Source organism: Rhynchophorus ferrugineus, unplaced genomic scaffold (genome assembly GCF_030347505.1).
Source record: "Rhynchophorus ferrugineus isolate W39M unplaced genomic scaffold, kcgeb_rfMv2 rfM1, whole genome shotgun sequence".
Classification (NCBI taxonomy): Eukaryota; Metazoa; Arthropoda; class Insecta; order Coleoptera; family Curculionidae; genus Rhynchophorus; species Rhynchophorus ferrugineus.
The window spans coordinates 79,341,008-79,583,691 of NW_027472580.1; the positions used below are offsets into that span (position 1 = coordinate 79,341,008).

At 32.0% G+C, this 242,684-nt stretch overlaps 14 protein-coding genes, 14 long non-coding RNA genes and 1 other non-coding gene across 41 annotated transcripts; 7 read left to right on the forward strand and 22 right to left on the reverse strand.

The window, feature by feature from the left end:
* Positions 1–9,598: 9,598 nt before the first annotated feature.
* Positions 9,599–9,703, reverse strand: LOC143189393 (U6 spliceosomal RNA). Its single transcript, XR_013003850.1, has one exon. It is a non-coding gene; the product is annotated as a U6 spliceosomal RNA (small nuclear RNA).
* Positions 9,704–10,549: 846 nt separating this feature from the next.
* Positions 10,550–31,475, reverse strand: chp (leucine rich repeat containing G protein-coupled receptor chaoptin). Of its 2 annotated transcripts, none has more exons than XM_076394686.1 (19): positions 31,343–31,475; positions 28,630–28,921; positions 28,404–28,574; positions 28,170–28,345; positions 27,936–28,118; positions 26,466–26,588; positions 26,249–26,409; positions 26,045–26,194; positions 25,768–25,987; positions 25,298–25,706; positions 25,034–25,240; positions 20,013–20,260; positions 15,348–15,480; positions 15,140–15,291; positions 14,889–15,083; positions 12,698–13,108; positions 12,520–12,639; positions 11,021–11,259; positions 10,550–10,965 (listed from the first exon to the last, which is right to left on the reverse strand). In XM_076394686.1, exons 1-19 carry the CDS (start codon positions 31,343–31,345, stop codon positions 10,698–10,700), a joined length of 3,861 nt encoding a protein of 1,286 aa, XP_076250801.1. In that variant the 5' UTR covers positions 31,346–31,475; the 3' UTR covers positions 10,550–10,697. The 2 variants fall into 2 exon arrangements, with proteins under 2 accessions (XP_076250801.1, XP_076250793.1); XM_076394678.1 differs by having other exon boundaries at positions 20,013–20,278.
* Positions 31,476–38,468: 6,993 nt separating this feature from the next.
* Positions 38,469–63,706, reverse strand: SPARC (Secreted protein, acidic, cysteine-rich). Of its 3 annotated transcripts, none has more exons than XM_076394838.1 (8): positions 63,577–63,706; positions 42,908–43,007; positions 42,691–42,847; positions 42,517–42,632; positions 42,312–42,458; positions 42,043–42,245; positions 38,847–38,994; positions 38,469–38,793 (listed from the first exon to the last, which is right to left on the reverse strand). In XM_076394838.1, exons 2-8 carry the CDS (start codon positions 42,980–42,982, stop codon positions 38,731–38,733), a joined length of 909 nt encoding a protein of 302 aa, XP_076250953.1. In that variant the 5' UTR covers positions 42,983–43,007; positions 63,577–63,706; the 3' UTR covers positions 38,469–38,730. The 3 variants fall into 3 exon arrangements, with proteins under 3 accessions (XP_076250953.1, XP_076250971.1, XP_076250962.1); XM_076394856.1 differs by lacking the exon at positions 63,577–63,706 and adding an exon at positions 48,275–48,382; XM_076394847.1 differs by lacking the exon at positions 63,577–63,706 and adding an exon at positions 48,186–48,313.
* An 18,322-nt stretch (positions 63,707–82,028) lies between these two features.
* On the reverse strand, positions 82,029–87,263 carry rin (ras GTPase-activating protein-binding protein 2). Of its 2 annotated transcripts, none has more exons than XM_076394727.1 (8): positions 87,047–87,263; positions 86,259–86,404; positions 85,788–85,929; positions 85,469–85,627; positions 85,087–85,411; positions 84,577–85,020; positions 84,257–84,519; positions 82,029–84,157 (listed from the first exon to the last, which is right to left on the reverse strand). In XM_076394727.1, exons 2-8 carry the CDS (start codon positions 86,354–86,356, stop codon positions 83,852–83,854), a joined length of 1,737 nt encoding a protein of 578 aa, XP_076250842.1. In that variant the 5' UTR covers positions 86,357–86,404; positions 87,047–87,263; the 3' UTR covers positions 82,029–83,851. The 2 variants fall into 2 exon arrangements, with proteins under 2 accessions (XP_076250842.1, XP_076250833.1); XM_076394718.1 differs by having other exon boundaries at positions 86,259–86,358; positions 87,047–87,203.
* A 631-nt stretch (positions 87,264–87,894) lies between these two features.
* Zwilch (zwilch kinetochore protein) lies at positions 87,895–93,931 on the forward strand. 2 transcript variants are annotated; one of them, XM_076394705.1, is made up of 14 exons: positions 87,895–87,947; positions 88,011–88,158; positions 88,212–88,429; positions 88,485–88,722; positions 88,772–88,945; positions 89,002–89,099; positions 89,153–89,340; positions 89,412–89,494; positions 89,550–89,746; positions 89,799–89,958; positions 90,014–90,174; positions 90,228–90,343; positions 90,396–90,449; positions 93,491–93,931. In XM_076394705.1, the coding sequence occupies exons 2-14, from the start codon at positions 88,036–88,038 to the stop codon at positions 93,592–93,594; spliced, it is 1,914 nt and encodes a 637-aa protein (XP_076250820.1). In that variant the 5' UTR covers positions 87,895–87,947; positions 88,011–88,035; the 3' UTR covers positions 93,595–93,931. The 2 variants fall into 2 exon arrangements, with proteins under 2 accessions (XP_076250820.1, XP_076250811.1); XM_076394696.1 differs by having other exon boundaries at positions 87,916–88,158.
* His2Av (Histone H2A variant) lies at positions 92,250–93,605 on the reverse strand. The gene is made up of 4 exons (XM_076394904.1): positions 93,466–93,605; positions 93,254–93,331; positions 93,036–93,149; positions 92,250–92,819 (listed from the first exon to the last, which is right to left on the reverse strand). The coding sequence occupies exons 1-4, from the start codon at positions 93,466–93,468 to the stop codon at positions 92,622–92,624; spliced, it is 393 nt and encodes a 130-aa protein (XP_076251019.1). The 5' UTR covers positions 93,469–93,605; the 3' UTR covers positions 92,250–92,621.
* Positions 93,932–94,107: 176 nt separating the features above from the next.
* mora (cysteine and histidine rich domain containing protein) lies at positions 94,108–95,971 on the forward strand. 2 transcript variants are annotated; one of them, XM_076394816.1, is made up of 6 exons: positions 94,108–94,530; positions 94,619–94,869; positions 94,921–95,065; positions 95,161–95,324; positions 95,380–95,574; positions 95,629–95,971. In XM_076394816.1, the coding sequence occupies exons 1-6, from the start codon at positions 94,452–94,454 to the stop codon at positions 95,818–95,820; spliced, it is 1,026 nt and encodes a 341-aa protein (XP_076250931.1). In that variant the 5' UTR covers positions 94,108–94,451; the 3' UTR covers positions 95,821–95,971. The 2 variants fall into 2 exon arrangements, with proteins under 2 accessions (XP_076250931.1, XP_076250940.1); XM_076394825.1 differs by having other exon boundaries at positions 94,437–94,559.
* Positions 95,972–97,130: 1,159 nt separating this feature from the next.
* LOC143190492 (WD repeat domain phosphoinositide-interacting protein 4) lies at positions 97,131–98,803 on the forward strand. Its single transcript, XM_076394802.1, has 8 exons — positions 97,131–97,322; positions 97,382–97,456; positions 97,510–97,702; positions 97,759–97,939; positions 97,991–98,199; positions 98,251–98,355; positions 98,444–98,568; positions 98,620–98,803. Exons 1-8 carry the CDS (start codon positions 97,277–97,279, stop codon positions 98,727–98,729), a joined length of 1,044 nt encoding a protein of 347 aa, XP_076250917.1. The 5' UTR covers positions 97,131–97,276; the 3' UTR covers positions 98,730–98,803.
* LOC143190555 (small integral membrane protein 20) lies at positions 98,738–99,303 on the reverse strand. The gene is made up of 3 exons (XM_076394930.1): positions 99,046–99,303; positions 98,933–98,989; positions 98,738–98,873 (listed from the first exon to the last, which is right to left on the reverse strand). The coding sequence occupies exons 1-3, from the start codon at positions 99,158–99,160 to the stop codon at positions 98,833–98,835; spliced, it is 213 nt and encodes a 70-aa protein (XP_076251045.1). The 5' UTR covers positions 99,161–99,303; the 3' UTR covers positions 98,738–98,832.
* On the forward strand, positions 99,254–99,786 carry LOC143190549 (uncharacterized). Its single transcript, XM_076394916.1, has 2 exons — positions 99,254–99,544; positions 99,603–99,786. The coding sequence occupies exons 1-2, from the start codon at positions 99,395–99,397 to the stop codon at positions 99,702–99,704; spliced, it is 252 nt and encodes an 83-aa protein (XP_076251031.1). The 5' UTR covers positions 99,254–99,394; the 3' UTR covers positions 99,705–99,786.
* A 3,310-nt stretch (positions 99,787–103,096) lies between these two features.
* LOC143190541 (large ribosomal subunit protein eL19) lies at positions 103,097–104,191 on the forward strand. Its single transcript, XM_076394892.1, has 4 exons — positions 103,097–103,225; positions 103,435–103,541; positions 103,599–103,762; positions 103,824–104,191. Exons 1-4 carry the CDS (start codon positions 103,221–103,223, stop codon positions 104,145–104,147), a joined length of 600 nt encoding a protein of 199 aa, XP_076251007.1. The 5' UTR covers positions 103,097–103,220; the 3' UTR covers positions 104,148–104,191.
* A 4,351-nt stretch (positions 104,192–108,542) lies between these two features.
* Positions 108,543–109,021, reverse strand: LOC143200168 (uncharacterized). The gene is made up of 3 exons (XR_013006647.1): positions 108,881–109,021; positions 108,736–108,821; positions 108,543–108,680 (listed from the first exon to the last, which is right to left on the reverse strand). It is a non-coding gene; the product is annotated as an uncharacterized LOC143200168 (long non-coding RNA).
* Positions 109,022–109,287: 266 nt separating this feature from the next.
* On the reverse strand, positions 109,288–109,757 carry LOC143200172 (uncharacterized). The gene is made up of 3 exons (XR_013006651.1): positions 109,617–109,757; positions 109,477–109,560; positions 109,288–109,421 (listed from the first exon to the last, which is right to left on the reverse strand). It is a non-coding gene; the product is annotated as an uncharacterized LOC143200172 (long non-coding RNA).
* Positions 109,758–110,594: 837 nt separating this feature from the next.
* On the reverse strand, positions 110,595–111,367 carry LOC143200135 (uncharacterized). The gene is made up of 3 exons (XR_013006637.1): positions 111,230–111,367; positions 110,911–111,168; positions 110,595–110,715 (listed from the first exon to the last, which is right to left on the reverse strand). It is a non-coding gene; the product is annotated as an uncharacterized LOC143200135 (long non-coding RNA).
* Positions 111,368–121,180: 9,813 nt separating this feature from the next.
* LOC143200157 (uncharacterized) lies at positions 121,181–121,592 on the reverse strand. The gene is made up of 3 exons (XR_013006644.1): positions 121,517–121,592; positions 121,374–121,457; positions 121,181–121,318 (listed from the first exon to the last, which is right to left on the reverse strand). It is a non-coding gene; the product is annotated as an uncharacterized LOC143200157 (long non-coding RNA).
* Positions 121,593–122,759: 1,167 nt separating this feature from the next.
* LOC143200174 (uncharacterized) lies at positions 122,760–123,204 on the reverse strand. Its single transcript, XR_013006655.1, has 3 exons — positions 123,094–123,204; positions 122,952–123,034; positions 122,760–122,896 (listed from the first exon to the last, which is right to left on the reverse strand). It is a non-coding gene; the product is annotated as an uncharacterized LOC143200174 (long non-coding RNA).
* Positions 123,205–123,545: 341 nt separating this feature from the next.
* Positions 123,546–124,018, reverse strand: LOC143200162 (uncharacterized). Its single transcript, XR_013006646.1, has 3 exons — positions 123,878–124,018; positions 123,739–123,822; positions 123,546–123,683 (listed from the first exon to the last, which is right to left on the reverse strand). It is a non-coding gene; the product is annotated as an uncharacterized LOC143200162 (long non-coding RNA).
* A 946-nt stretch (positions 124,019–124,964) lies between these two features.
* On the reverse strand, positions 124,965–126,688 carry LOC143200145 (uncharacterized). Its single transcript, XR_013006640.1, has 5 exons — positions 126,550–126,688; positions 126,407–126,490; positions 125,756–126,351; positions 125,613–125,696; positions 124,965–125,557 (listed from the first exon to the last, which is right to left on the reverse strand). It is a non-coding gene; the product is annotated as an uncharacterized LOC143200145 (long non-coding RNA).
* Positions 126,689–127,443: 755 nt separating this feature from the next.
* LOC143200150 (uncharacterized) lies at positions 127,444–127,914 on the reverse strand. Its single transcript, XR_013006642.1, has 3 exons — positions 127,778–127,914; positions 127,635–127,718; positions 127,444–127,579 (listed from the first exon to the last, which is right to left on the reverse strand). It is a non-coding gene; the product is annotated as an uncharacterized LOC143200150 (long non-coding RNA).
* A 317-nt stretch (positions 127,915–128,231) lies between these two features.
* On the reverse strand, positions 128,232–129,853 carry LOC143200146 (uncharacterized). Its single transcript, XR_013006641.1, has 5 exons — positions 129,325–129,853; positions 129,182–129,265; positions 128,564–129,126; positions 128,425–128,508; positions 128,232–128,369 (listed from the first exon to the last, which is right to left on the reverse strand). It is a non-coding gene; the product is annotated as an uncharacterized LOC143200146 (long non-coding RNA).
* A 1,182-nt stretch (positions 129,854–131,035) lies between these two features.
* Positions 131,036–131,553, reverse strand: LOC143200140 (uncharacterized). The gene is made up of 2 exons (XR_013006639.1): positions 131,369–131,553; positions 131,036–131,173 (listed from the first exon to the last, which is right to left on the reverse strand). It is a non-coding gene; the product is annotated as an uncharacterized LOC143200140 (long non-coding RNA).
* A 4,717-nt stretch (positions 131,554–136,270) lies between these two features.
* LOC143200199 (uncharacterized) lies at positions 136,271–137,450 on the reverse strand. The gene is made up of 4 exons (XR_013006665.1): positions 137,318–137,450; positions 137,175–137,258; positions 136,464–136,546; positions 136,271–136,408 (listed from the first exon to the last, which is right to left on the reverse strand). It is a non-coding gene; the product is annotated as an uncharacterized LOC143200199 (long non-coding RNA).
* Positions 137,451–137,772: 322 nt separating this feature from the next.
* On the reverse strand, positions 137,773–138,245 carry LOC143200204 (uncharacterized). Its single transcript, XR_013006666.1, has 3 exons — positions 138,109–138,245; positions 137,966–138,049; positions 137,773–137,910 (listed from the first exon to the last, which is right to left on the reverse strand). It is a non-coding gene; the product is annotated as an uncharacterized LOC143200204 (long non-coding RNA).
* Positions 138,246–138,565: 320 nt separating this feature from the next.
* Positions 138,566–140,113, reverse strand: LOC143200192 (uncharacterized). The gene is made up of 5 exons (XR_013006663.1): positions 139,983–140,113; positions 139,840–139,923; positions 138,902–139,784; positions 138,759–138,842; positions 138,566–138,703 (listed from the first exon to the last, which is right to left on the reverse strand). It is a non-coding gene; the product is annotated as an uncharacterized LOC143200192 (long non-coding RNA).
* A 1,237-nt stretch (positions 140,114–141,350) lies between these two features.
* Positions 141,351–142,570, reverse strand: LOC143200181 (uncharacterized). Its single transcript, XR_013006657.1, has 4 exons — positions 142,431–142,570; positions 142,158–142,371; positions 141,839–142,096; positions 141,351–141,643 (listed from the first exon to the last, which is right to left on the reverse strand). It is a non-coding gene; the product is annotated as an uncharacterized LOC143200181 (long non-coding RNA).
* Positions 142,571–145,215: 2,645 nt separating this feature from the next.
* Positions 145,216–146,680, reverse strand: Rbm13 (RNA-binding motif protein 13). The gene is made up of 8 exons (XM_076394867.1): positions 146,559–146,680; positions 146,457–146,503; positions 146,257–146,400; positions 146,021–146,203; positions 145,836–145,965; positions 145,615–145,779; positions 145,486–145,560; positions 145,216–145,428 (listed from the first exon to the last, which is right to left on the reverse strand). The coding sequence occupies exons 1-8, from the start codon at positions 146,571–146,573 to the stop codon at positions 145,285–145,287; spliced, it is 903 nt and encodes a 300-aa protein (XP_076250982.1). The 5' UTR covers positions 146,574–146,680; the 3' UTR covers positions 145,216–145,284.
* Positions 146,681–146,687: 7 nt separating this feature from the next.
* On the forward strand, positions 146,688–147,848 carry EMC10 (ER membrane protein complex subunit 10). Its single transcript, XM_076394878.1, has 6 exons — positions 146,688–146,846; positions 146,901–147,071; positions 147,125–147,217; positions 147,267–147,451; positions 147,509–147,605; positions 147,657–147,848. The coding sequence occupies exons 1-6, from the start codon at positions 146,772–146,774 to the stop codon at positions 147,735–147,737; spliced, it is 702 nt and encodes a 233-aa protein (XP_076250993.1). The 5' UTR covers positions 146,688–146,771; the 3' UTR covers positions 147,738–147,848.
* A 1,013-nt stretch (positions 147,849–148,861) lies between these two features.
* LOC143190444 (moesin/ezrin/radixin homolog 1) lies at positions 148,862–174,145 on the reverse strand. Of its 3 annotated transcripts, none has more exons than XM_076394751.1 (8): positions 174,009–174,145; positions 158,495–158,682; positions 153,081–153,346; positions 152,794–153,024; positions 152,473–152,733; positions 152,281–152,418; positions 151,793–152,228; positions 148,862–149,237 (listed from the first exon to the last, which is right to left on the reverse strand). In XM_076394751.1, the coding sequence occupies exons 2-8, from the start codon at positions 158,672–158,674 to the stop codon at positions 149,073–149,075; spliced, it is 1,677 nt and encodes a 558-aa protein (XP_076250866.1). In that variant the 5' UTR covers positions 158,675–158,682; positions 174,009–174,145; the 3' UTR covers positions 148,862–149,072. The 3 variants fall into 3 exon arrangements, with proteins under 3 accessions (XP_076250866.1, XP_076250856.1, XP_076250874.1); XM_076394741.1 differs by lacking the exon at positions 174,009–174,145 and adding an exon at positions 169,534–169,679; XM_076394759.1 differs by lacking the exon at positions 174,009–174,145 and adding an exon at positions 158,732–158,857.
* LOC143190459 (moesin/ezrin/radixin homolog 1-like) lies at positions 169,628–241,161 on the forward strand. Of its 5 annotated transcripts, XM_076394773.1 has the most exons (7): positions 235,042–235,180; positions 238,404–238,594; positions 239,869–240,134; positions 240,191–240,421; positions 240,476–240,733; positions 240,781–240,986; positions 241,057–241,161. In XM_076394773.1, the coding sequence occupies exons 2-6, from the start codon at positions 238,415–238,417 to the stop codon at positions 240,980–240,982; spliced, it is 1,137 nt and encodes a 378-aa protein (XP_076250888.1). In that variant the 5' UTR covers positions 235,042–235,180; positions 238,404–238,414; the 3' UTR covers positions 240,983–240,986; positions 241,057–241,161. The 5 variants fall into 5 exon arrangements, with proteins under 5 accessions (XP_076250894.1, XP_076250888.1, XP_076250885.1 ...); XM_076394779.1 differs by lacking the exon at positions 235,042–235,180 and adding an exon at positions 169,628–169,747 and having other exon boundaries at positions 240,781–241,161; XM_076394770.1 differs by having other exon boundaries at positions 240,781–241,161.
* The last annotated feature ends 1,523 nt before the right edge of the window (positions 241,162–242,684 follow it).

Genomic DNA, 242,684 nt, shown 5'->3' on the forward strand with positions numbered 1-242,684 from the left:
TGATGCCGAGTTTTCGGACACTGTTCTAGGAAAATCAACCATGAAGGATTGGTATGCTGAGTTTAGACTTGGTGAAATGAACACCGAAGTCGGTGAACGTAGTAGAGGCCCAAAAGACGTTGTTACCGACCAAAACATTTCAAAAATCCACAAAATGATTCTGAATGACCGTAAATTGAAAATGAATGAAATAGCAGATACTCTAAGATATCAAATGAACGTATACATCATATAATTCATGAATATTTGAGTATGAGAAAGCTCTGTGCAAAGTGGGTGCCGTGCGAGCTCACTTTTAACCAAAAACAACGACGAGTTGATGATTCGGAGCAGTGTTTGAAGATGATCTCAAGTGTAATAAACCCGAGTTTTAGCGTCGATATGTGACAATGGATGAAACGTGGCTCCATCATTTCATTCCTGCAGTGGACTGCACACGATGAACCCGCTCCAAAGCGTGGGAAACAGTCAGCTGACAAAGTTATGGCGTCTGTATTTTGGGATTCGCATGAAATAATTTTCATTGACTACCTTGAAAAAGGAAGGACCATCAACAGCGACTACTACATAGCGTTATTGGACCGTTTGAAGGACGAGTTCGCTGAAAAACGGCCACATTTGAAGAAAAAGAATGTGCTGCTTCGGCAAGAGAATTCACCATGTCACAAGATAATGAAAACGATTCTGATTAACGTAACTTTCCGTCAGCCAGAACATCATCTGAAATTCAGACGTAGACGATTTGTGTATATATTTTGTAAATAGTATAATTATAGTCACTCAGGGATATAACGTGTATTAAATACAATTATTTAAAAAATATTTTTGTTTCTTTTATACCTCATATATGAAATGAATATCCTGAAATGAAATTTCCCCTATAACTAGAGATAGAGAACTCTAATACTAATAAGAGAGTCCCAGTAAACCAAAAGGTTGCTTACTTAAACTGATCATCGTTGTAAGATATTTGAGAGAATGGCGAGATTGAAACTAAATTGTTATCAACATTCAAACTCCCTTCTTTCCCTTTATTACTTCGGTTAAGTCTGAGGCCATTCTATTATTGACCCCCTTCTCAATCTAAAACAAAATAAAAAATAGCACACCATTGCAGTCTTCCAACACATAGAAAATATATTCAATCTTACCTGGAGATACTTAATTATTAAACAGCTACACACCCGGTACATTAACGGCAGTATCCATTATGCCGTAAATCAAAATATCAACGTTCATCATTTTTGCTGAAGGCATAACTCCTTTGTTTCCTTTTGTTGTTTGCCATGTTTGAACTCCGCTTCCAATACGATACATAGTATCCTTAATACTATCGCTTAATAGTATCTTCAGGTATCTACAACAAATATGGTCTAGTTACAAATTCAAGACACCAATCCCTTACCCTGAGTAATAACTTGATACCAGCAAAATCATCTGCTAAAAGATTGGGTCTCAGGAATTACTATCTTTCTTGGATAGAACAAACCTTAAATCAAAACAAACTAAGGATCTTAACATAATTAAGTTCATATCCTCCAGCAAGCTAGACATTGATCAATTCTTAATATTAAAGATATATAATTAATAATTAAATTATATTATTATGACTACTCTTTACATAATGCAGCATCTACCATTTCTTATGAAGAATCGAAGCAATACAAAACACTCTCTTGGTGCCTTTAAATGTAGTCATGTAACAAACATTGAACTATATAAATTTCGAAAAATGAGCTAGCTCCCAAAGAAAATAAAATATGTGCATTGCCCGGACTGGAAGAAGCTCTATAATTACAGATTCTTATATAGTCCTTGCCTAAAAATGTATATATCTCATATCATCCAGGCTACAATATATTTCACATTTTAATAACACCATTTCATGTTGATATAACATTTCAAAAATTATTCCTTAGGTATTTATACGGAAGTCCACTATCCCGTCCTCCTCACACCTGCTAGAGATGCAATTATTCAATTACAAAGTCAGGCAGCCACAGAGGCATACCTAGGAACAAAATAGCTGATAGCCTGGTAAGACATAGTCCTGCCAAAATAACAGTGATGTCAAGTCACCAAAATTTATAACATAACAAAATCTCAAAGTTGCCGCATCAACTTTGACTATTAATTTATTGGCTTGGGCACAAAATAAAATTATAATATAAATAAAAATGTATGTTATCGAATATAATTATAACATTTTTAACGAAGAACTTAAACTACAATTAATGATACAGCCACAATAGTTTGTAGCTTAAGGTTATATTATTATATTTACATTTAACTGTCACCTATGAAATAGAGTCATAAGGGCATTTTTTTATGTACCACCCCTGGAGGCCTAATCCACCTAAATAACAATTTTATATCCCAGTAATGTATTTTGCTTTGATTGGAAAGGATATTTATATTTTTACGTTAAATTGTTGTTTCCCTCATTGCTGTATTCCCATTTTATATCTTTATTTCCATATCTTCATCTGTTACTACCTGAGTATATTTCTCTTGCAAAATTCCACTGAAAGATATAGCGAAATCTTTCAATTTAGTCACTGCATTCCAGCATTCACTTGCCATATAATTTGTAAAAGAATTAGTATCAATTCTCCCTTCATACATTCCAGTCAAATGTATATTCTGAATAATTACATATACATAAATCTAATATAGAACATGATTAACATAACATCTTTCGTTGTTTCCGCTCGTATCACTGTTTTGGCAATTGTCAACATTCGGTCATAAACCCACATCAGTTTCCAGAAAGTTTCATTCAATCACTATCACTTTCACAATCAGAATCACTGTTCACTCAAGTGAATTACTAAATTTCTAATCTATCCAACATTTATTCACGATTTCTTCACGATTTGTCAATTTCTTCTTCGGTATTTCTAATGGAGTTAATCCAAATCATTGTATATCCGTATCCATCAGCATATCCATTATAATAATTGTTTGCCACTCCCCATATCGATTCGATATGATTAAATATGCAATGATAAGAAGGGCGTAATATTCTCTGACATCTTTTTTCAGTGTAACTTTTCTCAAGACTGTTTCTAACTGTTCTAAAAAGTAAATAACATAAAACCGAAACATTTAATTTATATTTACTGAACAAAACCCACCACAAAAAACTACTCAGTTTTTTCGTATATTTCATAAATGTGATTCCGAATAGAGCCAACGTCAAGGTGATCTTGATTCGTCACGTGCTTCGCATATAGACGGTTTCTCGTTGGTTAATCAAACATTATATTGTTCTTCACTCATATAAAGGCTTTTGAAAGTTCAGTCACATTGCCTATATTATAATTCAGTGTAACTGCAATACGCTAAAAATAATTCCAATAAAAACCCCAGCTGCTTAATGTTTAACATTATTAATACTTACCTTTCTGTCGTACTTTCCTACTAAGAAGGGGCCCCATTATCACATTCATGTTCAAGATAACTGGTTAGAGATGCAATCTGTTATTTATTGGCTTTGAAATTTTCAATCAAAGTAATCACAAATATTAAGCAGCGATTTGAAATGTACCGATAATCTCTATTATCCTTAATGTTTCGAAGAATCTTGCAGGCATTTGGCAAACAAGCAAATTTTATAAACTAATTTGGTTAGATGTTCGGGAGCATCAGACAGCAATGTCTCTAATTTTAAATGAGAACGAAAAACACGATCTGATTTTAAAACAAATTTACAAATTGCAATAAGCAATATATTCGACGTCGTGAATTCATTTATTTTGGATGAACTATAGATAGCCTTGCAGAAAAACGAAAAGAAGAACGAAAAACACGATCTGATTTTAAAACAAATTTACAAATTGCAATAAGCAATATATTCGACGTCGTGAATTCATTTATTTTGGATGAACTATAGATAGCGTTGCAGAATAGACTTTGGTAAGGGCAAGAGTGAGGCCCGCTAGAGGACCGAAACAAGATTTGATGCATTAAAAAAGACTTCTTTTCTCCTAATATCTCTTCAGAAAAGAGAGATGTTTTCATACCTTAAGATCTGCCCAGGAATATATACTGCCCCTGAGGAAATCGGACTTTAAAAGTCTAATTTTATCTTCATTCTATGATAACTTTTATACATCCAGAATTTGATATCTGTTTTGTTTCAATATTTATTATGTAAGTTTTGTAATAAAAGTGTTTTACTTTTGAAGTTAAGATATAGGTGTTAGTATGATATAGCTGTTTGAAGCTGTTTCTGATGTTATATGACAGTGCATGAAACAGGGTTATGTTTGAGTTCTGACTCGAATGAATGATAACTTGAAAAATTAAAAGAGAATGCGAATTAAATCACTACTCTTGAAACAGAGAATTTTGACCAATCTCTGTTTCAACAACTCAAAGTCTAATTCTAAAGAAAATTCAGGTTAAACCAAAGATTTAATGAATAGTTTGTTATATCGTCTAATAATTGTCTCAAATAGTTACACCAAATTAGTCAACTTTATGTTAACATAAATTGTTTTAATTTTTTTTTCGAAATATCAAACTTTTAATATATGTACACGATTTTCTTATGTATTGACATTAACAACAAAATACAAATCACGTTACTCAATCACGATATCTACTTCCTCGATCGTAATTGATTAACTTTCGCCATACATACATAAATGCCAACCAATTTCGACTACTAATTGATTTTCAGTACACGTTACCGTTACCAGCACATAAAGAACAAAAAAAATCCTCCTTAACATTATCAATCTTTGCTTCAATTTGTCTGTGGACTAATATTTGACTCACGTTCACGGGTAACGATCGTAACTATCAAACGTTGTTATTCATCATTTTAGACTGGCACATAGTCGAGGAAATCCTGCTGGCAAAATGTTATTGGCGATTTAAATTTAAAGAGATGAAAAACAATCGCAAACAATGCGATATTATGACACAAGCGGTAAATGGAATGCCGTTTCGGGGAATTAAAAATATGGGTTTGTTTATTTTCGGTTTTAGTTATTGTTACCTCATGTTAATTATATGCACTAAAGACTTTCAATTGTTTTTGTTACTGTATAATTTTCTAATTGTTTAATATAACAGTTCAATTGTCAAAATTGTTCAAAGTCCCCGGCCTGAACAAGAGAAGGCGCTACTAGAATTAAATCCATATGTTTTTTAGTTAGCCCTAACCCTCAAAAGATGCAGTTGAAGCAAAAAAGTGCAAGTTCCGGACATTGCCCCAGGAAAACCAACCATCAAAGATTGGTATGCTAAGGTTAGATGTTGTGAAATGAGCACCGAAGACGGTGAACGCAGTGGACGTCCAAAAGAGGTTGTTACTGACGAAAACATTTAAAAAATCCACAAAATGATTTTGAATGACCGTAAATTGAATTTGAATGAAATAGCAGACACTCTAAAATATTGAATGAACGCGTACATCATATCATTCACGAATATTTGGGTATGAGAAATCTCTGTGCAAACTAGCTGCCGTGCGGGCTCACTTTTAACCAAAAACAACGACGAGTTGATGATTCAGAGCAGTGTTTGAAGATGAACAAGCGTAATAAATCCGAGCTTTTGCATCGATATGTGAGAATGGATGAAACATGGGTCCATCATTACACTCCGAAGTCCAATCGACAGTCATCTGAGTAGACTGCATACGATGCAGCCCCTCCAAAGCGTGGAAAAACGCAACAGTCGGCTGGCAAGGTTATGACGTCTTTATTTTGGGATGCGCATGGAATAATTTTCATTGATTACCTTGAAAAATGAAGAACCATCAACAGCGACTATTACATAGCATTATTGGATTGTTTGAAGGACGAAATCGCCGAAAAATGGCCGCATTTGAAGAAAAAGAAAGTGCTGCTTCAGCGAGATAATGCACCGTGTCACAAGTCAGTGAAAACGATGGCGAAAATCCATGAATTGGGCTTCGAATTGCTTCCTCATCCACTGTATTCTCGACTATTTAGCGACTATTTCCTGTTCTCAGATCTATATATCAAAATATATCCATCATATTGTACGATTTTGTCCTACTACTCTGCCAACATAGGCGATACCACGTCAAAAAAACTTGGAATCTTAATGTATCAACAATATAATCATAATAATTCATTTTTCACTACTTTGCCATTTCGAAACCGTGTACTAGTCAAGCCATGCCGCATCGATCTGAAGAACGGACAATCAGAAAGCGTTTCGTCTGGTGAGTACGCTGGGTGTGGTAGAACTTCACATTCGAACGTTGTCATGCAACAATACGTCATAGAATTTATTCAATTAACGTCCCCACCATATGCACAACAAGACTTTAGAGCCATTAATACCACTACGGTGTCTATGGGGATAACTCTCTTGGACTAAACAGAGACGTTTTGCCCTTGGAATAGTCGCAGTAGATCCACTTTTCACTGCCAGATACAATAAGCAACAGAAAACTCTTCTCTTTTCATGTAGTAACCATTTTTCTTCCTATTAAATCTTTTTTACATCATATTTAAGGGTGTAGAATGAGCTGTTTCATTCCCTGCTACGCAGTCTGAAAGTTCTTTGGGGGCTCTTACTGAGTTTTCGTCCAATAAGTCTACAATTCATTATCTTCGTTTCGTTAAAAGTATCTTCCGACTAACCAGTATAGTTGCTTTATTTTGAGCCTGATCAGAATTTAACCTACCGTTGAAATGGATACTAAGGTAAAATATTTAGCTAATTTTGCTTGAAGAATTTGAGTATCCATCAAATGAAGGATAATTACATTTTTGTCATATTGCCGTGACGCAAAATTAACATGAACAGATTTGGAGTTATTAAGCTGTATTTTCCAGTCTCTTCCATTCCATTTAATAGAGCTTCTTGACTGCCATTGTAGTTTTTTTTAGGTAGACATGTATCTTTTTCCGTAATAACTGTGTTGTCGGCATATGTCCAAGTAATGTTTGTTTTGTTGTTGGAGATATCAGCACTGTAAAACAGATACAGAAATGGTTCAAGACACTACCCTGGGACACTTCAGTCAAAATATGTTTAAGTGATGAGAATTCCCTTTCGTACGAAACTGTTAAGGATTAAACATGTTTAATAAGCGGTACTGTAACAATTTGTCTAAAAATAATAAATGTAGAAAATTTAATTTTGAGTTTTCCATGATTCTCACGTCTGTATATACTCAATAACTCAGTACTACTACGTGGAAAACTATTATTTTATGCGGAAAAATGTTAAAATCGTGGAATTTAACAATTGTTTTATTTATTTTCATTATGACCAATATATATCGCTGATCAAAATGCATATAAACACTTTACACAGTTTAAAAAATGGTTTTTTACTATTTATTAGTTACTTTTATTTTATGGCCCTTCAGCCTCTTGGGCTATTTAGGGCCGAGTACAAATTTAATTAGAATTAATGAAAATTTTAATAAATGTCAGTATATACAAACGATCACAATTAATAACAGAACGCAAGATGTATAAACATAAAGAGTATAAATAAATATATATTAATAAACAAAGGCAAAATTAGGTAAGCTGACAATGCAATTAACTAGATTACATAGAATGACATATAAACAAACTTAACATATTTCGATAAGGCTAGATAAGCTGGCATATACCAGCGACTGCAGGTATACTGTGATTGATTCAGATTCAAAGTTGGACCAAATGTTCCATGGTGTTCGCTACTCCAAGTAGCTGTCTTAGGGGTCTGTACTTACGGCATTCACTTAGTAATTTTCTTACACTCAATAAAGTTGGACACTCGCTACACATAGGAGGTATTCCACCTTTTAGCAGATATTCATGGGTAAGTCTGCAATGCCCGATTCTTAGTCGAGAGAAGATGTCCAATTTATATCCTCCTACATCTCGAATATTGGGTATTTGATGAAAGTCTTTCATAATTTCCCATAATTTATTGTTAGTAATTAGTCCCAATAATATTGGTCGAGATTTGTAAAAAGGATTTTACAATGGCACTTTATATCACTCTTCCAAAGATGAGAACCCAATCGGGCTGAATCATCTTCCTTTCTCGCGAGGTAGTCGGCTCTCCCATTACCGCAATTCCCCTATGAGAGCGAACCCACAAATAAAAGATATTTGTACCGCTTCTTGTTGTGGTAGTATGGTGTTTCCTGATGTTCTCTACCAAATAGTGACCCATCCGCGTTGATCCGAGACTCTCCAGGGAGCTCTTGGAGTCCATGACAATTACTACAGGTCTACTATCTGGCTTGTTTTGAATGGACAATAAGACTTTGTATATTGCTAGTAGTTCAGCAGTGAAAATACTAGTCTGGGAGGGTAGTTGAAAATGTCCCTTCGTGAATTAGGATGTAAAGGCTGCTCCTACGTAATTTCCTCACTTAGATCCATCTGTGTAGACAGCCAAATGATTGGGAGAGCTTTCAGTATAGATTTGGCGGATAAGATGATGCGGTCAAGAAAATCCGCCCGCATCTTTATGTAGAGCTTGCATGGACATGTCAATAGGCATATGTGCGTAGCGCCTCGGTGGTATTTCTGTAGTCCTCTTATATATGGTGGGGATTTCAAATGACAGACGGTCACAGATTTTATGAAAAATTTGAGATGATCCCTTATGTAGTTTTCTACTGACGGCGTAGCAATCACCAACAGGAAAAATAGAGCTAAATTGATTCAGTTGCGGCTTAAACTTTAAAGAGCTCGCATAATTTAATAATAAAAGCTCTCGCCAGGAACTCAAAGGGAAAATCTCTGCTTCACAGTGTAAACGATATCGATAGGACTGGCACGGAAGGCGCCTAGTGCGACTCTTAAGGCAGCGTTCTGGATTGAATTTAACCTGTTTATACCATCTATTTCTTAAGTGATTAATATGACTTTCCCAAGTTGGAAGGGCATCAAAGCAACTCTGCAGGAGTTCCTGGCTGTGTTTGTGGTCGGGATGTGTGTGATAGATTATAGTATCACCCTCAAAAAAACGGGGATGATCTCCTTAATTGAGTCAAAAGCAATAAGAAACAAGATCGGGCTGATGCTGGAACCCTGGGGTACACCGTTCATCTGGGAGTGGAGCGAAGAGAGCTTACCGGCCTTTCAGGAAGATGAAATAAACCTATACATCCTCCCACCTATTTTCCAGTCCTGTAGTTGGGTCAAAATTCTCGCCGTTTTGACCGTGTCAAATGCCTTTTCCAAGCCCAGAAAGACAGCCGTAGTATGCTGTCTAGAATTGAAGCCCGATCAAGTGGTCTACTGCAGAGAAACCCCTGACAAAGCCCAACTGGCGCTCACTCAACAGACGATGTTTTTTTAGTATTTATGTTAGTCTGTTGCAGACCATGTGCTCTAGTATCTTGCACAGATGGCTGGTCAGCGCAATGGGCTGTGTCCAGCGACTGAGTATTTTGGCTTGTTGAGCATAGGATGAGAACCAAAATTGCCCGTTTCCATGAAGAGGGCAGATATTCCTTCTTCCAGATTTCATTATATATTTGGAGCAGGTATAGTAGATGGGATGGGTTGAGATTCTTGATGAGACAAAATCTAACGCCATCGGGGTCGCTGGATGTGTCCCTGCCTTTTCGCATAACCCAAATAAATTCCTCATAAAAAATGTGGAACCCTTCCCGATTTTGCGTACCATCCTTGTGCAACGACCGTGCTAATCTTCTCTGTATCGTTTCAATTTTAGTATATTTTCCGCCGTAGCGAGTACAATCTCTGCCTTATTGAAATGTTTATGCATTAGCTATTAATCCCCAACTTTTAAAACTTCTTTCTGCGTATCTTCGAGACTTGGATACCGTTGCATTCGACATTGAAAATGAAACTATATGATTTTGAGAACAATCAACACTTAATTGAGAAAAGGACGTTACATCCACAGAAGCAGATTATAGTGGTTTGGAAATATTTGTTGAACATAGGCTGAAAACTTATTTAGCAAAATCATAGATGAATCGATCATCCAAAAGAAAAGCGCATATAGAACCCGGAAAAAATTGCAACGATTTGTATAAAAGGACAATTAGTGCTGATCATCAGCAGAGAGCTTTAGTGAAAAATATTCGAAGGCCATTACATACCCAAACAGATATTAGTTGAGAAGTAAGCACTCTTCCGTCTATTGATTGATGATGATTATGACAAAATGACGAATCATCATAAGAAGAAAAAAACCATTCAATTATCTCATCTGCAATCTTCAGGATGATAGTGAACATCAGTACTGAAGATGGCAGATAAGATTCTGTCAAAAGGTCGTCAAGACATTAAAGGTTTTTTTTAAAACCAAACACAGATGAAAGTCCGAAATACGGTTACAACATATAGTATATATACATAAACCTAGTAAGTAAGTAAGTATAAGTCAAGTAATTAAATAACAAGAAAGTTTAAATATTTATTTGCCTTTACATTATTTTAACTACAATCCGCATCTTATACAATAAAACTGCATATACACTCAATCAAGCATTCAAACCTAAAAAGTTCTTATGTGTAATGATTGATAATAAACATCTAAAAAGAAAATGAATGCGAGTGTTTTAAGTATAGACAATTCCTGTACCACTACATCAATTTTCTCTAAGTATAATTAAAATCCTAAATCAAAATAATAAATAATCAAGTGATACAATCACTATATACAGTGTGGTACAAATAATGTTTCTAAGATGACACAACTATCTAATGTTCTATAATGTTCTATATGGAAAAATGTAATACGATTCCAACTATGAGTACCAGATACATTGAGGAGGCTCCTATTTTATCCGCCATACTCCACCCACACTCAATATCAGTCTTCAACACTTCAATCACCGACTTATTGTTCTTGTTCGAGCAATAAGACATCCTGAACTCATCCGGCACGTGATAACAATTCTCGTCAAAGCTGGATGCCGAATGAGGATCCATCAAGTCACGACCGCAAATGTATTGACGTTGTTTCCGAAGCCACACCTCAATCCATCTGAAAATGGTAACATTTATAAAATATTGATGCCGATTTTGTTTTTATACATTACCCTAAATCACAGTCACATTCCCATTTGTTACCAGTCATCTGTAAATCAACAAGGAACGTTTTCTTGTATAGTTCTGGTTTAGAACCAGTTATTGGATTCATGAAACTCTTCAGGGAAGGATTATTGCGTAAATCTATGGATAAATTGTGAGCCAGGCCAATATTTCTAAATATATCCTCGGGTATTTTGGGAACGCTGGTGTTCCTGATGCTGAGATGCAAATTAGGATGTCTAATGCCCTGAAAATATATAATCGATATAATATGTAGTATTTAAGATACTTTCAATACTAATAGAGCACTGTTCAGTATATTAATATTATTTCGTGATTTAATCACACAACTAGGATTCATGATAATGAGTTATTAAAGTATACCAGTGTATAGTTTTGATGAATTTAGTTCAAATCGCCTGTAGTGCAGAATCTCTTCATTCTTATCAATTCTTATCAATCTTATCATATCAATTCAAGATCAATTCTTAGCGATGCTAAACCCAATCTAATTTTATAAGAAATAAAATGAAATTCATGGCCATAAGCCTTGCTGTGCATATGATGGGATTAGCAATGTGTAGTGTACTACTAGGTGCTAAACCCTAATGAAATTATTTCATTGTGTGATTTGAAAAAATTGAATGATGTATTATTGCGAAAAAGACCAGCAATAGATATAAAGTTATGACAATGTTGACGTATGACAACGCTAGCCCACTGACTGAAAATGCTGAAGAAATATAATTATATAAAATATTTTGATTAATATATATATATATATATATATATATATATATATATATATATATATATATATATATATATATATATATATTGTGCCTAGATACTAATCTCCAGTTTATTATTATATCATTATTACTTTCATATATTATTTCCTACTTTCAAATTTAAAAAGCCGGCTTGGTTGAGGCAGTAGTAAAGGCGTCAGGCCGGACCACCTACTGTTGCGATAGTCGCGGGTTTAAATCCTGCAAAATCCGACAAGGAAAATGATCCCAGTCACGCCAGTAACCAGGCTAGGTAAGACCGGATGTCTTCTGGGATGATTTCTAAGTTGGTCACTCGCCATTCGGTAGGCTTAACGCCAAGGACCGTGGTTCGCAGCCCACGTAAAACAGTAGGTTCAATCCAAATAAACCATCGCTGGTAAAAAGGCGACTTTAAAATAAAAAAAATTAAGAAACACATTACCAGAAAATAGTATATCAATAAGGAAATTGTTTAACGAAAAACTGATTTTAAAAAGTTGGAGCAATCCTATTTTTTAGACAGGACACCACGATGAAAAAAACAGCTACATCAAACTAAAATTGGTAAGAAAAACTAATAAAAAGATAATCATATTGAAAAATAACATTTTTTTCATAATTAACAGCACTGTAACCTAGTTAAAGAAGAATTTTATATTTTCCATAAAAATATTAAAACACTACATAAATAATTAACAAAATATAATAACAATGGGAAAACATGAATTTCTTACCTGTAGAGCTTTCTGTCCAATTTTTTTCAATCCTAATCCAGAAAATGTTATATTTCTCAACTTAGTAGGAAATTGTCCTGCCATTTCTTTCTCTAAATTCGAATCGGTGGCTTTATTCACCTAAATTACATCAAAATTAACTTCTATCATAACTATAGACCATAAAGATATAACGCACGTGTATTTCCAATGTTCTCAATCCGGTATTCCACTGAATAATTTTCGGTATATTGAAACTCTTGAAACCACTGTATAGGTTCATCCTCAAGGTCCTCAACGAGTACATTTTGCAGAACGCTCCGGATTCTAAGACGGTCAAATCAAAGTCTCTAATGTCCAATTCCTCCAAATGATCAGCAACTCCCAGTAAGCTGGTATTGCTCAAATATGTGATTGGGTTTGATACCATGGAGAGATACCTCAGTTCGAAGAGCGAGTGCGTCAAGATGGGTATGTTGGTAAGATCGTTGTAATCCAAGTTCAGTTTTTGTAGGTTTGTCATATTAGTTGCCGTTTCTGGTGGTATATTTGGTAACGAGTTGTAAGCCAAAGATAAGGAAACCAAGTTGGGAGTTGGAAATATCGGTACCTAAATATTTTAAAATTATTTGCAAATTTTTAATGCAAATATGTTTTTAGATTACATAGCAATTATATAGGTTCTATATTTTAACTAGCAAACTCGACAGTCGTTTTCCTACCCGAACATCAGCGTAGGTATGTATGGAATAATTTATTTTAATAAATCGAATACTATAATATAGCCACAATAAAATCCAATTAGTATGTCAAGACAATAAGCATACATACTATATCTGAATAAGACACATACAATACATATTATATTTAACCCAATTAAGAAATTAGACAATGTAAAATGAAAGACAATTAATATAAAACAAATCATTGTTCATTCATTGTTAATATATAACATCCATTCTGATCTGGAGAAAGTGGATTAACTTATTGAGCTCAATGTTTGCGTTCTAAATCACATCTTGTCTATAATCTTCAAATTTCATACTAGTTCATATTAGATACTACAATAATTATTAAATCGCATTTCAATAAGTATGCTGCGATTATTAACATTAAGTGCAGAGTTACATGTTAAGATATCCGGTAATGTTTCCCAATTCAAGCTGTTTGTTTAGATTTACGATCATTTTAAAGGGTTACAATAGATACTGGAGACACTTATAGACATTATATTACTTCCCTTATTTAAAATAATAATTTATAGCATGATGGTTACAATTTTTGGCATTTAATGCAATCAGCAATTTTCGGTCGGCGAATCGCACTCTGTCATGTTGTTCTTCTGTCATTTAAATGATAACATTGTACTTCAAACTACAATATATATATATATATATATATATATATATATATATATATATATATATAGAACTTAATGCCTTCAGCATACCTTCATGTCCAGGGAAATATCATACCGTTTACGGGGATGGGATCCAATACCGTTTACGAATTCTAGATATTCTCTTGTTCAGTTTTCCTCAAATTATTAAGTTAGAACAATATTCAAAATGAATATGTTAAAATTATATTTGAAATGAATAAGCATAGGAAGAAACTAATAATCTACGACCAGACCAAACTATCTTGCTTAATAACGAACAAAACTAAAGACAAAATGTATAGCGACAGTGAAAATGCCCAAATAAGCAACATATAACTCAATAAGGTTTTTTTTAAAATTTAATTTGTATTGATCAAGATACCCTCCTTCAATATTAATACTATTCATTCTAACACCACTCTAGTGGAAACTGCTTTTCACAATTACTAACTACACCTTTTTATACAATATTTTTTCTTTCAAGATGTCAAAGCATATCTGTATCAGTTCTTTCATGCCAATATCTATCGAACGAATGTTGTGGGATATCAAAGTGGTAAGTGATATCAAAATCCTTTGAATATCTTTCTGAGAGTATTGAGTGGGAACACAATTCGTGAATTACAAAATACTTTTAAAAAAATGTATTTAAATATTTTCAATAGCTTTAGATAGTAGCTTTCACTGGCTGCTGTACATTTAGCTGATGATTTTTTTTATGAAGCGGTAGTATGAGTTCAGGTTTAATGCACTGTCCAGCATTTGCATCAAGTCTGAACCATCAAGTATCATTATTACTTAGATGTGAGAGTCTTTTAAATCTTATCAAACTACTATATGACTTCAACAGTATATATCCTCATCAACAAATAATGAATAAACAATCAAAACCCAATAAAAATAACATAGCAAAATTAAAACCTCTGTATTAAAAGTAGCAGAGAAATATCTTATTTAAATAATTTTTGATTTTATTCTAGGCTGCAAAATGTTCATTAGCTTTACTCACCATCGACAGAGACACGTTATTTAAATTAAGATGAAGCAAGGAATACTCGACCCCTTGAAAACTTCCGCCATTGCGCTCCAATGCTAGTTGTCCGTTATGACTGAGATCCAAACTGAGCAACATTGGTAGTCCTTTAAAAGTGCCGGCATCAATCTGCGCCAGGCGATTATAGGACAAATCCAAATAATTTAATCTCTGAAACAAAACTTTTTATTGTTCTAATACTGCATCAGCAATTTCTCGATATCTACCTTAAACCTCTCTAATAAACCACCGTGAGACAGAGATGATATAAAATTCCAAGACAAATCTAACTCGCATAACGTATGCGCTGGTGCTGCAGAAAAACTAGTCAGAGGCAACTTACTCAACAAGTTGTGAGATAAATCCAAACGCTCCAATCCTAAAATGAAAACTAAATCAATCAGAACCTGCAACTAGAATCGTATCGCGTCGTACCCTCTTCTCTAAATAAATTATCTGGTAATACTCGTAGTCGGTTGTTCGATAAATCAACCAGTCGTAAGTTATTCAGGAATCTGAATATGTCGTTTGGAATATCGGCTATTCGATTATGGGACACATCGAGAACCTGTGAAATATTTCAGTTTAGAGTATATTGAACACATTAGAAATCAGGAGATCAAATTTTTATAATATCAAATGTAGGTCCATTGGTGATTCCACATTGACATTCCGATAGTAGCATTCAAAAACTATTTCAATAGCTGAAAAACACAATGACATAAATGCATTATAATCCAAGAGGAATTACTTTGAAACAAGTTTCTAAAAATATCTTACTATTCTGCATAATACACATTTATCATACATATTGACGCAGTACCTATGGGTTTGTACTAAGAAATCAGCCTACCTAGTAATCCAACGCACCCAAACCAAAGTTCTGCGATTAATTACCAATGCTTATCACTACGTAATCAACAAAGAACTGCACGATGACCTCGAAATTAAATGGATACACGAAGTGATCCAAGATTTCGTCTTAAAACTTGAAATAAGTGTAAAAGCGCATTATTTTGTTATATAATTTTTTAAATTCATCTCTAAGAAAAACGAACAAATAAGAAACACTTGTGGTTCGAGGAATGTTTCTCTGTGGCAACATGTTTAGCAACCTCCTCGAACTGCATTTGCCAAATGTGATAACTTAACATGCCTAAGGGCTTTTCGAGCTCTATGAGAATTCATTTATGCAGCCGCGACCGTCAGAGTAACTATTCAGAGTCTATTTAGTTATCTATTCAGTTATCTATTATTTTATCTATTTATTTATCTATTCAGTTATCTATTAATTTATCTATTCATTTATCTATTCAGTTATCAATTTATTCTGAATATTTTCCGCTCCTTATTTATTTAATTATTATAACTCATAATCACTATAAATCACTGATAATAGTTTTATGGTTGCAATCTTTAAATATAATAAACCAGAGGCTAATGCCATAGTGGCCAAACTTTCTGATGTATAGTTATGATCTATGGATAAATTGAAGCATACAAAAACGCCACTGAAAGTGGTTTCTACTGGCTCTTGATGGCAGCGTATCTAGCGCGTGGTTTTTAGGTTTCGCCCTTGTACGCATTGCCCGTCCATCATAGCTGGAGCTGAAGAAGTGAGTGCACTAGTAACAATACCGTTCATTTATTAAATTGTTTATTTATTTTAAAAATACAGATTAGATCTCGCGCGTTATCCCTTGTTAGTATTGGGACATAAACAGGTACGTCGCGTACTATCCCTTCGTACCGTGTGCAGATATCTTACTTCATCCAAGCATAGTTTATCATTGATATCAAATATCGCTATTGTCTTTCATCATTATTCTCTAATGACACGTTTAGGCATTGTTATCACTATCGGTATTGAAAACTCAACAGACCCACGTAGAAATTCAATTACCAGTTAATTGACCTTAATTATCAGTATCATCACCGTTGTTTATCAATCTGGTCAATAATTTGTAATCTGGCCAATATACGGCTGATTTAAAGTTCTTTATATCTTACTGTTATTCTCGAAAATTGGTTGCTCAGGTACTTTTGTATCGATTTCAGAACTGCCTCAATACACGTTTACCACCTGTTTACTTTTAGTTTAATTGATTTATTATTGTTTGTAAATACTTTATATGATGTTTTTTTTAATTGTGTATATATTTTCTTGTAACTAAAATAAACAAATAATCTTTAAAAATAATATAGATTTTTTATTTACTCCCACTTAATATGAGCACCATCATCATCAACTGCTTGAGGCGCTTCGGCAATAGATTTCTTCAAATCAGCTCTATAATATCCAGCATCTGTATATACTGAATAGCACAATAATACAGCTTGGAAAACTATAATATCTCGCTCTACAAAAACATATAATTTCATAGACATCAATTTATTTGTACCACCATATGAATTCACAAATGTTAACACGAAAGAGTGAAAAAACAGAGCTGATTTTAATAAACTTTTTGCGAAAAACTTAAAGCCCAATGATGCCACCAATGTCGAATTCGGCTCTCGTCAAAAACCCGGAGATCTTATCGCGGCCACCAGTCAGGTATTTATTGACTTTTCGCAGACACTGATAGCTCGATATCGTCGAAATCGGTGAGCCGGCCGAAGTGGCAATTTAAAATCACTGAAGCGACAAACTCCCAAAAAGACTTATCTCCGATCTCTGTCAATCTCGTCTAAGTAGCGTCTTAAAAACTGATACGGACAAGTCATCCTCAGGGGAAATAAACTCTTAATATTTCAATGACTGCAACAGTTCGGATAGAAAGACTGGGAAACGGTCTAATAAGAGCCCATTACATTTACTGTTGTAGTTTCGTCTTTAATAAAATGTATCAGGAACTTATCATTTGAAGGACGCGTATAATAAGAATCGTCACGATTTTTTTCTGTAAGTTGGTAGTTCTGTACTAACAATAAGTTACCTTTCAAAATTTCAGCGCTTATATGATAAATAACAGTGTGTCTAATGTAATTTTACTTTAAATTGTAGTTTTGAACATTCTGAAGCTATTATAATGGTAAAATTATTTTCAAGAGTTTGCCTTATATATTGCATCTCAAACGAAAGTGTTCGCATCTGAATGCCTGAAAATATGGCAAAAAACCCAACAGAAAATAGGCTCGTGGCTGTGGATCTTAAACATTTTCGAACGCCGAATATATCGACAAAACAAGAGATGAATTTGATATTGCGCTAGCCGATATAACATTCGAAATCACTCTTTAAGTTATATAAGTTTAAAACAAGTCTGTTTTGCCTAAAAAAAAACCAAGAGCCAATATATGAAAAATATAAACAAAATTAAACAATTCTATAAGTGGCGTAGTCGGTAGAATTCCAGAGAGATCATGAGACTGTTGTCTTTTCAATTTATTCAATTAACCGAAATCAGATGAATTTATCAAGAAAAGAAGGCATTAAATTGGCAGTTATTCTGCAGTTACTCGAAATATTTCTTGGTATAATTAAATTATATCAATTAAGAAATATCCATTCTTTAAAAATCACCACTAGTCCATGTATTTCTGATACAAGCATCGCAGTTCAAGATATAAAGCTACTAATAATTGACGGATATTTTCTAACAGCAGTTGAGCAATAGTGGATTGCAATAGCTCAATTGCTCAAACGTAGACTGTTTCTCAAGTCACTAAGACTTAAGAAATAATTTTATAAACAGGTAAACATAGTGCTATACAGAAATTCATCAAAGACAAACTGGCGAACGAAAGTACAGATGGGACAACAACCACAGGCATGCCTTTGGTCATTAGTTCAGCAAAACAATGTCCTTTACATTAGGACAGGATTCATGGCTGATTCTAATCAGGCTGATGGGCCAATAATCAGATGGATTTGCCTTGGCCTTCTTTTTTGGAATAACAGTGGCAAGCTCATGTTTCCAGTTCTTTGGGAAACACTTTAACCTCAGGAGTTTCTGAAGCTCTCAAAGTCAAATTAATTTTTAATCAAAATAAAATACATAAGTAATAGATTTATTTTTAAACCCTACAGCTTTCATAACTTATATGTGAATTGGAAAATACAAAAAAGAATTTGAAATGTCATATATGTCCTATATTATTATTATTTTAAGCTAGATAGATTTGTAGACACATAGACTTGCAGGCTACCTATACATATACTACCTATATATATACAGATATATATATATATATATATATATATATATATATATATATATATATATATATATATATATATATATATATATATATATATATATATATGTATGTATATATATATATATATATATATATATATATATATATATATATATATATATATATCTAATTAATTATGTACATATAGAATCGAATTTTAAAATACATATTTATTTTTCTCAACAAGGAGTAGATGATTTGGATGACCATGACATATACATATAATGAAAACAAAGATAATTGAAAAAGGTAAATAACATTGTTAAATAGACTGCACTTAATTGTAGGGTCTAGAAACCCGTAAAATCTAGAAAATATATTTATGCACTGTTGATATTTAGATATCGTTCTCATTATTCCAATTCAATCTCGGACCATTATTTTAATTTAATCCCCAAAACAAAATATTCTAATAATTTAAAAGACATGTTAAAAGCAAAAGTCAAATATTAAAATTATGAAGGTCTTCGAGTAATTTATTGAATGAAACTGTGTTTCCCTTAACACTTTATTAATAACACTAACTATTATAAAACTAATTAACTAATAAAAATGTATGAATGTTTGATTATTGAAAGGATGATTGTTGATTGAATGTAAGATACTTTGACGTCGAACGATGCCTCTGCTGTCTATTTTTTGCGTGCCCTTGATCGTTTTTGGTCAATCTTATTCTGTGGCCAGTGCGCGACAAGAAGAAGAGGACTGACGTCACCACAAAATAATATTTGGGGTTAACGACCCCAGGTACCACTTCTTGTACTTGCGATACCGTTTCCATTTAGAGCCAATATCGATTACCACTAATGGAAATGTAATGGAAAAAATAATTTCGTGTCGTTTTATAGTATTAAGTAAATCATTTAAAACAAATTATAGAAAACAATCATTAGTTACCTGCAGTCTCTTACTAAACCGAAACATGTCAAAATCCATCTCATAGATGTAGTTCCAAGACAGATCCAGCCATTGGAGATGGGGCATATTACCAAACACGTCCTTGGTAGCGTTCAGTATCCGATTGTGAGCCAAGTACAGGTGAGTCAAGGATAGCTCGGCCGGTCTGAAGAACTGCTTGGCTATGTGAGTGATGTTGTTGTAAGACATGTCCAGTATTTTAACGTTGGCGTGAAATCCACCTATACCTACACAATAGGTACAGACTGCGAATCAGTGATGCATTAAATATGTCCTTAAAGTTACGTAGAATTCTAACATCGAATCATTGAAGGTGCGAGTGCTGCATTAAGTAATATTCGGTGATATTGTGTAGATTTAAGTTGAAACATAATTTCGTATAGTTATTCAATTTAAATAATTAAAGAATTGTTGAAAAATAATAATGCCGCCATTCCAAAGTCCAAAGTTATATGTGATTAATTGTTTTATAGTCTATTCAAATTTTTTTTGTATATGCGTCATCAAGATTATATGAAGTATTGTATGATTGTATCAAGAATGTATTGCCTGTCGCCATTTGTACATTCGTTTCAGAATCAGTCAATATTTTCTTTCTCATTTTATTCTAGTTAAAAAAACCCATAATGCTGTCTGATAAGGTACAATGCAAAAGCTTTGTTTTAATAAGTATCAGATCGCTACGGTTTTAAATGAAAATATTTTTAGCGTGTTGAATCTCAAAAATATCTCAAAAAATAAAAAACATTATAACCTTAAATTCACCAAAATGAACCCGTCTTTATGCGAAGCGGATGATGAATCAAGATCAGCTTGATGTTAACTGTATCAGAGTTCAAATATACGAAATGTATAAAAACAGTGAGTAGTGTTTTCAATCGAAACATAATTTAATACAATTACTTCAGACAAAATTGTTAGTCTCGAAAGTATCCATAAAAAGTTGAAAGATATACAGCTATTTGGAGGATGTTGAACATCCCTTCATACACTGTTAGATAATATAGGATTTAAATGGTGTAAAGATAACCCATAAATGGTATAAATGGAGTCTGCAATATTGCTTTTAAAAGAATACAATTTCTAAAAACATAACAAAATCAAGGAAGAATTATTATTTCAGAATTATATTGTATCACTTATGGCAAGATGATAATAAATATAGTGTTATAAGACGACAAAAGTTGATGAAAAAAGGTAAATGTTGGAATAACTATGGATTAGGTTTTGTTAATCATAATATTTATTAATAATTCATTGAAGACATAACTATATGTCATGAAGAACTACTTCATGCTGAAAACAGGAATATAAATGAAATATTTTTATTCCTGATACAGAATTAGTTTTCCTGTAGTGCTAGGTGAGTGGTGAAATGAAATAAGGTTTGAATAAACCATGTTAAAGAATCAACTATTTCAAATTGCTAGAAATAAGCCCGAAAAAAAATATACAGTAGATCAGATGGCTGAAAAATATGTTCACATAGTATTATGACTTCCTATCACTGTATATTCAATCCAATCGAGTTGATATGGGGGGTGACAAAGAATTATTATAATAGACATGCTGGTTAAGAACTGTTTCGATATGTGGAAGAAAGCGTTGTCGACCATAACACCTTCGATTTGGATGAACTCGATAAGACACACAGAGGAAGAAATTGATAAAGGGAGAAAACGTGAATGGGTAGTGTGGAAAAGAATTCATTGTAAATATAATGAAACAACTCTAACCTACAAATTAGTATACCTGTGTTCTTAATTGTAGTTTTAATTCCTTCGATAATATATGCAGCAGATGTACTATAATATTAAAATAAACTGTATATGTTTGATAACATTTTTGTTTCATTATTTTATCTAAACTAGAATTTAGTTGTATGTCAAAGCCAAACTGAACTAAAATTCAGAGTTGCTGAGATGAGGCAACATTGCGACGTTTTGACGTCACAAATTTAAATGACACATATACAAAATAACTCTTAATATACCATATATTGTATTTTATAGTATGTAGAGTATTTCCAACGTAAGTTCTGATTATATGCATAATCTCCTACATAAATATTTCATTCCAACATTTCCCCAAAGTTATTCTATATGATAACGCATTAGGCTCGTAATACTGTGTATAAAAGATGGTAATATCACCACGTAAACTGGGAAAGCTAATCAAGAATTCAGAATTCAAGAAAGTCAACAGGCTAAATGATGGCTAAGCGACCAATTAACAAGATTCAACAACAATTTGACAGTATTAACAATTAATCATTAAAAAATATCAAGAACTAAATTCATAACCCGTATGCTCTGACGACAGATCCTATATCAGAAAATATAAAAATCCAAGAAGAAGATTAGAATCCCCCACAACTTGTCCAATTCACTGAAATCTGCCTTCCTGCCATCTGCCATCTTTTCTGGTTCATTTGCACTAACCTAATAAATTAAAACTTAATTTGTTAAAAGCCAGTAGGTTATTTATTAACTTATGTCATTCCATTCATGCCTCACTGAACTTTCAATTAATACACTTTCAATTAATAAAATCCATCTAAGTGATAATTCGGAAGACCCTCGAAAAAATACACTTCCTTAACTACTAATACTTCTTCCTTCTCTCCACATCATTATGAACGCATAATTTTTTGGTATGTGAAGCAACACAAATGTCAATGAGGAGAAATCTGATGAACTGCTACTTAATATACTAATTTTCACGATGGTGTTTGAGTTGCATAATAATCTTCCTTCTGTAAACCACATCATTTCTCATGAATGTTTGTAGCACTTTCTGTTTAACACTGGTTCAGCATGCTTCACTGTACACGGTTTCGAAATGCTGAAGGAATGTGAAAATGGATCCTTGATTGAATCACCCCCAAACCTATATCGTTCTTTTGGTCAAGATATCGCCATGTATCCAAAAAGATGTGTAAAATTTTCAGACACAGATAGAAAATATATTGATCAACATAAACTGTACCGATTGTTAACAATAAATGCATTTTTAATGTGAAAAAATGATCAGAGTAAATGCAAGCACCTAGCAATATTAATTTATATTAGTTTATATATTTTTTAAATGCACGAACAATATAATTTTGGTACATTTTGGAACATCTAAAGATAATGGTAACACCACGTTATTCCAGATTTCGAGATTAAGTCGACCCATCATAATTGAGCCTCAATATGGCATATTTCTTTTTGATTTCTGAAAGTCAAATTCGAGCCAAAACTTAGCCCATACTGTCTAATAAGACATATTGGACTAGTAAAGTACAGCAAATACCCATACTCTACCTTTTATCGAAATCATAGCTTATTAAAGAACTCAGTATATTTTGTATCAATATAAAAGAAAAAGAAATTAGTCAATCCCAAGAAACTATTAAAAATTAACTCAATAAATCCAATATATACACACAAAAAAGGGCACGAAATATTGTCTCAACTTAACAAGTGTTGTATTTAGAAGTCTACGTACAATACTATCCTAATTTGTGCATGTGGACAGTACTATAAACACACAACATACAGTTAAAAATATAATATTCATGATATGAAATAAGTAATTCATAATTCATGAAAAGGAACGATTACAGAGTATAATATAACAGGTCAATTGAAAAGTCCCCGGCCTACCATAGTAAAACACATTTTTTGGCAAAATAATTTTTTTATTCAACATAATTCCCTTCAAGGGTGATACGCTGGTTATAGCGACCCTCTAGCTTTTCGATACCATTTTTGTAGTACGATTTATCCTTTGCTTCAAAATAGGCCTCAGTTTCGTCCAACACCTCTTCACTCGACGAGAATTTCTTCCCAGCAACCATTATTTTGAGTTCTGAGAACATGAAATAGTCGCTGGGGGCCAGATCTGAAGAATACGATGATTGAGAAAGCAATTCGAAGCCCAATTCATGGATTTTTAACACGGTGCATTGTCTTGGTGAAGCGGCACTTTCTTTTTCTTCAAATGCGGCCGCTTTTCGGCGATTTCGTTCTTCAAACAGTCCAATAACGCTAAGTAATAGTCGCTGTTGATGGTATTTCCTTTTTCACGGTAGTCAATGCATTTGCAATTGCATTTGCATCCCAAACTACGGACGCCATAACCTTGCCAGTCGACTGTTGCGTTTTCCAACGCTTTGGAGCGGGTTCATGGTGTGCAGTCCACTCGGATGACTGTCGATTGGACTTCGGAGTGAAATGTTTGATATTTCATCCATTGTCAAATGTTTCATGTTTCATCCATCATATCGTCGCAAAAACTCGGGTTTATTACGCGTGATCATCTTCAAGCGCTGCTCCGAATCATCAACTCGTCGTTGTTTTTGGTCAAAAGTGTGCTCGCGTGGCACCCACTTTGCACAGAGCTTTCTCATACCCAAATATTCGTGAATAATATAATGTACACGTTCAGTTGATATCTTTAGAGTGTCTGCTATTTCATTCAATTCACGGTTTCAATTTACGGTCATTCAAAATCATTTTGTGGATTTTTTAAAATATTTTCGTTGGTAACAACATGTTTTGAGCATCTACTGCGTTAACCGTCTTCGGTACTAATTTCACCACGTCTAAACTTAGCATACCAATCCTTGATGGTCAATTTTCCTAAAGCAGTGTCCGGAAACTCGGCATCAAGCTAAGTTCTTGCTTCAACTGTATTTTTCCCTTTATAAAGCAATATTTTATCAACACGCTATTTTAGCCTATTTATCCATTTTTTTCACAATAACAAAAGTTGCTTAAAAAGGGTTAAAGTTAGGACTAACTAAAAATATAAGGATTTAACTCTAGTATCTATGTGCCAGGCCGGGAACAAAATGGATACATTACTTACTTGATTGAATGAAATAATTTTAAAAAAATTAAAACAATTAAGGATTATTGTCGAAATATAATATGTTCCAGAAATATATTTATAGCAATGTTTGCTAAACATATATTTACAAGCAGCTCTGTATCAAATTCATCTATACTCACCCAGATCACTATCAAATGCTGATGGTATATTTACCAAAAGCTCCTTCAACCCATTATGACTCACATTGACGCAAAACAGACCCAAAGTTCCCACCTGATCAAACATGAGAAAATCGAAAGTTTTCAGGTTGTTATACGCCATATCTAAATCCTCTAGTTCCGGCAAATTCTGGAATGTTTCATACGATACGTTAGTGAGTTTATTACCTAAAACATTAACCAAATTATCACCTACACGGTAAAAGCATCAACATTCATCCATACCTTTTAAGTTTAGTATTTTTAGATGCTCTAGATTCATAAAAGCTCGACGGTCTAAATTCTCTAGCTTATTATCATCCAGATAGAGATGCTCCAGCTGGGGTAAATTAACAAACGTATGCTGAGAAATGGTTTTTAAATTATTAAACGAAAAATATATCTCTTCCAAGTTGGAATGTATGTCACCCTGGAAAGTACCCTTATGTATAGCCTCGATTTGATTATCCTGAAGCTCGACACGACGCAACTTCTTCAGGAAATGGAAACTGGTTTCGCCGAGAGTTCGAAATTTGTTATTACTCAGATCCAGCACCTCTAGGTTGACTAAAACTTTAAGAGCATCACTGGGCAATGACGTCACTGAACCAGAGAAGGCGTGTGCCAAAGACAGATACTCTAAGGAATGACCGATCTATAATTGGTATTATATTAAATCCAAACAGTGACATTACACATCAAGAAAACCAACTCACATCAATGAATGCATTATTTTCAATAGTTCCTATACTATTGTCTGATAAATCGATGTATTTCAAGGCATGAACATGACGAAAAGCATTATTTTTTACGGTCTGCAAACCAGCAAAGGTAACTGAGATCTCTTCCAGATCAATACCAAACTCCAAGAAATCTTCTGGTGATATATGTGGTTGTGACAACCGTGAGAGAGTCAGTGATCTCAAACTTCTTAACCTTCAAATGAAACAACATTAGCAGGACATCCATAAATGTATTTCTTTAATTCATTACCTACGTAACTCCTGTATATTTGTGGGCATGTTCTGAACACCACTAAGATCCAAATTGTACAAAGTGAAATGAAAGGCGTTAAAAGCCTCAACTGGGTTTAGTTTCGTAACGATATTATCACTCAGTGACAGAGACCGAATATACTGAAACCTATAAAACAAAAATAATCTGATTAAGACTTAAAAGAAAGAAACAAAAACTAACCGCTGGAAGATGTCGTCCGGAAGCAACGATATGTTGTTACCGGACAAATCCAGAACCTCAAGAAAGTTTTCCAGACCCGCAAATGACGCAGGTGATATGTTAGTTAGGCCGCAACTCCTGATGTACAATTCGCGTATCTTAGCTTGTCTAAAAGCATCATTCTGCAAAAATCGTTAATTGTTAACACGGGTATTACCTAGTTTTTTTCTATAATTACCTCTATGGCAGACAATGGATTTCCATCCAAATAAGTCTTGTTGAGAACGTTAAAATACTGAAAAGATGCTGGTTCTAGTACACGTAACTGGTTATAATCCAAATGGAAAGTATCTAAATTTAGCTGTAATAAAAAATAATCTATCAGACTATTATCATTTTCATATCCTAATTAATATGAACGAATAAAATTTGTCATTAATATTAGTAGGTAACCTAAGTGACTTCACTTGAATATAGAATATTAAGACATGTTTTTAAAAATACTCCATGGCTATGATTTGACAAAACTCTAACTAATCTTCGACAGGCATCAAAATGCTTAGATTGAGATTGAAAGAACGTATCATCAATCAGGAGACCAGATGGAGGCCAAACCAAGACAATTGTAATCGGAGAAGAACGAAAGTTTCAGAGTTGTAATTTGTAGAGTTTTTGGCAGTGGAAACAGTGGAAAACTAGAAAATCATAATAAGATGACTTTTTCAAAAGTTTTTATTTTTGTTAGTTGATTCTAACATTTCATAACAAACATTTTATTGTCAAACAGGGCGATGACTGACACTGACCTACACCCAATATATTTTGGTGGTTGTTACATCTATTGTATACAACACTAATGTTGCAACATATGCTGACGATACAGCGGTTTTATTATCACACGAGGCTCCAATATCAGTCACAGGAAACCTCCAACTTCATCTTAACAAAATCGAATTATGGTTGAAAACGTGGCGTATCAAAGCCAATGAGACAAAATCTACCCATGTGACATTCACCCTTTGTAGAAGAACTTGTCCCTCAGTAAAATTGAATAACCATGAACTTCCGCAAGCAGACAATGTTAAACATCTGGAAATGCATTTTGATCGACGTTTGACACGGAAAAAAACATATAGTGACTAAGCGCAAACAGCTTGAGCTTAAACTAAACCAAATGTATTGGCTGTAAAGCTAAATTATTATTAGATAACAAGGTTTTGCTACAAAAACTACAATTTTGCTGGTTAACAACAAATAAAAATGACAAAAAGATGGATGAATGAATAGTCAGGAATCAAAATAAACTAAATATACAAAACGAAGAAAGATACAAAAATAAAGAAATAGTTGGAAAATAGCAACAGAAAAAACGAAAAATTATATATTTCATCTTTGTATTCAAATTACCCAATTACCCCAGATTGGAAAAACAATTCTAAATTATTTAAAACATTAATGAGAATCTCCAACACACTCATGGTATACCATAAAACTAAAATAACAAAGAATATAATTGTATTTAATCGAAAAATTACTGCAAAATTTGTTGTAAACTGAACATCTGTAGTTAGCTTTTAATTTTAAATTTCCTTCGTTCTCACTGCACAGACAATTGAAGTGTTATTACCAATATCAACCATCATTATCAAATAAAATTTTTTTCATATACGAGTCTTAGAAATATTAAAGTGTTAATAATATTACAAACCTGGAAATTCAAATTAATATTAACTCCAGGTTCGGATGAGGGTGACATCTTGTTAATTCTGTTATAACTCAAGTCCAAAGTTTTCAGTGTCCTTAATGGCTGTAGTGCTTGATACGGTATTCCCGACAACTGGTTGTCACCAAGTAAAAGATGTGCTAAACGTCCCATTCCATCGCGGAATACCTGAATGGTGAAACATCAACAATCAATAATCTATCTGAAAGTCACCCTTACCGAAGGATCGATTTCCCTTAAATGGTTGCCTCTTAAATCGATGGTATCCAACATGGGTAAACCAGAGAATGCATCAATGGGTATTTGATTAATCGAGTTTTCAGCCAAAACCAAAACCTCCAACGAACTCTCCAACCCCCTCCAGTTTTCCGGAGTAATTTTTATAATATCATTGCCTTAAAATAATAAAATCGAAACAAAATCGAAAATAGAACTGATCAATACTATCAATACCAGTAAGATCGAGTAACCGTAACTTCTGTAAATATCTTAAAGCTCTGTTAGGAACCCTGGTCAGTTGACAGTGGCTAAGTTTCAACTCCCACAACGATCTCTCCAATCCGAGGAAAGCCTCATCCGGTACCATAACCAAAGGATTGTGACTGACCACAATTTTATATAATCCTGTAGTGTAAATATATACATTAAAAAAACCTGATTTGTTTGAAAGTTACTTTACCTGTGCTTTGAAGAAAATACGGTTCCAATATTCTTAGACCATTATTTTCCAAATGAAGCATAAAAGCTTTGGATACATTAACAGTTTCTGGTATCCTTGGTAAATGTACATCTCTACATTGAACAATTCCCAGGTCTGGAACAGCCTTTGAACAACTACACAAAGGATTAAAGTAGCACGGCGGGTACTTCACCATATCCTGTTCCTTCGATTCTATCATAGACACCCATATCATCAACAAAAACATTGCTATGACCAAGGCATAGCCAAACTGGATAAATTTAATTAAGTCCTATAATAAAAATAATAATACAAAATCGAATGTAGCTATGTTCTTAGATAAATCAAAATAATAAAAAAATAGAGATACAGAGTCACTAATTAAAGATAATTAGACCTTAATATGACTCTACGGCTCAGGTTTATAAACCTCCAACGCGGTTTACTTTTGAAAGAAAATAATATATAGTCTTTTAAAAGTTTTTTGTATATACATTATCAAAATACTTAATGTATTGCCTGCTGCAATTTGTAAATTCGGTTCCTTCTCATCTTATTCTAGTTAAAACGAGACATAATGCTATCTGATTAGTTCAAACACGTAAAAGAATGAGCCTGTCAAAGTCGTCCAGTTGTTAGACGTATGCAAAATTTTTGAAAGCTATAGTGACAAGAGATTATACCTCTAACTTATAAACTATTGTGACGGTATAATTCACTGTAGTTTTTAGATGTACTATAATGTTAAAATAAATTATATTTGATAACATTTTTGCTCAATTATTTGATTTAGATTAGAATTTTGTTGTATGTCAAAGCCAAACTAAACTAAAACTCAGAGTTGATGCGGAATCATTACGACGTTTTGATGTCACAAATTTAAATGACGTATGTACAAAATAAATTTGAACGGACTATATGCTGTTTGCATGTATCTTAATGAGTGATACCTATCGGTGAAAATGCGAAGTAATAGGAAGCGAACACAAAAACTGTCAAACAATTTAACCTAACTATTAAGTTCGATAGTTAATATTTCTCAACATAAAATAACAGTTTTCCATTCAGTTTTATAGAGTTATTCGGTATATAAACTGATCATACAACACTGAAAATTGCATTTTAGATGCTAATTGCATTTATTGTTTGATTTGTAAAAAATTTGACACCCCAGCGCTAAGATGGTTTTTGACGAAACACCTTTAGAAACTTATTAATTGTCGGTTTTTATTACAACAAGTTAAAAGTGACTATTTTGATGGTAGTGGCAAATAATAGTTTGGAGGGCCGAAAAAGTTCGAATACAGTGTAATTGTACGACTTATTCGGCGAAAAACTGGCCCAAAAACTCTAAGAACGATTTAGCATTTGATGAATCAACTATTTGCAGGCACAGATAGGAAAAAACCAAAAGCAGGGAAAATGGCTGCCATCCAAATTGTGTTGCAACATCTGGTATTGTTATTTTCCAGGCCGAAAAAGAATCCTTTTCTGTGAGTGTTGTGACAGGCGATGAAAAGTAGATCTGCTACAAGAATTTTAAACGCAAAAATTATGCTTTGGGAGAGCCATTTACATCGACAACGAAGCGGAATATTCATGGCTATAAGGTCTTGCTGTGCATATATAGGATTAACAAGGCATAGTATATTACGAGGTGGAGGAACCGAATGAAGAACATGCATAAGCATATGCAGAACAGGCATATCTACTGAAGTCAATTGAATAATTTTAAGGATGTATTAAAAAAGACCATCAATAGCGAATAACAAACGCAAATCCATCCTCTTGCATGACTACACTTAGTCACACATTGCAAGAGTCGTGAAGGATACACTGTTACAACTAGAAAGGGAAATTATCCTGCATCTTGCTGCATCTGTATATATCGATTCAGATTGGCTGGCGGTTTCGAAGTGCTGAAGAAGTGCAACCATCCAAGAAATTGCACACCAAATGCTAAATTTTATCAATATTTATTTATAATACATATTGTATTCAATTATTCTCAGTAAATGCCCTTTTAAAGTAAAAAAATCATTATAAAATAAATGCGAGTATCTACATTACAACAAAGTAAGATTTGCAGTAGGCATTTTATGCTTTAATTCCAATTAGAATGTTACAAAACGCTGGCAAATTAATCATATTTTTTTATTGTAATAAAACCTGAGTGTGATTTACAAAATGGGAATTGATTCATATTGATGGTCCAGGCATAAAAGACATAAAAAGTGATAAAAATTATTCTTATGAAATTATTGCTTTGCCAAATTTTTTAAATTGGTTAAATATACAATGCAGGGTTGGGATATCCTTATAACATTATTAGTTCTCACTCAGAAACCCACTTCAGTTTTACAAAATAGTTGAAAACGGACTGAAGTAGACATATTTAACAGAAGGGCTACTTTTTTTAATTTCTGTTAAAGGAATCTAATTATAAACAATTTCTTTCTGTTGATAAACAATAGTTATTTTGAATGAAAATCCTCTATTGTATATTAAAAAATCTAATCACAAGTATTGAAAATAAGCATTGGGTACAATAATAACGATGCAGTAAAATCTATACCAACACCTGTTAACCGCTGCATAAGAAAGTATTAGATTATTATTAGAAAGATTATATTCTAAAAGTTTTAATTCAATTAACGAATGATGGATGGAAAACAAAAAAAATCATATCAAATTAACAGTATATTCAACTTACCATCGTTTCAAACTCGCTCTTTCTTAGCTCACCAACCACTTAATATAAGAAAAATCAGCCACTGTTAGTCATAGGAATCGTTTCATGCAGGTCTACAACATAACACCGTCATCGTTAACGCCGACTGACCTAGTAGATTGGTCAAATGAAACCTCATTACAGAGACAGCAGATGCAAGGGCTTCCACTAATGAGATTAAAATTTAATAGCTCTATCAGTAACTTACTGGCTTGGCCTAAATCTGATATTTTTTCTACGTATAACAAATTACATTATCAAACCTGGTGTTGCTTGTTGACGGGGAATATTTTCCATAGACAACAAAGACAAAGAAAATTTTATTTTTGAATATACCTGGATTTAGTCCAAAAGATATAATCTCATAAGACCGTTTAAACTTACATTATGTGCAATATATTAATATTAAAAACTGAATTAAAACAATGAACAGTCATCCATTAGAATGGTGTAATTTACAATCCTTTATTTCGCCAACAGCTCTTCATCATAGCTGTAACTTCAATTATACCTAATTGAATGTCTAAGAAAAAAGAACCAAAGCTTTAGCAACAAATAGACCTGCATTTACAAATCTCAGTAACAACCAGATACATATGATCTGGAACTTAAAATATTTAATGCAGCAGGAGAAAATAACAGGTCAATTGAAAATTTCCCGGCCTGACACATAAATACGCTACTAGAGTTAAACCATATGTTTTTTAGTTAGCCCTAACCCTCAAAAGATGCGTGTATAAATTTGACAGCTGTCGGAAAATTAGTTCGTGAATTATAACATTTTGAGTGAAGCAACTTTGGTTATTGTGAAAAAATGGATAAAAAGGAATTTCGCGTATTGATAAAATATTGCTTTTTGAAGGGAAAAAATACAGTTGAAGCAAAAACTTGGCTTCACGCCAAGTTTCCGGACACTGCCCCAGGAAAATCAACTATCAAGGATTGGTATGCTGAGTTTAGATTTGGTGAAATGAGCAACGAAGGCGGTGAACGCAGTGGACGCCCAAAGAAGGTTGTTACCGACGAAAACATTAAAAATATCCACAAAATAATTTTGAATTACTGTAAATTGAAACTGAACAAAATAGCAGACACTCTAGAGATATCAACTGAACGTGTAACGAATATGATCAAGCGTAATAAACCCAAGTTTTTGCATCGATATGTGACAATTGATGAAACATGGCTCCATCATTTCACTCCGAAGTCCAATCGACAGTCATCCGGGTGAACTGCACAAGATGTACCCGCTACAAAGTGTGGAAAAATGCAACAGTCGGCTGGCAAGGTTATGGCGTCTGCATTTTGGGATGCGCATGGATTAATTTTGAAGGACGAAATCAGCGAAAAACGGCCGCATTTGAAGAACAAGAAAGTGCTGCTTCAGCGAGATAATGCACCGTGTAACAAGTCAGTAAAAACAATGGCAAAAATCCATGAATAGGGCTTCGAATTGTTTCCTCATCCACTATATTCTCCAGATTCAGCGACCCTCCAGCGACTATTTCCTGTTCTCAGATCTCAAAAGAATGCTCGCTGGGAAGAAATTTTCGTTGAATGAAAAGGTGATCGCCAAAACTAATGCCTATTTTGAAGCAAAGGACAAATAGTACTACAAAAATGGTATCGTACGGTATTAAAAAGTTGGAAGGTCGCTATAATCAGTATATCACCCTTGAAGGGAATTATGTCGAGGGTTCGAATACTGCCGAAGTAAAGTTGTAAAGTTGTATTTGCGATTGCTTATAATTGTATATTCAAGCAAATTATAGATTTAAACCGCACTATCGTTTAGTACTGCCGTTCAGCAAACCGTTACTTCTTTCAATAAAATAAAATAGTTTTTAATCCCATAACTTCCAATGCCTGGTGTCCTAAAGTCCAATTTAAACCTTTTTAAAAACTATAACTCACTCATCAGTCACTATATTTCTAACTTAATAAGAACTTCCTCATCATCCCCACTGTCTATATATTCCTTCTTATGGTCATTCGATAGCTAGATCTTCCTTCCATAAATCGATATCAGCAGGAGTACGAGCAATGTTGGGATTCGCCTTTTTCAAAAAATTATCCGCATTTGATCACAATTGTTCCCTAATTACAATTAAGGAAATACCAGAAATTGCTCCAACATTTTTGAATAGTTTCTGGAATAAGAACATTCTAGGCCATATAGATATTTAAAATAGCCTCTGTACGTATATGTTTTCTGGATTCTTTCATAGAACAGAGAAAAGTAGAAACTTTCAGTAGTATAGTTTGGCAAGTTTTATATATTCTGGTCTGGTATATATTGGTTGGATATATTGAGTTAAACATAACAAATTGGTAAATGCATAACAACGTGGACACATTCTCACCATTAGTTACTGTTCTAGATATCACTAGATGCATTATCTAACAGTAACAATGCTTTTATTGGAAGGTTCTGTTCTATTAGAAAATCTTTTACCTACAAATTAAATACATATGCATCTTTAAATTATGAATAAACATTTACGGTTACAAAATCATAACATGGCCCTTGTGAAATCACTTCAGGAATATACTGCTTGTCATCCAAGGTTTTTGAATCATAATGAACAGGGATATATTATTATCTTCTTATTACCACTGGTTGTATTTTGTGTGAACCATTAACATTAGTAGAAACTAGAAAGGTTATTCGTTGTTTTTCGGGTTTCTATCCACAGAAGTTTTTTTTTTAAATGATGCAGCATATGTTCTTTTCGTAAACATTGTACAATAAAGGTTAAAGTTCTGATTGTGCTGTTAATTTTTTGGCAAAATTAGTTTTTTGTATTCAACATAATTCCCTTCAAGAGTGATACACTGATTATAGCAGCCCTCCAACTTTTCGATACAATTTTTGTAGTACGATTTGTCCATTGCTTCAAAATAGGCCTCAGTTTCGGCGATCTCCTCTTCACTCGACAAAAATTTCTTCCCAGCGAGCATTTTTTTGAGATCTGAGTACAGAAAATACTCACTGGCGGCCAGATCTGAAGAATACGGTTGATGAGAAAGCAACACGAAGCCCAATTCATGGATTTTTGCCATCGTTTTCACTGACTTGTGACACGGTGCATTGTCTTGGTGAAGCAGCACTTTATTTTTCTTCAAATGCGGCTGTTTTTCGGCGATTTCGTCTTTCAAACGGCCCAATAACGCTTTGCAATAGTCCCCCGTTGATGGTCCTTCCTTTTTCAAGCGAGTCAATGAAAATTATTCCATGCGCATCCCAAAATACAGACGCCTGAGACCTTATCAGCCGACTGTTGCCTTTTCCCACTCGGATGGCTGTCGATTGGACTTCGGAATGAAATGATGGAGCCATGTTTCATCCATTGTCACATATGAACGCAAAAACTCGGGTTTATTAAGCTTGATCATCTTCTAACACTGCTCCGAATCATCAACTCGTCGTTGGTCTCGGCTTTAGTCAAAAGTCAACTCGCACGGCACTTTGCACAGAGTGCACCCACTTTACACAGAGCTTTCTCATTTTCCTCGGGCAGTGTCCGGAAACTCGGCATCAAGCCGAGCTTTTGCTTCAACTGTATTTTTCCCATCAAAAAGCAATATTTTATCAACACGTGAAATTCCTTTTTATCAATTTTTTCACAATAACAAAAGTTGGTTCACTCAAAATGCTATAATTCACAAACTAATGATCCGACAGCTCTCAAATTTATACACGCATCTCAAAAGATTAGGCTTAGGCTTAGGACTTAGGGCTAACTAAAAAACGGAATATGGATGTAACTCTAGTAGCGCCATCTATGTGTCAGGCCGGGGACATTTACAAGTAAAAAAAAATTCCAAAAAACAGCGCGAACTAATATGTTTTCCAACGAATGAATCTTAACTTAAGATATAACTAAATTATAAGCGCTCAATGCTTCAACTAAAAGTGATGAAAACTATTACTTATATATAAATATATATAAATATATTTACAATTTATACAGTATTTAAAAATAATGTTCAAAACTTATATCTGTCAAAAAATGCTAACTTCCTAAACCTATTTTCAGCACATCTTAGAGCGTTTCGGGGGGTAAAGTATAAATTAGATAAGTGTAAGTTGAAACAGAATTCGAACACTCCACCAATGACGTTTTGAGACGCCTGAAACAATTATAAACGCCAGCATCTTCAACTTTTACCACATCACAAATCTTCTTTTACAATTTGTGATAAACTGTATTGTTTAATTGCTAAAATAGTGTTGTTAACTTAACAAAACCAACGACAATGAGCCAACGACTCAGAATCACCCCCTCAGAGGATAATCGCTCTGAAATACATTAACAGAAATAAAGCTAAGCAGGAAAATGCGCACTTGGAAAAGCAACTAAATAGCGTAGAAATTGTAGAGAAAAGTTTAAAAAATGAAAAGTTAAAAAAATGGCAAGGATATTTTGATTTTTTTTTACAAAAAAAAACATATAACTTAAAAAAAATATTATTCCTGTGATATACAACTTTATATAACGTACAATATTTCTCAAAAAAATTTGTTTTTCGTAAAATCATTATTCTAATTAGTGTCATGATATTTTTGTGTTAAGTAACATTGGAGAAAAGAGATTGGAGTCAAGAAATCCTAAACTTAAATCTTAGACAACCAATATCATAGATCCTTCGCTACAGGGTACCATAACCCCTTAAAAACATAAATAAATACACCCTTCTTATTGATATAAAATAAAGATAAAATACATTACAAATATAATTCATGTGAAAATAATGTTAAAATTACCAACTATTCAAAACCAACCAACCTGTTCAAACAGCATTATCGTTTGATGTGGGTGTTAAATTAAAGCGAATAATTAACCTATTATTAAGCCATTCATTCATTCGAGCAAGAATGTTTCTCGGTAAACGAACAATCCGAATAATAAGAGAGCACGCGGCTAATTTGTGATGTAAAAGCGATAAGGAACATTTAATTGTCGGCTTATTATCTTCATTGTACTGGTCATTATTACTATTACTCCAGAAGAAAGAAGTAAAAGCATTTATTATGTTAGCCTTTATCAGCTTAGATTAAATAAAACAAAACTTCTGAAAGAGAACATGCAATAACATACAAGGTTCTTTAATAAAAGACCTACTTATGAATGCTACCAAACGAAACTAATATTGAACATAATTTGCCGGACATAGACGCTGAAAATTCGATGATTGAATTAGTTACGCCGAAAGAGTTAACCAAAGTTATTAAAACTGACATTAACCCTAGGAAATCACTAGGCTACGATTTAATAACAGGAGAATTACCGCAAAAACTACCGAGAAAGGGAATTATAAAACTCACCAACTTGATCATACACCATTTAGATTAAAACATGTCCCAGACATTTGGAAGATGGCGGAAATGATAATGATCCCAAAACCTGGAAAGTCACCAAAACGAAATAAGAACCTATAGACCTGCATCACTGCTGCCAGTAATATCTAAGGTTTTTGAAAAACTTCTGTTGAAAAGAATAAAACCGATCATAGAGAAAAAAAAACCTAATACCAACCCACTAGTTTGGGTTTATTAACAAGCACTCAACAATTGACCAGATCCACAGAATAACAGATGTTATTGAAAAACCCTACGAAAGTCAAAAAGTAAGCTCAGCTATATTCTTAGATGTAGCACAAGCCTTCGATAAGGTTTGGCATGAAGGCCTTGTTCATAAACTACAGAAAATGCTACCAAAACAACACACCGAACTATTAAAATCATACATTACAACCAGAATGTTTAGAGTCAAACAAGAAGAAGCTTACTCTACAATAAAAGAAGCTAAAGCAGGTGTACCACAAGGAAGTGTACTGGGACCAATGCTTTATCTAGTTCACACTTGTGATATACCACAAAAGGAAAATATTACGATGGCTACATTTGCTGATGATCCTGCGATTATAGCTGTCGGAGACAATAGTGAAAAAGCCTCAAGAAAATTACAACAGGCAAGTGACAATATAAATAATTGGATACAAGCTTGGAAAATAAGAATTAATGAAAGTAAATCTGTACATGTGCAGTTCACCTATAAACAGACTGTACAAGCACCAATAACATTAATAACACTATCATTCCATATAGCAACAACGCTAAATATCTCGGAATGAATCTCGATGCAAAACTTCGCTGGAAGGAACATATAAAAAAGAAAAGAAAAGAACTGGAATTGAAATATAGGAAAATGTACTGGCTAATTGGAAGAAAATCACAATTATCAGTACATAATAAATAGCTATTATATAAGCAAATATCTCTTCTCGGTAAACGAACAATCCGAATAATAAGAGAGCACGCGGCTAATTTCTGATGTAAAAGCTATAAGGAACATTTAATTGTCCGCTTATTATCTTCATTATTACTTTTACTCCAGAAGAAAGAAGTAAAAGCATTTATTATGTTAGCCTTTATCAACTTAGATTAAATAAAACAAAACTTCTGAAAGAGAACATGCAATGACATACAAGGTTCTTTAATAAAAGACCTACTTATGAATTAATATTAAATAAAAAATTTAATAAGATATAATAATCGAAAAATCACGTCTTAAACAAATAAATGATATTCGGATCTCCTCAAAGCATAACAGTTGATCAAGCTAAATTCTTCCTCATGAAAAAGGTGATCAAAGATCACTCTAGATAGCTTCTATTTTTAACAAAATTCTCTGTTAATACCTTCATCAAGCAGATCCCCTTTGGAAACCTTCCAAGCTGGGGTATTTAGTTCGCATTATATATATATATATATAATTTGCAATGGTTATTTAAGTTTCGATACTATCAAATCCCAAGGACAATAAAGGACGATGATGATAAAATGGTGAAGGAAATTGCATGCTACATTGCCTTTATAATACAATTGTAAATATAATTTTGAAAAAAAAATTATCTTCTTATCGATTTTTAAATAAAATATCATTTCCTTTATTACAAATAATGTCTATTTATTAGTATTTATTTAGTAACGTGAGGTAATTTTGTTAGGTTAGGGTAAATATACTAAATTTTTCTCTCACCACTTCTGCTGTAATACAAAAATTCTCAGTTAACGGAATAAAAGAACTGAAATAAAACTCTATTTTATTCCTAACACGTATCGTAAAATTTATTGGCAAATATTAACTAAGGCAGTGTTTTAAGTGTATGTACGTCAAACTCTTATATAAAAATATTAATTTTAAAGCTCTTAGTGACAATAACGTAAGCAATTGACTTGTAAGAACAATAACCATTCTGTTATGATATGGTAAATTATTCTATTAGAAATAATATTAGCACCTTTATATTCAGTAATATTATAGTATTAAAGTACTTTAAACAAACTAATTACACATCATTGGTTACTGGTTTTCTGGTTCTCCTGACTCGTTGGCCAAATCGTCACATTTGTCCCCAATTTCATTCTAAAAGTTAATAAATCATCAAAAATTCTTCATATAAACGAAGTATTTATTACCTCATCAACTTCCAGACAGTTGGCCCATTCTTTCGCTGTGATTCTGTGATCATTATCAGAATCGCAGGAGTTTAAGAATGGCGAGATGCAATGCTCCAATGCCATTAATGGGGCCCGTATTGGGAACAGTTCGTGACGAGAGATGTGTCTAAAAAGTAAACATAAAAAAATATATAAAAATGGTAGATGCGCTGGGTACACCTATTACTACAACGTCCCATCAACAAGTCATTGGAATCGGTAAAAGAAAAAATATATCACAGCAGCCAAAGGTAAAAGGGGGATAAATAACAATATTATAATTAAAACAAATGATTGATTTTAACAAACTAGTGCCAAGGTGTAACAAACCATTAATTAAATGACAAGCAAACCAAAAAAAAATCGATCGAAAAATCGGCTGTGAAATGCTGTTTCAAATTATGATCGATAGTCGTTTCTGCACTGAATAGTGACAGGTGATGAAAAGTGGATTTATTTTGAAAATCCTAAGCCTAAAAAACAAGGGTTATCACCTGGCGAGGCCGGCTAAACGCCGTTTTGGTCACAAGACAATGCTCTATATTTGGTGGGACTAGAATGGCGCGATATATTACAAACTGTTGAAATCTGGTGAAACAGTTAACAGTTAACGCTACCGAAAACAAATAATCAATTTAAACCTTGCATTGATCAAAAAACGTCCAGAATGGGCCCGAAGACTCGTGTCAAATGTGGGTAAAAGTGATTTTACAATATTATATACACCGTCTTATAACGCAAAACCGGTTAAAGAACCGTTGAAAGCAGTTGGATGGGACATAACAAATCAATTGAAAAGTCGCCGGCCTACCATAGTAAAACATTTTTTGCATTTTTTTTTATTCAACATAATTCCCTTTAAAGGTGATACACTGATTATAGTGACCATCCAACTTTTCGATACTATTTTTGTAGTACGATTTGTCCTTTTCTTCAAAATAAGCCTCAGTTTCGGCGATCATTTCCTCATTCGACAAAAATTTTCTTACCAGCGAGCAATCTTTTGAGATCTGAGAACAGGAAATAGTCACTGGAAGCCAGATCTGGAGAATACGGTGGATGAGAAAACAATTCCAAGCCCAATTCATGGATTTTTCCCATCGTTTTCACTGACTTGTGACACGGTGCATTATCTTGGTAAAGCAGCACTTTCTTTTTCTTCAAATGCGGCCGTTTTTCGGCGATTTCGTCCTTCAAACGGTTCAATAATGCTACGTAATAGTCGCTGTTGATAGTCCTGCCATTTCATGGTAGCCAATGAAAATTATTCCATGCGCATCCCAAAATACAGACGCCATAAACTTGCCAGCGGACTGTTGCGTTTTCCCACGCTTTGGAGCGGATTCATCATGTGCAGTCCACTCGGATGACTGTCGATTGGACTTCGGAGTGAAATGATGGAGCCATGTTTTATCCGTTGTCACATATCGACGCAAAAACTCGGATTTATTACGCTTGATCATCTTCAAACACCATCAACTCGTCGTTGTTTTTCGTCAAAAGTGAACTCGCGCGGCACCCACTTTGCACAGAGCTTTCTCATACTAAAATATTCGTGAATGATATGATGTACACATTCAGTTGATATCATTAGAGTGTCTGCTATTTCGTTCAGTTTCAATTTACGATCATTCAAAATTATTTTGTGAATTTTTTTAATGTTTTCGTCTGTAACAACCTTCTTTGGTCGTCCACTGCGTTCACCGTCTTAACTAATGATCCGACCGCTGTCACATTTATACACGCATCTTTTGAGGGTTAGGGCTAACGGAAAAACAGATGGATTTAATTCTAGTAGCGCCATCTATGCGTTAGGCCGGGGACTTTCCAAATGACCTGTTATTATCACACCTGCCGTAAATTAGTAAATGGCTCGATGAATGGTTTTGCAGAAGGTTTAATCAACTTAATTCTTAAATTGCAAATATTAGTCATAAATGACACCCTAAAAATAATAGCTAACATTCAATAAATTCCTGAGTCCTCCTTTTTAAGACAATTTATAGAAATAATTATAAAAATTTAGAAACATAAAAGGAAGGAAAGACACTCTAAAGACAGGAAAGAAAAACGTATGAAATGTACTATTGGATTAAACATCTTTTTAAGAATGTTTCAGAACAGTGCAACTATTTCAAATATAACGAGAGGCAAATAAAGTACGAAGAAAACGTATCCTGCATTGTAAAATGAGCAATGTTCGTTTTATATTTCCGCTTGTTTTAGAATAAGACTATTCAAAAATGAAAATGCTTTTGGTTCAAAAATAAATTATTCAAATTCATCCGTTTCATCATCCATAAAAAGTACCTCTAGCTATAGAAATCTAATAAAATTTAATATTTTCGATTTCATTTTATAATTTTTTCAGATCTGTTAAATGTAAAAATACAAACAATTTAGCTGTTTGTATATTGTAAATAGTGATAACATTGCTACAATTGTGATTTTCATGGTATTCTTGCTGAAATTGGTGCAAAATTTCTTATTTGCAACAATTTGAAAGTAAAACATAAGTTGCATTAACTTAGCATGAAGATAACGGACCCGAGCACCGCATCTATATTGCCACTCATATTCAGTTAAGTAGTGAGAATGGCATAATGATTATTAATAAATCAATGACTTTTGCTGTGCCTGGTTTGGCGGAAGCCCATAAAGCTTATAGACGACTGCTATTTTTGCTCGCCTTAGTCCATAAGAGCCAAATTAGCATAAAAAAGGAACAGTAAAAAGCACGAATCCTCCAACTGTTCAACATTCAGACAATTACCAGTACCTACTCTACCCATATTTACGAGTTGGAAGTAGAACATGACGAAAGTATGGAAGAACTCGGCTAGTCTTGAACATTTCTTGAACCTGATTTTGAAGACCCGTTTTTTTCTTTAAAACAAAAACTTTGCCCATCACAAAAACCAGAGTACATAAACATTTTTTCTTTGTCATAGGCGCTTTTCTTAACACAAAACTAGTAAGACATGATTCACAAAGTTAGTGAGACAACAGGAGACATTTAATTTTTTACTGAGTTCCATCAATTGTGCAACATAAAGAAAACGCCAACAAATACATGCGCACTAGCGTGGATCGAGGCATTCAACACTAGTAGAAATATATACAATGTACGATATCCATATATAATTTATTATAAAAAGGGGTAAATATTAAATACCTGTCTGGTGGATGTCCATCCAAATCGCAGAATTTCCACATGGCAGCGTTAGTCCATCTCCTGGTCATGTTAGATTCGGCTTCTCTTTCCAGTTCGAAATATTTCGGTGACAGTTCGTGACGATCAGCCAAATCGCGCATAACGTTGAATAGCCAGTCGCGCATACGTCTGGGGAAGTCGGCCATTTCATCTTCTTTGCATTTCTAAAATATTTACACCCATTAACACTCAATCATATAAGGACAGATATGTTGAAAATAATCACCGACCGGCATCTCTCTGCAGCTTCCATAGTATTCAATGTGAATATGGACGTTGCTTTCCTTAGCACACCTCGAGTCTTTGTTACGACACCAGCATCTTTGCTGATAGACTGAGCAATCGGATGGCCAGGTCTCATTGGCATTAGAACAAACCTGAAACAATTCATGTTAAAAACGGTATTCCTGAAAGATGGCGAGGTTAGCTAGTTACCTTGCGCCTGGATTCGGTTTCTTCTGGGCATGTCTCGATACAAACACACTGAGGATCTCCTTCTTTGTCCAGCTCGCAGACCATACCGGCGCCACATTGTACGTCAAGACATGGATCTAGAACATCATTAATATCAAATATAGAACGCTAATGGGTACGCATCATATCCAGTACCTATTACGGGAACTCTATTATCGATGAGGTCGTCTCCAGCAGCCATTGGTGGATGTCCACCGGCTTCCTCGGCCACTGAACCCTCGTTGCTTTCCACTGCTATAGGCTTGTCAGTGGTGACGACTGGTTTGGGTTTCCTGTACTTCTTATGTTTCTTCTGGAAAATAATAAAATATGACGAAATGAGAACAAGTCCGATACTTTTTCTCGCACTCACAATTTTTCCTTCGGCATATGTGTCTGTAACGAGAACCGTTAACAGCACAAGTGCGGTCACGTACAAGAACTTCATTTTGTCTGGAAAAACCCAGCCCAATCTGAAACAAAAAATAAATATTACATCAAATATAAGTCATCAATTCAGTGCATATTTTAGGTAATTGTACAATCGGTATGTGACTAAAAACCTTCGAGCTAATCCAGATTCCCGACTATCCAATTATCAGTGACGGACTTATTACGACAACAATCCATTGTATCAAAATATATGGTAAAACCTGGCAGTAAATAAACTGATAAAAGCTCTATTACATTTTTGATTGAGTATTTATAGAGATGTTTATAAAAATTGCTTAATTTAATATATATTCTGGTCATTTCGCACACTAAAAAAACATTTATTAACAAAATTGGTAGAACATATGTTAATCCAAATATTTTCCTTAATTTTCTATTTTTTTCCCATTTTTTTCTGGAAGCATGATGAAACCGTGTTCGTAAAACGATGTTGATTTAGCTTGGATCGATTATCAGGCTTCGAAACCGTACGAACCGATGCTCTATCGATCTAAACTAGTGATATTCAGAAAGCGTTAGTTATATTTTCCATTCGAGCTGCAACAGTATGTGTTTTACAACTTATGCAAAAGGATGACTTTGCATCTGTAATTCCCTATTGTGAACTTCTATTCGTCATTACGCCTTTTTGCAACAATCGGTAATACAATTTACTCAAGTGACATCGATGGACCTCTGCAGCAATAGTTTCAATCGATTTTACCAACTCATAAGACATTATACCTTGCAGATCCCACCATATGCACAGCAACTGTTCACAGACAGACATGCAAAGACTTTTTATGCTGGAGATTGTCGTGGTATTAGGCCTATAAATTAATTTTAAAGCATTTAAAACAGATGGTGTTACATGTATTAAATCGCATCGGGTACATTCGCGTCGATAACCTCACTAAAATTATTCACTTTCCAGTATGTATCATTTTGTCGAAGTGTGAACAAAAATGTTTTCAATGCGTTGAAAACGTCGGAATTTATACCGAGTAAGTATTTTACTCATCTTATCATCTTTAAGTTTTATTTAAAGTATCTTTTTTACTTCAATTTTAAGGACATCGAATGATGTGTGAAGCTTATGCTCCATTGATTTCAACAATACTGGTTTCGGAATTTAAAAAGTGGTGATTTTGACACCGAAGAGCGTTGTCGAGAAAAACGAGGATTTGAAGACATCAATAGATTATGATCCCTGTAAAATGCAAGAATAATATGGAGAATTGCTGGAAGTAACACGAGAAACCAAACGCTTGGGGAACGTGGGAATTATCCAAACGCTTCGATATTTTATACCGCATTTAGGACATTTAGGAAAACTCTTCTACATTGCTTGGCAAGCCATGATGTCACAGTGATTAAACATTTCATAATTATAGTCTATGTATTTATTAAAAACTAAATCACTCTATAATAAAAAAAGGAAAAAAAGGAAAAAAGAAAAAAAGGAGGAAATAATTTTTATTTGATATAGAGCAATATTAAAACCATCGGATTTAACAATTAGATTAGGTTATTTTACAGGCTTTTATATAGATATATGTTTAGTGTGACATATGAAATATTACAGGTAAACTATTTAATTAAGGGTTTTGTTTATAGTCTTCAATAGTGCGGAGTACCGGAGAAAGCAAAAATCGCTTGAAACTGTGAAAAGAATGATCCCAAACAGTAAACCTGTAGATAATCTTGAAAAAGAATCTGTTTGTTTTGTCCAAGGCTCACTAAAATACGAACGTAACAATCGAAAACAGAAAAAAACTATACAAAACGAATTGTTACTTATTATATATCGCAGTCTATATATCCGAAAACTCGAATGAATAATGCTTAGAAAATTTAAATATAAAATAATAATAATATAATACTCACTACATACGAAAAATATACGAATATAAACGAATATATACGAAAAATAAAATAATACTCACAGAAGAATTTAAATATGTGTTTTTATCATGGTACGGAATCGATAGACCAAATCACAAAAAAAACAATGTTATTTATACCAATAACCAAAGCAATTGCTAAATTTATCAACATAACTTTCAATCAAATGGTAATACATAAAAAAAGTTCAAAAAAAATTCATTTTTTCAAAATTCATGCTCCATACAGCAGAATGGATCGTTATTTGTAACGTCCCAATATTTGGCTGACAAGAAAATAAAAGTATTGTTATTTAATGAGCTCAAGTTCAGTCAGAAGAAAAAATTGATAAAAATAAGACTCGTAAGAAACATTACCAGCTAAAAAATTGAATATGAACCCAACAACTTTCTTATGGCCTCAGTGATGAGAAAACAATTGCATGTAGAAATTATCAGATGGTTAAAAAATAATAATTTTTGAAACCGAATCAATTATATAACGATTTTATTCCAATTTAAAATTTAACATCGCATTAGATCGCATGGGAAATGGAGTAAAATAATGTTTGTTTGGGTAGTAAAAAGCATTAGGAAAGAACAAACAAATCTTTATACAACATAAATGTTAATCATCAGGTAGGTTAATCGCATCGCGTATATTAGCTTTTTCTGTAAAATATGTGATATACACTACCGTTCAAAAGTTTCTTATTAATTATAAGTAATTGTCCCTTATTTTGATAAAAGAACAGCACACGTGTTTTATGGCCGAAAAGATTACTATACTACAGTGTCAATTAAGGCCACAAAACAGCTGAAAAAGCTAATAAATAAGAAACAAAATCAAGGAATTAACATAGTTGACTTAACACTTCGTTCCAAATAGATCTGCCACATGAAAAATTTACTGTCAAGGAAGTAATATAAACAATACTTAAAGAAATCAATGCTAAAAAAGCTCCTGGTTTTGACCTAATTATGCTATGCTAAGACTTAATTACTTTCCTAGCACTTGGAAACTGGCTCAAATCATTATGGTTCTTAAAACTCGGAAAAAATGAGAAGACGTCTCCTCTTATCGTTCTATAAGCCTGTCATTTTTAAAGTTTTTAAAAAACTATACATTAAGAGACTCAAAATAATCGCAGAAGAGAGAAATATTATTTCAGACCATCAATTTGGCTTCCGTAATAAAAACGGAACAAAAGAACAAATACATAGATTAGTCAACCAAATTAACAAAAAAATCGGGCCTTCGACAAGGTGTGGCACACTGGACTGCATGTTAAATTGAAAAAGCTTTTGCCGCATTCGCACTTTCAACTGCTGAAATCGTACCTCACACACAGACATTTTATTGTCAATCAGAATGACGAATACACTGACCTACACCCAATATATTCAGGTGTTCCGCAGGGCAGTCTTCTTGACCCTTTGTTATATCTATTGTATACAACTGACCTACCGACCTCAAGAAACACTACTGTTGCAACATATACTGATGATACAGCGGTTTTATCATCCCACGAGGATCCAATATGAGACACCAGAAACCTCCAACTTCATCTTAACAAAGTCGAATTGTGGTTGAAAACGTGGCGTATCAAACCAAATGAGACAAAATCTACCTATGTGACATTCACCCTTTGTAGAAGAACATGACCCTCAGTAAAACTGAATAATCATGAACTTTCCCAAGCAGACAACGTTAAATATCTGGGAATGCATTTTGATCGACGTTTGACATGGAAAAAAACATATAGCGACAAAATGCAAATAGCTTGTGCTTAAACTAAACTAAATGTATTGGGCGTAAATCTAAATTATCATTAGATAACAAGGTTTTGCTGTATAAGTCAATACTTGGCCCATTTGGGCCTATGGTATTGAACTATGGGGTATTACTAGCAAATCTAACATAGATATCCTCCAGAGGTTCCAGAATAAAGTGTTGCGAGTTATCGTCGATGCCCCATATTACGTGTCCAACAAACTGATTCAGCACGATATCCCCCGTTAGAACCCATAACGAGTGTGATTTGAAGTGTTAGTGCGAAGTACTCTGAAAGACTGTTAGTGCATCCCAATGCACTCGCCAAACAGTTAAATGTGCGCGATAACAGTGAAGTGCATAGGCTCAAACGCAAACTACCATACGAACTGATTATTAGACAAATAGAGTGCGATTTAATAATCTCTAGAATAAGTTAGAATAGTCCTTAGAATAAATTAAGATAGACTATATATAAGATAATTAGATAAGATAGATTATAAGTTGTACAGCAGATCACTTACTGAAGTGAACTCCTACATGTCAGGATGGTTATATTATATAACGGAAATCATATAATGATATTTATTGCCCACGGGCAGATTGTTGACGTTCTAAGAAATGAATTTAAAAAAAAACGGCGTCAATTGTTGATTTCTTAGAATTGGCGGTCTTTGCTTTTATACTTAATATCTTAAATATTACATTTTCAAAAACTAATGGTTTAGAGTTCATTGTACTTTGTGACGTTCGTAGAATAGTTACAACAGTTCATAAGAGCATAAAATGCAAAAAGGAAAACATTTATCTTGAACAGCGGACTACTAACTGTAGTTTAGAGTCAGGAAGGATGTGCCAAATTGTTGAGAAAAGGTCGGAATTTCATGTAAAAGTGCATATTATATTCTTACACGAAAACGAGCAACTGAAGGAAATCAAGACCGGAAGAGACCTGAAGATGTTTCTTGTAATGTTATCGAAACAATTCGAAATTCGATTATTTTAAATGAAACATGACAAAAGCCAGTTTCAGTTACAACTATAAAGAGACAGGTATTGTCTGCTGGTGTGGGATAATGCGTAGCAGCTAAAAAAACGGAAACTAATACTACTCATCGGAGAAATAGAAAATAATATAAGTCTAAATTTCAAATTTTTGTATCTAATATATTTGGATATATTTTGATCGTAACGTGAAGCGTGTTTAAAGTTGGCGGAAACTTAATGAAGAAATCTATCTGAAAATACCTTAGGAAACTGCGAATTCTTCTACAAAAAAAATGACAGGTGTTCCTAGACGAAAACATTTTTTAATTTATGAAATGCTTATCACAACAAGTGAAGAACCGATGCCCATCAAGCTCAGCACAGCTGTGGGAATACTTAGGAAGCGAATTGAAGATACTAAAATTTAACGAAAAATGTATTCAACATTTTTTATTTGTACTAAATATATTTAACTAACTTTAACTATATGTTACTCTAAGGTTTGATTGAAATCTAAGATGTGAGTGTAATAAATCATGGCTAATCAGTTTTATTGTTGTTCTTTTAAAGATTACCTTATTGTTTACAAACTTTCGCACGGTACTGTATACGACAGAACTCGATTCTGACTACTTTTATTCCAGTTTTTTCGCGGAAAACTTACCAACCGAAATATTAGACAGCGTCCATTTTTAACGCAAACTGTTCAAGAAAAATACCGCATCGAGGCAAAACTATTTCAGGCCGTTTTACGATCACGAATGTATAAACTTTACGTTTGCCGTCTGTTATTACAGTGCATGACATCATGATTGCTACACACACGTACATATGGAGCGCATTTTCAAAATTAACCACGGCTACTGTACACTCCGAAATTGAAAACTCCTATTAAAAGTGCGGCACGTTCGTTAACAGCTGACTTCTTGCGATGACAGTAACGCTTGCTTTTCGATGTAGAGTTCAACAGTTCATTAAATATAAAACGAAGCCATATATTAGGACCTAGAGGTCAGATAAGCGTGCCATTTATTCTCTATGGTCAGCAAATAGCATCGTGCAAATTTATTACACATATATTCTTTTAATTTTATCAATTTAAAGCTCATAAAATACTGAACGACTTTAGATTGATTTGATAATAGATTCAACAACATTTTATGATTGCTTCCATTTGACAATCATCAGTAAAGAAACTGATAATAAACTGTCACTGGAATGTTTACGATATCTGCAAACCATCCTAGTTTTGACCTAATTACTGGAAGAATCTTGGAAGAGCTCTCAGGAAAGTGTATCAAATTAATAACATTCATATTTAAAGCTATGCTAAGACTTAATTACTTTTCTAGCACTTGGAAAGTGGCTCAATCATTATGATTCTTAAACCTCGGAAAAAATCAGAAGACGTCTCCTCTTATCGCCCTATAAGCCTGTCATTTTTAAAGTTTTTAAAAAACTATACATTAAGAGACTCAAAATATCGCAGAGGAGAAAAATATTATTCCAGGCCTTCAATTTCGCTTCCGTAATAAACACGGAACAAAAGAACAAATACATAGATTAGTCAACCAAATTAACAAAAAATTAAATTTCTTACGATGACAGTAATGATTGCTTTTCGATGTAGAGTTCAACAGTTCATTAAATATAAAACGAAGCCATATATTGGATCTAGAGGTCAGATAAGCGTGCCATTTATTCTCTATGGTTAGCAAATAGCATCGTGCAAATTTATTACACATATATTGTTTTAATTGTATCAATTTAAAGCTCATAAAATACGGGACGACATTAGATTGATTTGATAATAGATTCAACAACAGTTTATGGTTGTTTCCATTTGACAATCATCAGTAGTTTTTAATTATATTTCTTATACTATCATTTTAACAAAACAATAATATAAAATTAAAAGAAACTGATAATAAACTGTCACTCGAATATTTACGATATCTGTAAACCATGTAAGACGATTTGTTTTTTTTTATTGATACTTTAGAGTCTCCAGTCTTTTTACCAACTAAGGTTTATCTGGACTGGACCTACTGTTTAACATGGGTTCCGAATCACCGCCTTCGTAGTTAATCCTACCACCTTGCGAGTAACCAACTTAGATATCATCCCAGAAGATATCCAGTCTTTCTAAGCCTGATAGCTAGCGTGATTGGAATAATACTCCTTGTCAGATTTTCTCCAGAAAGATTCGAACCTATGACTATTACAAGAGTAGAATGACCGTCCTGTCACCTTGACTACTGCGACAACCAAGCCGGCAACGATTTATTAATTTTCTTGAGATGCGGGAGAGAAAACAAGGTTGTAAATGAAATACAATTTATTTTCTCCCTTCCTTGAGTAAATTAATACCCAAAGACGAGTTATTTAATTGATAATAAAGAATACTTCAGTTTCGGCGATCACCTCTTCATTCGACGAAAATTTCGTCCGAGCGAGCATTCTCTTGATATCTGAGAACAGGAAATAGTCACTGTGGGCCAGATCTGGAGAATACGGTGGATGAGGAAGCATTTCGAAGTCCAATTCATGGATTTTTGCCATCCTTTCACTGAATTGTGACACGGTGCATTATCATGATGAAGCAGCACTTTCTTTTTCTTTAAATGCGACCATTTTTCGGCGATTTAGTCCTACAAACGGTCCAATAACGCTATGTAATAGTCGCTGTTGATGGTCCTTCCTTTTTCCAGGTAGTCAATGAAAATTATTCCAAGCGCATCCCAAAATACAGACGCTTTAACCTTTCCAGCTGACTGTTGCGTTTTCCCACGCTTTGGAGTGGGTTCATCGTGTGCAGTCCACTCGGATGACTGTCGATTGGACTTCGAAGTGAAATGATGGAGCCATGTTTCATCCACTGTCACAAATCGACGCAAAAACTCGGGTTTATTACGTTCGATCATTTTCAAACATTGCTCCGAACCATCAACTCGTCGTTGTTTTTGGTCAAAAGTGAGCTCGCGCGGCACCCACTTTGCACAGAGCTTTCTCATACCCAAATACTCGTGAATGATATGATGAGCACGTTCAGTTGATATCTTTAGAGTGTCTGTCATTTTGTGGATTTTTTTATTGTTTTCGTTGGTAACCTCTTTGGGTGTCCACTGTGTCCACCATCGTCGGTGCTCATTTCACCATGTCTAAACTTAACATACCAATCCTTGATGGTTGATTTTCCTTCTTTGCCAAGTTATTGCTTCAACTGTATTTTTTCCCTTCAAAAACCCAAATTTTACAACACGCGAAATTATTTTTTATCCATTTTTTTCACAATAACAAAAGTTGGTTACTCAAAATCCTATAATTCAAAAACTAATGATCCGGCAGCTGTCAAATTTATACAAGCATCTTTTGAGGGTTAGGGCTAACTAAAAAAATATATGGATTTAATTCTAGTAGCTATGTCACAGCCTGGGGACTTTTCAATTAACCTGTTATAAATATTTAACATTAATTAAACCATTAAAACAAATAAAACGATGGATGTAATGAACAGATAGCTAAATATTCGAGAGCGAAAAGGTCATATCCTAAAGTACCTTATCTACTTCAATTCTGATCTGAGCTGGAGACAGTATAGTTCACTGTTCTTCTGTAAAACATAGTGTCTATGTGATAAATGCTTTTAACAAATCCAAATTTATTTTTAACAAATTTTAAAAAAGTTCCTTCATAAATTATTATGAATGTATTTTAAAAAAACGACTAGAATAATATAACAAAATAATAACAGGTATTTCACAATTTATGGAAAATTATTTCAATTTAATTAGAAGTTTTTGTGACAAATTTACAAATCGTTTCAACTGGCACTTAATTCAAAATATATTTAATGTCTAAAGTAACTTCCTGTCGACCCAATAATTTTATGAATAATACTTTACGAACCGACATCCGTATAAAAAAACTTCAATTATTAATACAAAATGACACAACCAATAACAGATAACATATGTAACTTACATCACGTCTTAAAATAACTATAATAAAATATTATTTCGACAATGTCTAAGGATATTTAATCAAATAATAAAAAAAAATTAACGGAATATTTATTCACACATTTTAACCAATATAAACAGAAACCACACAATATGAGTAATAAAAAAAAATTTACAATGAAAATATTTAAGATTTTAAAATGGGTGATATTTGAACAATATGCAGCAATGCACGAGTTTTACACAGGACCTAGTTTTGGTGCGATAATAAATAATCAGAAAATGTGGGTAGAAAAAATCGCGTGTACCAGTTATAAACCAGGCGTCTAATCAAATCCCATTAATTCCCTAAAAATAGCAGGCCTTCGAAGTTACCCAGCATTCGACTATTTATTGGTCTGTACGAGAATGTACAGAAAAAAACCGTAAAACTGTTTTTGTTTTATTACAAGGATAGACTAAAAAGTATTAGTTGTTTACATTCTCTTTGATCAGCGATATCTATTGGCGAAAATGTGAAATATTAATGTAAACAATTGTTAAGCAACGTAACCGATCTGTTAAATTCGACTATTTTAATATTTCTCTATATAAAATAATTGTTTTCCATTTGGTTATTCATTGTCTAGTGTCTATTTTCAAGATTAATTACTTTTGTTATTTGATTTGGAGAAATATGCTGCCGATCAAATACTTTTAGAAACTTATGGTGATGCTGCTCCGTCATATCCCAACTGTCTGCTAGCACAGCCTGGATAACCCAAAAAAAATCGAGGACAATGAATTGCAAGACTTATCGAATGAAAACGCAGCTCAAAATCTGAAAAACTTTCAGGCTGCTTAGCAATTGATGAACCAACAGTTTCCAGACGTTTAGATACGATGAAAGATATATAAAAATATTTTTAACAGAAAAATTGAACCGACATCAAAAAATAAGTAATGAACACCCTAATAATAAAAAAATTATGAAACTTAGATTTTTAACACAAAAAATTTTTTAAAATAAAACATGTACATAATAATCGTAATAACTGAATAAAAATAAACAAAAACCTTATTTAACCTATCTTCTACTTGTATTTTCTATTCTACTATATAGACTACTATCAACTGACTACATCGAAGTCGGTGCCGAACCCAAAGTTATATTAATTTAAGATTTGTTTTGCTGGTAATTTAATTTTTTGTATATGTCTCAAAATTATAATATTATTTTTGTATTTTTTGGGCCGACTTCAAAGTAGTCACTTGGTAGTAGTTAAAATATTATTGTAAATAGATGAATAGGTTTAAGTAGGTATTAAGCTAAATTGTGTGTATATAGTAGAATATAAAATACGTGTAATAATAAATTAGGTTAAATAAGGTTTTTGTTTATTTTTATTTAGTTATTACAACGATTTTCATGTACATATTTTATTTTAATTTTTTTATATTAAAAATCTAAGTTTGATTAATTTTTAATTTTTATTGAGTTCCTTATTTATTTTTTGAAGTCGGTTCAATGTTTTTGTTAAAAATACTTTATTTTTCTCTTTTTAGATAATTGCTCAATACATTACGCAGCTATTTGATTTTATATCACTACATAGTATAAAACAAAGTCGCCTTTTCTGTCCCTATATCCCTATGTGCGCTTAAATCTTTAAAACTACGCAACGGATTTTGATGCGGTTTTTTTCAATAGATAGAGTGATTCAAGAGGAAGGTTTATGTGTATAAAACATGCATAATATACTAAGGCAACATTGCTAATTTTAGAGGTTTCTAACGTGATGTCGTAAATTAACCTATTTTTTTAGGCTTATTTAGCAATTAGCAAAAACGCTGCCTAACCCTACGAGTTAGATCAAATTAATGTACTACAGTATTGTACACCATAAAAAGGTCTACAAAAAAGTCCGTGATGGTATATGTTTATCTTTTAGGGATAACCCACATTAACCATTTTAATTGTTTACTTTTTACGTGAAATTACTTTAGAAAATGGCTTATTTACGAAGCTATTTTAAGCAATACGGCATTAATCCTTATCGAATTAAGTACCTTAAATACAGTGTGCAATTAATATAGATCAATATGGTTCCTTACAGCATGTAAATTAAACAAATATTTTCGGAGATATTACAAATTTAAAATTTGCGTTTAAAAATGTGTAATGTAATAAAAATTGTATGAATTTAGATATCAAAGATAGCAGGAAATCTTCATAGTAAGTATAGGGGAAGAGGAATTGTTTTACTCCAAATTTAATGCGTGCAGGCCAAGGGCAGTAATGAATGAACCAAAAATACTGGATCGATTTTAGTCATGTTTTCATTGAGTGACATAGGCATATATATTTTATGCCCGTGCAAAGTCGGAGCAGGCCGCTATGTTTTTATATACAACGTTCATATTTTTTCTGTAGTGTATTTAATTTAGTATCAGCATTGCACCCGTGCGAAGCCGAGGCGGGTCGCTAGTTAATTTAATATTACAATGAGTAGGCCAAGTAAAGGTGGAAAAATAGAAATAAAGAAAAAATAATTGAAAATAAGGAGCGCTTCAGGCCCCGGGGTCCGCTACCTGGCCTAGGTGATTTGACAAATGTTCTAACAACAACAAAAAGTTATTGTCCACGCCGGGAATCGAACCCACGACCTTCGTTTGGATGCTAAATGTTTTAACCAATACACCATAGAAGCAGTTTTCTACAATATTTCTGCGAGGTCTTATATGCTATAGTGAGTGCTTAAAAAGCAAACTGAATGGCTTTTGTACTGATTTTGACTTCCGATTTTCTGTCACATCAGCTCAACAATAATATTATACCAAAATATATGATTATTTTAGATAAAAAATATGTGAAAACTTGCTTCCAATGGGACCACCTCGACAATGGGACCACCTCGGAACATACATTAAAAAATATATATACAGCCGAACATAGAATCTCCTCATTTTTCGAAGTCGGTTAAAGAAGGAAAATAGCTACTACACGAATTGATGAAAATGTTATTTTGAACTGTTTCAACATCGCGGTTTCGTTACTTGGTGAGCAAAAAAGAAGACTTTCCGCTCAAGCTTTTACTACGTAAAAAGCTGGTGTAGGAGAAACATCCACATCGATACTATAATCAACAACATATAATCAGCGTATCACCCTTGAAGGAAATTATGTTGAATAAAGAAAACTAATTTTGCCAAAAAATATGTTTTACTATGGTAGGCTGGGGACATTTCAATTGATCTGTTAGCTAGACGCAGTGCATGCTTAAGTGACGTGTTTGTTAATAAAGACCTGTATTTTGATTTTATAAACTTCAATGTTGAATATGCACTTTGACAAAGATAGGTACTGCCCATCATTGAACCCTCATTGAACATTGAACGTTCAACAAAAAGCTTAAAAAATTAAATTCCTGATTCCGTTCTACCCTTATAAAAGGTGTCGGATTGCAGATGACACAGTTCTAGTTGATAATCAATCTTCACACTTTCAACTGCTATCGTTAATAGACGAGTGAAGAGTGCTATATCACCCTCATTTGAAATCTGCGTATCGCTCAAATTTCATAAATTATCCATTCTGGACAAATTCAGTTTGCTTCTAAATCCATTCGCATGACCGTACTTGTTGACTATATTATGTTTTTGTAACTTTAATTTCAATTTGTTCAAGTATTGCGTCATATCAGTTGAATCAGAGATTAGAGAATGCCATAGCAACCAGGAACTGAGGATCTTGCATTTTATTTCTTCTTTATCATTTAATTCCTGAATGTAATAATAAATCTCCATAGGTTGAATCAATTTCATTCAAAAAGTCTTTAAATTTTCTATTCATCTACAACTTTCATAGTATTCATTTGATGCAAAAATTTTGTACATAAAGCTTCTTGATGAATATTGCGGTGGAAGTCACTGAGAAATCAATGTCTATTTTGTTTTAAAAGTCCAGCCAATCCTGTCACTGTCTCTTCCATATCATTTGCCCATCAGTCACAATACAAGAACATTTACTAAATCCTCCGTACTCCATAACAGTTTCGATAACCGCTTCAAATATATAATTGCCTTTAGTTTTTCCAAGTAATGGCACTAAATCTAGTATTTCCTCCGTGATTGTAAAATTTTTCGAAAATCAATGTATAAAAATTAATGGTCGGTACTTTCATAAAAACATATTGAATAGTATTCGCAATCTACAAAACGATCACATATACTTTTCGAAATATAATCACCTATGTCATCTATTCGTCGCGCCACTGTTTGATGAAATAATGCTAAGGATTCAAGCTTTTTCGCCAAATTCGACTGCATGAAGAGTATAGTCATTGCAACTGCGCATTTTTTATTAAAATTACATCACTAAACGGTTTCTTAGTTATGGCTAATTGTAATGAGACTCCCTATGAGGCAGCCAAACTTTGTTCGTTCGCTGTACTTACTTTAGAAAACATACTTGTTTGCTGTATTAGTTTTGTATTTTGTTTTTGTACTCAGCTACCATAGGTATTCTTGCTTCACTTGCTTCAATGTTTTTATACATTTTCTTCATGTAAAGAAGTATAGTGTCGCTTAAGATCATATTCTTTACTTGCAGAAAATATTTGTATACAAATCAAACACTGAATTATATTGTTATTGTTAGAAATAAAATAGTCCAATTCCCATTTCTCATTGTGAATTCTCAACCGTGAATTCGGTTTTCTTCACTTAATCTCCGCTTTTCAATAGAGATAAAAAAAAACTTGTTGCGGGATATGGTTTGGACAGATCTGCTTTAGACGAAAATATAATAAGAGTCACACAATAGAAATTCAAAGTACACTGAATGTCATTTGTCACATTTCTGAATATCAAATCTTTCGTGTTCTACAAGCATACGTACGTCTTCTTTAAACTGACATTATATTTTTAAAATCCGCAAATACGGCCATAAAATGAACAAAATGAAAGATATTTAATTACAAACTGCAAAATTAGTATCGGTTTACAGTACGAAATATAAAAACGTTAAAAATATATGGTTTACGGTTTGAACAAATAATCTGATTAAATCTTTAATATCTACTAATATTTCTATATTTCTAAAACGGCAAACTAATGCGTGGAGCTAGCGTGTTAAGCGTGCTTATACGAAAAAGTCTAAACCGCCTACAAATATGTAAGAATTCTTCATAAAGAAAGAAATGAATATCTGTGAGCATGGGCAATAAGGTCAATATCAAAGCATCGATTTTGAACGAATAATCTTAAAATAACCTTCTCAGCAATTATTATATTCTTATATCCCGAAATATAAATAAAAAGGCGGATAATCATTGTGTTCAATAGTAACAATAAATAAATTATTATAAAGAGAACAGATTTTTTTAATTTAATGGTGTGTCTTCATCGCATTTTAGTTTATTGCAAATAAAAATAACACATTTTTTCTGAAAAAAATACGCGATACTGATATATGTAACCCAATATATCGACTCAAGATTATATTGTAAATTAAATCCTTAACATTTCACAGAAATACGTTGAGGGGTTGATTGATTTGATTTGATTTGATTTTTGATTTGATTGTTGATTTTTAAAAGCATCCAATCGGTCAATCTGAATCGGTGAAGTACCATCTGGGTGTAAAGTTAAATTAGAAGAATCACATTAGACGAAAAGCTGAGCCGATGACACTCGAAATAAAAAAATTGTACTGATTAGTCGGAAGATATTCCCAACTTGATCTAAGATCCAAGAGTTTGGTTTATCAGTCAATTATAAAGCCTATTTATTATTACCAATGTTTATTGTTACGTAAAGGAAGAACTGCACGATACCTAAAATTTCCCACAAAAATATAACCACTGGACGGCGAACAGAAAAAGTTTAAAACGTTTTTTTTTTCTATAAGTTTTACGTTTAACTTTAGTTTAATTAGTAATTAGGGAAATACATACTAACATATTTATCCCGCACTCGTCTTGAATGTATATAGATGCAGATTCAGTAGAGAAATAGTAACAGATTGATTTGTAAATTAAGACTGTGCTAAGCATATGTATGTAACATGTAATAAACATGAAAAAACGACATAGTAGTACAAACTCTTATTTTATTATATATGACCCATTAATATTATAATGCGGTTAAATCAGTTAAAAAGAGTTTATCTCTTGAAGATAAACCAAATAAAATCACCTGTTCTTAGAAACCAACGCTCCAGTGATATAGTATATTTACCAGTGATCTATATTTAATTTATTGACATATGACATGTTATCTAAAAAATTATTGTGGTTGAATCCGAAGCGCTAACAATTATAAACACAAGAAGCTGGCCGTGCCCTCTAATAATCCTGTACCGAATCAGACATAAAATATTTTTAAGAAAAAAATTGAACCGATTTCAAAAAATAAATAAGGAACTTACTAAAGACAGATTTTTAACACAAAAAAAAAACGTTTTAAAATAAAATATGTACATAATAATCGTTATAATAACTAAATAGAAATAAACAAAAAGCTTATTTAACTTATTTACTACACGTATTTTATATTCTGCTATATACACACTATTTAGCTTAATACCTACCTAAACCTATTTATCTATTTACAATATTATTGATATATTGTGTGTATATAATAGAATATAACATACGTCTACTATGTAGCAGATAGTTTAAATAACTTTTTTGTTTATTTTTATTTAGTTATTACAACTATTATTATGTACATATTTTATTTTAAAACATTGTTTTGTGATAAAAATCTAAGTTTGATTATTTTTTACTTTAGTGAGTTTCTTTATTATTTTTGAAGTCAATTCAATTTTTTTGTTAAAAATATTTTATTTTTCGCTTTTTAGTATTAGATATTTACTCAACAAATTACGCAGTTATTTTATTAAGTATTACAATGGATAACCCAAGTAAAAGTACAGCCCGTATCAGGAAAAATAGGAATAAAGAAACAATAATTGAAAATAAGGAACGTTTCAGGTCCTAGGATCCGCTACCTAGTCTATGTTATTTGACAAATGTTTCTATCAAACTAGAACAAAAAATGTTGCTGCCGTGTTAGGAATCGAACTTGCGACCTCCGCGTGTGATCTTAACGTTGGAACCATTACACCAAAGAAACAGTTGCCCACAATGTTTCTACGACTTATCATATACGGTTAGTGCTTATGAAACTGAATGGATTTTACACTGAACTACTTCTGATTTTTTGTCACATCACTTCAGCAATAACATTATACACAAATATCTGATTATTTTAGATAAAAAAATGTGAAAACATTGTACGTGTCTTTGAAATTTGAGGTTTTCCCTTGAATTTTGAAAATCGGCCCATAATTGACGGAGAAATACATTAAAAAAATATATATACAGCCAAAGATATACGTTTGAGATCCTCCAAAATCACTTGACTTTGGCCCAAATCATGATAATTCACTCAACGATTATGAACATCATCTTCAAACTCCCTCATTTCGAACGTCATTTTTCAAAACAATATTTAATGTAACTTCTTTGCATATTCTTTCCTTAATATTGAAGTCGCAAAAGACAGTTTTGTGGTCGAATGATTATATGTTCTTAAATGTATATGCAGATGGTTGTTAATATCTCTTTCAGGACGACTGCTGCGACTGCCGTGTATAGACAACCTAAAATTCACCAGTAAGGAACCAGCAGTTGGTAGAGCGCGGACATTAAAACTATGCGATCAGAGGATATTATAAGACACCATAAGTTCATAGGAAATTAATAATTAAAAAGTAAATGTTTCTGTTCCTGCCTAAACCTTAAGGACATGTAATATTTGTTAATCAAATAAATCATAATAATACATTCATTACAGGTTCTCTCAATCTAAAGGGAAAAAATCCACTTGCTATTTTTTGTCAACGGTACTAGTTTAATGACTTGATTTTACATTGCAACCAACAATATTTTTGACTATTAAAACAGCATCTAATGCACGACTATTTTGCATTCTACCGTTTTATAACATTACGTAACGTAACACATTAAAATAATTTAATTGCGCTTTGTGCCCAGATGTTTTTGTTAGCTATATAGAAATATACAAAGGGTTATATAATGTTCATTAAAATATCGATATATATACTTGATAGACTCGATGAATCAACTCGATATTACCAAATCATCGTATACATCTTCGGAGCGGGCTCTGATAGTAAAGTTCTCCTAATCAGTTTATCCTATCTAACCAAGCACGTGACAGCTGACTGAACAATCGATAAGAACTCTGGTTTTTTATGACCTGTTGAATAATTTAAAAACCAGAAACACGGTAGGGTTAATGGGAGTATTTCGGTGCTTGTGAATCTCAAAACTCTCTCGATATTTTATTTTCTCAAAATAGCCCTGTTAAGTGGTTAAATCTGCGACTGTATTAAACTGTGTCGATACCAGATCGTTGATATTCTTTTAACCGTTACTGATCATTCTCCCAATTTTTCGTATGTACACTTTCCCACACTTACAGCGGGTCTTGTACAACTTCAGCTCAACCCTTTTAGCTTTGATGTTAAGGAGCGCTCTGAGACTGAGACTGTATAGTTCCAATATAACTTTGATGTCTTCAGTAGCCTTTGAATATCGTCTATTTTTTTCTAGGAGCAACGAGAGAACTGCTAAGGAAACTTTTACCGTGTATTTATATTGTCCTTGTTTACGTATTTGTATACGTCAAGCTATATCCATATAAATTAAGGAAGGTTAATTTTTAGGATGGATGAAGACGTGATGTAGCATGCAAATTCCCACACTACCGGTGATTCCGTTAATGCACGTGATGATATCAATTGAAAAACCTATTTATCGAAGAACTTTTACTCGAAGAGGTACATAAACGCACTCTTGTCGAGATTAATAAACAAAGTAAAATTGAAAATCGGATTTGAAGAAAGGGCTAGATGAATGAATTATATACTGCTTTGGGAAGAGTTTAGTGCCTGGGATATTATTATAAACTGGTTTTTAATAGATCTGAAAGAAATATCAGTTATCCTTTTATTTGAGTTAGTACAGAGTACAGATATGATATTTTTGTAAAGTATAAACAAGAAATATTGGAAGTTCAATAACAAGTTCATTGGTTTCTTAACTCTGCTTATTTTTACTGTTTGTTCTTTTTCGCACACTAGTTAATTATTAGCTACTTCCATGTATTTTGAGATTTGAGAGGAAGTACCAATGTAAACAACTAGTAAAGAATATCATGTCTCAATAACATTTCTCTACATAAAATAACACATCTAACAAGTCAATTGAAAAGTCCCCGGCCTGACATATAGATGACGCTACTAGAATTAAATCCATATGTTTTTTAGTTATACCGAACCCTCAAAGGATGCGTGTATAAATTTGACAGCTGTCGGATCATTAGTTTGTGAATTATAGCATTTTGAGTCAAGCAACTTTTGTTATTGTGAAAAAAATTGATAAAAAGGAATTTCGCGTATTGATAAAATATTGCTTTTTGAAGGGAAAAAATACAGTTGAAGCAAAAAGTTGGCTTGATGCCAAGTTTCCGGACACTGCCCCAGGAGAGTCAACCATCGAGGATTAGTATGTTAAGTTTAGACATGGTGAAATGAGCACCGAAGACGATGAATGCAGTGGATGCCCAAAAGAGGTTGTTACAGACAAAAAAATTTAAAAAATCCACAAAATGAAAGGAACGAAATAGCAGACACTAAAGATATCAACTGAACGTACACATCACATCATTCACGAATATTTGGGTATCAGAAAGCTCTGTGCAAAGTGGGTCCCGCGCGAGCTCACTTTTAACCAAAAACAACGACGAGTTGATAATTCGGAGCAGTGTTTGAAGATGGTCAAGCATAATAAACCCGAGTTTTTGCGTCGATATGTGACAATGAGTGAAAAATGGCTCCATCATTTCACTCCGAAGTCCAATCGACAGTCATCCGAATAAACTGCACGTGATGAAACCGCTCCAAAGCGTGGGAAAACGCAACAGTCGGCTGCCAAGTTTATGGCGTCTGTATTTTGGGATGCGCATGGTATAATTTTCATTGACTACCTTGAAAAAGGAAGGACCATCAACAGCGAATATTACATAGCGTTATTGGACCATTTGAAGGGCGAAATCGCCGAAAAACGGCCACATTTGAAGAAAAAGGAAGTGCTGCTTCACTAAGACAATGCAACGTGTCACAAGTCAGTGAAAACGGTGGCAAAAATTCATGAATTAGGCTTCGAATTCTTTCCTGATCCACCATATTCTCCAGATCTGGCCCCCAGCTACTATTTCCTGTTCTCAGATCTCAAAAGAATGCTCGCTGGGAAGAAATTTTCGTCGACTGAAGAGGTATCGAAAACTTCCTCATCCTCACTTTCAGTTACTAAAACCTTATCTCACAGATAGACATCTTATCATAAGACAAGATGATGAACACTAAATTACGTACGGTAGTGTATTAGGTCCGATATTGTAACTCCTATATAGCTGAACTACAGAAACCACTACTATGGCAACATATACAAACGACAGTCGGAAGTCTTAGTCTATACACACTAATTAAAATACAATTGTTGAAAACATTGCCTACCAAATCGACACATATAACTTTTATCCTGCGTGGAAGACCATACCCACCAGTGAACGTCAATAACTGTCAACTCCTACAGGTAGAGCAATACCAAGGCATACTTGCAAAACCAAAGCAACTTTTACTTAAATTATATAAAATATATTGACTTATCGGACGCAAATCCTCAATGGAATATGGAATTCAACTATGAGGTACTGCTAGCAAGTCAAGTCAAGATGTATTTATCATTCAACGGTTCCAAAATAAACTATTGCGGGTATGATTGTTGATGTTCCATAAAATATCTCTAATACAATACAAAATCTAAAGTGTGATACAGCGCAATATCCTTTTAAAAAACATAAGAATTAGATTTTAGAGTGCTTGTTTTCTTTGTACAAGTAGTGTGTACTTGTATAGGAAGGGTGTTAGTACCCCCAATGTGCTTGTTTTCAACTAAATGTTTGATATAAGAGTGGAGCGCGTAGCCTAAAACCTTTAACGTCATCCGATTTGATCAATGGACATATATAGACTTCAGAATGAATAATGAATTCTGCAAAGAAAATAACTTAATAAAGTGGTTTTCTACATGCCATATATATTAATTATCAAGACCACCAAGGGTAATAACACTGATACTAATACGGGTAATTTTTTTTAAATCATATCGAAAAAAATAACATTACTAAAACGTATCAAATATCTCAGTATTCAGCTGTCCCAATATAAGAAAAAAACGAACATATTTTTTATCGCAAACCCATCCATTGTGTCATCAGCAGGAAGTTGTTCCCGATAAACTGTTAGCAAACTGAATCGACAGACGACCTTGCTACATAACATACATACACATATGCAACACATTTTCTCCGCGTATCTGCAAAACCGAAAGTCGTCGGTATAAACAAATGGACATCTGAATTTAGGTGACCTCAATCAAGTTCCTTATCGGACGAAATTTTGTCAACAGGGTCAAAAAAGTTTATCGGCTCTTTTTTTCTCCTCGATAGACTGACCGTAAAAAGAATTTTTAGCTTATGCGAAGACCGTAAAAAGAATTTTTAGCTTATGCGAAGTTATTTTATTAAAACGAAAAATTCCGTTGGAGACAGCAGTCTTACAAAGTAATTTGGCCCCAATATGTAATATTAAATGTTTACATTGACGAGACAGACTGTTTATAACATCTGCACCTATAGAAAACACATTGGAAGTATACGCGACGGCTGAGTTTTATTAAACAGATTAATTAATATATATGGTCAGTCTGTCTAAAAAAGGCAAACACGATCAATTCAAAATTAATTGAAGCAAGTAAAATATTTACACCAAAAGTACATTAATAAACTCCAAAAAGAACAAAACTATAAAACATATCAAACTATAATTACAAAAACAAATTGGCATTAAAGCTCAAAACCTATCACTCACCGCAAAGCTCTCAGATCCCAACACCAGCAACCACAAAGTCAAATCTCGGACTGAGATCAGCATCAGCTTAAACAAAAAGCGTTTGCTTTTACATTTTGCGGCAATGCCAATTCTCCGCGGTAGAAATCGGGATACAGCAGGAAGATCAAAATCTTCGAAAATTCTAGACCTTTATTAAATAACAATTTGTTTATAGCGTAAAGATTCTCGGAAACATAAAATATAAGACAAACTAAAACAGCCCCAATAACATTCACTGAAAAAAGTTTGTACGAAACCTTTAAAATTTAAATAATTATTGAAAAATAGTATTGTATAGTACATTTTGTTTATTTCATTCAATTCTTTTAATGAAAATACCTCAACGTCTATTTCAACGTAGTCAAAACACCAATTGACAAAAAAATCCTTAAAATAGAAATTATCTTTAAACATACGACTCTTTAAAATTTATATATTTATTAAAATATATTACTTTATGGATAGCCCATATATTTTTGCATATTTTATTCATTTTATTTTTTAATAAAATTTCATCTAATCCCATTTTGCCAACGTCTTTTAAAATATCGTGATAAAATAAATTCACAAAAAATAAATAATGCTTAAAATAAAAAATATATTTAAACATACCACTCTAAAAAATTTAAACATATACTAAAAATAATAGAACTGATACATAATTTTAACTGCCTAGATAGTTTTGGTTATTTCATTCATTTGATTTTTTTGGGAAATTCCTCAAATCTTTCTTCGATATCTATTTTAACATATTCGCAATATCAATTCAAAAAACATAAAAACAATCAAACATAAAATAGAAACATAAAATAGAAAATGTCTTTGGACACACGACTTTGGATATATGCGGCAACGTTGTGAAGTTACATGACCCCACGCTTATTGGTTTGTTATGGTCTCAGCAGTCAGGGAATCTCCCTCCTTGTCACTCTCGCTGAAAACAGGACGCAACGAAGAAAACGAACATTGAGAAAGATTTATTTCAGCCGATTAAAAACTGTTACAGAAATGTATCAAGTTAACTTCCAGTCGTGCTAACGCAATTTCAGCAGATTCGAAAGGAAAAATGTTCATATTGTAATGTCAACTTCGCATCAGGTTTCTGTTCGACGGAAATTACAAATTAGTTTTCAGGGATTTCTATTAATTTGATGTTAAACATGCGTTAAAGAAGCATTGTTTTTTTTATTTGGTCGAATTCTGTCGATACGCCAATGATTATGTCCATGGATGACCTAATAGGGGATACGTTTTAATTTAAAATCCAAATGTTCAGCGGTCAATTGATTTTACAGAGCGCATATGATGTAATTTATTTTTAAATGATTATGCAATTCATAAGCCACAGCATCTCTATTTATAGAACTCTTTTATTTATGAAGTATTTTTCATAATTATTTAAAGCGCAAAGATAACTGCAATTCTGACTACTGTTCTGTTGTAGTTGCGTTAATACACAAGCAAGGCGAGTACGGGATTAATACATCAGTATGTATTTCCCAAATTCAAATAAAACTAATCTACTTAAGCTAATGTTAAGAATACTAAATAATTTCGAGTGGTTTGGTTCGCTTCAACCTTCTGATTTCCTGCGTGTTGTCCACTGGCTGTATTGCTTTCACGTTGCCGTGATTATAATTATTCCATTTTTTAAATCGAAATCTTGGATCACTTCGTGTATCCATTTGATTTCGAGGTCATCGTGCAGCTCTTCGTTGGTTACGTAGCGATAAGCATTGGTAATTAATCGTACAACGTTGTTTTGGGTACGTTGTGTAGCGACCTTGAAGCATGTCGAATTTTACATAGTGGAATAACGGTCTACAAAATACCCAAAAGTATAATTCCAGATGTTGAACACGGGCGGGGTGCCAGCAGCGCCAACTAGAACCCGATAACGAATAGCTGCCAACCCCGAGAGGTTTATCTGGGATGTTATTGAAGAGTATTTCGAATGATTCAGTACTCGACCATCGTTTGGTTTAGACGTGCCACCATCGACTGATCAAGCCTCGTCTCCAGGTAACACCGCTGCCATCCGTTTTATCTATTTTGTATTTTCCACATTTTTATATTACTTTACAAATACATTTTTGACCCTTTATGCAGGATCAAGAATTAAAGAAAATTATTTTACAGTCGCTACGTAAGAAACGAAGAACTACGTGATGATCTTGAAGTCAAGCATATTTATGAAATTATCCAAGATTTCTTTAAAACGTGAAATAAACTTATTAAATAAAGCAACGTAGAAGCAATATTGCTACTGGACAACTCGGACGAAATCAGAAGATTGAAGCGAACGACACCACAAGAACTTGTAAGTGTTTGATCTTAGTTTAGATTTAGCTTAAGTAGTCTAATTTAATTTTAATTTGGCAAATAAGTACTAGGAGGACCCATCGGCCCTATCTCAGTCTCTGGTGAAATAATGTTTATACATGTCACTGCTGAATTTTTTAATATATGCACCTCACTACACAACACTACACAAGATCAGATGGTTTGATTCTTTTGAGTCTGTGTCCTGTTCTGGTGGTACCCAATAGTTGTAATATTTCAATATTCGTGTGAGAATGGAGTCTTTCCTCATGCCCCCTTGCAATTCTCTTGATTTCTTGACTGACTGTGGATATCTGAAGGTCAAGGGAATCAGTCCTATAGTATTTGGATTCACCCACAATACCTCTCAGGACTTTGTTCTGAAAAATTTCCCATAATTGAACTCCGTATGTCCATATAGGTTTCAATATTTGCTTATATAATAGCAATTTATTATGTACTGATAATTGTGATTTTCTTCCAATTAGCCAGTACATTTTCCTATATTTCAATTTCAGTTTTTTTTCACTAGATTTACTTTCACTAATTCTTATTTTCCAAGCTTGTGTCCAATTATGTATATTGTCACTTGCCTGTTGTAATTTTCATGAGGCTTCTTCACTATTGTCTCCGACAGCTATAATCGCAGTATCATCAGCAAATGTAGCCATCATAATATTTTCTGTTTGTGGTATATCACAAACGTTGAGTAGATAAAGCATTAGTCCCAGTACACTTCCTTGTGGTACACCTGCTTTAGATTGTTTTATTGTAAAGTAAGCTTCTTCTTGTTTGACTCTAAACATTCTGGTTATAATGTATGATTTTAATAGATTGGTGTGTTGTTTTGATAGCATTTTATGTAGTTTATGAATAAGGCCTTCATGCCAAACCTTATCGAGCGCTTGTGCTCCATCTAAAAATATAGCTAAGCATACTTTTTTACTGTCGTAGGATTTTTCAATGACATCTGCTAATCTGTGGAACTAGTCAATTGTTGAGTGCTTGTTAATAAACCCAAACTGGTGTGTTGGTATTAGGTCTTTTCTCTCTATAATCGGTTTTATTCTTTTCAACAGAAGTTTTTCAAAAGCCTTAGATATTACTGGTAGCAGTGATATAGGTCTATAGGCTTTTATTTTGTTTGCTGACTTCCCAGGTTTTTGGATCGTTATAATTTCCGCCATCTTCTAAATGTATGGGACATGTTTTTAATTAATTTTTAAGTGCTCTATTGATCAAGTTGGTGAGTTTTATAATTCCCTTTCTTGGTAGTTTTTGCAGTAATTCTCCTGTTATTAAATCGTAGCCTGGTGATTTCCTGGGGTTAATGTCAGTTTTAATAACTTTGGTTAACTCTTTCGGCGTGACTAATTCAATCATCGAATTTTCAGCTTCTATGTCCGGCAAATTATGTTCAATATTAGTTTCGTTTGGTTTGAAAGCTTTTCTAGATATTCAGCAAATGCTTCTGCTTTTTGGTGATTGTCACGTGCCCCATTCTGACATAGGTCTCTTATAGGTGGACTGTGTAGACATGAGCGCTTTAAATATGTTGTGGCTTTCCAGAGTGAGTAATCAGTTTCTTTATCATCTGTTAAATTTCTCAGATTGTCATTTATGGTTTTATTTTTTATTTCCATTATTTCTCTTTTCAGTCTTTGGGTTATATTGTTTAAACTATTTTTATTTTCAGGTGATCTGTTTACGTTTTTCAGCTACCATTTCCTTCACTCAGCAAATCCTTCCCAGTGTGTTCTCTTGTTTGTTAACGTTGGGTTTCTTTCTTTTCTTATTATATTTTCTTATTATATATATATATCGATTCTTATTATATATTCTTATAAAATTTTCTTCGACTTTTATATAGTTGGATGTTATGTTTCTTACTATGAAGAAATCTAACAGGTCCGGGGTTTTCTCTTAATCAGTCGGCCAATAGGTTAGTTTTCCAGTTGACATGTAACTACATCTTAGTTCAGCAGCTGCTTTATGCAGTTCCTTGCCTTTAGTTGTTGTCATTCTGGATCCCCGTCTTGTATTTTTGCATTGAAATCACCTACAATTATAAATTTTTCTCCCACGTTGCTTAGGACATTCAAATAATTTTCCTTTTTTTTATTGTATCTTGGAGGAAAATAAATTGCGGCTATTGTAACCTTGTAATAGTTACTGCTGTTACCTGATTTTCTGCTATACTGAGCCCGGGTTCTTGATGGTGGGAAATGTTCTTTTTTATTATTATTGCACTTCCTCCTCTTGCGGTGTTAGCTGGATGTATGGTATGATAAAATGTATATCCTCTAAATTTTATAAAGGATTCTTTTGTCAAATGGGTTTCTGATATCAGGCAAATATCTATATTTTGCATATCTAGGAGTACTTGTAGGGTAGCGTGATGCTCCGATATATCGATTTTTTCATCCCTATTTTCCATAGATCAAAATGCAAAATCAATCACAGGAAAGGAAAAACTATCCCAAGCACGCTAGTGATCAGGCTAGATAAATAGGTTACATTAAGCCCATGTTCATCATCAGATCAATTTCAGATAAAGGCTAGTTGGTAAAGGAGACTAAAAAATAATAATAAAAAGTGTAAATGCGCCTAAAATTTTAAACAAATTGTAAAAACAACTTATTTGGCAAAGCTTGTATGTTCTAATACATCAAGAATCAGAGGAATAGAATAATAGTAGAAATTTATTAGCACCAGTCGATCAGCGTTGTCTGCCTCATAAAGCTTCATTAAACATTTGATTCTAACCAATTCGGAGCAAAAAAAAACGCTAAGGGTTACTAAATTCACTGCACATGCATCAGTTTCCTGTTTTCGTTCGAATAAAATGTTGCAAGTGGAGTCAGACCATAAGGTTCATATTAAAGTGTTTGCATGTATTTTGATCCGCGGTGTCTATGTGTTGGGAGTGAGAAGTAAAATGTTAAATTCAATGTTTATGACATTTTTTTACCATAAAATTACATTTAGTTTCCATTTAATAATATTGGATTATTCAGTGTATACAAACGCTAATAATAAAAAGCTTTAAATGAAATGTTCAACATTTATTACTTTTGTTGTCCTTTAAACACTTTTAAAATGTAATGCTTGTAATTAGCGTTGGGAACTATCGACTAAAAGTAGTCGAAACAGTCAATAGTCGCAAAACAGTCGAAACAGTCGATAGTCAAAAAACTAACGTTATAGTAATTACTAGCGTTGGAAACCATCGACTGAAAACAGTCGAAACAATCGATAGTCAAAAAAATAGCGATTGAAAATTGTAATTACTATTTTCAATCAAATGCACGGTTCGACTGTTTTTTTCAGTTCCTGATGTCAGATGAAGATATACGAATTCTTGTTTGTATAAAATGTGAGATAGGAAAGGACGGAGATAAATGCTTGGAGCAGTTATTCATTCACGTGATAACGTTAAAAAAGAAAAGGAAAAAAAATTACTAATTTCTATTATCATGTAATAAATAATATAATTTTAAAGGAAGTAGGATTACTTTTATACTGAATGCTCTGTGGATGTGTAAAATGTAATGGAATAATAACACCACAAATATTTTATCGTGTTTTAATACATTAAATGTTATTTTTAAATAACATAGCATAATAAATACAGTACAATACAACTTAAACAAAACCTAAAACCTAAGAATTCCAATAACCACAACTACTAAATAAAATGTAAACGTATATCTAATCATTGAAAAATCTAATCCATGATGAACTTAAAAATGATCGTACAATAGTGAATATTATCATGTTCAACTTTTCTCCCGTGATGCGATTTCTTCGATCGTTAATTATTTGCTCAGAATTTGAAAAATCTCGTTCCCATGGGACAGATATTGCGGGTATAGAGGAATATTTTACGTGTAACTGATATAATTCAGGTATTTTCATTTTATGGGTTTATTTTATGGGCCAAAAATCCAATGCGTATTCTAAACGCCCAATAAATGGAATTTCCAAATACTGCTAAATCTGTAAAGTTGCTGCAGTACTTGGAGCAATTACTTCTTTCATTCTAGCCATTTTTTTATCAAAATATCTCCAGATGTCAATACATTGGTGGTCAGTAGTTTTGTCTTGAATTTCGAGTTGTGGAACTATATTTGTATTTTTTGAAGTTGGAAGAAGAATGGAAGATACCTCTTTTGTGATAACTTTTTGTATCGCCTCAGCATTATTTGCAATACCAAATCCTGCTTTTTTAAATCTAGGATCTAAAAATGTGGATGGCATATCGTATTAATTTCTAAAATTGCCAGTCTTTTATTGATGACATCTAATAGACAATTTTGTCATTTTTTCCCTATTCACTTGTTAAAATCCTGGATTTGATGGAATGTTGAAGTCCTCTTATTAACCGTATAATTAAAGACATCGTTGGGATATCTTTCTCCAGATAACCCGGTGGTCATTATTTCAATAGACTTTAAAAGTTGAACACATTCTGTTAAGATAGTCCATTCATTAACAAATAAAAATTTTGGTGCTCTTCGTAATAGCGAACAAAATAAATTATTGAATAGTAAAGTAGAGTTTTCCTATCAGAAAAAGTATTTATTACAAATATTTAATATACTTTATTCATCTCTTTACGGTTAATATTTTTAAAAGAAATTTAACAACTGCTACTGTAAAAAATTCTTCAAATCTTTTGGATCGATGCAATTTCTAAAACCTTTGGAACCTAATTTTAATTTTCAAAATTCGACAAACAAGAGGCTTGAAAAAAAATCGTTAAAGTTTATCAAAAAATTATTACCTATTATACCAGTCCAAAGTATCTTACTTTTTATCATTTACCATTTAATTTTTTTGCCCTCGAATACTAGCGTTCCAAAATGCTGCTATATTAATTTACAATAAAAATAACATAAAACCACATATATTACATATAAATCTATATAAGCATAAATTCGGTGCATTACTCTCAAGGTCGCGGCTAGGACGATAAGGCCAGAACGTTAAAAATCAGTTGAATGAAACTAGTACAACCGAAAATAGTAACCAAAAGCAAACGACTGAAATAGTCTATAGTAAATAGTAATAAAATCAGTCGGACCGAAAATAGTTACTAGTAAAAACAGTCGAACCAAAGATCAAAAACAAAAAGTCAATTACTAAACAGTCGATAGTCGATTTCAGTCGATTGTTCCCAACACTAGTAATTACCATTTTCAGTCAAATGCACGGCTCGACTGTGTTTTTTTTTTCATTCATGATGTCAGACGAAGATGTACGAATTCCTTTATACTCTTTTAAAAATTGTGAGAGATGTAAGGACGGAGATAATTACTTGGAGCAGTAGATTTCTTGTCTTATCTTCTGGTAGAATAAATATTAACCAAAAAGTGCCCCGACCATCATTATTTTCTTGTATTTTTTAATAGCCAAGAAAATGAATTCTTCAATACTAAAGAAGAGTTTTCTTTCTAAGAAGAGAAAAATTTAAGCAAAAAAATATTACCTATTATTTCCATAAAAACGGTCTAAAGTATTTTACTATTTATCATTCACAATTTTAATATTTTTGTTCTATTACATTAATAATCTTGAAAAACGGCGTTCCAAAAGAAAGTATATTGTTATTTACAAGCAAACTACAAAAAAACACATAAAACCAAATATATTACATATAAATCTATGTAATAAAAATCAGTCGAATGAAAATAGTAACTAAAAGTACATTACTGAAACAGTCGATAGTAATAGACCGAAAATAGCGTCTGAAACAGTCACTAGTAAGAAGTAGTAAAACCAGTCGAACCAAAAATAGCGACTGAAACAGTCGATAGTCAATTTCAATCGAAAATTCCCAATGCTACTGGTAATGTTGCTCCGTTATATCTTAATTGTCGGTGTAAGAACTATCGAGATATAAGTCTCCTGTCAAATGTTGAGAAGGTGTTGATACAAATGAGATTCCAAAGAGTTTGGGAGGAGATACTGAGGAGGAGGTTGTGTGATCAACATTTTCGCGCTACTCCAGCTAATAGAGGATGAGAGTATTAGATGTACAAAGCATGTTATTGTCATTTTTATTAATTTTCGCTCTACTTTCGACTATATATACGTCCCTCATTTTGGGTATCTTTGGAAACTGCACGTTTTGTTAAACTTCTTCAGGAATCTTACGCTCGTTCTAAGAGTTGTGGTTGGCTTATTTGCCTGCTTATACCGAATGAAACTATTACTACAGATATCTTTAATTTTCTGACGAATTTACTAACGTTAATTGAACAAATCAGCAACATATTATTTATAAAAGACCAACAATCAGCTCGAACAATGATCCTGAACTCCACAAATAGAAAGTATCGCTCTTTATTTCGGTTTCCGTAATCTGAACAGACAAATTGAACGAACAATAAAATCACACAGTATCGTCGAGACAATATCTGTCTCAATTATTGCCCTCCAAGTAAAACTCCCTGTGTAAAACTTCAGTAACTAACATCAGACGTCTCTGCTCAAACAACAAGCAGACAGTCTCGGTCTCGGTTATTATTTAACCTACCCTAAACGCCTTGTGACCATTGCCAATATCTTTGTGACCTTAAAACATCAACATGTGCTTCGTGACAATTCAACTTTGAATTTTGTTCACTAAAACCATCATACGTCCAGATCAACTGTAGCGGCTTTCGACCTGATGTTCCAGTTCATTTCCGTCACTAAACATCACTCTCATTCACTATCCTGAGAAGCCCTTCAGAATTCTGCATCAATTTTCACTTGCCTCTATAACTTCAACACTCGTCATCTGGACAAACATCTAATTTCACTTTCCTATTATTGTCGTAACGTCGTTTCTGTTTCACTGATCTTTGATACATTCCATTTCGTATTTATATTTATTCGATTGAACATATTTTCAAATCGCTTTAACGATATTCTATATTTCTACTTGTACAATATATTCGCTATTACAAATTCACTGTATTCGTGATATCTTCGTGAAGTTTTTGTGATACTATCTAAAGATAAAATGTTAAAATAAAGGTGATAGATAAGGCACTCTCCACGTCATCTTCTTTGAAATACTTATAACTTACATAATCACAATACCACCTTGAGCGAATTTGTAACAAATAAAAATATTTTTTACAGAAAGTTGTATTTTCTAAAAATTTATTGAAAGTGTTTTTTTAATACATTGATTAATGTATATGTGATGTAAATACTAACTTTTGACGGCAATGCTTTTTGAAAAATTATTATTTTATATGTAAGCACCTAATAATTGAAAGTTGTCTTCGTTAGGCACAGTATCTCCGCGATATACTTTTCTAATTATATGTATTGATTCTATTGATTTCAAGTAATGTACGATTAAAATCGTAAAATGAATTTAAATGATATGTAAACCGCTATAAAAATTATTCATCAAATCAAACAATTATAATTAGAAACATAACATTCACATATTATGGTAAGATGTTTTATTTCATCAGTTCTTATTCCATTCAGATTATATTTCATTATATAGGCCGTTTCAAAATTTACTCAAGATTTAAATTTCAACCAAAAAGAAAACATTTTGACAGCTGGCAGTTTAGGGTTAATAAACATAGAGAAGTCCAAGATAACCAATAGCATATGGATGATATTTCAAAAATAATGAAAAGTTCACTCTCACGAGTAAGAAAGAAAAGATAGAATACTGGTGAGACAAATTCCACTGGTCGTCGTACTAAAATGCGTTTAGTACAATCTTAATTTACAATTATTTAAATTCGTTGGTTACGTTTGGTTTGGTTTGATGTTTTAGTACAAACCCATATTTGCACCCCATAGGTCCAAAAAGATTCTATAATTGACTGATAAATTAATCTGTTTAGTAGTTAATCAAGTTGGGAGTGTCTTCTCACAGTTCTTTAATTTTGAGCCTGATCTGCTTTGCTTTTTTTCTGACATTATGTTTTTAATTTTACCCACCATCACGATGGACGCTGAGATATTTTGCCGATTCGGATTAAGTGTGTTAATCAGACCTCTCTCAAGTAACATAAGGCTGATTAAATGTTAATATTGTAGTAGCATGTAAGACGGTTTAATCCAGGAATATCGATTCGGCGTCAACAAGAATTGCATTGGGAATTTCAAAAAAGCTCTCTACAAACCATACTCACTAAAGATCTATATCATATGCTCACAAAGTTTCAATTGATATAAAAACCGGAGTCTTATGACCACAATTCACGAAACAGCGAAGAAAGCAGGTTGAATTGAAATTTCAACAATCTCATCCTAAGCTATATATGTCATACTTTTACATTGATAGGTTTGTTGATTACTGAAATTGTGAGAAAACGACAAAACTGGATAATATTGATTTACACCACATCTGATTTTTATAAAAATGTGCTATATATCATACAACTCGTTATACTATTCAATTATTGACCTGTAGTATTTCGGCCCTCAAAAATCATATGATTTAACACCACTTGATTTATTTTTATGGAGTTATGTCATAGCAAAGGTCCACACCCACAGTCCCACAAACACATGTACGTTGATGGAATATATTCAACATTATATCAACGAAACTTTATCATATTTATGAACAGTGATCAGGAAAATGTTGTCAAAAATATGTATATGTATAAGTAAATGTTCAATATCTATTTCATATCGATAAAAAAGCCCATTCTAATATGTAGGAAACGAAAACGAACAACTAGTAGAAGGTGTTGTTGTTTGTCTTGAGCGGCTGTTCAAAAAATATAAAAGGGCAGCAATGCAAATAAAGGTTCTCCCTTTTTCCAAAGCCAAAAGTGGTGTTATTAATTGCGTTATAAAAGTAATTAGTAACAGGTTATGGGCCCAGTTTTTTAGTTTAAATGGGAAGAAGGTGAGTTCTAAGGGCTTGAGAAGATTGTAGGGGTATCGAGGTAAATTTCGAGGTTAAGATAATGGTCATTTATTAATATTCCTTGATAATGTATTAATAACAGGGCCCGAAAGACAAGCAAATGAATGGAAAATATTTGTGAAGTATAACAGGAGTAGAACGGTTTCTTAGAATGAAAATAAATAATTTAAAAGTCACTCAAGGATTCCAATATGGAATAAAACAACACCGATGGAAGCAATAAGACGAGATATTGTACTTAATATTGAAACAGATATTTGTATATGCAAATGGAAAGCGCATAGAAAGTTGGAAAAAGAATATTTTAAAACCCAAAAGGTACCAAGAACTATATACTAATGTTCATGTAAAACGATAGTGGACTTGAAGAAATTAGAGATGCCGACTGGGGTGGTAATCATTAACTAGAAAATGTTAATGGGTTCATAATGTTTCATAAAAGCAACCCAGCGGCATGGAATTAATTCATTAGAAGGCAAGTACATATATGCACGTTTGGCGGCTTAAGAACCGACTAAAAAAATGTATAATGTTAATTAGATAGATTTAAAATGAGATGGGATGTTATATGGATAAAAGAGTCCATTCCTAGATACCTAGTAAAAAAAGACAAATAACTAGTAGAGGTCGTTGTATTTTGTCTCGAATAACTATTTAACAGATATAAAAGGGTAACAATTAAAATAAAGTCCCTATCCCCTGGCTCCAGAAATTCACATATCTAGTAGGTTTAAGTTCAACACGCCATCTGCAAAGGAAGTGATGTGTATAGCCATCTATTTCCACTACTTTGCAGAAAAACCAAAATCTCAAACGTACAGAAATTCACCCTGTATTAAATGTTGGTTCAATCAGTCTGCCTTTATGGAGTACAGATGTGGCATAAGTCGTGTCCGAGAGACAACTTCCACAACTTCAGGTAGTCCAGTCCTAAGAAGCCCGTGCGTTACTCTTTGTCCCATGGTTTATGAGGAAGGTGAACGCCCATCTCGAGTCACGCATTAATGTGAGGTTCTCCCTTGGCACCTTACAATATTCAAAGCTGATTAAAAGCAATCCGAGTCGTAACCCAGCGTCTCTGTCACCCGCAAAATTGAAATTTCCCTAAAGTAATATCAGCAAAGGTCCATTTGGTACTAGCTGGACGTTGATGTGTTGAGATTTTACAGTTATTAATTGATATACTGAGGTTACTTTTAACAAATAGCTTTATTTAATACACCTATCTAAACAGTTGGGGACTCTATATATAAACGAACTAATGAAATATCTATATACAATAACAACCACAACAACGTGGTTTTTTTCTTGACTAACACTTATATATATCTCAGAACAACATAACTCGAAAGTCTCTAGAAACTAGTAACACTTCATTATTGTACTTAACACAGATTCTGTCTTTTAACTAAAGAAGAAATATTTACTTTAATGGTGGGTACAGACCTGAGCATTCGGGGCGAATTTCGTGGGAAAATTGAAAATGCGCATGAGCAGAACTGAATTCGGCGAAAATTCGAGATGAACAGGTTTCAAAATTGGTTCAAAGTCCGCACGTGTACTTTGCTTAATTCCACTGTTAGCCACAATGACTTTCAGCGCTTAGCGACGAACAGAACGTAGTTCCAGGAGCCACGGATCTGGCCAACAAATTTGAGCTAACGTGCGAAAAATTGGCGGAATTATAAATGACATATGTTTTGATTTCGAGAAAATAACCCTGTTTTTCCTTGTAATTTCATTATTACTATAATGACGGCTTTGAATGATAAATATGTATTTTATATATATTAATGATTAATAATAATACATATAATTATATAAAAATCTCATAAAATACACGAAAAATTCAAATATTTATATTTTACTTACAGGAATCTTATCGTGATATCTCAGATAATATAACTTTGATTTCTATTTTATAAATAGTAATTACAAAAAAACGTGTCAAAATAATCAATTGTTTCTCTTATCTTATATTGAAGGGAATTAAATATATTGATACTTTCCATAGTCCAAATTTTGTGAAATAATATGGAAAAAGTATTACACAACTGGTGAGAGTTGTTTGTGAGATGTTTAATAATAATCTCATATAAAGTAATTATTAACAACATGAAAATATTAAGCTTGCCAACTAATTTTATTTAATACTTACAACAATTTCGTACTCTTTTAAAAACGATTAGACGATACATATTATTTTAGCAATAAACATTGCTTTTTAGGAAAAGAACACTACAAGTACCGTCGAAAAATAATTCACCTTATTTTGGCATGCCATTATGAAACCCCGAACGTTCGCTTCGTTCAACTCTGTACTCACCATAACATGATGCATTCAAAAAACATTTTTTTGGAGGTACCCCAATCAAATTAGAAAATGTGTTACGAATATTGGTTCAACCGCATGCAAAAGAGTATTGACTGTTACAATATAAACATCAGATCATCAGAACACTTCTAAAAACTATTAACGAAAATGGCTTCATTGTATTTTTATTATTTTGAACTACTGTATTTTTATTATTATATTATTACCAAACCAACAATCCCTTTAAAATTAAGATATTTATAACTGCAGTTTCAATAACTTTATCAAAAATTATAACCAACCTTATATTAAATTTAAAAAAAAACTTTCATCGTAATTGTCGTGACACTCAATACTTCAAGTTAGTTTAATTTAATAAATGATTCGATAATCAAATACCAAAGTTGACAAATTTAGAGGCCATGGTTTTATAACACCTACCCAAATATATAATTAACATATTCATTTTCCGAATTCGCATTCGAATAAGTGTTTATACGAGTAAGTACAATATAATTATAATTAGTCACGATTCAGTCAATAATAACCATAAAAAAGGCATTAAATGTATATATCAGGTTTCTACCAATATTTTTGTTGTTATCTAATTACGTTATTTTAAAATCTCCTTTTTACCAATTAGGACTTATCTGGACTGGGCCTTCTAGTGTTTAAATTGGGCTCCGAATTAGGGATGTCGGCCGTCAAGATAAATATCGATATTTTAATTTATCGATTTTTTTTAATTCTCGATATATCGGAGAAACAAAATATCGCTTTTTGCAATAAACAGAAAATATATCAGATATTTTACAAAAGATATATCGATATTTACTTTATCGACCCAAAAAAATTAAATATTCTCTAAACATAAAGTAGCGATAGTTTTAACAATTAAGTACCAATTACAAATATTATATACCGTTTTCAAAGGTTTATTAATACAATATTTTTCGGCATCCCCACTCCGAACCACGGTTCACGTCATTAGACGTACCGACTGGCGAATAACTAATTTAGAAACTATTTCAGAAGACCCGGCCCGGTTACTTGCGTGACTTGGGTCATTTTCCTTGTCGGATTTTCGACTTTTACCTTTTGAACACTCACAATTATAAACAACCCCAAACATAAATTTACCACCATGCCCCAGCAGGATTCGAACCCGCGACAACAATAGTAACAGTAGGAGGGAAAAGACCTGCCGCCTTGACCACTGTGCCGGCTCAATTAATTTATGAAAAACTTTATAAGTGACCCACCTACACAGAAGATTATAATTTGACAACAAATAACAAGATTTGTGGTCCATAAACAAGATAAATAGATTTCATACTAACTCAAAATAAGTAAAATGGTGAAGGCATCACCAAAAATCGATCGGGGGAAACGCTCAAATTTAAAAGACACGTACAAGTATAATTTTAGACACGTTTTTTTTATTTAAAATAATCATATATTTGTTTATAATGTTACTGCTGAGCAGATGTGATGGAAAATCGGAAAGTCGTTCACTGCAAAAACCATTCAGATTGCTTTCTAAGCACTAACTATATCATATAAGACCGTGTAAAAATGTTGTTAACATCTACTTAGTGTTATAGTTAAAGAGTTTAGCTCGCAAACGAAGGTCGCGGGTTCGATTCCCAGCGGGGACAATAACTTTTTGTTGTTGTTTAGTTAGAATATTTGTCAAATCACCTAGGCTATTCATGTTTTAATAGGTGGGTTAAGCTGCTGGGGTCTCTTAAGCTTTTTGTTGCTTTCCACAATGAATAGTCTGTAGTCCCAGTTGGTGTAAAATGTTCTTGTGTAAGTGTGTGTTCTTGTGTTTAATTGTGTTGTGTAAAGTATTCTTGACTGCCTTGGTTTTGTTCACTTTGGATCAGCTCTTTCAGCTCTTGTATTGCCTTATTAAATGTTCTTTATTCTCTTCAGTTCTTAGCTGTTGCCAATTCCATCGTAGCTTTCTTTTTTCTGCTATCTTTTTCTGAATCGTACATGATATATGCGTGTTTTTTCTTGGAAATGTTTCACTGTTAGGTGTCACGGAATATGCTGCCTCCTGTATATTTTTTGTAATGTTAATTGCTGCTGTTTCCATATCAATTTCAGTTCGTAATTTTAAATTTAGAAAGATGTTTCGGTCTAAGTTTTCTCTAAAATTATTGCATTCTTTCTCTATTATTGCTCTATTATTCATTAATTATTTCTCTCTATTATTGCACAGAGAAGGGGGTTTATCGTTGATGGTAATTTTTGAAGAAACTGTTACTATTACTGGTGAAAGATTAGAAGAAAGATCGAAACATGATTCTGCACAATTTTGTATCAATATTTGTTGTAATACAAAAATTTATAGTATCGGGTATAGATAGATAGTTTTAGTTTTAGATGAAATTCTAACACGATAATACCATATAGAAAAAAGAAGCAAAGTACTATCAAACAAACAATGCCGTAAAACTATATTACTATACACGATTTTATAAATAATACACGGTTAAAATATTTGAGTTTATCGTTTTTTAACAACAATTAATCATCTTGAACCAACGTATTCGCTAAACATACCTCTTATATAACAAGAATATACATAATAACATATAATATACAAGACTAATTCTTAAAACGCATCGCACGCGACATTATCAGTTCTCGTAAATAATACTTATATCTGAATTCATATATACAAAAATTCTGTTGAAGCTCAAGTTAACCTTTCAGTACAATTTTAATTTTCTATAATATAATAAACTTTTATAAAAGAAAGAAGAAGAAAAGAAAAGAAAGAGAATATATTTAGAAAAGAACTTTTTATAAATATATTTAAGTTTAAAAGGAAAAAAGATAATAAAACAATATGTAAGATAACAAGTATAATGTATTTATCAATATATAAAAGTTATACTTCTATAAAAAAATATGCGATAAACTCTTTTCCACACCACCCATGAGGTAGAGTTCTAGGCGCACTTTTTTTTATGTGGTGTCCCCCTTAGGTCTAATCCACAATCAAATTTATTATTTACCATTTAACTTTAATGAGCGCATTGTCTAATCTCTTATCATCTTCTATTGAACTGTTAAACAAGGAAAAATCAATTCTATCCCTGTAAACATTTTCTTTTTGGACTCATTTACCCGTGCTTGAACACTTGTAACATCATTTTTATGCCTTGTACCTGTGCTATTTAATGGATTTGATTGCTGAATATATTTAAAAGTCAATATAGACTTATCTTTCCAAATTGCCAATGCCTAAATTATCTCAGATTTTGCCAAATATAACATCCACTGAAATTTTAGCTGCTAGTTTGGCTACAATCATGTTGCTATTTGATTTAATGTATTATATTTCACATTCCCCTCCCTTTTCTGTCTGTTTTATGTCAGTCGGTATAGAGGTGATAATATTTTTACCAAAATAAGAACCCGCAATTTTAATAAATGCAGATCAGTTATTCCTTCAATGTTATCTTTCTATACCTCAAAATAATCAAGCGATTCAAATTCAATGTTTCTAGTCCAATTTTAATATTGTGGAATGAATTTTGATGAGGTATAATCACATAAAGATGATCGAGTTATATTTATCTGAAATTTTACTTCCGGTAAAATATAATGATTTTGATGTAGAATTGAATCCACATTACAAAATTAAAATTGAATGAATAGCTCCTTGGATTATATAGTCCTTCGGATAAAACAGGTAATGAATGTCATAGATGACGTCATATATATATATAACCTAAGCAGTCTGTAAATCTTGTAAAATTCGTTTTAAACTTGGAGCGAATTTTTCATTCTCATTTTACTAGTCAAAGTCTCCTAGTTAAAAAAAATGCTGTCTGATGCGTCGGAACACGTAACTGAGTTAGTCAAGACAAAACTAAAACACTAGTGATAATAATTAGACGGAAAATGTTGTAAATCAAAATTCTAAGTTAATGTGGCAACATTGCGATGTGCTAACGTTATACATTTTGATGACGTGCATTGGCTATTGGATAGACTATACCTCTCGATCGCTTGTAAATGGCAACGCCGCAAAATCAGGCGAAAATTGCCGGCACTTTAGACACTCATTCCTTTCGTTGTTTGACTTGAAATCTACTGCCGAAGTCCATCAAGCACTAGAAACGTATTATTATGTTGGTCGTTAATTGTCGATCTTCATTCCAATAATTTAAATGTGGCAATTCAATAATAAACAACATTATGGAGAACAGAAAATGTTCAGACAATGAAGTGCAAAACTTATTGGACAAAAACTAATCTAAAACACTCAAAGAACTTTTAGGCAACTCAGCAGTTGATGAATCAAATGTTTCCAGGCGTTTACTTGGGATTGAAAGGATTCAAAATGAGAAAATATGGCCACCGCACCAAGAGATATCGAAACGGAATGTCCATGGCAATCCAAGTCTTGCTGTAGATATGATAGAATCAGCAAGTTGTAGTATATTACAAGCTGCTAAAAGCAAATTAAACCGTTGCTGTTTAACAGTGCATTGTTGCAGCAAAAGCGAGTCATCGGAACAGAAGCAAAGTCATCCTCTTGCAACAAAAACAACTTGCTGAAAAAGTGCGATCACCGGCAAACCGACACCGTCCTTTCGACACTGCATCGTCATATTGCCAGATATGGCAAGATTGGAAAAAATTGGAGCAAAATATATTATTAAACTGTTCCTCGATAAGTGCTTTTTAAAGTGAAAATCGATCAAAAATACATGCAAGCCTAATATATCGTTACTTAAATTGAGTAACATTGTGAGTCTTTTAAATGCTCAGGTCCTAAATTTTAAAAAAACATACAATGAGCTACAAAAAACTAAACTTATTGTCTTGAAACTACAGGGAGCGGGTCATAAATAATAAAACAGAATGTCCTAAAAAAACTATTAATTTTATTTAGATTAGACTGCTAAGTACAACTAACACAACTGTATTAAAAAATCACAGATTAAAAAAAATGAAATATTTTTATAAACAGGAAAAAACCTACATCTAATCAAGAAGTATTTCAATTATTTTCGTATCGCAAACTAACTGAAAAAATACAAGAATACGTTTTCCTTAAAAGTTTTTTCGATAACTGAGGTATTTTTGTACTATATAATGAATTTATTATTACGATTATTGTTTGCATCTCGGATCCAATTCGTTTCGTTAGAAAACGAACTCGGGCTGCAGTGAAATGCTACAGTTTTATTTACTCTTCTTGATTATATTCGTTAAGATAACCATAGCTATATCAAACACAAGTTTATGTAAGTATACATATATATACAAAAGAAATACTTTTCCCGATATGAAAATATTAGAAAAAAATGCTATTTATTCTAGGTTTTGTAAAAGGCCTAAATTATCCAGTCACATTTTTCTTTTCACATATACGTTATAAGATGTTTTGGTCCCAAATTATATCGAAAAACTATGACTCAAAATTTTAATATGCCAGACATGAACGATAGAATGTGACAACTGAGAACCGAAATAAAACACGGACATTGTGTAAAATAAACATTTATTTTAAACTGATATATAAGTTAGAGAACAGAAGTCTATTGTAAAAGGTTTTGCAGTCTGATTATCGTTATAATTTGAGACCAAAATAAAAACAAAATACTCAATACAGTTGGCAACTTTGATTGATCCGAGTATTGATAGGAAATTTATTTTGTCAAGTAGATTTTCTAACGCGATTAAGTGAAGAATCTGAGAAGGCCCTGACAAAATAGGTCTTAATGGATTATTTCGCTAGAACAAAAAAAATCAAAATCGGTAGAAAATTTATCAAAGTTGTCAACCAAACACACATCTAAAATATTATAAGTGCTTTTTCTATCTTCCATTGATCTCCCATCAATCGAGCCTACAATAGAAACAAACATAATCCGGCTTTAAAAATGTCCACCTTATTGGCACTCACTTAATCACTTAATTGAAAAAATCTTTATATATATATTTTATAATAATATAGCAATTATTATAAAAGGGAAACTTGGCCGAAACTGAGACTCAACTATTTGTTGCACAGCAGGAGGCGCCACAGTAGATCTCTGAAGATCTCCAATTGCGACTGCGCTGCTGTATTGGTCAAATCCAAGTTATCGATCATTAATTTTTAGTAAAAGTTCACAAAACAAAACAGAACATAGCGAGAAAGGAAGTTGGGGGGAAATAGGTCCTGGGGGTAAAAAACCTACAACAAAAACTGAAGGCTTCTAAGTAATGTATAAATAGGGAGGAAATGGCGGGGAGGATAGGGCTAAACCGGATATTACTTCAATATAACTTGCGTATTTCCGTTATAAAAAAAATTGCAAAACCCAGGAATGCTCTATCCTTAGTGTCAATCACGTAGGAGCTGTAGATTCGTTGTTACTGAAGAGAGAAATTGTTGTGTTGGAATAAAATTTAAAAAATTTGAATCAATATGAATAGAAAGAAATTATGCGCTGCATCTGAGGTAGAAAAGGTCTCGTGAATTATGTTATATTTTTCCTGTTAAGTGTTGCTGGTAATAAAGACTCCTAGGGATTGACAACGACAAGAACAGAGCATCAAAAAGTTTGCAGATTGAACTCCCTAACAATAGGTGATACCGCTATCGGGCGCCTGCGAAATAGGACGCACTCTAGTAAACGAACGCTTTGAGTGTCTATGTATACTTGTACAGGGACAAAGGGAGCCTCGGCTACAACCACCTAACGGCGGTAGGTGTTGTTGGAACCGCCGCGGTTCGCCGGACCTCCGCTTCTGTTGTATCCGACGCGATCACCCTGGCTACGGTTTCGATCGCCTGGGCCACCTTGTTGACCGCCCCTTGGTCCACCAGACCCCAGGCTTCTTCTCTGCATGTCACCTCTGCCACCACCAGGTCTACTGTTATCCTGCCCCGGTCGACCACCGCTATTACCGCCATATGGCGGTCTACCGCCGTCCCGTTCCTTGTTCTTCTTCTCCTCAACGTTCAACATAGTTGCATTCGAATTTTTTGGGTAGAAAATAGGCTGAAATATAAAATAATATACATGTGAATGAATATATCCAATATGGATTTACACCTAATTACTATGATTTTTTGCTTAATAATTATACACATTTTATACCTTAGCAGCTAGACAATTTGTTATGCTTTGTGAATTCTCATAGGTTATGAACCCATAATTTGGTGGAGCCCTACCGCCTTGACCAGGCTTAGCTCCAGCAGGAGCTTGCTTGCTATGCACCTTCAAATCCACAATGGGTCCAAATTCACTGAATATTTCACGAAGTTCCTCTTCTGTAGCTGCGTGCGGCAAATTACCTAGAAACAGCTGATGAGCATCAGAAGCTGGACCAAATGTCGACGACTGCGACCTGCGCCTATCATCTATATAAACAGATTCATTTTAATGTCTCATAACAACAATTAATAAAAACACATTACCATCGTCTGCTGTTCTGGGTCCTCTATTCTGTGGAGGGCCGCTTCTAGGTGGCTGGCCGCCAGCAGGACGTGGGCCACCTGGTCTTGAAGTACCATTCGTAGGAACAGGTCCTCGATTAGTCATAGTGGGTGGTGATTGTGGACGATACGAATTCACAGAGTAGGCTGGTTGAGTGGGTCCCGACGAAACTGACTTCAAAAGGTTGGCATAAGTTTTAGGCTCGTTGGAAGCTGGCTCTTGCGGGACATCCTGTTCTGGTTCGATTTCAGCTACGTCTGCATAACCTCCATCGAGTGGTTCGTCAACTTGTTCCTCAGGTTCTTGAGATGGTTCTTCAATGGGTACCGGCACTGCGGGATTTATCGGTTGTGTCGCCATACTTGGCTGTTGCGTTTGCATTAAGGGTTGTTGAACAGGTGGAATATGTCCACTCAAGGGTTGACCTATTTAAATAGTTCAATTAATATCTACCACTAATATTTATTGGTTGTAGAACGTATATATTTTACCTGGTAAAACGCCCAAATCTTCCGGATGTCCATTAAGTGTAGCTTGTTGTGGGGGCTGTCCCATTTGAGCTTGTTGTGGAGGAAGAACATGTGGTATTGGAACAGGAGCTTGGTGAGGTGCAGCAGTAGGTGGTTGGGCCATTGGTGGGACTGGAGCTCCAGTAGGAGGCACTGCGCCTCCATAGAATGGCGGTAAACCAGGGGCGGGAGCAATAGGTTGGCCTAAGGGAGGCTGTGGTTCATTCAATGGCGGGCGTTCATGTATATCCTCTTCAGGTTCTGATCTGCCATCTCCATCACACTCCTCATCGGAAATGATCTCATCCTAATTAAATAAAGTGCTAATAAATAACAATATACAAGAAATTATTTTCATATATACCTGATAACGGAAGATATCATTATGAACATAGTACTTTTTTGGACTTTGTGATGCCAAAACAAATGTTTGAGTGAATCGACGCATAGGTTGACCAGCATTGGATAGCTCACCAGTTACTTGAACCACTACACCACTGCCCAAGGTAGACTGAGAATCGACCTGATAATATATTTTTAAATTAACATTCAAACTTTGGAACTTCACATACAATTTTTTATATTTATTATGGACCCATCAACTTGGGTGTTTCAGCATTAAAAATTGTAAATATATATATTATGGTATATTAAAATAAGCAAAAGAAATGTTTGCAACAAACCTGAGTAATTTTTGCATGACAATCACGAAAATTCAATTGTTGAATTTTTTGGTGAATCTGCTTTTGACCCACAACAGGAATGGTTTCACGATTTGGTGGGTCTAATCCTCCATGAATAAAAGATGACTGATGATTGTAAAACCTAAAAGATAAAAATTTGTATATGATACAAAAACATATATATCATTGTCCTTTTAGAAAATAAAAATACCTATCAAATTACATCGATTAATATACAAATATTAAATCGTGATCTAAATATAATAATTGACAGAAATATAACCAATGAAAATTTAACGTAGAGTTGAAAATATCGCATAAATTAAAAATTTTAGTATATGAACATTTGAAAATACGAATTTTTATTCATATATTAAAGCTGTTATTGCCAGAAAAAAGTAAGTTCAAATATAATTACAAATTATGAAGAATCGAAACATTTCAAACAAAAATATATATCATAAAAAATACCTGTGCAAATGGGTAGGCGCCTTGTTGAGTAGTGTGTAATATTGTCTGACGAATTCTCGTCCAACGCTTTGTGGTGATGGGGGATCCTCCATTACCATTCCTATGGATTTATTAAGGTAAAGAGATGGGTATACAATAAATTATACCTGAAACAATTAACTTCAATAGTACAAATATTACAAATAACAATGTATACAAAACAATTCATAAATTAATACAAACTCGAATTATGTTTTATAAAAATAACAATAGCTTCTAAGAATACTTCAATCTTATCCAAAAATGAGTCATAAGTAGCAAAATAAATGTGCTAATTATCAAATATCTCGAAACTTTTTTTGTTAACAAAACTCTAGAATTATTTTCTTATGATTTTGTGAAATACGGATTAAGACAAACATTAATACATTCCTATCAAATTTTTAACTACAACATCGATAAAATGAAAACGTAAATTACATGTGAGTTATAAAGTTTCGAGCACATTTACAAAACACGATTGCTAAATGTGATAAGGTTTTTCGTCTTTAAACCTACAAACAAAGGGGGATTCCGTTTGGAATCGCACGTGTAACTTCCCAGACAAAAATAGAAATAAACAATGTTTGCGCCAGAGGGTTCAGCGGCCCACGACGCCAGAATAAGCATGAAATTAACCAAAAATACCGCAAGGGTTTCCGAAACGACAGTGGCTTTTCCAATAATTCCCACGCTCTCTCTCCATGTCGTTTCGGATAACCGGCTTGGATAAAAAACGGACATGTCAAACAAAAGCAAAAATTACTTACCTTTGTAGATTGATGGGAAATCAATGGAATTCAGAGCTTCTTGTTAAACTTTCTAGGCTTACGTTACGGTAAATATGCAAGTTATTTAGTTATTAAAGTGAAAATGTACGTACTTCGAACTTAGGGTGTAAACTTGATTAAATTGGCAAGTCGAAGTGGTTCACGCTACCGCCGTCTAAACTGTTCGGCGCTTCCCAAGGTCGACTATTTAATCTCGAAACCCAAGAATCAAGTTACCAATCGCATGCGCAACCGGAAATGACATCACTACGAAAATCTGTCAATGGGATATATCGAAGTAGGGATGTTAAAAAATATCGGTATATATCCAAATCGATATTTTTTTGATCGATATATTATATCGATATTTAGGTTAGCCAATATTTTTGGATACGTTTTCAAAAGAAATATTTAAAATGTCGTTTTAAAAACGTTTTAATTCTTTTTAACAAACGTGTTTAGATAAACAAATGAAGAAAGTATCGCTATACTCTTGGCCCCATATATCATTTTTTTCTTAAAAATATTGACACACTTTTTAAAATATTGATATTTTTCTGGTTGTTGTAAAAATATTTTCGACTTCATTTATCTCCGATATATTGAAATATTATTTTCTTATTGGCCGACATCTCTAGATCAGAGTAAAACAAAAACAATCTATTCTGTAGATATAGCATCAAGTTTGTTTAATTCAGGATACAAATTATCAAGTAAAATCATATTAACAATATTTACCAAATGAATATGAATGGGCACAATATCTTATCCCATTAGGATTATTAATTTAATAGTAAACAAATTATATCCAGCAGTAGTTCTAACGAACATTTCAAATATGATTGAAATTTGAATTTAAATATGACGGATTTTAACGAACAAATTAAGACTGTTAATATCGGTTTGTGGTCAAAATTTTTTCAACAAGGTTACCTCAACTAATATAAATTGTACTTATCTCTAGCCTATGACAAAACAGTAGAATTTTCATGTTAATTGGAATAGCGGTAAAAATGAACCCTGATCTTGTACATGGGGCTGAAGTGCCAGTTCTCTCATATCTAATTCCTTTTGAAGAGGAATTTAAAAGGATACAAATTATATATTCAAAGGTAATATATATTAAGTAGGAAGTTAATAAAGTATGTATTATCTCGTTTATTAGAAACCCAGCATTGCTTCAGATTGTGAGGATATACAAGTTCCTATACAAACAACTAGCCAATTTGATAATTCTTTAAATGAATGTGATTTAACTGGAGATCCATTAAAAGTAGATCTTGGTGGAAATGATGACTCCGTCATTATTAAAGAGGAAGAAGTTATAAACAGTTGGTCCACAGATGAAGCTAAATATTGTCCTTTATCAGTTACAGAAGCAAGGTAGACTGCTTACTTTGTGGCATTATTAAATAATTAATATAATTATTTTTTAAAGGACGGAGCTTAACAATATATTAAAAAACACAAAGAATGAAAGTGAACAAGCATTGCCATGTTATGCAATATGTGATGGAAAAGATCCTCATCATACGGTTCTGTTAGGCTGTCATGGGCATAGTTTCACAAGCTATTGCTTGCAAATATTAGATATAATTTCTAAAAATGATGCTGTTACTGAACTGGATAATATGATTAAATATCACAAAAAAGCTTGTAGCAATAATTCAGTGAAGGTATTCTTGCATTATTTTAATTCTGTTTGTTTATTAAATATTTTTTTAGATTAATTATGTTTCTAAAATGGATTACAATATTTATGGTAGAAATTTAAAAAAATTATCAAATCAAAATGCTTCTATGAGAAATTTTGATTATCACGCTAGTGTGTCAGTTAATATTAATTGCAATGAATGTATCTTCAACATGAATGATGGAAGAAATGCTAATATAATGATGGTAGGTCTAAGATAATACCTTGCATCTAAAGTAGGCAGTAAAAATGATCTTTTTAGAATTTACAATTGGTTGCTGGTCATCGATTATTGTCAATGAATTTTTTATGGCAAGAAATGCATCTTTTACAATCATATCTAGATATATTATTAGACTGGTAAGACATTCTTTGAGTTGGTTGGTATATATATTACATAGCAGTTTTTCAAGTGATGTCCTCGATAATACTATCTTGTGTAAGAATCCTTTAGAATCAGATGAGATATTAAGAAGAATAGAAAAATTAGTTGATAAGCGTTTCTTGAGATATTCATCAGAAAAAACTGAATCAATTGATTTAGAACATCTTAGAGAAGGAGATCTGGATTTCCTAGATGAGTTATGGAATATTCTTAAATGTAAGTTATTCTTACTTTCAACTTACTATGTTCTATTCAAATTATCAGTTTAAATCATCAATGCTTTTTAGATTGCGACAATGCATCAACCTTAAGAAATAGTTTGCATTTTTTATTTGAGGAAATTACAGCATCTAATAACAGAAGTATGATGGTGAGGCATTACAAAATTATATTAACATATAGACATATTTCTAATATCATTTTAGATCAGGGACAAAACTTCAAATATAGCTCAATTAATTGAAGGTATTTTAACTGGAAAGCTGATTTTATCTGCCATAACTTTTAATCAGTCAGTAGAATTACTTTTTGAATTAGGTGCTCACAAGTTAAAACATGATTTTCAAGCAATCTTAAATCAATTCTCATCAACTGTTAGAACAAATATTGATAAAATTTGGAAGTAAGTTACATATTTGTGGACTTAAAATTTCGAACTAGAGTTTATTTTGTAGGAGTTTATTTCAAATGTCGCATCTCTCTCAAGCTAAAAGCAGAACAACTAGAGTCACGCAAAGTATACAGCACTCTCATTTTGATATGAAAATAAAACAACTAGCATACTTAAGTCAAATGTATGTTGGTGCCGAATTTATTTACATAGTTAAGGAACAAGTATGATCAAAGGTTTTTTTTTAAGTATTATCTCAAAAATGATTAAGTCTTATAGGTAACATTGCAAGAAAACACTTTTTACTATTTCTGTGAATGCATCGAAAAGGAATTTATTCATAATTCTACAAAGTACATTGATTTCATGGAAATATTTCAAAGCCCCCTGTGTGAAATGAGTCTGCAACTAGATTCAAGAAATATTGGCATCATTCAAAAGTATAAGCTTCTTACTTTTATTACTATGAATTTATAGCATTAACCAATTTTAGTTTGTTACCTACAAACTGGACAATGCACATGAGCTCAAAGGTTGGCGGTACTACTATTATTACAACTTATAACTTAACGGAGTCTTCATTATTTCCCCCATGTGTTTATGATTATGGTATATTCTCTCAATTATTTTAGAATGATTTAAATATAATTTACTTCTTCAGATGTTCCTTCAAGTGAAGAGGTATACTTTATGTCAAGGATGAAAAAAATTAAAGGTATGTTCTAAAGATTTAGTATATCTTTTTTAGTATTTAGTATATATTAGTATATTTTTCTGTAAAGAAATTAATTTATGTTCAATTATAAATAACTGTTTCTACTTATATATAAAATATGTTAATGTTTAGTTTAAAAAATACTTGGCTGGAAAAATAAATTTCTTTGATTTGTTAAATTAATGGAGGTAGTTTGTTTTGTCTTCATCATTATATTAATGCTGGAATTGAAATTTAATCCTTAAATATCTTTAAATCCTTTCTTAACTATTTTTCTATCAATCTAGGTAAGCTACTTTTCTAGCATGCTTTTCCCATAACAAAATCACTTCAACTTCAAGTATAACACTTCATTATCTAAGAATAAAAAAAGTAATTGATAAACAGATTTCGAGGTCGAGAAAAATTAATTAATTAATTAACACATCCCAAGATCAGGATTTCCTAGATAAGCTATAGATAAACATTTATAATATTTCTGTTTGAGCTTTTATATTTATTTATGAAGTTATCTATATCTAAATTTTAAATTGGATCATATACGTTAATAAAATTTTCTTACCCTCTTGTTCATGATAAATTGACTTAAGCGTTAAAGCTAAAAAGAATTACATAGAAGAAAAATGAAGGCTGATCTTAAATAAGCTGATAAAAAAGGAACAAATAGGAATTCTTCCTTTAAATGTTTGCTTCATTAAATTAAACTAAATATCAAAGACAATTTTGCACATATGTAATGTTTTAAATTTGAGTGTAGCAAAAGTATAATCTGGTTTTATGATGTGAATATCATTATTTAAAACGGTTTTTCTTTATGTCTAGAAAAGTAACACTACATTTTAATGTAGTATGTCTTAATATCGTTTCGATGTAACGATTCGGGACGATCATTTCATGTGTAATCACACGTAAATTTGTTCGATTCTTTAAAATATCCATGCAGTTTACATTCAAGTGTGCTTTCGAACACTTTTGCCATTAACAAAATCAATTTTATTTCTAAGTGTAATAAGATTAGTAATAGTATAAGTTAGGAAAGTTCTAATTCTTTCCGAAACTAAATTTAAAGGCATAAGACTTTACATATTTTATATTTCCATTTCTCTCGCTGCTTAAATTAGCAAAATAAAATTGTATGACCTTTTTAAGTATAGTGTTAAAAATATATAAAACCAAATCTGCCTATAAAAGGACAAAGTTTAACATATTCCCATTTATACGCCTCTAGTCAATTTTTCAGCGAGTATCATTTAATATTTATTTTGTACTCTAGGGCCTATTCTACTATTTATTTTGAAGTATATAAGTCAATGGTGTTATATACCTCTAATTCCTACAATTTTTTTTATATAGTATATTTTTTGTTCATATTTCTTTAATGAGTATTGATATTATAGTTTCCCACGATAAACTACTTTCTTCAATGATATTGAGGACCTACCAAATGGTATTATTTCTTTTACTCAAATTAGCAAACATCATAAGACTCTAGCGTCCAATCTCACTCGATAAGAGAACTCTGTCCTAATGTTGAGATCATTCTTTGCATGGTTTACAAGCTTGTTAAGCCACAAATATTGTTTTAGTATTTCCCTTGATATTAATAGAGAACATCACCAGAAGACAATGAATATATGACCTAAGTACAAAAAAGCAGCAACTTGGCTTACGAAAACTCAGTGCTAACATAAGCTAACATAAGCACACAGTAATTTAACACTACATAAACAAAAAGTATACAAAACTCCGTAAATCTTTAATTAAAGTCCTAATTAGGTTGAATAAGTGAAAGACCTATCATAGAAAAGTACTATTTATTTCTTTATTTAAGAAAAAATGAACACAATTTTTTTATAATCAAAATGTCAAACATACTTAAAGAACTACATATCTAGATTAGGTCAAAGAACTAAAACAGAAATTGTACAAGGCACATGAAACAAATTATCCTTAACTGATAGAATTACAACTTTCTAATCTAATAGAAATGAAATCTTTCGATTACGGTCAAATATAGAAACATATGCATCGAATAACAGCAATATTTTTTCCTTTATATCCCATACCATTCTCCATGTGCTCAACAATCTTAAAACACATTATCGACACATACAAAACATTGTCTTAACATAATAGTTTAAAACTAGTTGGTTTTGTTAATTATTTTAAAATCTATGCCGGCTGCGAATGGCCTGCTCCTTTTTTACCAATCAGGGATTTGTGGATATGAGGAATGACACCACCACCAGCAATTGTGGCTTTGATAAGGCTATCCAATTCTTCATCTCCTCTGATAGCTAATTGCAAGTGGCGAGGGGTGATTCTTTTAACCTTCAGATCTTTACTGGCGTTTCCAGCCAACTCCAAAACCTAAAAAACATATTATATAAACAAATATAAAGCCATAAATATTAAAAAAAAAAAGTTTAAAACCTATATACTAAAAACAAGTCATGAAATGCCCATGTTTCAATGAATATAAAAAAGTGAACCATGTAACAGTTTCCCGCCAAAAATTTTGAAAAGGTATGATATCTACATTAATTGACAAAAAAAACATAATTATTAAGCTGACAAAAAAGATACCTCAGCAGTCAGATATTCCAGGATTGCGGCCGAGTAAACTGCTGCTGTAGCACCAACCCTTCCGTGACTGGTGGTACGGTTTTTAAGATGCCTGTGAATCCTACCTACTGGAAACTACAAAATAAACATAACCTCTATTATTTGTCAATAAAAAAAGTTGAAAAAAGCGCTTCCTAATTATATAGTAACATAATTTTGAAGTTAAAAATGGAGCCTACCTGCAATCCAGCACGAGCCGAACGCGATACCGCCTTAGCTTTAGCTTTGCCGCTGTCTTTGCCTGCTTTACCGCCGGCCTAAAAATAGGGAAAAGTCGGGTTATTTTACATGATATGGCGATGAAAATATGTTCTAACAATGCCAAATATGTTGCACTATTAAACATCGAAAGAAAAATTGAAAAAACTCATTTATTTCGTCCAAAACTTACCATTTTTTATTATAAAAATTTCCAGATCACTGCCAACTAAACGACAAAACCCGAATAAAACCGTTGGTTAACGTAAGCCCGCCAAACGACAAAATGACCAAACTGCGATTGCGTATATCGTACACGTGACTGATCATAACCAATAGACACTGTTAAACCATTATGGTAGGAGACAGCTCTATTGATTGGGCGGAAAACGACGCTTGCTAAGCGTGGCTTCGACCTTGAATATTTGGAATTTTGGAGGGAAAATGTTTTTAAAATGTTATAATTTTCAATAATGTTTTAATTATCTTTAACCATATATATATATATATATATATATATATATATATATATATATATATATATATATATATATATATATATATAATTAATATAGTTATAATTTTCAATTAATAAAATTAATATAACTAGTTTTGTAAATAATTAATAATCTTGATCGATAAAAGATTAGATGTCCAAATATATATATATATATATATATATATATATATATATATATATATATATATATATATATGTATATATATATGTATAAATATATATATATGGTTAAAGATAATTAAATAATAATATAACTAGTTTTGTAAATAATTAATAATCTTGATCGATAAAAGATTAGATGTCCAAATATTTTTTATTCTGTAGAATTTTGAAGGAGTAGTATTATATAATAAATTCAATATGTTCTTAGATAATATTCTATAATTCGTTTTAAAATGATAATATGATAGTTCTAAGTAGTTACTTTTTTGTTAAAAAACTTATTGATAATTTTAAGGTTACTCTATTTATATCAACAATTCTAGAAAATTTTAAGGTTAACCGATATTGCGTGTTTACAATAGGGTATTATAAGGTATACCTAAAGCAGTAACATTTGTCGAAATATATTTTATAGAAAACTGCTTTAAAGAATAAGAGTGCTTATTCAATTTAAAAATAAATTAAGTGTTTTGCAGCTGCTACTATTTTTATTATAAATGGCAGGTGACCAGATTTTGTTACAATGTTATAATAGAGGTTGTGGAGAGAAGTTTAACCCAAACAATAACGATGAAGGTAATATATGAAGTGTTGGTTTCTAATCAGTAATAGGTTTTTTAAGATCATCGTGTATTAATTTCTTTATACTAACTTATGTTGATAGATACATGCAGACATCATCCTGGTCAACCATTTTTCCATGATGCTTACAAAGGATGGTCATGTTGTAACAAAAAATGTACCGATTTTACTGAGTTCCTTAATATTAAAGGATGTACATTATCAAAACATTCAAATATAAAACCACCAGAACCAGAAAAACCCAAACAGGATATAGTTCCAGATGTAGAAGTAATTGAAGTTAAACCAATTGTTCCTCACTCAATAGAAAGGCCACCCTTTGATACTCCTATGGTAAATAACCTTTATGATTTACCTTAGTTTGTATCTTATTTATGTTTTTAGACTATTTTAACACCCAATATTGCACCATCATTACAACAACAACTAAATAACATAGAACAACCACCTAAAGATATAGTATCTAACAGAAATGAAATTGCTATTGGTACTAATTGCAAAAATGGAGGATGTACTCAATGTTATCAGGGTAACATATTTTATAATAGGACAGAATGTTTTAATTTTTAAATTAAACTATATTTATTAATAACTAATATTTAATTTAAACTTTAAATATTTCAGGGCCTGAATCAAATAGTTCATTTTGCTTGCATCATCCCGGGATACCAATTTTTCATGAAGGATTAAAATTCTGGTCATGTTGTCAGATAAAAACCACTGACTTTAATACATTCCTTAATCAAGAAGGGTGTAAAGAAGGTTCTCATGTTTGGAAAAAAGAAGAGGTTTGCTTAACATACATTTATAATTTCTAAACTTTCGAAAACCCTTCATTTTTAGGATGGAGACACTACAAAGGTTCAATGTAGATGGGACTATCATCAAACAGGGCCTTTTATGGTTATGTCAGTTTATGCAAAAGAATACAGCCCAAGCAAGAGTGTAATAAAAATTAACCCAATACGGGTTTATATAAATTTAATATTCCCTAAACAAAATAATGCTAGTTTTGAACTGGATATTGAACTTAGTGGGGTAACGTCTGTTTAAAACTCTAAAGAAAGGTTATTATATTATATTAAATTACAGATTGTGGCAATACCTGAGTGTAAAGCTACAATGTATGGTACAAAGGTCGAAATCAAGCTAAAGAAAGCTGAAGCTGGAAATTGGACAAAACTTGAAAGAAATATAGTGAAAAAAGGGCAAATGGAAGAGAAAGAGGACAAACAACAACCAATAACTCAGCGAATTGAGGCAGTTGATTTAAATGACCTCTAGACGATAAATAAATAGATATAATAGACTTATAAATAAAATTTATAAACTAAGAAAATGAGCATATAACTTGTGTTATAAATTAATAATTAGCTTTGTGTTAACATGTACCAAATTATTAATTGTCTTTTAACAAATATAGCTTTTATATGTGTATTGTTTGTTTAAATTGAATTTCCCTTATTCCCCCTTCCTCTTTAATAATTTCGTTTATGTTACCTACGTTTATGGGAAATCAAATTATAGCAACTACTTATTAAAATACCATACACCGCATTATTTTTCTCCTGTAGAGCACTTTTAACATTTGGTTTCGACTAAATTATAGCTGAGTAGATAAGGTATTCGCGTTTATAAGGAAGGTATTAGACGCGAGATGTACGCAATTTTTTTTCTTATTCATTATAGTTCTGTCTTCAATCGTATTTAATATACGGAAGGCTTTTAAAAAGAGATAAAAATGATCCTATAAACTTCTTAACTGATTTGAATGCTAATGACATCGTTATAAAATTGACTGATATAGATATTAAAGCTTCTAGTACTCTCTTAATTATCCTTACTCGCAATATGTTTAATTATTATTAAGAAATTCATCAATTAATTGTGAAAATTATGGACATTGAAAACGTCTTATATGAGCTTCTCAGCTATGCGAATTCCGAAATGTTCCCCGTCGAATAAAATACTCAGTCAACTGAGATTTGGTTGTTTTAGACGAGCTTAACGAGTTTTTCTTCAAAAATTACTACTGTACTGCTGGTTTAGATAATAAAACAACTACTCAGTCTATTTAATATAATTACAGAAACAAACCAATATTTTTACAAAAAATTGCTTAATTGGATTAAAATCGCAGAACATTGAATGTCAGTCTATTTTATGGTTAAAATTAGATCACACTTAGACAGAGATTAGACATGTACTTCTTGTGATAAAACATGAATTTACTGAATAAATATTTGCAGTTAAATGTTACTTGTTAATTACCATTCAGCTTATTATTAAGTGAAATCTAATTTAAATTAAATTTGGCTTAATAATAATTACAAAACAACGGGTTTATAAGGATAATGTTAATTCAAATCTCCCACTTTATCCTCTCAATGGTTAATATGGCGATTTTCATATTACTATGTAAAGTGTTATATATATATATTCTCTAATGTAAAAGCCGGTGGCAAAATATTTTAGAAATATTCTTAAACTGTATTTGTTTCCTTTAGTTTCTTAAATATTTCACTAATGTTTTATTCTAAATTTAGCATTTAAAAAGCAAAACATATATTAGCCAATTTTTGAATAAAGCTACTAAAGAAAAAAGAAGAGAATGCAAACATTACAATGTGTAAATGTTTTTGTTTCTTTAAAATTTTTTAGAGGTGCCCTGTGATTTAAAGTCGAAGTGGTTTCGTTCTTTTGTCGTAACATCATCTTATACATATATTCTTAATCAACAATGAACGACAGAAAAATACTGTCAATAAGATTCAATCAAGATCAAGGCAATGATTAAAAGTTATTTTAATTATTATAAATGTATATCAAACGTTTTTATTTTTAGGATGCTTTACGGCTTGTATGGAAAATGGAGTAAGAATTTACAATTTGGAACCTTTAGTAGAAAAATCACATTATGGTATTTAAATTCAAATGAGACTGTTATTAGTTTTATAAAGAATATATTTTTAGATGTTGAAACTGTTGGTAGTATATCAATTTGTGAGATGCTCTTTAGAACAAATATTATTGCGATGGTATCAGGTGGTTCCAGACCAAAAATTCCTGATAATATATTACATATATTTGATGACAGTAAAAAAAAAGCTGCATTGGAAATCAAATTTGCTTCATCAGTAAAAGCTGTGAGATTGAGAAGAGAAAAGTATAATGTTACTATATAATATAATATTGGATTACATTAGGTATATAATATTCTAGATTAATCGTAGTTTTGGCAAATCGAATTCATGTATTCGCAATATTTTATCCAACAAAGGAATTGTTTTCTGTTGAAACTAGAGATAATTCTAAAGGATTATGCGAGGTTAGCCCTTTGATTTCTTCACAGAAGCAAATATTGGTATTTCCAGGACATAAACTGGGTAGCGTACAATTTGTGGTAAGGAATAAGGGTTTATTTTAGTTAAATATTACAAAATGTATGCTTCAGGATCTTTCTAACACTGTACAAAGCTCTTCAACTGCTCCAATATATATACAAGCTCATAAAAATGAACTTGCTTATATCGCCATTAATCAGCAAGGTACACGAATTGCAACTGCTTCAGTTCAAGGTACATTAATTAGAGTGTGGGACACTACTACTAAAAATCAGCTAATAGAATTAAGAAGGGGTACAGACCCAGCAGCAATTCATTGGTATGTTTATTTAATTCTACAACTATAGTATTGCAGTCTAGTATGTTTTAGCATCAATTTCAGCAGAGATGCAGATTTTTTGTGTACATCTAGTGATAAAGGAACTGTACATATATTTGCTATAAAAGACACTAATTTGAATAAAAGAATGTCTAGGTAAGAATGAATTGTTAATATTAATTATCATAATTAATAATTTTAAATAATTTAATAAATTTTTAATGATAACAACTTATTTGAATAGCATACCACCCACAATTAGAGGGACATTAGGAAAATATGGTGATTCGCAATGGTCCTTAGCAACTTTTACAGTGTCAAGTGAATCTACTTGTATTTGTGCCTTTGGTCCTAACAATTCTATTTATGGTAATGAATGTAATATATTTTGTTATTAAATACTAAAACTTCATATTGCAGCACTTTGCCTGGATGGAACATTTCATAAATATGCTTTTAGCTTGGAAGGGATTTGCAACAGGGATGCCTATGATGTGTTCTTAGATGTCGATGATGATGATGAATTTTAGATTATACATTTTTATGTAAATAATTATCAATTTATTATAATATTTTTTTCAATTAAAACTATATTTACAATAAACTTTTTGTCTTTCTATTTAACTAATTATTTTATTTCTTCCTATCAAATGGATCAGTCCATACTTTCATATCTAAAATACAGATGATAGTTAAACCACATGCTCAGATATATATTATAGTTTTAACTTACTTCCTGGTTGTATATCTTCTTGATTTATGTTAGCTCTTGTTTTCTGTTGGATATTTTCTAAAACATACCAATACAATAAACAAGTTTGGTTTAAACTAAATCGCACCTCTTACTCCATTTATCTGGATTTATCATAGGGTCAATTATGATTGGATAAGAAGCTAAAGCAATACTAGCCACTAACCCACCTATTAGAGCAGCGTATTTCCAACCCACCAAAACAGTCATTTTTCTTTTAATAGGATAGAGTTTAAATTATACTTTGGTTTTTGATATCAATGATCCTAAATCACTACCGTTGGTTTATTTTGATATCCTTTTTAGGTTATCTAAGTTGTCAAGAAAATTTTGGTGTCCCCTAGATTTTGTGAAATATACTACTTTCAAGTGTCAAACAAATTAGGAGTATTGATTTTTATTTCGTGACTTTCCTCTGTTGCTTTGTACGAAAATAATAACAAAATGAATACTGCAATTAAACTTGATGTTGAGGATATGACAGCGACGGTAGTAAAGGCGCTACTTTTTCTTGGAGCTATATTTCAAATGGTCTGTCTCGGGGGGTGCATTTTTTTACCCGAATCAATTTCCGACAGTAGCTGGGGTCCCAGGGTTTGTAATAATATACTAAGGATATTAAGTGGCTTACAAAAACTGATTTTATTAATAGGAAAGCGAGGATGATAGTTCAGTTCATAGCACACCACAAAATACTCCCAGACGACCACATCATAGAAATAATCGTAAACAAGAAAAAAAGAAGAGACGATAAGTTTAAATTATAATCTATTAGACTGTAGAAATAATGTGTTATTGATGTATTTTCAATGTAATTAGATGTAGTCTAATGTTCAATTGAGATTTATTCAAGATTAATCTTTGTAAGATTTTTTGTTGAAAGATACTAGTATTATTGTAAATATGATTTGTATTCTACTGTGATGTTCTTGTTCAATTAGAGTTGGACAATTAATAATACTCATAACTCACTCCTTTAATTTGATTTTGAAAGCAGCTATTTATAAGATTTTTTACTTTAATAAAATTAAATGTAATTCAATAAAAGAGTAAAATATCAGGAAAATTTGTAAATATAAAGCCTTATTCTGAAACATTATGTACATTTCTATTTCTCCATTATTCTTTTTTTTCTGTGAGACATTTTACAAATACTCATTTTTTTGTTCATAACACCCTGTTTTAGAAGTCAGAAAAATGTTTTAATTAATAGTATGTATAAAAATTAAACTCTAATAACAAATATATCATTAAGTCAAATATATCAGTCAGTATAATACATCACAAGTGTCTTTAATAATCTATGAAAGTTATCCATTTGAAACTACTCCATTAAATAACATTATATATATCGCATATACTTTTTAAGATATTTTATTAACTTTAATATAGAACAACTATTACATATATATGTTAAATCATTTCCACTTTAAATAATGTATTTGGCTTCTTATGGTATTTATTATAATTAAATCAACATTCTATCAAAAATAATTTAATTGTGTAAAATATATTAGATATATACGTTGGGAATTCTATAAGCCGTCCAGTGTGTATATTTTTTTATCAATGAAGCAGTAGGTCCATAAGTCAAAAAATGAGTCTCAATGTTCTTCTGTTTCCATTTGTAAAAGTGCCAATCTCTTTTTTTTCATGCGTTTGGCTACTGTCGATAAGTTGACTCCCAAAGTTTTAGATAATTCTTGAAGTGTTTGACTCGAATCCTCTTCAAGCAGCTCCTCTAATTCTTCATCTGTAAACTTGGTTGGCTTTCCCGGTCGTTCTTTGTCTCGTAAATCAAAATCACCACTTTTAAAACGCGCAAACCATTTTCGACACGTTTGCTCTGCTAGAGCATGCTCCCCATATACTTCCACTAATATACGGTGACTTTCAGCAGCACTTTTTTTCATATTAAACAAGTGCAGTAAAACCGCCCGCAAAAATATTTTATTCGGTACAAAATCCGACATATCTAAACTATATTATTGTTATTTACTCTTTAACGAAATAAATGATGTTCATAGAGAATATTCTATGATTATGCTGCAATAGACGCTTAATAACAGCTGTTTTGGGAAAATAGATTTTTAAAGGGAAAATGCTATTTTATCTATTCCATCTTTTATCACAAAATATGTAGACTTATTTCAATGTTTTGTGATCTTTTATAAAACGCTACGAATTAATTCCAATACCTAATATATGGCAACACCAAAAACTTGATGCGCCTTTGTTAGAATCGTTCGATTATGATATTTACAATCGAGATGTATCGATTACGCTTAAGGTGAAGTATGAAACAATGTTATAGGAGAGTAAACAAATGGTGCAACAAAAATACACAAAAAGAAAATAATACAAAATGAAATAGTATATAATATCAGAAAATATATATCTTTTTTGCATTTAAAACTGGTTGAGGATATAATTGAATTATATAGACCTATAGCTGTCGCTCTAAATATTTTAATTTTACTTTTGCACACTTTAAATTAAATATGTTAATATAAAACACATATATATTTTAGAAATATTAGCGAAGAAGATACCTTTGAATGTATATATATATATATATATATATATACTAACATATATAAACATACTAGTGTTGGAACAATCCACTGAAATCGACTATCGATGGTTTAGTAATTGACTACTTTTTACTATCGACTGTTTCAGTCGTTTACTTTTAGTTACTATTTTCGGTTCCACTAGTTCATTAGACTGATTTTAAACATTCTGCTCTTCCGTCCTAGCCGCGACCTTGAAAGTAATGCTCCGAATTTATGCTTATATAGATTTATATGTAATATATGTGGTTTTATGTTTTTTTTTGTAGTTTGCTTGTGAATAACTATATATTGTAAATTAATATAGCAGCGTTTTGGAACGCTAGTTTTCGAGGGCAAAAAAATTAAATTGTGTTACTTTTAACTGCCATAATAGGTAATACTTTGGACTGCTATAATAGGTAATACTTTTTTGATAAACTTTTGAAAAATGATTTGTAATAAATACATTTTCTGATAGAAAAACTCTACTTTAATATTCAATAATTTAGTTTGTTGGCTATTAAAAAGAGCACCACAGTTTTTATTTGTTAACGAATGGACTAGCTTAACAGAATGTGTTCAACTTTTAAAGCCCAAATAATGACCACCGAGTTATCTGGTGACAGATATCCCAACGATATCTTTAATTATATAGTTAATAAGAGGACTGGAACATTCCATCAAATCCAGGATTTTAACAAATGAATGGGGCAAAAATGGCAAAATTGCCTATTAGATGTCATCAATAAAAGACTGGCAATTTTAGAAATAAATAGGATATGCGGGAAATCCACATTTTTAGAGCCTAGATATAAAAAAGATTTGGTATTACAAGTAATGCTGAGGCGATACAAAAAGTTATCACAATCTGTCTTTCTTATGCTACTATTAGAATATAAAGATATTTAAAATTAACTGGTCCAAGCATTTATCTCCGTCCTTTCCTATCTCTCATTTTATACAGAAAAGAATTTGTACATCTTCGTCTGATATCACCAATGGAAAAAAAAACAGTCGAACCATGCATTTGACTGAAAATAGTAATTACTATTTTCAGTCCCTATTTTTTTGACTCTCGACTGCTTCGACTGTTTTGCGACTATCGACTGTTTCGACTGTTTTCAGTCGATAGTTCCCAACGCTAATATATACCAAATTGACATTTCATATCTGTATATATATTGCATATATATGTATATAGATCTCATATATATTACTACTTTTTCGTTGTTAATTTTTTATATTTTATTGATATTTTAAAAAATTCTTTGGAATTTCTAAAAAATTTTTGACAATGAGTCTATGACCAGCACCACTAAAAATATATATTTATTAGTTTAGCTACATACAATTGTATATTTAGATTAACTTAATTAATTGATAATTTCAATATTCATTTCAATAATATAATTTCAATTGATAAATCAATTTTTATGTGTATATACATACTTATGATTATTTAAAAGAATAATTTGAATTGTATTATTTATTGACATTAGGGTATTTGACGGTATATACCCTTTATACTAACTTATAGCTTTAATCAATTCTTTAATTTTTTCCTGCAGGTCATAGTTATATATTATTTTTTATATATGAAGTGATTAAAAAGAGAGAAAGATGATAACTTTTAAATTGAAAATGACACTTCGATTGACATTTGACGTAAGAACTTCCTTCTTTTCGTGAAGCACGTTGTAGTGTGCGTGTGAAAGATGAGGTTGGTTAATAAAATTTTAGTATAATGTTATATAAATATCATACTTTTATTATAAACGACTTGCTTATTATGTATTTGTTTCTGATTAATGTAGAAATTATCCAAATTTTGTTTAAGAAAGCTTTGTTGTTGCACAATGTTGTTGTCAACATCACCGTCCCTAGTACTCATTATACTGCGTGATCCTAATAGGTATATTTGTTTTTCAGTTCTTTAAAACTTCAAAAGAGGCTAGCAGCCTCTGTTATGCGATGTGGTAAGAAGAAGGTATGGTTAGATCCCAATGAAATCAGTGAAATCGCCAATACTAATTCAAGTATGTATAATACTGGTTGCTTTCGTTAGTAGTTTAACTAATAAATACGATTTATAGGGCAAAATATCCGCAAATTGATTAAAGATGGTCTTATTATCAAAAAACCAGTAGCTGTACATTCTAGAGCTCGTGTACGTAAAAACACTGAAGCTCGTAGAAAGGGTAGACACTGTGGTTTTGGTAAAAGGAAAGGTACAGCAAATGCCCGTATGCCTCAAAAAGTAAGTCTAATCATAAAATACGAAATTTTATGTAAAATTAAAATTTATTACCTCCCAACAGGAATTATGGACTCAAAGAATGCGTGTACTCAGGCGTCTCTTGAAGAAGTACAGAGAAGCAAAGAAAATTGACAGACATCTGTATCACTCCCTGTACATGAAAGCCAAGGGTAACGTTTTCAAAAATAAGAGAGTCTTAATGGAATACATTCACAAGAAGAAAGCTGAGAAAGCTCGTGCTAAGATGTTGGCCGACCAAGCTAATGCCAGAAGACAAAAGGTTAAGCAAGCACGTGAAAGAAGAGAAGAAAGGATCGCCACCAAGAAGCAGGAGGTCCTCCAGAATTACCAGAAGGAAGATGAGGCAGCAGCCGCAAAAAAATAAATTAACATAAGTGTATGTTTTAATAAATAAAAAATTTAATTATATGTATGTTATTTTTATATCCTCTGACATTTTTAATATATCCCCTTATATGAAGTTATAAATAATATATGAAGCTTGTCCAAATTATTTTGTCTTGGTAAGAATTAAACCATAGAAGGGCCATAGATTTCCTATATATAAAATGGAGACTAAATATGCACCACTAGAGGGCGTGACAAAATGTTTTATTTACAAAAATATATACGTATTAATAACAATATAAACATTATTTAGTATTTGAACACTAAATAAATTCTAAAAACTATCTAATCTGCTAATTGCTATGTTTAAATAACTTTTTTTATTAGGTCAATAACATTTTTCATTAGACCAATACTGCTATTTTAAATGAGGACTTGCAGACATTTAATATAACGTTTAAATCAAATTCCCTTCATTCAACATTTATTCTGTTCAACATGATGGGATTTGATTGACACTTGTTTGAATTATGTATTAAATTACTATTTTTGTTTGTATTTTAAGAAGAGAAAAGAATATGGTTAGTAGAAGCCCGTTCTTTTCTGTTTGGTTGACTTTCGAAACTTTTAGAAATATACTATAAATATCCTTACACAAAAAAGGTGTGTTATGTTTGTGATTTTTTATAATTGTGATGGTCCCACATTTATGATTAGTGGCAATTATGAACTGATGTTTCGATGATGATGACGCTATATTCGTTGATATAGACATTAGAGCTTCTACAATTCTTTATAATATAGTTCGCAGTACAGAGCCATGCATACATCTCAAGAAGATCCAGTTAGAGCAAGTACAGGAGTTCAAGTATTTCGGATGATTAATACAGGAGAAGAAAGTGGCCTCTCTCGAATTTTATAGACTAATTCGATTACATGTTCCGACGCATCAGACTATCTATCTCTCTTTAACTAGAATGATTAGGATAATTTTATAAACTGCAATTAACATATATTCGATGTCTTTTATGATGTGTATTAGCTGTTTATTCATTTGTATTTGGAATGCTGTATCTACTATGAAGTACAGCAATGCGTCATCTTGCAATGTCACATTGTATTTATTTTTCATGCGAATTTCTGGAATTTATGCGTTCTTTATCGTTTTTATATGTTTTTACCCTATCCTCAAATCTCTCAAAAGATAAATAGCATTGTAAAGTGTTTTATTCGTATTTGGTACAATAAGGTTTTTTTACACCCTTGTTCTTGTTCATCACATAGTGATCAAATATGACAAGTAAGAAAACTTCAGAAGAACCTGCGGTAGATTTACTTGCCCTGCTTTCCGATTTTTTCCATTGAAGAAAATCAAATCCTTTCGTCTAAAATCTAAAATCTACCTGGTTGTCGACTGTCACTTTTAATCTAAAATTGATTGTCAAAAAATTAAATAAATGTCAATGAATGTCATAAAATCAATGTCAAGCTTTTTATGTTCTAGTACCTATTGGTTCTTACGTGGTTCCTACAAATAAAATTATTCAAAAGACATACTACATTGTTGCCATACCATTTAACACCTGGTAGTTTATTATTTATATTAAAACGATGATCAGAATAACCTCGGTGTTTTTCTTTCATTCCTTGTCTTTATCTATTTATTTCTTTATAATAGATCCTCCAGGCTAATTGAAGGACGATGCTTTAAACTGATGCTTCGTAAATAAACTGTAGTGGAAACAGTTAAATCAAATTAATTTTATTTCCATTGCAAAATAAAAATTTTATAAATATTTAAAAATAATATAAAAAGTATAGCATATGGTGCCAAATATATATCGATAGATTTTGTTTTAAAATTCAATTATTTCTTTAAATTACGTTTAGTGCTTATAATGTTTTAGTGATAAAATGTTAATGTATCTTTAATATCTTTTTTATCTTTGCAAGGTTAATGTACAAAATAGTCAGAGTATAACTTTTTTATAGTACTTTAAGTAACAACTAATTAAAGAAAATACAGATAAAATGCTCAAGGATATAGGCACTTGTAGAAAGATGGGGGCCTTCAATGAGTGCGTATTTAGTTAAAAACAAAGGAAGTAAAACTTAATGAAGGTGGGACTACATACGTTTACATTACTCCTAAGAAATGCAAGGTCAGGTTGTTCAAAATTTTGTTATTTCTAAAATATAATAAAAATAATAATTTATTGTCCCATAATGATAAAATTATTAAGTATTAAAATTAGTAATACTAAACCCAAACTTTTAACTTCAATGGGTACTTCTTAATGATATTAATACAAAATCATAGTATTGGTCATAGTCATAGTATTAATCATAGTATTATAGTAATTGGTGAAGGAGAATTTGTTTGTTTTTGATAGAAAAACTAATTATTAGTTTCAACTTTTCTTGTGGCGACCGCCACGACCCTTTAGGCCACCACCAATTCACCATCAACAACTACAAAGGTTGGCAACGCCGGTGGATTGGTAACATGCAGTTCCAGGGTATAAAAGACCATCAGGACGACGTCTCGCTCTCTTTTTCTTATCGCCGTCCCCCTGTAACAGTACCACTTCCACAGCGCTACCGTACTTCCTTCACCTTAACCTAATATCCTGTCAATCCTCCCATCGACCACATGTATCAATCGTAAGTTAAAATAAACAACTTTGATTCAACCAGTGTTTTTAGTTCCCGTGCAAATTCCTTCCAAAAATAGTAGTGAGTGTTCTGATAGATAACCGCAGCGGCAGCCACACGTTTCGACCGACCGACCGACCCGACGAACATTCCTACATTCTATTATTGTGGGGTACCATCTCTACCAAGAATGCTATACTAATAGACAAAGATCCATACTACTATTGCAGAAATATTATAAAAATCTTTAATGAGATATAGAAAGCTATAAAAAATCATTGTACAGGCAATTACCTAAATATATTACAGACATCCGAATTATATGGAAAGGCATGCACTACATAGATCTATATTATTTTTTCCTAATATAGTGCTTTTACAGAAACCTGTAATATGTTTTTGAACATACTCCTTATAGATGCTAAAAAGTTAATTCCAAATATATAAAGTTGTGATCTTTATATTTGTGTTTCAAATAAAAGACACACGTTTATTAAATCCGTTGCGAAATTAATTTTCAATTTATAAAAGAGGATATTATACTTCCAGTCTTACGTGATAAAATTGGTGCATATATACACACAAGATTTTATTATGTAATTAACAATATACTCTACTAAATAATTAATGCATTTTTACAAACATTATGGACTGGCTAACACTTAATAATATGTTACCTTAAAACTGCCAACGTGACACAACTGCGTTTTACATTATTTATTTGTTTACTTATTACCTTTGATAAAATTTAACACAAAATTAACCTTAATGTGAATTATTAACAAGTAATTACCTCTGAGATATTTTATATTTAGGGCCCTTAAATATAAAATATAATAAAAGGTGTTACTTTTTAATCTTTCATAAAAAGCATCCATTAATAAAATTGCAGTTATGAATACAAAAAGTAACATATTAAAATTAAACTTAATACAATTAAATACATTAATAATCCGAATTTATAGATAATTTAAATTCTAAAAGGGAATATTTTGAAATAAATTGGTACAATATAACTTCATTGCAATTTAGAAGAAATATTACTTTACAAATTACTCTAAATACTTTTGAAGACGCCTCCTGATCTAATTGATAAATAGAAATCAAAACATGCAACAGCTCAATCTGTTTATAATATATTTACATTGCCAAGAACAAAAGGAACTATAAACTTGAGTGTTTGCAGTACCCATGGTTTTAACACCCTTTTACTATTTAGTGGGGTTGGATAATAATATGTAGTCAGTATATATATATATATATATATATATATATATATATATATATATATATATATATATATATATATATATATATATATATATATATATATATATATGTAGTGCCAATATAATAAATAATAAAAGTTATCAAATAAGAAAATGGTGTAGATGATAAAGGGCATATAGGATTATGTCTCATCTGATTATGGTCACTAGTCTTTAGGTTCTCTTCAATCCAAAATTATTCAAAGAAAACGTAAGAAAATGTTAAATAACTGGCAAAGAAATCAACCAAATGCCAATTGAATTGGTTCGTTGGTAGTACCGATATATATTAATAAATTGTTGAAACTCTGAACTAAAAGAATTTTTTGACAGTTCTTTTATAAAATAGATAAAAAAGCTTCTTGCATGATTGAACGACATAATGTTAAAAATATAAGTACAGTTATTGTAGATAATTAGTTATAGTGATATAACTCATGTGCAACGTAAGTAGATATACAAAATAGTGACACTTGTAGATTTAGATACATGAAAAAAGGCACGCGTTCACTGGCGCGGTATTAAACAAAATGTAGAAGAAAGAAAATTTAGCAAAAGTACACTAAGATAGTCTACATTAAATAAATTGAAGGCTACAAAATTCTCCGCAGCTAGTGTTGATGTTGCTGGTGTAGTGTAGTTTTTTTCTGAAAAATAATAAAAATAAAAGAAAATTATTAACAAACTATCTCAAATATTTACCTTTTAATTAAAGGCCTTCTCTAAGGGTTTCTTCTAAAAATATAATTCCACAAACTACCCTCTGATGAGTATTGACATCATCCAAACTAATATATAAGTTAAAGCTGCAATATGAAATAGCTCAATCTATTGGTTATATACTTACATTATCGAAAACCAAGGAAACTAAAAATTTCAGTGTTGTCAGTGCAAATGGATTTAGTAGATCTCCTTAATTACATCACAGACTTATACAATATAATAGAAGAACAGGAACAATTAACATTATATGGATATGGAAGATATATGGAAAACAGAATAATACTGGACAGTTGCAGAGGCTGTGATGAGTTGAAAAGTCATCACAGCCTCTGCAAGATTATAAAATAACTGTAAGTGAATGTACATTGAAAAGAAAATATTTTAAGTAAATGGTGAAATGTGAGCAATGAATATTGTTGAAGGTGTACAAATATGCTAACTGTTGAAACTCTGGAGTAAAGATTATATTGGTCAGTATTTGGGCAAAGTTGGTATATATAATACCCCAAATGTGTGCATTCCAACAAAAGAGGATCATTGAGGAGGTATTAACGAGAAAGTATAGGAAAGAAAATTAAGCATAGGCGCACTAAGTAAGTTTACATTAAATAAATTGGAGACACCTATGTTCTCGACCGCTAGTGCTGATGCAGTGTATATTCTATCTGAAATATAATAAAGGTAAATTAAATATATTAACAAATAACCTCAAATATTTACCTTTTAATTAAAGGTCCTCTAAGGGATTCTTCTAAAAATATTACTCCACAAACCACCCTCTGATGAGTTTTGACATGTTCCAAACTAATAAGTTAAAGTTGCAATATGAAATAGCACAATCTATTGGTTAAAAAACTTACATTGCCCAAAATATAAGAATCTAAAATTTACAGTGTCTTCAGATCATGTGGATTTAGTGGTTCTCCTTTTTTAAATGACAGACTTATACAATATAATCGAAGGAGAACAGGAGCAATTAACTTTATATGGATGTATGGAAGATATATGGAAAGCAGAATAACACTGGACTGTTGCTGAGGCTGTGATGAGTTGAAAAGTTATTATATGATGTTAAAAGCAGGAGGATGTGATAGTTGACTATAGTCCATAGATGTTTTGGTACCCAAAATTATAAAATAACTGTAAGTGAATGTAAATTGAAAAGAAAAAAATTTAAGTCAATGGTGAAATGTCAGCATTGAATATTGTTGAAGATGAACATATAGAATAATTAACTGTTAAAACTATGGAGTGGATGATTATATTGGACAGTAGTTGAGCAAAGTTTGTTTACATAACACTCCAAATCTGTGAATTGCAACAAGGGCAGATATTCATTGAGGAGGTATTAATGAGAAACTAAACGAAAGAAAAAAAAAGGTGTAGACTATAAAAAGCCATTGGTGGTTCAAAAGTTCCTCATTATGCTAAATTTCACCTTCTTTCTGGAAAAATAAATAAATAAATAAAAATTACTATCAAACTAACTAAAATATGTACCTTTAAAAAATTCCAGACTAGAACAAAAGGGACTCCCAACATCACCAAGGGAATGATTCTTCATAATAAAGATATATTGTCTACCAGTATCTAAATAACATAAAAATGTAAAAGAAATTTAGTCTAATCTAGTTAAATTAAATTACTGATAAACGATTTATCTTACCTAGCTGCAAGATAATTAAAGATCTCTTACGTGTGAATAAGTTCATCTCTTGTCTATTTACCGTTTTATAAATATTGATTTAATAACTATTCATGTGGTTTATCTAGTCCTAAAAATCATCTCAAAATTTTGCATAATATATCATAAACAAAACATAGCAATTATTGAATATGCTATCTTACCTGTGTTTTTATTCTGCTATAGTCACTCACTCTATTCACATTTAGTCACATTAATTAATAAGATATACGTAGGTGTCGCGTTCAAATCCAATTAACATACCGCTCACTTACCTGAAACAAGAAAACTATATTATAAGAAATAATTAAAGCACTGTGATATAAATTAACATCATAAAGTTGATACTATCCAACATGATCAAGTAATTTTAAATTCAAGAGATGAAATCAAGAAACCCAGATAATATTTAATCTGATAAATTACATCTTATGGATAATATTTTAGTTATGTTAAAACGAAAAAAGTACCTGGAGACATCTGGAAGTTGGCTATAATCCTGCTGCGGTCCCCAACAAGTTCTTTCCGCGCCAGTAATACCATTTGCAGACCTTTTTGAATACGATTCCAAGAAACAAATATCCCATGGAAGGCGTCCTAAAATGTCAGCAATGAGACAATTTATGCTGGTCAGATAGCAGATGATAATCATCGCTGTCTGTTCATCGTAAATTGCTAGAGTACTGGTCTGGAATCGCGACGCGACGCGTCTCGGTTTGTAGCTCCATCTGTAACAAATCAGAGATGTATTAACGATGGTTACAAAACCATACAAAAAGAGAAATTTACCTGATATCCCATATCCTTTAATATTTGCTTCAGTCCTAACCCAATGTAAACGTAACGTGCACTTCGAGTGCTCAACATATTTTTGGGAATTCGGACGATCCCTACAAAAATAATTAATGACACGATATGGGGCTCGACGGGACCCTTATTCTCTCGTGGGTTGGACCACACTTCACCTACACTGCAAACACCCGCGCTGCGCACGCGAAATGTCCTAGAGGAAAAACAACATTAAAAATGGATGTATTAGAAATATGAGAAGAAAATACTCACCTCACTTTTCTGAAGCAGATGCTGGGATATGCTGGCTCCGATTAAGAAGCTTCAACGCTAGTGCAGACCGAAACAACGAACTGTCTGAAGCCAATTTGACGATGAAAACAGATTTTCACCGAAAAACTAACAACATACCGTTCATTGTCTGGACTGAACCGGCGCTGAAACTGTTTTTAATTTGAGTTGGCGCAAAAAAAATATGTGATCGGTCAAAAAGAGAATAAACAAAAATAATTGAAGATTTTATCGCGCCGACGATCGTGACGCTGGGCATGTTAATGCACAATCCGGATGGTCACCACGGGCCTCCCGGCATCCTGGGCAAAAATCTTCAACGAATTGTTCGCGTGACTAGTCCTGATGAACGCCGAGTCCCACATTATCACCGGAAAAGGAAGAACGAAGATCTATCGAACCACCACCAATGACAACCCATACTAGCCCACTCATCATCTATCGGTCGAACTTCCGGGTCCCCAGCTGTAGGAGACCCGCAAGGCGATCGACTAGAAGTTGCCGAAGCAACGGGCGATATCATACAACGTATCAAAGTCTGCAATGGCCTGCTACCAAGGGAATGATAATGTGCACCAAGACTAGGACGATCCAGGCTCGTCAGCTGCATTAGCGCACCCAGATCACGCGCGCATAACGCGACGTTGTTGCTTTGATTTTCCCGTACCTGAAAATAGAAACAAAACATCACAATTTGATAGAAATACGTACGAAATCCGGAAAATTATTCTGATATATGTCAATTTTGCGTTTACTCAATGACTAATATCTTAATACAGCGCAATTATATTAATAGATATGAAATATTAACTTACACGTTGTGGAACACAGCAGGGCACAATAGAATAAAAAAAGAACGAATTCAATTAAAGAGCATTAGGTTAAAGTGAATTTTTAAGAAAAAAATATGTATAAAAATTGTTGCACGGAGCGACGGCGTTGACCCACACCGAAGGGCACCGCTCATACAACTACGAAGGAACAGAAATCAAGTACGACCCTAATTCGACATCGATGTGCGCCGTTGTCAACGATCCTGGAAAGATGCTCATTAACAACTTCAATATAACTAAATAAACTTTGGCTTTAAGATTTCAGATATATTTTAACACGCGAGCATTAATCAAATATCTAGCCGAATAATCGTGTTCAATCTTCTCTAATATAAATTTAAATTTAATTTATTTGAAACAAATTCATTATACATAATGACAAATATAAAACGTATACCGGCAACATAGTGCGCAAATCGCCGGATTTGAAAAAATCATGGCACTCTGGTTTTTCTTATAAGCAACAAATATGCGTTTTTTATAGTGCCCTTCAAGAAACTATAACATTTTGAACAAAGTTTGAATTTTTAATCAGGGGCGTGCAAATAATTTTATTTGCCAAATAAAAAAATGAGTATATAATAAATTATTTTAAACGAAATTATTCATTTTATACTTTGAATTTTTGGAAAGTGTTTTATATTTTTTCTCAGTTGTCGTTCGACCTTCGTAGAGTAAAGACGTGTTTGGAGCGACGGTCAGTGTAATAAATTTGAAAGTGTACTACCTGTGCCACAAATGCGATTTTAAAAAATAAGTAAAAACCGTGACGACAATAACAGTGTTAAAACTGCGCGTTAAATGTTTAGTGAAAATGTGTTTAAAACGATGGTCACTGCAATAAAGTAACAAAGGTAAAATTTTGGGGGCTGTTAAGGGTCGGAGGTGCATCATCTGTACCACAAATGCGGCGTTATAACGGTTCTGAAACAAATACCGGTACTGAAATTTTTGTAAAAACGTGAATTAAACTATTCATTAAATAAAAATGATTAATAGAGAGAACCAGAGACTAAATGAGATGGAAACACAATCCTCAACGTCAGGTGAAGCTTATCTGGCACAACAGAATCAAATCTTTTGTCAAGAAAACCATAAGAGAACGCAAAATGAGCAAGCTCTCTATAATGCGTATATTAACGAAAAAACAGCCCGACGGAATCTGGAAATTGCACTAACAAATATGCAAAAACAATTAGATGCACTACAACTCCTAATAAAAAACCAAAACACATACAATCCAACTAGCATTCCCGTAGTGAACCAGTGCACTGAAAACAAATTGCCTGTAAACTATGAAACAGACGAGGAAGAATTGCAAAAAGAAGTAGGCTGGATAACAGTTAAAAGAAATAAGAAACGAAAAGCAAACTACACACCTGAAGCTTCACCACAACAACCAAAAACCATTAAAGCACAAGAATTGAATAAAGAAATAAAAGTGCCGAGACCACCTCCAATTATAGTAAGTAATGTCACAGACTTTGACTTGCTATATGAAACAATGAAAACAAATAATATACTATTTAGAGCAACAACATTAAACAATGGACAAATCAAATTAAACGCCGAATGTCGTAAAACTTTTACGAAAATTGCTGAGTGCTTGGAATTCCTAAAATTACAATGGCACTCGTATGAAGATAAGCAAACCAGAGACATTAAAGTAATGGCAAGAGGGCTTCCACCGACAGCTAAAACTACTAAAATAGTGGAAGAGTTAATAAAAAATGGACTTAAATGTACTGACGTCACAAATATCCTGAAAAAAGAACGAAATAAAAATAACAATGGAGAAATAGTTGTCCAGAAGAAGCCTTTACCACTGTTTATGTTATCATTCCAACATAACACGGACATAAAAGCAATTTATGAAATTAAACAAATTCTAGGAGTCGAAGTAAAAATAGAACCTCTTAGAAAGGCAAATCTTGTGCCACAGTGCAAGAGATGCCAATTACATGGACACACACAAAAATTCTGTAAAAGGGAACCAAGGTGTGTAAAATGCTCAGGAAAACACATCACGGGAGAATGCAAAAAACCCAAAGGAACAAAAGCGAAATGTGCGAATTGCAATGAAGCGCATCCAGCAAGCTACAGAGGATGCGTAGTTGCGAAAACATTCCAAGAGAGAAGAAATAAAATCAGTCAGGCTAAAGAGCAAAAAACAGTGACTCAAAATAAACAACCAAAAATGTACAACGAAATCAACGATGAAATGACCTATGCTCAAAGCATAAACCAAACCGCTCAAAAAGAAACAAAAAAAGAAGACGTTACAACCAACGAACTGCTATTGAAACTTATAGCAAAGCTGGACAACCAGGAAAAGATTATTGAATCGTTTTCTGAAAGATTACTTAAACTCGAAAACAATAGGGCGGTGGCCTCAAGAACTAAAAATGGCAAGTAAAGACATCCGCATCGCAATTTGGAATGCTAATGGGATTCAGAAACATCACGCTGACCTACAAGTATTCCTAGAATTGCAAAAAATAGATATTTGCTTAATATCTGAAACCCATTTGACAAAGGAATCCTTTATTAAATTTAGAGGATATTACTTTTACCACACCATTCATCCAGCTAACACAGCAAGAGGAGGAAGTGCAATAATAATAAAAAATAATATATGCCATCATCAAGAACCCGGACTCAGTTTAGCAGAAAATCAGGTAACGGCAGTAACTGTTATATCTAGCAAATACAGGGTTACATTAGCTTCCATATATAGCCCTCCAAGATACAACCAAAAAAAAGAAAATTACTTGAATGTTCTAAACAACCTAGGAGAAAAATTTATAATCGGTGGTGATTTCAATGCTAAAAATACAAGATGGGGATCTAGAATGACGACAACTAAAGGTAATGAATTACATAAAGCAGCTGCTGAGCTAGGGTGCAGTTACATGTCGACAGGAAAACCAACTTATTGGCCTACCGATCCAGAGAAAACTCCAGACCTGTTAGACTTCTTTATAGCTAGAAACATAACCACTAACTACATGGAAGTTGAAGAAAATTTTGACTTAAGTTCAGATCACACACCTGTGATTTTGACGCTGAGTGAAAACATTATAAGAAAACAACAAAATCCAACATTAACCAACAAGAGGACAGACTGGGAAGGATTTGTTGAAGAAATAAACAATCGAATTCAACTAAATGTTCCCCTTAAGACAGAAGACCAATTAAATTATGAAACCGAAAAATTCGTTGCAGACATCCAACAGGCTGCTTGGAATAACACTCCAGAAATTAAAACTTCAACCAAAGGAATAAATTACCCGAAAGAAATCAAGGAAATGGTAGCTGAAAAACGAAAACTACGGAAAAAATGGCAGCAAAATAGAACACCTGAAAATAAGAATATCTTAAACAACATAACACAAAGGTTGAAGAGGGAAATTTTGGAAATTAAAAACAATTCCATAAATAACTATCTACGAAATTTAACAGATGACAAGAACACAGACTACTCGCTCTGGAAAGCCACTAAATACCTAAAACGATCCTGTCTACATAGTCCTCCGATAAGAAACATGCATGGAAGTTGGGCACGCAGCAACCTGGAGAAAGCAGAAGCATTCGCTGACCATTTAGAGAAAACTTTCAAACCAAACGAAAGTGAAATTGAACATACTTTACCGGACATAGACGGCGAAAATTCGACAATTCAATTAACAACTCCGAAAGAAGTCACCAACGTTATTAAAACTAACATCAAGCCAAATAAATCACCAGGCTATGATTTAATAACAGGGCAATTGCTGCACAATCTGCCAAGAAAGGGTATTATAAAGCTCACTAACTTAATCAATGCAGCATTTCGACTGAAATATGTCCCAGACGTTTGGAAAATGGCTGAAATAATAATGGTTCCAAAACCTGGAAAATCACCAAATGATATAAAAGCTTATCGACCTATCTCACTGTTACCGATGATAGCTAAGGTATTTGAAAAGCTCCTCTTGAAAAGATTAAAACCAATTATAGAGAGAAAAAACCTAATACCAACACACCAGTTTGGGTTTATTACCAAACATTCAACGATTGATCAAGTGCATAGAATAACAGATGTTATTGAAAAAGCCTATGAAGATAATAAAGTATGCTCAGCTGTATTCTTAGATGTAGCACAAGCTTTCGACAAGGTATGGCACAAAGGCCTCGTCCATAAGCTACAGAAAATATTACCGAAGCAACACACCGAACTATTAAAATCTTACATCACAGCCAGAATGTTTAGAGTGAAACAAGAGGAAGCTTACTCTACAATAAAAGAAGCTAAAGCAGGTGTACCACAAGGAAGTGTACTGGGGCCAATTCTGTACCTACTTTATACATGTGATATACCACAAATCGAAAACATTACAATGGCTACATTTGCTGATGATACTGCTATTCTTGCTGTCGGAAACAATAGCGAAGAAGCAACCCGAAACCTACAACAGGCTACTGACGCTATAAATAAATGGACCCAAATCTGGAAAATACAAATTAACCAAAACAAATCTGTGCATGTTCAATTCACCTATAAACAGGCCGCGCTTACACCATTGACCATAAACCACACTGTCATACCATACAGCAATAATGCTAAGTATCTCGGAATGACACTTGATGCAAAACTACGGTGGAAGGAACATGTCAAAAAGAAAAGAAAAGAACTTGAGTTAAAATATAGAAAAATGTATTGGCTAATTGGAAGAAAATCTCAATTAACTATACATAATAAATTACTTCTATATAAACAAATATTAAAACCTATATGGACATACGGAATACAATTATGGGGATGTTCCGCAAAAAGCAACATAAATCTAATACAAGTTTTCCAGAACAAAGTCCTAAGAAGCATCGTAGGTGCACCCAGATATTACCGGACCATTTATTTACATCGAGATCTTCAGATACCGACTGTCAATCAAGAAATTAAAAGAATTGCAAAGAGACATGAGGAGAGACTTCACTCTCATGTTAATTTCGAAGTATTACAACTCTTGGACAACACCAAAACCGGACGCAGACTCAAAAGGACCAAACCATTTGAACTTGTGTAGTGTGTTGTAGTGTAGTGCAGTGAGGTGCATTAGAAAAAACTCAAAGTGTTAAAACAATTATTATTATGTTAGAGACTATGTAGGACTGATGAGTCCTATTAGATATATACCTAGATTTAAGCTATTATAAGGACAAATTGTAGGTTAGTCGGCAACGACTAGTAACAATGTATATAATTATAAAAAAAAAAAAAAAAAAAAAAAAAAAATATTTTTTCTGTTATTTAAGTACACCCTGACTATTTCTAGAAATTCTATTATTATAGTTTTATTATTAAATATATTAAACCTTAAATCTAGAAAATTGTTTAAAAAAAATGAAGTAAATATTTATTATATTTAAAATTCGTTAATGTACAATTTCTAATTTATATATTATATAATGAAAATCTTAAAAATTTTGCATCACAATAATTAATAACATTAATTCTTCATATAATACAAAACCTATTTCGTGAAATATAATAATATTTTCTAGACAATATAACACTAATATTAATATTTAATATTAATGTTATATATGTATATGTATATTTTATGTCTATAATTATAATTATATGTATATACATCTTCATATGAGCAAGGTCAAAAAGGTCAATTAATATCAATAACAATAACTTTCAAAGTAATTTTATATTATCTGATCAAACCAGCTAAATAACAATTTATTATTATGGCAAATATTCTAACTACTAAAACATCATTAATGACGTTTACTATCTTGAACGATTTTGGTTTATATTGAATTTATTACCATTACCTTTAGCATTTTATTTTAATAAGTAAATTTTGAAGTGTCTTATATATTTTGCTTATACTTTTATCACATTCATAGCCTGTCTTAGTCAATTATTTTTAAAATATGTAGTACATCAATAAATATACTAAATACAGATTAAACAACAGAAACAATTGTTAAGCAAATAAAACACTTGACAAATTTATGTGTTTAAAGCTTTCATGACGCTTATCTTTAGGCTAGTAAACGAATCACTTAGATTTGCAAGAATCCAAATTTTATCACATCAAAAAACTGAGAAATAAATGTTTATATGTTTATTTCTTTATAATACATTCTCCAGGCTAACTAATGGATGACGCTTTAAACTGTAGGAACAATCTGTTGAGCAACTGTAGTGGAAACAGTTAAATTCAAATACTTTTATTTCTATTGCAAAATAAAAATGTTACTAATATTTAAAAATAATATAAAAAGTATAGCATATGATGCCAAATTTATATAGATAGATTTTCTTAAAAATTCAATTATTTCTTTCAATTACTTTTAATGCTAATAATTTTTTAAAGATAAAATTTTAATGCATCTTTAATATTTTTTTTATCTTTGTAAAGTTAATGTACATAATAATCAGAGTACAACTTTATTTATAGAACTTTTTGCAAGTAATAAGTAAATAAAGAAAATACAGACAAAATGCTCAAGGATATAGATACATGTAGAAAGATGGGGGCCTTCATTCAGGGGGTATTTAGTAAAAAATAAACGAAGTGAAACTTAATGAAGGTGGCACTAGATACGTTTACATTACTCTAAAGAAATGCAAGATCAGGTTGTTTCAAATTTTGTTACTTCTAAATTATAATAAAAATAATAAGTTATTGTCTCATAATGACTAAAGTATTACAATTAGTAATATTAAACCCAAACTTTTAACTTCAATGGGTACTTCTTACTGATATTAATACAAAATCAAAGTAAATCTAATTTTAGTTTCAACTTTCCTATGGTTGTGTGGTACCATCTCTACCAAGAATGCTATACTAATAGAAAGATTCATACTACTACAGCAGAAATCTGTAATGAGAAGTAAAAAACTATAAACAGGCATTACAGGAATCTGTACAGGAAATTACCTAAATATACTACAGACATCTGTATTAAAAGGAACGGCATACAATAATATCCAAATATATAATGTTGTGTTCTTTGTATTTTCTGATTCACATAAAAGACATACACAATTAATTTTTTTTTATTTAACATTAAGGACTGGCTAACACTTTATAAAATGTTACTTTTAAAGTACCAACGCAACTCACAACTGCATTTTACATTATTTAATTGTTTATTTATTTCCTTTGATAAAATAAAAACAATATAAACAAATAAAAATAAAATTTAACACAAAATTAACCTTAATGTGAATTATTAACAAGTAATTACCTCTGAGATATTTTATATTTGGGGCCCTTAAATATAAAATATAATAAAGGATGTTACTTTTTAATCCTTCATAAAAAGCGTCCGTTAATAAAATTGCAGTTATGAATACAAAAAGTAAAATATTAAAATTAAACTTATACAACTAGATACATTAATAGTTCGAAATTATAGATAATTTAAATTCTAAATGGGAATATTTTAAAATAAATTGGTACAATATAACTTCATTGCAATTTAGAAGAAATATTACTTTACAAACTACTCTAAATACTTTTGAAGACGCCTCCTAATCTAATTGATAAATAGAAATCAAAACATGCAACAGCTCAATCTGTTTATAATATATTTGCAATGCCAAGAACAAAAGGAACTATAAACTTGAGTGTTTGCGGTACCCATGGAATTATTACTACACCCTTTTACTACTCAGTGGGGTTGGATAATAATATATAGTCAGTATACATATTATATAATATGATTGAATAATATATATCAATAATATGTAGTGCCAATATGATAAACGTTATCAAATAAGAAATTGATGTAGATGATAAAGTGCATATAGGATTATGTCACATCTGATTATGGTCAATAGTCTTTAGGTTCTCTTCAATCCAAAATTATTCAAAGAAAAAATAAGAAAATGTTAAACAACTGGACAACAAATCAACCAAATGTACAGTTGGTTCGTTGGTAAAGCAGATATATATTAATAAATTGTTGAAATTCTAAAATAATTTTGTTTTATAAAATAGATGAAAAAAAGCTTCTTGCATGATTGAAAGACATAATGTTAAAAATTTAATTAAAATATTGTAGATAATTAGTGAAAAAGGCACCCGTTCACTGGCGCGGTATTAAAAAAAAGTAAAAGAAAGGAAATTTAGCAAAGGTGGACTACGATAGTCTACATTAAATAAATTGAAGATTCCAAAATTCTCCCCTGCTAGTGTTGATGTTGCTGGTGTAGTGTAGGTTTTTTCTGAAATATAATAAAAATAAAAGAAAATTATAAACAAACTATCTCAAATATTTACCTTTTAATTAAAGGCCCTCTAAGGGATTCTCTAAAAATATAATTCCACATACTACCCTCTGATGAGCATTGACATCATCCAAACTAAAAAACAAAAGAAACTAAAACTTTCACTGTCTTCAGTGTAAATGGATTTAGTGGTTCTCCTTAATTACATGACACACGTATACAATATAACCGAAGGAGAATTGGAGCAGTTAACTTTATATGGATGTATGGAAGGTATATGGAAAGCATAATAACACTGGACTGTTGCTGAGACTGTGATGAGTTGAAAAGTCATTATATGTCGTTTTATGCAGGATGAAGTGATAACTGACTATAGTTCATAGATGTTTGGGTACCCAAAATTATAAAATGAATATAAGTGAATGTAATTGAAAAGAAAAAATGTTAAGTAAATAGTGAAATGTGAGCAATGAATATTGTTGAAGGTGTACATATACACTAACTGTTGAAACTATGGAGTGAAAGATTATATTGGACGGTAGTTGAGAAAAGTTGGTATATATAATACCCCAAATGTGTGCATTCCAAGATGGGAGGACCATTGAGGAGGTATCAACGAGAAAATATATGAAAGAAAATTAAGCATAGGTGCACTAAGTTAGTCTACATTAAATAAAATAAAGACTCAAATGTTCTCCTCTGCTAGTGATGATGGAGTGTATATTCTATCTGAAATATAATAAAGATAAATGAAATTTATTAACAAACGACCTCAAATATTTACCTTTTAATTAAAGGCCTTCTAAGGGATTCTTCTAAAAATATAACTGGACTAAATACCCTCTGATGAGTTTTGACATCTTCCAAACTAATAAATAAGTTGAAGTTGCAATATGAAATAGCTCAATCTATTGGTTATCTACTTACATTATCGAAAACAAAAGAAACTAAAACTTTCCCTGTCTTCAGTATAAATGGATTTAGTGGTTCTCCTTAATTACATGACACACTTATACAATACAACCGAAGGAGAACTGGAGCAATTAACTCTATATGGATGTATGGAAGGTATCTGGAAAGCAGAATAACACTGGACTGAGGCTGTGATGAGTTGAAAAGTCATTATATGATGTATATGCAGGATGATATGATAGCTGACTATAGTCCATAGATGTTTTGGTACCCAAAATTATAAAAAACTGTAAGTGAATATAAATTGAAAAGAAAAAATGTTAAGTCAATGGTGAAATGTCGGCATTGAATATTGTTGAAGGTGAACATATAGAATAATTAACTCTTAAAACTATGGAGTGGATGATTATATTGGACAGTAGTTGAGCAAAGTTGGTATAAATAATACCCCAAATTTGTGCATTGGGGAGGATCGTTGAAAAGGTATTAACGAGAAATAATAGGAATGAAAATTTAGCAAAGGCGCACAAGTCAGTCTACATTAAATAAAATGGAGACTCCAATGTTCTCCCCTGCTAGTGATGATGGAGTCTACATTCTATCTGAAATATAATAAAGATAAATGATATTTATTAACAATCTACCTCAAATATTTACCTTTTAATTAAAGGCCTTCTAAAGGATTCTTCTAAAAATATTACTGGACTAAATGCCCTCTGATGAGTTTTGACATCTTCCAAACTAATAAATAAGTTAAAGTTGCACTATGAAATAGTTCAATCTATTGGTTATCTACTTACATTATCGAAAACAAAGGAACTAAAAATTTCAGTGTTGTCAGTGCAAATGGATTTAGTAGATCTCCTTAATTACATGACAGACTTATACAATATAACAGATGAACAAGAACAACTAACATTATATGGATGTATGAAAGATATATGGAAAGCAGAATCACACTGGATTGTTCAAGAGGCTGTGATGAGATGAAAAGTAATTTTATGATGCTATATGGAGGATGATGTGATAACTGACTATAGTACATAGATGTTTTGGTACCCAAAATTATAAAATGACTGTAGTGAACGTAATTGAAAAGAAAAAATGTTAAGTAAATAGTGAAATGCGAGCATTGAATATTGTTGAAGGTGTACATATACAATAATTAACTGATGAAACTCTGGAGTGGAAGATTATATTAGACAGTAGTTAAGCAAAGTTGTTATACATAATACCCCAAATGTGTGAATTCCAACATGGGAAGATCCTTCAGGAGGTATTAACGAGAAAGTATAGGAAAGAAAATTTAGCAAAGGCGCACAAGTCAGTCTACATTAAATAAAATGGAGACTCCAATGTTCTCCCCTGCTAGTGATGATGGAGTGTATATTCTATCTGAAATATAATAAAGTTAAATGATATTTATTAACAATCTACCTCAAATATTTACCTTTTAATTAAAGGCCTTCTAGGGATTCTTCTAAAAATATAACTGGACTAAATGCCCTCTGATGAGTTTTGACATCTTCCAAACTAATAAATAAGTTAAAGTTGCAATATGAAATAGCTCAATCTATTGGTTATCTACTTACATTATCGAAAACAAAGGAACTAAAAATTTCACTGTCTTCAGAGCAAATGGATTTAGTGGATCTCCTTAATTACATGACAGACTTATACAATATAACAAAAGAAAAGGAACAATTAACATTATATAGATGTACGAAAAATATATGGAAAGCAGAATCACACTGGACTGTTGAAGAGGCTGTGATGAGTTGAAAAGTAATTTTATGATGTTATATGGAGGAACATGTGATAACTGACTATAGTTCATAGATGTTTTGGTACCCAAAATTATAAAATGACTGTAAGTGAATATAAACAGAAAAGAAAAAATGTTAAGTCAATTGTGAAATGTCAGCATTGACTACTGTTGAAGGTGAACATATAGAATAATTAACTGTTGAAACTATGGAGTGAATGATTATATTGGACAGTAGTTGGCAAAGTTGGTATAAATAATACCCCAAATGTGTGCATTGGGGAGGATCATTGAAAAGGTATTAACGAGAAAGAATAGGAATGAACATTTAGCAAAGGCGTACAAGTTAGTCTACATTAAATAAAATGGAGACTCCAATGTTCTCCCCTGCTAGTGATGATGGAGTGTATATTCTATCTGAAATATAATAAAGATAAATGAAATTTATTAACATATAACCTCAAATATTTACCTTTTAATTAAAGGTCCTCTAAGGGATTCTTCTAAAAATATTAGTCCACAAACCACCCTCTGATGAGTTTTGACATGTTCCAAACTAATAAGTTAAAGTTGCAATATGAAATAGCACAATCTATTGGTTATAAACTTACATTGCCCAAAACAAAAGAATCTAAAATTTACAGTGTCTTCAGATCAAGTGGATTTAGTGGTTCTCCTTTATTAAACGACAGACTTATACAATATAATTGAAGGAGAACAGGAGCAATTAACTTTATATGGCTGTATGGAAGATATATGGAAAGCAGAATAACACTGGACTGTTGCTGAGGCTGTGATGAGTTGAAAAGTTATTATATGATTTTAAAAGCAGGAGGATGTGATAGTTGACTATAGTCCATAGATGTTTTGGTACCCAAAATTATAAAATAACTGTAAGTGAATGTAAATTGAAAAGAAAATATTTTAAGTCAATGGTGAAATGTGAGCAATGAATATTGTTGAAGGTGTACATATATACTAACTGTTGAAACTCTGGAGTGAAAGATTATATTGGACAGTAGTTGAGCATAGTTGGCATACATAATACCCCAAATGTGTACATTCCAATATGGGAGGATCATTGAGTAGGTATTAACAAGAAAGAATAGGAAAGATAATTTGGATGTAGTGGTTCTCCTTAATTACATGATACAGTTAAACAATACAATTCATTATAAAATGAACATAAGTGAATGTAATTGAAAAGAAAAAATGTTAAGTAAATAGTGAAATTTGAGCAATGAATATTGTTGAAAGTGTACATATACACTAACTGATGAAACTCTGGAGTGAAAGATTATATTAGACAGTAGTTGAGCAAAGTTGGTATACATAATACCCCAAATGTGTGCATTCCAACATGGGAGGACCATTGAGGAGGCATCAACGAGAAAATATAGGAAAGAAAATTAAGCATAGGTGCACTAAGTTAGTCTACATTAAATGAAATAAAGACTCAAATGTTCTCCTCTGCTAGTGATGATGGAGTGTATATTCTATCTGAAATATAATAAAGATAAATGAAATTTATTAACAAACGACCTCAAATATTTACCTTTTAATTAAAGGCCCTCTAAGGGATTCTTCTAAAAATATAACTGGACTAAATACCCTCTGATGAGTTTTGACATCTTCCAAACTAATAAATAAGTTAAAGTTGCAATATGAAATAGCTCAATTTATTGATTATCTACTTACATTATCGAAAACAAAAGAAACTAAAACTTTCCCTGTCTTCAGTATAAATGGATTTAGTGGTTCTCCTTAATTACATAACACACTTATACAATATAACCGAAGGAGAACTGGAGCAATTAACTTTATATGGATGTATGGAAGGTATATGGAAAGCAGAATAACATTGGACTGTTGGTGAGGCTGTGATGAATTGAAAAGTCATTATATGATGTATATGCAGGATGATGTGATAGCTGACTATAGTCCATAGATGTTTTGGTACCCAAAATTATAAAAAACTGTAAGTGAATATAAATTGAAAAGAAAAAATGTTAAGTCAATGGTGAAATGTCGGCATTGAATATTGTTGAAGGTGAACATATAGAATAATTAACTCTTAAAACTATGGAGTGGATGATTATATTGGACAGTAGTTGAGCAAAGTTGGTATAAATAATACCCCAAATTTGTGCATTGGGGAGGATCGTTGAAAAGGTATTAACGAGAAAGAATAGGAATGAAAATTTAGCAAAGGCGCACAAGTCAGTCTACATTAAATAAAATGGAGACTCCAATGTTCTCCCCTGCTAGTGATGATGGAGTGTACATTCTATCTGAAATATAATAAAGATAAATGATATTTATTAACAATCTACCTCAAATATTTACCTTTTAATTAAAGGCCTTCTAAAGGATTCTTCTAAAAATATTACTGGACTAAATGCCCTCTGATGAGTTTTGACATCTTCCAAACTAATAAATAAGTTAAAGTTGCACTATGAAATAGTTCAATCTATTGGTTATATACTTACATTATCGAAAACCAAGGAAACTAAAAATTTCACTGTCTTCAGAGCAAATGGATTTAGTGGATCTCCTTAATTACATGACAGACTTATACAATATAACAGAAGAACAAGAACAATTAGCATTATATGGATGTATGAAAGATATATGGAAAGCAGAATCACACTGGATTGTTCAAGAGGCTGTGATGAGATGAAAAGTAATTTTATGATGCTATATGGAGGATGATGTGATAACTGACTATAGTACATAGATGTTTTGGTACCCAAAATTATAAAATGACTGTAGTGAACGTAATTGAAAAGAAAAAATGTTAAGTAAATAGTGAAATGCGAGCATTGAATATTGTTGAAGGTGTACATATACAATAATTAACTGATGAAACTCTGGAGTGGAAGATTATATTAGACAGTAGTTAAGCAAAGTTGTTATACATAATATCCCAAATGTGTGAATTCCAACATGGGAAGATCCTTCAGGAGGTATTAACGAGAAAGTATAGGAAAGAAAATTTAGCAAAGGCGCACAAGTCAGTCTACATTAAATAAAATGGAGACTCCAATGTTCTCCCCTGCTAGTGATGATGGAGTGTATATTCTATCTGAAATATAATAAAGATAAATGATATTTATTAACAATCTACCTCAAATATTTACCTTTTAATTAAAGGCCTTCTAAGGGATTCTTCTAAAAATATAACTGGACTAAATGCCCTCTGATGAGTTTTGACATCTTCCAAACTAATAAATGAGTTAAAGTTGCACTATGAAATAGTTCAATCTATTGGTTATCTACTTACATTATCGAAAACAAAGGAACTAAACATTTCACTGTCTTCAGTGCAAAATGGATTTAGAGGTTCTCCTTAACTACATGACCCACTTATACAATACAACCGAAGGAGAACTGGAGCAATTAACTTTATATGGATGTATGGAAGGTATATGGAAAGCAGAATAACACTGGACTGTTGCTGAGGCTGTGATGAGTTGAAAAGTTATTATGTGATATTAAAAGCAGGATGATGTGGTAGCTGACTATAGTCCATAGATGTTTTGGTACTCAAAATTATAAAATAACTGTAAGTGAATGTAAATTGAAAAGAAAATATTTTAAGTCAATGGTGAAATGTGAGCAATGAATATTGTTGAAGGTGTACATATACACTAACTGTTGAAACTCTGGAGTGAAAGATTATATTGGACAGTAGTTGAGCAAAGTTGGTATACATAATACCCCAAATGTGTGCATTCCAACATGGGAGGACCATTGAGGAGGTATCAACGAGAAAATATAGGAAAGAAAATTAAGCATAGGTGCACTAAATTAGTCTACATTAAATAAAATAAAGACTCAAATGTTCTCCTCCGCTAGTGATGATGAAATTATATAACAGATTTATACATTATAACAGAAGAAGAGGAACAATTAACAATATATTATATTATATGGAGGATTATGTGATAACTGACTATAGTCCATAGATGTTTTGGTACTCAAAATTATAAAATAACTGTAAGTGAATGTAAATTGAAAAGAAAATATTTTAAGTCAATGGTGAAATGTGAGCAATGAATATTGTTGAAGGTGTACATATACACTAACTGTTGAAACTCTGGAGTGAAAGATTATAATGGACAGTAGTTGAGCAAAGTTGGTATACATAATACCCTAAATGTGTGCATTCCAACATGGGAGGACCATTGAGGAGGTATCAACGAGAAAATATAGGAAAGAAAATTAAGCATATGTGCACTAAGTTAGTCTACATTAAATAAAATAAAGACTCAAATGTTCTCCTCTGCTAGTGATGATGGAATGTATATGATCTGAAATATAATAAAGATAAATGAAAATTATTAACAAACTACCTCAAATATTTACCTTTTAATTAAAGGCCTTCTAAGGGATTCTTCTAAAAATATAACTGGACTAAATGCCCTCTGATGAGTTTTGACATCTTCCAAACTAATAAATAAGTTGAAGTTGCAATATGAAATACCTCAATCTATTGGTTATCTACTTACATTATCGAAAACAAAAGAAACTAAAAATTTCACTGTCTTCAGTGCAAAATGGATGTAGTGGTTCTCCTTAATTACATGACAGACTTATACAATATAACAAAAGAAAAGGAACAATTAACATTATATGGATGTACGAAAAATATATGGAAAGCAGAATCACACTGGACTGTTGAAGAGGCTGTGATGAGTTGAAAAGTAATTTTATGATGTTATATGGAGGAACATGTGATAACTGACTATAGTTCATAGATGTTTTGGTACCCAAAATTATAAAATGACTGTAAATGAATATAAACAGAAAAGAAAAAATGTTAAGTCAATTGTGAAATGTCAGCATTGACTACTGTTGAAGGTGAACATATAGAATAATTAACTGTTGAAACTATGGAGTGAATGATTATATTGGACAGTAGTTGGCAAAGTTGGTATAAATAATACCCCAAATGTGTGCATTGGGGAGGATCATTGAAAAGGTATTAACGAGAAAGAATAGGAATGAACATTTAGCAAAGGCGTACAAGTTAGTCTACATTAAATAAAATGGAGACTCCAATGTTCTCCCCTGCTAGTGATGATGGAGTGTATATTCTATCTGAAATATAATAAAGATAAATGAAATTTATTAACATATAACCTCAAATATTTACCTTTTAATTAAAGGTCCTCTAAGGGATTCTTCTAAAAATATTAGTCCACAAACCACCCTCTGATGAGTTTTGACATGTTCCAAACTAATAAGTTAAAGTTGCAATATGAAATAGCACAATCTATTGGTTATAAACTTACATTGCCCAAAACAAAAGAATCTAAAATTTACAGTGTCTTCAGATCAAGTGGATTTAGTGGTTCTCCTTTATTAAACGACAGACTTATACAATATAATTGAAGGAGAACAGGAGCAATTAACTTTATATGGCTGTATGGAAGATATATGGAAAGCAGAATAACACTGGACTGTTGCTGAGGCTGTGATGAGTTGAAAAGTTATTATATGATGTTAAAAGCAGGATGATGTGATAGCTGACTATAGTCCATAGATGTTTTGGTACCCAAAATTATAAAATAACGGTAAGTGAATGTAAATTGAAAAGAAAATATTTTAAGTCAATGGTGAAATGTGAGAAATGAATATTGTTGAAGGTGAAAGATTATATTGGACAGTAGTTGAGCATAGTTGGCATACATAATACCCCAAATGTGTACATTCCAATATGGGAGGATCATTGAGTAGGTATTAACGAGAAAATATAGGAAAGAAAATTAAGCATAGGTGCACTAAGTTAGTCTACATTAAATAAAATAAAGACTCAAATGTTCTCCTCTGCTAGTGATGATGGAATGTATATGATCTGAAATATAATAAAGATAAATGAAATTTATTAACAAACGACCTCAAATATTTACCTTTTAATTAAAGGCCTTCTAAGGGATTCTTCTAAAAATATAACTGGACTAAAAGCCCTCTAAAGAGTTTTGACATCTTCCTAACTAATAAATAAGTTGAAGTTGCAATATGAAATAGCTCAATCTATTGGTTATCTACTTACATTATCGAAAACAAAAGAAACTAAAAATTTCATTGTCTTCAGTGCAAAATGGATGTAGTGGTTCTCCTTAATTACATGATACAGTTAAACAATACAACTGAAGGAGAACTGGAGCAATTAACTTTATATGGATGTATGGAAGGTATATGGAAAGCAGAATAACACTGGACTTTTGGTGAAGCTGTGATGAGTTGAAAAGTCATTATATGATGTTATATGCAGGATGATGTGATAGCTGTCTATAGTCCATAGATGTTTTGGTACCCAAAATTATAAAAAACTGCAAGTGAGTGTAAATTGAAAAGAAAAAATGTTAAGTCAATGGTGAAATGTCAGCATTGAATATTGTTGAAGGTGAACATATAGAATAACTAACTCTTAAAACTATGGAGTGGATGAATATATTGGACAGTAGTTAGCAAAGTTGGTATAAATAATACCCCAAATTTGTGCATTGGGGAGGATCGTTGAAAAGGTATTAACGAGAAAGAATAGGAATGAAAATTTTGCAAAGGCGCACAAGTTAGTCTAAATTAAATAAAATGGAAACTCCAATGTTCTCCCATGCTAGTGCTGATGCAGTGTATATTCTATCTGAAATATAATAAGGGTAAATGAAATTTAATAACAAACTACCTCAAATATTTACCTTTTAATTAAAACCCCTCTGAGAGATTCTTCTAAAAATATAACTCCACAAACTACCTTCTGATGAGTTCTGATGAGCTCAATCTATAGTCTATATACTTACAATGGCGGAAACAAAAGAAACTAAATATTTCAGTGCCTTCAGTGCAAATGGATATAATGGTGCTCCTTTATTACATGACAGTCATATACAATATAATTGAAGGAGAACAGTAGCAATTAACTTTATATGGATGTATGGAAAATATATGTAAAGCAGAATAACACTGGACTGTTGCAGAGACTGTGATGAGTTAAAAATAATGTATATGATGTTATATGCAGGATAATGTGATAAATGACTATGGTCCATAGATGTTCTGGTACCCAAAATTATAAAATGACTATAAGTGAATGTAAATTGAAAAGAAAAAATGTAAAGTAAATGGTGGAATGTGAGGATTGAATATTGTTGAAGGTGTACATATACATTAATTAACTGATGAAAATATGGAGTGGAAGATTATATTGGACAGTAGTTGAGCAAAGTTTGTTTACATAACACTCCAAATGTATGAATTACAACACGGGCAGATATTCATTGAGGAGGTATTAAAGAGAAACTAGAGGAAAGAAAAAAAAGGTGTAGACTATAAAAAGCCATTGGTGGTTCAATAGTTCCTCATTATGCTACATTTCGCCTTCTTTCTGGAAAAATAAATAAATAAATAAAAATTACTATCAAACTAACTAAAATATGTACCTTTAAAAAATTCCAAACTAGAACAAAAGGGACTCCCAACATCACCAAGGGAATGATTCTTCATAATAAAGATATATTGTCTACCAGTATCTAAATAACATAAAAATGTAAAAGAAATCTAGTCTAATCTAGTTAAATTAAATTACTGATAAACGATTTATCTTACCTAGCTGCAAGATAATTAAAGATCTCTTACGTGTGAATAAGTTCATCTTTTGTCTATTTACCGTTTTATAAATATTGATTTAGTAACTATTCATGTGGTTTATCTAGCCCTAAAAATCATCTCAAAATTTTGCATAATATATCATAAACAAAACATAGCAATTATTGAATATGCTATCTTACCTGTGTTTTTATTCTGCTATAGTCACTCACTCTATTCACATTTAGTCACATTAATTAATAAGATATACGTAGGTATCGCGTTCAAATCCAATTAACATACCGCTCACTTACCTGAAACAAGAAAACTATATTATAAGAAATAATTAAAGCACTGTGATATAAATTAACATCATAAAGTTGATACTATCCAACATGATCAAGTAATTTTAAATTTAAGAGATGAAATCAAGAAACCCAGATAATATTTAATCTCATAAATTACATCTTGTGGATAATATTTTAGTTATGTTAAAATGAGAAAAGTACCTGGAGACATCTGGAAGTTGGCTATAATCCTGCTGCGGTCCCCAACAAGTTCTTTCCGCGCCAGTAATACCATTTGCAGACCTTTTTGAATACGATTCCAAGAAACAAATATCCCATGGAAGGCGTCCTAAAATGTCAGCAATGAGACAATTTATGCTGGTCAGATAGCAGATGATAATCATCGCTGTCTGTTCATCGTAAATTGCTAGAGTACTGGTCTGGAATCGCGACGCGACGCGTCTCGGTTTGTAGCTCCATCTGTAACAAATCAGAGATGTATTAACGATGGTTACAAAACCATACAAAAAGAGAAATTTACCTGATATCCCATATCCTTTAATATTTGCTTCAGTCCTAACCCAATGTAAACGTAACGTGCACTTCGAGTGCTCAACATATTTTTGGGAATTCGGACGATCCCTACAAAAATAATTAATGACACGATATGGGCCTCGACGGGACCCTTATTCTCTCGTGGGTTGGACCACACTTCACCTACACTGCAAACACCCGCGCTGCGCACGCGAAATGTCCTAGAGGAAAAACAACATTAAAAATGGATGTATTAGAAATATGGGAAGAAAATACTCACCTCACTTTTCTGAAGCAGATGCTGGGATATGCTGGCTCCGATTAAGAAGCTTCAACGCTAGTGCAGACCGAAACAACGAACTGTCTGAAGCCAATTTGACGATGAAAACAGATTTTCACCGAAAAACTAACAACATACCGTTCATTGTCTGGACTGAACCGGCGCTGAAACTGTTTTTAATTTGAGTTGGCGCAAAAAAAAATGTGATCGGTCAAAAAGAGAATAAACAAAAATAATGGAAGATTTTATCGCGCCGACGATCGTGACGCTGGGCATGTTAATGCACAATCCGGATGGTCACCACGGGCCTCCCGGCATCCTGGGCAAAAATCTTCAACGAATTGTTCGCGTGACTAGTCCTGATGAACGCCGAGTCCCACATTATCACCGGAAAAGGAAGAACGAAGATCTATCGAACCACCACCAATGACAACCCATACTAGCCCACTCATCATCTATCGGTCGAACTTCCGGGTCCCCAGCTGTAGGAGACCCGCAAGGCGATCGACTAGAAGTTGCCGAAGCAACGGGCGATATCATACAACGTATCAAAGTCTGCAATGGCCTGCTACCAAGGGAATGATAATGTGCACCAAGACTAGGACGATCCAGGCTCGTCAGCTGCATTAGCGCACCCAGATCACGCGCGCATAACGCGACGTTGTTGCTTTGATTTTCCCGTACCTGAAAATAGAAACAAAACATCACAATTTGATAGAAATACGTACGAAATCCGGAAAATTATTCTGATATATGTCAATTTTGCGTTTACTCAATGACTAATATCTTAATACAGCGCAATTATTTTAGTAGATATGAAATATTAACTTACACGTTGTGGAACACAGCAGGGCACAATAGAATAAGAAAAGAACGAATTCGATTAAAGAGCATTAGGTTAAAGTGAATTTTTAAGAAAAAAATATGTATAAAAATTGTTGCACAGAGCGACGGCGTTGACCCACACCGAAGGGCACCGCTCGTACAACTACGAAGGAACAGAAATCAAGTACGACCCTAATTCGACATCGATGTGCGCCGTTGTCAACGATCCTGGAAAGATGCTCATTAACAACTTCAGTATAACTAAATAAACTTTTGCTTTAAGATTTCAGATATATTTTAACACGCGAGCATTAATCAAATATCTAGCCGAATAAACGTGTTCAATTTTCTCTAATATAAATTTAAATTTAATTTATTTGAAACAAATTCATTATACATAATGACAAATATAAAACGTATACCGGCAACATAGTGCGCAAATCGCCGGATTTGAAAAAAATCATGGCGCTCTGGTTTTCCTTACAAGCAACAAATATGCATTTTTTATAGTGCCGTTTAAGAAACTATAACATTTTGAACAAAGTTTGAATTTTTAATCAGGGGCGTGCAAATAATTTTATTTACCAAATAAAAAAATAAATATATAATAAATTATTTTAAACGAAATTATTCATTTTATACTTTGAATTTTTGGAAAGTGTTTTATATTTTTTTGTTATTTAAGTACACCCTGACTATTTCTAGAAATTCTATTATTATAGTTTTATTATTAAATATATTAAACCTTAGATGTAGAAAATAGTTTTAAAAAAATGAAGTAAATATTTATTATATTTAAAATTCGTTAATGTACAATTTCTAATTTATATATTATATAATAAAAATCTTAAAAATTTTGCATCACAATAATTAATAACATTAATTCTTCATATAATACAAAACCTATTTCGTGAAATATAATAATATTTTCTAGACAATATAACACTAATATTAATATTTAATATTAATGTTATATATGTATATGTATATTTTATGTCTATAATTATAATTATATGTATATACATCTTCATAAGAGCAAGGTCAAAAAGGTCAATTAATATCAATAACAATAACTTTCAAAGTAATTTTATATTATCTGATCAAACCAGCTAAATAACAATTTATTATTATGGCAGATATTCCAACTACTAAAACATCATTAATGACGTTTACTATCTTGAACGATTTTGGCTTATATTGAATTTATTACCATTACGTTTAGCATTTTATTTTAATAAGTAAATTTCGAAGTGTCTTATATATTTTGCTTATACTTTTATCACATTTATAGCTTGTCTTAGTCAATTATTTTTAAAATATGTAGTACATCAATAAATATACTAAATACAGATTAAACAACAGAAACAATTGTTAAGCAAATAAAACACTTGAAAAATTTATGTATTTAAAGCTTTCATGACACTTATCTTTAGGCTAGTAAACGAATCACTTAGATTTGCAAGAATCCAAATTTTATCACATCAAAAAACTGAGAAATAAATGTTTATATGTTTATTTCTTTATAATAGATTCTCCAGGCTAACTAATGGATGACGCTTTAAACTGTAGGAACAATCTGTTGAGCAACTGTAGTGGAAACAGTTAAATTCAAATACTTTTATTTCTATTGCAAAATAAAAATGTTACTAATATTTAAAAATAATATAAAAAGTATAGCATATGATGCCAAATTTATATAGATAGATTTTCTTAAAAATTCAATTATTTCTTTCAATTACTTTTAATGCTAATAATTTTTTAAAGATAAAATTTTAATGCATCTTTAATATTTTTTTTATCTTTGTAAAGTTAATGTACATAATAATCAGAGTACAACTTTATTTATAGAACTTTTTGCAAGTAATAAGTAAATAAAGAAAATACAGACAAAATGCTCAAGGATATAGATACATGTAGAAAGATGGGGGCCTTCATTCAGGGGGTATTTAGTAAAAAATAAACGAAGTGAAACTTAATGAAGGTGGCACTAGATACGTTTACATTACTCTAAAGAAATGCAAGATCAGGTTGTTTCAAATTTTGTTACTTCTAAATTATAATAAAAATAATAAGTTATTGTCTCATAATGACTAAAGTATTACAATTAGTAATATTAAACCCAAACTTTTAACTTCAATAGGTACTTCTTACTGATACTAATACAAAATCAAAGTAAATCTAATTTTAGTTTCAAATTTTCTATTGTTGTGGGGTACCATCTCTACCAAGAATGCTATACTAATAGAAAGATTCATACTACTACAGCAGAAATCTGTAATGAGAAGTAAAAAACTATAAACAGGCATTACAGGAATCTGTACAGGAAATTACCTAAATATACTACAGACATCTGTATTAAAAGGAACGGCATACAATAATATCCAAATATATAATGTTGTGTTCTTTGTATTTTCTGATTCACATAAAAGACATACACAATTAATTTTTTTTTATTTAACATTAAGGACTGGCTAACACTTTATAAAATGTTACTTTTAAAGTACCAACGCAACTCACAACTGCATTTTACATTACTTATTTGTTTATTTATTTCCTTTGATAAAATAAAAACAATATAAACAAATAAAAATAAAATTTAACACAAAATTAACCTTAATGTGAATTATTAACAAGTAATTACCTCTGAGATATTTTATATTTGGGGCCCTTAAATATAGAATATAATAAAGGATGTTACTTTTTAATCCTTCATAAAAAGCGTCCGTTAATAAAATTGCAGTTATGAATATAAAAAGTAAAATATTAAAATTAAACTTATACAACTAGATACATTAATAGTTCGAAATTATAGATAATTTAAATTCTAAATGGGAATATTTTAAAATAAATTGGTACAATATAACTTCATTGCAATTTAGAAGAAATATTACTTTACAAACTACTCTAAATACTTTTGAAGACGCCTCCTAATCTAATTGATAAATAGAAATCAAAACATGCAACAGCTCAATCTGTTTATAATATATTTGCAATGCCAAGAACAAAAGGAACTATAAACTTGAGTGTTTGCGGTACCCATGGAATTATTACTACACCCTTTTACTACTCAGTGGGGTTGGATAATAATATATAGTCAGTATACATATTATATAATATGATTGAATAATATATATCAATAATATGTAGTGCCAATATGATAAACGTTATCAAATAAGAAAATGGTGTAGATGATAAAGGGCATATAGGATTATGTCTCATCTGATTATGGTCAATAGTCTTTAGGTTCTCTTCAATCCAAAATTATTCAAAGAAAAAATAAGAAAATGTTAAACAACTGGACAACAAATCAACCAAATGTACAGTTGGTTCGTTGGTAAAGCAGATATATATTAATAAATTGTTGAAATTCTAAAATAATTTTGTTTTATAAAATAGATGAAAAAAAGCTTCTTGCATGATTGAAAGACATAATGTTAAAAATTTAATTAAAATATTGTAGATAATTAGTGAAAAAGGCACCCGTTCACTGGCGCGGTATTAAAAAAAAGTAAAAGAAAGGAAATTTAGCAAAGGTGGACTACGATAGTCTACATTAAATAAATTGAAGATTCCAAAATTCTCCCCTGCTAGTGTTGATGTTGCTGGTGTAGTGTAGGTTTTTTCTGAAATATAATAAAAATAAAAGAAAATTATAAACAAACTATCTCAAATATTTACCTTTTAATTAAAGGCCCTCTAAGGGATTCTCTAAAAATATAATTCCACATACTACCCTCTGATGAGCATTGACATCATCCAAACTAAAAAACAAAAGAAACTAAAACTTTCACTGTCTTCAGTGTAAATGGATTTAGTGGTTCTCCTTAATTACATGACACACGTATACAATATAACCGAAGGAGAATTGGAGCAGTTAACTTTATATGGATGTATGGAAGGTATATGGAAAGCATAATAACACTGGACTGTTGCTGAGACTGTGATGAGTTGAAAAGTCATTGATGTGAAAACTGACTATAGTTCATAGATGTTTGGGTACCCAAAATTATAAAATGAATATAAGTGAATGTAATTGAAAAGAAAAAATGTTAAGTAAATAGTGAAATGTGAGCAATGAATATTGTTGAAGGTGTACATATACACTAACTGTTGAAACTATGGAGTGAAAGATTATATTGGACGGTAGTTGAGAAAAGTTGGTATATATAATACCCCAAATGTGTGCATTCCAAGATGGGAGGACCATTGAGGAGGTATCAACGAGAAAATATATGAAAGAAAATTAAGCATAGGTGCACTAAGTTAGTCTACATTAAATAAAATAAAGACTCAAATGTTCTCCTCTGCTAGTGATGATGGAGTGTATATTCTATCTGAAATATAATAAAGATAAATGAAATTTATTAACAAACGACCTCAAATATTTACCTTTTAATTAAAGGCCTTCTAAGGGATTCTTCTAAAAATATAACTGGACTAAATACCCTCTGATGAGTTTTGACATCTTCCAAACTAATAAATAAGTTAAAGTTGCAATATGAAATAGCTCAATTTATTGATTATCTACTTACATTATCGAAAACAAAAGAAACTAAAACTTTCCCTGTCTTCAGTATAAATGGATTTAGTGGTTCTCCTTAATTACATAACACACTTATACAATATAACCGAAGGAGAACTGGAGCAATTAACTTTATATGGATGTATGGAAGGTATATGGAAAGCAGAATAACATTGGACTGTTGGTGAGGCTGTGATGAGTTGAAAAGTCATTATATGATGTATATGCAGGATGATATGATAGCTGACTATAGTCCATAGATGTTTTGGTACCCAAAATTATAAAAAACTGTAAGTGAATATAAATTGAAAAGAAAAAATGTTAAGTCAATGGTGAAATGTCGGCATTGAATATTGTTGAAGGTGAACATATAGAATAATTAACTCTTAAAACTATGGAGTGGATGATTATATTGGACAGTAGTTGAGCAAAGTTGGTATAAATAATACCCCAAATTTGTGCATTGGGGAGGATCGTTGAAAAGGTATTAACGAGAAAGAATAGGAATGAAAATTTAGCAAAGGCGCACAAGTCAGTCTACATTAAATAAAATGGAGACTCCAATGTTCTCCCCTGCTAGTGATGATGGAGTGTACATTCTATCTGAAATATAATAAAGATAAATGATATTTATTAACAATCTACCTCAAATATTTACCTTTTAATTAAAGGCCTTCTAAGGGATTCTTCTAAAAATATAACTGGACTAAATGCCCTCTGATGAGTTTTGACATCTTCCAAACTAATAAATGAGTTAAAGTTGCACTATGAAATAGTTCAATCTATTGGTTATCTACTTACATTATCGAAAACAAAGGAACTAAAAATTTCACTGTCTTCAGAGCAAATGGATTTAGTGGATCTCCTTAATTACATGACAGACTTATACAATATAACAGAAGAACAAGAACAATTAGCATTATATGGATGTATGAAAGATATATGGAAAGCAGAATCACACTGGATTGTTCAAGAGGCTGTGATGAGTTGAAAAGTAATTTTATGATGCTATATGGAGGATGATGTGATAACTGACTATAGTACATAGATGTTTTGGTACCCAAAATTATAAAATGACTGTAGTGAACGTAATTGAAAAGAAAAAATGTTAAGTAAATAGTGAAATGCGAGCATTGAATATTGTTGAAGGTGTACATATACAATAATTAACTGATGAAACTCTGGAGTGGAAGATTATATTAGACAGTAGTTAAGCAAAGTTGTTATACATAATATCCCAAATGTGTGAATTCCAACATGGGAAGATCCTTCAGGAGGTATTAACGAGAAAGTATAGGAAAGAAAATTTAGCAAAGGCGCACAAGTCAGTCTACATTAAATAAAATGGAGACTCCAATGTTCTCCCCTGCTAGTGATGATGGAGTGTATATTCTATCTGAAATATAATAAAGATAAATGATATTTATTAACAATCTACCTCAAATATTTACCTTTTAATTAAAGGCCTTCTAAGGGATTCTTCTAAAAATATAACTGGACTAAATGCCCTCTGATGAGTTTTGACATCTTCCAAACTAATAAATGAGTTAAAGTTGCACTATGAAATAGTTCAATCTATTGGTTATCTACTTACATTATCGAAAACAAAGGAACTAAACATTTCACTGTCTTCAGTGCAAAATGGATTTAGAGGTTCTCCTTAACTACATGACCCACTTATACAATACAACCGAAGGAGAACTGGAGCAATTAACTTTATATGGATGTATGGAAGGTATATGGAAAGCAGAATAACACTGGACTGTTGCTGAGGCTGTGATGAGTTGAAAAGTTATTATATGATGTTAAAAGCAGGATGATGTGATAGCTGACTATAGTCCATAGATGTTTTGGTACCCAAAATTATAAAATAACGGTAAGTGAATGTAAATTGAAAAGAAAATATTTTAAGTCAATGGTGAAATGTGAGAAATGAATATTGTTGAAGGTGAAAGATTATATTGGACAGTAGTTGAGCATAGTTGGCATACATAATACCCCAAATGTGTACATTCCAATATGGGAGGATCATTGAGTAGGTATTAACAAGAAAGAATAGGAAAGAGAATTTAGGAAAAGTTCACTAAGTTAGTCTACGTTAAATAAAATGGAGACTCCAATGTTCTCCCCTGCTTGTGATGATGTAATTCATTATAAAATGAACATAAGTGAATGTAATTGAAAAGAAAAAATGTTAAGTAAATAGTGAAATTTGAGCAATGAATATTGTTGAAAGTGTACATATACACTAACTGTTGAAACTTTGGAGTGAAAGATTATAGTGGACAGTAGTTGAGCAAAGTTGGTATACATAATACCCCAAATGTGTGCATTCCAACATGGGAGGACCATTGAGAAGGTATCAACGAGAAAATATAGGAAAGAAAATTAAGCATAGGTGCACTAAGTTAGTCTACATTAAATAAAATAAAGACTCAAATGTTCTCCTCTGCTAGTGATGATGGAATGTATATGATCTGAAATATAATAAAGATAAATGAAATTTATTAACAAACTACCTCAAATATTTACCTTTTAATTAAAGGCCTTCTAAGGGATTCTTCTAAAAATATAACTGGACTAAAAGCCCTCTAAAGATTTTTGACATCTTCCTAACTAATAAATAAGTTGAAGTTGCAATATGAAATAGCTCAATCTATTGGTTATCTACTTACATTATCGAAAACAAAAGAAACTAAAAATTTCATTGTCTTCAGTGCAAAATGGATGTAGTGGTTCTCCTTAATTACATGATACAGTTAAACAATACAACTGAAGAAGAACTGGAGCAATTAACTTTATATGGATGTATGGAAGGTATAAGGAAAGCAGAATAACACTGGACTGTTGCTGAGGCTGTGACGAGTTGAAAAGTCATTATATAATGTTATATGCAGGATGATGTGATAGCTTACTATAGTCCATAGATGTTTTGGTACCCAAAATTATAAAAAACTGTAAGTGAATGTAAATTGAAAAGAAATAATGTTAAGTCAATGGTGGAATGTGAGCATTGAGTATTGTTGAAGGTGAACATATAGAATAATTAACTGTTAAAACTATGGAGTGGATGATTATATTGGACAGTAGTTGAGTAAAGTTGATATAAATAATACCCCAAATTTGTGCATTGAGGAGGATCATTGAAAAGGTATTAACGAGAACGAATAGGAATGAAAATTTAGCAAAGGGGCACAAGTTAGTCAACATTAAATAAAATGGAAACTCCAAAGTTCTCCCATGCTAGTGCTGATGCACTGTATATTCTATCTGAAATATAATAAAGGTAAATGAAATTTAATAACAAACTACCTCAAATATTTCCACAAATTACCTTCTGATGAGTTCTGATGACCTCAATCTATAGTTTATATACTTACAATACCGGAAACAAAAGAAACTAAATATTTCAGTGCCTTCAGTGCACATGGATATAATGGTTCTCCTTAATTACATGACAGTCATATAAAATATAATTGAAGGAGAACAGTAGCAATTAACTTTATATGGATGTATGGGAAATATATCTAAAGCAGAATAACATTGGACTGTCGCAGATACTGTGATGAGTTAAAAATAATGTATGTGATGTTATTTGCAGGATGATGTGATAAATGACTCTGGTCCATAGATGTTCTGGTACCCAAAATTATAAAATGACTATAAGTTTGTTTACATAACACTCCAAATGTGTGAATTACAACATGGGCAGATATTCATTAAGGAGGTATTAAAGAGAAACTAGAGGAAAGAAAAAAAAGTGTAGACTATAAAAAGCCATTGGTGGTTCAATAGTTCCTCATTATGCTACATTTCGCCTTCTTTCTGGAAAAATAAATAAATAAATAAAAATTACTATCAAACTAACTAAAATATGTACCTTTAAAAAATTCCAAACTAGAACAAAAGGGACTCCCAACACCACCAAGGGAATGATTCATAATAAGGATATATTGTCTACCAGTATCTAAATAACATAAAAATGTAAAAGAAATCTAGTCTAATCTAGTTAAATTAAATTACTGATAAATGATTTGTCTTACCTAGCTGCAAGATAATTAAAGATCTCTTAAGTGTGAATAAGTTCATCTCTTGTCTATTTACCGTTTTATAAATATTGATTTAATAACTATTCATGTGATTTATCTAGTCCTAAAAATCATCTCAAAATTTTGCATAATATATCATAAACAAAACATAGCAATTATTGAATATGTTATCTTACCTGTGTTTTTATTCTGCTATAGTCACTCACTCTATTCACATTTAGTCACATTAATTAATAAGATATACGTAGGTGTCGCGTTCAAATCCAATTAACATACCGCTCACTTACCTGAAACAAGAAAACTATATTATAAGAAATAATTAAAGCACTGTGATATAAATTAACATCATAAAGTTGATACTATCCAACATGATCAAGTAATTTTAAATTCAAGAAATGAAATCCAGAAACCCAGAAAATATTTAATCTCATAAATTACATCTTGTGGATAATATTTTAGTTATGTTAAAACGAGAAAAGTACCTGGAGACATCTGGAAGTTGGCTATAATCCTGCTGAGGTCCCCAACAAGTTCTTTCCGCGCCAGTAATACCATTTGCAGACCTTTTTGAATACGATTCCAAGAAACAAATATCCCATGGAAGGCGTCCTAAAATGTCAGCAATGGGACAATTTATGCTGGTCAGATAGCAGATGATAATCATCGCTGTCTGTTCATCGTAAATTGCTAGAGTACTGGTCTGGAATCGCGACGCGACGCGTCTCGGTTTGTAGCTCCATCTGTAACAAATCAGAGCTGTATTAACGATGGTTACAAAACCATACAAAGAGAGAAATTTACCTGATATCCCATATCCTTTAATATTTGCTTCAGTCCTAACCCAATGTAAACGTAACGTGCACTTCGAGTGCTCAACATATTTTTGGGAATTCGGACGATCCCTACAAAAATAATTAATGACACGATATGGGGCTCGACGGGACCCTTATTCTCTCGTGGGTTGGACCACACTTCACCTACACTGCAAACACCCGCGCTGCGCACGCGAAATGTCCTAGAGGAAAAACAACATTAAAAATGGATGTATTAGAAATATGGGAAGAAAATACTCACCTCACTTTTCTGAAGCAGATGCTGGGATATGCTGGCTCCGATTAAGAAGCTTCAACGCTAGCGCAGACCGAAACAACGAACTGTCTGAAGCCAATTTGACGATGAAAACAGATTTTCACCGAAAAACTAACAACATACCGTTCATTGTCTGGACTGAACCGGCGCTGAAACTGTTTTTAATTTGAGTTGGCGCAAAAAAAAATGTGATCGGTCAAAAAGAGAATAAACAAAAATAATGGAAGATTTTATCGCGCCGACGATCGTGACGCTGGGCATGTTAATGCACAATCCGGATGGTCACCACGGGCCTCCCGGCATCCTGGGCAAAAATCTTCAACGAATTGTTCGCGTGACTAGTCCTGATGAACGCCGAGTCCCACATTATCACCGGAAAAGGAAGAACGAAGATCTATCGAACCACCACCAATGACAACCCATACTAGCCCACTCATCATCTATCGGTCGAACTTCCGGGTCCCCAGCTGTAGGAGACCCGCAAGGCGATCGACTAGAAGTTGCCGAAGCAACGGGCGATATCATACAACGTATCAAAGTCTCCAATGGCCTGCTACCAAGGGAATGATAATGTGCACCAAGACTAGGACGATCCAGGCTCGTCAGCTGCATTAGCGCACCCAGATCACGCGCGCATATCGCGACGTTGTTGCTTTGATTTTCCCGTACCTGAAAATAGAAACAAAACATGACAATTTGATAGAAATACGTACGAAATCCGGAAAATTATTCTGATGTATGTAAATTTTGCGTTTACTCAATGACTAATATCTTAATACAGCGCAATTATATTAGTAGATATGAAATATTAACTTACACGTTGTGGAACACAGCAGGGCACAATAGAATAAAAAAAGAACGAATTCGATTAAAGAGCATTAGGTTAAAGTGAATTTTTAAGAAAAAAATATGTATAAAAATTGTTGCACGGAGCGACGGGGTTGACCCACACCGAAGGGCACCGCTCGTACAACTACGAAGGAACAGAAATCAAGTACGACCCTAATTCGACATCGATGTGCGCCGTTGTCAACGGTCCTGGAAAGATGCTCATTAACAACTTCAGTATAACTAAATAAACTTTGGCTTTAAGATTTCAGATATATTTTAACACGCGAACATTAATCAAATATCTGGCCGAATAAACGTGTTCAATTTTCTCTAATATAAATTTAAATTTAATTTATTTGAAACAAATTCATTATACATAATGACAAATATAAAATGTATACCGGCAACATAGTGCGCAAATCGCCGGGTTTGAAAAAAATCATGGCACTCTGGTTTTCCTTACAAGCAACAAATATGCATTTTTTATAGTGCCGTCTCAAGAAACTATAACATTTTGAACAAAGTTTGAATTTTTAATCAGGGGCGTGCAAATAATTTTATTTACCAAATTAAAAAATAAATATATAATAAATTATTTTAAACGAAATTATTCATCTTATTCTTTGAATTTTTGAAAGGTATTTAATATATTTTTGTTATTTAAGTACACCTTGAGTATTTCTAGAAATTGTATTATTATAGTTTTATTATTTCATATATTTAATCTTATATCTAGTAAACTGTTTTAAAAAATTGAAATAAATATTTATTACATTTAAACTTCGTTCATGTACAATTTCTAATTTATATATTATATAATAAAAGTCTTAAAAATTTTGTTTCACAAAAATTGATAACATTGATTTTTCATATAATTCAAAACCAATTTCTTGAAATATAATAACAATATTTTCTAGGAAATATAACATTCATATTAATATTTAATTTAATTATAATTATATGTATATACATCTTCATATGAGCAAAGTCAAAAGGTCAATTAATATCAATAACAATAACTTTCAAAGTAATTTTATATTGATTTATGGTTAAACATTTTTCATGTGTGTTGCTAAGTGTGTATCCATTATTAAATAAATATATTTTGAAAAAAGAGAAATTGATACATAAAACACCAAAATGTGAATATTAATGTAGTTAAAGAAAACATAAATTATTGAGAATAAATCATTCTAAATACAAATTGATCTTGTTTTATAGTTAATTCTTAATTTTATGGATAAAATCAACTATATATAACATAATTTGTGATTATGACAAATATTCTAGACTGACAAACTACTAGTCATCATTAATGCTCTTATGACGTTTACTATCTTGAACGATTTTGGTTTATATTGAATTTATGTAGTCATTACGTTTAGCATTTTACTTTAATAAGTAAAGTGTCTCATATATTTTGCTTATACTTTTATCATATTTATAGCTTGTCGTGGTCATTTATTTTAAAAATACATAGTACATCAATAAATATACTAAATTCAGATTAAACTGTCTGCACATTAAATTTCATAATTAATTAAATGAAGAAATCGAGCAAAGCAAATACAACACTTGACAAATTTATGGGTTTAAAGTTTTTTTTAACACTTTTTTTTTAAGCTAGAAGAAGAATCACTTAGTTTTTCAAGATACCAAATTTCATCACATCAAAAAATTATTTTGTCGAAAATGATTTTCATTAAAGAAAAAGCAATAGCTAGTGGAGCAGCACTTTGAAGGTCTTCTGTAAAACCTCTATACTAATGAGATAAATAAATTGAGTATTGTTAGAGTATAATCAGTTAGAAATTATACTCAAAAATGAAGTAATTTTTACATTTATAAATCTGTCTTTCATTTCCCTTACACTGGTTTATAACATTCTTATTATTTTCAATTGGCAATTTTGCTCACTAAGAAAAGTAATTTACAGAAATAAGAGTAATGTTTTATTTAAGAAAGTGTATAAAGTACAATTTTATTTACAGTTACATGTATTATAAATTTAATATGTAGACACCTTTTGAGGGGTGGATACTGTTTCTACTTCATATTCAATTTCTACTCTTGGCTTGCCAGTTTTTCTTGATGGTCCAGGTGATATCCTTGATTTTCCTTTTTTACTTGATGAAGTTGGTTTTACAATATCCTGAAAATGTTTAAGTTTATAAAATTTTAATTGTGTTAATTAAACAAGAAAATGAACCTCTATATCTGATCCATCTGATGATTCAAAACTGCTATCTAAATCTACTGTCTCTAGTTGTCCACTGTCACTTTCCTAGAAAAAAGAAATACCAACATTTGCACTATAATATAAAATGTGTTATTTTACCACATCACTATCATCATCTGAATTGGCAGCTACATATTCAACACCATCATCTCCTTCAGTTTCCAATTCCATCTCTTTTTCACTTTCTACTTCTTCATCTTCTATCTCATTTTCTTCTTGGGCTTCATCAAATGCTGTTTGTGGTATGTTATATAAATCTTGATACTAAGAAATATATACTCATAACATTTATAATTTGAGTTTTAACACTGTGTACTTACAACACCCTTTTTGAGTCTATCTAATAAAGTCTTTTCAACCCCTTTTTCTATTTTGGCAGCAATTAATGCTTTCTCTTCGCGACGTTTTTCTCTTCTTTCAACATTTCTTTGTAAGGGTACCAAAAGCTTTCTAAAAAAAATAACTCGTTTAAGAAATATACAAAATTATAATAATAGATACTTACTGTCTTCTAAGCTTCAACTTTCTCATTCTTATGAGATATTGAGTAATTTTCACAAACCTTTGTTTGCATTTAGATTTAATGAATCCAGGCCAGTAAAGAAGGTTTTCATTAATTTGATGAATGGCTTTTTCAAAATTTCTAGATAGTTTTATTTTTTCCCATAATTTCTTTGGGAAGGCTGATCTGTAATTGTATACAAGTATAATCATATATAATTCTTAGTTAACACCTTTTACCTTTCTGCTGTTTTCATATAAAGATAAATTATACCTTTTTCTTCTCTAATAGTTGCATATTGACTATTAGCTAATGGACAAGATGATCTATTACATAAACCTGTTAAATTGTACTCATTCCGGCATAATTTTTGAGTTTTTGTGCTGTAATATTATAGAATTTAAAAAAGGAACATTTTCAACTAACAAAACATACTTACTTAATTTTATATGAGCAAAATGATTTATTGATAACACTCCATACGACCTGAAATACAATTAGTCTTAATTACAAAGCAAATACGTTGAATTGTGAAACTTACATCATCGTGTTGCATTTTTGAAAGTTTTAATTTAGTATGTTTGGAGTGAACTTTTTAAAAAATGTAACGTAACCTCAGAAAGTCACATGTGTTTACTCTATGGTTACTTCTTCTTTATAGAAAAAAGGCAATAGCACCATTTGACGGAAAGAAACTGTCAAATCAACATTTATTTTCAAGTTAGGTTAATTTATATTACTGAATACGTTAATTATGATTGGAGTATTTTATAAAATGAAACAACTTTTAATATTTTGTTTATTAGTGTGGCTTTTTATAAACTATGGGGTAGATAATTGTCATGTCGATATGTTGATATAATATCATTTAATACATTTTTAGAATTGTATAGAACATGATAGTTCTGTTGTTATAAATTTGAAACATGCTTTAAGTGGTGGCCCTAATCCAGTATTTAAGGATAGAGGTACAATTACGATACCAAGTTTGCGTCTTTCGCAGGCCGTTGTCCATCAAAAACGTTTAACAGATGTTGAACGTATACAGATCCAAGTGTGTTTTAAACAATAAATTAAGTATTATTACTGATTATAACATATTTCTAGAAATTGGCAAATGATAATGATTTATATAGAATAAATGCAACAGTAATTGCTAATGATGAAATAGAGAGATCATTTATCTCTACTATAAAAGCTGTAAGTAGAAATTGGAACTTCTTAAATATATACTAATATTGCTATTTAGTGTATGTTAGCTGAAGCAGAACTTGATGATAGGTTATCTGTATCTGTTGATTATATGGGTAGAGTTATTGGGGTATCTCTTGTAATTGCATCAAAAGCAACATGTGAAGGTTCAAATGTTTCTATTGATAAATTAGGTGAATTTACCACAAATGTTTATGTAAGACACACTGAAACAGGCATTATGTAAGCTCTTTTAAATTTCAACAATTATAATTACTTTGTGATGTAACTTTGTTGTAGCCCTGATACTGCTACATATATAGACAAATTGCAGAAGGAAAAAGAAGCAAAAGAAAGAGATGACCATAAAGATAATAGATCATTTTTAGCAAAATATGCAAGTATATAAAATTGATGATTAGGCAAATATGTAATTTGTTAATTGTAGTGGATATATATAGTACCTGTTGTAATTGTCATGGTAATATCTTCGGCAACAAATCCAGAAGCTCAGGGTGGTGGGCAATAGATTGTTTTTATACATTTTAGGAAAAAGGTATGAGTACTAAAAGTAACACAAAGAGGTACTAAAATTAATACAATTTGTATTTATTAACTAGTCAATAAAATGGTATGAATATTTTTGTATTTTTTTTGTTAGTTTATATTCATAAACTAATAAATAAATAAAAGCCTTAATGTTTATTATATGCCTATTCTTTTAATGAGATGAATTTGTGGATATTATCAAACTTTGTCTCTTTTGTAATACGTGCTAATCATTTTCAGCTGTATTTGATGATTTATTAATTACTTGTAAGTTACCTTTATGTGATGATTTGAATGATATGTAAAATACTTGTATTGAAATTTTTTGCCATTTGGCAAGTAGTTCACTTCATCTTTGATTTGATTGCCTATTATATTACAAGCTATCTACTTTTTAGCCCTCTCTCAGGTTTTTCTTCTATTTATGCTCATTTTGTTACTAGCATATCCTTCTGGTCTTTTATGGAGCTAGCTGATTTTGGGGTTTCTTGAAGTTGGTTATTATTTATTGCTATAACCACATGAATTTGTATGGTGTATAAGGGTTTAGTCTCAGTTTAGCTTGCGTAGTATAATTTCATTTGGGAAATACAACAGAACAGTAGTAATACATTAATGTTATGAATTAAGATTCTACTAAGCATATCTACAGGAATATCTTATCATAATAGCATAACCATTGTAGTGTATGGTGATGTGAGATATATAAAATGCAAGGATCTTATTTATGTTAGATTAAGACTAATATTTTCAACAATTATCCAGTATAGCCACTCCTTGTTAAAATAAAATAATTTTAAGATAAATTGAAAGTTCTTGTTTTAAACCCTACAAACAAAGTTTCAAAGTGCCGATCTTAGAGGACATTTTAGGAAAAGTTATAAACTAAAATGCAACAGTTCGGTTGTCGCAGTGGTCAAGGCGATAGGATGCCTTCTGGGATGATTTCTAAATTTGTTATTAGCTAGGTGGTAGGCTTAATGCAGAAAACGATGGTTATTAGCTAGGTGGTAGGCTTAATGCAGAAAACGATGGTTAGGAACCCATGTTAAACTGTAGGTTCAGTCCAGAAAAACTCTAGTTGGAAAGAAGGAGACTCTAAAATATAACAAAAAGCAATATAATTTGTATTTATTTACGTGTCAATAAACATGTGAATACTTTTGCATAATTCTTTTTGGAAGGAAATGATAAAATTGGCGTATTTGTAATTTTTCTTAATTTTTTTTAAATAAATATTACACTAGTTAATGTTTCATAAATAATACAATAAAAATTGTAGCATTTTCTTTGTCAAAGTTGACAATTTTTTCCTTTACATGTTTTCAAACATTTCCACACGTCTGCTTGTGTTTCCTTTACGAATATCCCTCAAGGTTTTGAATTTGTCTCTTCCTTCTAATAAATTGATTCTGTGGATCCTATCAAGCTCGGTTTCCTCAGAATGTTTTCTTGTCTCTTCAAGTTGCATTTGAAGTTGCTGTATAGAAAAATGGGATTAGTTATTCATCATTTGTTAATTATAGTTCGGTCTAAATCTTCATAGAATCAAAAAGTGATCAAGCCAAGCCTTCTCGAGAACAACTTTCTAGAAAGATTATAAAAAATACATCTGTATATTATTACGGTCAAGTTTTAGTTAACGGTCTCAAAGAGTTCCCAGGTCGCGTTACGGTAATACGGTCAATCTAAAGTGAACTGAATACGTGCCGCGAAACAAAGAACGTTTCGCTCTTATGATAATAGTACAGTGAAAACAAGAACTTTTGTCAAAAATACATACAAATATCAAACAAAAATGGATCCAATTGCACTTATGAATGAAAACAATGTGTTAAAAGCAACTAATCAGCAGTTAAACCAAAAATTGTGATAATTATGTAATGAGTTTGCAGCTGTACGATTAAATATGCAAGGCCAGTCAAATATATCGAGGAGACAGAAAAAAAATTAATACAGGAGTATTTCACCGACGAGGACGAACTAGAACGAGAAGTAGACCAACAATCCGAATAGACAGAAGTGAAGAATAAAATGGGGAAGAAGTCCGAGATGACACCTTCCCCGCTAGTAAGACAATATGAAGGATATATTGTATGGAACAAATGAAATGCATTATAGAAGTATAAAGAAACATCTGATTCAAATGAAACAAAATAAGGACATGACGGATAACCCATTCAGTAAACTAGAATCCACACATATCAATTAAAAAGTGATAAGAGGTACAGCGTAGATATTTATTAGGAGACTGCGACCGTTACGCCTGTTGTTAAATAAAAACAATAAACTCAAATGGCTTAAAACTTATTAAGGCCATTTCACTGTTTTACATCGTTTTAGTACAAAATGAGAACAACAAAACCATTTATGACGTAAACTACCTAATAGATTACAAAATAAATCTAGAACACTTGAATAATCTAGATGTGCGAAGTGTGCTGGTAACACCATAGTAATCAATGCAGAAAGAGGAAACCTGCCAGCTAAAAAGGGTGTGTAGTGTACATGGAATAATTAAAAGAACTTAAACCAAATAAAATGACAGCTGTACAACGATTAAGACAACTCGACAAAGCTCAAAACTCTGTAAAGTCATCTGCCACTGAAAATAACAAATCAGAAAAAACAGCAGTTCCAATGGAAAAAATATATAGGACAAAAAGCCGGATAATAACGATAAACGCATTAAAGTAAAAAAGCAGGAAACTGTAATCAACGAGCTAACCATCGTCGACATGCTATTTAGACAGACATGCGACACAATTTCAGCCAGTTAGCAAACAGGGTAGGAAAATTATAAAAACCCCAAAACAAGTTAAAGAAAAACAAAAATGAGTAATGTGCTCTTAAGAATTATAATATGAAACCCAAATAGGCTAAATCAGCGAGTCTAGGAACGTAACTATTTCTGACAATAAATAATAGACATAGCTCTCATATCGGAGATTCATTAATCCAAAAAAACTACATTAAAATACGAGGTTATGATGCATACAGGACACTACATCTCAGTGAACGTGTTCGAGGCGGAACAGCTTAAGTAAAATAAAATATACAGCAATTCCAACAAGACGAGATTCTTATAGTTCTATAAAATGAGAAAATTGCTACCGCCGCATTACTGTCGATTTCTGGAAGAATATTAACACTTAAACTTATTTCGGTTGGAGTTCCATAGGGTAGTTAGTGTCTTGGGACCAGTTCTATATCTTCTCTATACTACTGATATATCAACAACAAAAGAAACAGTACTTGGAACATTTGCTGACGACGCAGTTATAATGACAAAAGATGTATCTATGTCTAAGGCTATATAACAAGTACAAGTAGAGGTCAACAAGATCTACAAATGGACTAGAGACTGGAAAATACAGCTTAATAGCTCCAAATCTGTACAGCTTAATAGCTCCAAATCTGTTCATGTTAATTTAGTGTTGCGGCGAAATGATAAAAACATAATTATATCGCTTGACGAATGCCCGATTCCTGAAGCAGAATCAGCTAAATACCTCGGAATATATCTCGATGGTAGGTTAAATTGGAAACATCATGTTCGACAAAACGCAGAGCTGATTGAACTCAAAGTTAAGCAACTGTACTGGTTAGTCGGAAGATACTCTACATTTGATTTAAAATCAAAAAGACTGGTTTATCAGTTAATCATAAAGCTAATTTGGACCTATGGAGTTGCAAATTAATGGAGGATAATTATGGAGTGCTTGAACTAAGACGTCAAACCAACTAGTAAACCAACATACCCAAACCTACGAAGAGCTGCACGATGACCTCGGAATCGAATTGATACACGAAGTAGTCCAAGAGTTCGCATTAAAACATGTAATAAGGTTCACGAAGGAAATCAGAAGATTGAAGCGAACCAAACCACACGAACTTGTTAAGTGTATTCTTAACTTTTGCTTAAGTAGATTAGTTTTAATCTAATTTGGGAAATACATTCTGATGTATTAATGCCGTACTCGACAAGTACAAAAAGTCATTAATAAAAAAAACTGTTAATTAGCGGTAAGTTACCTTTATGGGATCATTTAAGTCACTTTTAACGTGCTTGTATTCAGGTAGTGTGTTATCGGCATTTGGCATATACTCCAGCTCGTGCTCGATCTGACTCGCCCGTTCCATTTCACTTCTTTCCAGCTCTCTCTGTCTTCTCTCCTCTTCTAACCTACGTTCCTCCTCTTGCTGACGGAGTATTTCCTCCTCTCTTTTCCGAGCCAGCTCGACTTCCTCTTGTAACCTTCTAGTTTCCTCATCTTTCCTAGATACCTCTATCTGAATTCTTTGCACTTCTTCATGCTTGAGCCTGATATCTTCTTCAAGTTTCAGTTTTTCGGCCGCTTCCATATTCTTAATCTCCTCTAATCGGGACATCATGGCTTGCAATTCTTGTTTTTGACTCTCTAACTCTTCTTTGGATCTCTTCAAGTCGTCTAGTTGATGTTGAAGTTTCCTAAAATTGAATGTTATTCACGTCAACGTTTTTATTTTTCGTTTGACTGTACCTAATCGTTCTTTCGGCATCCAGCATATTAGCATTTTTTCGTTCTAGTTCTACTTTAAGATCTTCCAGTTGTTGTTTGTACATAGTTTCTCGTCTTTCCGCCTCCTCTCTCGCTAATCTTTCGTTGTTATATTTTTGTCTGTAATTTTCAGGGGATTTATTGGATGGTCAGTATAATGGTGTTTTTACTCACCTGATTAGGACCTTGGTTTTCCTTACTTCGTTGGCCTTTTCTTTCATTTTAACCACATCTGGGGTATCGGGCTTCCTCCTTCGAATATATAGTTCATGGTTTCCAATTCCCAAGGAAAGTATAATCTTGCTAATTCTCTCGCTGGTGGTGATAATGGCGAATTTTTTTGCCATCTTGTCTGTGGGTTTAATGATGAATTTCGTGCCTTTGATTTTCAGATTTTTTATTTCCGACCATGGAAATGAGGTGGATGGATTTAATCTGAAAAATGTCAATGATGATGCTAATGGTGGCAGTGTTGGTTTATTTGATGTCTTTTACTTGTCCTCCTTTTTGTACATATCAAGACCCAGAGCTGTTACTCCCAGTTGCAAATCGGTGCCCTTTACATTTTTTATGTCAAAATAGATAACTCCGTACATTTCCAGGTTTTGCACTAATTTCAAATATTCCATCATGGCTTCTTCTTTATCCAAACCCCTATGCTTAACCCACATGCCTGTTATATTATTTTGCCAATCTGTCTGGTCCATTTTGTGTTGCTTTAAGACTCTAAAATTATCGTCAGCTATAATAATCTTCATCTTTTTTCTACCGCCCTGTCATACCTATCAGGCAAGAACGTCTGTTTCTTAAAGAAATCCTCATTAAAATTCTCCTTATCGTAATCGCCGTGTTTAGCCTGAAGCGCGTATGAAGCTAACAGCACCGCGGTGTCCGCGGCGCAGAATATTACATCTTTGGTGATGAACGTTTTAACGTGGTTGAAGAAATACTCGATCGTAATTGTTTCGATAAGCTCCTCCACATCTTCCGGGTAAAATTTAACCATGAACCTAAGGTTTACCAAGCTCTTTTGGAAATGGTGCAGCGACTAGAACAAGTACGAAAAATATTATTGTAATTCGTATATATCTTATCGAACAAACAAAAAGCTAATCATGTAATTTGAATTATTTGATATTTTCAGATATATCCTCGAAATGTAATCATTTAATCTCGTGTAATTTGTTAAAAATAGTTGTTTTCTCATAGTCTTATTTTAAAGATAACGGTTAATAAATTTTTCATTATAATATATAGAAAAAACTGAAAAATGATTTCTTTAAATTGATCAAGATATTTGTCATCATTTTCTACAATTTTGGTACAGGTTAGTCTGTTAAGTACGCTGGGTACGACAGAACTTCCCATTCGATTAGTGTATCCTTCACAATTTTTGTAACGTGTGTCATGCAAGAGGATGACTGAGTTTGTTATACTATTTCTGGTCTTCAAAATAGCTTTTTCAGTCAATTCTTGTCATCACCATTTGCCTCCTTTTAGATCCTTCCCAAGACCTGGAAACCGTTGGTTCATAAACTGTTAGGCTGTCTCAATGTTTTTAAGAGTTTCATCTGATTTTTTTTCCAATAACTCTTGCTATTCATTGACTTCGAACTTTTTTGATCTTCTTTCTCTTGGCCATCAAAATCACCACTTTTCAAGCGTTAAAATTAAAACTGAGATTTGGGATATGAAGGAGCAGCATCACCGTTAGTTTATAAAATATTTTGTTGGGTTTCGGTAACAGATTCCTTCAAATTAAACAACAAAGTAAGGAAAACGCTATTTTGAGCGCTTCGTTATACTGAACAAGTGGATAATGCTAAAGGAAAAACTTAAAAGCGTCGAATTTAACCGTTAGTTTAGGTTGTTTAATAGTTATTTACATCGATGTTTCGCATTTTCACCAATAAATACCGCTGTTCTATGTTCGTTAGTTATTTGTTAGTCTTGAAATGTAAAAGGATTTTCAGTTTTTCTTGGGAAATTATCTGAATTGCCAGTTTGGCATGAGTTTAATTGTGGCAACTGGCAATGTTGTAGTGGATAAGTCAATTTCTGTCCATTATTTGATGAAAAAGTGTAAAATACTACCAGGTGTACCGGAAAGTCATTACCGGCTTCTCCAACAGATTTTTCGCTAGGCTAAGTATACAATGTTATGATTTGACATATATGTCATTTTATTCTACTGACATCAAGCTTTAAAGCTATACATGTTATATTTTGCGAAAGTAACACCGTCATAGATTTATACCTCTTTGAAAATGTCAAGTTTCGTCACTGGAAACATGCATTACTTTTATATTTAATCAAAAGAATAAAGTTGCTGCTGTTTGTTCGTTTGCTTTCTGGTAGACCGAAAAATTTTGGAGATGCGAAATTGTAAGAGTTACTGGATGAAATCCCAACCCAAACAACAGAGACTGGCAGAAGCGGTAAATGTGACCCAAGAAACGATTATGGTAAAAAAGGCAAGATTAATTGCAAAAGCCATATTAATTGAATGACAGGAAAATTGAATATCGAAAAATCGTCTGTGGAATACTGCTTCAAAGATATGATCGCAAGTCATTTCTGGATCGAATAGTGACGGGTGATGAAAGGTGGATTTATTTTGAAAACCTTAAGCGCAAAATATCATGGCCGATCGACTGCAAGGCCAAATCGTTTTGGTCGCAAGCCAATGCTCTGTGTTTGGTGAGACCAGAGAGGCGCGGTGTATTGCGAACTGTTAAAACCTGGTGAAACCGTTAATAGTGATCGCTGACGATAACAAATGATGAATTTTAATCATGCATTGATCGAAAAACGTCCAGAATGGACCCGCAGACACGGCAAAGTGATTTTATAATATGATAACGCACCGTCTCATAAAGCAAAACTGATCAAGGAAGGGTTGAAAGTATTCGGATGCGACATATTATTACACCCGTCATATTTCTTAGACCTTGCCCCGTCCGATTATCAACTTTTCGCATCAATGGGACATGCGCTTGCAAAGCAACACTTTGCCAGTTTCGAAGAAGTTAGAAGATGACTCGATGAGAGGTTTTGGTCAAAGGACACAATTTTTTTGGGATGGCATCCATAAATTCCTTGAAAGATAGAGAAGATGTTTAGAATTAAATGGCCTATACTTTGAATAAATACATTTTTCCATTTTCTCGATCATTATATGGTTTTATTCCAAAAAAACCGGTAATGACTTTCCGGTAGATCTGGTATTCACTTTGCTGTGAAAAGAAGATTATGTCGTTAATTTTTTGGTACAACAATGTACAAATATGTTTAGGTATTCTATATTCATATAAATAATTGGGTTGGCAAGAAATTCATTTCGGTTTTGCATTATAACAAGTCAATTGAAAAGTTCCCGGCCTGACACATAGATGGCGCTACTAGAACTAAATTTTAAAAACTTTTTAGAATTAGAATAGGATTTTAATTTGAAAAAAAAATTAAATACAAAATACTGATATACCAAACAGAATGTGCTGCATGAAAAGGGCTTTGAAACATATGATAAATCAAAACGGTTATGGTTGGCACGGTTGCGATATGGTAGGGCTGTTGATATCTTTCGGTCCTACAGATAATGTTGCTTCATCGTCGCTTTGGCACTTGAATGTGGTTCATTGACGACGTTGAAAACAAGCTATTTTTTGGACAGGGCTCCCGTAATCGACGCTGTGGGAGGATCGATTGTTCGACGACGTGGTAGCTTATTTTCTTCGACGACGAGACGATGGCAATTCTGGTAACTCGGCGAAGACATGACGAGTCTACGGTGACTGCAATCGGTACCTAGCTTCTGGAGCTGCTATGTGACTAATACGTAGTTACATACGTTACGGTAATTCAGAAAAGATAAATAACTTTCAAATCAAAATGTCTGCCAATATGACGGAGACGGCGAGCGAGGGAAGACATTATGATTTAAACATAGTGCCGAAAGAAATGTTTAGTCGAGACGCTAATGACTAAATAGTGATGGCAAAATCTCTAAGAGTTCAAAAGATTGTGAAAGAAATAAAATTTGGACAAAAAAATTAAAAAAACATGAAATGAAATTTAAGGTTCATTGTTCCAACACTAAAATAAAATTTAATGAGGAACAAATGTTTGAAAGAATGTGATTCTGAACGAACAAAAGTAAAATCGAAGAAGAATCCTATTAAAAATATTGAAAATGTTGAAACAAAAAATATAACGGCCACGTAAAATACACCATGTTGCACGTACCCTCCATTTACGATTCCAAACCCAATTTTGCGAAAGATCACGTCGGGGTCACCAATTTAGGGTAAATGATATGGCTCGGTGAATGGAGGTGAAACGTAATGATATAGTAGTATTTACATTATGTGACCGTTATTTATTGGTAATATAAAAAATGTAGAAAATATAAAATTGATAAAACGGATGGCAGCGGTGTTACCTGGTGACGAGGCTTGGGAAGTCGATGGGGGCACGTCTAAACCAAACGATGGTCGGTTACTGAATGATCGGAAATACCCTTCAATAACATCCCAGATAAACGTCTCGGTGTTGCCAGCTATCGGGCTCTAGTTGGCGCTGCTGGCACCCCGCCCGTGTTCAACATCTGAGATTATATTTCTGGGTATTTTGTAGACCGTTATTCCACTATATAAAATTCGACATGCCTCAAGGTCGCTACACAATCCATATATTTTTTAGTTAGCCCCAACCCTCAAAAGATGCGTGTATAAACTTGACAACTGTCGGATCATTAGTTTGTGAATTATAGTGTTTTGAGTGAAGCAACTTTTATTATTGTGGAAAAAATGGATAAACAGGAATTTCGCGTGTTGATAAAATATTGCTTTTTGAAGGGAAAAAAATACATTTGAAGCAAAAACTTGGCTTGACGCCGACTTTCCAGACACTGCCCCACGAAAATCAACCATCAAGGATTGGTATGCTAAGTTTAGATGTGGTGAAATGAGCACCGAAGTCGGTGAACGCAGTGGACGACCAAAACAGGTTGTTACCTACGCAAATATTAAATAAATCCACAAAATTATTTTGAATGACTGTAAATTGAAATTGAATGAAATAGCAGACACTCTAAAGATATCAACTGAACGTGTACAGCATATCATTCACGAATATTTGGGTATGAGAAAGCTCTGTGCAAAGTGAGTGCCGCGCGAGCTCACTTTTGACTAAAAACGATGAGCTCATGATTCGGAGCAGTGTTTGAACATGATTAAGCGTAATAAACCCGAGTTTTTGCGTCGATATGTGACAATGGATGAAACATGGCTCCATCATTTCACCCCGAAGTCCAATCGACTGTCATCCGAGTGGACTGCATACGATGAACCCGCTCCAAAGCGTGGGAAAACGCAGCAGTCGGCTGGCAAGTTTATGGCATCTGTATTTTGGGATGCGCATGGCATAATTTACATTGACTACCTTGAAAAAGCAAGGACCATCAACAGCGACTATTACATAGCGTTATTGGATCGTTTGAAAAAGAAAGTGCTGCTTCACCAAGATAATGCACCGTGCGCCAAGTCAGTGAATACGATAGCAAAAATCCATGAATTGGGCTTCGAATTGCTTCCTTATCCACCGTATTCTTCAGATCTGGCCCCAGCGACTATTTCCTGTTCTCAGATCTCAAAAGAATGCTCGATGGGAATAAATTTTCGTCGAAACTGAGGCCTATTTTGAAGCAAAGGACAAATCGTACTACAAAATGGTATCGAAAAGTTGGAGGGTCGCTATAATCAGTGTATCACTCTTGGAGGGAGTTATGTTGAATAAAAAATCTATTTTTGTCAAAAAAATGTGTTTTACTATGGTAGGCCAGATAGTTTTCAATTGACGTGTTAATGACATGAGTAATATATAACATGAAATTAGTAAACAATAATATCATGTCATCTATTGTTACTATTCATTTTGTGACTACAAGCTCACGTATATTGCAAAAGAAACTGATATAAATAGCAGATATAAATAAATCTTGATAATATAAGTAAATATCGAATACCTTCGTGTTGTGACTTCGATCGCAAGGTAGTACCAGATTAGGTTTGTACGAGGAACACCACATAACTGAATTACAATGTCTGACGAATTATGAATTATAAAAAAACAATTTCTAATTTAATAAAACTATGAAAATGTTATACTAGAACTTCTCTCAGTTATGAACCCTCACCTTCTTCGATTTATCGATCCAAACGTCTTCATTTTCCGTTCCTTTGTAAGCCAGTCCGAACCACCAATTTTCCTGGATGCCTAGAGATTTGCAGAGGTCCTGGAATAACTCCCGGCCGCTGGTTTTAGGCGCCGCTTCCAACTCTATATCGTGACATGGAGTGTGAACCGTTAGCTTCATGGTTCAGCCTGAAATGAACGTCGTCATTATATTTATATAAATCTTCTGAATACGTACAGATTTTCAAGGATTATTTGAGATCACTTCCTATTTTAAGCGATCGTGTGTAATCCGATCACATTTTTGACGTGCTTTCGAGTGTACTGTTTTTTAAACCGACTACTAACTCAATATTGCGATAATTAGAACATCATTTTGCGGTTGATCAAAAGCTAATTATATTTTAGTTTGATTGATTTGATTTGTACGCGAAAACGTTGTATTGTTTACAACGTATGAGTAAGTGGATCTTTTGTTTAGATATGCTGAATCTGATTTGTATACACTGACGCATATGTAACAGGAAGCAACCGTAATTATTAATAATGTCAAGATGTTATTTGTCATGTTAATTCTAATGAACCACTGTAATTATTATAGATGACGATATTTTACATTTCATCTCTCTATGCTCATTTTAACAGTTCTACCAAGACATGTCAGCTACAGCTATCTCTAGGACTATAATTTTTAAGCAAGTTGGTGTTAACGATTATGGGCGAGCCAGTTTTATTTGTTTATTTTATCTTAACCATTTTTCTTTTTAAAATGCAGACAAAGACATGTACCTAATTAATGTAAATCATTAATCCTTACGAATATTTATGATGCTTACAATTCCATTCCAATTCCATCTGGTAGTTAGATATTTTAGACATTTTATTTTTAGGGAATTTATGTTTAGTACAAAGGTTTCAATGATAGTGTGAAGTAAACTCAACAAGCAACATATGCTGACGATAAAGCGGTCTTATCATCATACCCCTAGTTTCATCTCAACAAAATTCATTTGTGCTTAAAAACATGGCACATTAAGCCGAATAAAGCAAAGTCTACTCATGTGGCGTTCACCCTGCATAAAAGGGCTTGTCCTCCGTTAAATCTTAGTAATCATGAACTTCCGCAAGCAGATAATGTTAGATATCTGGGAATGGATCTGAATCGATGCTTAGCTTAAATTGAATCATATATAAATCAATTCTTACATGCCATTGTATAACAAAGATCCCATCAAACATTTAAATATAATAAAAATAAATATTTACTACTGATAAAAAATCAAAATAAAAAAATTGTATGGGTTAGTTGGAAGATACTCCTAACTTAACTAAAATTAAAGATACTGCTCTACCGGTTTATTATAAAGCCTATTTGGGCTTATGGGATTCAAATATGTGGCTGCATTTTTTTTCGATTAATTATCAATGTTATAGCTATGCTTGTATATTGACGCAAGTATAACAGTACAATAGTATATATATATATATATATATATATTATATTTATAATAAAATAATATTATAAACTAAGATTGTATTAAGCATATCTAATGTAAGGTGTAACAGGTCAATTGAAAAGTCCCTGGCCTGAGACATAGATGGCTGAATTAAATCCATATGTTTTTTTAGTTAGCCCTAACTCTCAAAAGTTGCGTGTCTAAATTTGACAGCTGTCGCATCATTAGTTTGTGAATTACAGCATTTTGAGTGAAGCAACTTTTGTTATTGTGAAAAAAATGTACAAAAAGAATTTCGCATGTTGATAAAATATTGCTTTTTGAAGGGAAAAAATACAGTTAATAAGCAAAAACTTGGCTTGATGACGAGTTTCCGGACACTGCCCTAGGAAAATCAACCATCAAGCACTGTTATGCTAAGTTTAGTCGTGGTTAAATGAGCATCGAAGACGGTGAACGCTGTGGACGCCCAAAAGAAATTGTTACCGACTAAAACATTAAAAAAATCCACAAAATGATTTTGAATGACCATAAGCTGAAATTGAAATAGACTCTCTAAAGATATCAACTGAATGTGTACATCATATTATTTACAAATATTTGGGTATGAGAAATTTTTGTGCAGAGTGGGTGCCGCGCCAGCTCATTTTTGACTAAAAACAATGACGAGTTGATGATTCGAAGCAGTGTATGAAGATGATCAAGCGTAATAAACCGAGGAGGTTTATTACGTTTGATCATTGAAATAAAGGAGTTTTTGCGTAGATATGTGACAATGGATGAAAATATGGTTCCATCATTTCACTCTGAAGTCCAATCGACAGTCATCCGAGTGGACTGCACACGATGAACCCGATCCAAAGCGTGGGAAAACGCAACAGTCGGCTGGCAAGGTTATTGAGTCTGTATTTTCGGATGCGCGTGGGATAATTTTCATTGACTACCTTGAAAAAGAAGGACCATCAACAGCGACTATTACATAGTGTTATTGGACCGTTTGAAGGACGAAATCGCTGAAAAATGGCCGCATTTGAAGAAAAAGAAAGTGCTGCTTCACCAAGACTATACACCGTGTCACAAGTCAGTGAAAACGATGGCAAAAATCCATGAATTGGGCTTCGAATTGCTTCCTCATCCACCGTATTTTCCAGATCTGCCCCCCAGCGACTGTTTTCTGTTCTCATATCTCAAAAGAATGCTCTCTGGGAAAAAATGTTCGTCGAGTGAAGAGGGGATCTCCGAAACGGAGGCCTAGTTTGAAGCAAAGGACAAATCGTACTACAAAAATGGTATCGAAAGGTATGGCGTCTGTATTTTGGGATGCGCATGGAATAATTTTCATTGACTACCTTGAAAAAGGAAAGATTATCAACAACGACTATTACATAGCGTTATTGGACAGTTTGAAATGTGTTTTACTATGGTAGGCCGGGGACTTTTCAATTGACCTGTTAATTAATAAAAAATATTATCTTTTTTATCTATCTTTATCAATTTTATTATCCTTTGTTAGTTTTTAAATTACTTTTAATTAAAGATAATAAAGTTTTATGGTTGTAGTTATAAAATATAAATTATAACTATTTTATAAGGCAGCAACTGATGTTCGCTTAAATTGTGTGAACGCAATCATTTTTAAGTTTGTTGCTTGAATTGGTTTTGTTTTAAGTGTTTGTAGCCAGTTTGGACGCCATAGAATAAAAGGAAATCTTCATTTTATGTTGCCCATATCTCCAATGTTGCTTATTACATGTATATATTGATTTTTTCTCAGAAATTCACTTTCAGTTCTTCTATACATACAATATGTTGAAGATGTGATAGTTAACGCGTAATAGTTACTTAGGATTGATTTGAATAATTAAAAAATATTTGTTGCAGTGTCATCAATTAAAACTATAATCCCATTATATATGTTTAAGGAATGTTAACCCAAAATTGTTTAGAGATTTTTTTTTGGATCTATTAGAGTATACGGAGTCAGAAATATACATCCTTCAGCTAGTATATTTGAAAAATCATCAATTCATTTTTTATATTTTATGATAACTTATATTTCAGATAAGTTACATTATTTTTAACAGGATATTCAGCAAGGCCTACTAATTCTACTGACAGGATCTCGCTAATCTCTTTTTCTCATTGGACGTCCATTATTGTTAGTGCTAGGATAGAAGCAGGGTAGTGGTCACAACATGTTTATTATTGTCGCTATTATACGTTATATATTATGACTGTCTATCATTGCTATTGACTGAAATTGTCTAAGAATGTTATTAATCATCATGATTATTCTGCCATAGTTGTTGCACATTATAAATATTCATAGAATAGATAATCATCTATTCTTATATTTCATATGTATTTTCAATTTCACAATGTCATTCACAAGTTTGAAAAGTGTTCAGAATTGTCGTCAGACCATTTTGACACCAAGATATTGTACGTCTAGAATTAGTTTTATTTATTTATTGTGTAAATAGCCGCTATATTATTTATTTTCGTTTGGTTAAGATATTAAATTGTTTTATTAAATTATAATTTTTATTTTACACGCGGGTTTAAATTTAGTTCTATGCCCGTTTTACAGAAAAACTGCATTGAAACACATAATTTGACTTGCAATAAATAAAATGTTTAAAGCTTGAGATTATAGTTGAGTGAGTATACGAATAAGTATAAAATCTCTCGGATTATTATTGTCTGATTAAATTTTAATATCTGACTTACGTTGTAAGTCTATTTTGATATTTTGTCCTCGTTTAAATTTTTTTTTGACGATATTACAACATATATGCAAATCTGTTTGTTTTGGTTCTAAAACGTTAAAGGTAATAATAATTTTTTTCACAAGATTTCTTAGTTGTAATGTTGAACTATTATAAAAGTACGCTAAAAGATTTTCTGTCATTTCTGCACTAAAATTTGGGCAATATCTCTTCAAGAAAAATAAACAGTTAGCTGTCAGTTTATTAATTGTTCAAGTGTTAATATGGCAGCGGTGTGTGACAAATGTTGGTGAACATGAATGTCGTGAACAAGATTCAAATATCAAGAAGCTCGCTATAGTATATTCCGACTAAAGATCTGCGTCTCTATGCTGAGAAAATTCCATTGATATGATCCATTGATCCAAGAATTGAAGTTTAATAATCAGACACAGTGAAGAGAGTTTATTAAAGGTTGAACGGACAATTGACCATCAACAAATACATTCCCATTGAGAGATAAAATCAAGAGATGAATCCTTCTCATTCTTATTTTCACTTTGGTTAATCATCTATTGATCGTCGATCTTCCTTCAATGCATCCGCAGAGTCACTGCTTGGTGCAGTATTCTTCAAAAAGGAAGTGGCCTAGTAGTGATTCTTACTGAAGACCGAGTTCTTTTTGCCTAATTTGGATGATATTGATATGGATATATAGCACATACCGCTCCATTGACGGAACCACATGTCATTCACATCCATATCATTTAATTTGAACCACAACATATTGGTTATAATTGTTCTTAGCGTTTGCATTTTATGGAATGAAAATGAACAAACTTTTTGTAGATGAATTACCACCTGCTGAATCTGTTGTCGACTGGCATCGCTCCAGATTTTTTAACAAAAGAGTCTGTATTTTATGATAAATAACTGTCTGTTAAAATATGTCTTATGAAACAAAGTAACTGTATTTGGTGCTATTTATTTCGTGCTTTTAATATATATGTATTCTGTTAATTTTAAATCTGATGAAAGGGTATTTATTTATACACATGGTATATCTTTGCGGTATCATGCCGATACCGTGTCGAAAGGCCTATCATCTGGTGAGTACGGTGGGTGCCCCATAGCTTCCCATTGATGCTTCAGTAGTATATCTGTGAACCTTGTGAACAGTGTATCCCTCACAACTCTTGCAAAGTGTGGTCGAGAGTCGTAATGCAAGAGGATGATTTTACGACTGTTATATTTGCTATTGCAGATTTTTTTGCAACTATACGTCGTTCAATGTATTTAATTAACGTCGATAGCCATCTGCTATAATAGTTTCATTCGATATTAATGAATCGTAATACATTACGCCTTGATGATTCCACTATATACATAGCAAGACTTTATGTTCGTGAATATTCTTTCGGTCCTTCATTCTTTCTTTCTTCCTTCTTTTCTTCCTTAGATCATTCTTTCTATATTACGTAAGACGAAAACAAAGCAGACTCAAAATTAAAACACTGTAGTGGTTAGTTCGAAAATATTTCCAACTTAAGTGCAAATATGGGGTAGTAAGACATCTAACTGACCAGTACTTCAACGCTGCCAAAACAAAGTTCCTAGATTGATTATCAAGGCTTATCGCTACGTAACCAATGACGATCAACATAGATAAAATACGAAGTAAGTTTATTATATTAAAGCAATTTGCAAGCGATACAGCTACTGTTCAACGCACAGGAAATCATAAAATTGAAGCGGACGAAACTTTTTTTTTTTGGACGTTTTGCTTGTGTATTGATACAAGTGATTGATACAGCAGAACAATAATAATAACTGGTAAATTAAGATTGTGCTAAGCACACTTCTTCACACATTATTATTTTCCTTCTTTTTGTGAACAAAAAATGATTTTTATTGATATTACGGGCAAGAGATATGTCAGCTTCTATATCATATTTTTGAATCGAATTCCACAAATTTGTAGCTATATAAATTATCTTAGAAATGCAATCTTTGTGTAAATTGGCGTTTTAATGTTTAAAGGCTTTAATTATTCACGACTGAAAAAATAAAGGCGCCTGATTTTGTAGGAAAGGTGCATTAGAATAGATAACATTTTATACCGCAAATAAAATTTTTAACGTCTAAGATAAGGTTGTGTTTCATGATGTTGGTTCTGGATTAACAAGATGTTGAAAAAATGTTGTTATTAATATATTTGGGTTATTACTAATACGTTGTAAAACAAACTCGTATACAATAATGTCCTATTAGTTAAATAGTTTAGTTTAATTATTATATTACTGACTAGGATATGTGATGATGAAACACAATTTTTATATTTTCTAACTATTTTAAAAGACCACACTTTATTACTAAATAAATATTGTGTATATATCAGGAATTATTTTGTCCAAGTCCTGCATATTGTCGTGTATCAGGATACATTGCTTATTAAAGTATGAATGTAAATTTTACTCCCTAGAGTAACAATCTTGATGACACTACAAATATATATACGTATTAAGTTAAATATGTTCAAAGTATTGCTTCAAGAAAATGTTGAGTTTACGTACTCTGGCAATTTAGGTGAGTTTCCCAAATGTTGAGCTTTTCCAATGAGACTAATTTTGAATATAATTGATATACTCATCGCTAAATAGCTCTTTCATTATTGAATAGTTTTTTAGATAATTTTTGAGCCAATTCTACCTCTCTGCAGCTTAATAACGGCTTTCATGATATGATGGAAATGGATATAGAATTCGTTATTGCTTTCTATATAGCTAGAAGCTCTGGAGCCCGCACCCGTGGAAGTTGAATCATTTATTTGTTGTTCAAGCAAATATGTTTATTATTTACTATAAAAACATATCTTATCACTATTGCTTTTAATACCTTTTTTAACGTTTCTTGAATCTATCCCCTTTTAACTGATATATTTATAAAATTGCTTTATTTCTACACTTGCTTACTTGCTTACATTAGCTTACTTTTATTGATTTTTGAATTTTCTGAATTAATTAATTTTTTATACAGTTTAGCTCAAGGACCTGCTTTTCAGTGCTGTCATTTGTTAAATGGCTGATTATATAAAGAAGACTCTAGGGTGGTAAAAAAATTACTTGCGCTTCCATATCACTATTTTCAAGATGGCAATAGCCGGACATCTTGCTTTAATAAGAATCTTGTGAGGTAAACTTGATTTTTGATATTTGTTTAACGACTTAGACATAATATTTTGTTGCCAGCTTGGTTGGTGCAGTGGTCAAGTCGATACTATGCGACAAGGCAGATTTGAATCCTCCTGGGGCACGATTGTCAATTTATGTTTGTAATTGTTTATAATTGTGATTATCGATAAGGCAAGGGTGCAACATTCTATAAGAAAAATCATCTCAGTCACGCCAGCAACCAGGCAGGATAAGACCGGATGTTTGGGATGATCTCTAAATTGGGATCACTCGTTAGCCTGTAAGCTTAAGGCCAAGGACCGCGGTTCTGAGCCCACCTCAAGAATTAAATCCAGTTTAGATAAAACCTAGTTGGTAAAAGTTAGATTTTGCTATATAAGACTCTGTTACTAGTGTAATATGTTACTTTTTATTATCTTTTCCTAATTGGTAAGTAATTTCTAACGAATACATTTCCTCAAAAATTTGTTATTGTTTTCAGTATTATTTATTAATAAAATTTGACATTAAACACAAAGTATCCATAGTTCTTGCAGTTGTTAATAAGTATAAAATGAGACTAATGCCACATATGGATGAATAAGATTTTATACGTTCTATCTTATTTTCTAGGACTGTTGTGATAGGTTGTTCAAATGGAAAAATTATGGATGGATTTTTTATTCTGCAAACCGCAATTAGTCCACGTTACAATAATAATCTGACTTTATTGAATTACCAGTTGGTATTACTGCTGCACTTCACAAATTACTTTCTGCATCCAAAATCTGCTTCATAAACGATCTTTTATATAGTGCTTACCACCACCACTCAATACTTATAATCTTCTTCGCTATATGTTCGCTGCATTTCCTATGGATTACGTATCTTCGTTTGTAAAGATTCACCTTTGTTGTCGAATAGGAACATGTAAGTCGACAACCAACCAATAATATTACTAATAACTTGATGACCTTCAGTATTGAAAATATCTAAGGTTTGTTGACAAATTCTAACATGTTTTGCTTTTTGAATGTGTGTTATACAATGGTCTAATTTTCAGATTTGATTGTTTTCCTTTCCTTGTTGTGTTCCTTTTTTACTGTAGCTATATTTTTAATGTTAACAATCTTTAAGATCCCTAACCATGTCATAATTTTTAGGAATTAAAGGAAGGTGACTTTATTCTATATCTTTATTTGTGTAGAATACATACTGTGTCATTTCTATTTGAATATATTTCTGACCTATGGTTGCTGCGACTGACTAGAATGTAATCTAATCTGAAGCGGTCAATAGTCTTTCGCTTATTATGGTAGTTAAATTGATTGTCCTGGATTCCAACTAATAGGTCTAAAAGTGAAATTATGTATTCACCAAAACGTTTGAACTTAATAAATCGGAGGATTGTGGAAAGAGAGGACATGTCACGTTATCTTCGCTTAAAATCGCAGTTTCTTCGCATTAAAGTGGTTCAATTCAATAATCATGATTCTGTAGTGATTACCATTTGTGTTTCATTGTTACCATTGTGCTATAGTTGCCACTATCGTTTTTGATAACAGAGTCTAATTCCAATGACTGATAAATTTCATGAAACAGTGTTGCGACAAAATAGTATTTTATTTATATCAATAAAATTAAATTATTTTTTTTGCAATTCGTAAAAAATATGCATCGCATATCGAGACAGTTTAGGGATCTAGTTTATTAAAGATAAGGGATATATGATTAAGTTTATATATTATTTGCAGTTATTAGGTACATTATAGGAAAAAAGTAGTATATTGTTTACACAAATGCAAAATAGTTCTATGGTGAATTGACATCATGGAAAACTCTCTGTTATGTCATCAAATTTCAATAGGGTACGCTGCCCTTGAATATCTGAAAATTTACATACTGCCCAATGCACATGTCCCATTCAAGCTTGAAGGTCATAGAATCGGGCTGTAGAAGGTTTTTCTCCGTCAGCCTTCTCAACATTCCAGCAATGCTAATTTAGACCTATAGATTGTCACCAGAAATCCATGTATAATTCTCACCAATTTTTGTATCATTTTTACATACCTTTAACATTATCACAATTTAGTATAATTAATTTAAATAATTTTTGTATAACTTAATTTGAGTCGTTATCGAAATAAATGTTTTAAACTAACTGGGGTCGGCGGATTAATTTAAGAAAAGAACAGAGACATACATTTCAGAAATGTACATACATTTACTTTACTACACGCTTCAACAGTCTTTTTTAATATAATAGCCTCATTATAGACTAAATAAAATATTGGATGAAAATGGTATAATCAATGGTGATTTCTTTTTGCGCCTATTCACTAAATCTACATGTTACTGGGTGATCGTGCGACTTTTCTTCAATATTTTCGCAAAATCCTCTATAAAATGAATATATAGCTCATTAGTACAACACTTGACGTGATGCGATCAGATATGCTTTCAAATGACTACAAAAAGAGACATTTTGACGTTGCTCACTCAATTGCTCAACTGTGATTATTGGAATTTGAGCTCACTAAAACTAGAGAAACCATCCAAATTTGGATAAAACAGTGGCGATTCTGAAGATCATCAAAACTAAACTGACTGCACACCGATCACATATATATCTTTGGCCGTTTCTTCAGGAGAGAGGATATTTCTAGAGGATATAGGAGAGGAAACCGGTTGGTGCACGATGATGTGATTTTTTTTAAAATTGTTTGGAATTAAGTTAAGTTCATTAAGTTCATTCATTCGTTAAGTTACGTACGAGTATCATCTATTATTGTAGACTGGTACATAAGTGAAAAAAGTGTAATGAAATTTGAAGTGTAACAATTTGGAGGGAACCAAGTGACCATGATGCAGATCGTTATTTTTGCGTTGTAAATCCACTTAAAGGTAAAAATTCAAAGAAAACATCTTATGCTGATCTACCATCGACATCCGCTGCAATATCCCATACAGAGAAAATGGAGTTTACTTGATTTTGATGTTCCAATATTCGGTACATTAAAAGCATGATTGGGGATTGTATTTGTTAGTTAATAAGAGAAACTTATAAGAGCATGACAGGAAAAGTTAAACTGTTCTTTCTCCAACAATTGGACTGTATTTTAAGACAAATAAATCATAAATGGAAGTTCGTTATATTTTGATAAATCATTTTAATGTAAAAATTGTATGTGTTTTTATAAAGGTAGTTTTTAGCATTTTTTTCCACATAAAATCAAATGGAAAACTATTTCTTGTTTTTATTCTTATTTCTGTAGACCGGAGTAATTACATTTTTTTCTTATAACAATTGCATTTTTTCGATAACAAATTTTATTAAATTAAATGAATTTTAATTATTAAATTTTTATATATAAAAGCTTTTTAAAAACATTATTCACCCACACCTTGTAATATAAACCAAAATGCACAGCAAAAATATTGCACCATTCGTTATCTAGATTTTTTCACTTTAGCAATTGTAGCTTGACAGTAATAGTTGTACTAAATCCTTAAATGAAAAATGTATATGGAGTTTATTATCTATAATTAACTCTAATGTACTCTCGTTATATAATACACATTTTTATTATAGCATGCAATTGAAATGAAAATACAGGTTAAATTATGGTCGATATTTTTACAAACTGAACATATTTTTAACGCTAATTTTTATTGATAACACTGACTAATATTCCAACAACTAACCTGTTTTAACTATGATATTCAACGTTTAATTCTCCAGTTAACCCAAGGTAGTCACGTACGAACACACTTAAAACACCGAACGATATAGCGAAGTATGCCAACTGACAATGAGCATTTTCAATTCCGATGTTGTGTCTTTATCAGAACTGATAAGATTACACCAAGTTAACGTAAGCGTTGGATTTTACTACAAGTTTTTTACGATAGTTTTTTGGTAAGTTTGAATGAACGTGTTTTATTTTTGACTCGATTTAGTGGCGGGAAATCCTGCCGGGAGATTTACTTTCCACGGGGAATCGATTTTATGAAACAATGAAAACGTTCTGAAGTCGTTCTTGTCGGATAATCGTCTCCGAATTATTATTGGAGATAAACAGATTATGACATATATTTTCAATTACGGGTATGCAGTCGATTTTGATAAGTTAAGTATATGATATTATTTTTATTGTCATATTCAGCGAAAGGTAAATTTATAGAGATATATTTTTTGTCTACATTTTCTACTATATTAGGAAGTTTAATAAGCTTGTGGACAAAGTTTAAAACAGATTTACAGTTGTAAAAATGTTTTTATTTTTCAATGTATTTTCCCTTATCTCCATCACATTGTTACTACCTCCTCCAAATCACGGATTCCTTTATTGTAGTAGTTTTCTACGAGGTTCTTGTATATATTTCGTTCATTTAAAAAGGAATTTACTGAAAACATTACATTATATTACAATATAACAGGTCAATTGAAAAGGGTGATACACTGATTATAGCGACCAACTTTTCGATACCATTTTTGTAGTACGATTTATTCTTTGCTTCAAAATAGACCTCAGTTTTGGCGATCACCTCTTCATTCGACGAAAATTTCTTCCCAGTGAGCATTCTTTTGATATTTGAGAACAGCAAATAGTCGCTTGGGGGCCAAATCTGGAGAATATGGTGGATGATGAAACAATTCGAAGCCCAATTCATGGAGTTTGTGGACAAAGTTTAAAACAGATTTACAGTTGTAAAAATGTTTTTATTTTTCAATGTATTTTCCCTTATCTCCATCACATTGTTACTACCTCCTCCAAATCACGGATTCCTTTATTGTAGTAGTTTTCTACGAGGTTCTTGTATATATTTCGTTCATTTAAAAAGGAATTTACTGAAAACATTACATTATATTACAATATAACAGGTCAATTGAAAAGGGTGATACACTGATTATAGCGACCAACTTTTCGATACCATTTTTGTAGTACGATTTATTCTTTGCTTCAAAATAGACCTCAGTTTTGGCGATCACCTCTTCATTCGACGAAAATTTCTTCCCAGTGAGCATTCTTTTGATATTTGAGAACAGCAAATAGTCGCTTGGGGGGCAAATCTGGAGAATATGGTGGATGAGGAAACAATTCGAAGCCCAATTCATGGATTCTTAACACGGTGCATTGTCTTGGTGAAGCAGCACTTTCTTTTTTTTCAAATGCGACCGTTTTTCGGCGATTTTGTCATTCAAACGACCCAATAACGCTACGTTATAATCGCTGTTGATGGTCCTTACTTTTTTAAGGTAGTCAATGAAAATTATTGTATGCGCATCCCAAAATACAGACGATATAACCTTGCCAGCCGACTGTTGCGTTTTCCCACGCTTTGGAGCCAGTTCATCGATTGCAGTCCACTTGGATGACTATCCATTGGACTTCGGAGTGAAATGATGCAGCCATCATTAATCCATTGTCACATATCGATGCAAAAACTCGGGTCTATTACGCTTGATCATCTTCAAACACTGCTTCGAATCATCAACTTGTCGTTGTTTTTGGTCAAAAGTGAGCTCGCGCGGCACCCACTTTGCATAGAGCTTTTTCATACCCATATAGTAGTGAATGATGTGATGTACACGTTCAGTTAATATCTTTAGAGTGTCTTCTATTTCATTCAATTTCAACTACTTACGGTCATTCAAAATCATTTTGTGGATTTTTTAAATGTTTTCGTCGGTAACAACATCTTTTGGGTGTCCGCTGTGTTCACCGTCTTCGGTGCTCATTTCACCACATCTAAACTTAGCACACCAATCCTTGATAGTTGGTTTTCCTGGGGCAGTGTCCGGAAACTCGACATCAAGCCAAGTTTTTACTTCAACTGTATTTTTTCCCCTCAAAAAGCAATATTTTATCAACACACGAAACTCCTTTTTATCTATTTTATTCACAATAACAAAAGTTGCTTCACTCAAAATAATTCACAAACTAATGATCCGACAGTTGTCAAGTTTATACACTCATCTTTTGAGGGTTAGAGCTATCTAAAAACATATGGATTTAATTCTAGTAGCGGCATCTATGTGTCAGGCCGGGGACTATTCAATTGACCTATTATCGTATATACAACAACAACATTTTGAGCCTCACACAAAGTTCTGTTCGTTTCTTTTTAACATATTCTTTTCACTTAAGCTGAAGTTTTAGTCTTAGCTGATATCAAAGTTAAGCACTTGAGTCACTGTCATGCCCAAGCATTTTAACGGAATAATTCTATTAATGATATTACTTTTTTGAATATTTTTTATGTCCATAATACGGTGTACTTAATCAATTGTCGAGTACTTGTTTCTAAGCCCAAATGTATAATCGCAACGATATGACAATATAATTGCTTATATTAATAATTGGTTTGAGTCACAATATGGATATGCTTGGGCGCGATGATGGTGGTCGATAAGATATTTTACTGTTTTGAGCCATTTACCTTGGTTTAGGGTAGTTATCATAAAATATTTGCATATCTGCATGCATGACATATTTGGCCGAAGGTTACAGGTCATCACATATTATAGTTGTATTATATTATGTAATAAATAGTATATAATTAAATGACTTTTAAATTTAAATGTCAACTAAAATAAAATATAGTGATTTCTACTCATTTAGCTGAAGCAGTGTACTTATTCATTCAAAATGTTAATCAAACTCAAATGATTCTCCTATTGGTTTCCTACAATATGTTAAAATTAATAATAAGATATAAGGAGAAACAAATGTCCACTAACGCCAATAACGCCAATCCTTCTGCATGACATTGTATAAATGTGATGATGATTATGGATTACTTCCATATAGATATGTTTCTATTAACATGATATTGTTATGTTACCAGATAGTTCTTGAAAACTTTCAGAAAATAACGAAAAATATCTTCTCTTGCCTTTTGATGACAGAGTACAGGTTAAACTATATTATATTGTTCTTTTTGTGTTATTTATATTGCTTAAGGTGCTTTCAATATTAATTAGTTAATATAAAAACCAAGAAAAACTTAAAGAATTAATGTAACAAAAAGTAATATAATAAAACAAGGCTATTACAGAAAAACAAAAGATATAATTACCGAATAACGCTACATTTGTTGTCACAGTTAATCTATTCGTATGGTTCCCCTTTTTGTTGTCTTTGTTACTTTTTCATCGCATGTTAGCGTCTGGAAACAGTTGATTCATCAACTTCTTGGGAGTTCGAACTTAGTTATTGTTCAATAAGTCTTGTATTTGAAAATTCAATAAAACTTCCTTGCACCTTCAGACCGTTCTTAGCCATTGACATGGAACTACTTTTGTATCATTGATATCTAATCTGGCCTTGGTATATTACGAAGGAAGATCATTATGAGCCTCTAAAAGTATTTTAGGGGTTGTCCAGTATATTTACGCAAAGTAAACATGTAAAAAATTATGAAAAATACTTCTATTGTCCTTTGATGATATATATCTCTAAATGTATCGATGTTTCCACTTTAATTAGATAACATTGAAGTCAAGAAAAAAATTATACAATAATCATTCACAAAATAGGTAAATCAACTGGAAAGCCTCAAAATTAATACATGATATATGATAAAAACAATATAAAGGCAGTATAATAAGGTAATAGTTAAATAAGGTTCCTATGAAGTTACATAGTTCATACGAAAAACAAAAGCGAAAATTGTCAAATGATACGGGGAATAATAAGACTCTTACAGTCATGTCGAATATCATGCCTTTTTATTAGATTATTTTAACAGAATTTATTATTATTCAAACACCCCACGTAATGTAATATAATTTTTTTATTTAGATTATGCCTATATTAACTAATATCATTAACATGTGAGGTTATGCTACAATTTTCATTATTTTGTTAATGTTGACACAATTCTTATTATAGATATAATTTTAAATATTTTAAAGTCAATATAATATTATAACTGTTTCAACAATATTTATATACATATAAAACTAAACCATTATTAAGCAACCTGTATTAATCGCATTTTTAAAAATAAAACTAACAAAGGTAATACTTTAATTCTAACTTTAATTCTTTAATTCTGATAAGACATAATTAATTCATGAATACATTTAGCTTAAGGAATTCTTGGTCTACTTATATATAACAAGATTTGAAATGTATATTAGGGATTAAAAAACACGATAAAACAGTACTCACCTAACAGGTCCTCCTTAAAAATGTCCATCATTTATAATAGACCTAACTGAACGAGAAAACAAAAAAGTTTTGCTGAATGAAGGCGAAAACAACCAACTGACAAAGCAAAATCGGCAAGCGGTGTACGTAAATAGGTATGGTAAATGCATTCGGGGTTGCCTTGACATTATTTTCGATTCGCACTTGTTCGTCGTTACAGATTGATTACGTATATCTTTGTGTCTGGTGACGAAATTGCATAAATAAGGAAACGAACGCGGTATCTTTATATTGCGCTTTTTTTTTGTTTACGTATTGTTAATGAATTGTGACAAAATCGTTAAAACTACCTACCTATAGTACATATTTAGATTACATGCATAATGAACTTGCTTGTATAGGATTACTTATATATGTATATATGTCTTAATTTTATATTTCCGTAGTTTTACGGTTAACAAGTTTCTCTTTATTAACCGGCTTTGATAAAGAGGGAGGTTCTGTGTTCGGCTGTATATGTATATATATATATATATATATATATATATATATATATATATATATATATATATATATATATTTTAATATATTTTAATGTATGTTCACTGATTTCTCCGTCAATTATGGGCCGATTTTCAAAATTCTATTTTTTATTCGAAAGAGTGCACTTCCGAGGTGCTCCTATTGGAAGCAAAGGCAAAATCTGATGGGGACAAGGGCGAAATCGAACGAAACCCTCAAACTTCAAAGGCTTTGTACATAAAGCATTCACATATTTTTTATCTAAAATAATCAGATATTTGTGTATAGTGTCATTACTGAGCTAATGTGACGGAAAATCGGAGGTCGTTCAGTACAAAAGCCATTCAATTTCCTTTTTGAGTACTAACCATAGCATATAAGAGCTCGTGGAAATATTGTAGACAGCTGCTTCTATGGTGTAATCATTAGGGCGTTCAGTTCCCAAACGGAGGTCGCCACGGGCTACACTTTTACTTGGCCTACCCTTTGTAATACTAAATAAAATAGTTGCGTAATTTATTGAGTAAATATCTAACATTAAACAGAGAAAAATAAAATATTTATAAAGTTGGTAGTAGTTAAAATAATATTGCAAATAGATGAATGGGTACCTAATAACCCTTCTAATTAGGTACATATTTTATTTTAAAACGTTTTTTTGTGTTAAAAGCCTAAGTTTGAGAATTTTTAAATATTTAGTGATTTCCTTATTTATTATTTGGAGTCGGTTCAATTTTTTTGTTAAAAATATTTTATTTATTTTGCAGTTCAAAATACATGAACAACAAAATTTTTCAAAAGGTGGCGGTAAGAAGCTATTTATTGTAAATAATAAATATTACTGAGGTACATTAAAAATAATTCAGGCTTATTCAGTACATTTTTAATATCATTCAGACTGGGATGAATTTGCTGGAAAATTAATAGTTAATTCAACTAAATGCACCCTCTAAGACAGCTAAATAATTATATTTTAAAGTAGAACAATTCGTTGTAGATACCCAATAAGCTGCTTGGAATAATGGTCCAGAAATTAAGAGTATGATTAAAGAAATTCATTAACTGAACGAAATCAAGGAAATAGCTGAAAAACCAAAGATACGAAAAAAACTTGCAACAAAATAGAACTCCTGAAAATAAAAATAATTTAAACGTTATAACCTAAAGATTGGAAATGTAAATACTGCAAATAAAAAACAAATCCAAATAAACTATTTGAGAAATCTAACAGATGACAAGGAAATATATTATTCGCTCTGTAAAACAACCAAATATTTAAAATAAGCACTTATAAGGTTACCTTATGTTATGTGGAAATTGGGCAGGCAGCTATAAACAAACATCGGAAGTATTTGCAGGCTATCTAGAAAACGATGCAAACCCTTTGAGGCACATGGATTTTTTTATAACATCTTTATTAGATACGCTTAGTACAATCTCAATTATACATTACGTTATTACTACTTTTCATTTGTACTTGGATTAATTCACAAGCAAGACGATTGCGAGAAAATACATCAATATGTAATAAATATTGTAATAACTTATAGCTATAGTTTACACTAAAGATATACACTTTATATAAGTTCATATGGTTTGGTTCGATTCAACCTCCTGACATCCTGCGCTCTTCCAGCAGTTGTATTACTTCCACTTTAGTATGATTTAGTAATCTTCTTTCGTGTTTCAAGGCGAAATCTTGGATAACTTCGCAAATCCATTTGATTTCCAGATCGTCGTGCAGTTCTTCGTTGGTGCGATAGGCATTGCGATAGGCATTGGTCATTAATCGAAAAAACTTGTTTTGACAGCGTTGTATGTCTAGTTTATTTGAATTTTTAATGCAACCCCATATTTGCAACCCATAGGTTCAAATTGGCTTTATAATTGTCTTATAAATCAACCTCTTTAATTTTAGATCCAGTGGAGAGTATCTTCGGACTAACCAGTATAGTTGTTTTATTTTGGTTCTAATGTGTATTGCTTTTTGTCTAACATAATGTTTCCAACTTAATCTACCGTCAAGATGGATTCCAAGGTATTATTTCGTCGTAATGCAAAATCAACGTGGACAGATTTGGAACTATTACGTTGAATTTTCCAATCTCTCGTCCTTTTGTAGATTTTGTTGACTTGTACTTTTTCTGTTGCTCTAGGCAGATATATGTCGTTTGCCATAATAAGTGTGTCGTCAGCAAAGGTTCCAAGTAGTGTATTTTTTGTTGTTGGAATATCAGCAATGTAGAGAAGATATAGGAGAGTTACTAAGACGCTAACTTGTGGAACTCCAGCTGAAATAGTTTTAAATGTCGAGAACGCCATTTCGTGCGAAACTCTAAATTTTCTTCCGAAAAGATTAATCCCAAATGCTAAACCCGATCAAAAGCTTGTGAGACATCCAGGAATATTGCAATATATACTCTGTACGCTTGATCGATTGTTGATCGGTGATTTTGAAAACCAAACTGGAAATCTGGTATTATTACAACATTTTTAACGTATTTAGATATTAGTTTCTCAAATAGCTTAGTCAGTCAGTCTTAACACGCATTATTGGCGGTACTCGAATAATTGGTCTGCTTCTAGGCTTAATTCACTTAAATATTTTTGAAAACAATTCTGTCTATATTCTTTGATCTTTTGATTCGTCTGATTACTAATTCTATTACAAGTAGTTTTGTCTGCAGCATTTCTGGTTCTGTGCCATACTCTTCTAGCTTTTTGCCTTTCTTTTATGATTTCTCTAATGTCGAGGGTGTAAATTACTTCATATTGCAGCTGACCGAATTTGTTCAATTATATTTTTGGTTTGTTGCTCAAGATCATTTATAATTTTAAGTCTTATTTTTAAACTGATCTGTTCCTGCAGTATTAATCGGAATTTATCCCAGTCAGTATAGTTTTTGGTAAGATTAGGTTTTTTTTGCTTTTCTTAGGATTGTCGCGTCCAGTGTTAACAATACTTGAGTGTGATCAGAAGTTAGATCGTACAAGCTTTCTGTACTATTTTGATTTAATGATTTGAAATATAGAAATCCAGCAGGTCTGTCGTTACAGTCTATAGGACGGTAAGTTGGTTTGCGCCCTGAATGGCACATGGAAAGTACAAAGAAAGTTATTAAAAGTGTTATATATCCAAAGTTAGAGATAAAATATACGAAAATATATTGGCTAATTGGAAGAAAATCACAATTATCAGTGCATAATAAATTGCTTATTATACAAGCAAGTATCGAAACATATATGGACGTACGGAATACAATTATGGAGATGTTCAGTAAAGTAATAATATTGAAACAATACAAGTTTTCCAGAATAAAGTCATGAGAAATATTGTAGATGCACCCAAATACAACAGGACTGATTACTTACATCGAGGCCTACACATACCGACTGTCATTTAGAAAATCAAGAAAATTACAAGAAGACAGGAAGACAGACTTAATACCATTATCGAAGTAATACAACTCTTAGATGACACCACAACAGCATATAGACCCCAAAGAATTAAACCAGTTGATCTTGCGCATTATTACAACCAAGACAATTAAATAAAAGGTAAATGGTAAAGACAAATTGTAGGTTAGTCGGCAAAGGCTAGTAACAATGTAAGAAATAAATGTAAAAATCTTAATTTTGCTTTGACATATCGTCAATTTAAGATTTATTATATTTGAAAAATTAATTTCGATATCGTAAAAATTATATACGTAAAAAGTAATAAGTATTGTTGATACTGTCATTACTTCGCAATGATAATTTGAAAAGGCAATTCTCGATGACGAACCGTGTAGAATCCAACAAAAGTATACAAAAGTTGTTGGGAGTAAGACAAGAAACAACTTCCAATTGCCTGAAGGACACGGAAATGATCCAAACGTTTGGATATTTTGTGCCGTATGTATTGAAACCAAGAGATATTGAAAATATTCTTCAACGGTAAAATCGGAAAGGTTTATGGCATCATATTGGAACTGATGGTGAAAAGTAGATCCTTATACGACAATTTACAGCGAAAAAAGTAATGGGGACCATCACAAGCTATATGGATCAACTTGTTACCATCGTAGCATATAATATCTGAAACTCCTCGACAACCGTGAGTTGTAGAAAAAAACACAGCAAAATATATATGGGAAAAAATGTACCAAGAAATGAAAAGTCGTGTATGTGAATTATAGAATACAAAATACGGTATATAACTAAATTATTTTAAAATGATTTGCTAGACAAACAATCCCTTGTTAAAGAATTAATAAAACCTTCTAAAAAAAATACTCTTTCTACAAGTTCTAATCAGCACAAAGTTGTGTTATATTGTATAAAAAATATATGTTATATTTGGATAGCGTTTAAGGATAGTAATATTTTTGCTATTAGAGTTTAGGAAGCTGATTAATTCTATCTCCATCTGTGGTTGATTAATATCCTTGTTCGCAAAAACAATAAAATCATCTTCTTTGCCAATATTGTTACTCTCATATTTCTATAACTTGTCAAATTGGCAAAGTCATGAATTAAAAGATTTTGAATTATTTTCTTTTCATCTTTTCTGATGTTTTCTGCCAACCAATATGGGTCCATTTATTTCAGGTGACAGTATAAAGGACGTATCAGAGTTTGTTTTCAAATAGACAGAAAAATGAAAATTGATAAAATACTTGACAATTCGACATACATTACAAGTACACTAGTGCAACTTTAAACATTGATGTATTTGGTGGTCGCCCTTTTGCTTACGAACGCTACTAATATTATTTTTTGTAGAATGCATTAATTAATAAGTTCTCTAAATGTATTTATATTTAAACCTCTTTGAAGCCATAAGTATTTGAAATACTAACTACAAAATACCTCAACGACAGATATTTCATAAATACCTACAATAAATTATATTATTAAGAAATCAAGGATTACATTTAATCCACCTAGTATAAGTTTTTTTATATATATTTATAAAGTCTCCTTTTACCAACTATGGGTTTATCTGGACTGGGCCTAAAGTTTAACGTGGGCTCCGAACCATGGTTCTCAGCATTAAGCCTACCGACTGGCAAGTGACCAAGTTTAGAAATCATCCGGTTTTACCCAGCTTGCTTACTGGCGTGACTCGGATCATTTTCCTTGTCGGATTTTATACACTTGTCTAGAACATTCACAAATTTTAAACAATCACAAACATAAATTTACGACTATTCCCATCAGGATTCGAACCCGTGGCTATCGAAACAGTAGGAGGACCGTCTCATCGCTACCACTGCGCTACCAAGCGGGCAATATAAGTTTGGTTTAAGTTTTTGTTGTTATGCTAATATAATCTATGATGGAATTATCCGTTTTCAATGTTTAATTATTTATGTTTATGATAAAAGTTTATTACTTAGTATCTAAAATACATATAATCAATTTAACGACGATTATAAGCCATAGAAAATTTTGAGAAATCGGTTTATTTTTGCCGATGAAACAATTGAAAACTATCCGTGAGACCTAAATACTTGATGTTTTGTTATCGTTATCGCCTAATTAGAGATTTTCAATAATCGGTATTAAAAGTTTATGACTTATAAATTATAACATTTTAAGATGTATTTAATTATAATGTTTTGTCACAAGATCGCATTTGTCTGTATCTTTAGAGATGAATATCATTTTTTAAAATCTATTTATGTAATTTTTATTATATATTCAATGGATTCTGTAACGTAATTCATATATTCTAATATAACTATTATATAATAAACCTATGCATGTTATTATTATTGAGGGCATAATTAGGGTTTTAATACTAGTAATTAATTAAAAAATCTTCCATGATAAGTTGATGCTGACGTGTTTCTGTGATGAATTCTCTAGGAATTTTAGAAGTGGCAAAAATATCGATATATCGTTAATTTTTATCTTATCGTTTTTTGATAAGTTTTCGATATTCGGAAAAAATATAGACACTTTTCTATCGATTTTAGAGATTGTATAGTAGGGATTAAGATTGATCACTGCAAAGCGAAAGCAGCTTCAATAATGCGGAGAAGGCGGACAACCAATCCAAATTCACAACATTATCAACTTGCAAGCCAACCGGCCTAGAGATACAAATAAAATCTCAGGCTTAATCGAAGTCTTAGTAACAAGTTTTTGCCATCGTTTTCACTGACTTGTGCATTGTCTTGGTGAAGCGGCACTTTCTTTTTTTTTCAAATGCGGCCGTTTTTTCGGCGATTTCGTCCTTCAAAGGGTCAGTTTCAGTTTTACAGGTAGTCAATGAAAATTATTCTATGCGCATCCCAAAATACAGACGCCATAACCTTGCCAGCCGACTGTTGCGTTTTTCCACGCTTTGGAGTGGATTCATCGTGTGTAGCCCACTCGGATGACTATCGATTGGACTTCAGAGTGAAATGATGGAGCCATGTTTCATCCATTGTCACATATCGATGCAACAACTCGGGTTTATTACGCTTGATCATCTTCAAACACTGCTCCGAATAATCAACTCGTCGTTGTTTTTGGTCAAAAGTGAGCTTGCGTGGCACCCACTTTGTACAGAGCTTTCTCATACCCAAATATTTGTTAATGATATGATGTACACATTCAGTTGATATATTTAGAGTGTCTGCTATTTCACTGAATTTAAATTTTCGATCATTCAAAATCATTTTATGAACTTTTTAAATGTTTTCGGCAGTAACAACCTCTTTTGGGCGTCCACTGCGTTCACTCTCGTCGGTGCCCATTTTACCACGTCTAAACTTAGCATACCAATCCTTGATGGTTGATTTTTCCTGGGACAGTGTTCGGAAACTCGACTTCAAGCTAAATTTTTGCTTACTAACTGTAGTTTTTGTCTTCAAGAAGCAATATTTTATCAACACGCGATATTCTTTTTATCCATTTTTTTCACAATAACAAAAGTTGCTTCACTCAAAATGCTATAATTCACAAACTAATGATCCGACAGCTGTCATATTTATACATGTATTCTTTGAGGATTAGAGCTAACTAAAAACATATGGATTTAATTCTAGTAGCGCTATCTATGGGTCATGCCGGGGACATTTCAATGGACCTGTTAGTACGAGATGTGCTGGCGAATTAAATGAACGTAGAGGGGTTTGGCATGTCGATTATTTTTATTCTCTCATCCTTGTTATCATAAGTGGGTGTATTATATAAACGAAATACTCATTAGAATGACTAACAAGTAAACTGATTGGTAAACTAAATAATTACTAACAGCAAGCCTTTGGATCCTGAAAGTTATTGACGAAATCAAGATATTTGCAACATTATATTAGGAAATGTGTTATTACCATGTCAATATTGAAAAATATGATGCCTGCAACTCTTCAACAATGAGTTAGATAGCAGCGTGGCAAAGCGCAAAGTGCTTTATACTACAATTTTAATTAACTATTAAATTATCGTGTCAGCTAAAAATCAAACGATCAGAGCTAGACTGTGAAGGAGATATATTTGTTAACAACATTCAACGAGTCACATGACATAATAACCCTAGATAGCCTTATGGACTAAAGATAATTATTATCCTAGAGAAAATGTAGATTCTATGAGCGAATAAAGCATATTCACAAGAATATAGCATCAAACTAGATTTACAAGAGATAAAACTAGACTGACTACAGCAATAGAAAAAATTAAAAGCGAAAGAATTAAAAATAACTATATATCCGAATGAAAGCTGATCATTCGCTTTGGAAGCATTCGCAATATTGCGGAAGAGACCATGTTGATTTTGACGGTACTGATGGGTAAAAAGTAATATACAAGGTCTAGGATATATGCCAAATAAATCTAAGTGACTTTCTAACCTCTCTTAACCTACAGAATCTTAATATCGATATGTACCTATAATAATTCAATCATGCATATCATACTTAATTTCGTTATTGTCTATCTTTTATATGAAATGTTTGCGGAAAGATTTGTATTTATTAAATCATAAACCTAGTATTTTATTTTGAATCTAGGATTATCAGTGCGTAACTTTCTGGTATTTTGTACATACGTCATCTAAATTTGTGACGTCAAAACGTCGCAATGTTGCCGTGTCAACTCTGAGTTTTAGTTCAATTTGGATTTGACATACAATAAAATTCTAATCTAAATAAAATAATTAAACAAAAATTCTGTTATCAAATATAATTTATTTTAACATTATACTATATCTAATGCATATATTATCAAAGCTTAAGCTTAAGATAACTTAAAATACAATTAAGTACACAGTTATAATATTTTGAAAGTTTGGGTTGTCTTTGATTATATTTACATAGAACTCTTTTCCATATCTCGTAGTTAGAGTTCTAGGCGCGTTTTTTATGTAGTTTTATTCCCTGGAGGCCTAACACACCGGATTAACGATTGTATATCCAACTAGTGTATTTTACACTCATTAGAGAGACTATTTACCTTTTACGTTTTGTTCTTGTTTCTTTCGGCACAGTGTTTCCTGGTAAAGACATTTTAAAATCACTGTATGTCTTCTTAGTCTGTTCTGTTATTATCTGTAAAAATCTTTCTTGATAAAACTAAATTTAATCCACTCCATGCTCCCTAATGCATTTGCCATATCTGCAATACAATTAGTATTCTTTCTCTCCACATATTTTAACCAAATGCTCATGTATATTCTGAACAATGTACACACATACCTGTGCACATAAATCTTCCACATTCTACAATAATATTTCCTACAGTTATCATATATTAATTCTTTACTTACTTCCATTCTCATCACCCTCTCTTAGGAGTGCAGCTGCAATACGCTAAAAATATTTTCAATGAAAATCGCAGCACATTAATATTTAACAGTAAAAATACTTACCTCACTAACGAATTTTACTGGCAAGAAGGGGCTTCTACTTTCGCGTTCCTTTTCAAAGTGTCTGATTAGAGACGCAATCTGTTCGGTGTGGTTTCGGAATTTTTAATCAGAGTAATAATAAGCAGCAATTTGAAACTTATCAAAACAACCGCACAAGCATTAAAATAACTCTCGCCGGTTTATAACCTCTTATCACTATTAGTTTAAAGAATTTTGCATACGTTTGACAACCGGGCGACATGTTCGAACTTATCAGACAGCATTTCACTAAATATAAATGTTATTTTATGCTATTTTATACACTTTTCTGGTCGTTATTGTATTGGTAGATTCAGGAGCTTTTTAACATTTAACATTTGAAATGGAGAATTTAGAGAATATGAGTAATTTTATTTAGAATCTCAGATAAGGTTAGGATTTAAATATATTTTTAACATTATGAACAATAGACACAAGATTGATTCTATCACAATTATTATCATTATGGTAAAATAATGAAAATAATGTATTCTATAAATAAATTCGAAACTATATATTTATAATCAAGATGATTGCCGATTTACGTTTATTTATTAACGAGATATTATAATTAACGAGCTACAGTTATTTTTAACACCGAAAAACAACAATGATAAATCTCCGGATGATAAATCAAGACCGTAGGATGAATCAGATGCGAATCGTGATATTTCTCAGGTTTAATAGGACAAGAAGAAATAAATCTTTAATTTCGACAGAGTATTCGAACGGAGTCATATCCATTTAAACAATAACGTGCAATATTTAGAATATAAAATTAACACGTCGTTATTACTATTGCACTTGTGGTATTTGTGTTAAAATAGACGAAAACTGTTTTCAGACATCACGAGTTATCTATTTAGTGCTGATCAGCGCTCGGTTAAACATTGTCGCCATGCGGTTTGTTAATATTGTTAATACACAAAGAGATAATAAATAAACCACATCGTTTAATGCTTGTTTAAATAAGATTGGAATTTTAAACACCATTACTTTTTATGAACAAGATTTTTCTCACATGAACGGGGTTTGCTTTATATTATGAAATTGTTCTAGTTCGAGTGTTCGGTAATGTTCGGCATATTTGACAGTATATTATTATAACAGTATTTTTTTATAACATTTTCCATTATGTAGGCTTAGCATAATCTTAAATTACAAATTAATTGTATACTATTATTTTGATGTACTTGTATCAATACAAAGACGAGTGTGAGACCAATACAACAGCACGAATTTCTCAAATTAAAATTGAATTGGACTACTAATACTTAAGCTGAACTGAAACTGAACTATAATTTAGTAAAATCGTTTGATTTTGAGCTCATCGTGTAGTTCTTCATTGGTTACGTGGCAATAAGCATTGGTAATTACTTGATTAACTTTGTTTTGGAAGCGAGTATATAACCATGATAGAAAATGGACTTGCCTACGCATTTCCCAATCGATTATATAGATCTTATTAGGATCATAACGGTGTAAAATTTAGACAAAAGCGTTAGTAGCTAATAAGATTTGCATGCACCAAATAATAAAACCGTGTTTTGTTGGTTATTTTGTTTTGAAATAATTAAATTTGATTTGATCATGATACCTTACCCTTTTTGCTTAAACAAGGCGCCAACAAGACTGTCAAGGTGTCAATATCTATCGATGAGAGCCATGGAATCAAGGACTGGACCCTGAAAAATCATCGTCTGACTTAAAGACCTTGTTCTCACTACCAACTTAATACTTGATATTGAAGGTGAATATGACGACAGATATGTTGACAGTTATCTTAGATTATTTTGGTGTTGTTAATTATGAATTTCTTCCGCCAGGCTAAAGTGTTAAACAATAATATTAGGTGAGTGTTACGCGTACTGTGTCATTCGCCTGATATTTCTGAAACGTTCGTCTATATATACCCTAAACTCAAAAGAAATGTTTCTTTCGTCACGAAAATTTTAATAAAAACAGTGCAATTCAAAACATTATCATAAAGGCAAAGGGGTAGATAAAGGTACATTCTATACTTGCTAATAATTACAACGAATCATCTTTTCAAGTAATGATTAGTTTTGAAGTCATGTTGCTTTACAATACGAACTAATATTTTAACATATATATCAGTGAATATAGAGCTATCGTGAATATAGATCGACTAAAAAGAGGGATATGATATAAATAAAGCCATTATGTTTTTAAACTTTCACTGAAGAATAATCAAACAACAAGAAAAGAACAATTACTGATAAAAAGGATTATATTTTTAGTAGTACTGAAGAAAGGCAGACAAGCTGAAAACCTAACAATACTTCTGAATGTTTTATTGGTGAAATTAAGAAGAGATGATAATAATATCAATTTAGATAACATCAGGGTTTACATTTAACGTATGATCTTATGTAATATATATATTGTAATCACAGGCGTTTTCAATATCATTTAGTAAAGGAATGCGAACCCGCCCAAACACTTTTTAATTAAATGATTTGAACCTCATTTAATCGTTTGTTATCAAGATTATAATATAAATCCAAAATTAAGGAGTTTTCAAGCTTGGTTATCATTGTAACGCCTTTATTTATAATGAATACGTAATCTGAACCTATACTCGTGTACCTATGCTTATCATTTTAACATAACTAAATACTTGTATCTATTATTAATGGTGACATAAGGGACTGTAAAATGTTCCTTCTTGTTATGCATACGGATTTCTTTCTTATAAAAGAATAGTTTTATTGTATATGTCGAATAACATCTTATCTAGCCAAGCGGACACTAAATGATTTAGCGACAGAAATATATATTTTTTTGAAATCACTTATCAAAAGCTTTTTTCAATTTTCAAAAAAAGAAGGTGTGCCGATCTACAAGTCTATCCAAAGTTATTTTGTACATACGCCATTTAAATTTGTGATGTCAAAACATTGCAATGTTGCCGTATCAACTCTGACTTTTAATTTGGCTTTGACATACAACACAATTCTAATCTAAATAAAATAATTAACAAAAATACTGTTATAAAATATAATTTATTTGAACATTATAGTAAATCTAATGCATATATTATCGAAGTACATAGTTCAAATAGTTTGTAGGTTAGTGTTTGACTTGACTTGTGTTTGATTATATTTATATTGAACTTTCTTCCATACCACCTACGCATTCTAGGCGCGTTTGTAGTTGTATCCCTTGGAGGCCCAATCCACCTAATAAACAATTGAATATCCAAGTAATATATTTTACTTTCATTAGAGAGCATATTTAGTTTTTACGCTTAGTTCCTGTGTCCTTGGGTACAGTGTTTCATTGTAAAGACATTTCGATATCACTGTATTTCTCCTTAGTTTGTTCTGTTAATACCTGTATACATCTTTCTTGATAAAACTAGATTTAATCAATGCATTCTCCTTAATGCATTTACCATATCTGCAAAACAATTACTATTTTTTCTCTTCTGGCGCATTTTAACATGTTCATGTTCATGAAGTGTTCATGTATATTCTGAGCAATTACACACGTATCTGTGCCTATAAATACTTTACACTCTACAATAACATTTCCTACAGTTATCATATATTAATTATATACCAACCTTTACTTGTTTCCACTCTCATTACCCTGTCTTATAAATTGGTAGTATTGAATCATATCATATTTAGAAAGTTTCATTCAAGTGAATAACTAATCTGTTAATTTCCAATCTAACTAACATTTGTTCACAATTCCATCATTATTCAATATTCAAAATCACATTCAATGTTCACATTCCAAATAATTTTGGATAGACTGTATAAGATCTCTCTATTTGATGTTAATTTGTAAGACATTGCAAACCCCTCTGTCTGAAGTTAATTGCAATTAATTAAGGAGAAATTAATCATATTTTCAAGAAATATTCCGAAACGGAATTAAATATCCAATTAATTTTTCAAATTATTTTAAACTATTTTTAGATTTAAGCACTTTTAGAACACATAATTATTTTCTATTTTTAAGTATTAGTGAACTTATTTAGACACTTAAATAATACCATTTACCTAATTATACAATTTATACCGATTTATACGAATTATTTACAACTATCTTCTACCGAGGAATAGGTATACTACCAATTTAATAACAATGATGGAAAATTTTAAATTCTTATCGTCTTTCTTGTCACCTTTATAAAAACAATATTTTCAATAGAAAATATATAACAATTGCACTGTTTTTACAATTTCCAGAGCTGGTATGGAGTAGTCTCTTAATTTTGAGTGGCTCTAAATCTAAATACTAGTTGGTTGTCTGATCTGTAAGCTTTTATTCAAATTCCCAGTAAACTGTGTTAGTTTAACAACTTCAGTTCAACCACCAAAGGCGTCCATTACATTCTTAACTGCAATGCTTATGCCAGGAATCCATGCATTATGGATGGTAGGGAAAGTAGAAGTAATTCCTAATTCTAATAGTTTATCGCTAGAGGAAGATTTATTTCAGAAGCTAGATAGGTGGTGCTCAAAATCCTTAGATATGCTTAGTACAATTTTAATTTATAAATTAATTTATTACTACTGTTCTTGCACTTGTATTAATACATATGCAAGACGAGTATTGGATTAATACATCAGTATGTATTTCCCAAATTAAAATAAAACTAATCTATTTAAGCTAAAGTCAAGAATACTATTATACACTAAACCAGTTCGTGTAGTTTGATTTGCTTCAATCTTTTGATTTGCTGTATGTTGTCCAATAGCTTTAGGATTGCTTCTAGGTTCCTCCGATTTAGCAACCTTATGTAATTAATCGTAGAACTTTGTTTTGGGTGCACTGGATTACTAGTTGGTTTGATGATTTAGCGCAACCCCATATTTGCACCTAATAGGTCCAAATTGGTTTATTTTTTGGAGCTATTAAGCTGTATTTTCCAGTCTCTAGTCCATCTATGGATCTTGTTGACCGCTACTTATACATTTTATACAGCCTTAGAGAGATATATATCTTTTACCATGATAACTGTGTCGTCGTCAAATGTTCCAAGTAATGTTGAGTTAGACGAGCTTATATAGGAGTGGTCTAAAATTCCACAGGGTAGTGTGTGGAACTCTAGCCGAAATAGGTTTAAGTGTTGAGAATGCCCCTTTATGCCAAACTCTATAAATGGTTTAACACGTTTTAACAGCAGTTTCTCAAATAATTTTGATATCGCAGGTAGCGGCAAAATAGGCCTAAGATCCTACTTGTTCTGTCGGTTTCTCAGGTTTTTTAAGCATAATTATTCGCGTAACCTTAAGACATTCCGGAACGTGCTTCAGTCGCAAACAGTCATTAAATATATATGTCAACATGGTTATTGCTTTTCGTGGCAGCTCTTTTTAGAATTTTTTAGGATTAAGGTTTTTCTCAATTTCTGTGGCAACTGCCATTGGAGAAATCAATTACTGTATTATCAACTGTATTACTGTCGGTTGGTCAGTAAGTGGATTCACGCCCGTTACAATTTATGATATTCATTGCTGGGAGTAATTCGTTTCCTTTTCCGGTTGTTATTAATCGTGAACCACAGGCTGAGTGTTTAACATTAAAGTCCTCAATCCATATTTGGCGACTTTACGATACTTTTGGCCGAATTCTGAACACAAACAATACTGCCGGTTCAATCATATTCTAATGTATATCAAATACAATATGAATACTTATCACATCACGTCGCCCGACACCACATCGATTTCTTAGAATCGATGCCATATTAGTCGCGCTATATCACTTAAGCCTAATATTAAGCGAAACTAAAATACAATAATTTTTTTTTAAATTATTTAATTAATATATTCTTACTCGTCGTTTCCGTCTAACCTACAATTTGTCTTTATGCTAACTTAAATCTAGATATATAACTAGGAGGACCCATCGGCCCTAACTCAGTCTCTAGTGATATAATGTTTATACATGTCACTGCTGAATTTTTTAATATATGCACCTCACTACACAACACTACACAAGATCAGATGGTTTGGTTCTTTTGAGTCTGTGTCCTGTTCTATTGTATCCAAAAGTTGCAATATTTCAATATTAATATGAGAATGGAGTCTTTCCTCATGCCCTCTTGCAATTCCCTTGATTTCTTGACTGATTGTGGGTATCTGAAGGTCTCGATGTAGGTAATCAGTCCTATAGTATTTGGGTGCACCCACAATACCTCTCAGGACTTTGTTCTGAAAAATTTGTATTTTATTTATGTTACTCTTTGCAGAACATCCCCATAATTGAACTCCTTATGTCCATATAGGTTTCAATATTTGCTTATATAACAGCAATTTATTATGTACTGATAATTGTGATTTTCCTCCAATTATCCAGTACATTTTCCTATATTTCAATTCCAGTTCTTGTCTTCTTTATATGTTCCTTCCAGCGAAGTTTAGCATCGAGATTCATTCCGAGATATTTAGCTAAAATTCTTTTATTACCAAAAATGGTTTTTGTGTCCGTATCACGTTCAAAGGCTAACATAAATAGAGGTATGGCTTCTTGTGGACTAAAATTTCTCCTTTGTTATTTTTGGTCTTTTCTTTTTTTAAAATATTTGTCGCATTTAAGCCCATTTTGGTTTAATTCTGCGATAATTTTTTCACTTTTAGCTGTTGATGGAAGCCCTCTTGCCATAACTTTGATGTCTCTGGTTTGTTTGTCTTCATAAGAGTGCCATTGCAGTTTCAGCAACTCTAAACAATTTATTATTTTTGTTAATGTTGTACGACATTCGGCGTTCAGTTTTATTTATCCATTGTTTAGTACCGTTGCTTTGAATACTATATAGTTGGACCTCAGTGTTTCGTATAGCAAGTTAAAGTTGGTAACATTACTTCCGATAATAGGGGGTGGCCTGGGCATTCTAATTTTTTTATTTTGCTCATTATTTTGTTTTATTTTTAATTGCTGTGGTGAAGACCTGGAGAATTATTTGCTTTTCTTTTTTTATTTTTAACCGTTATCCAGCCTACTTCTTTCTGCAATCTGTTTCGTATGTAACAATTGGACTGATTTTGTTGGTTTGGTGGTTTATCGTTTTGTCCTTGCCCTCAGAGCTTTGTTTATTTAGTTGTAGCTGGAGGGCATTTATTTGTTTTTGCATATTGGTTAATGCAATTTCAAGACTCTCCCGCGCCGACTTTTCGTTCATTCACGCATTGTAGAGTGCGTGTTCGTTCTGGGTTCTAATTGTGTTCTCTACATTCAAAACTGCAATATGTGATACGCCTGAAGTCGATGTTTCCATTTTATCTGTTGTTTGTGCAGTGTTCTTCTCCATATTTTTTATATATTGTTGAAATAATACTGTGTTTTTTTATGTTTCAAATTATCCTATGCCGCATTTGTGGTCCAGATGTTAAGTTTTCGACCCTTAACGTTTTATGGCATTTTGCATTTATTATCGGCGGTACTGACCTTTTTTTCCGATTGCACTTTCACTTTTTCACGAGTCTGTAAAATCTTATAGTTAGACTTTTTTTTAACGCCGCATTTGTGACACAGATGTTGCACTTTTGTTTCGATTCACTGCCCATCTCTCCGAACACGTCTTTACTCTGTGAAGGTCAAACGTCGACTATTAATAATATTTTTGTTAATATAAGTTTTTATAATATATTTATGTATAAATACGGCCTTAAAATCGATGGATAAAAACCGCAATACATTTTCCAAAGACCCATTATTTAACCTTTATATGTTTTCCTTCTGTAGGAAACACCGAAATCCCTAATCGGTTTAACGATTTTTTTAAAACGAACCTTTCGCAAATCAAAGTTTTATAATCGGATTATAAATTGATTTTTATCAAGGGGGCTCGCTTTTTCCCGAATCGGCTTATATCCCCAGTTAAGTAATTGAATTTTTCGAAAGCAAACAGCACAACGTACATTCCCTGCTTGACTTTAAGGTCACCCTTACGCTGTCGCTAAGTATCGGTTCTTTGATGTTTACCGTTCAACATTAATATCGTTGTTGATCGTTCTTCCGACCGTTTTTTATATCTTGGCCTGGTTGATTTAATTTCATTATTGAACTAAAGGTTCTTATTAATTTATTAAATTTAAACACGTCTGTATTTTCAAGATGCCAATTAGTGCCTTTATTGGTATATATTTTGGAGGAAATTGTGTTGCTTTATAAAAAACGCAATATTAATAGGATTCTTGTTTAGACATTTTAAGGCATTATTTTTTACATTTTGTATGTTTTGATCTAATAGGATTGTTCAAAAATTGAATTTTGAGGTTTCGAATTTTCGAAGTCGTTGAAATATCCCATATATACTGAAATCAGATATATTTTCTAGTCTGTGTACGGTGCGTGGTGACCCCGAAGATCCGAGTCTACCTCAGGGAGCTACGATTGCTGTGTTGTAGACCAAGATCTATGTTCTGTTGCCATATTACGGTAATGACGATCCCAGGGCCCTAATGTTGTATTGACTGTGTTGTTTCTTGTATGTTCAGTATATTTTTTCAAATCATGGAAAGGGTAGAGGTGTTGGCCACCGAATAAAATATCGATATTTCTATATATCGATATTTAAAAAACAGCGATATATCTCGTTCGATATTTTTTTTAAAAATATCGATATTTTCTAATAAAAATCATATTTTTCTATTCTGAAAAAATATCGAAAAATATCGGATAAAAATATATCGATATATCGATATATCCTGTATACCTGGAGGAGGTAAACAATTTAGGCCCCTTAAAAAGGACTTCTTTTCCCTGCTACATCTTTAAACAAGATCTAGATTTACTATTTTTATTAGAGAGCTTTGCAGGTAAAATTAAACCTGATGATGGTCATTGCCAATTTACCTATTCCTTCCTCGTTGTCCCAATTGTAAGGAACCAATGTCAATCTCACGTGTTTTGGTGGAATGCAGAAATGTATGAACTGTCAGCAGAAGTGGCGGCTTGTCAAATTATTTGATTTCCTCAAGAATATCGTTCTTCATTTTAATATCTAACTGTAACCTGTATACAGGTTCATTTAAGATTTTTTTAAAATTTATTTATTTGATATTTATTTGTTTGTCTAGATATTTGTCTTGTCTCGATATTTATTTAATAGGTTCAGTTATTGATTTAATTAATTGTTTTTAAAGTCTAAGAATTATAATTATTGACTGGCTCTGCCATATTGTTTTAGAGTTCTTTTTAACGCTCAACCGATGGAGGGTATTTAGCCTCGGTTTTCATTCTAAACTAATAATATCAATCTTCACATGAAGTTTTAGAGTTCTTTTTAAAGCTCAACCGATAGAGGGTATTTAGCCTCGATTTTCAATCTAAACCAATAATATCAATCTTCACATGAAGTTCAAAAAGTTTCTGTCGGAAGCAAGCTCCTCTAATCACGAATACACATTTGTAACAATGGACCTTTTTTCAAGAAAAAATTGACTAACATCATTCCGCTATCACCCTATTTAACTGATTTAGCTTATTCGCTAATCACTAAACTCAACAAAAAATGATATTGTTCTGAAATCCTTGAGGATATTGAAACTGAACCGAGGAAGGCTGTAAATGCCATTGTACAAATTCACTCGTAAATTAGCAATAGTTAACTGTCGGCGTTATTGGCGCAGTGGTTAAGACAACAGGACGATACTTTTAATGTTCCCTCGCGGGTTCGCATTCTATTGGGATACGATCGTAAATTCATGTTTGTGATAGTTTGCGCAGTTATAATCTTCGTTAACGCAAGAGTGTCAGATGTCTTCTGAGATGGCCTCCAAGTTGTTCAGTAGCCAGTCAGGCTTAATGCCGAGGACCGTGGTTGAACACGGTGGCGCCCATATTAAACATTAGGTTCAGTCCAGATAAGTTTCGACATATAGGACGTCGTATATAAGAGAGCGGTTTCCTATGGAATTTGAAAAAATAAATAACCCGTCTGTATTTTGTTTTAAAAATTTATGTTTTGCTATTTTTTGCCAGAAAATTGTATATGCACTATTACCTAAAAAAAATTAAAATTATTATTTGGTTTTATGCATTGTTTTGTTAATTATTATCTAGATATATTTCATATATTTCATATAAATATATTTCAGGTTTTTAGTAGTGTGGCAAAGACGGTTACATTGAAACCTTCTCTCTATTCCGCACCTTCAGCTACTGAAATATTATCTTGCGGATAGACAGTATTCTACAAAATGATAAACAGTGTGTCTCCAGTATACCATGTTAAATTTTATGAGACAAAATTTAGTCAAAAAGATTACGAACTCCCTCAGGTAGATGATGCTGAATATCTTGACATGCACCTAAACCTATGTCTTATATTTGTTAAGGGGAAACAATAAACAACAAATCCAAGATATAGACACAATACTGCAGACAGTAATCTAATCAGACTAATCAGAATTAGTTCGAACACGTAAACGAATGAGCCTGTCAAAGTCGTCCGGGTGTCAGATTTATGCAAAATTCTTGAAAGCAATAGAGATAAGAGGCTATAATTCTAACCTATAAACTATAGTGGCTGTATAATTAACTGTAGTTTTACTACAGTTTTACTAACTGTTATTTCAATTACTTTATTTAGATTAGAATTTTCTTGTATGTCAAAGCCAAACTGAACTAAAACTCAGAGTTCATCCGGTAACATTGTGACGTTTTGATGTCACAAATTTAAATGACGTATATACAAAATAACTTTGAACAGACTATAGTGATGCGCAAAACCGTAAAATACAAAAACCGAAATTATTTCCTCCTAACCAGTTATAACTTATAAGTATTGTGAAAAATCAAGGTTAAATCAAATACAAAATAAAAAAAATAATTTAATTTTTTTCGTTTTATATAAATAGACCGTATCTCTAAGATGTGTTTGTTTTAAAATACGTTAGATTTGTTGTTTTGTTGAGTGAAATGTTGCTGGTGGTTTGAGAAGCGTGAGATTTCGGTCTTTTATTCTGGAATTGTTTCGATAACATTATTGGCGGTAATATAACTTCTGTTGTCGGAATTTTTTTTATTATGTTGATATAGATAATTATAGATGGATATTGAGTGTTTGTTTAGATTCTGATATGGATTAAATACCGAAAATTGAGTATTCCAATACGTAATATCCTACAGTGAATCAATAGTTCGCAAGATTATATTACGCATTTAAATTGTATATTAAAATAACGTAATTTATCATAGGAAAGATGCACCTAAAATTTGTCGTCATGGTTTTTTTCTTTAGTCGCTAATATCGGGCAAAGCTTTCTCTGAATTATATTAAAATATACGCATAGAAACGATATACATAATTCAATGATGTCTGTGTTATATGATTGTGTTCGCTTTGGTCGATGCTCAACAGCTGATGAGAATAGTGGAAACCTGGAGAAAGTTAAAAAAATAATATTGGAAAATCGTTTGGACATGAAACTTGTCGATATGTATATATCGACGATCGATGTCGATATATATATGACTCCTAATTACATGAATTACACATATATCGAGTAATTTTTATTCAAATATTTCGAATCTATATGAGAGAGAATATAAACGTATATAAGTTTTCATTTTGGTAGGGATAAACAAACTTTTACTCACTTAATTACTGAAACAACTGTATTTCGAAAATAAGAAGTGATGACTTCTATGTTGGTGTACCCGCATTATCCATCCAATGTATGTGAAAGCTTAATATATATACTTTTCATTATTTTTTCCATATTATTGAAAACAAGTACTTGGAAAGGGCCGTCGTGGGTATGGAATCACCACTGATCTACCAGTCGTACAACCTAAAATATATAAGAGAAAATGTAAACCAGCTGATATCTTAATTCTTTGAAACTACTAGTATATCCTTCACACAGGCGAATACTATAAATAATTTGAACTCCCAAGTGTTTCTCAAATTTAGAAATATAGCGAGACCAAATCAAACCAGTTATCTGGCTTACTTATTATTTTGAGTACCTTTATTTATGTCTAAAGTAATTAACTTAATATTGAGGTAAATAACACTATTCATACATTTGAGGTTGGGCCTTATTTCTTTGTTCATTGTGAATATGTAGGGACTCCTAATTGTATTCTATTTTCAGTGACCAAATAATGTTGAAAATTATATTTAATATGATGTGACTAGTTTAGTCGTACAGGTATGCATGAAGTATGCAGTATATGTTTCTACCAAGTTTCGAATGCGAACTAGACAGAAGAACTGAAGACACTGAACATTCACTGCTGGTCACTACTGAATGACCACATATTTTCAAAATAAAAAGAAAAATATTAATTAAGTTCAAGCATTCAACAAGTGTCTTTAAAATCCTATCATGGTTAGATTACAAAAAGCCATTATCAAATATCGGGTTTCCTTTTTTACTAGTTTACATCAAATAGATATATACTTCACCAGGTTAAGGGTAAGTAACACATATTTGATTGAAGAATGCGATTTTCTCAAGTTTTTGCAGCCGGATTTCGAATACTTACGTACAGACAATGAATGTTGTCAAGTATAGTAAAAAAAACTTTATGAAAATCAAACATCCATTGTCAAATGTATTTAATTTAAGCCTTTTTTTGTTGTTATTATCAACTATGTAAAAGGAATATTTTGGTAGCCTTGTCCAATATGTTTGCAGGTGTATCTTCAAATTATCATCATAAAATTTTCAGTAGTTTTGTCATCGATACAATATAGATTTGTCTTAGCGAACATAGGGCACTTGATTTTAATACTATTCTCACAGTTACCAACTCGAGAGTGTGCTACTATTGGGTACTCTTATTAGTTAGAGTTATTACCTGAATTTATTAATTTTCTTGTCAAGTGTTATACTGATGGTATAATGTATTCTGCAAAGATAATTCCAATTCTTTTTTGTCGGGCTAAAATGTTTAAATGTTGGAATGCGGAAATGATTCTTAGGACATGGTAAGTCACGTTATTGTTTTGTAGCGCTCTCTGATAGGTGTTTAACTTAATATGGCGAATTTGAATACCATCCAGATTTCTGATTCGACTTACTGACTTTCTGATAGCACCATAAAGGCACCCAACTAATTAACGAAGGGAAATATCAATCGGAATTAATATTAAATGGTTGAAGCTTAGAAAATTGGAAGAAAATTGTTGAGAATTAAGAATTGGACTTTGGCGTTGCTGTAATTTCAATATATACCTATCGATTATGATACTTTTATTATATTTATTTATCATTAAACTATTCTTAAGTATTGTTATATTACAATAATAATAAATTAATTTACAATTATAATATTTTACAAGTGATTTTACTTATTAATTTCAACATAAATTACAACCTATAATAAACGTACTAAACATTCTTAGTGGTTTTCTTAGAATCGCTTATTAAAGAGGTTGTTAAAATCGCCAAACAGTTTAATATATTAAGATTAATACATTAGCCTTTGCAGCTGGTGCTTCTTACCTGTACAAGCCCCAATACAAAGTAACCCTTTCAAATGAAATCCGCCCTAACACTCTCTCTCCACGCTGGTCCATTAATTTATCCGCCTTACCCAATCTCCCCTTTCGGTTCGTACATCCGGAATGGATGGAAAAGGTCAGTCCTTGACTGAGATGCTACTTGTCAATTTTATAGTAAAGGTGAATTATTTGACTTATCAAATAGCTATTGCAGTTTGATAAAAAACGCTGATGGTTTGAAATGTATTTTAATACAATATCTAATCATAATATAATATAACAGCCCTAACTGATTTTGATACCACCTGAAGATAGCTTCTAGTATTGATTAAGGATCATGTGGTAGACCTAAATCTCACATATCCTAATGAAATTATATATAGAACATTTTTAATAATTTCGCAATGGATTGTCTTTTGCTGTGTCTTTAAAGTTTGATTTATATTCTTATGAAATATAAAATACTAAAATGGCCTTGAGTTTTTAGTTCTATTGTTAACGAATAGAGATTGAACCCTACCATCAAGATGTTTACATCTGCAAAACATTTCAGGCTGCATTTGTGACCGGAAAGAACCAGAATGAACCTGGTTAATAAAGTTTTTCACCATCAAATACTTTTACTCCACGAAGGAAAATACTTTTTACCTCGCACTAGCAGCCTTAGTCAGTAAAGAACAACTTCAATTAAATAAAATTGGGTTTTAAAAAAGTTTGTTTTCAACACAGTTCGTTTTATTCGCCCTTTCACTGTATTCCATATTTTATTCACAATTAGCTGCAGTTCGTTATTTTCTGCTGCAACGTTTCTCATTTACACCACACGATTATTTAACTAATCGCCAATCTCCCTTAACGATGCTGTTCCATGAACGTGTTGAACACATATGTTTCCTATAAAGTTCTTTGACCTTTTTAAAAAATAGAAAAGTGATCGCTTGTATTGGCTGACATCACGTTGAAGAATATTAATAGACATAATTATTTTTATTTAACTCTGAATCTAAATTTCGAAAATTTCGAATTCAAAAAACGAAAAGCTGTTTTTTGAATTAAAACAATTTCGTAAACAATGGCGAATTTCGTTCGAGTATTATAGGCAGTCTAGGGAATTGTCGATGATATATTGGACAAGAAATAAACTATAAATATATTTTTTAAAATTCGTTTATTATTAAAACTCGTGTCCTAGATTAACCATTAATTTGCTGCTAACAATTGTAATGTAATTATTATTACAATTTACACACTATAGTTAATCCAGCGACAATCTATAGTTCCGTTCTCACATCTTACACTATTTTACTCAAGCACTATCGCATAAGTTCCCACGGTTTAGTCCTCTTTAGTCTGCGAACAGAGTGTTGTCCATGTAGAAATTGAAGCGCCTTTGGGTTTTGATGGAGGTAAAGCCTGGTTTGGTGTTTCCCAGCGAACTTTTTAATTTCTTCCTTGACTGTAGAAATTTTCAGGTCACGATGCAAATCTTCATTGCGTACATACCAAGGTGCGTTCACTGCGTTACACAATATCAAATCTTGTTCTGAAATATATTGGTTTCAACACCTGATTGTAGATCAGCGTCTTATTGTGAATTGGCATATTTTGGATTTTCTTCCAGGAAGTCTTCTATATTTTATTTTGAGTCCGGCTAATTTCTTATTAACATGCTTTTTTCATTTTAATTCGGTATCTAGTTTCATGCCTAAATATTTAGCATTGGAGTTGTTTAGTTTCTTGTGGGTAAAATTAATACGAATAGATTTTAGCTAATTTAATTTTATTCTCTATAGTTTGGTCCGGTCCATTACTTTATTGCTAGCTCTCTGTTCCTTATGGATGATTTTTGATTTTTGCCTAGTGCTGTATCTGCAAATATAGCTATCGTAATTCGAGTTTTGTTATATCACTAGTATGAAGCAGATAGAGTATAGGTCCTAGGATGTTGCCTTGAGACACTTCTGCTTGTATTTTTTTATTTCAGACTATTCTATTTCTTGTTTTCTTCTGAAGAGTCTATTGGAAATATATGATCTTAATATTTCTACATATTGCTGTGGCAGCATTTTTAATATATATATATATATATATATATATATATATATATATATATATATATATATCTAGAAAAATATAATAATCGTCTAGGAAAACTGCAAAGCGTATTTGTGTTTCTACCAAAGAACGGTCAATTCGTAGAGAAATAGGTCTATGCGATTTTAAATCATTAGGTTGTTTACTAGGTTTTGGTGCCATATATTACTTCCGCCACGTTACAATATGCAAGCACATATTTCAATTTAAAAGCTGCGTTAAAAATATTGGTACGTTTTGTTATGGCTTTTCTAGGCAGTTGTTTTAGGATTTCTCCAGTGAATAAATCGAATTTCGGTGACTTTTCTGGCATTAGGTTAATCCTTATCTCAATGGTTAGTTCCCTTCGGATTACTAGTGTTATAATTTGTGGTTTTAAGTTATCACTACTAGTTATGACATGGTTCCTCTGTTCGCGATTTGGAGAATAGGCTTTAGCTAGATGTTCGCCAAACAGCTTTGCTTTTTTTTTTTATTGAAGTTGTTGTTTCTAATAGGTGGTATAGATATTACATGCCTCTTAGTCTTCTTTGTACGCTAATATTTCTTTAATGTAGATTTTCTTTTTTGGGTTTTTGGATATCTGGCCTAAAACTTTGAGTTTTATTATTAAGTATTGTCTTATCTGTAGGATCACTAATATATTACCACCTTCTTCTGGCTTTTCGGTTTTCTTTGTTACTATAAATATTTAATCATATTTTTAAGCAAATAAGCTATTAAAGGTGCTTTCTGAAAATTCTGTTAAAAAATACAAACAGGAGGAAAGAGAATAAGTAAAACAAAATTTTCCCATACATAAAGCAGGTTTATTAGTTTATTATTAGTAACTTAGTCAAGAAGTCGGAACTGTAACAAAAGTATGAATAAACATTGAGTATCATGGAAGAAGAGCTATTTTTGCATTGAAATTGAAAACAAAAAGACAATAAAAACGACCACTAGCGTCAATTAACCAGGTTTTGATTTTAGTAAAATCCTACCCACCCTAACCTTCCTAAAATCATGTGGACTTTTTGATACAAAATTATCTGTAAAATAACTAATAGAAAAACAGAGATAAACAAGAAGAAAACATTTAATATTATTTAAAAATTAGAATAAAGAATAGACTAGACTTGCAATAAGGTATAATTAATATTAAAACAAAAATAATAGAAATATTAAATAGATTATACAAGAAAGAAACCAAAATCTTTCGAAAAGGAACTGAAATAAGAATTTAGATATAATCCAGATAAGCAAATTAATGGAATCAGAAGATTTCTAAAACTATACCTAAAAGAAACAAGAAAATAATGAAATCGAGCAATTACTGTGGATTAGAAGCTGATTAGTTGGGGAAGGGGACGACCTAGGGAGAAAAAGTGGAAAATTGAAGAAAGGGATTGAGAAGAATAGAAGAGGAATAGAATATCAAGAAAAGAAGCAGGAATAAAGTAGAGAAAGCAAATATAATATAATTGGTGAATAACTGCTAATATATAGATATATTATTGATTTTAATAGAATATTAAAAAATAGCTAAAAAAACAGTCAAATCAAGGAATATGAGATAAATAACGTGTTCTATTTTTTAATTTTTTACAATAAATTTACCCACTCTATATAAAAAATTTTTATAATCGTAAATGAACAGAATAAAATATATATACTACAAAATATTCATTATCCCATTTTATGGTATCATAGCAACCTTGTTCATTAGTTAGATTAGGAACAAAATCCCTAACAACCCAACTTTAGTCTAACTTTAGTTCGGTGTTTAGCTTTTAAAGCTTAGCCTTTTAGAGGTTCAAGAGGGTAAACATGCTAGATCGTTAAACGCTGATTTTGTTTCGCAATAAAATCGTTCCTCAAAAAATAGGAAGTTTGCTTCCGGGCAGCTCCTTTTTCTCATAAAGTATAGAATGTAATAAAAGCAAAAGCTTTAGAGTATATTACATTTTTCCATAGCCGTTGTCTATCGACTTGATTCTTGCCCTTATTTTTAATAAAACGTGTGTTCAGATGTCCGCCAATCTTTTTGTTTATAGCCAGTTCACTGAGTGTTTAAAAATGCGTAAAATAAATTCAAGGAATTTTTTTGTTCAGTTTGTTTCTCTTTATAACATATACATACAGATACTTGTTTTTGTATTTGCGTTACGTTTTTAATACTTTTGTATTTACAACATTTCAAAGCTAGGTGGTCCATTTTTTATTTATCCAAATGTAGTATGTAATAAAGAAATATTTAGTATATATGTATACATAATTTTAATATACTTTAAAATTATTTTATATTACAAGGGGTTGGTATGGAATTTCCCAATCATGAAGCATGATGTTTTCATCTATAAAGGCAAGATATTTTTAGATGTAGCAAAAGCTTTCGATAGGTACGGCATGACAGCTTTGTTTAAAAGCTACAGAAAATGTTACCGAAACAACGCTCTGAACTATAAAAGTCTTACTTATAGCCAGAATGTTTAGAGTCAAACAAGAGGAAGTCTACTCTATAATAAAAGAAGCTAAAGCAGGTGTACTACAAGGAAGTGCATCGGGGCCAATTCTTTACCTACTCTACGCTTATGATATACCACAAATATAAAATATCACGATGCTGACGATACTACGATTCTTGGTGTCGGAGACAATAGCGAAGAAGCCACATGAAAATTACAACAGGTAAGTGATAATATAAATAATAGGACCCAAAATTGAAAAATAAGTAACGGAACTAAAGCTGTGCATGTGTAGTTCACGTATAATTAAACACACGCACCAATAACAATAATACAATCATACCAAGAAAATCGCTATTCTCATGTCTATATCGAAGTAATACAACTCGGATAACTCCAGAACAGGACACACACTCAACATAATTAAACCATTTGATCTTGTGTAGTGTAGTATAATGAGGTGCATTTGCAAAAAACAGCGGTGTTACCTCCGACGTGACCTCCTAAATATATACCTAGATTTAAGTTATTGTAAAGATATATTGTAGGTTAGTCGGTAACAAATACATTTAAAAAAATATGTTTCCAAACTAAAATAGTTTATGGCTGAGCAACTGAGCTACTGCAATCCGCTTTTGGTAATTCAATCCACCTTTCATGGCCAATATGCTGTTATTTTTGATTGTTCATAAGGAAATAGTGTAATATTTAAAAGACATGACAATGTTAGTTACGCCATTAATTTCTAGGTAAGATCGGAGGGCTTGAAAGTTTGCTATTCGCTGATCGGTAAGTTTAAGGCTGAGAAGTATGGTTCAGAGCCATCTTAAGTTCAGTCCGGATAAACTTACTAACTCATTGTTATTACTACATCGAACATTCACTGCGAAGTACTACCGGCTGATTCTGGTTTCTTATGGAATCTTGATGTGAATTAGTGCGTTAGTTAGTTGGACTGAACTTTCATGGAAGTGTTCATGTACTATCTGCCTAACAGTATTGAATATTTCATGGGACCAATTTTTAACAATTCAATATTTTCAACAACAATTTCAATATTGCCTTTTTTCAAAATCGTAGTTATATGTATAAAAAATTTTTGTTGAAATGTTGGGAAAAATACCAATGTAGGAATGTTCGTCGGGTCGGTCGGTCGGTCGAAATGTGTGGCTGCCGCGGCGATTATTTTTATCAGAACACTCACTACTATTTTTGGAAGGAATTTGCACGGGAACTAAAAACACTGGTTGAATCAAAGTTGTTTATTCTAACTTACGATTGATACATGTAGTCGATGGGAGAATGGACAGGATATTAGGTTAAGGTGAAGGAAGTACGGTAGCGCTGTGGAAGTGGTACTGTTACAGGGGGACGGTGATAAGAAAAAGAACGCGAGACGTCGTCGTGATGGTCTTTTATACCCTAGAACTTGCATGGTACCAATCCACCGGCGTTGCCAACCTTTGTAGTTGTTGATGGTGAATTGGTGGTGGCCTAAAGGGTCGTGGCGGTCGCCACATAACTCCCCTCCTAGTGGAACAGCCGTGGAACGTACCTATATGTGGTGCAAGTTCCGGAATGCACCCGCAATCACGCAAACAAACGCCCGGGGACTGCTGATGAGATGGGGATCCCAACCTGAGCGAGGAGTTTTACGGGATCAGCTGCCATCGGAGCTGTAGCAGGACGTCGTTCGTCTTGAGGCGTTTAGCTTTGTTTGAGGGTACCTGTAAATGTGTTACGTGTCCCGTTTCGTGTTGCGAGGGTGCTCATGTGTTGCTGGTATACATGATGGGCTTCTGTGGTTTTCGTCCATCAGGCTAGTCTCGTGGGATGTCGTCGACCACGTGATGTTGATGAGTTCCGTTCCTCGTGCTATCCTTCCATGCACGTGTCAAGCACCTGTCGAGTGGCTTATGTTGAGTTGATTTACCTGTTAGGCACTTTGATCACGTCGGGGTCACCAATTGTAGGAATGTTCGTCGGGTCGGTCGATCGGTCGAAATGTGTGGCTGCCGCGGCGATTATTTATCAGAACACTCACTACTATTTTTGGAAGGAATTTGCACGGGAACTAAAAACACTGGTTGAATCAAAGTTGTTTATTCTAACTTACGATTGATACATGTGGTCGATGGGAGAATGGACAGGATATTAGGTTAAGGTGAAGGAAGTACGGTAGCGCTGTGGAAGTGGTACTGTTACAGGGGGACGGTGATAAGAAAAGAACGCGAGACGTCGTCGTGATGGTCTTTTATACCCTAGAACTTGCATGGTACCAATCCACCGGCGTTGCCAACCTTTGTAGTTGTTGATGGTGAATTGGTGGTGGCCTAAAGGGTCGTGGCGGTCGCCACACCAACTAGAGTTGTCGAATGTGCACGTTATTCTAGTGTCGAACCAATGTACTGACTAGCAGCTCTCATCAAAATTCTTGTTGTAATTATATCATCCAACTACTCGTACATCAATATTTAAGACAATTATGACCTATCTTCAGTTCACTTTTATATTGTTTTGACGATAAAGTAGATAATTATCAATATATTAACGAACAATTCGACAGACTGGAGTGGATTAAGAAAAGATGTCGAAGAATATGGTGAACTGCATGTTCTACTTTAAATAATTAAACAATTATCAATAGAAGCAGAATAGTTCCTAGTTAATTTATGGAAATCGGCGTGGAATAATACCGTCATGCAAAGAAACAAGACACCACTGGTAAATTACATAAGAAAAATCAGTGCTTCTAACAAAAAATTCTAAAAATTGAATGAGGTAGATCAACGGCAGTTAAATTAAAGCAACTAAATCAACAATTCAAATAAGAATTTTTATTGCCAAAAATGAAATATTTTGTGAATGTTTCAGGGATTTTGTAGATAATAAAGAGATTGATTGCTTCCTTTGAAAGGCGGTTAATAAGTTAAATCAGTCAAAAAACCAAAACCTAGCCGTTCGTAAAGAAAACAGAGGATGGGAAAATAGATAACGAGAGGGTTGAATTATTTGCTGACTATTTAGCAAATATCTTTTAACCACACCTCTCTGATTGTTATAAAACATTAATTATTCCAAAATTATGACAAAATAATTACTAACGAGCTTCAAAGGAAAACTTAGTGTCAAACTGGATTTAGGCTCGGTTATGGACTTATTCGAGACTACACTGTGATTGCAATTTGTTCTGACGAATTGAAACATTTTCTAGAAAAAACCTTTTTCTAAAGTATCGAAGCATATTTTCGTTTAAATCCCACTTTAGCTTATCTAGTTTCCGACATAGATTGGAAACTTAGGCATTGTTTCTTCGCCTCAAAAGGTGTAACGCTCAACTCAATCGACCCAATCAATCTATTGTGGTGGCTAGTTTTTCAGTTATGGATATTCCAAAAGAATAAGAATAATGAATAGATCCACAGAATCCATAGATTTGCTATAGATTCCTTTGTTGCTTATGAAGATTATATCCAAAGTCTGGTTTACAACATATAGCTCAACTGTAAACTTTCTTACATTTATCCGTATATACAAAAACGTGGTTGTGGTATTTAGTCAGCAAAGAGATTAAATGGTATTTGAAAAGACATGAGAATGTTAAATCACTTGATAAAAGTGGGGTAACTGTAGGTAGAAAGGGCAAGTGAGCTGGTGTAGTTATGTCAACATCAAGGAGTTATATTCATGAACTTGGTTAATATAGGAAAATGTACTGGCTAATTGGAAGAAAATCACAATTATCAGTACATAATAAATTGCTATTATATAAGTAAATACTAAAACATATATGTACATACGAAGTTCAATTATGGGGATGTTCTGCAAAGCGTAATAACATAAATAAAATACAAATTTTTCAGAACAACTGGTCTTGAGAGGTATAGTGGGCGCACCAAAATACTATAGGACTGATTACCTATATCGAGACCTTCAGATATCCACAGTCAATCAAGAAATCAAGATAATTGCCAGGGGACATGAGGAAAGACTCCATTCTCATGAGAATATTCAAACTCAAAATATGAATATTCAGACTCAAAAGAATCAAACCGTTTGATCTTGTATAGTGTTGTGTAGTGAGGTGCATATATTAAAAAATACAGTGTGATATAATGTGACTTGTATAAATATTGTTTCACTAGAGACTGAGCTAGTGCATATGGACTCTTCTAATTATATACCTAGAGTTAAGTTATCATAAAGACAAATTATAGGTTAGACGGAAACGACTAGTAACAATGTAATAATTAAATAATAATAAAATGAAATTGGTTATGTTTGGTTGGTTTGTTAAAAATTTAAAACCGAGTATAAAATCTATAGTGTAAAAATTAACCAAAATTCGGTTGTCATCAAGAAGATAATATTTTAGATATATATTTGAGAAAATAATAAGGAAAAATAATACGTTTAATTTATATAGATGATATTTAATCAATCCTTATAAACCTATTTCGGTTATTACCTCAAAAGTCTTCGTTTATATAAAAACACGTACGGTTGAAAATATCAGTTATTATTTAATATAATTTCAGTAAAAAATTGAAACCTATCAAATTTTAATATTTGATTTCTAAAAACCGTACAAGCACTCCATTAATAGTAAGACAGCTCAACGATAAACTGTATTTTGTTAGACGAAAAATGTTTTAATGGCTATAATCGATCATACCAAGACACTTTGGTCTCACATATTGATGGAGATATTATGGAAATTTATGTTTCCATGGCGTGAAATTGATGATCTGGCATAACAATATTTGTCAATAAACGCATATTTACATTTATATATTCAAATTGTTTTGTATACACAATAAAAAGCTATTTTCTATGAAAAATACACTGTAAATATAACAGTAGATATATTTTCTTTGTGAATTAAATTAAAAATTGATTTTATTTAGTTACTCAAATACATAATATTGATAATAGATTTGAAACATATCGAGTTATAATGATAGTTCAAAACGAATGAACATTCTTGTTGATAGTTGACGGAACATTCTAGTCTAGAATTTAAAAAAAAATCTGATATATAGCTGTTTTAGTGAAGCGCCATCTAAAAATGAGACGCATTTTTCTAAATCTACGTTTTTTTTGAGATGGTTGACATGATATCTATGAACAGTTCTACTGAACCAATTTACTAGAAATTTGGCGTGGGCCTCCTCTATACGTTCTTCTATTGTACAAAGTAAAGTTATTTTGGTTTTAACTTATCTTATCATAATATATCATTACTTTGTACGATAGTACTTCCCTAGATTAAGAATTTTCTTTTTTTATGTTCAGAAAAGTAGAAATTTCAGTCATACCAATGGGGGCGCGCCATTTTTACCCCCCCATTTCATCAGCCTGTAACTTTTAGGATATTTAATATTTTCATTTTTATCTTTTATCTCTTCTCTTTAAACATTCATCTTTAAACATTGAAAAATATCCAGTAAAAAATGGACAGTAATTTTTTTTCATTTCTTTTCATTTCATTTTTCATTGAAACTAAAACTTTGCATACCTAAAATTCGTGCCACTAAACTAGAATACCACCTTAATATATGCAGATGAGTCTGCACAGAACCTTCAATGAGTGTCTATAGCGTATAATTTGCACGAACAAAAATAATATGGATAAGAATTAGATCAAATTAGGGCAATAATTGTCAAAATAAATATATTGAATATATTATATCAATATATTATATATAAGAAAGGCAAAAACACCTCAGTTGTTTTATAAGTTTCATTAATGAATTAATACTTAATGAAATCAATCAGTTGGGAATGAGGCTGAGGAATCAGCTACCCTGATAGGTCCACGTATTTTTTGGGTTTTCATACATATTATCGAATCAAGGAGTGTAAGGAGGAATTGGAGGGAGGAGAACTTCTCGCTTAAAAAAGGATTACGGCTGAATCACGACAAGCAATCATCATGTTGTCATATATATTTAATGCCTGTTAATGTTCCTGAATGCTTTAAGGGGGCACAAATGATTATGCTCAAAAAAACCTGACAAACCTGCAGAACAAGTCGAATCTTACAGGCCTATTTTGCTACTATCTGCAATATCAAAGCTATTTGAGAAACTAATATTTAAACATGTTAAAATTTTGTAATAATACCAGATTTCCAGTTTGGTTTTCGAAATCAACACTCAACAATTGATCAAGTGCACAGAGTAACTGAAGTGACAGTCAAACAAACCTACAAATAGACGAAAGACTGGAAAATTCAACTTAATAGCTCCAAATATGTCCACGTTAATTTTGCATTGCGGTGAAACAATAAAAACTTAATTATATCTTGCCCGATTCCTCAAGCAGAATCAGCTAATTACCTTGGAATCCATCTTGACGGTAGATTAAATTGGAAACATCACATTAGACATAAAACAAAACACATTAGAACCAAATTAAACAACTACAGTAGTTAGTCGGAAGATATTCTCAACTTGATCTAAAATCAAAGAGGTTGATCTATAAGAGAACTATAAAGCCAATTTGGATCTATGGGCTGCAAATATGGGGTTGCACTAAATATTCAAGTGAACTAGTCCTACAAAGCTCTCAAAACAAGGTTCTTCGATTGATTACCAATGCCTATTGCTACGTAACCAACTAAGAACTGCGCGATGACTTGGAAATCAAATGAAACACGAAAAAAGTTTACTAAATCATACTAACGTGGAAGCAATACAACTGCTGGACAGCGCGCAGGATATCAGGAGTTTGAAGCGAGCCAAACCATACGAACTTATATAAAGTGTATACCTTTAGTGTAAACTATAGCTATAAGTTATTATAATTTTATTATTGAGGAATACATATTGATGTATTTTATCGCACTCGTCTTGCTTGTGCATTAATCCAATTACAAATGAAAAGTAGTAATAAATTAATGTATAACTAAGATTGTACTAAGCGTATCTAATAAAGATGTTATAAAAAATTACGGCTGAATCAACTCCTGTGGTTAAAGAAAAGTGGTCCAGAAAAGAGCAATTGATATTGAGTAAGTTGAAAGAAAATAATTAAGTGATGATGGAGTGAGAGTGTTCGTATGAATGGTAAGGAAAAGTTTAATGATTAGAAATCAGTGGTTAGACTAAATGAACCTTAAATATCGTTGGGATAAATATAGTAGTTCGGATACAGATAAATAATAGTTAATATTTGATCTAAAGAAATAATTACTGTCATTGAAAGAACGCTCAAACAGGACCAATTTGGAGGTAGGACGGGACATATGTTTATCAAAAGAGTGGGACTGGTAAGCATACTTCCTATAGATGGGGATATGGAGTAATGGCCAATGATTGAGCATTGACAACCGATGATAATGCTGATGAATCGTTCATGAACAATTGATGATGTTCGTCATTTTGGACTACTCCTTGAGTGTAGCAATTTTTGATCCATTCTACTATATCCATAAAAAATTAAACACTGTTGCAGTTCGAATGGAAATTTATACCTCCTTTAGTTTTTCTGAATAATGTGGGAGTCGGTACACGGTTTGTAGAACTGAAGGAATATGAAAAATATGAATATGGAAATCAATGGATATATCGTAGTCAAACCAATATATATTTCCACACTAGTGGTATACATTCGTATGGGTTCGTTCGAACATATAAACGAATGAGCATGCAAAAGTGTTTCGGTTGTCAAATATCTGCAAATTCTTCAAAGCATCAATGATAATAAGAGGTTATAAACCGGCAAACGTTGCTTTGCTTGTTTTTATAAATTTTAAATCGTTTTCTAATAAATTGTATTACACCGATTGAAAATACTGAAAATAATTCAATTTTTAAAAACATACAATAAAATCAGGGAAGATTTGTTATCTGAATTTGTGTGTTTTGACGAGACTTTTATATTTCAAAATGGTATAATCAAATGGTACTGTTGTCAAGACCTTCACAAAAAGAGTGTAAATACAGAAAAGTTAGAATAACAGTAGATTAGGTTTTGTTTGTCATAATAAACTGTAAATATATTGTTATTCCTGGAGCAGAGTTAGTGTTTTTCCCGAACCATAACATGTTCTTAGCCTGGTTTGAAAATCAATTGTTAAAGAACCTGGAGGAACTATCAGTTATTGTTATGAACAATGTACTATATCATATCACGTTTGTAGAAACTGCAGCAACAAAGGCTATAATGAAGGAATTACTTTAAAAAGATGAATTGAGTTTTGAAAAGACTATGCTAAAAACTGAATTATTTCAAATTTTTACTCGGTTTATATAAGTTATTTGTTTAATTGCTTTTTGCAATTTAGTTTTTTTTATAAATAAGCCCGAAAAAAGATACAGAGTAGATCAGATGGCTAAATAATATGGTCACAAAGGCTTCCAGGGGGATATCACAACATAAAGAACGTGCCTAGAACTCTACCTCATGGGTGGTGTGGAAAAGAGTTAAATGTGAATATAATAAAACCACTCTAACCTATAAACTATTGTGGCTATATAATTAATTGTAATTATTCGATAATATATGCCTTAGATGTATTATAATATTAATAATATTTTTGTTTCATTATTTTATTTGGATTAGAATACACATAGAATACAATCGAAATATTGTATATATTGTCACAAAGGTATATAATAGATATATTATAGCTAGATAAACAAATTTATGTTGCATCGCAACACATGCTTAGGTACTTACACATACCGACGCTATAAAGATATACTAGCACTATTGTCAAAAATGATTCAGTCTAGGATAATAAATAAAGAGTACATAAATAAATAAAGTGCCATCATAAATATTGTTCCATATATATCTCGGAAAATTGCTTAACTGCTCAAAAATAGATAACATTCTTAGAAACCATTTTACTTTCATGGAACAATACTTCAAGGATTAAATAATTCTTTCATTAGAATATTTTTTAAATTAATGTATTGTAATCTGAAAGAGGTGGTGAACAAAATATAGCATTAAGTATGTTTTGAGTATTCAGATAACAATTTTGACATCTGCACAATTGAGTTTTAGGCTACTGAATTCGCCTTCTGAGAAACTTTCTGCGGCAATTTTAATGTTGAGTACTCAATAGAATTTTGTCTTAACGAAATGACGACGATTAATGAAGATTCTAATTCGGGGTAGTCAATGGCTGAGTTTCGTCATGAGCAGTAGCTTCGGCCTTCAAAAATACTTAGAATATTGACGTGTTTAAAAATAATAGGTAGACCAACAGTGTTAAATTACAATAAAATTACAATAATGTATGTATATATATATATATATATATATATATATGTATATATATATATATATATATATATATATATATATATATATACATACATATATATATATATATATATATATATTTATATGTATGTATATATATATATATATATATATATATATATATATGTATGTATATATATATATATATATATATATATATATATATATGTATGTATGTATATATATATATATATATATATATATATATATATATATATATATATATATATATATATATGTGTGTGGCCACACAACTCTTGATAAAAGCACTTCTCTAGAATAAGAATTCCCCTCTTCATCAGTTTATAAATTTTGATTTTTTTTTACAAGAAATGAATAATCAAAATATTGTTTTTTTCTTCACTTGAAAACAATACCCATGCTTCTAGACTAAGATTCCTCTTTCACTGTAATTACATGGCTATAATATGTTTTGGTTAAGGTTTTGGTACTTTTTAAAACAGTTGTTGAATTAGACATCTTAACCAACCCATAAAACTTTTATTCAATTCTTTTGGTTCAATTTAAATATTTTTAAGGCACAAAGCAGAGTTCATAGATTAATCAAAGGTCTTTTTTAGCTTATTTTTAGCTTAATTAATAGAATAGGTCAGTTACAAAATTATATTTTGATGACCAGTTGTTTAAGATTAAATTGCAGAGAATTATTGATCTGTAAAAAGAAATATTATCATCTTAATAATAGGGGATATGTAACTGCCTATCGTAGGGCTAGACATAGGGGCCATAGATTTTTTGTCGCTTCTCCTATTGAGTGATTGTGTGGTTGCCTATTGTATAATGGTGCTAGCTATCACGAAATGAAAATGAGATAACAGAAACCAAACACGGATGATACCAACACACTTAATACCTTTTATACGGTTAATTAAAAAGTTAATATTTCCATTTCATTTTTCATTTCTATTTGATGACGATAGAGGTCCAATTTTCGGTAGCTTTTTACAACATTTTGGATCGTATATTCAAAATAATGCGATGAGAGTTGTTTTTAAGTTGTGAGTCTTTATTTATACCTATACTCTGTAAAAATAATCTAGCGTTATTGAATTAGTGTTATATTGGAAGCCAACCCATAATTTTAAGATGTGAAATTATTCTTTCCCTTTCCTTTATTTGATTATGGGACGTTGTTTTATTAAAACCATAACTCCTCTATATCCAAATCATTCCAATTCCGTTAAAAAATGAACCTCCTCCAATATGTCCTATACGTAGCTCAACAATTGCAGCCAAACATATACTGACATTATACAGGAAATACCACTAAGACAAAAGTATGATATTGGGGACAATCAAAAGGACATCCCTGATATAGGCAATAGAGGTAACTTGATCACCTTCTTCAGAGACTTTGGCTTATACCTGGAGATATATACTATTAAAATAAATTAATCTTCACTAAGATAAAATAAGTTCTAGATCTCGGCTTACTATATTAGAGAATACTATTTTCATGGATTTATATTCAACAACTATTTATTTTTATTGAAGATTTCTAGCGCAAAAGCGAGTTTTATTTTCTGGATATTTTTTCCCTAAAACAGACAGAGAAATGTACCCTTCAAAGAAATTATAAATCGTTTCGAATATTTATGGTACTTAGAATTCCCATTTCGTAGTTCGATATTTTAGAGATTTGAACGATAATGTAGAGGAAATAGGAAGGAATGCCGCTTCTTTTTAATTGTATTGTATAAAGACTGGTCAGAGTCACTACGTTCTTCGTACTTATTTTATTTTATTGTGTTTTGTCGCCCAAGCTGAGTTTCAGCAAATGGCGAGTATGCTCACAGAATATTCCAGTTTTCTCTTTTTAATTATTATTTATTATTTACTAAATCTCCCCTAATTATATTCTATTTATTATTTTATATTTATTAGCGTCCATTTTTCATATTCAATGTATTATTTTCTATTTATAATGCTCTATTTATTGTTTTAAACTTATTAGTCTCTATTCATTATGCTCTACTCATTACGCTATTCATTATCCATCTATTGTTAACGTCAAAGTGGCTAAAGTTACTATACATACACGATATCGAAAAGCTGTTTCTGCTGACTCTTGGTAGCAGCATATCTAACGTGTGGCTTTTAGCTTTCTCCCTTGTACGCATTGCACGTTCATCATAGCTGGAGCTGGAGAAGTACTACTAACCCTAATGGCAAGATCTCGTGCGTTTACTGCCCTTGATCTCACTGCACGTGCATTATTGTTTGTGTTAGGATATAAGCTGGTACATCGTGCGTTATTTTTTCTTCGTACCGTGTGCATATATCATACTTCATCTTAGTATGGTTTATCATTGCAATCAGTTACCGTTATTGTCTGTTTATAACGATTGTCCATTGATTATTGACTACTATGGACTAAGATTATTGCTCACCATCCTGGTTACTCTATCATTTTAATGCCTACCATTGTAATCGTCTTTTATTGAGATTATCAATACCATTCATTACCAGTTTTTGTCGATACATTTATTTATCTAAACTATTACAGTATTTTAACTGTCAGCATCATTGTATTTAAAAATTACCTAACAATAGGATTGTACATCTAAGTAATATTTCAATTATATTTAAATTTCATTCTTGTCATTTAAAATTGGTTGCTCAGGTACGTTTTTATTATATTTGCAAATTTATCACCCGACCAACTAGACATCAAGATCTTGCACGATTATTTACATTATTTTTTGCCATATATTGAGTAAGCAGTTATTCTATCATTTATTTTGATCTCTGATTTTATTGATTTAAGATTCTTAATTTTTTATTATTATTTTATTAAATATAATCTTGTTTTACGCCCTTGGTACGCCCATAAATACTATAGTTTCAAGTCCTTTAAGTGGCTACATTTATTTTTCAAATTATTGTATAGATATTATTAAATTATATATACTACAAAACATGTAACAACGACCTTAAAAAGTTCAAGAAGGTGATGGGTCTTTAATTAATAATAAAAAATAAAATGGAAAAATCAAATGATTTCATGTATTCTGGCATAGCAATTAAAAAAGTCAATAAAACGATTCGAAAATGCGATTGCTGGGTCAACTAAATTGCGGATAATTCAGAACAATTGGGTCTATTTATGAAGAAATGATAAATCAAATTAAATATAAATCACTGTTAGTAATTTCATTAATGCATAGTCAACCTAAAGTTCTGTACTTTTACAAATATACATAATGTTAATGTCTCTAATGATATAGGTATAAATAACTCTTTTTTTTTGCACAATTTTTTACACAATATGTTGATGTTGTTCGTGCTTGCCAGACCCAGTCCCAAATTTACTGTAAGTTTTTACTCCAATTAAAAAAAATATTCGCTTCCACGGCGCCTCCTAAAGAAATAGCATCACGTACACTGTCGAAATATTTACCTTCGACTCTGTCGCGAACAAAGAGAAAGTGATAGCGAAAAGAAAAGAACAAAAATACCTCGCCTCCCTATCGCCAATCCGACAAAGCCGAATAACTCGCCGTTTTTGGAATATTTCCGTCGTAAAACAAAGGGGGACCCCACTACTGCTTCGGCCCTTTGTCCTGTTTATACATACTATTTGGCCGTACACGATAAATAAGAGCGAGCTTTGCCTGTAGCTTTCCTTTTTATCGGTGGAGTTATTGAGGCTTAGTGCTTGTCGGTGGCGAAAGCACTTTATTCGTTTGTTTTTCCTTTGGGCCCATTAGAAATAGAAACATGTCAAGCCGTGTTTATGTTTATTGTTTCATATTTTTCTTTTGTAGTCCATCGATATCGTTTTATAATGTTGTGAGTTATTCGTCTTTAAGGTTCCAGACGGTGTTTTTATCGTTATAAGAACTATGGATTTTTTTAATTCATAGCTTTATAGTGACTTTATAGTATATGTTATTACTACGTTGTTTCATAAGTTTGCTAAGCGCCATCTATTCATTAATATTAAAATGCATTTTAATATATCATCTTCCAAATGAACATAACCAAAGTTTAAGTGTCTTAAATATTTTTTTTTTTTGGATATGGGTGTGCTACTACATTTATAACGAAATGAAAATGGTGCTAGGTGAATTTGCTCTATGAAAAACAACTATATTTAGGTAAGCTGGTTTATTTAAAAACGTTAAGGATTATCCACCCCAAGGACGTTTAAAAAATGTTTATTTTGGAATATTGTCGATTGAAAGAGATTTAGAGGTTGTTTTACTTTTTTAGAGGATTTAGGATAAGTTTTAGAGGTTGTTTTACGTACAGTGCAACTATATGCACAATGACTGTTGCCTTCACTAACAGCGAAATAAATATTGAAATGCTAATACCAAAAACTAGTAGAATAGTAAACTCATATTATATATTTCAAATAAGTTATGTACATCGATCATAGGTATTTCAGAGGGTGCTACAGTATAGTGTATGGTTACTCTGTCTAAAATATTTACAAACGGTCTGTTACCATCTGTTTTTTTTTCTTAATCCAGATTGACCAGCTAGAGTTTTGTGTGTGATAGAGAACCTGAGTTACGACTGGGATTGTCGTAGTTGGTTTAGCTACCGGGGTTTGTGGATGTATAGGGATTAGATGAGATTGTTCTCGTGTTCTAAAGTGCCTAGGGAGAACCTTATACTGAACATGTTCGTGAAACTTTTAACGAACGGGATGCCTAAATCGAGGTGAGTGTTCACATTCCTCATAAACCATGGAGCATTGAGTAAAGCGCGGAATTTTTTGAATTGGAACATTTGGAGTGTTACAAGTTGTCTCTCAGACTGGATAGAGTTGACTGGACGGACTAGCATCTTATACAAGGTCGCTTTCTGGGGAGTGTTATCAAATGTCTAATGTTATCGGTTTTATAGTGTTTGCGTCCCATTTGATGATAACTCCAAACTAAACTTGACTCAAGTTCTATATTTAGTTTCACTTCTATTGCTCTTATCATTGGTATTATTATATTTTTATTGTTGATTCGGTCAATTAGATGCAAAGGAATAGATTAAGCTATTTGTGGGATTAAAAATGGTTATTTTGAGAATTATTTAAATGTTTACTGCTTGAATAAATGATGAAGTTAGACAAATAATCTGAACACACAGGAATTAGAAGAGTTAGTAAAAGAAAATATTTTGACAGAAAAAAAAATATGTTTCAGAAAAATTTACTTAAAAATTAATCCTTATGAATATATTTATTTCTGTGTAAAGTTTTTTGTAATGGTTATTCGCTGATGTGATATTATATTTTGTTGTTCTCTATGAAGGGATGACCCATAATGTTGATATGGTTTCTTCATACCTAAATTAATTGATTTGCAGGAAATTTTGACATTTGACAATGAATTAGGATATCAGAAAAGGTGTATTTGATAGTATATTTATATATTTTTAGAAATTTGTGAATTAAGTTTCTATAATATTAGAAAATTGTCACAATATCAATGAACAAATTAAGAATTGTCTACCGTTGGCTACTATTTTTTCATAACTTATAGACAATTTTCGAGTTTTATCGTAATGGTATTGTGGTTTTAATGATATTAGTATTGTATATTTGTTGACGCCACATTCTGGCCATATTTTTAAAAAATGGACTCCTGTAGGTCTTTGTTTGTTAATTAAATACTCTATTTCTTGGAAAATATGATTCCTTTAATTTGTGCATTGAGAAATCAATTTATAAATTGAGATATCCGTAAACTCACTCAGTCACGGTCTTTGTTAGTCAAATGCCGAGTTGGGTGTTTTAAAGAAATACTATGGTTATAGAAAAACTACACTGAACATATTCCACAAATATGCATACTTGAGCAGCGATTCTCATTTTCTTAAATTTTATAAAATTTGGTATAGCCTCATAAAAATAAATAAATAGCCAAACAATATTTTTGGTCTATATTTATTAATTATGTCGTACATTCATCTTCGCACTCCAACCGAGTAAGAAATTTCCTCTCACCACAATCAATTATTGCAGATTAGTGCTGTGGTGTCAATTTATTTCATTTTCGCCTTCTTCTCATTTTATTTCATTTATTGTCTTCACTTTCTCGACATTTAAATTAAATGGATTTCCATTCCCGACCGAAAGGAAAATAAATATCAGAAAACGATCCTTTTAATTGTACCTTTTAACTCAATAAAGTCGGAATTTCATCAGGGCTGAATTGTATACTGTTAAATAGATCGGAAAAAGGAATTAAATAGATCGGAATACAGTCGAATAATCGAAACATTATAGTTTTTGATGTCAGGGTAATAATTTGTTTAATGGGGGGAAAGTTAGATGGCTATATAATGTATATATATATATATATATATATATATATATATATATATATATATATATATATATATATATATATATATATATATGTATATATATATGAAATATCTCCCTGATGATGTTAAATGTTTCACTAGCGACAGTATCCACGGTAATGTTACACAGAAAATATGGTAAAACGAACACGGCGAAATTGAAGTTAACTGATAAAGATCAAGGAACGTTAAAAAGAATTGAAGCCAGACATCATAGAACTATCCCGGAAAAACTGACAGCCAATTTCAATATTCACTTGAGTTATACTAATTTGATAAAAAAAATAATCTAACGTTTACGAAAGGTCTAAACCACCTGCTTTCTACATTCAAACATGGCAGGGGTTACGATGATTTGGGCGTCAATGTCATGTCATTCATCAGGTTGTCTCGTTCATATTCCCGGTAAGATTAGCTTTTTTTGTGTTGTCGATCTTCTAAACTGTTTATTATTATATTTTTTAATGAGAGAGCTTCAATCTGTAAGTGCAGTTGTGGGGTATGGCCAACACCAGCTCGTTTGTATGTCACACAAGTCGGCTCTAAAAATGCTTTACTGTTTGCACACCAAGATCCAAATCCCTGATGTTTTGAAGAATATTGCGCATGTTCCTTAAAGCTCCCTTGCTGCGGAATCTTTCCAATATTTCTATACTTTTGTTGCTTGCTGCGCCTCATAATTGATAATTGAATAATTGAATATCCAGATTAACTAGGTAATGGATTTGTATACTATCACTTTTCTCTCATTGCTTAAAATTTTATGTGCAATATAGTTTAATTTTTTTTCGGTATTAAATTGCCAAACAATATTTTTGGTCTATATTTATTAATTATGTCATACATTCATCTTCGCACTCCAACCGAGTAATAAATTTCCTCTCACCACAATCAATTATTGCAGATTAGTGCTGTGGTGTCAATTTATTTCGTTTCCGCCTTCTCATTTTATTTCATTTATTGTCTTCACTTTCTCGACATTTAAATTAAATGGATTTCCATTCCCGACCGAAAGGAAAATAAATATCAGAAAACGATCCTTTTAATTGTACCTTTTAACTCAATAAAGTCGGAATTTCATCAGGGCTGAATTGTATACTGTTAAATAGATCGGAAAAAGGAATTAAATAGATCGGAATACAGTCGAATAATCGAAACATTATAGTTTTCGATGTCAGGGTAATAATTTGTTTAATGGGAGAGAAAGTTAGATGGCTATATAATATATATAAAGTTCAGGTTAGTTTTTTAATGAAAATATGAGTACGACTAAAAATTAGGACGAACAACTAACTTATACATGATATTTATAAGTAAAGTTTTGCGATTAAGCTTCTCACGGAATATATTCATAGAGTCTCTGAATAGTTTCCAATGGAATATGTATATATATATATATATATATATATATATATATATATATATATATATATATATATATATATATATATATATATGTATATATATATAGTTCAGGTTAGTTTTTTAATGCAAATATGAGTACGACTATAAATTAGGACGAACAACTAACTTATACATGATATTTATAAGTAAAGTTTTGCAATTAAGCATTTCACGAAATAGATTCATAGAGTCCCTGAATAGTTTCCAATGGATTTTTGTGCTATTTTTGTAACCTGACAATTGTTTCAATTATTTTGGAGATTGAGATTTACTCGCTTTTACGACTCACTTATGATTCGGGACGGGACGGAATTAATACACCACTTATGGCCTGGGAACAAAAGATAAACTTTATTTTGATCCCTGGTAATTTATACCCACTCGATACAATTCACAGCGCCCTCTACTAACTTTTCTTCCTTCTTTCTATACTGGCTCTTGTATCGAGACAAGTCATATATTTAACACTCGCGACTCTCTCCTCTAGAATCCTCTATAACTTTAATTATGTTGAGGTGTGGCATTGTGCTGGCTGAGGAAGCTGTGCGGCGATGATGATAATCTGGTGCGCCTCAACCCGAGACTGAATATTTTTGGCTGTACGTATAGGCGCATTATTATCTTGGAGTATCGGAGTATTTGACAGCGAATGCTAGTTAGTTAGAAGCTCATGACTGAGGATGTTGGGATATTCATTTGCAGTAATCCGGCGGTAGTAATCCATAAGTTTAAGGAACAGCATAAGGAGCCGACAGCGGAAAAAAAAGATTACCTTAAATCATCCATGCAAATGCTACCGTTGAAGAGCGTGTATCCTAAATAGGTTCTGAAATACATAAGAATTCTAAAGGAAGAAAAAGCATCTTGTCGGTGCAAATCTTTTGAAACATCTACCACGCAAAATTAACTGTACTGCCCTGCTGTTTTTTTTGGATATAAATCAAGCCGTTGACTTAAGTCTGGTACGATGGACCAGCATACAAACTAAAAATGATGACCTTACGTTAGACAGAAGTACATCTGAATCAAGCGTAAACAATTTGACAGCAATTTAACGATGCACACAATCTCACAGCAATCTCTCATACTATATTTTGACTTAAAAACTGTTTCATTCCAACTCTAATACCATCTAAATAACATCGAGAAATGGTTTAACCAGAATAAACCAGAGAATAAAAGCAAACCTATGTTACCTACACTCTGAGAAGAGAAACTTGTCCGTCGGTAAAATTATATAACGAAAACATTTCTCAAAAGGAACATGCAAAGTACTTGGGTACCTTTATTTAAATCCAAGATTAACTTGGGAGAAGCATATTTAGACTAAGAATTGGTCGCCACACATACATTATAGAGTATAATCTCCAAAATAATTGAAACAATTGTCAGGTTACAAAAATGGCACAAAATTCCATTGGAAACTATTCAGAGACTCTATGAATATATTCCGTGAGAAGCTTAATCGCAAAACTTTACTTATAAATATCATGTATAAGTTAGTTGTTCGTCCTAATTTATAGTCGTACTCATATTTTCATTAAAAAACTAACCTGAACTTTATATATATTATATAGCCATCTAACTTTCTCTCCCATTAAACAAATTATTACCCTGACATCGAAAACTATAATGTTTCGATTATTCGATTTCGATTATTTAACAGTATACAATTCAGCCCTGATGAAATTCCGACTTTATTGAGTTAAAATTACAATTAAAAGGATCGTTTTCTGATATTTATTTTCCTTTCGGTCGGGAATGGAAATCCATTTAATTTAAATGTCGAGAAAGTGAAGACAATAAATGAAATAAAATGAGAAGGCGAAAATGAAATAAATTGACACCACAGCACTAATCTGCAATAATTGATTGTGGTGAGAGGAAATTTATTACTCGGTTGGAGTGCGAAGATGAATATACGACATAATTAATAAATATAGACCAAAAATATTGTTTGGCAATTTAATACCGAAAAAAAATTAAACTATATTGCACATAAAATTTTAAGCAATGAGAGAAAAGTGATGGTATACAAATCCATTACCTAGTTAATCTGGATATTCAATTATTCAATTTTCAATTATGAGGCGCAGCAAGCAACAAAAGTATAGAAATATTGGAAAGATTCCGGAGCAAGGGAGCTTTAACATCAGGGATCTGGATCTTGGTGTGCAAACAGTAAAGCATAGGTGAACATTACGGCACACATTTTTAGAGCCGACTTGTGTGACATACAAACGAGCTGGTGTTGGCCATACCCCACAACTGCACTTACAGATTGAAGCTCTCTCATTAAAAGATATAATAGTAAACAGTTTAACAGATCGACAACACAAAAAAGCTAATCTTACCAGGAATATGAATGAGACAACCTGATGAATGATATGACATTGACGCCCAAATCATCGTAACCCCTGCCATGTTTGAATGTAGGAAGCAGGTGGTTTAGACCTTTCGTGAACGTTAGATTATTTTTTTTATCGAATTAGTATAATCTCATCTCAAGTGAATGTTGAAATTGGCTGTCAGTTTTTCCGGGATAGTTCTATGATGTCTGGCTTCAATTCTTTTTAACGTTCCTTGATCTTTATCAGTTAACTTCAATTTCGCCATTTTCGTTTTACCATGTTTTCTGTGTAACATTACCGTGGATACTGTCGTTAGTGAAACATTTAACATCATCAGGGAGATATTTCACATATATTTGATTGATGATTTCACATGATTTTATAACATATTTCCCCGATTGTTATATAGAATAAAGCGTATATTACACTAAAATATATACCTACAAGAGTTTGCATATAAACTGAGCAATAAATATTCATCGCTTTATCACATGCAAGAAAATTAACTAGATTGCATAGTCTTCATATTATTTCGCCTATCCCCTACAGGTCGAGTAATTTAACAATAAATATCGCATCACATTAATTTTAAAATTCTGATGTGGGGACACCTTTTTAGAATGTACTTGACTTCACTGGCTCAGTTGTCATTTAATTTTAACTCGGAGAACTGTGAGTATATAAAAAAGTATTGCTTTATTGTTATTTTATAGTTGCTCGAAAAGTATGTTCAATCAATCAGTTAAGACGTTCAATTAAGATTAAGGTTATTTCAAAGTATTTTGGAACTCGATTTTTAAGTGACAAGAAACCTGTTGTGGATCTAGACGTATATAGAAGAAGAAGACCTATATATATATATATATATATATATATATATATATATATATATATATATATATACAGGTTTTCTATACTGTTATACCTTTTAATCGGGCATTAACAAATGCTGGTTCCTAATTGGTGGATGTGGTGTTGCCTATATTATCGTGGCGCTATTTGAGAGTGACGTATTATAATAATTTATTTGCCTTAAAAAGGCGTTTGAGATAAATTGAGATGTATTGATACAATATACATTATTCCAAATATTTTCCACAATTTTGTGGAAACAATTTGCTGTTTTATTTGCAATAATACGTTGGTCAATTTATCGTTAATATAATTGAGGTCAATAGATGTTTGCTGTAATAGTTTCTTCAATTTTAGCAGCTCATAATACATTATACCTTGCTTTTCGTTGTCGATGTAGTAGTAGGTCGACCTTTCATTATGATAATAATAAAATCATCTTAATTTATATTCATGTTAAGTTGTATAAAAGTTTGTGCTGGATTTTTGACCAATACATCAAACATTCTTGGTTCTTCAGGTTGTTCTTTGTTAATGAGATCAATATAACCACTTTAATATCTTGAACAGCTTGATCGTAAGTTTCTAAGAGTGTTTGCCTTACATAACAGATTTGTTTAGATCAAATGATAAAAATAATGAAGGTGGCAAAAGTAGTTTTGAATATTTCATAATTAGCGTCTGTATACTCAGTAATACTAATTCGAAAACTGTTATTTTAGGTAGAGTAATGTAAAAATCATCAAATTTTGCAGTTAGGTTAGGTTGGTTAATAGTTGTTTACATTGATACTTCGCATTTTCACCAATAAATTTAGGTTAAAATCAAAAAACGAGTGACCAAAAACATGCAACCATGTAATAACTACTTTCAGTAGTAATGTGTTTCAGTAACAAAACCTTACAATTAATTAAAATCATTTTTATGAAGAGAATACGGTATCTTCGTCATTTTGAGACCGACAAATTGGCGCATTTAACGCGACAAGCCCCTTTTATGAGTTATAGGAAAATCAAATTTTAGCGCTCTCTCGGACGCCTCCTTCCCAATTATCGGTTTATGCTTTAATTAAACAATCAATTGGCGTTTCTGGAGTTCGATCAAAGGGCATAGGGGGACGAGCTTGGATTTTAATTGGAACCGTTCAAATATTTGCCTAAACGAAGGTGATTGTTTCAAGCGTAGTGTATGTTGTGGTTAAATTGGGGATACTGTAGCGTGTTCAGTATATTTAATGCCATTGGTTCATTTGCTATTATTGAGTTATAGACAATTTTTAAATTTTTTCATAGAGTCATTTGGTTTAATGGTTTATCTATAGTTAGTGAATCTTTAGATATCCAGAAAAATATAACAATATTTTCTGTGGGTGTTAAAACATTACCGATTGATTGATTTACAAAAATTAAATTAAACCTAAACAGTAAACCTTCAAATATCATTGGTATTATAAAACGCTGTATAATTTTGAGCGTCTAAATATATTCCAGTATATTTTTTGACAAGCATAACCTCTGCACGTCTAGTTGTATTCGACATCTGGCAAAACAAAACAGACCCATATCTCTGGTTGCAATTAGTTTATTAGTTGTAATGGGTGAACTCGTTACGAAATTGCAGGATCTCGGAGAAGCTTCACCATGCTTGTAAAGACCATATAGCAAAAAGTTTCGCATGATAGAAAAGATATTGCTCATCGTAAACGCTTTCATTCTACTTTTAACTGTCAACAATTAGTGGTGCGGTTGATGCTGTTTATTAACGTAGGAAACGATCAGAATTGAGCACTGGTAAATAACAGATCAATTGAAAAGTCCCCGGCCTGACACATAGATGACGCTACTAGAATTAAATCCATATGTTTTTTAGTTAGCCGTAAACCTCAAACGATGCGTGTATAAATTTGACAACTGTCGGATCATTAGTTTGTGAATTATAGCACTTTGAGTGAAGCAACTTTGGTTATTGTGAAAAAACTTGATAAAAAGGAATTTCGATTGTTAATAAAATATTACTTCTTGAAGGGAAAAAATAGAGTTGAATCAAAAAATTGGCTTGATGCCAAGTTTCCGGACATTATCCCAGGAAAATCAAGTATCAAGGATTGGTATGCTAAGTTTAGACGTGGTGAAATGAGCACCGAAGACGGTGAATGCAGTGGACGCCCAAAAGAGGTTCGTTACCGACAAAAACATTAAAAAACCCATGAAATAAAATAGCAGACATTCTAAAGATATCAACTGAATGTGTACATCATATCATTCACGAATATTTAGGTATGAGAAAGCTCTGTGTAAAGTGGGTACCGCGCGAGCTCACTATTGGCCAAAAACAACATTAAGTTGATGATTCGGAGCAGTATTTGAAGATGGTCAAGCGTAATAAACCCGAGTTTTTGCATCGATATGTGACAATGGATAAAACATGGCTGCATAATTTTACTCCGAAGTCCAATTGACTATCATCCGAGTGGACTGCACACGACGAATCCGCTTTAAAGCGTGGGAAAACGCAACAGTCGGGTGGCAAGGTTATGGCGTCTGTTATTGGACCGTTTGAAGGACTAACTATGCTCTTGTTAATCCTTGCATTTTACAGGAAGCAGAGAACATTGAAAGAAATACTAAACACTTTGAGGAATACCTAAAAATACTTCCTGAACATACTGATCTATTCGATTGATCAAAAAAATGCAACTGGTGCAAAACTTCTATGGGTGCCGTCCACACATATAATATCTGGTTCTTTTTTAATTTTCTTTTCCATGATTGAATTTATGAAACCCACGACAAAATATTTTTTATTTATGAAAAATATTCGCAATTGCTGTACATATACATAACGCTATGCTATTAGCTTCTATTAAGATTACATTTACTGCAATATTAAAGATGTTTTTTCACTTATTGAGCTTGTTTGACTACAAAACAATCCTTCTAAAAAATCTAATAAGGGAAATCATATTTTCATTGTAGTTACTATGTAACCATAACCATATTTCAGCCTCTAGTGAATTTGTCAATTCTTGTTAGTGCAATATGCGAATGTACAAATCTAGCCAATGTCAGCTCACTGGACGTTTTGATTTTATAGGCGTTTATTACAGAAGAACGCACTGAAAGTGACCTTAACCCCCGGACAAACCTTTAGCCATTTTCCTGGGGGGAGGTGTTATACCCGCAAGGCAATGTCCCTTTTCCAGTGTTGTTTTTTAGAAATTAAGATATCGGTAGATATTCAGTATTGTTGGTGCCTTGGTGGATCAAACATGCTACGACGTTTTATTCTTGAAATAAAATTGTTTTTGTAATAAAGGTATGATTTTTTTAAACGTAAATCACAACAAATATAGCCTGATGCTTGAATAGTGATTAAAAGTATATGAATAATAGCTGTGATAAAGTTCTCTATTGGCGTTACTATTCATCCAAAATTAAGTATCGTTGATGAATAATAGTTTTTCTTCTGAAATATGTTATATGTTTATTTTAAATTATTTAAATTCCCAGTCAAACTCTATTATCTTCATCCATCAATTATAATCTATGTATCAATTTATCTATAAACTATTGAACTGAATTATCAAGTCAAATTTTTTACGGATTGCAGGTCATCCGTAGCTCGATTGACTGCCTTGGAAAAATTTAAAATAAATATATAACAGCGATAAAAATAAAAAAGCATTAAAACTCTGCTAATTAATGTTCCATGCTGCGGCTTTAAATCAGGAAATCAGAGAATACGCAAAGAATGAAATAAAGGCGGAACTGTTCGACGTACCTGCGGAAAATTTATTTTCATTCTTAAGTTTGAATTCGAGGAAGAACTTGGTCCTTTTTTTCCGCAATCCCTGGGGACACGGGAAAACAGGAATTATATAAGCAAATGAAATACGCGATAATATCTTGTGATGTTTTCAATGGCAGACATTTTAATCCATTAGTATTATTTTAACTTTTTTTTTATTATTTCTTATTATTTTCTTATCGTAGGGATTTGCTATTACTGAAGCTCACGGTGAGATCGCTTGCTCTACCATCTTCCTTAAATCTGACCTCCACTTGGAGTCAACAACCCGTCTTGGACCATCTAATACCTAACTATTCCACTCGTACCTCTCACATAACTGAAGATCTTCTATCCAAGGTTGGAATTGGCTTGTTGCATCCTTTCTTTGTTTATTACCCCAATTTTCCCTCTTGGACCTTCACTACCCCCTTCATAGACACATCTTTGTGTCGATTTTATAAAAGTGAACATTGTCCTTACTTTATTCGGTCCAAATTCTGGCAACTTCTCCACTCTTACCCTGGTCGCATGCTCATATAAAGTTTCGTTTCAAGCTCCCTGAACAGGGTTCAGTATTGACCACTGTACTCTTCGCGATATTCAAAGCTTTATCCTACATGTCAACACAATCCATCAAAGAATGACTAATCCTGACTGACTCCCGAAATGCCCTCGATTGTTTCCTGGAACAGAAATTCAACCATCACCTGGTCACCGATTCACTGTCAATTATTCATACTTTCTGTCTGAATGATATCAGGACAAGTTTACTGTGGTATACCGGAAAATGAGCGCGCGGATAGTGCGGCTAAATCGGCAGCCTTATCTCCTCTTTCCATCACGGATGTTCGTGTCCACATCGACGTTATCCCATTTGTTTCTTATTTTACAAATAACGAGGTACAAGATTGTTGGACCCAGGAGGCTAACCACAACATGCTCTTTGAGGTTAAAGCTGATTTTTTCCCTCTTTTCGCGTTCCTTCCTTTCGTCACCATGCCGTAGCTTTGAGTTGACCGAGATTGGGTCGTTATCGTTTCTCTCACGGTCACTTGATGACTTCAAGCCCGCCTGCTCACTGTGAGTTTTGTCACCGTGCTTCTATTTCAGTCCACCACATATTGAACTAAATATGAGCATATAATCTACCTTATGTTAAGTTTAATCTTACTGACCAAATAACCATTACCACTTCGGTATGTGGCTGATGTGTACTGTCTGGATAGAACCTCTACTTCGTTATGCTTGTATTTGTAGTCCTGTATTTGTGCTCATTTTTAAATTGTATATACTATATACATTTTTTTTATTATTGAACTTTGCTAATGGTTAACATAATTGAAATTGCTTTATAGTATGTGTTATATGTTATGCCACGACTACCACATCGCTAGTCGTACGTGAGTAACTCGAAAATTGACACCATCTTGAGAATGCAATGTTTCTTTCAAGTAGAATTGGGACCATAAAGGCAGTATCGTTCACATCACTGTCATTCCAACAAGTCGACCTAATATTTTTAAAATAAAGTTGTTTTGTTGAAGTAAAAGTGTGTTTTTATATTTGCGCAAATCAAAACTGACACAGTCGGTAGGATTCCGGGGAAATCATAAGGCTGTTCTCTTTTGAATTCTTTCAATTAACCGGAATCAAATTAATTATAAAGAAAAGAAGGCAGGCTGACGTTGGATTTGCAATAATTCCGCAGTTACTTCAAGCATTCCTTCGGGAAAAAGTATCGCAGTCGAAGCAGTAAGGTCACAAAAGTTGGATTGAAGGTGCTCAACGACCCCTAGATATAAACTATTCCAAGTAAGAAATATTCAAGTTTTAGTCCCGTGAATTTCCGGCACATGCATCACAGTTCAAGGTGTAAGGTGACTTAAGATGGATGGATTGAAGTTATTGTGAATTAACATAGTCTACTGGAATTTAGACAATTAGCTAGCATTTCAGTGTGAACGGCCACCAAAGGCGGAGTGCAGTAGCTCAGTTTCTTAGCTGTAGACAATTGGAATCTAAAGTCACCATAACTAGAAAACCATTCCATAGAGTTATACCATGGAAATTTGGGTAATATATAGCACGACTTCATTTAGCAAGGCCTTTTCTTATGAGGCTTTTTGAAGTTGCTGAAGTTTATTCTATACATGGGCTTTTCAATTAAAAAAAGTATTTTGTTAACACCTTAGAAACAGCTCGATCAGTCATTGTAGTAATAACTCTTCCCATTTTTGGATATTTTTCATCTCATATAAATGTCTGAAAATAGTTGTTGCTAAGCTCTCTTAACGTTATTTTATAGTTTAGGCTGAGATTTTGTTTAATAAGCCTTACAATGTATTGTTTTCGAACCTTTTTTTTGTTAATATCTGTATAAGCTGAATAATCTAGTAATATTTATTAGAAAACTATTATTTTATGTAGAGAAATGTCAAAACTATTAAATTTAACAGTTTAATAGTTGTTTACATTCATATTTTGTTCTTTTACCGATAGATATCGTTAACTACATATATCAAGAGGTCGAGGTTTAAACGAGAGTAGCTCACAAGCAATTTCAAAATCCCCATTGACATAAGGCAGGGAGATGCTAAGAACTTGGTGGGATCAAATCAGTAATTTGATTTTTTTAAATGACTGAGGCAGCGATTAGGAAAATCGCTTTTTTCCATCGCAGTAAGGCCAGACTACAAAAAGCTACGTGAATGACGCTAGTGATCGACCAAAATTGAAGAAGATTGGCTGGAGAGTTTTGGTGCGTCCACCTCTTATATTAAGAGTTGTAGATAATTTTGGTATGAAATTAAGATATATCTTCATTCACTAATACATTATAATATGTCTCCAGCTTTGTTCTCTAGCTGCTTGAATTTGAATGTTTCGAAAGAAACTGTAACTAGACACATGTTGTTTACGAAGTTATCCAAGATTTCGTCTTAAAACATGAAATTAGATTACTAAATCACAGCATAGTAGAACACAGCTACTGGGCAACACACAGGAAATCAGAATACTGACGCGAACCTAGTCATATGAAGTTAAATAATAGCTTAAATGGTCTAATATAATTTTAGCTTGGGAAATACATACTGATATATTATGGCAAACTCATCGTGCTTGTAAATAATAATACAAATAAAATAGCGATAAATTAATTTCCTTAAGATTATGTTAAGCATATTTAATATAAGATTTATATATAATTTAATATAATAATATATAATATGATAAAGAAATCTTACTAATGTAGATGAAATTATTTTTATTAATACCAAATTTGTATCCATAATTTTATTTACAAGTATGCATTTAAAGTCAATTATATACAGTTACCATAACTAAGGATTTCCTAATTTTAAAAGATAATTTTAAATTACAAGTAGGAATTGCAACTTTGTTAAATACATGTTTTGCACATTTGTCAATTGGTCTTATTTATGTCTTTCAGTTTATTTTGGTATAGATCAGAAATTTTAATACTACAGAAAGTATAAAGTATAAATTGCCAAAAACTCAGCATATTCTTAGTTGAATTAACGGATATTTCGAAACGGAAATCTCACCATTTTTCGGAAAATTAATTATGTTAAATTTGTTAATCATGTTGATTTTATACTTCCATTCGTCTAGCAGCAAAACAAAATAGCTAAAATTTGTTTGAAATGGGCCTATTTAAGATATCCTTTTGTTTTTTTCTATATGCTGTGATCCACTACTTTGCTGTTGCTAAAATAGCAATTTCAAAGTGTCGACATCGTGAAGAAGGAAATGAAACAAAAACAAAATTGTTTACCGTATTGAAAAAATCTATTTTCGAGGCGTAGACGTTCGATTGGAAGGGCGATTTTTGTTTGGGTATTCGCCCCGAGATATCAAATTGGGAGGTCAGACGTCGAGGACGTTTAATCGACGAAGCTTACGAAGCGAACTTAATTGCACCAAATAAAAATAGAACCGTGATTTACCCGGACATTTTTGCGTCTAGATTGATTATGTACAAAATGAAACGTTTTCTGTATTTCCTCGGGAGATAATAAAAACGAAGCCGTTCAAGTGCCTTATCTGCCCCTTCAGGATATTTCTAATCCTTTATGATGAAAAATGTACAATTGGGTTTTTTTTAAATCACCTAGAACATTAACAATCTACCCGTCGGCAATAGGTATTATTATGTGATTTCCGTTATATAATATAACCATCCTGACATGTAGAAGATCCTTCAGTAAGTGATCTGCTGTACAATTTTCTAACTATTCCAACTTATTTTAAAACGTATCCTAACTTATTCTAAAAATTAGTCTAACTTGTTCTAGATATTATTAGTTAGTTCGTATGGTAGTTTGCGTTTGAGCATATGCACTATACGGTCATCGTGCGCATTTAACTATTTAGCGAGTGCATTGGGATGCACTAATAGTCTTTCTGAGTATTTCCCACTAACACTCCAAATCACACTCGTTACGGGTTCTAAGGGGAATCGTTTGTTGGACACGTAATATGGGGCATCGACGATGATTCGCATCACTTTATTCTGGAACCTCTAGAGGATATCTATGTTAGATTTGCTAGTAGTACACCACAGTTCAATACCATAGGTCCAAATGGGCCTAAATATTGATACAGCGGAATCTTGTTATCTAATGATAATTTAGATTTACGCTCTATATCAGTACATTTGGTTTAGTTTAACCCCAAGCTGTTTGCGTTTTGTCACTATGTTTTTTTCCATGTCAAACGTCGATCAAAATGCATTACCAGATATTTAACGTTGTCTGCTTGCGGAAGTTCATGACTATTCAATTTTACTGAGGGAAACACAGCCCTCTACAACTCCTTCCACAAAGGATGAATGTGACATGGGTATATTTTGTCTCATTTGCTTTGATACGCCACGTTTTCAACCACAATTCGACTTTGTTACGATGAAGTTGGAGGTTTCTTGTAGCTGATATTGGATCCTCGTGTAATCGTTGTATCGTCAGAATATGTTGCAACAGTAGGGTTTCTTGAGGTCGGTAGGTCAGCTGTATAAAATAGATGTAACAATGGGCTAAGAACACTGCCCTGCGGAACACCCGAATATATTGGATGTAGGTCAGTGTATTCGCCACCCTGGTTGGCAATAAAATGTCTGTTTGTGAGGTATGATTTTCATATGGCATATAGCTTATATAGATATGGCAAAAGCTTTTTCAATTCAATCTGCAGTGCACTGTCCAACACCTTGTCGAAGGCCTGAGAAATATCGAGAAATGCAGCGGAGCAATATTTTTTATCGTTTAAGTTTTTGTTAATTTAGTTGTCTATTCCATGTATTTGTTTTATTGTTCCGTGTTTATTACGGAAGCCAAATTGATGGTCTGAAATAATATTTCTCTCCTTTGCGACTATTTTGAGTCTCTTAATGTAGAGTTTTTCGGATAGTTTAAAGATCACAGGTAACAGGCTTATAGAACGATATGAGGAGACGTCTTCTGATTTTTTCCCAGGTTTAAGAATCATAATGATTTGAACCACTTTCCAAGTGCTAAAAAAGTAATTAAGTCTTAACATGGCATTAAATATGAATGTTATTAATTTAACACTTTTCTGAGAGCTCTTTTAAGATTCTTCCAGTAATTAGGTAAAAACCAGGAGCTTTTTTAGCATTGATTTCTTTAAGTATTGTTTGTTTTACTACCTTGACAGTAAATTTATCATGTGGCAGATCCATTTCCATAAACGGGGTGTTAAGAAAGTCAACTATGTTATGTTCTTTTATTGTGGATATTTCAGAATTAGTTAGAATAAACACAGAACGACATATACAAGATTAAGCTACAACTATTACGGAGAGAAAGTTTAATAAAATTTTGTAGGACTGTGTTGGCCAGTTAGACCTGGCCAATTTTGCTACGAACTTCTCTGATATTAATTATTAAGGAAGTACATTTATAGATATATAAAGTTCGAGATAGACTGAACCGATTTGGCTAAGTTTGATTTTGAAGTCGAAGGAGAGTTGTATGTAGTGAGCAGATATGGAATAGTTGGCAGGAAAATTGAAAAAACATTAGTTTTGTTTTCCCATACTATGGCGTCATTGTTATAAATAGTTTCACGGTCACCACGTAATAGATCGACTTCATCAAATATCTTATCAAATATTTTATCCTACATCAAAGTAGTTAATTGGTTGTAGTTAAAATAATATTGTAAATAGATGAATAGGTGTAGATAGGCGTTAAGCTAAATTGTGTGTATTTATTAGAGTATAAAATGCGTGTTATTCAGTGATTACATCGATTATTATGTTTATATTTTATTTTAAAATGTCTTTTTTGTGTTAAAAATTTAAGTTTGATTATTTTTTAATTTTTAGTGAGTTCCTTATTTATTTTTTAAAGTCGGTTCAATTTTTTTGTTTAAATATTTTTATATTTTACTATATGCACACAATTTAAATTAATACCTATCTAAACCTATTTATCTATTTACAATTATGTTAACTACTACCAACAGATCACTTTGAAGTCGGTGCCGAGCAACAAATGAGATTTTTTTTGTTCGTAATTTAATTTTGTGTACATTGTCACAAAATTATAATATTATTTTTGTGCTATTTAAAAGGAAATAGGTCTGCAGAATGATACATTGTGATCTACCAGATGGCTGAACAATATGGTGGAACAAACAGATTATTAAGTCTTCATGCCTATCACTGCGTATTTAATCCACTCGAATTGATATGGGATGTGGCAAAGAATAATTACAATAGACATGCAAAACGAGAAGTATATACAAGCAAGAATTGTCTAGATATATGATAAGAAGCATTGTCTATAATTATACCTTTGGTTTCGATGAACTCGATCAAAAATTGAGATTTGATGGAATCGCAAACAAACGTTCCAGGTAGGAAATTGACAGATTAGTGATTCACTTGAACAGCAATTCCAAAAGTGACAGTGATTGAATGAAGCTTTCTAAATATAGGATGAATTATGATTCAATGCTGACAACTACCAAGACCAAGACAAAGATGACAATGGAAACAATTAAAAGTGAGAAAGAACCATAGAAATGATTTATGTGCAATTGTTTAGAATATATATGAGCATTTGGTTAAAATGTATAAGAAGATAAGGAATACTAACTATTTAGCATATATGGTAAATGCATTAAGGAGTATGCAGTGATTACATCTAGTTAATATATGTCTGTCTAAAGTTGTATATTCGTTTTACAGTCAGACAATATTATCCTTATCATTTCATTCTATTTAAAAAGAGATAGAATAATGTTAGAGAAGTTCGAATACGTAATGGAATGAGCCTGCAGAAGTTGTCCGTTTGTCAAACTTCTGAAAATTCTTCAAAATATTATAATTACGGGTTCAACGGTAACCGGCAAACGTTGTTTTAACGCTTTGTTTTAATAAATTTGGAATCGCCGCGGTTTTTATTGAAAATATTTTTTTGCACCTTGGTCACTAAAATATCTCAAAAAATAAAAAACAATATAACCTTAAATTCGCTAAAAAGAAACCGTGTTTATGCGAAACAGGTGACGAATCAAAATCAATATTGGTGTTTCAGAGATTAAATATACGAAATGTGTAAAACAGTAAGTAGTTTTTTCAATCGAAACATAATTTAGTACAATTATTTCAGATAAAATTGTTAGTCTGGAAAGTATCCACAGAGATCCAAAAGATATACAGCTCTACAGGGAGCTGTAGAACATCCATTCATACATTGTTGGATAATCTAGGATTTAAGTGGTGTAAAGATAACCCACGAAGGGGTTTAATGGAACTTCCAAAGGTAGCTTTTAAAAGAATACAATTTTTAAAAACATGTAACAAAATCAAGGAAGAATTATATCAATTTATATATTGAAAAGAGCCATGAATATTTCAGAATGGTACATTTGGTTGCTCATGGCAAGATGATAATAAATATAGTAAAAAGACAATAAAGATTCATGGAACGTAAACGTTGGAATAACTATTGATTAGGTTTTTTTAGTCATAACATTTATTCATTGCAGACATATAGTTCTTCATGCTGGAAATAGGAATAGTTTTATTCTTGGTGCAGAATTAGTGTTTTTTCAAGTCCAAGGGTGACTACCATGCAGAAATGAACCATAACTGGTCTTTGCAGTAGTTTGAAAGTCAGCTTTTAATGGTGGAGAAAATCCTAATAAGTTCATCAACAAACGCTGCAATTAAGGAATGGCTTAAAGTACATAAAACAAGTTTCGAGGAAATTATGTTAAAGAATGAACTATTTCAAATTATTACTCGGTAAATATAAAGGAAATAATTAATTGCATTTTATGTAATTTACTTTTTTAGAATTAAGCCTGAGAAAAGATAGTAGGTCAGATTACTGAATGTTAAGGCCACAGAGTATTATGTCTCCCTCCCTATCACTACATTTTTAATCCAATTGAGTTGATATGGGGTATTGCAAAGAATTATTACAATAGATATTCAGGTCGAGGAGGATATTCAAGCCAGAACTGTCTGGATTTATGGATAGAGGCATTGTTGAAAACAACTCTTTCGGTTTGTATGAGCTCGATCAGACACATTGAAGAAGAAATTGACAAATGGTAGAATCTTGAGCAAGTTTTTAATAGATTGGAAATAAACAGCTTGGTTATTAACTTGACTAGTATTTCTAAAAGTGACTGTGATTGAATAAAACTTTATGAATGTTAGTTTATGGTTCAATGCTGACGATTACTAAGACTTAAAGAAGATTATAAATTTAAAACTAAATGAAAGAGGAAACCACTAAAGGTCACTATACAATTAATATACTTTAATTGTAGGGAATTGTATTATAGAGTGTGAAAGCTTCATGAGCATGTGTGTTATTATTCAGAATATACATGAACGTTTGGTTAACATGTATGAGAGAAATAACACTAACTGTTTTGCAGATATGGCAAACAATCTGATGAGAAATGTAGTAATATCATAATGTCTTTACAACGAAACATTGCATCGAAAGAAACAAGAACTAAGCGTAAAACATAACTATGCTCTCTAATGAAAGTAAAATACATTACCTAAATACACAATTTTTAATTATGTGGATTAGGACTTCGAGGGATACCACTACATTCAAAAACGCGCCTAGAACCCTACCGATTCTAGTGTGCAAAATAGCTCAATATACATATAATAAAACAACTCTAAACTATAAATTATTGTGACTGTAAAATTAATTCTAGTTTTAAGTTGTTCGATAATAAATGCATTTGATATACTATAATGTTATAATTAATTATATTTAATAGAATATTTGTTTAGATATTTTATTTATATTAAAATGTTGTTATATGTCAGAACCTAAATGTATTAATACTCAGAGTAGCTGCGGCAACATTGCGACGTTTCCCATATCAATGCTATTTTGAATTGACTATATATATATTTAAATACTGTATATAGAAATAAAAAAGGCCATAGTAATAATTTAATTATCAATACCAATAGCACATTCATATTTAAATATCGATTATTATTGATTATTGCTCAACAAACTCATCATATAAATATATAAATGCTCACATGTTATAGCAATAAAAATGTTATAATAATTTACTTATCTATACCGGCAGTACGTTCATATTTAAACGTTCATATCTTAATCTATTTATTGTATCGGCATATTTAGGGAAGATTGCCCAACAAAATCATCATCGGAACACCTAAAATTTTCGCAGTTCGACATGGTATAGTTAGTATATCGTTCGGTGTTTTAACGTAATGCTACATGATAATATTTTATTAATTGAGTTCAAGGAATATTCAGGTTAGTTTTTAATAATTCTTATAGAAAAAGATCCAGTTGTTTACGCATTTAAATATATTTTGATAATGCTGCATATCTTATAGTCTCTCCAAAGAAGATTTGTATATATGTCATATAAATTTGTAACGTTAAAGCGTCGCAACGTTGCCGTATCAATTATGAGTTTTAGTTCAGTTTGGCTTTGACATACAACAAAACTCTACTCTAAATAAAATAATTAAACAAAAATACTCTTAGAAAAATTAAATTTATTTTAATATTATAGTACATATAATTCATATATTATCGAAGGACTTAAAACTACAATTAAGTACATAGCTATAATAGTTTGTAGGTTAGAGTTGTGTTTACCTTTTACGTTTGGTTCTTGTGTCCTTCTGTACAGTGTTTTCTTGTAAAGACGTTTTGATATCACTCTTTCTCCTTCCTATTTCATATACATATTTCTTGATAAAATTAAATTTAATCACTGCATTCTCCTTAAGGAATTTACTATATCTGTAAAATTGTTACTATTTTTTCTCTACTAACACATTTTAAATAAATGTTCATGTATATTCGGGGCAATTACACAGATATGTGTGCACATAAATCTTTTACACTTTACAATAATATTTCCTACAGATATCATATATTAATTATATTCTCACCTTTACTTGTTTCCTTATTTTACTTGGCAGCATATCATATTCAGAAAGTTTCGTTCAAGTGAATAACTAAGTTGTTAATTTCCAATCTATATAACATTTGCTCAGAATTCCATCATTTGTTAATTTTTTCTTCAATGTGTCTGGTCGGGTTCATTCAAACCGAATGTGTTATTAACCATTATTATTTCCAGTATGAAGTATAATATATCAACAATTAATTATTAATTAACGTTATGACTAATAAATTCTAATTAATTGTTATTTTAGCGTTTTTTCCATCAACTTTTGTTGTTAACTATCAACTGTTTCTATTATCATCTTGCTATGAGTGACCATTGGTCCCATGTCTCATCTAACTACATAAATTGAAACAATAAGTCTTCCTTCATTTTATAACATGCTTCTTGCAAAGATTATATTCTATTAAAAGCAATATCCGGAAGTTTTACTTGACCTCTTCGATACTTTTCGGGCTAACAGTTTCCTTTGAAATAATTGTATTAAATTATGTTTGTACTGAAAAACTACTCACTGTTTTTACACATTTCATATATTTAATCTCTGATAGAGCTAATATTAAGCTGATCTTAAACTAGAAAAAAATGACTCGTTGGTAAAAAAGATATTTTAAAATATATCAGATAATATATTAAGTGGGGATATCTAACTGTATTTAACGGTTTATTATTTACATCTTAATTAGGTGCTTGTATTTAATCTGATCATTCTATCATATTAAAAAAAATTGATTGAGCAAAATAGATAAAATCATTAATACAAATAAATTAATGTAAAAAATACAAAATGATATGGAAACGGTCCTCTACTTACAGTTTATATTTCCTAACATGGCCATCTTTGGCTCTCTTTTTCTCATCTAACGTTTTGTTCTTAACATTTTCATTTCTGCAATATGTATACTCATATTATATATTTCTGAATTTTAATTTTATAATAGGTGAAAAATTATTCTACTTAATTCTCACATTTTCGTTCACACAGTTTCTATCTTTTTTAACTTGTTTTTATTATGATTCCCAATAACTCTATCCAAGTTTTGTTGGCAACGGAATGGAAAATAGTGCAGAGATTCTTCAGTTTTTTTTTAGTTTTTCTTGTCCCGGTCCGACGGTAGTCCCTTATTGATCATTAATTCACCTCAGAACAAATCTGTCGTTTTCTAATATTGTTATCATCATAAAATGGACGTTATATCTGCAACTCAGCTTCCCTCTTCCAAATTGACTCTTCTCTACAGTAACTAGATCAACTAAGTCAAATGATTCATTTACTCGTTTCGCACGTTATTGGATCAACATTTTTTGATTATTGTGTATTTTTTCCTCTTTGTGGTTATTCTGTTCAAAAAGAATTGCACTTCCTTTAGTCTTTCGTATTTTCCTGACATTAGCACCACTTGCAATGTTTCAGTGACGCTGCTCTCAATTCTGTTTAAATTCTACTCTAAATCATTGAGTGTTGCTCTCAACATATCAAAAACTGTTCTCATAATTCTCTCTACTTATCCATTGCATGGAAAGGATTATTTCATGGAATCCCTGCAGCAACCAGATTTAGTTTAACTCCTTCATTTGTTCTTTATTCCAATGCACATAACATTGCATACTTCGTAAAACAAAAATCGCAATTAATATATGAGCTTTCCAATTAGATTTTTTAGCCTCTCGAATCAATATAAAATAAATGAAGTTAATTGGGCAAATCATATTAAAGATTTGTGGCTTGAACATCAGAGTTTAGATAAAGAAAAAGCTATGCTAGAATATTTGAAGTCCCCTATTGATCATTAATTGACTCTTCTCTATAGCAACTAGATCAACTAAGTCAAATGATTCATTTACTTGTTTCTCACGTTTTTGGATCAACATTTTTTGATTATTGTGTATTTTTTCCTCTTTGTGGTTATTCTGTTCAAAAAGAATTGCACTTCCTTTAGTCTTTCGTATTTTCCTGACATTAGCACCACTTGCAATGTTTCAGTGACGCTGCTCTCAATTCTGTTTAAATTCTACTCTAAATCATTGAGTGTTGCTCTCAACATATCAAAAACTGTTCTCATAATTCTCTCTACTTATCCATTGCATGGAAAGGATTATTTCATGGAATCCCTGCAGCAACCAGATTTAGTTTAACTCCTTCATTTGTTCTTTATTCCAATGCACCTAATATTGCATACATCGTAAAACAAAAATCGCAATTAATATATGAGCTTTCCAATTAGATTTTGGCAATGAGTTTAGTCGAAAAGATACTGGTATTACATCTTTAACTTATGTTTTCAGCTATCAATAGTAGCTCAAATGGAGGTTCTACACTATTAGTCTTCTTTAATATTTCCACCATAAAGTTTTATAAATTAAAATAGGTTTATTCGAATAAAATGTCAATTACGGGTGATTTTATTATAAAGAGTGTACTGGAAAAATGTGTACCTATATGAAAAAGTGAGAAATATTGTAGAATGATCACTACAGCTTCTCATCGGTGATCCATTTGTCATATGTTCTTGTAATCGAGAAATTTCAGTAACAATGACAATAACGATGTTTCAGAAAACTAACCCATGATCCTAAGAGTTTATACACCAACTGAATATATAGAATTAGAAGCAGATACTAAAACTACCGGCCAGGAGTTATTTGAGGAACTTTGCAAATGTCTGCACATTCAGGAACATTGGTGGTTTGGACTGGCTTATAGGGGAACTGAAAAAGAGTATGTTTGGATAGATAAATCAAAGAAGGTAAATATTTAAATGTTATTTATAAAAAATAAATTTAATAACATTTATATAATTTTATGAAAACTCCATTAAATAATGTCTGTGTATATAATAAATATACAATGAGTTATTATTCTCCATTAATAAACGAGGAATATTTGAAGGTAGACATTTTAATTTTTATAGTATTTGTCTAGTTATTAATAAAAGCAGATTTTCAGACAAAAAGGCTATATTATCGAATTCTTTTATTTAATAGTATCGAATATCGAATTCTTTATAAATTTTCTTTATTTACAGGAGATGGGCAAAATTACATCAACACTTTACAAAAAGAACTAAGTTAATTAAGAACACAGTTATAATAGTTTGTAGAACAGCTTTGTGTTTGATTATATAAAAGCAATATATTTAATTTTTATCGGAGAACATATATCCAGAAGCAATAAGATGTAAACCAATATCCGGAAGTTCCATTAGAACTCTTTGATACTTTTCAGAATAACAGTTTCCTTTGAAATAATTGTATTAAATTAAGTTTGTATTGAGGAACTACTCATTGTTTTTATGCATTTCATAAATTTAATCTCTGATAAAGCTAACATCAAGCCGATTTTAATTATATTTTTAATTTTTTGAGATATTTAAGTGACCGTGTCCATATTAATATTCGGTGCAGCTGTTACTGGCAACATGAGGCCTCCATTATCTCGTCCCCGTTCAAAGTAACTGATTAGAGACACAATCTGTTCTGTCTGGCTTCGGAATCTTCAATCAGAGTAAGAATAAACAGAGATTTGAAATTTATTAAAACAAGCCAAGTGTTGAAATAACGTTTGCGGGTTTATAACCTCTTATTGCTATCGTTTTGAAGAATTTGGTATACGTTTGGCAACAGGACAAGCTAGCAGACAGACTAGTTCGGTTAGACGTTCGTACTTATCAGACAACTGTACTCTGTATCTCTTTTTAACTAGAATAAAATGAAAATGAAAATATTGTCGGATTTTAAAACGAATTTATACATTGCGCCAGGCAATACATAAAACATCTTGATGACGTATGTATAAAATAACTTTGGATAGACTATATATAATATTCATTAATTAATAATTTATTGAGTCGCGATTTTCTTTAAAACAACTGCAATTCTTCCGGGAATAGTGTCTTAATAGTTTCGTGTTCGCCAACTTGTAACAAGATATTGTAGGTTGTTCCTATTAATTTGTCTATCACATGTACATAACCTCAAACATTTCAACGGCCTTAAGAAGATTTTCTGAAATTTGTTTTAGGCACTGTCTCGTTTTCAGAATGATCTAACAAACCTCCTGTTCATCGTCAAATTTTACCCCGAAAATGTGAACGAGCTCATCGAAACCGTTACGATCGAGCATTTCTTCAATTACATCAGAATTCTTATTATTAAAGATGAAATATCTTGTCCGGCGGATATTGCGATGATGTTAGCTTCATGGGCGCTACAAGCAAAATATGGCGATTATAGTAAAGAGAAATTCAATCAGGAGTTCTTTCACAAACAGTCCTTGTTGCCGGATTTGTATGATATGCCTCAAATAGAATTAATATAATTATAACAATTGATAATCATTTTAGCCTCTCGAATCAATATAAAATTAATGAAGTTAATTGGGCAAATCATATTAAAGATTTGTGGCTTGAACATCAGAGTTTAGATAAAGAAAAAGCTATGCTAGAATATTTGAAACTAGCACAGAATCTAGACATGTACGGAATTACCTATTTTAACACAAAAAATGTAATGGGCACTGAAACACATCTAGGAATAGCAGCACTGGGTCTTTACGTATACACAAAAGACGACAAGTAAATGATACAAAATCAAGTTTTCGTTTCGCATACAACTATCAATATTTTCAGACTAAATCCGTCATTTCATTTTTCGTGGTCAGAAATCAAAAAATTGTGCATCAACGGAACCAAATTTATTATACATTTTGAAGGCATTACAGAAAAATTCACCATTAGAACTGCTAGCGAAATAATGAGCAAAAATATACTTGTACTGGGAATTGGAAACCATAAGCTGTACGTTCGAAGAAGGAATCCTGACCCACCAGATATTGTTAAAATGAAAGAGGAAGCAAACGAAATGAGAAAAAACAAGCTGTTGATGAGGTGAGTAAAATATCTTTTGGCATAATAAAGTTAGACCAAAATTGCAGATCTAGAAAAGAAGTAGAAAGCCAACAAAATTCACGCAAATTACAAGTGGATAAAGAAAATGATAATATAATGGATTCTGAAAGAATGCTATGGCATGAAAAAATGAATCTGCTTTATAAAAATGAGAGTGAACAGGAATTGACAAATAACTGCGATATTGAGTTGAAAACCTTACCTAATATTGATAGCAATCAAATATAAAAATGTAATAAATAATTTAAAAGATCTCATAATGATAACTAATTATTAAACATATTCTTTTCGCAACATTTTAGAACGGTAATTTGTTAAAGAAGCACTTCTGAAGATGGTTGAAAATATGCAATCATCATTGTAGTTTCCAATATTTATAGTAAAGTGTTATTAATATTTTATAAAAATATGTATTGTTTAATTTAAGTAAATAAATCGAAGATAACTTCCTAGAGATCATCCGACAAAACCACTGGCCTTACTCAGTCAGTTAATGGCACTTCCTCCTTTTGACTTTACACAATTTTTAGAATTCCTTACGGACAACCAGAATTACGAACAATGAACCCCAAACAGCCCTTTCTTTCCTTGGAATACTGCGGAATTCCAGTTAGCTCAAGTGTTTTTAAATAACCACAGTTAATCCAACCCGAATATGAATTTAAAATGAAATGGTCATAAACTTCGAGTAGAGACTATTCTAGTCACGCCAGTAAGTGATCTGGGTGAGGCTGGATTTCTTTTAACCATGGATATATTTTGAAGCTAAAGATTCTGGTTCAAAACTCACGGTAAACAATAGGCTCAGTTCGGATAAATCTTGGTAAAAAGTAGAATCTAAAATGTAACAAATAATAAGTATTTTAAATAATTTTGTTGTTCGTAGTATGGTTCTTCATAATTTTCTTTGTTTCATTGTTGATTTTTATTAGATTTTTTTTGTTATTCTTGTATTTTACATTATTGGTCTTAGGTTTTCAACAAGCTTTTACTGCCAGCGACAACTGTCACGGCCCTGTTATTGTATTGTCAGCATTAAATCATAATCCCATATTCACTCATTGTCACATCTGAGTCACTATTCAGGTCAATAACTAAGCTATTAATTTCCAATCTAGTTCATTATTCCGCCATTTGTCAAATTATTCTTTTGTGTGTCTGGTGTCCTGTATGATGGAGTTCATCCCAACACAAGGGTGTTATTGTATAAAATCCTTGTCAGCGATCCAAACAGTTCTTGCTTTAATATTTTCCTCGACCCGCATCTCTATTGCAGCTATTCTTTGTCACATTCCATATTAATTCGATTTCATTTAATATGCAGTAATAAGGAGGAAGACGTTACCCTTTGTGGACATATTGTTCAGACATCTGAACTACTGTATATCTCTCTTAGGCCTTTTAGGCAGCAATTTTGCTGGTTTATAACCTCTTATTATCACTCATGTTTTGAAGAATTTTGCAAATATTTGGCAACGGAACTTCTCTAGCATCTTTACATTTTTCTTAACTAGATGAAAGGGAGAAGGAAATATTGTCTGGTATTTACACACTGCAATAGACAATACATTATACATCTAGATGATGTGAGTTCACTACTACTTTGGATAGACTATATTCTTATATACTTCAAACTGATAAGTAAACTTAAACGAACATCTACTAAACCAAGACTCACCACCCATTTGCGAAGAATGGAGAGTCACAACTATCATCGAACACTTCCTTCAAGAATGCAGGACTTACAGCTATGTGCGAAATAAATTGGTAACAACCTGGAGACAACAACACTCTAATAGTATATCCATTGGCAGCTAATTTGTACCATAAGGTCTAATGACGACTCATATTGTAATATTGTAATGAATAACTAGATGTATATGTTTTTATCATGTACTCATTTTATAATATTTTTGTTGTTCCTAGTATG

Coding starts and splice junctions, on each gene's coding strand:
- chp (XM_076394678.1), bottom strand. Junction 15,292..15,347: donor TAATTTATTTAGAGAAGAGG/GTACGACGCGAT, acceptor TTTTCATTTTAG/GATTGGAGCGTTTGGATTTA. Junction 12,640..12,697: donor TGAGAACATTGGAAATACAC/GTGCGTTATATC, acceptor GATGTAATTTAG/GTGAATAAAGCCACCGATTC.
- SPARC (XM_076394838.1), bottom strand. CDS start 42,982: ATGAAGTTCTTGTACGTGACCGCACTTGTGCTGTTAACGGTTCTCGTT. Junction 42,459..42,516: donor AAACCGAATCCAGGCGCAAG/GTAACTAGCTAA, acceptor GAATTGTTTCAG/GTTTGTTCTAATGCCAATGA. Junction 42,246..42,311: donor GAAGCTGCAGAGAGATGCCG/GTCGGTGATTAT, acceptor TAAATATTTTAG/AAATGCAAAGAAGATGAAAT.
- rin (XM_076394727.1), bottom strand. CDS start 86,356: ATGGTAATGGAGGATCCCCCATCACCACAAAGCGTTGGACGAGAATTC. Junction 85,930..86,258: donor GCGCCTACCCATTTGCACAG/GTATTTTTTATG, acceptor TTTATCTTTTAG/GTTTTACAATCATCAGTCAT. Junction 85,412..85,468: donor ATGATATCTTCCGTTATCAG/GTATATATGAAA, acceptor TTATTTAATTAG/GATGAGATCATTTCCGATGA.
- Zwilch (XM_076394705.1), top strand. CDS start 88,036: ATGTTAATTGGAATAGCGGTAAAAATGAACCCTGATCTTGTACATGGG. Junction 89,747..89,798: donor AATATTGATAAAATTTGGAA/GTAAGTTACATA, acceptor TTTATTTTGTAG/GAGTTTATTTCAAATGTCGC. Junction 89,959..90,013: donor TTTACATAGTTAAGGAACAA/GTATGATCAAAG, acceptor TAAGTCTTATAG/GTAACATTGCAAGAAAACAC.
- His2Av (XM_076394904.1), bottom strand. Junction 93,150..93,253: donor CGGCTCGTGCTGGATTGCAG/GTAGGCTCCATT, acceptor TTTATTTTGTAG/TTTCCAGTAGGTAGGATTCA. Junction 92,820..93,035: donor TGGAATATCTGACTGCTGAG/GTATCTTTTTTG, acceptor TATGTTTTTTAG/GTTTTGGAGTTGGCTGGAAA.
- mora (XM_076394816.1), top strand. CDS start 94,452: ATGGCAGGTGACCAGATTTTGTTACAATGTTATAATAGAGGTTGTGGA. Junction 95,325..95,379: donor ATGTTTGGAAAAAAGAAGAG/GTTTGCTTAACA, acceptor CTTCATTTTTAG/GATGGAGACACTACAAAGGT. Junction 95,575..95,628: donor TGGATATTGAACTTAGTGGG/GTAACGTCTGTT, acceptor ATTAAATTACAG/ATTGTGGCAATACCTGAGTG.
- LOC143190492 (XM_076394802.1), top strand. CDS start 97,277: ATGAACGACAGAAAAATACTGTCAATAAGATTCAATCAAGATCAAG. Junction 98,200..98,250: donor GACCCAGCAGCAATTCATTG/GTATGTTTATTT, acceptor AGTATGTTTTAG/CATCAATTTCAGCAGAGATG. Junction 98,569..98,619: donor TCCTAACAATTCTATTTATG/GTAATGAATGTA, acceptor TTCATATTGCAG/CACTTTGCCTGGATGGAACA.
- LOC143190555 (XM_076394930.1), bottom strand. CDS start 99,160: ATGACTGTTTTGGTGGGTTGGAAATACGCTGCTCTAATAGGTGGGTTA. Junction 98,990..99,045: donor GATAAATCCAGATAAATGGA/GTAAGAGGTGCG, acceptor GGTATGTTTTAG/AAAATATCCAACAGAAAACA. Junction 98,874..98,932: donor AGAAGATATACAACCAGGAA/GTAAGTTAAAAC, acceptor TCTGTATTTTAG/ATATGAAAGTATGGACTGAT.
- LOC143190549 (XM_076394916.1), top strand. CDS start 99,395: ATGAATACTGCAATTAAACTTGATGTTGAGGATATGACAGCGACGGTA. Junction 99,545..99,602: donor ACAGTAGCTGGGGTCCCAGG/GTTTGTAATAAT, acceptor TTTTATTAATAG/GAAAGCGAGGATGATAGTTC.
- LOC143190541 (XM_076394892.1), top strand. Junction 103,542..103,598: donor AATCGCCAATACTAATTCAA/GTATGTATAATA, acceptor TACGATTTATAG/GGCAAAATATCCGCAAATTG. Junction 103,763..103,823: donor ATGCCCGTATGCCTCAAAAA/GTAAGTCTAATC, acceptor ACCTCCCAACAG/GAATTATGGACTCAAAGAAT.
- Rbm13 (XM_076394867.1), bottom strand. Junction 146,204..146,256: donor TATATGAAAACAGCAGAAAG/GTAAAAGGTGTT, acceptor ATACAATTACAG/ATCAGCCTTCCCAAAGAAAT. Junction 145,429..145,485: donor CAGATGGATCAGATATAGAG/GTTCATTTTCTT, acceptor AAACATTTTCAG/GATATTGTAAAACCAACTTC.
- EMC10 (XM_076394878.1), top strand. CDS start 146,772: ATGATTGGAGTATTTTATAAAATGAAACAACTTTTAATATTTTGTTTA. Junction 146,847..146,900: donor GGCTTTTTATAAACTATGGG/GTAGATAATTGT, acceptor ATACATTTTTAG/AATTGTATAGAACATGATAG. Junction 147,072..147,124: donor TTGAACGTATACAGATCCAA/GTGTGTTTTAAA, acceptor ACATATTTCTAG/AAATTGGCAAATGATAATGA.
- LOC143190444 (XM_076394751.1), bottom strand. CDS start 158,674: ATGAAGCTAACGGTTCACACTCCATGTCACGATATAGAGTTGGAAGCG. Junction 153,347..158,494: donor GGATCGATAAATCGAAGAAG/GTGAGGGTTCAT, acceptor TACTTGTTCTAG/TCGCTGCACCATTTCCAAAA. Junction 152,734..152,793: donor ATGTACAAAAAGGAGGACAA/GTAAAAGACATC, acceptor GACATTTTTCAG/ATTAAATCCATCCACCTCAT.
- LOC143190459 (XM_076394779.1), top strand. CDS start 238,415: ATGATCCTAAGAGTTTATACACCAACTGAATATATAGAATTAGAAGCA. Junction 240,135..240,190: donor CAGTCCTTGTTGCCGGATTT/GTATGATATGCC, acceptor TAATCATTTTAG/CCTCTCGAATCAATATAAAA. Junction 240,422..240,475: donor GTATACACAAAAGACGACAA/GTAAATGATACA, acceptor CAATATTTTCAG/ACTAAATCCGTCATTTCATT.